Source organism: Podarcis raffonei, chromosome W (genome assembly GCF_027172205.1).
Source record: "Podarcis raffonei isolate rPodRaf1 chromosome W, rPodRaf1.pri, whole genome shotgun sequence".
NCBI classification, from domain to species: Eukaryota; Metazoa; Chordata; class Lepidosauria; order Squamata; family Lacertidae; genus Podarcis; species Podarcis raffonei.
Window position 1 is genome coordinate 21,049,866 of NC_070620.1, and position 254,011 is coordinate 21,303,876.

General features: G+C 46.7%; 1 protein-coding gene across 1 annotated transcript; it reads left to right on the top strand.

The window, feature by feature from the left end:
- The first annotated feature begins 39,582 nt into the window (after window positions 1-39,582).
- LOC128405989 (ensconsin-like) lies at window positions 39,583-208,130 on the top strand. The gene is made up of 17 exons (XM_053373042.1): window positions 39,583-39,658; window positions 43,342-43,443; window positions 49,284-49,364; window positions 50,067-50,230; window positions 57,045-57,143; window positions 67,289-67,301; window positions 81,557-81,577; window positions 83,449-83,550; window positions 141,658-141,756; window positions 142,182-142,307; window positions 165,117-165,238; window positions 170,044-170,171; window positions 174,182-174,374; window positions 187,615-187,617; window positions 195,722-195,776; window positions 206,066-206,201; window positions 208,079-208,130. Exons 1-17 carry the CDS (start codon window positions 39,583-39,585, stop codon window positions 208,128-208,130), a joined length of 1,572 nt encoding a protein of 523 aa, XP_053229017.1.
- The last annotated feature ends 45,881 nt before the right edge of the window (window positions 208,131-254,011 follow it).

The following is a 254,011-nucleotide window of genomic DNA, read 5'->3' on the forward strand; positions in this document are numbered from 1 at the left end:
AAGAAGTGTGCATGCATACGGAAGCTCGTACCAATAACAAACTTGCTTGGTCTCTAAGGTGCTACTGGAAGGAATTTTTTAAAAAAATTGTTTCAGCAACAATAATATAATAATAATTTATTTATACCCCACCCATCTGGCTGGGTTTCCCCAGCCACTCTGGACGGCTTCCAACAAAGATTTAAAATACATTAAAACATCAGTCATTAAAAACTTCCCTGAACGGGGCTGCCTTAAGATATTACTATTACCAGGGCTTTTTTTCTTCTTTAAGAAAAGGTTAAGGGGTACTCTCATTTTGATTCAAGAAAATCACCATTTTATAGGTCAAATGGGGGGAAATAAGTACAGTAAGTGAACAAAAGTACAAAGATTTACAAAATGTTAGGGGTATGCGTACGCACCCCTGTGTCCCCCCAGAAAAACAGCACTGATGATAATAATAATCAGTGCTTTTTTTCCTTAAAAAATGTTTAGGGGTGTAGTGGTTAAGAGCGGTAGATTTGTAATCTGGTGAACTGTGTTTGCATATCCTCTCCTCCACATGCAGCTGCTGGGTGACCTTGGACTAGTCACACTTCTTTGAAGTCTCTCAGCCCCACTCACCTCACAGAGTATTGTTGTGGGGGAGGAAGGGAAAGGAGAATGTTAGCCGCTCTTAGACTCCTTCGGGTAGTGATAAAGCGGGATATTAAATCCAAACCATTCTCATTTTATAGTTCAATTCGGGGGTAAATAAATACAGTAAAAGGTAAAGGTACCCCTGCCTGTACGGGCCAGTCTTGACAGACTCTAGGGTTGTGCGCTCATCTCACTCTAAAGGCTGGGAGCCAGCGCTGTCCACAGACACTTCCGGGTCACGTGGCCAGCGTGACAAGCTGCATCTGGCGAGCCAGCGCAGCACACGGAACGCCGTTTACCTTCCCGCTAGTAAGCGGTCCCTATTTATCTACTTGCACCCGAGGGTGCTTTCGAACTGCTAGGTTGGCAGGCGCTGGGACCGAGCGACATGAGCGCACCCCGCCGCGGGGATTCAAACCTCCGACCTTTCAATCGGCAAGTCCTAGGCACTGAGGCTTTAACCCACAGTGCCACCCGTTGGGCACGCCCACTCTGCGCAGGAGACTTCCGCGCAGGGAGGCTAGGAGGAAACTTGGGGTCAAAGAGTTTTTATGTTGGAAGAAGTTCAGAAAATGCCCACTGACGGATTCTGCCAGCGACTGACACAGCCATGGAAAGGTTTAGCCAGGCAACGTTGCCTAGAGCTGCAGCACCCTTTACGCACAAGCAACCCCAATTCCCTTTACAGCAATCCCATCAGTCATTGACGTTGCTTGTGCACAAAGACAAAACAGGCAGCATCATGAGTCAAACCGGAGGAGCAGGCGCCGGAGAGGGAGCAGCGGCAGCGCCAAATCTGGAGGAGAGAAACCGAGATTTGGAACAGCAGGTGGCTCTGTTAGCGGCGCGGCTAGATGAAAGGAGGACTCAGGATGCCCAGGGGAAGCCCACCCCCATCGCAAGGAAGGTACCGGGACTGGTGCACAAGTTTGGGGGAAACCCCAGGGATTATAATGCATTCAGGACTGAGGTACAGTACATGCTGGAACTGCAGTATGACGACTTTGCGGAGGATGGGGAGAGGGTCGCTTATGTTATTGGGCATCTTCAAGACGCTGCCAGGGAATGGATCCGGCCATTAATGGCAACACAGAATGCTGCCCTAAAGGACCTTAGGAAAATTTTTGGCGCCATGGACGCCATGTTCTCAAGTGGAGTGGAGCAGAGTGTGGTTCGCAGGGAACTGATGGCGTGCAAGCAAGGGGGCCAGTCAGTTAGAGAGTACTGGTCGCGTTTTGCTATGCTGATCCATAGACTTGGGTGGGAACTGGGCTCGGAACCAGTGCAAATGCTGTTTGAGGAAGGCTTATCCCCCTCAGTGAAGGACGAACTCTCCCGCGCGCCCTGCCCTCAATCGTTGGATCAGCTGACTAAGGCTGTACTTGCGATTGGAGCGCGTCAAGAAGCGCGCGCTTTAGAGAAGTGGGAGGAGAGAGGAGAGCGTTGGCATGACAACCGCATTCCTGAAATACCGGACCAACCTTCCCAGCCAGTGGAACCAATGGAGATTGGGGGAGCGCGCGCACGGGGGGTTTCAAACTCCAGCGAAGTTCGAAAGAAGGAGGGAAAGGAGGGGAAAACAGCCAAGAAGTGTTTCCTCTGCCAACAGCCAGGACGTTTTGCCAGGGTCTGCCCTCAAAGGAAAGCATGGCAAGGAATGGTGGGGGCTGCTGGCTGTGAGGAGGGGGGAGAGGAGGAGCAGGGAAAAGCCAACGCTTGGCTGCCGATCAGCGGGCACAGCAGCCAGGCCAGCAACCAGTAAAAGTGCCCAAGCCAGACCCCCCCCAAGCAGCCATAGCCATAGAGGTGGTGCTAGAACTCCCCAATGGGCACCCAATCAAGGTTAAGGCACTGCTGGATTCAGGTAGTTCCTGTAATTTTTTCAGCAAGGATTTCGCCCTGGAGCACCAGCTGTACCTCCTGCCACTAGACTGTCCCTTACAAGTAACAACCATTGATGGCAGAGAACTCTTGGGAGGGGAAGTGACGCACCAGACTCCCCCCATGAGAATGAGGGTTTCCAGGCACACAGAGACCATTGCCTTTCACGTAGCCGCACTGGCAGGACCACCCATCATACTGGGAATGAGCTGGTTGGCACTACATGATCCAGTAGTGGCATGGCACCAGCAGACAGTTTCTTTTGGGTCAGCTCACTGCTTGGAACACTGTCACGGGGGGGAAACCCCTAGGATGGCTGTAGCCAGGGTGGCAGGGATGGCGGTGGGGGAAAGGGGGAAGGTACCGCCACAATACGCGGACCTGCAGGATGTCTTCAGCGACAAGGAAGCGGATAAACTACCCCCCCATAGACCCTTCGACTGTCAAATCAACCTACTCCCAGGGGCTCAGCTACCAGTGGGTAAACTGTATGCCATGTCGGACAGGGAGATGCAGGAGTTGTGGGAGTTTATTGACAAGAACCTGAAAAGAGGTTTCATAAGAGAATCAAGGGCGGTGGGAGGCAGTCCGGTGTTCTTTGTGGACAAAAAAGACACCAAACAGCCCAGATTGGTCGTAGATTTTAGGGCCTTGAACCTTGTATCGGAACCAGTGACCTTCCCAATGCCCAGGATTGACGATATTTTAACCAGGGTGAGGAAGGGGAAAATTTTTACTAAGCTGGACCTTTGGGGTGCATACAATTTGATTAGGATGAGGGAGGGGGATGAATGGAAAACCACCATGTTCACCCCTCTGGGGGCCTTTGAATACCTCGTTATGCCTTTTGGATTACAATCAGGCTCCGCCTGTTTTCAATCTTTCATGCACCACGTGTTGGGATCCCTGCTGTACAAGAATTGCGTGGCCTTTTTAGATGACGTGTTAATCTATTCGGACAACGAGGAGCAGCATGTCAGAGACGTCTGGGAAGTGCTAAAGAGGCTACAGGAACATCAGTTGTGGGTCAAACTGGAGAAGTGCCAATTCCACGCCCAAGAGGTCGAGTTCCTGGGATACAGGTTGTCAGACAAGGGCCTAGCTATGGATCCAGGCAAGGTGCAGGCGGTGCTGGAATGGAAGACCCCCAAGACCCGGAAGGACGTGCAGAGGTTCCTGGGGTTTGGGAACTTCTATCGGGGAACTCAGGAGCAAGGGGGAAAACCATGGGGGTTTTGAGGAGAAAGAAGGGGTACTGTATTACAGGGGAGCACTGTACGTACCAGGGGATGACTTGAGGAGAAGGGTACTCAAACAGCTCCATGATAACCCGACGGCGGGGCATTTTGGTCAACACAAAACCATGTTGCTGGTCACCAGGTAGTTCTGGTGGCCAAGGGTGAGGGAAGATGTACGGGAGTACGTACGAGGGTGCGACTGCTGCCAGCGAGCAAAGGGGGAGAGGGCGGCGCCCGCGGGGTTACTAGAACCCTTACCCACACCGGGAAGGCCATGGGAGGTGGTATCCATAGATTTTATGACTGATTTGCCCAAGTCAAGGGGTAAAACAGCCGTCATGGTGGTTGTCGACCTGTTAACAAAAATGTGCCACTTTATCGCTTGCTCACATGCGGTGACAGCAGAGGAAACTGCCAGGCTGTTTGTGGAGCACATCTTCAGGCTGCATGGCGCCCCCTTGAGGGTTTTGTCCGACCGAGGGAAGCAATTTACTTCCAGGTTCTGGAGGAAGCTCATGAGCTTGCTGCAAGTCGAGGTAAGCTTCTCAACGGCCAGACACCCGGAGACCAACGGGCAAGCGGAAAGAGCGAACAGTATACTCCAACAATACCTACGCTGCTATGTCAGCGAGAGACAGAACGATTGGGTGGAGAAACTAGCGTTGGCCGAATTTGCGTACAATAACGTGGAACATGTGTCCACGGGAATGAGCCCGTTCATGGCCAATCATGGGTGTCACCCCAGGGCCTTCCCAGGGGGAGGGGAGGAGAGGTGGAGTGTACCAGCAGCGGAGCAGTTTGTGCAAGAAATGGAGGCCTTACACCAACAACTTAAGATGAACTTGGAACGGGCCAAGGAAGTGTATAAGAGGCAGGCCGACAAACACCGTAGGGAAGGAGAAACCATACGGGTAGGGGACCGGGTGTGGTTGTCAACCCAAGGGTTACCGTTCAAGGGGGGTTGCAAGAAGTTGCGGCCAAGGCGGCTGGGACCTTTTGAGGTGACACAGCAGGTTAATCCCGTAGCCTTTAGACTCAAGTTGACGACCAGCATGAAACTATACCCGGTGTTCCATAGATCCCTACTCTCTCCGTACAGGGAGGGACTGGAATTGCCGGGGCGAGAGAGAGTGGTCCCCACTCACCCACACGTAGAGGAGAGGGAATTCAGTAGTCAAGCCATGGAAATACTCGATTCAAGATGGCGAGGGGGACAAGTGGAGTATTTGGTGGCTTGGGAGGGGGAACCAGAATCGGAAAACACGTGGGTTCCTGCGGAAAACATCAGAGATGAGTATCTCCGGGGGGAGTTTCACGGCAGGTTCCCAAGGAAGCCCAAACCCACATCAAGGTTCTGGGAGGAGCAATTTGGCACCACAGATGAGGAAGAAGATTTTATGGGGTTTCCGGCCTCCGAAGAGGAGGGAGGAGAGGTATCCGGGGGAGAGGAATCGGACTGGGAAGAGTACCCTGTGCGAAGAGATAGCAGCAGGTGGAGAGAAATGTTTGAATCTTCGGAGGAGGGAGATAGCTCCTTCCGGGGATTCCCCGCATCACCGTCAGGGAAACTTCCTTTGAGGAAGGAAATAGGAGGGACACCAGGAAGCAAGGGGGGACTGCGGAGAGAGGGCTCCAAGACTCTTCCACAGAGACCAGCGGGGAGAGCCCAGGACCTCCGTTGGGCACGCCCACTCTGCGCAGGAGACTTCCGTGCAGGGAGGCTAGGAGGAGACTTGGGGTCAAAGAGTTTTTATGTTGGAAGAAGTTCAGAAAACGCCCACTGACGGATTCTGCCAGCGACTGACACAGCCATGGAGAATGGGCTGTCCAGCCAGGGAAAGGTTTAGCCAGGCAACGTTGCCTAGAGCTGCAGCACCCTTTACGCACAAGCAACCCCAATTCCCTTTACACCCTCAATGTCCTTGGTCCAGTATATCCACAGGAGCGTCTTCACCCCCATCGTTCAACCCGGACACTGAGATCCAGCACCGAGGGCCTTCTGGCGGTTCCCTCATTGCGAGAAGTGAGGTTACAAGGAACCAGACAGAGGGCCTTCTCGGTGGTGGCGCCCGCCCTGTGGAACACCCTCCTGTCAGATGTCAAGGAAATAAGCAGCTATCCTATTTTTAAAAGGCATCTGAAGGCAGCCCTGTTTAGGGAAGTTTTTAATATTTAATGCTGTATTGTTTTTTAAACTGTGTTGGGAGCCACCCAGAGTGGCTGGGGAAACTCAGCCAGATGGGCGGGGGAATAAATTATTATTATTCACAAAACGTTGCAGTGGTCCAAATGGAGATGGCGTTGATAAGTGGTCCATGTTTCACAAGCGTACAGTAAGTTAGTAGTACACCAGTGCCGGATTGTCGTAGAAGCTCAACAAGCTCTTGCTTAGGGCCCCGCTCTCTTGGGGGCTCCATAAAAATTTAAAGGGGAAAAAAACTGGATGTACCTTTCCAAAATATAAGATAAAAAAATTAAAAAAACAACCTACATGCAGCAACAGTGTTTTGTGTTGTGTCGGCTCCTATTTGTGATGTGCAAATGGCTTTAGATACATATGAGGTCCATCAATTACCATATATAGCATATATTCAACACACAAAAAAGTGACAATTTGTTGTGGACAAAGGACAGCTGGACATATTGAGGGACCCATTACCTTCAGTAGTTTAGGGCCTCATCAAACCTCAATCCGCCCCTGAGTGGGGAATATATTATTATTATTATTATTATTATTATTATTATTATTATTATTATTAAGCTGAGGGCCTGTTCAAACCTTGATAGGGCCCTGGGTGGGGGTATAAATTATTATTATTATTATTATTATTATTTAGCTGAGGGCCTGTTCAAACCTTGATAGGGCCCTGGGTGGGGGTATAAATTATTATTATTATTATTATTATTATTATTATTATTATTATTAGCTGATGGCCTGATCAAACCTAAATCCTGTCCTGGGTGGGGTATAAATTAATAATAATTATTATTAATTTATACCCCACCCAGGGACCAATCAAGGTTTGAACAGGCCGTCAGCTAATAATAAAAATAATACAGTCATACCTCGGGATAAATACGCTTCAGGTTGAGCAGTTTCGGGTCGAGAAGTAACGGAGCGCTCAAAATGACGTCACGCATGTGCGGAAGCAGCAAAACGCGGCACACGCAGACGCGCTGTCGCGTCTTATGTTCCGTCCCGTTCGCATCCCAAGGTACCACTGTAATAATAGAGTCCCATGGATTGCAAGAAGATCCAACCTCTCCATTCTGAAGGAAATCAGCCCTGAGTGCTCACTCATCAAACTTCAATCGGGCCCTGGGTGTAGCGCGCCAAGGAGTAAACTACAGTTCCCAGGAGCCCCAGAGGGGAAGCTGTGAGCTTTGCATGTGAGGATGACGCGACGTGTACACTCGCGGGTCCTCCTCCTTCAGGGGGCAAAGAAGTGACACGCAACTTGCCTCGTAACGGGACGCAGCCTTTTTTTCGGTTTTCAATTTCACAGGTCTGAGGTGAATTTTGGCAGAAAAATGGGGGGATTCGAACCTGCCGCTCCGGGGGGGCGGGGCAAGCGAGCACGGTGCTGAGGGGGAATGCGCGTTCCCGCTCGCTCCATCCCTTGAGGGGCCGCTTGAAGGCCGTAAGGGGGAGCACATGCACGGCGCTCAATCCCTGCCTCCCTTAAGGCGCTGCCAGGGGCGGAGTCAGTCGCGCATGCCACCTGCCTGACGCACGGGGGACGCTGAAGGCGGCCTCCCTCTTTCCCTCCCCCGTGCATGCTCCTCCAGTCAGTCCGACGAAGTTGGCTCGTTACGCTTGGTGGCCCGAGTGGGAGTCTGGGAGGAACGGAGCGTGCGCCTGCGAGTGGGGCTTCCGCCCTCCCACCCCGACACCGCTGCTGCCTCAGGGGTCCGAAGATGGCGGAGGGCAACCGCGCCGCCGCAGGCCCCAAATTCCTTGCCGCCGCCTCCGCCGCCCCTGAGGGGGCTTCAAGAGAAGATGGGTGAGAGGGGGCAGGGAGAGGAGGGGGGCAGGGAGAGGGGCAAGGAGAGGGAGGGGGCAGAGAGAGGGAGAGGAAGGGGTGGGGCCAGCTGCTCCTCCCCTTCTCATCCCCCTCACAATGGCACTCCACAACCCCCCCAACAGTGACACCCCTCCTCCAATTCCTCTCACCCCCTCGCAAGGGCACCTTGCGACCCCCCCCCCCACTTCAGGGGTCTCCTTTGACGGCACCCCCCCATGTTGACATTGGCATTTTGCTTAAGTCCTTTCCTGCCTGCCCATGCCTGGCCCTTAGTGTCATGGGGGGCGGAGTTCCTGTTCTCCCCTCATTTTTTCTCTTAATGGGCACGCAAGGTTAATAAAAATCAATGTTTTTATGAAAAAAACAAAAGAAATCAGATTTTTGAAAATTTTAAATTGGATTTTTAAAATTTAAATCAAATTTTTTGGATTGAAATCGGATTTTTTTATATTTAAATTGGATTTTTAAAATGAAATGCTTTGGGATGGAAAATCTTTTTCAGTTGCATTACAGCCATCAGGAAAGAAGGATTTGTTTTCAGTTTTCCATGTGTGCTAAAACTCAGTCTAAGGTGGGTTTTTTTTTTTTTTAAATCGTTTTGTAGCCTTATTAAACTTTACCGATTGGTAGGGTGAGCGTTGCTCCCAGAACAGGGAGGAAGGAGTCAAATGACACTGAGGTTTGGTTCAGAGAAAGAGTTTATTCTGCTCTCCGGATAGCAGAAGGCACTGCGTGAATCGGTTCACAGCAAGCACAAAAGCAAGAGAAATTGCATACAGTATATATATCCTCCAGGCACCCTCTCCCCCTTTCCCCAGGAATCCAGACACGTAAGCTTATACACGTAAGTTGACATTACAGATGTTCCTGTTCCTGTACTCTTAACCATAAAAGGGTGTTCCTGTTCCTGTACTCTTGACCATAGAAGGGTGTTCCTGTTCCTGTATTCCTTATCTTGGGGTAAGAAGGTCACCAACTCTAAGAGTACTCCTGGCGCTGTTCCCGGAGGGCTGACAAGGTCTGTGCGTCAGTTTGGTCAGGGGGTAAGATAAGACCCAGATGTGTCATCCCTGTTCCACTTTGGAACTGACAAGGCCATTCATTAGGTGTCAAGGACTGATAAAGGAGAGAGCTTTGTTTATACAACTGTGTTCTTGTTATGCATTTGCTCAAGTGCTCAAGTTAATGGTTTTTAGCTAATGCACCCTTGGAGAAGGAAAAATGAGGATTTTGGGGCCCGTTTCAGACTGCCTGCACAGTCAGATTTTAGATTTTGGAAACCCATTCCTTCATTCCCTCTTCTTTTGGACAGCCTTCCGGCTCGTCCCAAGGCACTGGCCGGTATTCTCCTGTCAGTGCTATAATCTGGGACCGAATCATTCGCGACATTATATGCATCATATTTTGTAAACATTGCAATAAGCAGGGTATACAGGAGCAGAGAAGAAGCAAAATCAGCAAGAGGTCCAATAGCATCAGTAGAAGTCCTCTAAACCACCCAAGGTTCGGAAGCCACTCAGTCACTCAGCTATTTCGAATAGCTTCACCATGGTCAGAAATGTTAAAGCCACAGGCTCCTCCCGTCAAATTTAACACGGCACAAAATCCGTCAGAACCCAAAATCGGGGCCGTAACTGAGGACTCATTCCAAGGCACAGGGAGGAGGGGTATTCCTCCCAAAGCATCTGTAGGTCCCAGAGTGCAGACCGTGCAATTGGTTCGGTTTGCAGAATAGGCTACCATTTCTGCCATTTGCAACCATTTATTGTACGTGTTGCGGGCACCCCACTCTCTCATTAACTGCTGGGTTACCTTAAGCGGTGTGGGTGCTCTGGTGGCCAGAAATAAGAAGAATACCATCCTGGCCAAAACCATGGTCACCCGCAGTCCTGTCTGTGGCATTTAGGCGGAGGGACCTAACTATTACCTATTACCTGGGTTATCTCCCACAAAACTATATACAAAGCTATATATTCAAAGGGAAAGAAAAGAAAAGGAAAGGATAGAAAAGGTCCTCTTCTAGTCCACGCTGGATTCTTCTGCCGTGCGTAGAGGTGCCAGCTTCCAGGGGTGGCACCAGCAGGGCGGTTGTCTGGTGGGCGCCAAGAAATGGTGAGTCGAAGGGGTTGGTGTAGATCAGTCGTAACATTCCAATCTGATGCTGCCTTCTTTGCACTACTGCTTGCATGCAGGGAGGCAAGCCTTGTTCCGTAGTGGTTAATTTTTCAGACAAATAGGCTATGGGTTGGTCATCATCAGGGTCTGCGGCCTTCTGGACTACTTCCACTACCTTAGCCATATTGATGGGGTTTTTAGCCGCTTTCCTCATGCCTTCTAACATGATTCTATGATATGTTTCTAATGTTGCTCTCCCATTAGTGGTATTCTAGTCCCAATTAGGGGTTTGTCTAGGATAAGCTATTGCAATTGCAGCATCATTATTGCCTGCTGCTCTCAGATGCTCTCTAGCCCCGGCATGTACCTTCTGGACCTCCTCAGTGGTGAGTATTGTATCCATAAGTTGGCTTACATTGTCATAAGTAGGCATGAAAGTTTTAAACACACCTTCAAATAGTCTTAATTATTTTAGCTGGATCCTCTTCAAAAGAAGGATTCTGGTTTTCCCAATTGCAAACATCCGTGCTTTTAAATGGCACATGTTGCATAGTAAAAGTGTGTGGAGGCCAGTTGCCCTGGGCGTTGATTGGCTCCAAGGGGGTCATACACCCGGCGGAGCGGGGCCACCAGATTGGGGCCAGGCAGGGGTATGGGGCCTTTGGGTTTTTTATATGTCTCTTTAAGTTTAGCGACTATGCGCCATTCGGCTGCCATGTCCCATGCAGCTTTTAATGCCTTCTGTTTCTTCGGCCAATTCCTATCCCTGTACTCTGCTGCCCTCAGGACCAAAGGCGTCCACTTTATCGCTATATGGTCTTACATACTGAAATACCCTTTTGTACTGCCTTTTTGTCCACTTCATCTCCTTCTCTAAGTCCTTTCTAAATTCTTCAATCCCAACATCATTTTCCTCCTCGCTTTCCTCCTCCTCATCATCCTCTCTCTTTTTTTTTTTTTTGACACTGACACAAAGATGAAGTACGTTAACACAGGTGATAATCTGGCATCTAAAATCATTCCCACAAACAGAAAGCTTAAAAGCACATAAAAAAACCATGTACCAGATGCTGGCTTTTCTCAAGGTTAAATGTGATTATAGCATATACACACACAAATTGCAGGCAGAGATTAAATCACAAAAGAATGAGATCCTCTCGGAAGGTAGCATACTACTGTGATTATCCTACCTTTTTCTCTAAGATATGCTTCTCTTTTAAATTCTTTCTGCAGAATATTCACTGCGAAAGGGAGTTTTGTTGGGCTGCACTTGAAAGTTGATTGACTTTTTAAATAAAAAAAACTGTAGGACAGTCTGACAGTTTCCCCTATTGTTATCTGCAATTAATTTTAATCTTGATATACATATTCACATACTTAATTGACTTGGGACAGTGGTTCAGTTAAAATTAGGGCACTACAATAGGTTAAGTGCTACCTGCTGTATGGCTGAATTTTCTTATAAGAAAACATCTGATAACAGTTTGAAAGGGTGTTTCTATTAAACAGGAGGAATTGAAGCAAGTGAAATTAAGTGGTGCCCACTTAAATGAAACAAAGGATTGACAGACGTAGCAATTTGGAGAAAATGAAGGTGAAGTTTATTGCTGAGCAATAATGGACCCAGTTTGAATCCTTTCCAAAAGACTGGGGCCCCAAAGCATTCAAGTTCTGAGGTTAAATACATGTGCACATCACAGATCATGAGACAATCATGAGACAATCACGAACGCCAGCGAAAATTAACTAATGAGCGCGCTTTCTGCCATGCTCCTGGCCGTGCACAGAGTTCACTCCCAACTTCTGCTTTCCTGTACAGTAACGTACAGTCTGACCTTTTCTCTAGTTTGATGGAACAGGGAAACAAGACTTCAGGGAGGGGATCACTTGGCGCTAACTCCCCTATGCATCTGCTCATGTAGAGAGTTTTTGTGGTTTGGCCCTTCCTGTTTTGTGGACCATTTTAGTCTGGATCTGAGGGGGAGTTTTGTACCAGCACCTTCTGATTTATGGCTTCCCCTTTTCTCTAGGGTGTAAAATGTACTGGGGGAAAGGTCGGTGTCTGGACTTGCGGTTTCAAGCAGTTTTGCAGTTAAGCTAGGCAAAGCTTTCCTTGATTCAAATGGATTATAAAAATCACTGTAAGCCCTGATTATGTGTGAGCATATGTGAATATATTGATTACTGATAACTGATTATATGAATCAGGGTAGCCCTCCTTTTCTTGCTTTAGAATAAGCAACTAATGCTGACTTTCAGATAAGTGACATCAGAACTCAAAGAAACAGCAAAGAAAGAGCACACACTGTATTCAGAATGTTTAAGAACCCACAGTAGACACTGACTTGATGACCATGCTGAGTAAGTATAAACTCATTTCTGCATCTGAATGGCACACAGAAGGAGACAGAATGCAACTCAACTTTTAACATCAACTTTTTGCATATCTATTTAATTTAAGCATATGTAGAGCAGATGGGGGGGGGGTTTGAGAGAGCAGGTACCAAGACACCATTTAGGGGAAAGGTTCCTGCTTGTTCCTTTTCATAATGTGAAACTAAATATCTGACCTGAGCACTAAGTCTGAAGACAGATCCTGGAAAACATGTGACCTTATGTCATGGGCAGTAAGTTGGGACATAATCCAACCAAATGCGTGCACTTTGAAGTCCCACAGGAAGCATGATGCCAGCACATACAATAATAAGTTGCACCTGGCACCACAACTGAGTGCAGGTGGACGTCAACTCAGGCCCAATACTTTCTTGGCAGCCCCAAGTCCCGTATCATGTTTCTCTCTGCCCTAAGGGTAGATTGTCTTTGCATGTATATTTTTAAAGCATTGCTTTCAAAACTGTAGACATTATAAACACACAAATATTGGGTAAGATTTACCCACTGGTTCTCTTATTTTAATGGCTGCAGACTACTCCTGAACCATTAGGGCCCAACTGAATGCTTTGGTAAAGGTGTGGCAGAAGATTTCTTTTCTTTCTGTCAGTGCCCTCGGCTGATGAACAAAACAATAAAAGGCACATTTTTCCAAGAGAATATATGTCTTGGAGTTGCACATAATCCCCACCAGGTGTCAGCAACTGGCAGATATTACTCAGAAATTTCAAATTAATGCCCAGTAGTTCAAAGGGAAAGGGGAATGGTTGCTGCTCACGATTCCTAAAGTTACTCCAAACCTAATATCTTTCCCCCCCCCCCCCCCCGGGTGGCCGCAAATATAAACTTGAAAGTCTTTTGATACATTCATGTAAAGGTTCGAATTGCACACCCGTTTCTTTGATTTCATTTACACCTTACATACTTCAGATAAAAATAGTTCTGGGAAAAATGCAGTTCCAGTCAAAACACAAAATTCTTCCTCTTCCAATTATTCACCATGGTACAGCAGCATACAGAATCCTAGCCAGTTTTTCAAAACTTGTATAGTTTAAATACAGAAACCAAACCAGAGATAGCTCGAGTTTCGCACAGTGCAAAGCTACTTTCCCTCCTAGCCTAAAAAAAAAAGGATTTTCTTTCTTCCTTGAGGTTTTAAATAAAACCAGGAGAACGGCACTATTTTGCCTCTTTCCATGCAAAGGTACAAAATTTCGTGGTGAGATCAAGGCAACTGCACCTTTCAGCATTGCAACAGCTGTGGATTAATTCTTTAAAAACTGTTTTTACTCATGAAAACCTCAACCAAGAAGCTGAGCAAGACTGTGACTAAGTGTGTTGCTGGTCACACACAGCCTCTATGCAATTCAGCTTTTACTGAATTTAGTAAATTCTCTTTCAATAATAGCATCTGAATATATTAATTTCATTAATACTAATCAGCATAAACACTCAACCGTCTTTACAACACACTAACCAACTTTTTTCCTGTTCTAACATTCTCACTTCTCTCCTGATCTGCATGAACATCGGATTTAAACCCCCAATCATGGGTTCTTAAACCCCCAATCATCTCCCTTTGTGGCGTCCTTCCAATTATCATCCAGAAAACACACACACTGCAAGGGGGTCGATTTACTGCTTGTACCCCCCATGATTTGGGACACTCCGACCACCTAGTATTATTTTTCACTCAGTCACCTTTCTCCGCGTCCTGTTAGTGGCCTAGACAGACTCGTGTCGCCAGGAACCGCACTTCAAGGACCACACTTCGCTTTGCCAGTGGCTCTGAGCCCCAACGTCTCATGCACTCAAACATTCACTGGAGTGTCCCCATACACATAAAAAAAAAGCCTTATTAGACTTTACCGATTGGTAGGGTGAGCATTGCTCCCAGAACACTGAGGTTTGGTTCAGAGAAAGAGTTTATTCTGCTCTCCGGATAGCAGAAGGCACTGCGTGAATTGGTTCACAGCAAGCACAAAAGCAAGATAGATTGCATACAGTATATATATCCTCCAGGCACCCTCTCCCCCTTTCCCCAGGAATCCAGACATGTAAGCTTATACACGTAAGTTGACATCACAGATGTTCCTGCTCCTGTACTCTTAACCATTGCTGACACAGATGGCTTACTCTATATTTGTTATAATTCCTCATAGCAATCCCACCTGATCACTGCACCTCACCGTTTTTTATTTATTTAAATTTTATTTATTTAAATTTTTTTTGTAAGAAGAGTTGAAGATGTTGCAACAAATTTTAATGGGTACCAGTGATCAATTCAGATAGTTCAAGAATTGACAGACGCAGCAATTGGAGAAAAAGAAAGTGAGGCTTATTGCTGAGCAATAATTGACCCAGTGGAATCTTTTCCAAAAGACTGGGCCCCGAGCTCTGTCGCCCAGGGGTTTTTATACCTGAGTACATACATCACAGATCATGACATAATCAAATACAATTGCGAATGGAAGCAAAATAAGCTAATGAGCGCATACAAGCCTTGCTCCTGACCGTACAAAGAGTTCTCTCCCAACTTCTGCTTTTTAGTTTGAACATGCAGTCTTGGGGCAGCCTTGACCTTTCTCCTAGATTTATTGCAAGAATAGAAACTTAAGGCAAGAAGGAACTTTAACTGTTACTCCCAGGCGGCCATCTGTTTATAAGGGACATTTTGCGGTTAGCACCTTCCTGTTTCACTACATAGACTTTGTCTGGACAAGGGGGGGAAGTGCCAGCACACCAGATTTATCGCTTCCCTTCTTGTAGAGTGAGAACAAGGAGGTACTGGGACAAAGTTCATTTAAACTTTGCAGATTTAAGCAATTTGCTGTTAAGCTAAGCAGAAGCTTTCATGATTCAAACATGGATTATAAAATCATTATAAAAATATCTGGTTATACGTGGATATATATGAATATACTGATAACTGATTATATGGATAACTGATTATATGAAAAGCATAAGGGTAAAATTCCTCCAGGTCTTGCGTCAAAGATAGTTTTTTGTAAGAAGAGTTTAAGATCGTAGAGGTTAAGGTAGCAGGGGTACTGTGTTCTCTTCATGTTCATGTATGTGTTCTTGTATCACAGGAAGATGTCTAGTAGACATTCCTAAAGGAGAGCGCAACAACCTTTGCCTATTCTTTTCTAAAACTGAGCAACTAGGCAGGACCCATGTCAGTCTGCGAGGGCAGCATTGAGCATCAGATAAATTTGCGGGAATGTAGTTTGATTACACATGAAAAACCAGCTATCTGGTAAGAGCACATGAGCATAATTAAAAGTAATCTGTTGAACACATGAACAAGTCCAAGTTGGCCTTCCTGTGTCAGTGAAAGACAGCGAGTTGCTTTCTTACTGCAGTTCACAATCTGAACACAAGAGGTGTCTGGCGTGGCTGCAACTGTAGGTGTGTATAACGAGATTGCATTGAGGGGTAACTTTTGTGTCACTGTTCCCCAATCATGGAGATTGGTATAACCAATGATACCTTCAAGAATCCATTTAGAAAACCACTTTCCCATGTGTGTGGCATGTGCCATATGAAAGGCTGTGTACAAACAGGAATCATACAATTTTCTAAGGCAGTGTGCATATCACATGTTTCAATCAGACAAAAATGAGAGACAGTAGGAAATTTAGCTAAATGCATCCACATATTATAGCTATGACTAAAAGAAGTGTCAGGAGGAAGATAGATACATTGAGTAAAAGGTAAAGGTACCCCTGCCCGTACGGGCCAGTCGTGTCCGACTCTAGGGTTGTGCGCCCATCTCACTTAAGAGGCCAGGGGCCAGCGCTGTCCGGAGACACTTCTGGGTCACATGGCCAGTGTGACGAAGCTGCTCTGGCGAGCCAGCACCAGTGCAGCACATGGAAACGCCGTTTACCTTCCCGCTATAAAGCGGTACCTATTTATCTACTTGCACTTAAGGGTGCTTTCGAACTGCTAGGTGGGCAGAAGCTGGGACCGAAAGACGGGAGCTCACCCTGCCGCGGGGATTCAAACCACCGACCATGCGATTGGCAAGCCCTAGGCGCTGAGGTTTTTGTTACGAAAAAGCAGCAATGCAGAAGCGAGCTCCAGGTGGCTGGAATGGTAAACAGGAAACTGATGTTATTGGATTGTACCGTGGGAACCAGGGACAGTCTGTTCAGAGCTCTGAGCACCGGATGTTAGCTCAGAGTGACACATGACCCTGTACTGGAAGTACATGGGTGGAGTTTATTCTCTCTCTGCAGTTGGAATCAGAGTGTACAGACATGTTTTCTCTGTACTGGTGAAAGACAGGAATAAAGACATGTAAATATATTTCTGTCTGTCTCTTTCCCCCTCCCTGGGAGAGGAGGGGGAGGAATGGTGTGTTCTTCTTTCACGTTGGGAAGAATCGCCGAGGGAGACCTCCCTTGATCCTGCCGGGAGTCGCTGGCAGGGGAGGTCAATAAGGATTCAAGCCGGGCACCTGGAGGGTGGCCAAATTCCTCTGGACTAAGAGCTGGGACTGGCTCTGGTGGCTTGCAATCCGACATCTGGTAGCAGACTGATGGATATCTGATCTATGAGAATCTGCATGAGAGGTGAGAGGTCGATGAATCGTTGCCATCCTCTGCACCTAAGGAGATGAAAGAAAGCGTCTGCCTGCAGCCAAAAGCTGAACAGACAGCTGGACACCGAAAGGCAACGGAGCTAAAAAGGTAGGCTGCATTTTGGGCAAAAGAGAGTGAACACAGAAAGGATTATTCTCTGTTCACGAAAGAGCTGCATTTTAAGAAAAACAGCTCTGAAAGAAAGGCTGGCATACCAGGAATTCCTGTGGTTAGATAAGGAATCCCGTCCTGAGCAGGTTGCTAGGCAACGTCCGCCAGCACTTGTAAAGTTACTGAGTGGCTCAAAAAGAGCCTGGGAAGTCGAAAGTATTTTGATATCTGCGCAGAATGTGCAAGGATTTTGAAAACAGCCCAAAGGTTTGCCTGCCAGTGAAACAGTAAACACCCAGAAGAGAACTTTTGGTTTTTACTGACTAGAAAGTGAAAGCAGGCTTGAGAGAGAAAGCACAGACTTGAATTCAAAATGGATTCCAAGAAGGCGGGAGGGTTGCCCTATCTCCCTCCCCTGACAAATGACAATTATTCATCTTGGTCTATAAAGATGAAGGCCCTGCTGCAGAATCAGAGGGTCTTTGACGTGATTGAGAACCCCATCCCAGCAGCACCAACCCGAGGTTGGGAGTCACAGAATCTGAAAGCCAGAACGGCTATAATTCTGTGTGTGTCAGATGACCAATTGGTGCATATTCAGGGTTTGGAATATGCACGGGAAATTTGGGAAATGCTGCGTAGAACACATCAGAGGGATGCTGGTTCTTCAGCGTTGCTGTATTTTGAGAAGCTGACCAATCTGAGGCTTGCGCCTGATGGAGATGTTCAAGCGCACCTGACGGAGATGAAATATCTGCGCCAGCAGATGGTGGAACGCAATTTCCGTCTGCAGGAGGAAGTGTTTTGCTTCATGATGATCAACAGCCTAAATCGGACTTACAAAACGGTTGCCAGTCAGCTTGGTTCCCTCCCGGCTCAAGATTTGACCGCGGAAAGGGTGACTGCCGTCGTGTTGAATGAACATGACAGACTTGCTGCACTGGAAGAAAAGGACAGGGGGAGGGAGGAACGGAGTTCTAATTCCCCCGCAGATGAAGCTACTGGAGAGAAAGCTCTAGCTTTGAACGCTGTCCGATGTTACAATTGTGGACAGGCTGGGCATCTTCAGCGGAACTGTAAGAAGCCACGTCAGCCTAAAGGAGCGAAGGGCCGCTCAGCAAAGCCTGAGGCGTCAGGAAAAGGTCACACCAAGACTTCGGTGAAACCTGGAAAGGCTTTGATGGCGAAAGGAACCACGCCAGATGTTGGGAACTCGTTTGTTATTGACACGGGAGCGACAGTTCATATGTCTCCACACAAAGAACTCTTTTCATCGTTTAAGAAGCAAAGCTTCGCTGTGAAACAGGCCAACGGTCAGGAGCTGGAAGCGGCCGGCGTGGGGACTGTCTATCTTAAGAGTCTGAACTTGACAATAAACAATGTTTACTTGGTTCCTGAATTGAAGTTCAATCTGCTGAGTGTTTCGCAGATTGCAAAGAGAGGACTGAGACTGTCCTACGATGCTGAGAGCTGCAAGATCTACAAAGATGGAGAGTTATTTCTTTCGGCCAGAGAGAAGGATGGACTATATTTGTTGACTTTTGCACAAAGTGATTACATGGAATGTAATTCATCTGTGTCTAACCTAGTTTCTCTTGCAGGTGTGAGCAAGAAGAAGACCGGAGTCAACAGAGCATTTCAGCGGGTGTATGCTGATGTGATTGGTCCTCTAGCACCATCTAGAGGCAATGCAAGATATTATCTTGTGTGTGTGGATCATTTCTCTAACTATGTCTGGGTTTATGTGTTGAGAAAGCCACAGGAAGCCTTGGAGAGGTTTCAGGAGTTTTGTGACAAAGTTAAGAGTATGCATGATGCTAACATTGATTGTCTATTCACAGATGAGAAGCAGATTTTTCTTTTACAGGATTTCCAAAGGTTCCTGCAGAAGAAGGGGATAAGACACAAGATTGCTGTTTCAGCGGAAGCGTGGAACAGGGGTGTCTGTGTACGGGTGAACAGAGAATTGCAAAAGGGGATGGAAGCGCAATTGCTTAGTTCACATCTGCCACATGAGTACTGGGCCGAGTCTCTAATGTCGTTCTGTTATACGAAGATGAGAAAGGTTTCAAAAGAGTTGGGAAGTTCTCCTTTTGAGAAACTGTTCCACAGAAAACCTTCTGTTGCCCATTTCAAGGTTTTTGGGTCTCATGTGAGAACAGAAGCTCCAGGTGGAGTAAAGAATGCCAGGGGCATTTTTGTGGGATATGAAAAGGGTCTCTACAGAGTAATTTTGTCTGAATCTGGTCAGGTGATTCTCACAAAATTTCTAGAGAGTGCTCCTGAACAGGAGAGAGTGATAGTACACACATTTCCCACTGAGGACGAGTCAGATGATGATGATTTTACTGAGTACAGCTGTACTGAAAGTGATGACACTGATAGCTCGGAGAGCTCAGTTGTCACAGTCATTGAGAGGAAGTCTCACACAATGGATAGGCCTTCACAACTGAAGGATGAACCACTGTTTACCATTGGAACTGGTTCTCCAAAGAGTCCTGAGACTGGACCAGAGAGCAGAGAGGATCAGCACCTCATACGTAGGTCTGAGAGAGTTACAAAGGGTCAACCACCCAAGAGGTACTCAAAAGAGTTTGCTAACTTAGCTGTTGCATGTGTTGCTGTTGTAAACAACCGAGGACAGGTTGGAGCTGTGTCTAAGTCAGAGACAAAGACACAACAGAGAGTTTCTAGCCAAGGTAATGCAGATGCACTCATTCCTTGGAAACCAGACAACCAGAGAGGTACACTGGGGAAACCAGTGGCGGGGAGTTCCAAGGGTGGAACTGAAACAACAGGGGAGTGTTATGTGTATAACAACTGTTTGTTTTCTTCTCTGGATCACGCTTTGTTTGCCGCAACACGCATTGATTCTTTTGGGGGAGGATGTTATGAAAAAGCAGCAATGCAGAAGCGAGCTCCAGGTGGCTGGAATGGTAAACAGGAAACTGATGTTATTGGATTGTACCGTGGGAACCAGGGACAGTCTGTTCAGAGCTCTGAGCACCGGATGTTAGCTCAGAGTGACACATGACCCTGTACTGGAAGTACATGGGTGGAGTTTATTCTCTCTCTGCAGTTGGAATCAGAGTGTACAGACATGTTTTCTCTGTACTGGTGAAAGACAGGAATAAAGACATGTAAATATATTTCTGTCTGTCTCTTTCCCCCTCCCTGGGAGAGGAGGGGGAGGAATGGTGTGTTCTTCTTTCACGTTGGGAAGAATCGCCGAGGGAGACCTCCCTTGATCCTGCCGGGAGTCGCTGGCAGGGGAGGTCAATAAGGATTCAAGCCGGGCACCTGGAGGGTGGCCAAATTCCTCTGGACTAAGAGCTGGGACTGGCTCTGGTGGCTTGCAATCCGACAGTTTTACCCACAGCGCTACCCGCGTCCCTTGATACATTGAGTACTAGGTATCAAAAAAACACACAAAAAAACAAATAATATACATGTTAAAAGCAGCATAGAGTTCATATGTAGCTGAGTAATTAGAGCTACTAAAAAAGTCTCTGGTGCTTCTGGAACATCATGATGCTGAAATCGTGTCCTGGCATCAGAGTCCAAGGTCTTCAGCGTTCCCCATGTCATCTTCAGGCATCCCTCAGCCTTTCGAGGATGAGGATGGGTGCAATGGACTTTCGCACAGGGCTGCTGAGCCTGTAGATGCAGAATCAGGGTCATGGTCCTTGCAAAGTTCAGAATGGGTTTCTGCAGGTCTTGGTGCCAGCGCATGTCTTGGCCTATAGGGATGGATACAGCGACCTGGAATCCACAAAGGACCTGAGGAAGTAAGAACAGTAGGGCATCCCTGCCCCCAGGTAATCAAAGGAACAGGTCCCTCTCACTGTGGGTTGGGGAGCTGCTGGCACGTCACTAGAGGGCGTTCCAGAGGTACCTCTTTCCTGCAGTGGCGTTCCATAGGAGAAAATTTATTAGGAAAGGAAAAAATTGATTTAAGGTAAAGTTAACAGGAGCTAAAGTGCAGGAAGGACATCCATCAACAATATCCTTAGCTTGTGTCAGAGGAATGAAAAATTATGTTATCAGCTGCTCAGTTCCCTGGTGAAAAAATGCATGGCTGTCAATTGCATTAGAAAATAACGGACAGAAAGATTTCAAAGCAGAATCAGCATGTTGATTTCCTGCTGAAATTATATTCTTGAATTCTGTATGGGAGCAAAATGTGAGCATCAGAAAGGCATAGTTCTATTTATCAAGAGATTTTTCAGTGTCAAGAACAAAGAGTAGATTAAAATCTAGCATAGGAGAAAGATAGGAATTAGCCAAATGTGATAAAAAGATATCCCACTTCACACAAAAGCACAAAAAGCAGTGGAAGTGTGGGCTGGTCTCTGTCAGTTTCCTGATTAGCTACAAAAAATATGCCAGTTATTTTCAGAATCCTTATACGTTAAAACACTCGAGGTGTTGAATAGGAACCTGTTTTTGGACAGAAACCAATTTTCAGGGTACCTGTTGAATTAAAACTAGGTGTGAATCTTTAGGAGGGTTAAACTAAACTACCCCAAGTTAATCAGTAAATGCAATCTAATAGAAAAAAGAAGAACTCATTAAGGACTTGTGTTCCTGTTTTAGAAAAAAGCAAATAACAAACAGCAATATCAAATCCAGTGTCAGGCAAATCAGAGTGTAGCCACTCTAAAACCACTATTCTGTCAGCAGTGTCTGGAGAAAAAAGTAGTCCTGTAGGTGAAAACATTGTATTAAGAAGAATCACGTATATGAAGTGACCCCAAAACTGCAACTCCTGTAAAGTAAATTCATTAGGAATTTTAAGTTCAGGGAGGAAAAGAGAAAAAATAGTCTGCAAAAAGTGATGAAGAATGAGTCTCACTGTCTGAGGTGGAATGAGACCTGTATGCTATGTCTTAATTTTATAAACCTCCATAAGGAACTGGAACTGAAAAGTAGCAAGTTCTGCTGTCATTAGATTCAAACTAGCACTGCCCTTAGTGGCATGGCGCAGATTTGTCACAGGAGACTGTGTGTTAAAAGCAACTGTATTAGAATCAATAGCTGGCTCTGCTAATTTAGTTTCAGTAAAATCCTGACAATCAGCTGGCACAAGAGTCTTTGTTCTCCCATTTAAACTCAGGCTGGAAGGCCACCTGTCCTGGCATTGCCTGTCTTTAGCAGGATGCACTGAAGGAGACAAAGCTGCTGCTAGGAGGGCAGATTTGTGAGTCTCAGTGTCAATATTCTGGCAAGGCTTAATCATTTGAGCAATCTTTGTTTCTGGGTTCTGATAACTTGCTTTAAGAGCAGTCTTGCAATCAGCATTTTCATTTTCATAAGCCAATTGTTTCATTGAAACTTCAGAGGCTTCAAGGTTTGGAATTAAAGTACTGGCTCCTCTTAGCCCATCAAAAATACCATGCAAGCCATTTTCTGTCACACTTCGCTTCAGTTGTTAAAAAACTGCTCTCTGTCCCTGTGCATTCTGAACAACAAGATAGACTGCTAATAATTGTAAGGTGTCAGCTGTTTTTTCTTCACTGCTTCCTTCTGCCATATTTTGAATAACCAATTTTTGCACTGTGGTCTGAGGCCCTTGCGGGCATTGGTCCACCACAGAAGGTGGCATGGAATTTACATTCGACCCAGGCAAATCTTTGGCAAAGGAAGGTGCCAATGGAATTACCTTTGGCATGACCTCAGAGAGAGGCTGGAAATCTAGAGGTTGAGATGGAGGGAACAATATTACAGCATTTTTAAAGGCAGCTAGGGGTTGCAACAATATGGGAGCATTCATAGAGACAACTGGTGGTTGGAGCAAAGGGTTAGAGAGCTTTCCAACTGCGTCTCTACACAAATGCCAGGTGTGCAAGACTTGTACAGATGCCTCAGGATGTCTATGGAGTGCATCTCCCAGCTCATTCCATTTCTTAATGTCATACGTACTCCCCTCTGGAAACCAGGGGCACAGTCTAGCAATCTCTAACAACAATTTTTCTACTAGGGGTGCTAAATGCTTATCATGCCCTGCCTGAGCTAGCAAAAATAACAAATTATTCCTATGCCTATGTGAAAGCTTGCTTCCCATGATCTCACCTGGAAGGTAATAGACGCGCGTCTTTGGGGCTCATTCTGAGCGAATGAGATCCTAAGTCCGGGAATTGTTTTGCAGGAGATGATCCACCGCAACCGAGGGACAGCAGGTTGCTAGCTCCAAGGGGAGTCCAATCCTGGGGGTTTCCTTTTGCTGAGGTTTCCTTTTTGCTTTGCTTCAAATGCTGAAGTTTCCTTTTAGCTTTGCCTCACACGCTGAGGTCCCGTCCCCCCCAAGCCTCACACGGTTCTCTTTTAGGTTTGCCTCACACGTTTCTTTTTAGCTTAGCCTCACACAGTTTCCTTTTTAAGTTTGCCTCACACGGGGCACCATTTGAGGCATTCCCAAAGTAAAGGAAGGATTGAACTCTGATTAATAAGAATACACACAGAGGCTTGAATCAGCAAGACTCTGGGAAGGGTGTGTATAATAATCTCTCTCCGTGTCTCCCCAGCCCCTGGCCCAGGTCATTTTATTCAGAAAAGAACTTTTTACAGAGTGTTCGAAAGAACCAATCAGATTTCTTCTGAGCATTTCAACAAACCCCACGTGGGAACAAAGTTAAACTACCAAAACTAATTAAGCACACATATTTCTGGGGTAAACAAAGAAAAGAACTACAAAGGAGTACATTTGGCAACCCCTGAGGTCATAAACAAGCAATATACATGATAAGGAGGATGGCCAGGAGGACAGCGATCATTATCACCTTTATGTGAGATCTGTTTCCTGGCCCTAAGATTAACATCCTGGGATTAACATATCAGAAAGGCTACTTCAAAGAAGCTGCCCACTGTCTTTGATGACCCAGGAGCCTGCCTGGCGAAGAAACTGGCAGTGTACATGACTTGTCAAGAAAGAGAAATGGAACAGGGATGCAGAGGTGTGGATTGATCAAGAATCATATCAAAATAGTTGAAATCCTACTACTACTACTACTAATTTATTTCTACCCCGCTCATCTGGCTGGTGTGCTCACCCAAGATTTGACGATACATGGTCCCACCCATCATCCCTTCAATGCGGTGAAGGTGTCCTGTCCCCTTAGCAGAAAAGCACCCCCAAAGCATAATATGCCCCCCTCCATGTTTGACGGTGGGGATGGTGTTATTGGGATCGTAGGCAGCATTCCTCCTCCTCCAAACATGGCGAGTTGAGTTGATGCCAAAGAGCTCGATTTTGGTCTCACCTGACCACAATACTTTCACCCCTTTCTCCTCTAGGTCATTCAGATGTGCATTGGCAAACTGCAGATGAGCCTGTACATGTGCTGTCTTGAGCAAGGGGACCTTGTGGGCTCTGCAAGATCTCAGTCCTTCACGGTGTAGTGTGTTACCAACCATTTTCATGGTGACCAGCTGCCCTGAGATCATTGACAAGTCCCCCCCCCCCCGTGTAGTTTTGGGCTGCTTCATCACCGTTCTCCTGATCATTGCAACTCCACGAGATGAGATCTTGCATGGAGCCCCAGATGGAGGGAGGTTGACAGTTATTTTGTGTTTCTCCCATTTGCGAATTATTGCACCAACTGTTGTCACCTTCTCACCAAGCTGCTTGGCAATAGTCTTGTAGCCCAGTCCAGCCGTGTGCAGGTCTACAGTCTTGTCCCTGACATCCTTGGACAGCTCTTTGGTCTTGGTCATGGTGGCTACTTTGGAATCTGCTGGATTGATTGCTTCTGTCGACAGGTGTCTTTTGTACAGGTACTGTAAAGAGCTGGGATTACAGGCAACACCTCTCCCTTACAGCAGGTGCTTCTAATCTCAGCTCGTTACATACAGTGACGATACCAGTGACGATACTCGCCCACTGAATTGCTCAAACTAGATCTAAATGTGGCTAAAAGGTGTATAAATCAAAGGCTGGATGATGTGGAGCTATACCAAAATTTCGTAGCTGGTGGTGGAGCCTGCTCGCCGTTAAATTTAGGCATAACCCCTATCTACCGTGCTCCGTCCTACTTAACTTCGCTTATGGCCGCGTCTCACCGATATGCCTTCATTAGAGCTAGGTTCAATGTCTTTCCAACAAACGTGCTGAGACATAGATTTACTAAGGGCCAAGTCCCTTCAATGTGTGCTTGTGAAATGAAAACATCTGAAGCTTTACATCATGTTATGTTTATCTGCCCTTTGTACAGTTCAGCCCGTGCTAGTATACTAAACTCCATAATCCAGCCTATGGCTGACAAACCAGTAGACCTACAGCTTGCCTGGGTTCTTCAAGATGTGGATCCTTATATTACCCAACAGGTTGCTAAATTCCTAACAGTCATCCTCTCGTACAAGAGACGGAATGGAATGTTAGCTGATTATTGATAGTTATAAGAATTTTCTATAATGACATCAGATATTGATTTTAGTGTAGTGCCTAAATTTTTTAATCTTAATCTTAAACCTTTTTATGAACGGCTAATATCTGTCCTTGTGAGTTGTGAACTGTGTTATACTACTTGTGGTTTGTATGAGTCCGCTGTTTTATTTGATTTGTTTTGTTGTGTTGTGTTTCATGATGGGCGTAAAGCCGAATAAACATTTTGATTGATTGATACCAGGTAGCCTGACATCTGGCTGGTTGATAGGGGATCAAATACTTATTTCATTCATTATAATGCACATCAATCTCTGTCTTTTGTCATCTGGGTTTCTGGGGGTTGTCCTGTTTTTATTCTGTCTCTCACAGCTACAATAAACCTACCATTAAAATTCTGGACTGGTCATTTCTTCGCCAGAGTGCAAATGGGCAAATTTAACAGGGGATCAAATACTTTCCCCCCTCACTGTATGTTTTGCATTCTCAGCCTTTATCCCTGAACAGTTTCATATAGTGGTTTTGGCAGACCCTTCATTTAACCTAGATTCAGGTAGGTAGTCGTGTTGGTGTGACGCAGTCAAAATAATTTTTTTTTTTAAAAAAATGTCCAGTAGCACCTTAGAGACCAACTCAGTTTGTTTTGGATAGAAGCTTTCCAAGTGGGTATGAACCTCAATGCTTAAAATCCCTGTTAGAGGACAAGGATCCAGAGATCACATTCAGGGTGGCCAAATTTTTCTCCAAAGGGTAGTAGGACTCAATGGGTATGGTCAACCTGTGGACGACTTGTAGAGTATGGTGGTTATAGGGTTAACCTTCTTGTGTTCTGTATCAGGGGGGAGGAGCGTCTACACGAAGCTGTGCTGTGCTGTAGTCACAGTCTTTGTTCCGTGAGTTGGTTTCAGTTTTAGACTGAGCGTGCGTCGAGCACGGAGAGGATGTCTGATAATAATAATAATAATAATAATTTATTATTTATACCCCGCCCATCTGGCTGGGCCTCCCCAGCCACTCTGGGCGGCTTCCATAAAAACCAAAAATACAGTAAAATTATCACACGTTAAAAACTTCCCTGAACAGGGCTGCCTTAAGATGTCTTCTGAATGTCAGGTAGTTGTTTATCGCTTTGACATCTGCTGGAAGGGCGTTCCACAGGGCGGGCGCCACTACCGAGAAGGCCCTCTGCCTGGTTCCCTGTAGCTTTGCTTCTCGCAATGAGGGAACCGCCAGAAGGCCCTCGGCACTGGACCTCAGCGTCCGGGCAGAATGATGGGGGTGGAGACGCTCCTTCAGGTATACTGGACCGAGGCCATTTAGGGCTTTAAAGGTCAGCACCAACACTTTGAATTGTGCTCAGAAACGTACTGGGAGCCAATGTAGGTCTTTCAAGACCAGTGTTATATGGTCTCGGCGGCCGCCCCCAGTCACCAGTCTAGCTGCTGCATTCTGGATTAGTTGTAGTTTCCAAGTCACCTTCAAAGGTAGCCCCACGTAGAGCGCATTGCAGTAGTCCAAGCGGGAGATAACCAGAGCATGCACCACTCTGGCGAGACAGTCCGCAGGCAGATAGGGTCTCAGCCTACGTACCAGATGGAGCTGGTAAACAGCTGCCCTGGACACAGATTTGACCTGTGCCTCCATGGACAGCTGTGAGTCCAAAATGACTCCCAGGCTGCGCACCTGGTCCTTCAGGGGCACAGTTACCCCATTCAGGACCAGGGAATCCTCCACACCTGCCCGCCTCCTGTCCCCCAAAAACAGTACTTCTGTCTTGTCAGGATTCAACCTCAATCTGTTAGCCGCCATCCATCCTCCAACCGCCTCCAGACACTCACACAGGACCTTCACCGCCCTCACTGGTTCTGATTTAAAAGAGAGGTAGAGCTGGGTATCATCCGCATACTGATGAACACCCAGCCCAAACCTCCTGATGATCTCTCCCAGCGGCTGCATGTAAATGTTGAAAAGCATGGGGGAGAGGACAGAACCCTGAGGCACCCCACAAGTGAGAGCCCAGGGGTCTGAACACTCATCCCCCACCACCACTTTCTGAACACGGCCCAGGAGGAAGGAGCGGAACCACTGTATGACAGTGCCCCCAGCTCCCAGCCCCTCAAGACGGTCCAGAAGGATGTTATGGTCGATGGTATCAAACGCCGCTGAGAGATCCAGCAGAACTAGGAAACAGCTCTCACCTTTGTCCCTAGCCCGCCGGAGATCATCAACCAGTGCGACCAAGGCAGTTTCAGTCCCATGATGAGGCCTGAATCCCGACTGGAAGGGATCCAAATGGTCCGCTTCTTCCAGGCGTGCCTGGAGTTGTTCGGCAACCACTCGCTCAATCACCTTGCCCAAGAATGGAAGATTTGAGACTGGGCGATAGTTGGCCATCGTGGCCGCATCTAAAGATGGTTTTTTAAGAAGCGGTTTAATAACCGCCTCTTTCAGCGGGTCTGGGAAGGCTCCCTCATGGAGGGAAGCATTCACCACCCCACGAAGCCCATCGCCCAGTCCTTCCCGGCTAGCTTTTATAAGCCAGGATGGGCAAGGATCCAGGAGACAGGTGGTTGGTTTCACTTGTCCAAGCAGCCTGTCCACATCCTCGGAGGTAACAGATTGGAATTGATCCCACTCAACTTGACTAGACAGAACTCTAGCACTCTTCCGCCCCGGCCCTGCTCCCACGGTGGAGTCTACTTCTTCCCGAATCTGAGCGATTTTATCTGCAAAAAACTTTGCAAAATCATTGCAGGAGAACATGTGGCCCGTACTGGGCCCCGATGTTGCAGGTGGTTCCGCTAAATTGTGAACCACCTGAAAAAGTCTCCTGCTGCTGTTTTCTGCAGATGCAATAGAGGCGGTGAAGAAATTCTTCTTCGCCGTCGCTATCGCCACTTGGTAGGCTCGACGTTGAGCTCTAACCTGTGTCCGGTCAGATTCGGAATGAGTTATCCGCCACCGGCGCTCTAGCCGTCTCAACGATTGTTTCATTGCCCTCAGATCCGTGGAAAACCACGGGGCTGTCCGGGCTCCATGCAATCGGAGAGGGCGCTTCGGAGCCAAACAGTCAATAGCCCTGGTTAACTCCACATTCCAGCGGGCCACCAGGGAATCAGCTGAAAGGCCATCAACATGGGATAAAGCATCCCCTACCACTCTCTGGAAACCATTTGGATCCATTAAGTGGCGGGGGCGGACCATCCGAATTGGTCCCACCTCCCTGCAGAGGGGATGGGTTGCAGAGAAGTCCAGTTGCACCAGGAAGTGATCTGACCATGGCACTTCTTTCGTTTCGCTTTTACTTAGTGTCAGATCACCAACATCCATAGAGGTAAACACCAGGTCCAAGGCATGTCCGCAGCTATGGGTTGGGCCAGACTTATTCAGGGACAGCCCCATGGAGGCCATGCTTTCCACGAAGTCCCGAGCGGCCCCTTGTAAGGTCGTGTCGGCATGGATGTTAAAATCCCCTAGGACGACCAAGCTAGGTGTCTCCAGGAGAACATCCGCCACGACCTGAAGCAGCTCGGGCAGGGAATCCTTGGTGCAGCGGGGAGGTCGGTACACCAAAAGGAATCCTGTACTGCCCCTATTGCCCAACTTCCAGAACATGCACTCGGAAAACTGGGTCTTCCCAATAGGACGCCTGGTGCAAACTAATGACTTCCTAAAAATCACTGCAACCCCCCCTCCCCGCCCACATGACCTGGGTTGCTGTGCGTAAGAGAAACCTGGTGGACAGGCAGCGGCAAGGACAGGCCCATCTGCTTCATCCAACCAAGTCTCTGTTACACATGCCAGGTCAAGTCCTCCATCCATGATCAAGTCATGGATGGCAGTGGTTTTATGAATCATTGACCTGGCATTGCACAGCAGCACCTTCAGGTCATGTGGGTATCCCTTGCTGATTCTAGTATCCATCCGGTCAGGACCAGACCCGGAGGCAGGAATAGTCCTCAGACAACGACTAAACCTGCCCCCTCTGTAATGACGTGGTCTAGTCTTAGCGTAACTCCTCCTCCTACCCGTGATCACTGAGATCGGTTGTCCCAGTGCATCCCCCCCTGTGGAACATGCCCCAGCCATTTTGTGGGCTGGGGCCCACTCCCCGGCAGCCCTGACCCCTCCCCCTAAGAACAAAAGAACACCTTAAACAAACAAACAAAACCAATAAAACAATACAAACAAACAAAAAATAATGTAAAAATTACAAAAACATCAAAATAAAAATAAAAAAATTCCCCAAGCCCAACCAAACATCCATCCCACCCCCACCCGCCACATACAAAAAATCCAAAAGAAAAATTTTAAAAACATTTTAAAACCACTCTAAAAACACTCTGTGCCCCCCTGGCAGTAACAACTGTCCTGGTGAGGCCTGTCAGGCCCCGCCCCCGGCCAGATGGTAAGTGGCAGGAAGGAGCAGGGCCCTCAGGCACTCACACAGGGGAGTCCTCCTGGGCAGCAGGCAGCAAGCAGCACGCAGTCCTTATGAGGCCCCAGGCCCCGCCCCAGGCCAGATGGTAAGTGGCAGGAAGGAGCAGGGTCCTCAGGCACTCACACAGGGGAGTCCTCCTGGGCAGCAGGCAGCAAGCAGCACGCAGTCCTTATGAGGCTTCAGGCCCCGCCCCCGGCCAGATGGTAAGTGGCAGGAAGGAGCAGGGCCCTCAGGCACTCACACAGGGGAGTCTTCCTGGGCAGCAGGCAGCAAGCAGCACGCAGTCCTTATGAGGCCCCAGGCCCCACCCCAGGCCAGATGGTAAGTGGCAAGAGCAGGGCCCTCAGGCACTCACACAGGGGAGTCTTCCTGGGCAGCAGGCAGCAAGCAGCACGCAGTCCTTATGAGGCCCCAGGCCCCGCCCCAGGCCAGATGGTAAGTGGCAGGAAGGAGCAGGGCCCTCAGGCACTCACACAGGGGAGTCCTCCTGGGCAGCAGGCAGCAAGCCGCACGCAGTCCTTATGAGGCCCCAGGCCCCGCCCCCGGCCAGATGGTAAGTGGCAGGAAGGAGCAGGGCCCTCAGGCACTCACACAGGGGAGTCCTCCTGGGCAGCAGGCAGCAAGCAGCACGCAGTCCTTATGAGGCCCCAGGCCCCGCCCCAGGCCAGATGGTAAGTGGCAGGAAGGAGCAGGGCCCTCAGGCACTCACACAGGGGAGTCCTCCTGGGCAGCAGGCAGCAAGCAGCACGCAGTCCTTATGAGGCCCCAGGCCCCGCCCCAGGCCAGATGGTAAGTGGCAAGAGCAGGGCCCTCAGGCACTCACACAGGGGAGTCCTCCTGGGCAGCAGGCAGCAAGCAGCACGCAGTCCTTATGAGGCCCCAGGCCCTGCCCCCGGCCAGATGGTAAGTGGCAGGAAGGAGCAGGGTCCTCAGGCACTCACACAGGGGAGTCTTCCTGGGCAGCAGGCAGCAAGCAGCACGCAGTCCTTATGAGGCCCCAGGCCCTGCCCCAGGCCAGATGGTAAGTGGCAGGAAGGAGCAGGGCCCTCAGGCACTCACACAGGGGAGTCCTCCTGGGCAGCAAGCAGCACGCAGTCCTTATGAGGCCCCAGGCCCCGCCCCCGGCCAGATGGTAAGTGGCAGGAAGGAGCAGGGCCCTCAGGCACTCACACAGGGGAGTCTTCCTGGGCAGCAGGCAGCAAGCAGCACGCAGTCCTTATGAGGCCCCAGGCCCCGCCCCCGGCCAGATGGTAAGTGGCAGGAAGGAGCAGGGCCCTCAGGCACTCACACAGGGGAGTCCTCCTGGGCAGCAAGCAGCACGCAGTCCTTATGAGGCCCCAGGCCCCGCCCCCGGCCAGATGGTAAGTGGCAGGAAGGAGCAGGGCCCTCAGGCACTCACACAGGGGAGTCCTCTGAGAGTTTGGATGGTGATTTATTGCTTGTAAATAAACGCTTATAGATAGAAGAAGCTTTCTCTGGACTGCATCACTCCCTCTGCTCTCACACGAAGGCAGACTGTGATGGCCTGGGAATCCGATTCAGAGGGTGAACCGGAGGAATCCCAGCCTGCACAGGAGCCCCCGCCTCCAGGGCCGGTTGAACTGGGGCAGGGCCTTAATTCTGAGGCGCCTGCACCTGTGCCGGATCCTCAGGAGCAGGCACCAGGTGAATCCATTCTGGCTCCAGAGGTGGTTGAGGACTCAGTGCCTACAGGTGAGTCTCCCCCTGGGCCCAGTAACCCTTTAGCCTCTCCTGAACTGCAGAGGCTCAGGGCAGAGAGGCGAAGGGAACTGGTTTCTCCCAAGAGGAGTGCTCGCCTTAAGGCCAGGAGAGGCGGGTCTCCTGGGGGCCGGGGCCGCCCCTGGCCTCAGAGAAGATAAAGGCCAGTCAGCCCGGTCTCAGGTTGCGGGAGCAACGTCGTCGTTGAGTACCTGCTCCTGTCCGGACCCAGACCTAACCCTCCAGTGTTCCTGTCCCCGCTCGGCTTCCTGCTTCGGACCTCGCCCCACTCCTTGCGAACTGTTTCTAGGCTAGTGACCCAGGACCGGACTTCGACTACGTCAACGGTAACCTTCCCCCCCGGGACCAGCACAGTTTGCTCCTGCCCCGCCCGCACTCCCTCTTCGTTGGGGTGCGTTTGGGAAGAACCAGAAGCCATGGCCGACCAAGCAGCTAGGCTGGTGGCATTGGCCCAGGAGAACCAGGCCTTGACTCACACCGTGCAGCAGCTCAGCAATGCGGTTACGGCACTTCAGCAGTGGTTGGACGCCCTACCGGCTCCTGGGGCCGACACCCCGGCTCCTGGCAAGTACCCAGTGGCCTTGCCAGAGAAGTTTGATGGGGCCCCGGCCAGCTTTCCCATGTTCCTTGCCCAGGCCAAGTTGTATATTCAGGGGCGAGTCCGGAACTTCCCTGACGACCGCACCAAGGTGCACTTTTTGATTAGTTTGTTAAAGGACCAGGCGGCCAAGTGGGCGTTGCCGCTGCTCAGGCAAGACTCCCCCTTGCTGACAGACTATATGGGGTTTTGCAATCTTTTGGAGGCTGCGTTCGGCAACCCCCAGAAGGGGAGTCAAGCCAACCGGGCAATTAGGCGGTTGAAACAGGGCAAGTCCACTGTGGCCGCATACACCACAGAATTTCGGCTGCTGGCACAGGACTTGACCTGGAATGACTCGGCTCTTAGGGACCAGTATCTCTAGGGACTTTCAGACGAGATACTGGACCAGATGGCCACAATGGAACGCCCCACCACGTTAGACGCCCTCATTCAACGGAGTCTACAGACGATCGGCTGGAGGACCGTCGTCAGGCCTGGGGCCGCCGGCACTTCCAGTTCTCGGCGCCAGTTACTACCAGCAGCTCCACGGCCACAGCCGAGTCATCGGAAGAGCCTATGCAGCTCAGGGCAGTGTGGCCACGCCTCTCCCCCGCGGAGAAGACGCGGCGTCGGGAGGGGAATCTATGTCTCTACTGTGGCGGAAGTGGACACTACGCCCAGTCCTGTCCAGAGAAACCGCCAACCCCAGGAGCTGATGGCCCTGGCTACCGGGGGTCCCAGACAGCGCAGAATGGGCCCGCACCGATGGAATTGCAACACCTTATGGTCCCGGTACGTCTATACCCTCCAGGTGGGCCCTGGATTCTTACCCATGCTTTGGTAGATTCGGGGGCAACCCGCTCCTATATGGACACTGCTTTTGCTGCCCATCATCAGGTGCCACTTCAGAACAAGCCAGAACCGGTACAGGTGGAGGCAATTGACGGACGGCTCCTGCGTTCAGGTGCCGTTACTCAGGAGACCCAACCCTTGGTCCTGTGTCTCCAGCAGCACCAGGAGATGTGAACTTTGGACATTGCCTCCATGCCCCGGTTTCCCCTGGTGCTCGGGATGGACTGGCTGGAAGCTCACAATGTTCAGATTGACTGGGTCAAACGGACTGTGCACTTCCCAGACCCATGTTCCCATGCTCAGTCCGAGATGCTAGCAGCCACACCCACTGAGGAGGCTGCATCCACACTCCCAGCCGAGTACCAGGACTACCAAGACGTGTTCGAGGAACGGGGGCCGAACCAGCTGCCGCCACACCGGTCTTTTGACTGCGGCATAGACCTCCAGCCCGGAGCTCCCCTACCGGTGAGTCGCTTATACTCTCTAACAGAGCTAGAGCACGAAGCTTTGCAGGACTTCCTGCGCAAAAACCTGGAGCGTGGTTTCATTAGGCCTTCTACCTCGCACACCGCTGCGCCAGTGCTCTTCGTTAAGAAGAAATGTGGGGAGCTTCGCCTTTGCCATGATTACCAGGCCCTGAACAAAATTACCATCCCAGACCGGTACCCCTTGCCCCTTATTTCGGAGTTGCTGGAGCGGGTGCAAGGGGTGCAGGTGTTCACCAAGCTAGACCTCCGGGGGCCTACAATTCGGATCCGAGCTGGGGATGAGTGGAAGACAGCATTTGGGACCCGGTACGGGCAGTTCGAATACCTGGTTATGCCTTTCGGATTGTGCAACGCGCCCGCTGTGTTCCAACGGTACATCAACCACGTGTTCCAGGACTTGCTAGACAAGTACGTGGTGGTGTACTTGGATGATATTTTGGTTTTCTCCCGTGACCCGGCTCGCCACGAAGGTCATGTCCGGACTGTGCTGCAGCGCTTGCGGGAGCACCGCCTGTATGCGAAGCTCAGCAAGTGCGAGTTCCATCAGCGGTCAGTGGACTTCCTTGGTCACCGACTCTCTCCAGATGGGGTGCAGATGGATCCTGGGAAGGTGGCAGTGGTTCGAGAATGGGCGGCACCTTGGAACCGCAAGGACCTACAGCGTTTCCTGGGGTTCACCAACTATTACCGGACCTTCATTGCAGATTATGCTCATCGCACCACCCCGTTGACCCGGCTACTGCGCCCCAAGACGCCGTTTTCCTGGGACAAGGAGGCAGAGGAGGCGTTTCAGGGGTTGAAGGCCTGTTTCCAGAGAGCGCCGATCTTGCAACATCCTGATCCCTCTCAACCCTTTGTGGTAGAGACCGACGCCTCCAGTACGGCTCTCGGTGCCGTCTTGTCTCAGCAGTACAGACCTGATGCGCCACTCTTACCCTGCGCCTTCTATTCCCGCCGGCTCCTTCCAGCGGAGCGTAACTATACTGTATGGGAGCGGGAACTCATGGCCATCAAGGTGGCCTTTGAGGTCTGGCGCCACCATCTTGAGGGGGCATGACACCTGGTGCAGGTGAGAACCGACCACCGGAACCTGGAGTACCTCCAGACCACCCGCAAGCTGAACCAAAGGCAGATCCGGTGGGCGTTGTTTTCCCCCCGGTTCCAGTTCCGGATCTGCTACATCCCTAGCTCCCAAAACCAGAAGGCGGATGTCCTGTCCCGGAAACCTGAAGACAACGCAGACACGGTACAGCAGGCAGTACCCACCACGATCCTATCACCGGCTGCATTTCTGGTCACCCAGGAGGCTGAGCCACTGCAGGCTCGGGTGTGGAAACTGTTACGAAAAAGGAGCAATGCAGCAGTGAGCTCCAGATGGCTGGAAAGCCAAACAGGATGTTGATGCATGGGACTGTACCGTGGGAACAAAGGAACAGTCTATTCACTGTACTGAGCACTGGATGTTAGCTCAGAGTGTCATCTGACCTGTACTGGAAGTTCAGGGGAGGGGTTTTTCTCTCTCTGCTGTTGGTGTTAAGAGAGTGCAGACACGTTTCTCTGTACTGCTGGAAAGACAGAAATAAAGGCATGTAAATACATTTCTGTCTGTCTCCCCCCCCCCCCGGGGATGGCAGGGAAGAGGGGAGGAGTGGTGTGTTCTTCTCACGCTAGAGGAGGATCACCGATTGAGATCTCGCCTGATCTTGCCGGGAGTCGCAGACGGGGAGGTCAACAAGGAACTCAAGCCGGGTGCCTGGAGAGTGGCCAATTCCTCTGACAAGGCTTGATTCCTACATCTGGTAGTAAAGCGCCGATGGTTAATGATCCATGGGAATCAGCGTGAGAGGTTGATGGATCGTTTGTCATCCTCTGCACCAAAGAAGATAAGATAACGTCTGCGTGCAGCCAGAAGCTGAACAGACGGCTGGACACCGAGAGGGGGTGTTTTCCAGGCAACGGAGCCCCAAAAGGTACGCTGAATTTCGGGCTAAAAGTGTGAACGCACATTGATTCATTTTCTGGTTCACAGGAGCTGCGTTTGGAAAAACAGCTCTGAAAGCAAAGGCTTGCATACCAGGAATTCTTGTGGTTGATAAGATTTCCTGTTCGAAGAAAGGTGTGCACAGTTGCTAGGCAACGACTGTCAGTAAAGTGGAAAGCTACTGACAAATGGGGCTGGCTCAGTGAGAGCCTGGGAAGTGGAATTGTTTTGGCTATCTTTGCAGCTGTGCAAGGACTTTGAGACAGCTTGCAGTTTGCCTGCCAGAGTAGGCAGTAAACAACCCAGAAAAGACTTTTGGGTTTTGCAGGCTCGAGAGTGAGAGCTGAGACTTGGATTCAGAATGGATGCCAAGAAGGGGGGAAGTTTACCTTATCCACCTCCCCTGAGTGCCGTGGTTCTGAATGAACACGGCCGGCTTGCTGCACTGGAAGTAAAGGACAGGGGGAGGGAGGAACGGAGTTCTAATTCCCCCACTGATGTTGCTACTGGAGAGGATGCTGTAGCTTTGAACGTTGTCTGATGTCACAATTGTGGACAGGCTGGGCATCTTCAGCGGAACTGTAAGAAGCCACGCCAGCCAAAAGGAGCTAAGGGCCGCTCAGCAAAGCCTGAGGCGTCAGGCAAAGGTCATACCAAGCCTATGGTGAAACCTGCAAAGGCTTTGATGGCGAAAGGAACCACGCCAGATGTTGGGAACTCGTTTGTAATCGACGCGGGGAGCACAGTTCATATGTCCCCACACAGAGGACTATTTTCAACGTTTAAGAAGCAAAGCTTCGCTGTGAAACAGGCCAACGGTCAGGAGCTGGAAGCGACCGGGATAGGGACTGTGTATCTTAAGAGTCTGAACTTGACTATAAACAATGTTTACTTGGTTCCGGAATTGAAGTTCAATCTGCTGAGTATTTCGCAGATTGCAAAGAAAGGACTGAAACTGTCCTATGATGCTGAGAGCTGCAAGATCTTCAAAGATGGAGAGTTGTATCTTTCTGCCAGAGAGAAAGATGGACTGTATTTGTTGACTTATGCACAAAGTGATTACATGGAATGTAATTCATCTGAGTCTAACTTGATTTCTCTCGCAGGTGTGACCAAAACGGACGCCAAGAAGGTGACCAGGGTCGACAGAGCATTTCAGCGGGTGTATGCTGATGTGATTGGTCCTCTAGCACCATCTAGAGGCAATGCAAGATTTTATCTTGTGTGTGTGGATCATTTCTCTAATTTTGTCTGGATTTATGTGATAGAGAAACCACAAGAAGCCTTAGAAAGGTTTCAGGAGTTTTGTGACAAGGTTGAAAATATGCATAATGCTAATATTGATTGTCTTTTCACAGATGAGAAGCAAATTTTTCTTTTACAGGATTTTCAGGAGTTCCTGCAGAAGAAAGGGATAAGACACAAAGTTCCTGTTTCAGCGGAAGCGTGGAACAGGGGTGTCTGTGTACGGGTGAACAAAGAATTGCAAAAGGGGATGAATGCGCAATTGCTTAGTTCACATCTGCCACATGAGTACTGGGCGGAGTCGCTAATGTCGTATTGTTATACGTGGTTGAGAAAGGTTTCAAAAGAGTTGGGAAGTTCTCCTTTTGAGAAACTGTTCCAAGAAAACCTTCTGTTGCCCATTTCAAGGTTTTTGGGTCTCATGTGAGGACAGAAGCTCCAGGTGGAGTAAAGAATGCCAGAGGCATTTTTGTGGGATATGAAAAGGGTCTCTACAGAGTAATTTTGTCTGAATCTGGTCAGGTGATTCTCACAAAATTTCTAGAGAGTGCTCCTGAACAGGAGAGAGTGATAGTACACACATTTCCCACAGAGGACAATTCAGATGATGATGATGATTTTACAGAGTACAGTGGTACTGAGAGTGATGACAGTGATAGCTCAAAGAGCTCAGTTGACACAGTCATTGAGAGGAAATCTCACACAATGGATAGACCTTCACAGGTGAAGGATGAACCACTGTTTACCATTGGAACTGGTTCTCCAAAGAGTCCTGAGACTGAACCAGTGAGCAGAGAGAATCAGCACCTCATACGAAGGTCTGAGAGAGTTACAAAGGGTGTACCACCCAAGAGGTACTCAAAAGAGTTTGCTAACTTAGCTGTTGCATGTGTTGCTGTTGTACACAACCGAGGACAGGTTGGAGCTGTGTCTAAGTCAGAGACAAAGACACAACAGAGAGTTGCTAGCCAAGGTAATGCAGATGCACTCATTCCTTGGAAGCCAGACAACCAGAGAGGTACACTGGGGAAACCAGTGGCGAGGAGTTTTAAGGATGGAACTGTAACAACAGGGGAGTGTTATGTGTATAACAACTGTTTGTTTTCTTCTCTGGATCACGCTTTGCTCGCCGCAACACGCATTGATTCTTTTGGGGGAGGATGTTACGAAAAAGGAGCAATGCAGCAGCGAGCTCCAGATGGCTGGAAAGCCAAACAGGATGTTGATGCATGGGACTGTACCGTGGGAACAAAGGAACAGTCTATTCACTGTACTGAGCACCGGATGTTAGCTCAGAGTGTCATCTGACCTGTACTGGAAGTTCAGGGGAGGGGTTTTTCTCTCTCTGCTGTTGGTGTTAAGAGAGTGCAGACACGTTTCTCTGTACTGCTGGAAAGACAGAAATAAAGGCATGTAAATACATTTCTGTCTGTCTCCTCCCCCCCGGGGGGGGTGTTCTTCTCACGCTAGAGGAGGATCGCCGATTGAGATCTCGCCTGATCTTGCCGGGAGTTGCAGACGGGGAGGTCAACAAGGAACTCAAGCCGGGTGCCTGGAGAGTGGTCAATTCCTCTGACAAGGCTTGATTCCTACAGCGGGTCGACGCTTGGGCCCAGGAACGACTCCGGGAACTGGCCGAAGGGTCATGCCCTCAGTATCCGGGGCTGGTCTTGCATCAGGGCCTTCTGCTGCACCACGGTCGCCTGTACATTCCGCCAGGGCCACTGTGGGCTGAGGTTCTCCAGATGACCCATGATGCTTCAGCAGCGGGGCACTTTGGGTGGTATCGGACCACCCATCTGGTAAGCCGGGAGTTTTGGTGGCCCCGCCTGAAGGCTGACGTGGCTCACTACGTCACTGGTTGTGATGCCTGCCGGCGGGCCAAGAGCCCTACCGGGCGACCCCCCGGCCTACTTCAGCCATTGCCAGTCCCACCACGTCCTTGGCACACGGTTTCGCTGGACTTTGTAGTGGACTTACCCCCATCTCGTGGCTGTACCTGCCTTCTAGTTTTCTCCGACCATTTCACTAAGATGGTGCACTGTGCCCCCTGCTCATCCGTACCCACAGCTAAGGAAACCGCTCAGCTGTACCTTCAGCATGTCTTCCGCCTGCATGGCCTACCTGAGCGTGTGGTGTCTGACCGGGGCGTTCAGTTCACATCCCGGTTCTGGCGAGCATTGCACCAGACCCTCGGGACAGAGGTCTGTCTCTCGTCAGCCTACCACCCACAGACCGATGGCCAGACGGAACGGGCGAACGCGGTGGTGGAGCAGTACCTCCGGTGTTACTGCAGCTACCAGCAGGATGACTGGGTCGACCACCTAGCATTGGCGGAGTTCGCCTACAACAACGCGGTGAATGCGTCCACCCAGCAGACCCCATTCCAGGCCAGTTACGGTTATCATCCACGGCTGTTTCCAGATGTGCTGCCGGCATCCGTGGTCCCTGCGGTGACGGAGTGGCTTCAGGAGCTCCAGTTCCAGCAACAGCTATTGATGGAGCAACTGCGCCAGGCCAAGGAGGCGTACAAGGCTCAGGCCGACCGCCACCGCCAGGTGGGGCCGGAACTCCACGTCGGTGACCTGGTATGGCTCTCCACTCGCCACCTCCACCCCTCTTGACCTTCGCGGAAGCTGGACACCCGTTTCACCGGCCCGTTTCTCATCGTGGATCAAGTCTCACCTGTGGCATTCCGTCTCCGGTTGCCCGCAACCCTGAAGGTTCACCCGGTCTTCCACAGGTCCCTTCTGAGTCCGGTGGCCCCACCCGACGAGTTCCACCCGAACCGTCCCCGACCACAGCCAGTTTTGGTTCAGGGGGAGCCGGAGTACGAGGTGGAACACATTCTGGACTCCTGATACTGCAGGGGAAAGCTACAGTATCTCATAGACTGGAAGGGGTATGGACCGGAGGACCGTTCCTGGGAACCAGCAGCCAACGTCCACACGCCTGCCTGCCTCCGAGATTTCCATGCGGCGTACCCCAGCAAGCCGGGTCCAGACCCTCGATTGAGGGGTGGGCCTGGGAGGGGGGATGGTGTGATGGCCTGGGAATCCGATTCAGAGGGTGAACCGGAGGAATCCCAGCCTGCACAGGAGCCCCCACCTCCAGGGCTGGCTGAACTGGGGCAGGGCCTTGATTCTGAGGCGCCTGCACCTGTGCCGGATCCTCAGGAGCAGGCACCAGGTGAATCCATTCTGGCTTCAGAGGTGGTTGAGGACTCAGTGCCTACAGGTGAGTCTCCCCCTGGGCCCAGTAACCCTTTAGCCTCTCCTGAACTGCAGAGGCTCGACAGAGAGGCGAAGGGAACTGGTTTCTCCCAAGAGGAGTGCTCGCCTTAAGGCCAGGAGAGGCGGGTCTCCTGGGGGCTGGGACCGCCCCTGGCCTCAGAGAAGATAAAGGCCAGTCAGCCCGGTCTCAGGTTGCGGGAGCAACGTCGTCGTTGAGTACCTGCTCCTGTCCGGACCCAGACCTAACCCTCCAGTGTTCCTGTACCCGCTCGGCTTCCTGCTTTGGACCTCGCCCCACTCCTTGCGAACTGTTTCTAGGCTAGTGACCCAGGGCCGGACTTCAATTATGTCAACGGTAACCTTCCCTGCGTCTCTGCAATTTTTCCTACCTAGGTCGTTTTCCTCAGAGTGTGCGCAGAAGAAACGGCTGGATGGTGGAATCATAAATCTTCATGACTGTTAACGACTGCAATTAGTCTGACAGGAAAAAGCAAGGGAGAGTATGCAGATGACTCAAAATAACATCTGTAATGAGTTAAGTATCCAATATCTCTATTCAGACCAATTCTCTCCATCGTTTTCAGTTGAGTGATAAGTTGCAATTCAGCCACTTCTCTTTCAGGTCTATTTTTGAAATCCTTTTGTCATAAGACAGCTACTTGGAGATCCTGCATTAAATGGCCTGGGAGATGGAAGTGTTCTCCTACTGCAGTGATGGCCAAACTCGGCCCTCTAGCTGTTTTGGGACTACAATTCCCATCATCGCTAGCTCACAGGACCAGGAGTCAGGAATTATGGGAATTGTAGTCCCCAAACAGCTGGAGGGCCAAGTTGGGCCATGTCTGATAATTTGGCCCTCCAGCTGTTTTGTGACTGCAAGTCCCATCATCCCTAGCTCACATGAGCGGCGGTCAGGGAGGATGTGTGTTGTGTCGGCATGCGGAGGGTCTCAAGGCCAGCTGGCTAGCCCCAGCTGAGTCGTCTCCTTCCAGCCTTCCCACTGCGAAGACCCATTGGCCTCTGCTCCAACGTAAATCAGCGACCCAGGCTTCAAAGCCAGGGCACAATATATCAGCAGAGCGAACTGCGCACACAGAATAGACGTGAGGCTTGTGGAAGCATACTACAACTATGGATTTATTAATCATCAATCAGGACAAAGAAACTGTCGGTTTCAAGCCAAAAGTCAGAGGAATTGGCCACCCTCCAGGTGCCCGGCTTGAATCCTTGTTGACCTCCCTGTCTGCGACTCCCGGCAAGATCAGGCGAGATCTCAATCGGCGATCCTTCTCAACGTGAGAAGAACACACCACTCCTCCCCTACCATCCCCAGGGAGGGGAGAGAGACAGACAGAAATGTATTTACATGCCTTTATTCCTGTCTTTCCAGCAGTACAGAGAAAACGTGTCTGCACTCTCTCATCACCAACAGCAGAGCGAGGATACTCCTCCCCTGTACTTCCAGTACAGATCATGTGACACTCTGAGCTAACATCCGGTGCTCAGTACACTGAATAGACTGTCCTTTGTTCCCACGGTACAGTCCCATAACATCAACATCCTGTTTGGCTATCCAGCCACCTGGAGCACGCTGCTGCATTGCTCCTTTTTCGTAACAGAAACATGTCGTCTCTCTCTTTGTCTTCTCCGAGAGACAAAGAGAAGCAAAAGCTATACACAACGGAAGTTCCTAGTAAGCTGTGCTGGTATGTAAACAGACATGTGACATGCAACAGTTCCATGTCTGCAACTAAAGGTGGAATGGAATTTTCCAACATCCTCCCCCTTTCCATGTAACCTATGGCGCAGTATTTCAACCCAACCGCAACCGCTGTACATATACCTGAAGTTGTTCTCTGTTAAGAACTTTAGACAACAGATCTGCAGGAATTCCGTTTCCTGGCATGTAGGACACCTGAATGAGTCCTTTCCAAACACACTCCCATGCACAATGTAATTTTATCTGCAAGTACTTGGTTCTTTGCTTACAACTCTCTGAAGCTAGCAAAGCCAAACAGGACTGGTTGTCTTGATAAACCTGTATAGGACATGCAACAGTTCCATGTCTGCAACTAAAGGTGGAATGGAATTTTCCAACAAGTTGTAGTCCCCAAACAGCTGGAGGGCCGAGTTTGAGGAAGCCTGGCATAGTCCATCACAGGCATAGGCAATCTCAGCTCTCCATCTGTTTGGGGACTACAGTTCCCATCATCCCTGACCACTGGTCCTGTGAGCTATGAATGATGGCAGTTGTAGTCCCAAAACAGCTGAAGGCCCAACTGGCTTATCTGCCTTGTGATTCCCGATGTCAGATTTAGGCCCATTTATCCTCTGACGCAGGGTTTGGCCTGTTGGTCCAATATAGAGAGCTGAAGGGGGGTGCTGGCATTTGATGGCATACACAACGTTTGAAGATGAGCCATTAAATAGGCCTGAGATGGGATGTTTGGCGTTGTTGGGTCCAGCGATGGTGTTGTCTGGCTGTATATGACAGCAAAGTTGACATCTGGGTTTATTGCACGTTCTGATACCCGTTTCCATGTTAAGTCTCCTTTCTGTATTATTGTGGGTGAGGAGTTTTAGAACTATGAACTTTTTATTTTTGGAGAAATCTCTGCCCAAAGAGCAGGTTTGAATACTGTCGTACCAGCAAGTCCCCCCCCCCCATTGTTTTATCTTTATTTAGCCATATAACATTACATATACATATACATATTATATATCCAACAAAAGAAGAAAAGATAGAAAAAAAGAAAAATGAAAGAAAAAGAAACTAGAAACGAAACAGTATCCAATAAACTTCTTTGTAAGGAATACAAGCCCTCCTTTCTCCTATTAGTTATTTCCTATAACTTTTTTTCTATTTTTATAATTATAACATCTCCTCTTACGACTTCAGGCTCGACTCCCTGATTCGTATCTTGACCCCCCCCCCGCAAACGGTTCCTAATAAATCATATTTCTGTTTGTCTGTTCTCTGTTAGCAAATCTATAGGTAGCCTGTGGGATTTTAGTCTATGCTAAGCCAAGCAAAGTCCTTGGAACCACCTTTTTCCATGTAGTTTATAAAAGCATCCCATTCTCTCCTTATTCTCACATTTGAGTGACTTCTTATTGATTCTGTAAGTTGAGCTAGTTCTAGATACTCACTGAATTTTAAGAGCCATTCTTCTTTTGTCAGCAATATGTTGCTTTTCCAGGGTTTTGCAATCACGATCCTGGCGGTCGCATATAGAAAGACTCTTTTTATTGTCTTTTGGAACGTCTGTTGTGAAACTTCCTCATAAAAATAATTCTGGTTTTTTTGGCGTGATACATGAAGAGATAAAAAAAATGATCAGATGTACCAGCAAGTCTTGCATGAAGCCTGCTGCCAGAAATACATTGTGGATTTTCGTTGTAATAACTGTGATTGTGGTCTGTTTTACAGTTGCAGCAGCCCAGGTGTTGGCAGAGGAAAGAAGAAGCCAAAGTCGTGCTAGTCCTGTTCCAGTCCAGTCTCCAGTTGGTATGAAATCTTCAACCAGGCCAGGTAAAATCCTTGCTTTAATAATAATAATAATAAAAATCCATTCCTGTGACTTCCTCGGTTGTGGCTCTTCACAGTCCTTCCGCTTTTCAGTTCACGAATCTGTGCTGCTACTTTTTGAAGTGCATATTCTCCTTCTCAAAAGAGTCCCATTTTGACATCTTTCGAAAGCTCGGTAAGAACTGGTCTACTTGGGCCAATGAAGATGCTGCTTTTGTTTTGCAAAGCAGGAAATGACCACACACCAGAGCATATACTTTTCTCTTAAAATAATCTTTATTATACATCAATTTACATCAGGCATGCCCAACTTGGCCCTTCAGCTGTTTTGGGACTACAACTCCCATCATCCCTAGGTAACAGGACCAGTGGACAGGAATGATTGGAGTTGTAGTCCCAAAACAGCTGAAGGCCCAAGTTTGGCCATGCCTGCTCATGTTAGTTATTCTACTTTTTCTTGTGTTTCTCTAATCAGATTTGAATATGTCTTCCCTCTATTTTCAAGATTTAATCTGTATCTGCCAGGGGACTTGCGTTGCCCGGATCATTTTTAAGATTTTCTTTGAAATTTGTCCATTCTTTATTGACTTTTTCAATAGCCTTTCCTCCTCTTCTCCCTGTTAGTTTTGCAAGATGGAAATACAGGTGAAACTCAAAAAATTAGAATATCATGGAAAAGTTCATTTATTTCAGTAATTCAACTTGAAAGGTGAAACTAATATATGAGATAGACTCATGACATGCAAAGCGAGATATGTCAAGCCTTTATTTGTTATAATTGTGATGATCATGGCGTACACCTGATGAAAACCCCAAATTGGACTTCCGGGTTGGCGCTATCGTCTAATGGCGGATTCCCTCCGAGCTCCGGAGGGAATCTGCTCAACAGGGGTCGGGTCCTGCCGCGGCGACGATGCGGGGACCCTTAGAAACCACAGGCGCTGAAGCCTGTGGACCTGGTGACTCGGTGGGCACCATTCGCGCCCCCCCGACCCGCAAAGAAGCCTTTTTAAAGTCTTCGGAACGGGGGACGGGAGTGGCGTGGTGCTGAGAGTTCGACTGCTTCCCCTGCTGAGTGAAGCCGCATGCCATGGATGGAGAGCGCTAACTTCTTCCTTTGAACATTTGGATCAAAAGTAACGACCCGTGAGTAACACGGTAATTGGACTTAAAAGGGAAATTTATTTCTGGGAATTCGGCAAGATCGGGCAAGGTGCTTAAAAGGAAGTCAGCCTACCCGCCTTGTAAACATCGTAAAGCAAGGATTTTATTACTAAGGTTGTGTGAATGCCTTTCTTTTTGTGGAAAAGAGCAATTAACTTTATATTGGGCCAATTTAAGTGACTGTGCTGGAGGATAAGAGCTAACATTGAGAACAGAATTCACCCCTCCCCCAAAACCCGGGAGCGATCGGGGAGAGAGCCTGCGGAAGAGGTTTATAGATTTTGACAGCTGTCAAACTAGCTGTCAAAGTTGGGAAAAAAAGGAGAACTGTGTCTCTGCTGTCTTTGCTGGTTACATTTGATACAATTTGGTAACAAATTGTTAAAAATAAAGAAGAAAAGGTTAATTTGTCATTAAGTAACTAGAATCCCTCTAGAGGTGGTTCAGGACATTACAAAAATGGCTGTAAGTGGAAAAATACTGGCTGAACTGGAAAAGACCTTTCGTCTCTTGGGAAATCTACAGGAGCAGACAAATGTTTTGACTATGAATGTAATAACAATGAAGGGAACAGTAAATAAAATTGCTGAACCTGGAAAGGATATGATTCAAGCTCCTGCAGATGAACAGGGAAGTGTTGTTGCAGATCCAAAAATCCTTACAGCCAAACAGGAGAAAGAGTCTGAGACATTTGAGGTGTCGTTTAAAGAGGAACATGAGAAAGAAGGAGGCGCTGGGATGTTGCAGATGACTAAAGAGAGCCAGAGGCCTGTTAAGTTGGAAATAATGGAAAATAAGAACATGACGATGAAAGTTTGGTTGGAAGTGAAGAATGGAAATTGGAGAGATCTCCTCTTATGGGGATCTGAAGACATATGGAATATAAATATGGCCAATGTAGAATTTGGAGCCTTTGGGACATTTGGACTTATGAGAAGTAAGAAACAAGATTTTGGCTCCATTGTTAAATATGGAGGTCTGGCTGGAAGAAATATGGACCTTATTGGAACAGAGCCTCTTCGAGATTCGGAATTTAAAATAAAGGACTATCAAGAAAACCGGCAGAGAGAAATTGAGAGAGGGTTAAGTGCCTCGGATGTGAGATCGCCAGGCTGATTTTGGATGGACTGATGGACTTTGGTTGGGGATCGAAACCGGGAAAGGGGGTGGTAGGGCTTCGGGAATCCAAAGGGTGTAAAAATATAATTCTGTTTTAAATAAGTGGGTTTTTGCCACTAACATAAAAATGGGGAATTTGGGGAGAGATTTAGGGCCGACCTTAGCAAAAGATTGTCAAGAATAAGTGTTGGTCTATAAAGACTGAGATTTTTAAGTTAAAATAGGTTAATTAAATTGATGGGGGAATTTAGGAAAAGTATGTTAAGAATAAGTTTTGAAATATAAAGTTTGAGGTTTAGAAGTTAAAATTGATTAAGTAAATTGAATTAGAGGAAATAAGGTAAAGTGGGGGGGGGAGAAAAATTGCTGAGCTAAAAATTGGAATTGGAATACAAGAAGGGCAGGTGTGGGGAAGTCAAGGAAATTGGGTATGGAATGTAATTAAGGTAAACTTTTTCAACTGTTGTTTTTTCTTCTTTTTTTCTTTTTTCTTTCTTTTTTCTATTCTATTTTTCTTTTATACTCTTTTTTGAAAATTTTAATAAACATAATTTAAAAAAAAATATGAAAACCCCAAATTAACAATCTCAGAAAATTAGAATATTACATGAAATCAGCAAAACAAGAATTGCAATTAGAGCAATATTGGACCTCTAAGAAGTAGAAGCATGCATATGTACTCAGTACTTGGTTTGGGCCCCTTTTGCATCAATTACTGCCTCAATGCGGCGTGGCATGGATGCTATCAGCCTGTGGCACTGCTGAGGTGTTATGGAAGACCAGGATGCTTCAATAGCAGCCTTTAGCTCTTCTGCATTGCTCGGTCTCATGTCTCTCATCTTTCTCTTGGCAATGCCCCATAGATTCTCTATGGGGTTCAAGTCAGGCGAGTTTGCTGGCCAATCAAGCACAGTAATCCCATGGGCATTGAACCAGGTTTTGGTACTTTTGGCAGTGTGGGCAGGTGCCAAAGTCCTGCTGGAAAATGAAGTCAGCATCCCCATGAAGCTCATCTGCAGAAGGAAGAATGAAGTGCTCCAAAATCTCCTGGTAGACGGCTGTGTTGGCCCTGGACTTAATGAAGCACAGTGGAACAACACCAGCTGATGACATGGCTCCCCAAATCAACACAGACTGTGGAAACTTCACACTGGACTTCAAGCATCTGGCATTGTGTGAGCCATTCCGGGGGGTCCGGCACGCTTCTTCTGCGCGGCTCTGCTTTTCCCCCAGGGACCTCCGACTCAGCAGAACGTAAACACAGCGGAACAGAAGCAGGATCGTCGTGTGTGCGTAATAACTCAGGCTGAACGCAGTAGGCTGTCTCCTTATCTTACTTTTAAGTCTTTATTCCCTTAGCAAAACACAACAGCTATAAATCTCCTGCCTGGTGACAATGCACTCATGGCTGCTCTCTCGCAACGGAGCAGAACACACACTGACTGAGGCACAGAAAACACTCCCCTCAGTATTCTAAAACCACGCCTCAGAATGTGAGACGTCACTCAGAACTTCTTAACCCTGTGAGTTCTGAGCCTCTCTCCACATTGTGTGCCTCCCCATTCTTCCTCCAGACTCTGGGTCCTTGGTTTCCAAATGAGATGCTTCTGACGTTGTTTCTTGTTCAGGAGCGGCTTGACAAGAGGAATACAACATTTGAAGCCCATCTCCAGGATCTGTCTGTGTGTGTTAGGTCTTGATGCACTAACTCCAGCCTCAGTCCACTCCTTGTGAAAGTCCCCAGCACGTTTGAATGGTCTTTTTCTGACAATCCTCTCCAGGCTGTGGTCATCCCTGCTGCTTGTGCACTTTTTCTTCCACACTTTCCCCTTCTGCATAACTTTCCATTAATGTGCTTCGATACAGCACTTTGGGAACATCCAACTTCTTCTGCAATTACCGTTTGAGGCTTTCCCTCCTTACAGAGGGTCTCAATGATGGCTTTCTGCACAACTGTCAGGTCAGCAGCCTTCCCCATGATTGTGCTTCCTACTGAACCCACTGCAGGTGTTATGGATTGAATAGCTACTGCACCTGTTCACAATATTCTAATTTTCTGAGATTGTTAATTTGGGGTTTTCATCAGCTGTACGCCGTAATCATCACAATTATAACAAATAAAGGCTTGACATATCTCGCTTTGCATGTCATGAGTCTATCTCATATATTAGTTTCACCTTTTAAGTTGAATTACTGAAATAAATGAACTTTTCCACAATATTCTACCTGTAATTTTCCCAAGTTTCACCTGTATTCCGTCGTTTTTGCTAGCAAGCCTGATTTGGTGGGGTTATTGTTACTTTTTCAGTTTGGGGCTATCGGGATTCTTGCTGCTGTGGTGGCGTACATAAATAAGGCTCTACAGTGGTACCTTGGGTTACATACACTTCAGGTTACATACGCTTCAGGTTACAGACTCTGCTAACCCAGAAAAAGTGCTTCAGGTTAAGAACTTTGCTTCAGGATGAGAACAGAAATCGTGCTCCGGCGGCGCAGCAGCAGCAGGAGGCCCAATTAGCTAAAGTGGTGCTTCGGGTTAAGAACAGTTTCAGGTTAAGTACAGACCTCCGGAACAAATTAAGTACTTAACCCGAGGTACCACTGTACAAGTTTTCTCCACCCCTATCGTTCAGCCCGGATGCGTGGGTCCCTCTCCCGAGGTCCTTCTGGCAGTTCCCTCCCTGCGAGAAGCGAGGTTACAGGGAAGCAGGCAGAGGGCCTTCTCAGTGGTGGCTCCCTCTCCCATCAGATGTCAAAGAAATAAACAACTATTGGACTTTAAGAAGACATCTGAAGGCAGCCCTGTTTTGGGACGTTTTTGATGTTGAATGCTGTCCTGTTTTTTTCATATTCGTTTGCGATCCACCCAGAGTGGCTGCGGAAACCCAGCCAGATGGGTGGGGTATAAACAATAATTTATTATTCTATTATTATTCTCTTCTCGAAAGTTTCTCATTGTGACATTTTTCCAAAGCTTGGTAAGAATTGGTCTGCTTGGGCCGATGAGGATGCCGTTTTTGTTTTGTGAACCCGATATCCCCCAAAATGCAAGGGAATTATTTCTATATGCAACAGTGGCCTCGAGAATCTTAATAGCATCAGACTGGAAGGGAGAAAAAGGACCATCAAAATGGAAGTGGCAACAAAAGTTAATGGAGTGCGCTGAATTAGCCAAGCTATCAGGAAGAATAAGAGACCATGTAGACCAAGTCTTTTTCAACAAATTGAGTTTATTTAAAAACGACATACATATAATGTATAAGACTATATCCTCCCCCCCATTTTTTAAAAAAGTTTAAAATTGGGGGTTGTCTTCTACACGAAAAAAGAAAGAAAGATTTTTCTTCCAAAAGCACTTTATTTTAAAAATCCAATTTAAATTTAAAAAAATCATTGATTTTTATCCACCATGCCCTGGCGCATGTATTCCCATGTTAACCAGTATCCCTGCACATCAGGCTGGAGTTGCACTCCTGGGAAAAGAAAATTACGCCCATTGGTCACTTGTTTCTCCAGAAACCTCAGCCCTGTAACCAGTTCAACTTTGCCATCCTTTCCAGTGATTGATGGGTCCACTTTGAGAACAGAAGAGAGGCAAAGGCTGGCCAGGGAACGGAGAGAGGAGCGCGAGAAGCAGCACGGTAGGGATATATTTAAAAATACAGACATTTGATTACCATTCAAATCGATTTAAATCACGATTTACCAGTAAACCACTTGTCAGTCAGACCTGATTTAAATCGCTAGTCTGTAAGACTTGATTTAAATCTTCTTTTTTTTAAAATCTTGCTGGCATCCTCTTAATCTGGACAAGCAGAGGAAGGTTTTCTTTTTGGAAGAATAAGTTTTCAGAGTGGTTTTGACAGTTATATAAAAAATAACTGATTTGGTTCTACTATTAGAAATACATTGATGAAATGATGGTGAGGTTTAATAAGTTAACTGCTTCTATTTGAACAGCTTTTCTGCTGCACTTGATTGGAAGGAGAAAAATAATCATTTCCTTCATAACAATTAAAACAATTTATTTAACCAAAACAGTAGCATTATAACATATGCCTCCCTGTTTGTTAACTGATGTGGTTAAACAGTTTTTTAAAAAAACAACTGAGTTTTAGACACATGAAAAACTTTAAACAAATCCTTATTTCCTGATGAATAGCCTTTGGACTAGAATGTCTCTTACATAGAAAAGATTTAGAATGATTTTTCCTCCAAAAGCATTTTATTTTAAAAATCCGATTTAAATTAAAAAAAAACCGATTTAAATAAAAAATATGATTTTTTAAATTTTGTTTTTTAAAAAATCATTGATTTTTATCCACCCTGGTTGAAATTTGCAGTGGCCAAAGAAACACAGATATTGGAAAAGGAGAAAAAGGCCAAACTCCAGTATGAGAAGCAAATGGAGGAGAGACAGAGAAGACTGAAGGAACAGAAGCTGAAGGAGCAACAAAGGAGAGTAGCAGTAGAGGAAAAGCAGAAACAAAAGCTGGAGGAGGAGAAGGTATTGTAGAGCTGAATGCTGTTGCATTAGAGCAGGCATGACCCAACTCGACCCTCCAGCTGTTTGGGAACTACAATTCCCATCATCCCTGACCACTGGTCCTGTTAGCTAGGGACGATGGGAGTTGTAGTCCCAAAACAGCTGGAGGTTCGAGTTCGGCCACCACTGATTTAAATAGTTAAGAGCAGGCATGGCCCAACTTTTCCCTCCAGCTGTTTGGGGACTACAATTACCATCATCCCTGACCGCTGGTCCTGTTAGCTAGGGATGATGGGAGTTGTAGTCCCCAAACAGCTGGAGGGCCAAGTTGGCACTACAGTGGTGCCCCGCAAGACGAATGCCTCGCAAGACGAAAAACCCGCTAGACAAAAGGGTTTTCCGTTTTTCGATGTGCTTTGCAAGACGATTTTCCCTATGTGCTTGCTTCGCAAGACGGAAACGTCTTGCGAGTCTTGCGATTTTTTTCGCTCCCCCCCCTTTTTCTAAGCCGCTAAGCCGCTAATAGCCTTTTAGCCGCTAAGCCGCTAAGCCTTTAATAGCCGCTAAGCCGCTAATAGCCGCTAAGCCGCTAATAGCGCTAATCCGCTAAGCCGCTAATAGGGTTGCTTCGCAAGACGAAAAAACCGCTAGACGAAGAGACTCGCGGAACGGATTATTTTCGTCTTGCGAGGCACCACTGTAGTTGTATCTATCTTAATCCTCTTTTAAAGTTGTTTTAATTTTTTTAAATCTTTATTAAACATTCAGCCATTATGTACATAAGAGTACACAATGTAACCTGTATACAAACTCCATGTACAAACTCCATATACAGTGGTACCTTGGGTTAAGTACTTAATTCGTTCTGGAGGTCTGTTCTTAACCTGAAACTGTTCTTAACCTGAAGCACCACTTTAGCTAATGGGGCCTCCTGCTGCTGCCGCGCCACAGGAGCACGATTTCTGTTCTCACCCTGAAGCAAAGTTCTTAACCCAAGGTAATATTTCTGGGTTAGTGGAGTCTGTAACCTGAAGCATATGTAACCCGAGGTACCACTGTACAAAGTTTGCTAAGAAAGGGAAGAAAGGAAAAGGAAAAAAATAGGAGGATGATAATAATAATAATAATAATAATAATAATAATAATAATAATAATAATAATTTATTTCTACCTCGCCCATCTGGCTGGGTTTTCCCCAGCCACGCTTGATAGCTTCCAATAGAATAATAATAATTATAATAAAAATAAAAATTTATTATTTCTACCCCTCCCATCTGGCTGGGTTTCCCCAGCTGCTCTTGGCGGCTTCCAACAGAATAATGATAATGATTTTTGTTATCCCAATCATTATTCAAATATTCTTTAATTACTATCCATTCTTTATTAACCTTCTGAGTCAAGTATCTTCGAAGTCTCTCTGTCTTTTTTGCCAGTTATATATATTCTACCATAGGGGTCGGCAAGGTTTACCAGCCATGGGCCGGATCACTCCCACAAAGATCGTCCGTGGGCCGGACTGGTTCAGCGCGATGCTGGAAATTGCGCATGCCCAGATGCTGGAAATTGTTTCTTCGCAGAAGCGATTTCTGGCGTCTGGACATGCCCAGACATGATTTTCGGTATCCGCTCGTGCGCAGACACGATTTCCGGCACCACGCGGTGAGTCCCCCGCTGTGCTGGGGGACTCACCGAGTGGGCAGCTCGGTTCGGGGACAGCTCGTGGGCCAGTAAAACGGTCTTCGTTGCCAACCCCTGTTCTAACATTTGGGCCCGCCCATTGGGTTTTGTGGGAATATTCTCACTTTTTCAATTCGTCACCACTCAAATTCTGGCTGCTGTCATTGCATGCATGAAGAGTGCTCTCTAACCTTTTTCTTAATTTCTGTTGACATGATTTCTAATTAGGAAGGCCTCCAGGGTTTTTTTGTAAATGGGCATTTGAGTATCTTTTTCAGTTCAGTATATATAATAAAGGTAAAGGACCGGCGTTTGCACCACAGTGCCAGCCGCGTCCCACTTCCGAGGAGACTTGGACATTTCGGAATACGAAGAGCCAGCTGCAAAGCTTTCGAATCTGAAAACGGAATTGCTTTCGGAATCGCGCCGGTTCAAAGCCACGACTTAGGTTTCGGAGAGAACTCTGCCTTCTACCGGCGGAATTCAACTTACAGGGTTGTACTGCAGGGCAGAGACATAGGCCTGCACCGCTCCTTCCATGTCGCCTGCGGCAACTAAAGCAGCGGCGAGGTTGATGTATCCATCAATGAAGTCCGGCTTGAGGCGCAGGGCGTGTCGATAGTGCTCAATTGCCTCCTGCAGTTGGCCCCGTTCCTTGTACACGTTCCCCAGATTTGAGTAGGCTTCGGCCAGCAGCGGGTTCTGCTTGATTGCCAAAGTGCTGAAGTGAGCAGACCTGGGGAGGGGGAAAACGCAAGGTTGTCTGGCATTTAATCTAATAGGTACTATCTATCTATCTATCTATCTATCTATCTATCTATCTATCTATAGGTAAAGGGGACCCCTGACCATTAGGTCCAGTCATGACCGACTCTGGGGTTGCGGTGCTCATCTCGCTTTATTGGCCGAGGGAGCCGGCGTACAGCTTCCGGGTCATGTGGCCAGCATGACTAAGTCGCTTCTGGCGAACCAGAGCAGCACACGGAAACACCGTTTACCTTCCTGCCGGAGCGGTGCCTATTTATCTACTTGCACTTTGACGTGCTTTCGAACTGCTAGGTGGGCAGGAGCAGGGACCGAGCAACAGGAGCTCACCCCGTCACAGGGATTTGAACCGCCAACCTTCTGATCGGCAAGTTCCAGGCTCTGTGGTTTAACCCACAGCGCCACCCACGTCCCTCACCGCGTGGTGCCGGAAATCGTGTCTGCGCACGAGCGGATACCACGTCCCATATATTGTGACTATTTCCTCCATGCACTAAACTGGGATTCCCAGAAGCAACTGGCTGCCCAGTGCTCAAAACAAGATGACTAGATCAGCCATTGGTCTGATCTAGCAAGCCTGGTCTCCGTTCTTTTTGTAAATGGGAATGTGAGTATTTTTTTTAATTAACCACATACTGTTTTAAAAAGCTTTGAACTGCCCCCTTTTAAAAAAGCTCAACAACTCTGACCTGCTCTAAAAATAAAAGGTAAAGGTAAAGGTACCCCTGCCCGTACGGGCCAGTCTTGACAGACTCTAGGGTTGTGCGCCCATCTCACTCAAGAGGCCGGGGGCCAGCGCTGTCCGGAGACACTTCCGGGTCACGTGGCCAGCGTGACAAAGCTGCATCTGGCGAGCCAGCGCAGCACACGGAAACGCCGTTTACCTTCCCGCCAGTAAGCGGTCCCTATTTATCTACTTGCACCTGGGGGTGCTTTCGAACTGCTAGGTTGGCAGGCGCTGGGACCGAGCAGCGGGAGCGCACCCCGCCGCGGGGATTCGAACCGCCGACCTTTCGATCGGCAAGCCCTAGGCGCTGAGGCTTTTACCCACAGCGCCACCCGCACGTCCCTTGCTCTAAAAATACTGCTCCCCTAAAAATACTTCAACAACTTTGACCTGCTCCCCTAAAAATACTTCAACAACTTTGACCTGCCCCCCTTAAAAACACAACAACTTTTGTCTGCCTCCCTAAAAAAAAGTGCATGGATGGATGGACGGATGTATTTTGGCCTTCTCCCCGAAAAAGCTCAACAACATTGTCCTGCCCGCCCCCCCAAATTCAACAATTTTGGTCTGCCTCCCTAAAAAAAGGTGCATGGATGGACTGATGGATGGATGGATGGATGGATTTTGGCCTGCTCCCCTAAAAGCTCAACAACCTATGACCTGCCCCCTTAAAAGAACCTCAACAACTTTGGTCTGCCCCCCTAAAAAAGTCAACAACCTTGACCTGCCCCCTAAAAAAAGGTGGATGGATAGATGGATTTCTGCCTGCTCGCCTAAAAATACTTCAACAACTTTGACCTGCCCCCCCCCAAAAAAACTCAACAACTTTCGTCTGCCTCCCTAAGAAAAGGTGGATGGATGGATGGATTGCTGGATTAACCGATATGGTTAAACAATTAAAAAACCCCAAAAAAACCTTAGACTGAGTTTTAGCACACATGAAAAACTTTCAACAAATCCTTATTTCCTGATGAATAGCCTTTGGACCATAATGTAACTTAAATAGAAAACTATCTTTAGAAAGGTTTTTCCTCCAAAAGCATTTTATTTTAAAAATCCAATTTAAATAAAAATAATCTGATTTAAATAAAAAATAATCCGATTTAAAAAAAAACAAAAAAAACCCTTGATTTTTATTCACCCTGTTAAAACTCCTCCGGGGAGGGATTCTCGCCCAGTTTAGAGAAGTTTTTAATGTTTAACACTGTCTTGTGTTTTTAATAATTGATTGGGAGCCGCCCAGAGTGGCTGGGGAAAGCCGGCCAGATGGGTGGGGTATAAATATTATTATTATAGGTCGGAGCTAAACAATATAAATTGAAAGCCTTTGCAGATGATTTGGTTTTGACTGTACAGGAGCCGGAATCTAGTATGAAAAGAGCTTTGGAACTGATTCAAGAATTTGGTCATGTGGCAGGATTTAGATTAAATAAGTCAAAAACTAAAGTATTAGAGAAGAATTTAACATCAATTGAAAAGGATAGGTTTCAGAATGAAACAGGTTTAATTGTGGTTAAAAAAGTGAAATACCTAGGGATTAATATGACTGCGAAAAATCTGAACTTATTTAAAGATAATTATGAGAAATGCTGGTCAGAAGTAAAAAAAGATTTAGAAATTTGGTCTAATTTGAAGCTTTCCTTGTTGGGTCGAATTGCAGCTGTAAAGATGAATGTTTTGCCAAAAATGTTATTTCTGTTTCAATCTTTGCAAATTTTGGACAAGATGGACTGTTTCAAGAAGTGGCAGAGAGACATCTCTAGATTTGTCTGGCAGGGCAAGAAACCTAGAATAAAGTTTAAAATTTTAACTGATGTAAAAGAAAGAGGTGGATTTGCCCTGCCAGACTTCAAACTGTATTATGAATCAGCAGCATTTTGCTGGTTAAAAGACTGGCTGCTTCTTGAGAACACAGATATTTTGGATTTAGAAGGTTTTAATAATGTTTTTGGGTGGCATGCATACTTGTGGTACGACAAGGTCAAAGCACATAAGGCATTTAAAAACCATATTGTTAGGAAAGCTCTGTTTAATGTCTGGACAAGATATAAAGATTTGCTGGAAAGTAAAACCCCGAGGTGGTTGTCACCGATGGAAGCTAAGTCTCAGAAAAAGCTCAATATGGAGGCCAAATGGCCAAAATATTGGGAAATTTTGGAGCAAGAAGGTGACAGATTGAAACTGCAGAGTTTTGAGAAATTAAAAGACAAAGTGCGAGATTGGCTTCATTATTATCAAATAAGAGAGGCCTACAATTTGGATAAAAAAATTGGCTTCCAGGTGGAGAAATCAAAATTGGAAACAGAATTGTTAGAACCAAAAACTAAGATTTTATCAAAGATGTATAACTTGCTGTTAAAATGGAACACACAGGATGAAACGGTCAAATCAGCGATGATTAAATGGGCGCAGGACATAGGTCATAACATTATGTTTGCTGACTGGGAGCAGTTGTGGACCACCGGTATGAAGTTTACGGCATGTATTGCCTTAAAGGAGAATATTATGAAAATGATTTACAGGTGGTACATGACCCCAGTCAAGCTTGCAAAAATTTATCACCTGCCTGACAACAAGTGCTGGAAATGCAAAGAAGCTGAGGGAACATTCTTTCACCTTTGGTGGACGTGCCCAAGGGTTAAGGCTTACTGGGAAACGATATATAATGAACTGAAGAAGGTATTTAAATTTACCTTTCCTAAGAAACCAGAGGCCTTCCTTTTGGGCATAGTTGGCCAACGGGTGCCAAAGAAAGATAGAACATTTTTTATGTATGCAACAACAGCAGCAAGAATACTCCTTGCCAAGTATTGGAAGACACAAGATCTACCCACCGTGGAGGAATGGCAGATGCAAGTGATTGACTACATGGAGATGGCTGAAATGACTGGCAGAATCCGTGACCAGGGAGAAGAACTGATGGAACAGGACTGGAAAAAGTTTAAGGACTATTTACAAAAACACTGCAAAATGTTTGAGTGTTAATATGATGTGGGAAGTGAAGGTAACAGGGTTTGTGTGATTTGGTTAAATGTGAATGAAAAGAAGAATGTTAAAAAGGAGAAGGGGTTATGAACAGAATAATATTATGTCATAGTATATAAGATGAGGAATGGGCTAAAACAATGAAAAATTGGGACATAATAATTAGAAGAATATAAAATTAAGCATGGTTTAAATAAGGGTTTGAATTTGCTGAATTTGATTGGAATAAAGAGGAACACAAAAAAGGGGGATGTGAGGAGGTCAAGACAGAGGGGTATGGAATTTTGTAAATGTAAGAAAGTGGATTTTTCTTTTTTCTTTTTCTCTGTTTTTCCTTTTTTTGCTATATATCTTTGTTTTTCTGTTGTTTCTGTTTTTTACGTGAGCTTTATTCATGGTAATGTTATATTTGAAATGAGGAATTTTTTGATTTGTAAAACCTTAATAAACATTTATTTAAAAAAAAATAAATATTATTATTATTATTATTAGTAGTAGTATTATTAATAAATGTGTGTGTATATATGTGTATATATGTGTGTGTGTGTGTGTGTGTGTATATATATATATATATATACAATATTGTATGTATATATATTATATTATTTGCATTAATAATAAAAATTTTCCAGAGAGTAACGCTCTCACAGTTACCACTGCCTAACTCCATAGATTCAACAGGAGCACTATGAGGGAGTGCTGCATTGGACCCTGGAGCGGAGCCAGCGGCTGGAAACCCGACAGAAGAGATGGTCGTGGGGTGGCTCTGTGACCTGGCAAGTCAGGTAGTTGTCTGCCGCCCTTTCTGTCACCCTGGAGAGATGCTGCCAGCCAGAGTCGTCATCTCCTCCTCTTCCTTTTCCTCTTCTTCTTCTTCTCCTCTTCTTCGGCAATCCCTCGTAGCCGAGGAAGATCTTCCATCAACACTGTTTTAGCAATGATTCCGTAAGTGACTGCAGAGTCCGATTCTGGATCCACATGTCCTTCCACAGTGGCGGAAATTGGTTTCTGGGTGGGAGTTGATCCCGGTGTGGATTTGCCCAGCGCACCTTCCTCTTCGCCCGTTTCTCCCTCGCGTCCTGAGTTCGAGTGTCTTCAAAGCCCAGGATGCCTTTGGTCAAGGCTGTTCTCCAACTGGAGCGCTCTCAGGCCAGTGTTTCCCAGTTGTCGGTGTTTATACTACATTTTTAAAATTTTGCCTTGAGATCTTTCAACCTCTTTTGTGGACCACCAGCATGACGCTTTCCATTTTTAAGTTCGAAAGAGAGTAGTTGCTTTGGATTTGCTTTGAGACGGTCTTTAAAATGCTGCCAGCCAGAGTAGTCAGTGCTGGGCCAGATAGACCACTAGTCTGGCTCCCTGTAAGGTAGCTTTGGATATATGAAAAACTGAGCATAGTAATGAAGTGTGGTTTGATTTAAAAGTAAAGGTGAAGGGTTCAGTAAATGTGGCCTGTTTAAACTGGCTCTTTCTACAGAAAACAGGATAGCTTTCCTATGTCGATTATCTCACAGATACTTGTTAGACCAGGGGTCAGCAAACTTTTTTAGCAGGGAGCCGGTCCACTGTCCCTCAGACCTTGTGGGACCGGACTATATTTTGTATAAAAAGAAAAAAAAGAATGAATTCCTATGCCCCTCAAATAACCCAGAGATGCTGTAAGGATATCAGGGGGTTACTCGAGAGCAGTCAGGCAAATGCCTCCCTGGTTGACTGTAAAGCCTCGTTATTGGTGCCAAAAACCCTTCACCATGCAGAGCGGCACTATTCCATGGCTCGCTCATTCACTGGCAGAATCTGTGAGTGGGCGGTCCTTAAACCTTCCCCAGCAGAGTAGTTTCTTGACGCCCAATCTGCGCCTCCCCTCTAGGCGCGGAAGCCTACTGCGCAGGGAGGGCGTGGGCAACGGAGGACCTCTCTCCTCCCTGCTTTGCCCAGGCAAGGTGTCCTGGCACCACCTCGCCTCCTCCGAGCCCTGAAGCTCCTCTCCACTAGAGGTGTGGTTACTCTCCTCCGCTGAGGAGGTGCTGCTTCCCACGATCTTTGGGGGCTCTCTGTAATCCATCTGGCTTTTCCCCTCTCGTCCCTGAGCCAATGGCAGTTCCCTGACATCCACCCCCTCCTCAAGACCCCCCTCACCGTTGGTGAGGTCTTTAAATGTCTCCTCCCCTAGAGCGTCAGCCGGCGATGTAGGAAAACCCCGGAAAGAACTGTCATCCTCCTCCGTGGATTCAAAAGCTGCTTCCCATCCTCTCTGTTCCCTTCTCGCTGGCTGGACCTCCCAGTCTGATTCTTCTCCCTCAGACTCCTCCCGGCAGCCTTCCTCCTCTTCTGAGGCAGGGAAACCTACGAAGTCCCCTTCATCGTCCGTGGGTCCGAACTCCTCCTCCAAGAACCTGGCTATGGGTTTAGGCTTATGCGGGAACAAACCATGGAATTCTTCCACCAGATAACCCTCTGTGATGGATTCTGCGGGAACCCACGTGTTTTCGGATCTAGGTTCTCCCTCCCAGGCCACCAAGTACTCTACCTGGCGCCCTCTCCACCTAGAATTGAGTATTTCCGTTGCTTCATTACAGTGTTCCCTCTTCTCTGCCCATGGATGGGTAGTCACCCCTTTCTCCCTCCCTGGGAAGCCCCACCCCCTCCCTATAATGCAAAAGCAGTGACCTATGGAACACCGGATGTATCCTCATGCTATCCGGCAATTTCAGTCTGAAGGTCACTGGGTTAACCTGCTGTATTACCTCAAAGGGCCCCAGCCGTCTAGGCTGCAACTTTTTGCAACCTCCCTTTGGGGCAAACCCTGGGACGACAACCGCATCCTGTCCCCCACCCATATGATCTCTCCTGGCCTGCGATGCCTGTCTGCCTGCCTTTTGTAGACTTCTTTAGCCCTTTCCAAATTTAGCCGGAGTTGTTGGTGCAAAGCCTCCATCTCTTCTGCAAATTGCTCCGCCACTGGCACACTCCATTCCTCCTCTCCACGCTCTGGGAAGGCCCTGGGGTGACACCCGTAATTGGCCATGAAGGGGCTCATTCCCGTGGACACGTGTTCAGTGTTGTTGTACGCAAACTCAGCTAGCGCCAATTTCTCTACCCAATCGTTCTGCCTCTCACTGACATAACAGTGTAGGTACTGCTGCAATATTCCGTTCACTCTTTCGGCCTAGCCGTTGGTTTCTGGGTGCCCTGCCGTCGAGAAGCTCACCTCTACCTGCAGCAAGCTCATGAGTTTCCGCCAGAACCGCGAGGTAAATTGTCTTCCTCGGTCAGATACAACCCTCAGTGGAGTCCCATGCAGCCTAAAAATGTGGTCCACAAACAGCCTGGCTGTCTCCTCTGCTGACACCGCATGAGAACAGGCCACGAAATGACACATTTTGGTCAGTAGACCGACCACCACCATCACCGCTGTTTTCCCCCTTGACTTGGGCAGATCTGTCATAAAATCAATGGACACCACCACCCAGGGCCTCTCCGGTGTCGGTAAGGGTTCCAGTAACCCCGCTGGTGCGGTTCTTTCCCCTTTGGCCCTCTGGCACCTGTCGCACCCCCAGACATATTCTTGTACATCCTCCCTTACCTTGGGCCACCAGAACTGTCTGGTGACTAGTAGCATGGTCTTATCCTGCCCAAAATGCCCAGCTGTTGGGTTGTCATGGAGCTGCCTAAGTATCTTGGACTTCAATGTCTATCCCGGCACATACAGTGCCCCTTTGTAGTACAGGAGCCCTCCTTTCCCCTCAAACCCCCCATTTCCCCTCTTTCCATCTCTAAGCTCCCTGATTTTAGTCTGAGCAAACTCATCGTCTCTAGTCAGCCCAGCCAGTTCTTGCTCCCCTACCAGTGCTCCCCCACACGACCAGCGGTCCTCTGGGAACACGTGCCTGGCCACAGGAGGTCCTTCCCCTTCCATGTACTCAGGTTTCCTGGAAAGTGCGTCCGCCCTCACATCCCCCCCCCCCGGTACGTATTGTATTTTGAAGTGATAATGTGAGAATGTCTGCGACCATTTGACCTGTCTCTGGTTAGGCACACGTGCTGTCTGCCAGTATTCCAGGTTCTTGTGGTCCGTTCGGACCTGGATCTGGTGCTGCGCCCCAATTAAAAAGTTTCTCCACTGCCAGCAATTATTTGTCATAAACAGTGTAATTTTGCTCTGACTTGCTCAGTTTCCTGGAGAAAAACGCACAAGGTCTCCAGTCCTCCTCTGACCCTTGTTGCAACAGTACTGCTCCGATGGTCCGGTCTGAAGTGTCCGTCTCCACTCTCAGTGGCTTCCCCAGATCCACATGCAGGAGCTGCTCCTCAGAGGCGAAAGCCTTCTTTAACCTTTCAAAGGACTGCTGTGCTTCCTTGGTCCACGCAAACTTCTTGCCGCTGAGACAATTCGTTATGGGTGCTGTCAAGTGCGCAAAGTTCTTGATGAACTTCCTGTAGAAGTTGCTGAGCCCTAGGAACCTCTGCACATCCTTCTTTGTTTTGGGGCTCTTCCATTCCAGCACTGCTTTCACCTTCTCCAGGTCCATGGCCAGCCCCTTGTCCGACAGTCAGTACCCCAGGAACTCCACCTCTCGAGCATGGAATTGGCATTTCTCCAGCTTCACCCACAACTGATGCTTTTCCAATCTCTCTAGCACCTGCCTGACGTATTTTACGTGCTGTGCTTCATTTCCAGAGAAGATTAAAATGTCATCCAAAAAGGCCACGCAATTCTTGTACAGCAGGGGGCCCAACACGTGGTGCATAAAGGCTTGAAAGCAGGTGGAGCCCCCAGGCATGGCGAGATACAAATGGCATGACGAGATACTCAAAAGCCCCCAGGGGGGTGAACATGGTCGTCTTCCATTTGTCCCCCTCTCTCACTCTAATCAGATTGTATGCTCCCCTTAGGTCCAGCTTGGTAAAAATTTTCCCCTGCCTCACACGCGTCAAAACATCGTCAATTCTGGGCATGGGAAAGGCTACGGGTTCCGTTACCTGGTTCAAGAGGCGGTAGTCCACTACAAGCCTGTGCTGATTCATCAATTTCTTGTCCACAAAGAACACTGGACTCCCCCCTACGGCCTTTGATTCCCTTATGAAACCCCTCTTCAAGTTCTTGTCAATAAACTGCCTCAACTCTTGCACCTCCTGGTTGGACATGGAATACAGCTTACCCACTGGCAACTGGGCCCCCGGAAGCAGGTTGATTTGGCAGTCATAGGGGGGGGCAGCTTGTCAGCCTCTCGCTGAACACCTTCAAATCTGCATACTGCGGTGGCACGCCCCCTTTGAGGATGTTTCACCCCTCCCATTGCAAGAATCTGCTGACAATGTTTCAGAAAGGAGGGGGCGGATTTTGTTCACTGCTTCTTCCGCTTCAGCCTGACTTCAATTCCGTGGCTCGCTCATTCACTGGCAGAATCTGTGAGCGGGCGGTCCTTAAACCTTCCCCAGCAGAGTAGTTTCTTGATGCCCAGTCTGCGCTTCCCCTCTCGGCGCAGAAACCTACTGCGCAGGGAGGGCGTGGGTAACGGATGACCTCTCTCCTCCCTGCTTTGCTCAGGCAAGGTGTCCTGGTACCGCCTCCTCTGAGCCCTGAAGCTCCTCTCCACTGGAGGCGTGGTTACTCTCCTCCGCTGAGGAGGTGCTGCTTCCCACGATCTTTGGGGGCTCTCTGTAATCCATCCGGCTTTTCCCCTCTCACCCCTGAGCCAATGGCAGTTCCCTGACAGATGCATTTTAAATAAAAGCACACTTTCTACTCATGTAAAAACACACTGACCGTCCGTGGGCCGGATTGAGAAGGCGATTGGGCCGGATCCAGCCCCTGGGGCTTAGTTTGCCTACCCATGTGTTAGACGTTTGATTTTTGAAGTTGGCCTGCAGGAGAGAATGAGTACAGAGTCAGATCTACTTATTTTGCTTAGTGATACTGGTTATTTGATTCTAAATATGGCTGATTCTCAGTCATTAGAATAGAAGAGCAGATTTGCTGGATCAGACCCATCTAATAAACAACAACAACAATTTAAACCCCGCCCATCTGGCTGGGTTTCCCCAGCCACTCTGGGCGTCTTCCAACAAAATATTAAAATTTTGTTGTTCACGGAAGAACCCCGACCAAACCTAAGCAGAGGCGTGTAGTGGTGATAGGGGATTCCCTACTGAGGGGAACAGAAGCAGTGATCTGTGGGCCTGACAAGATGTCTCGGGAGGTGTGCTGTCTCCCCGGGGCTAAGATCCAAGGTGTAACTGAACGACTGCAAGGAATCATAAAACCCACTGACAAATACCCCTTCCTCTTGGTTCATGTGGGAACCAATGACACTGCAAGCAATAGCCTCCAGAAGATCAAAAGAGACTACGAGGCTCTGGGCAGGAAATTGAAGCAATTAAATGCACAAATTGTCATCTCATCTGTCCTCCCAGTTGAACGACATGGCCCAGGGAGAGAGGGAAAAATAGTGGAAGTGAACAGCTGGCTTCGCAAGTGGTGTAAACAGGAACGGTTTGGATTCTTAGATCACGGACTGCAGTTTCTTGAAGATGGACTTCTGGCAAGTGATGGGCTGCACCTCACAACGGTTGGGAGGAATGTTTTTGCCAAAAATCTCAGAAACCTCATCAGGAGGGCTTTAAACTGACTAATGTGGGGGAGGGAGACAGTGCTCCTGAAGGTAGGAGTCTATCAATTGATGAAGATGATCATCCAAATGTCATAGACCAAATGGAGCAAACAGCACGCAGACCTAGTGGTGGGAGGAAAAAATCCTTAAATAAGAGACACGGGGGAATGATTAATGGACTTCAATGTCTGTACACTAATGCGCAAAGCATGGGAAATAAACAAGATGAGCTTGAGCTCTTGGTACAGCAAACTAAATATGACATAATAGGCATCACTGAACCCTGGTGGGATAAGTCCCACGATTGGAATGTAATAATGGAGGGATACAATCTATTTCAGAGAAACAGACCAGACAAGAAAGGAGGAGGAGTGGCGTTATATGTCAGGGATGTGTATACCTGTGAAGAGATCCAAGATTTAGAACCTCAAAGCCAAAGTGAGAGCATTTGGGTCAAAATTAAGGGAGAGAAGAATAACAGAGACCTCATTGTGGGAGTTTACTATAGATCCCCAAGCCAAACGGAGGACATAGATGATGCCTTCCTGGAACAGATGGCCAAGCATGCAAAAGGAAGGGAGATAGTAGTAATGGGGGACTTCAATTACTCGGATATTTGTTGGATGTCAAACTCAGCCAAGAGCATAAGGTCAAACAGATTCCTCACTGGCCTTGCAGACAACTTCATTGTCCAGAAAGTGGGAGAAGCAACAAGAGGAACAGCCATTTTAGATCTGGTCCTAACCAATGTTGATGACCTGGTTAGTGGGGTAGAAGTGGAAGGATCATTAGGCGCGAGTGATCATGCTCTTCTGAAGTTTACTATACAGTGGAAAGGAGCAGCCAAGCATACTAGGACTCAATTTCTTGACTTTAAGAAAGCCGACTTCATAAAACTTAGGAAAGTGCTGGGTGAGATCCCATGGACAGTAATACTAAAAGGAAAGGGAGTTCATGATGGCTGGGAGTTTGTTAAGAGGGAGATAGTAAAAGCACAACTTCAGGCAATACCTGACACCCAACTCTATCTGTTGATGGATGGCCATCCTGACTCGGCCCCAGACAAACTGATCAGATGTTTGGAATCTGTGGCTGGATGGTTACGTGGGAGCCGGTTGAAGTTAAATCCTTCAAAGACAAACTGGAACGTGTCCAGAGGAGGGCAACCAAAATGGTCAAAGGTCTGGAAACAATGCCTTATGAGGAACGGCTAAGGGAGCTGGACATGTTTAGCCTGGAGAAGATGAGGTTAAGGGGTGATATGATAGCCATGTTCAAATATATAAAAGGATGTCATATAGAGGAGGGAGAAAGGTTGTTTTCTGCTGCTCCAGAGAAGCGGACACGGAGCAATGGATCCAAACTACAAGAAAGAAGATTCCACCTAAACATTAGGAAGCACTTCCTGACAGTAAGAGCTGTTCGACAGTGGAATTTGCTGCCAAGGAGTGTGGTGGAGTCTCCTTCTTTGGAGGTCTTTAAGCAGAGGCTTGACAACCATATGTCAGGAGTGCTCTGATGGTGTTTCCTGCTTGGCAGGGGGTTGGACTCGATGGCCCTTGTGATCTATTCCAACTCTATGATTCTATGATTCTATGAAAATACAATAAGATGCAAAAAATCTAGTCATCTTGTTTTGGGCATTGGCCAGCCAGTTGCTTCCGGGAATCGCAGTTTAGTGTGTGGAGGAAATAGCCACCCATTGCTGTTTGTCACCCCCACAACGGCTACTCGGAGGAACTTTCCGTTTGTGCCTGGACATTCACTTAGCTATCATGGCTAATCCCCTTTCCTGACAGCAACATCATCAACAACAACAACAATTATTATTAATATTAATACTCCACCTATCTGGCTGGGTTTCCCCAGCCACTCTGGGCGGCTTCCAGCAGAATATTAAAATACAGTGATTCAGCCAATATTCAAAGCTTCTCTAAACAGGGCTGCCTTCAGATGACGGAAGAACCCCGACCAGACCTAAGAGGAGGCGTGTAGTGGTGATAGGGGATTCCCTACTGAGGGGAACAGAAGCAGTGATCTGTGGGCCTGACAAGATGTCTCGGGAGGTGTGCTGTCTCCCCGGGGCTAAGATCCAAGATGTAACTGAACAACTGCAAGGAATCATAAAACCCACTGACAAATACCCCTTCCTCTTGGTTCATGTGGGAACCAATGACACTGCAAGCAATAGCCTCCAGAAGATCAAAAGAGATTACGAGGCTCTGGGCAGGAAATTGAAGCAATTAAATGCACAAATTGTCATCTCATCTGTCCTCCCAGTTGAACGACGTGGCCCAGGGAGAGAGGGAAAAATAGTGGAAGTGAACAACTGGCTTCGCAAATGGTGTAAACAGGAACGGTTTGGATTCTTAGATCACGGAATGCAGTTTCTTGAAGATGGACTTCTGGCAAGCGATGGGCTGCACCTCACAACGGTTGGTAGGAATGTTTTTGCAAAAAATCTCAGAAACCTCATCAGGAGGGCTTTAAACTGACTAATGTGGGGGAGGGAGACAGTGCTCCTGAAGGTAGGAGTCTATCAATTGATGAAGATGATCATCCAAATGTCATAGACCGAATGGAGCAAACAGCACGCAGACCTAGTGGTGGGAGGAAAAAATCCTTAAATAAGAGACACGGGGGAATGATTAATGGACTTCAATGTCTGTACACTAATGCGCAAAGCATGGGAAATAAACAAGATGAGCTTGAGCTCTTGGTACAGCAAACTAAATATGACATAATAGGCATCACTGAAACCTGGTGGGATAAGTCCCACGATTGGAATGTAATAATGGAGGGATACAATCTATTTCAGAGAAACAGACCAGACAAGAAAGGAGGAGGAGTGGCGTTATATGTCAGGGATGTGTATACCTGTGAAGAGATCCAAGATTTAGAACCTCAAAGCCAAAGTGAGAGCATTTGGGTCAAAATTAAGGGAGAGAAGAATAACAGTGACCTCATTGTGGGAGTTTACTATAGATCCCCAAGCCAAACGGAGGACATAGATGATGCCTTCCTGGAACAGATGGCCAAGCATGCAAAAGGAAGGGAGATAGTAGTAATGGGGGACTTCAATTACCCGGATATTTGTTGGATGTCAAACTCAGCCAAGAGCATAAGGTCAAACAGATTCCTCACTGGCCTTGCAGACAACTTCATTGTCCAGAAAGTGGGAGAAGCTACAAGAGGAACAGCCATTTTAGATCTGGTCCTAACCAATGTTGATGACCTGGTTAGTGGGGTAGAAGTGGAAGGATCATTAGGCGCGAGTGATCATGCTCTTCTGAAGTTTACTATACAGCGGAAAGGAGCAGCCAAGCATACTAGGACTCAATTTCTCGACTTTAAGAAAGCCGACTTCATAAAACTTAGGGAAGTGCTGGGTGAGATCCCATGGACAGTAATACTAAAAGGAAAGGGAGTTCATGATGGCTGGGAGTTTGTTAAGAGGGAGATAGTAAAAGCACAACTTCAGGCAATACCATTGAGACGGAAACATGGAAGGTGCCTAAAGAAGCCAGGGTGGCTATCTAAAGAACTTTTAACTGAGTTAAGATTAAAAAAGGATGTGTACAAAAAATGGAAAAGGGGGGAAACCACCAAAGAGGAATTCAAACAAATAGCCAGCACGTGTAGACACAAAGTCAGAAAAGCTAAAGCACAGAATGAACTCAGGCTTGCTAGAGAGGTTAAAAGCAACAAAAAAGGCTTTTATGGGTATGTTCGTAGCAAAAGGAAGAACAAAGAAACAGTGGGGTCACTCAGAGGAGAAGATGGTGAAATGCAAACAGGGGACACAGAAAGGGCTGAACTCCTCAATGCCTTCTTTGCCTCAGTCTTCTCCGATAAAGAAAACAATGCCCGACCTGAAGAATTTGGAGCAAATGATTCAGCAGAGGAAACACAGCCCAGAATAACTAAGGAGATAGTACAAGAATACTTGGCTAGTCTAGATGTATTCAAGTCTCCAGGGCCAGATGAACTGCATCCAAGAGTATTAAAAGAACTGGCAGATGTGATTTCAGAACCACTGGCAGTCATCTTTGAGAATTCCTGGAGAACAGGCGAAGTCCCGGCAGACTGGAGGAGGGCAAATGTTGTCCCTATTTTCAAAAAGGGGAAAAGAGAGGACCCAAATAATTACCGCCCAGTCAGTCTGACATCAATACCAGGGAAGATTCTGGAGCAGATCATTAAGCAAACAGTCTGTGAGCACCTGGAAAGGAATGCTGTGATCACCAATAGTCAGCATGGATTTCTGAAAAATAAGTCATGTCAGACTAACCTGATCTCGTTTTTTGACAGAATTACAAGCCTGGTAGATGAAGGGAACGCAGTGGATGTAGCCTACCTTGATTTCAGCAAGGCATTTGACAAGGTGCCCCATGATATTCTTGTAAAGAAGCTGGTAAAATGCGGTCTTGACTATGCTACCACTCAGTGGATTTGTAACTGGCTGACTGACCGAACCCAAAGGGTGCTCATCAATGGTTCCTCTTCATCCTGGAGAAGAGTGACTAGTGGGGTGCCACAGGGTTCTGTCTTGGGCCCGGTCTTATTCAACATCTTTATCAACGACTTGGATGATGGACTCAAGGGCATCCTGATCAAATTTGCAGATGACACCAAACTGGGAGGGGTGGCTAACACCCCAGAGGACAGGAACACACTTCAAAACGACCTTTACAGATTAGAGAACTGGGCCAAAACAAACAAGATGAATTTTAACAGGGAGAAATATAAAGTATTGCACTTGGGCAAAAAAAATGAGAGGCACAAATACAAGATGGGTGACACCTGGCTTGAGAGCACTACATGTGAAAAGGATCTAGGAGTCTTGGTTGACCACAAACTTGACATGAGCCAACAGTGTGACGCGGCAGCTAAAAAAGCCAATGCAATTCTGGGCTGCATCAATAGGAGTATAGCATCTAGATCAAGGGAAGTAATAGTGCCACTGTATTCTGCTCTGGTCAGACCTCACCTGGAGTACTGTGTCCAGTTCTGGGCACCACAGTTCAAGAAGGACATTGACAAACTGGAACGTGTCCAGAGGAGGGCAACCAAAATGGTCAAAGGCCTGGAAACGATGCCTTATGAGGAACGGCTAAGGGAGCTGGGCATGTTTAGCCTGGAGAAGAGGAGGTTAAGGGGTGATATGATAGCCATGTTCAAATATATAAAAGGATGTCACATAGAGGAGGGAGAAAGGTTGTTTTCTGCTGCTCCAGAGAAGCGGACACGGAGCAATGGATCCAAACTACAAGAAAGAAGATTCCACCTAAACATTAGGAAGAACTTCCTGACAGTAAGAGCTGTTCGACAGTGGAATTTGCTGCCAAGGAGTGTGGTGGAGTCTCCTTCTTTGGAGGTCTTTAAGCAGAGGCTTGACAACCATATGTCAGGAGTGCTCTGATGGTGTTTCCTGCTTGGCAGGGGGTTGGACTCGATGGCCCTTGTGGTCTCTTCCAACTCTATGATTCTATGATTCTATGATTCTATGACTAAAGATGATTGGGCAGAGGGGGCAACTTTTTAAATAGACAAGCTTTCCATTTCCCTTGCTGGGGATGCCTCCTCCTGGAGACATTTCTACCTCAGAAATAGTGAATCGGGTCCAGTTGCACGCTGTTTTTTTTTTTTTAAAAAAAATATATTTTATTGATTTTCCATACATTTATACCACATTAACAATTTGCATTAAACTTTTCGGTTTTTTGACTTCCTTCGGCTTCTCTGCCAATCATTCAAATTCTGATTTTTTTAAATACACATTTCCAAATTTCAGTATTGCCTTTATACCGTCCCCCCTCTTATATTTTGCTTTTTTACAATATTTCTTATTCTGTTACAGAGCTTCTTTAAATGCCACTAACGTTATTCCGTTATCACTTATACATTCCCAGTATTCCACTAATTTTCTCCAGTCCTCGATGAATTTTTGATCTCGTTGATATCTAATCTTCCCAGTCAGTTTATCAAGTTCTGCATAGTCCATCAGCTTCGTTCTCCATTCCTCCAACGTTGGTATTTGTTCTTGTTTCCATTTCTGGGCCAGTAGTATTCTTGCCGCTGTCACTGCATATTGGAAAATTTTGTGATCCTTTCTATTTATTTCATTACCAACAATTCCTAAGAGAAAAGCCTCTGGTTTCTTAACAAATGTATATTTCAACATTTTTTTCAGCTCATTATATATCAATTCCCAGAAGCTTTTCACTTTCTTGCATTCCCACCACATATGAAAAAATGTACCATCTTTTTCTTTACATTTCCAACACTTCTTACATGTTTTGTACATTTTTGCAAGTTTTACTGGTGTACTATACCATCTATATATCATTTTCATAACATTTTCCTTTAATGCAGTACATGCAGTAAATTTAATACTTTCACTCCATAGTTTTATCCAATCGTTAAATTGTATATTATGTCCAATATCTCTGGCCCATTTTATCATAACTGATTTAACTTCTTCATCCTTTGTATGCCATTCCAACAATATCTTATACATTTTGGATAGGATTTTATATTCATTATTTATTATTTCTATTTGAAATTTAGAATCCTTCTCTGCATATCCATATTCTTTAAGATCTTTCTTAAACATTTCATTTATTTGGAAATAATGTAGCCAATCATACACAACCTCTTTCACTTCTTCATAAGGTTTCATTTTCCATTTCCCCCCTTCTTTAATAGTCAAATTTCCATATGTAATCCAATTCTTTCTCATATTAATTTTTTTAACAGTCATAACCTCTAACGGAGACAACCAGTGTGGAATTTTTGCTTCCAGTAGGTTTTTATACCTCTCCCATATTTCTATTAACGGTCCTCGGAAAATATGGTTTCCAAAACCTCTATGGATTTTCTTCTTTCCAGCCCATAAATACGCGTGTGTCAGGGGCTCAGGAGCAGAAGCACAGGGGAGAGAGGAAATGGAGAGCGAAGGGGAGGAATCAGAGGGGAGCGTAGGGGAGTATGACAGTGACCCGAGAGATTCCATGAGCTTCTCCAGCGAATCAGAAGATTCCCAGAAGGGGGCGCCGATGGTGAGGGCAAGGGGGGTCCCAGGGGGGACGCACCAGAAGCAAGGGGCCAGCGGGGACTCCCAAGGCAGCAGCGGGGGATCAGGACCAGCTCCCCCACCAGAGCGCAGTGGGGGGGAAGAGTCACATGTGTCAGGGCCAGCCTCTCCTCCAGCGGGGAGAGAAGATGAGTCAGGGCTGACCACGCCCCCATCGGAAAGTGGGGAAACGGAGGGGAGGTCAGGTCCAGCTAGCCTCCCCGAAGGAGGGAGCAGTGACAGCAGTGTAACAGTCAGAAGGAAAGTGGGAGGCTGGGCGCGCGCGCCAAGTTCAAATGTACAGGCGCGCGGGACAGCAGGAAACCCGGATTGGGAGCCAGGTCCTAAAGCCCGACGGAGGGAGGGGGAAGAGTCAGGGGACTCAGCGTCAGAAGAGTCTAGGAAGGGCGAGACCCCGACGGGCAGGCGGACCCAGAGGAGGAAAGAACAAAGGAAGAGGTGGAGCAAGGCTAGAGTCTTAAACTGGTGTAAGGGGGGAGGAGATTCAGATGGAGCTTCGGCGGTCTAGAGTTTGAGACGTAGTGCTGCACGCTGCGGCTGTGGAAGTGAAACTGAACTTCAATAAAGACTTTTATACTAAACAACGAAGCAGCGTTGGTCCTTTGTGAGCTGGGACCTCGGGCAGCTCTGACAGTAAGCTCCATCTCAAAAGTATTCAACCCTCGCAGCGTGAGTTGGCGCAGCGAGGGGCAAAACTTGGTGTTTTGCGAGCTCACAAAGATAGGCAAAGATGACTACGGAGGAGAAGGTGACAGAACAGCAGAATACAGTCTCGACGCTTTACGCAGAATTAGCAGCATCCAAGAAAAGAGAAGAAGAAGCAGCAGCGCTCTAACGGGATCTGCAAGCCAGGTGGGACCGTTGGGACAAGGAGGGGCTGCCAGGACCCAAGCCGGAGGGAGTTGGCTTTGGGAAGAGGGGGGGCAGCATAGTAGCCCACTTCGATGGGAACCTACAGCAGTATCCTAACTTCAGAGCAGACATAGTTTTCGCGCTCAATTTGCTTCGGAAAGACTTTAGAGATGAGGAGGAGAAAGTGGGCTTCATAATAACTCATCTGCATGGGGAAGCTAAATCGTGGCTGCGCACCTTATTGTGTGAAAATGATCCCGCCCTCCAAGATTCAAACGCTTTTATTGAAGCTATGGACGCTTGTTTTAAATCAACGGTAGATGTGGATGTGGCCAGGAGGGAAATGCATGGGCTGAGGCAAGGGAAAGCAACGGTGCGACAATATCACTCCCGCTTTTTTGCGTTAGTAAATGTGCTGGGCTGGCAGAAGGACTCCGCTGCCGTCAAGGATCTGTTCTGGGAGGGACTGAATGGGGCCGTGAAAGATGAGCTGGCAAGGGGAGAGAGACCCAAAAGCACCACAGAAGTAGTCCAAAGAGCGCTCGGAATAGGGGTGCGCCTAGAAGACCGCCCTTGGAGCAGGGAGGAGGGACGTAGGGCAAACACACCAGCCAGAACAACTCCCTTCCTACCCAGAGAGACAGAGCGCGCGCAATCCACACCTCCACTGGGGAGGGGAGAAGAGCCGATGGAGATAGGTGGTGCCAGGGCTCAGACAGCAAGCAGAGCCCAAACACCAGGAGCAGTCAAGACGAAGGCTCCTAGAGGGAGCAGGAAGTGTTACATCTGCGACAGTGCACTGCACATGGCCAAAGAGTGTCCCCAGAGGATCCAGAAGCACACTGCAGCCTCAGCAACAGTAAAGGGAGCACTTCAGCAAGGGGAACAGCTGCAGGGAAACGACGAAGCCTGGTTGGAAACAGAAGCACTGGGGCTCAACCAGGCGAGTCAGTGAAGCAGTCCCCAGAGATTTTGCAGCCCACAGACCCCCTCCCACCCAAACCAGTGGTGCAACTTACCGCATCGCTCCAGCTGCCCGATGGGCTCACCCTGGAGGTCCCTATTACCATTGACTCTGGTAGCAATGCAGACTTTGTAGGAGTGGACTTCGTCAAGCAGCATCGCATAGCACTCCTGCCAGCCACGATGCCCCTAAATGTTGTCACGGTAGATGGCAGGAAGATACTGGGAGGAGAGGTGGTACAGCAAACACCGCCTCTGGTGATGCAAATTGGAAACCACCGCGAAGTCATCAGCTTCAACGTCACCCACCTGTCGGACACGCCCATAGTGTTGGGCATGAGTTGGCTGGATAGGCACAGCCCGGCATTAGCATGGTACCAGCGGCAATTGACCTTCTGCTCTTCCTACTGCGCAGAACACTGCGTCCAGACCTGCCGGGAAGAAGAGGGGCAAGAGGATGGATCGCAGCTACACCTAGGCATGGTACAAGCGGTACCCAACAAGTACAAGGCCTTTTTGGAGGTCTTCTGCGAGAAGGAAGCGGACAAGCTGCCTCCCCACCGGCCCTACGACTGCAAGATTGACCTCCTGCCGGGGGCGACGCTGCCGACTGGGAAACTGTATTCCATGTCTGAAGACGAAATGCAAAAACTAAGGGAGTTCATAGATCACAACTTGAAGCGGGGATTCATCCGGGAATCCAAAGCAGTGGGGGGCAGTCCCATGTTTTTTGTGAAGAAGAAGGACACGCCCGAACGGAGGCTCGTAGTGGATTATAGGATCATCAATTCCAGGACAAAGCCCACAGCATTCCCCATGCCCAAGATTGACGACCTGCTCGCAACGGTGAGGAAGGGACGGATCTTCACCAAGTTGGATCTACGAGGGGCGTACAACCTTATACGCATGCGGGAGGGCGATGAGTGGAAGACAGCCATGTTTACGCCTTTAGGCACCTATGAATATCGAGTCATGCCGTTTGGTCTGCAAAATGGCTCCCATTGTTTCCAAGCCTTCATGCACCACGTGTTAGCGGGACTCCTCTACAAGAAGTGCGTCTGCTTCTTAGATGACATCCTGATCTTCTCGGAATCGCAGGAGACTCACGAGGAGGACGTCAAGGAGGTCCTGCAGAGACTACGGGAGCACAGACTTTACGCCAAGCTGGAGAAGTGACAGTTCGACATGACGGAGGTGGATTTCCTGGGCTACAAGCTGTCCGACAAGGGACTCGCCATGGACAGCGCCAAGGTCCGCTCGGTGTTGGACTGGAAGAGCCCGCGCAATCGGAAGGAGGTCCAGAAGTTCATCGGCTTCGCCAACTTTTATCGCAAGTTCATCAAGGGGTTCGCGAAGGAGACGGCGGCCATCACGGACACCCTCAGCTCCAAGAAGAAGTTCACCTGGACGGACCAGGCGGAGCAGTCCTTTCGGAGGCTCAAGCGTCTCTTCGCGTCCGAAGAACAGCTGCTACACGTAAACCCCAGCAAACCAATAAGGGTTGAAACGGATGCCTCGGACAGAGCGGTGGGGGCGGTCCTGTTGCAGCAAGATCTGCAAGGGGACTGGAGGCCATGTGCATTCTACTCCAGGAAGCTCAGCAAGTCGGAGCAGAACTACACCATCTGGGACAGGGAGTTGCTGGCCATTCATGCAGCCTTCAAGGCGTGGCGGCACTTCCTTGTCGGAGCCAGACACACGGTGCAGGTCCGCACGGACCATAAGAACCTGGAGTACTGGCGCACGGCGAGGTTCCTGAACCAGAGAGACATCCGCTGGGCGGAGTTCTTTGCGGATTTCGATTTCAGGATAGAATACATCCCGGGAGACAACAACGTCATGGCGGATGCGCTATCCAGGAAGCCACAGTATCTCGAGGAAGCGGCACCGGCAGCGGCCAAACACATTTTCGCACCAAAAGCGTGGGCGTGCGCTTCAGCCGCTGTGGACCTGGACGCAGTGCGTCGCGCGCTGCAGGCGGATTCGTTTGCACAATCCAAGATGGAGGAGGTGCGAAACGGCACAGCGAAGGACGACGAGTTCCAGATACGCGACGGACTGCTCATCCACAAAGGGGCTCTCTACGTACCGGGAGACGACCTACGCGTGAAAGTCCTGCAGCAGCTACACGACGCGCCCAGCGCTGGGCACTTTGGCAAGGACAAGACGGCGGAATTAGTCACCAGGGACTTTTGGTGGCCCAAGGTGAGGGGAGAAGTTGCGGATTACGTTTCCAGGTGTGACACCTGCCAAAGGGCCAAACCAGTACACAGGAAGCCGGCGGGTCTGCTGGAACCGCTGCAGACGCCGCTCGAACCGTGGGAGAAAGTGGCCCTGGACTTTGTCACAGATCTGCCCAGCTCGCAAGGGAAAACAGCGGTACTCGTGGTCGTAGACCTGTTCACCAAGATGGCACACTTCATTCCGTGCGCGAAGGTGGCCACAGCGGAACAGACCGCCAAGCTGTTCATAGACCACGTGTTCAAAGCTCACGGCTTGCCGCGGTACATCCTGTCCGACCGGGGCCGCCAATTCATCTCGAACTTCTGGCAGAAGCTGCTGGGCATCCTGAACGTCAAGATCAACTTAGCGTCGGCACGACAGCCGCAGACCAACGGACAAGCGGAGAGGGTCAACGCCATCATGCAGCAGTACCTGCGATGCTACACGAATCAACAGCCCTCGACCTGGGTGGACTACCTACCGCTGGCCGAGTTTGCCTACAACAACACGAAGCACGGGTCTACAGGGGTGACACCGTTCTTCGCCAACAATGGGCGGCATCCCAGAACCTTCCCGGGGTTAGAGACCAAGGGGGAGGGGGAGCCACGGGGGGCAGAGCACTTAGCAGCAGAGTTACAGGAGGTCCACGAGCAACTCCGAAGGCACTTGGAACTAGCGAAACACGCCTACAAAACGCAGGCGGACAGGCACAGGAGGGTCGGGGAAGACATCCAGGTGGGGGACTGGGTCTGGTTAGCAGCCCAGGCAGTGCCGGCCAGAACGTTAGCTAAGAAGAAGCACAGGCACAAGCAACTGGGACCTTACCAGGTCGCGGCACAAATCAATCCAGTGGCCTTCCGGTTGACACTCCCGGAGGGCTCCAGAATGCACCCAGTCTTTCATAGGTCAGTGCTCACACCCTACAAGGCACCTCACAGGTTTCAGGCGCCAGGGAACGCACCAGACCCACATAGCACATCGCCAACAGGGGAGGGGTCACAGAGGGCGACGCCACTCAACGAGGTCACGGAGATTTTGGACTCGAGATGGGGGGAAGAGGGAGTTGAATATCTCCTCGCCAGGGAAGGTACCCCGGCCAGCGCCAACGAGTGGGTACCGTGCTATGCCGTGGAGGAGCACTACCTCAAAGACGAGTTCCATTCAATCTTCCCACACAGACCCATGCCGGCGGAGTATTTCGACGACTGGCTTTTCACACCCACACTTTCAGCTAGTACGTTCCAGGGTTTCTCATCAGCTGAGGAGCCGACGCCAGAAACAAGCTCCCCGGAGGGGTCACTCTCGGGGTTTGTCACAGACCGCTCCTATTGGTGGGACACTCAACCAGAGGTGGGGTGGAGCAGGGAACTGCTGAGGGGGCCCTTACACACAGCCTCACCCGAGGGACCGGGTGGAGAGGAGGACATGGACATGTTGGGGGAGGATCCTGGATTCGAGCACGACAGCAGAGAAATGGAAGCAGAGGAAATCGACGTCGACGAGCCTATTGCGGGCGGGCCTGATCCCGCTGGCCGGTTGCACACCAGGGGGAGAGAACGGCATCCAGCACTCACACCCACAGCACTGGAGCACCCAGAACCCACACCCGAAGAGGGGGAGGGGGAAGGGGGGGCTTCGAGGGGGGGATGGATGTCAGGGGCTCAGGAGCAGAAGCACAGGGGAGAGAGGAAATGGAGAGCGAAGGGGAGGAATCCGAGGGGAGCGTAGGGGAGTATGACAGTGACCCGAGAGATTCCATGAGCTTCTCCAGCGAATCAGAAGATTCCCAGAAGGGGGCGCCGATGGTGAGGGCAAGGGGGGTCCCAGGGAGGACGCACCAGAAGCAAGGGGCCAGCGGGGACTCCCAAGGCAGCAGCGGGGGATCAGGACCAGCTCCCCCACCAGAGCGCAGTGGGGGGGAAGAGTCACATGTGTCAGGGCCAGCCTCTCCTCCAGCGGGGAGAGAAGATGAGTCAGGGCTGACCACGCCCCCATCGGAAAGTGGGGAAACGGAGGGGAGGTCAGTTCCAGCTAGCCTCCCCGAAGGAGGGAGCAGTGACAGCAGTGTAACGGTCAGAAGGAAAGTGGGAGGCTGGGCGCACGCGCCAAGTTCAAATGTACAGGTGCGCGGGACAGCAGGAAACCCGCATTGGGAGCCAGGTCCTAAAGCCCGACGGAGGGAGGGGGAAGAGTCAGGGGACTCAGCGTCAGAGGAGTCTAGGAAGGGCGAGACCCCGACGGGCAGGCGGACCCAGAGGAGGAAAGAACAAAGGAAGAGGTGGAGCAAGGCTAGAGTCTTAAACTGGTGTCAGGGGGGAGGAGATTCAGATGGAGCTTCGGCGGTCTAGAGTTTGAGACGTAGTGCTGCACGCTGCGGCTGTGGAAGTGAAACTGAACTTCAATAAAGACTTTTATACTAAACAACGAAGCAGCGTTGGTCCTTTGTGAGCTGGGACCTCGGGCAGCTCTGACAGCGTGCCATCCAAATCTATTATCAAATCCTTCCAAATCCAGCAGCTCTGTATTTTCTAATTTTATCCATTCCTTTAACCAACAGAGACATGAGGCTTCATAATACAGTTTCAGATCTGGCAAGGCGAAGCCACCTCTTTCTTTTGCATCAGTTAATAACTTAAATTGAATTCTTGGCTTCTTTCCCTGCCAGATATACCTCGAAATCACTCTTTGCCATTCTTTAAAAACCCCAGTCCCCTTGATTATTGGAATCGTTTGATACAAAAACAATAGTTTTGGTAACATGCTCATCTTTATCGTTGAAATCCTTCCCCAAAATGACAATTTCATTCGTCCCCACACATCCAGATCTTTCTTTATCCCATTCCACACTGGTGTGTAATTATTCTGATATAAATCTATATTCTTGGGGGTTATCCAAATACCTAAATATTTCACCTTTTTCACCACCAGTTTGTTGCTGTATATTTTCTATCTTATCTAAATCCATATTCTTAACAATTATTTTAGTCTTTTTCTTATTCAATATAAATCCTGCCACTTGGCCGAATCTCTCTACCTCCATAAGTATATTTTTTGTACTTTCCAAAGGATCTTCCACCGTTATGACCAGATCATCGGCAAAGGCTTTCACCTTATATTCGTTCTGGCCTACTGCAACCCCTTTTATTGCCTCATTTTCTCTTAGTGATTTTAGAAAGACCTCCAGTACCATGATGAATAACAATGGTGAAAGTGGACATCCTTGTCACGTACCTTTAGATATCCCTATTTCCTCCATGATCACATTGTTTACAATTAATTTAGCTTTCTGCTCAGTGTAAATTGCTTTTATTCCATTGAGAAATTCCTTCCCTACCTCCATATGTTCTAAACTTTTTAACATAAAGTCCCAAGATATGTTATCAAAGGCCTTTTCTGCGTCAACAAATATTAACATAGCTTGTTTCTCATTTCTGGCAGTCAGGTATTCCAAAATATTAATTATGTTCCTTACATTATCTCTCATCTGTCTGCCAGGTAGGAAACCCGCTTGATCCTTATGTATAATATCTTGCAGTACTTTTTTTATCCTTTTCGCCAAAATACTTGCGAAGATTTTATAGTCTGTATTAAGTAGTGAAATAGGCCTATAATTTTTTACTTGTGTTAAGTCAGAATCTTGTTTCGGAATAAATGTGATAAATGCCTCCTTCCATGTTTCCGGAATTTCTCTTTCTTTGAGAATATTGTCCATAACTTCTTTCAAAGGCGACGACAGGATGTGTTTCATCTCTTTATAATACCTTGCTGTAAATCCATCAGGTCCCGGGGCTTTCCCTTTTTTAAGTTCTTTTATAGCCTCTTTTATTTCATCTAATTCAATTGGGGTGTTCAGCCTATCTCTTTTTTCTGTCGGGATCTTCTGCACCATTTTTTCTTTTAAATATCTTTCTATTTTCCTCATATTATTCTTCTTTGTTCTTTTATATAAGTGTCTGTAAAAGTCCAAGAATCCTTTTCTGATACCCTTTGGGCTATCTATTTCTTCTCCCTCCACGATGATTTTGTTAATTGTATTCTGTTCTTTTCTTTTTTTTATTTGCCATGCCAGCCATTTTCCTGATTTGTTCGCCGATTCAAAATTCTTTTGTCTCATTCTTTTTATATTCCATTCAACCTCTTTATTGATTATCATCGCAAATTGTGTTTGCAGCGCCTTTATATTCTGTTTTACTTTCTCATTGTTCGGTTTTTTAACCAGTTTTTGTTCATTGTCCATTATTTGTCTTAAGATTTCCTTCTTTCCTTTTTCTCTATTTTTATTTTTGATTGAATTCTGCTGGATAAAGAATCCTCTCATAACCGCCTTGCTGGCATCCCAAACAGTGTTGATTTTCGTGCCTTTGTTATAATTATTTGTAAAATAGTCCATCAGAGATTTTTGGGCTTTCTCCACAATTTTTTGATCATCTAGGAGATAATCATTCATTCTCCATCTGAATGTTTTCTCTTCATATCCTTGTAATTCAAGTTTTATTGGGCTATGATCTGAAATTACCCTTGGTTGAATTTCTATTAGTTTGATTCTTGGAGTTAGCTCATTTGAGACCCAAATTTGATCAATTCTCGACATTGACTGGTTCGGATCAGAATAAAATGTGAATTGTTTTTCCAGTGGATGTCTCAATCTCCAGATATCTATTAAGTTGCAGCTTTTTATCATTGAGAAAAATGTTTTTGGAAGTTTCCCTTCTTTACTAATTCCTGCTGCTCTTAATCTGTCCATTTCCAATGACACCACACCATTCATATTCCCCAGTATTATTATCTTTTGGTCTACATATTCGAACAGCTTTTCTTCCAAATTTCTAAAGAAGTCAGCCTTATTTCCGTTTGGTGCATAGATCCCGACAATTATTATTTTTTCGCCTTGCCATTTGATCTGGACCGTGATGATTCTTCCTTCTTCATCTTTAAACATTTGTTGAGCCTCAATTTTGTTCCTCACATATATTACCAATACCGGAGCAATACCGGAGTCACAGGGAGAGAATATTAAAGAGAAATTGATAAAGGAATTGGCACAATGGCTTGAGATAGAGCAGGAAGAATTTGCAAAGACAGTTCAAAGTGCATTTAGATTGAGAGCAAAATCAGCTAAAACACGGAAAGCACCAGGAGACTGTTTAATTACAGTCAAAGATAGAGACATGAGGAACCAGATACTACAAAAGAACAGAGAAAAAAGATTAAACATTGATGGAAATTACATCATCATCTTTAAAGATATTCCAGTAAGACTATTAAAACGAAGAGAACCATATAAAGCATTTGTACAAATTCTTAAGAGAAACAATATAGAATTCAGATGGGAATTCCCGGAAGGAATCTCATTCTTCTATAAAAGTAAGAAACATAGATTGACCAGCCCAGAAGAGACAAGCAAGTTCCAGAGAAAATATAAAGAATTAAGAGTGGAAGAAGATGAAGAAAAAGGAGCTGTAGGAGGAGTAGGAGCAGGAGGAATGGGCCTAAAGGTAGGCGAAGAAAAAGATGAGAGAGGAAAGGGATCAGAAGAAGAAGAGGAAGTCGAAGGAGAAGAAGAAGAAGAAGAAGAAGAAGAGGAAGGAAAAGCAAAGAGACAATAAATTAAAAAAAAATTCATATTTAATTTAAGAGGCAATAATGGCATTAAAAATTTGGAATTGGAATATTAATGGAATGAATGATAGGAAAAAAAGGAATAAAATTGAACAATGTTTAAAAAAGAAAAATTTGGACATAATCTGCCTACAAGAAACCCATGTGGCAAAGAAACATAGAAAAGTTTTGATTAACAGAAGATTAGGGAACGAGTTCATATCCTCTGATAAAAGCAGTTGCACGCTGTTAAAACCTGTTCGGCTTGGAGCAAGGCGCTCCTGGCAGATTCTGCTTGTAATATGAGTGTAATGATGAAGTGAAGAGTTGGCGAAGAGTTTCGACGAGGCTTCCTGGTGCTTGATAACACCTGAGTCTTTTGCATTCACATTGAACATTAATATTGAAGGGGGAATAAGCTTCCTTAATCTACATTTTGATCAGGGAAATTCCAGGGTGAGAGACTCCTCAACAGTCCACCTCGCCGGGGTGCCAGTCCCCCCGCGGGTCCATGCAGTCAGTAAAAGAAGGAAGTCCCAGCACAGGAATTTGGAGCAAAACAGCAGTCAGTAGACCATGCTCTTTATTGTTGCGCCTCAGGTCCCCCCCCCCAGGAGTAAGAACCCCGAGCATGGGGCAACGTCGACTTTTAAAACTTCCCTCTTTTCTCCAGAATACACTTCGAGCAGCATCATTGATACATCATCATTACATCACTGACATGTCACCAAAGGGGAGGGGTGACATTAGTTCAACCTTGGCAAACATGTCCAGGCAAGTCCTTGGTACAAGATTAGCGCAGGCCAGGCATGGCCCAAGTTGGCCCTCCAGCTGTTTTGGGACTACAACTCCCATCATCCCTATCTAACAGGTCCAGTGGTCAGGGATGATGGGCATTGTAGTCCCAAAACATTGGGAGGGCTGAGTTGGGACATGCCTGGCATGGGCAAAACATGTCCAAGCAACTCCCAAGTGCCCACCATCAAAGGGTAAGAGAGCTCCCTTTGCACATCCATCGCCTGGGGCAAGTCTGGCGATGGGCTTTTGGAAACTAACTGCTCAGCAATTGTCACCCCTGGGTGGGGTGTGTGAACATGTCCTAACGCTCAAGGGGTGGTGGTGGGAGGTGGCAGGGGAAAAGAGTCCTTTTTCCGAGGGCAAAAATGGCATTGGAATGGAGGAAATGGGGTTGGTTTTATATGATTGATCAAGCGAGGTCTCTTCCCTGAGCTGTCACGTCGAAAGGATGCATTCAGGCATAATATTTGTGACATTTAACAGCTTTAAAGATGTGCCCCCCGTCATTTCTGTAACAAATTTGATGTACTTCCTGGCTGAAACACGCCCTCGGGGTGATAGAGCCCATGCTTTGCATTTGGAAGAGCCCAGGTGCAATACATAGCTTCTCAGGTAGAGCTGGGAACGTTCCCTGCCTGAATCCCTGAGGACCTGCTGCCAGCCAGTGTTGACAGTACTGAGCTAGGCAAACCAATGCTCTGACCCAGGATAAGACAACTTCCTATGTTTTTTAATGACTGATGTTTTAATGTGTTTTTAATCTCCTGTTGGAAGCCGCCCAGAGTGGCTGGGGAAACCCAGCCAGATGGGTGGGGTATAAGTAATTAATAATAATAATAATAATAATAATAATAATAATAATAATAATAGGCAGATTGGGGATTTAATTAATGTTACACTTCGTAATCGGATTGTTCGATAAGTGTGCCAGTTATTTCAGATTAAGAACCTTAATCCTGCTTTGCCCCTTATTCCTGAATGTTTTCCTTGTGAATTCTCTCATACTTGTTTCACCATTGTGATTTTCGTTTACAAACTTTATTTCACAGAGTCGCCAATTCCAGATGAAGGTGGGTCTAGAATCTATTTGCCTGCTTGCTCTTATTTGAACTAACCCCACCAGCTTTGGCATTCTCCTTCACTAGCTGGATTTAGGCAATGCTAGCTTCCTGTCTAGAACGGCATTACTTAGAGGCCTTCCGTAACCCGCGCAGAGCTGCTTTCCTCTTAACCATTCAATTGCTTGCATGCAACTTGTCAGGGAACTGCCATCCGCTCAGAGGCGAGAGGTGGAAGGGCAAGTGTTATAGGGAACCTCCAAAAATATTGCGAAGCAGTTACTCCTCTAGCGAGGAGGAAAGCCCCACCTCCAGTGGAGAGGAGGTGGTGGGACCAGGGGATGCTAGGGAGAGCCTCAACGCCGAGCCTGAGCAAAGCGGAGGGGAGGGAAGTACCCCTTTGCCAGCGCCCATTCTGCGCAGTAGGTTTTGGCGCAGGGAGGGGAGGAGAAGGTTGGGGGTCACGCAACTGTTATGCTGGGGGAGGTACAAGGACCGACCACGCCCAGATTCTGCTAGCAACTGAGCCAGACATGAACTTACGATGCTCTTCACTGTAAATAGTTTGCACTAAGAATAAAGCCTGGAAAAGACAGGTCTTGCCTGTTTACTCGCGAGCAACCACACCACCGCCTGACACAACTGATTTGCTACTGTTGGAAAAACGCCCCCGGGAAGGGTGCCACCTTCCCAAGACACTGAGGCTTCTTTCCGGTGGTCACTCTCTGGCTGGAAAATGCCCTCAGTCCAGAGAGACCGGTAATAAGCGACCCCTCCATCCTGAGAGGAGCAAACTCGTCTTCTGGTATCCCATCACAGAAGAAAGAGACGGTCAGTAGTCTACACACTACTTTATTTACAGACTGTACATGGAGCTCTCATCCGACATGTCTGCTCTCCTGAGCAGCAAGCACAGAAGTACAACTCGACACCCACTTCACTGAGAAGCGAAAGTAACTCTCCAGTTACTTGAGAACAAACAGAGACTTCCTGTCTCACGCTCACAGACATCACATGGTGTCAACAACCATTGTGCTGCTCCTTGCAGCTGGTGAGAAATAAAAATCCCAACAGCTACTTCCTTTTAGAGATCTAAAGAATTCATATGACCTGCTTGCTCATAAGATTATTGTATACACTGCATGGAAACCTTAGGGATGGCCCCTTGGAATATTCTCTGGTGTCTGGTGTAATATAGGCTAGATGCTGCCTCCACCATAGGAACTCATTACCTGCCTAACTGTTCACCCACCCAGTCTGCTACCCTGCTATTTCTATGAACTGAATCAGAGACCCCAGAGTTGCATGTCCCAGGCAGACATCCTTTTAGGAGTTGTCCCTGTGTCTTAAGAGTTTGAATGAATGAATGAATGAATGAATGAATGAATGAATCTTTATTTGCGTCAGCCATCGGCCGTAGCAACAAAACAGCAATGCAACAGACAAAGAACAGAAATCAAAAGTCGATGGTATAAAACACACTCTAGGGTCCTCAGTCAGCAGTCAAATAGTGGACCTTATTCTGATGGCCCCAGCTCAAAACCTGGCAGCCTTTACTGTCATCTGCTCCTCTTGATTTGCCAAAAGGAAGACTGTGGCAATGGTTGGGCGACCCGGAATGGACAATAAAAGAGGGGTGATAATCTCATTTCTCAAGTCTTTAGAAAGAGTGCAGGCCAGATAGCAAAATTCATGTCAAATAGCTGTTTTAGGGGTTGTTTTTCAAAGTCTGGAATGGATTAATCCGTTTTGCATTCCTTTCTATGGGAAAGTGCGCCTTGGTTTTGGAACGCTTTGGTTTTGGAACGGATTTCCGGAATGGATTAAGTTTGAGAACTTGAATCAAATCCACCCTGTGCTAAAGTAATAATTCCTTTTTTCAGGCAGCAAGCGCTCTACCTCCTCAGCAAACCTCAAGCAAGGGGAAACTGTCATCAATAAGCACCTTTCATCCTCCGCAGCACGTCTGAATTCTCCCAGCAAGGGTGAGTGTATGTTTGCAAAACACAGTATGCTTTCCCACCTTTACAACCTCTTCGTGATATTTTTGCCTTAAATGCCCCCCTTTTTTTTTACTCATTTTGTTAACCTAGCTTACTGTGCATATCTCCACCCATTGGTTGCTGGATGTGACGAGGTCTGTTAGAACAGAAGAGTCATGGTAAACACTTCGCAGACCAATCGGTTCTGGAATTCAGAAAGCCAAATTATGACCCCTAATTTCACACCTACTCTTCCATACTAACCCATCAGGATTTGCATGCTGTCAATCACAAGCACTTCAGTTTGATCCAAGACTTAAGTACTGTGTTTTTCCGTGTATAAGACTATATCCCCCCAAAAAAATTTTTAAGTTTAAAATTGGGGGTCGTCTTATGCATGGAATGTTGCAATTAATTATTTCTTAATTTTGGGCTCAAAAAAGAGGGGTCATCTTATACATGGGGGTGTCTTCTACACGGTAGTCAGGTGTCTGAAAATTGGTGGTGGTCCCCCCCTTTTCTTTTTCTTTTATTTCCTTTTTTTCAAAATTTATTTATTTAAATAATACAGCAAAAATAGAACATCAACAGAAAAAAAATGAAATGAAATTGAGAGAGAGGAAAAAACACAGTTCAAAACCACTGAAAACAAATATACTTGTTGTATAGTACTCCGCCCACCCACCCGCAGCTTCCCTCTGCTATAATTCGACTTCTTTAAATCACTATCTCCACATTTATCCTTGCATTCTCCGATTCCGCCGCTAGCATCCCCAGCTAGAGAGCAGTCTTACCATGAGAGCAGTCTTACCATGCATACGGTTTGCAACATACTTCTCTCTGTATGCCCAATTTTTCTCTGCTGTGTTGTGTGAGGCTTTTCTTGTAGAGAGTCGGGTTCCCTCGACTGTTTACTGTTAAAAGTGATTTGTGTACATCTCCTGTCCTGAGATGTTCTAGATCTCACAAACAGCAGACAAGGTTGTGTCTGGGCTGCACAATTTCATACTTCAGGTGGGGGCTTCCATGAACGAACACTAGATCCACATATGGTCACGTTAACCTCCACCTGTAAACAAAAATGCTTCATCCCAAACATCACCATCATCATCATCATCATAATTTATTATTTATACCCTGCCTTTCTGGCTGGGTTTCCCCAGCCACTCTGGGCGGCTCCCAATCAAATATTAAAAACACAAGACAGCATGAAACATTCAAAACTTCCCTAAACAGGGCTGCTTTCAGGTGTCTTTTATAAGTAGGATAGTTGCTTATTTCCTTGACATCTGAGGAGAGGGTGTTCCACAGGGCGAGCGCCACCACAAATAAGGCCCCCTGCCTGGTTTCCTGTAACCTTGCTTCTTGCAGGGAGGGAACCACCAGAAGACCCTCGGGAGAGGGATCCCAGCGTCCGGGGTGGAGACACTCCTTCAGGTCTACTGGGCCGTTGAGGTCTTTCAAGGTCAGCACCGACACTTTGGTTTTTTTAATAATAATTTTTATTAATTTTAACATAGAAATTATAATACGTACCACAAAACTTTATGACTTATACAATCTTTTTGGACTTCCATCAGCACCTCTGATAATCCACAGTTTTAACCACTTCTTATGCATTTCTTAAATTTATATTACCTTTAAATATCCAAACTAATCATCCTCCCCCTTATCCATTTTTGCAATAATTCCAATAATATTCCTCACAAAACTTCTTGCAAACCTACAAACGTCGTCTGATCTTCACAAATACTTTTCAAATAATCCATAAATTTACTCCAGTCTTCTGTGAATTTCTGGTCCCGCCGATTTCGAATCCTCCCTGTTAGTTTATTCAGTTCTGCATATTCCATTAATTTCATCCATTCTTCTTTCGTTGGTAATTCTTCTTGCTTCCATTTTTGGGCCAATAATATTATTGCTGCTGTTACTGCATATAAAAAGAGCTTACATTCCTTTCTATTTATATCACTCCCTACAGTTCCCAGTAAAAATGCTTCTGGTTTCTTTATAAATGTATATTTCAACATTTTTTTCATCTCATTATATATCATCTCCCAGAAGCTTTTCACCTTTTTTACATTCCCACATGTGATAAAATGTTCCCTCTTTTTCTTTACATTTCCAACATTTATTACTAACTTTATACATTTTAGCTAACTTAACGGGTGTAATATACCATCTATACATCATTTTCATCACATTTTCTTTTAGGGCATTGCATGCAGTAAATTTTAAGCCTTCTTTCCATAATTTTACCCAATCACTCGGCTGTATATTATACCCAAAATCTTTAGCCCAATGAATCATAACCGACTTTACCTCCTCATCCTTCAAATGCCATTCAAGCAGCAATTTATACATTTTAGACAAAATTTTAAAATCATTGCTTAATATCTCTGATTCAAACTTTGATCTACTTTCGTCAAATCCTTTTTCTTTAAAATCCTGTTTAAACATTTCATTCACCTGGCGGTAGTGCAGCCAATCATTCACATATTCTTTAATTTCTTCATATGGTTTCATTTTCCATTTACTTCCTTCCTTTTGTATTAACTTCCCATAAGTTATCCATTTCCCACTCATATTGACCTTTCTCATGCTCATTGATTCTAGTGGAGATAACCAATGTGGTATTTTACATTCCGATAGGTTTTTATACCTATCCCAAATTTCTATTAAAGATCTTCGAAATATATGGCTTCCAAATCCTTTATGGACTTTTGTCTTATTATACCATAAATATGCGTGCCACCCAAATCTATTATCATAACCTTCCAAATCCAACAATTCCGTATTTTCTAATAACATCCATTCCTTTAACCAACAGAGGCAGGATGCTTCATAATACATTTTCAAATCTGGCTGTGCTGGTCCCGGGGGGAAGGTTACCGTTGACGTAGTCGAAGTCCGGTCCTGGGTCACTAGCCTGGAAATAGTTCGCAAGGAGCGGGGCGAGGTCCGAAGCAGGAAGCCGAGCGGGGACAGGAACACTAGAGGGTCAGGTCTGGGTCCGGACAGGAGCAGGTACTCAACGACGACGTTGCTCCTGCAACCTGGGACCGGGCTGACTGGCCTTTATCTTCTCTGAGGCCAGGGGCGGCCCCGGCCCCCAGGAGACCCGCCTCTCCTGGCCTTAAGGTGAGCACTCCTCCTGAGAAAACCCAGTTCCCTCCGCCTCTCTGCCCTGAGCCTCTGCAGTTCAGGAGAGGCTGAAGGGTTACTGGGCCCAGGGGGAGACTCACCTGTAGGCACTGAGTCCTCAACTACCTCTGGAGACAGAGTGGATTCACCTGGTGCCTGCTCCTGAGGATCCGGCACAGGTGCAGGCGCCTCAGAATCAAGGCCCTGCCCCAGTTCAGCCGGCCCTGGAGGCGGGGACTCCTGTGCAGGCTGGGATTCCTCCGGTTCACCCTCTGAATCGGATTCCCAGGCCATCACACTGGCAGGGCAAAGCCTCCTCTTTCTTTTGCATCTGTTAACAGCTTAAACTGTATTCTTGGCTTCTTTCCCTGCCAGATATACCTTGAAATTGTTTTTTGCCAGTCTTTAAATATTGCTGCCCCGTTGATTATTGGAATTGTCTGAAACAAAAATAACATCTTTGGTAGCACATTCATCTTAATAGCTGAAATCCTCCCCCAAAATGATAACTTCATCCTTCCCCATATTTCTATAATAATAATAATTTATTATTTATACCCCGCCCATCTGGCTGGGCCTCCCCAGCCACTCTGGGCGGCTTCCATAGAAACCAAAAATACAGTAAAATATCACATGTTAAAAACTTCCCTGAACAGGGCTGCCTTAAGATGTCTTCTGAATGTCAGGTAGTTGTTTATCGCTTTGACATCTGCTGGAAGGGCGTTCCACAGGGCGGGCGCCACTACCGAGAAGGCCCTCTGCCTGGTTCCCTGTAGCTTTGCTTCTCGCAATGAGGGAACCGCCAGAAGGCCCTCGGCGCTGGACCTCAGCGTCCGGGCAGAATGATGGGGGTGGAGACGCTCCTTCAGGTATACTGGGCCGAGGCCGTTTAGGGCTTTAAAGGTCAGCACCAACACTTTGAATTGTGCTCGGAAACGTACTGGGAGCCAATGTAGGTCTTTCAAGACCGGTGTTATATGGTCTCGGCGGCCGCCGAGATTTCTAGATCTCTAGATTTCTAGATCTCTTTTAATACCATTCCACACCGGCGTGTAGTTGTTTTGAAATAGATCAATATTTTTAGGAGTTAACCAAATTCCCAAATACTCTTTTAACAACTTCTATACCTATTTGTTGCTGCAATACTTCCACCAGGTCCTGTTTCATATTTTTAACTATTATCTTAGTATTCTTTTTGTTCAGTTTGAAACCTGCCACCTGCCCAAACTGTTCTATTTCCTCTAATACTTCTTTGACACTTGTAATTGGCTCTTCAATTGTTAATACCAAGTCATCGGCAAATGCTTTCACTTTGTACTCATTTCGACCGACTGAAATTCCCAATAATAATAATAATAATAATAATAATAATAATAATAAATAATAATAAATTTTATTTATATCCCGCCCTCCCCAGCCGAAGCCGGGCTCAGAGCAGCTAACATCAAATGTATAACACATTAACATAAAATTAGACAATCAATTAAAATACATCCTCAAATCAGATCAGGATCAGAATAAAATCCAATCAGATGGCAACCCGCAGATTAGGGTTGGGGACCTTATTATTATTTTTTTTAATAAATATTTATTGGTATTTTCAGCAAACATATAACAATCAAAAACAAAAAATAAACAAAATAAAAACAACACAAAAATACAAAAAATTCAAGACTTAACAACAATAAAAAAGAAAACACATAAAGTTTCAGATACTTATTTTCCTTAACCTTATTTCTCAGACCTCCTCACACCTCCCCTTCTTGTATTCCAATTTAAATTGTCAATTCAGCAAATCCTTAACTTATTTCTCCACTTTAACTTGAACATTTGTTCTAACATACTGTTATTTAACTTTTCTTCTTTCTTCCATTTCCTCAATTTATTTTTACCAGCCTTATTTCTATTTAATTTAAAAACCAATTTTACCTTATCCAAATTTACACATCAATACTTATACCTCATTAATTATTCTTAAACCTTTTTCCTAAAGTCGACCAAAATTTCCCTTCCACGATTTTCCCAATTTCCATACAACTAGCAAATATAAAAAACAAAGCAGATTATATTTATGTACCCTTTGGATTCTCAACCTCCACCCACCCTTTTCCCGGTTCCAGTCCCCAACCAATATCCATCAGTCTTTATGTTATTTAGCCTGGAGATCTCACGTCCGAGGCCCTTATATCTCTCTCAGTTCCTTTCTGCCGGTCTTTTTGATAGTCCTTGATATTAAACCCCAAGTCTCGGAGAGGCTCCGGCCCAACAGGATCCATATTGCTTCCAGCCAGACCTCCGTACTTAAAAACAAAGCCTATGGGGTACTCCAACTCTTGTTTCATATTTCTTTCAAATCCACATGTCCCCAAAGCTCCAACTTTCACCTTCAGCAAATTTGTAATCCTCAGGTCTTCAGATCTCCTCCAAAGGAAATCTCTCCATTTTTCAGACTCCCATTCAGGCCAGGCTTTCCACATCAAATTTTTATTATCCTTTTTTGTCATCATGTCAGGCCTCAAATTGCAACTCTCCTTTGACTTCTGCAGAATTCCAGCTCCTCCTTCATTTTCTTCTAAAGCAACATATTGCTCCATCTTGTCAAAACTTTCAGTTTCATTTATTTGTTCAGTTGAACGGGCTTCCTGTTTCAAGTCCTTATCAGAATCAAAACTGTTATTTACTGCCAAGCATAGTACTGAAACCTCTGTAGACAAAACATTGAACTGATCTTGTAACTTTCCCAGGAGAACAAATGCTCTGTCCAATTCTGCTTGAATTTTCCATCCTACAGCCATTTTTGTAATGTAATGTCACTAAGACCCCTCTAGGGGATTTTAGTTCCTTAATATTCCTTTCAGCTCAAAACCAAAAGTCCAGTTATTTTGTATCAGCCCTCCTTGTTTTCAGCAAGTTATAACAAATAAACCAGCAGAAGCAACAGAAACAAAGTTCTCTTTTTCCAGCTGACAACTAGCTGTCTGACAGCTAACTTGACAGCTGTCAAACTCTTCAATACAGCAGGCTTTCTCACGGGACGTTCCCGGGTCTAGGGGGGGGTGTGTGAAATTTCAGCTCCCAAAATTCTTTTATCCTCCAGTAAATCTTCTTATAATGGCAGAACCATGAAGTCAAGATCTTATATTAAAAAGCAAAAAACAAATTCACTCGACCTTAGCTGACCGGTCCTTTGCTTTAGATTGTTTACAAAGGGGGGGGTGGACTTCCTTTTTAACCCCTCCCCGCTCGTTCCAGATCAAAAAAAAATCTTTTTAAAGTTCCAATCTCCGTATTACTCACGGGTTGATGTTTTAAAGTCCAATCGATCCAAAGAAGAAATTGGCGCTCTCTGTCAATGGCTTGCGGCTTCACTCCGTAGACGAGGGAATACTCTCAGCACCACGCCTCACCCCGTCCCCGTTCCGAAGCCTTTAAAAAGGCTCCTTCACGGATTGGGGGGGCACAAATGGTGCCCGCCGAGTCTCTGTGTTCACAGGCTTTCGCGCCTGTGATTTTAAGGGTCTCCGCTTCGCCGCAGCGGCCAGACCCAGACTCTACGGAGCCGATTCCCTCCGGAGCTCGGAGGGAATCCGCCATTAAACAATGGCGCCAACCCGGAAGTCGAGGGTTGGGGACCTTAAATGCTCACCAGGCCCAACTGTTTGTGCTGAACTTATATGGGCCTGTGAGAAAAATTGGGAGGCCACTTTCATGCAAGTTCTTATGAAGGGGAGAGGGAGTCAGACTGAACCCCGACCAAAGGCCTGGCAGAACAGCTCCGTCTTGCAGGCTCTGCGGAAAGATGTCAAGTCCCGCAGGGCCCTAGTCTCTTGTGACAGAGCATTCCACCAGATTGGAGCCACAGCCGATAAAGCCCTGGTTCTGGTTGAGGCCAGCCTAACCTCTCTGTGGCCTGGGACCTCAAAGATGTTTTTGTTTGAAGACCGTAAGTTCCTCTGTGGGACATACCAGGAGAGGCGGTCCCGTAGGTACGAGGGTCCTAGGCCGTATAGGGCTTTAAAGGTTAAAACTAGCACCTTAAACCTGATCCTGTACTCCACCAGGAGCCAGTGCAGCTGGTATAGCACCGGGTGAATGTGATCTCGCAGCGAGGACCCCGTAAGGAGTCTCGCCGCGGCATTCTGCACCCGCTGGAGTTTCTGGGTCAGTCTCAAGGGCAGCCCCACGTAGAGCGAGTTACAATAATCCAGTCTGGAGGTGACCGTCGCGTGGATCACAGTGGCTAGGTCAGGGCGAGAGAGGTAAGGAGCCAACTGCTTAGCTTGGCGGAGATGAAAAAATGCCGCCTTTGTTATAGCTGCAATCTGCGCCTCCATGGAAAGGGAGGTGTTGAAGATTACACCCAAGCTCTTAACGGAGGGTGCTGGCACTAATTGCGCCCCCGCAAGAGATGGGTCCCTTCCCAGCCAAAGGACCTCTGTCTTTGAAGGATTTAACTTCAACCGGCTCCCACGTAACCATCCAGCCACAGCTTCCAAACATCTGATCAGTTTGTCTGCGGCCGAGTCAGGATGGCCATCCATCAACAGATAGAGTTGGGTGTCATCAGCAAACTCCGGACAAGCTGAGCGAGGGGGCGCATAAAGATGTTTAAAAGCATCGGGGAGAGTATTGCACCCTGAGGCACTCCACACACCAAGGAGTGGCGCGATGACCATTCCCCCCGAAGCGCCACCCTCTGTCCCTGACCAGAGAGAAACGAGCGCAGCTATTGAAGGACTGTGCCCTGGATCCCCACGTCGGCAAGGCGGTGGTCCAGGAGTTCGTGATCAACCATGTCAAAGGCTGCTGACAGATCTAGAAGAATCAGCAGCCCCGACCCGCCTCGATCCAGCTGCCTGCGGAGATCATCTGTTAGGGTGACCAGAGCCATCTCGGTCCCATGACCTGCGCGGAAGCCGGATTGGAATGGATCCAGAGCCGATGTTTCATTCAGAAACACACCAAGCGGTTCAGCAACTGCTCTCTCAATCACCTTACCCAGGAATGGAAGATTTGAAACCGGGCGGTAATTGGATAGATCTAAAGGATCTAATGATGTTTTCTTTAAGAGCGGGCGCACCACTGCCTCCTTCAGTTCCCCTGGGAATGTCCCAGGGACAAATTGATAATATCCCCTAGGGGGACCCACACCTCGTCTGGACACGCTCTAATCATTCATTAGTTCATTCTTCCTTATTGACCTTAAGAAGACTTCCAGTACCGATATGAATAATAGTGGTGATAGAGGACACCCTTGTCTTGTGCCTTTAGTAATTTCTATATTTTCCGTTACTATATTATTTACAGTCAATTTTGCTCTCTGTTCCGAATATATCGCTTTTATTCCATTTAGAAAGAATTGACCAGTATCCATTAATTCAAATTTTTTAACATAAATTCCCAGGATATATTATCAAAAGCCTTTTCCGCATCTACAAAAATTAACATTGCTTGTTTTTCATTCCTGGCAGTTAGATATTCAATTATATTAATTATATTCCTTATGTTATCTTTCATCTGTCTACTGTTACGAAAAAGGAGTGGTGTGTTCTTCTCACGTTGAGGAGGATCGCCGATTGAGATCTCGTCTTATCTTGCTGGGAGTTGCAGACAGGGAGGTCAACAAGGATTCAAGCCGGGCACCTGGAGGGTGGCCAATTCCTCTGACTAAGGCTTGAAACCGACATCTACCAGGTAGAAAACCTGCTTGATCCTTATGGATAATTTCATTCATTTTTTTTTTCAATCTATTTGCCAATATGCTTGCAAATAATTTATAGTCATTGTTTAACAGGGAAATCGGTCTATAATTCTTTACTTGTGTTAAATCCAAGTCTTGTTTTGGAATAAGTGTGATATATGCTTCTTTCCACGTTTCTGGCAATTCTCCCTTTTTAAATATATTATTCATCACTTCTTTCATTGGCGCAAGTAGGGTGTGTTTCATTTCTTTATAATATCTTGCTGTAAATCCATCCCGTCCCGGTGTCTTTCCACTTTTCAATTCTTTTATAGCAACTTTAATTTCTTCTGTTTCAATTAGGTCGTTCAGTGTTAGGGAATTGCTGACAAGCTAGCTGAGATAAAACTCCGGGCAGCCAGCCATATCTGTACAAAGATTTATTGGTTAGCTTCAAAGTCCTTACAAGAGTTCAAAACGCACACTCCATTACGATGAGTCAGATGGATCGTCTGACGTTTTCTTTCGCTGAGCCCAGCAGACCCATTTCTGCAGATCAGCCCTCCTCTTTCCTCTGCTCTGTGAGTGGCTGATACCTGGAACTGGCTCACCCCTCCCCGTTTCACTGTCTCCGAACGTTTCTTTCTCTTCCTCCTCTGACGAGGAAGAATAGCTGCTGATTAAAGACTTAGGCTCTCTGTAAGTGCCTCTCTTCTTCCCCCTCACCTCCTTCTCAGCCTCCAATTCCCTGACATCCACCCCCTCCCCAAAGGCCCCCTCCCGCTTGGGAGAACCGACCGTTCCCGATTCTCCCTCCTCTGGAGTGGCAGGGGTGAAACCTGAAAAATTCCCCTCTCCCTCATCTGTACAGGTGAAACTCAGAAAATTAGAACATCATGGAAAAGTTCATTTATTTCAGTAATTCAACTTAAAAGATGAAACTAATATATGAGATAGACTCATGACATGCAAAGCGAGATATGTCAAGCCTTTATTTGTTATAATTGTGATATTATGGCACACAGCTGATGAAAACCCCAAATTAACAATCTCAGAAAATTAGAATATTAAATCAAATCAGCAAAACAAGGACTGCAAATAGAGCAATATTGGACCTCTGAGAAGTAGAAGCATGCATATGTACTCAGTACTTGGTTTGGGCCCCTTTTGCATCAATTACTGCCTCAATGCGGCGTGGCATGGATGCGATCAGCCTGTGGCACTGCTAAGGTGTTATGGAAGACCAGGATGCTTCAATAGCAGCCTTCAGCTCTTCTGCATTGCTCAGTCTCATGTCTCTCATCTTTCTCTTGGCAATGCCCCATAGATTCTCTATGGGGTTCAGGTCAGGCAAATTTGCTGGCCAATCAAACACAGTAATCCCATGGGCACTGAACCAGGTTTTGGTACTTTTGGCAGTGTGGGCAGGTGCCAATTCCTGATGGAAAATGAAGTCAGCATCCCCATAAAGCTCGTCTGCAGAAGGAAGCATGAAGTTCTTCAAAATCTCCTGGTAGATGGCTGCGTTGACCCTGGACTTAATGAAGCACAGTGGACCAACACCAGCTGATGGCATGGATCCCCAAATCAACACTTCACACTGGACTTCAAGCATCTGGCATTATGTGCCTCCCCATTCTTCCTCCAGACTCTGGGTCCTTGGTTTCCAAATGAGATGCAAAAGTTGCTCTCATCAGAAAAGAGGACTTGGAACCACTGAGCAACAGCCCAGTTCTTTTTTTCCCTTTAGCCCAGGCAAGATGCTTCTGACGTTGTTTCTTGTTCAGGAGCGGCTTGACAAGAGGAATACGACATTTGAAGGCCATCTCCAGGATCCGTCTGTGGTCGCTCGGGGTTGACGTGCAGCAGCTGCTCCTCCGATGCGAAGACCCTCTTAAGCACCTCAAACCCCCTTTGCGCCTCCTCCGTCCAATAAAACTTCTTCTTAGCACTAAGACAGTCCGTTATGGGTGCTGCCAGCTTTGCGAAGTTCTTGATGAACTTCCTGTAGAAGTTGCTGAAGCCCAGGAAACGTTGAACATCCTTCCTGGTCTTGGGGCTCTCCCATTCAACCACAGCCTTCACCTTCTCTGGATCCATGGCCACGCCCTTGTCCGACAGCCTGTAACCCAGGAACTCGACCTCCTTCGCGTGGAACTGACACTTCTCCAGCTTCACCCACAACCGATGCTCCTTGAGTCTGCTCAGGAATTGACACACGTCTTTTACATGCTGTTCCTCGTTGTCTGAGTACACCAGCACGTCGTCCAAAAAGCAGACACAGTTACGGTACAGCAACGACCCTAGCACGTGATGCATGAAGGCCTGGAAACAGGGGCTTCCACACTGCAAGCCGAAAGGCATGATGAGATACTCAAACGCCCCCAGCGGGGTGAACATGGTGGTCTTCTACACTTCGCCCTCTCGCACTCTGATGAGGTTGTACGCCCCCCGGAGGTCCAGCTTGGTGAAAATCTTCCCCTTCCGCACCCTGGCCAGAACGTCGTCGATTCTCGGCATTGGGAAGGCCACAGGTTCCGTCAGGCTGTTCAAGATGCGAAAATCCACTACCGATTTCTTCTCGTTAGTCGATTTCTTGTCCACGAAGAACACAGGGCTCCCCCCTGCCGCCTTGGACTCCCTGACGAATCCCCTTTTTAGATTTTTCTCAATAAAGTCCTTCAGGTCCTTGATCTCTCGCTCCGACATGGAGTAGAGCTTCCCCACCGGCAGTGTGGCCCCCGGGATCAGATTGATCTGGCAATCATATGGTCGGTGCGGGGGCAACATGTCAGCCTCCTTCTCGCTGAACACCTCCTGTAGGTCCCGGTATTGCGGAGGGATTTCGGTCGTCCCTGCTCTGCATGCTGCTGCCATCCTGGCCTCCGACCGCTGAGGTGGCTCTAGGCCCAGGCAGTTCTCCATGCAGTGCGCCGACCCGAACGTCAGGGACCGCTGATGCCAGGAGACCACCGGATCGTGCAAGGCTAACCAGCTCATGCCCAGTATGATGGGCGGACCCGCCAACGTGGCCATGTGAAATGCGATGATCTCAGAGTGAGTAGACACTCGCATCCTCATGGGAGGTGTCTGATGAGTCACTTCCCCTCCCAACAGCTCTCTCCCATCAATTGTAGTGACTTCCAGCGGAAAATCCAAAGGCCTCAGGTTAAGTTGGTGCTGCGCTGCAAACTCCTTGCTGAAAAACGAGGCACTGGCTCCTGAGTCCACCAAAGCAAACTCCTCCACTGCGTGGCTGTTCGGGAGTTCTAGCACCACCTTCAACACTATACTTGCTTTGGGGTGTCCTGGCCGGGGGCTTTCGCTGTTGCCACTGCCTGGCTGTTGCCCCGGTTCACCACCAGCCAGGCTCCCCCATTTCCCGAAACCTGGGGTCCCTCCTCTTCTGCCTGTGGGGTGGCCCCCACCATTGCCTGCCAGTTATGACGCTCCGGACACACTCTGGCAAAGTGTCCAGGCTTCTGGCAGAAAAAACATTTCTTGGCCGCCTGCGAGTCCTTCCCCTCTTTGCCACTCAGCCGTTGGGCTTTTCAACTTTCCCACGCACGGGCTGAGTCAATTTCCATGGACTCTGGCTGTTGTTGACCTTCAGAGGCAGCTGCCGGCATCTCAGGAATTTGGTTACCATGGAAACGCCGGCCTTTGCTCTGCTTTCTTTCCCGCAGCCTGGCTTCCTGTCTCAGCCCCACCGTTAAAGCAGCCTTCGTTAACTCATCCATGTTCTTAGGACGGGGGCCCCTGGCAAGCTCATCCTTAACTTCAGCGTTCAGTCCAGCTTTAAACAAAGCCTGCACAGGCTCTGATTCCAACTCCCATCCCAGTTTGTGCACAAGCATAGCAAATTCTGACCAGTAACTACGCACTGTTGAACTGCCTTGCTTTAAAGCCAAAAGCTCCTGCTGCGTCATATCTATATGGCTTTCATCTGCATACATAAGATCCATTGCCTGCCAAAACTTGGGCAAACTTCACAGCGCTTCATTATTAGCTGCAATCAAAGGCCTCACCCAACTCTTGGCCCCTCCCGACAGGTGACTAATTAGGTAGGCAACCTTCTGAGCATCGTTAGCAAACTGAGCTGCCTCCAGCTGCAGAAGATAGTTCATCTCCGTTTTAAATCCCAAATATTTGTCAGGAATCCCGTGGAACTTTCCCACCAGCGCAGGTTTGCTCCTCCCCAATAGCCCACCTGTGGCACTACCTTGAGCGGCTCTCGCTTCTTCAAGCCGAACTTGTAGCTCTGAAGCTCTGGATTCCAGCCTGGCATTGCGCTGACGAAGCTCTGTTATTTCTTGCTCCATTCTCCTTCTCTCTTTCTTTCCACTAGCTTTCAGCATATGAGACGATCCATGCTGTTAGGAAATTGCTGACAAGCTAGCTGAGATAAAACTCTGGGCAGTCAGCCATATCTGTACAAAAATTTATTGGTTAGCTTCAAAGTCCTTACAAGAGTTCAAAACGCACACTCCATCACGATGAGTCAGATGGATCGTCTGACGTTTTCTTTTGCCGCGCCCAGCAGACCCATTTCCGCAGATCAGCCCTCCTCGTTCCTCTGCTCCGTGAGTGGCTGATACCCGGAACTGGCTCACCCCTCCTGTAGGGGTCAGATGGGATTACCATGAGGAATTATAAAATATACATCAAGCCATCGTGTCCACGATGAAGACATTGTGTTGACTGGGTTTGATATATTGATGATAATTTCTGATTAAATCCCATAACGTTCTACATTCATGCCCTTTTCATGCCCTTTTGCCTCTACTGCCCATTCCCCTCTTCTTCACGAGTCACGTACACACTTCGACAGCCAGGCAGGCATCCTGGGCCATAAAGATAGTGGGCAAGTTTCTTTGATGTATATTAATCTTAGGATGTTAATCTTAGGGCCAGGAAACAGATCTCACATTAAGGGGATAATGGTCACTGTCCTCCTGGCCATCCTCCTTATCATGTGTATTGCTTGTTTATGACCTCCGGGGTTGCCAGATGCTCTTCTTTGTAGTTCTGTTCTTTGTTTACCCCAGAAATATTTGTGCTTAATTAGTTTTAGTAGTTTAACTTTCTCCCCACGTGGGTTTGTGGAAATGCTCAGAAGAAATCTGATTGGTTCTTACGAACACTCTGTAAAAAGCTCTTTTGTGAATAAAAACTACCTGGGTCAGGGGGCTGCGGAGACACGGACAAGCACCGAGAGACACGATTATACGCACCCTTCCCAGAGTCTTGCTGGTTCAAGCCTCTGTGTGTATTCTTATTAATCAGAGTTCAATCCTTCCTTTACTTTGCGAACGCAACATAGTGGTGCCCCGTGTGAGGCCACCTAAAGGAACCGTGTGAGGCTACCTAAAGGAACCGTGTGAGGCAAACTTAAAAAGGAAAACTGTTTGAGGCTTGTAAAAAACCTCAGCAGTTGAGGCACAGCAAAAGGAAACCTCAGCAAAAGGAAACCTCCATGATTGGACTCCCCTCGGAGCTAGCAACCTGCTGTCCCTCAGTCGTGGTGGATCATCTCCTGCAAAACGATTCCCGGACTTAGGATCTCATTTGCTCGGAACGAGCCCCAAAGACGCGCGTTTATTACCCTTCAGGTGAGATCATGGGAAGCACGCTTTCACAAGTGCAGGAAAAGCATAGGAATAATTTGTTATATTTGCTAGCTCAGGCAGGGCATGATAAGCATTTAGCACCCTTAGTTATTCACGAAGTAATCTGTTAAATTTTTCCGCGCTTTCTCAATTATGTTTTGATCATCTAATAAGCTCTCATTTAGCCTCCATTGAAAGGATTTTTCCTCTATTCCTTTTATTTCACACTTTATTGCATTATGATCCGAAAGTATCTTTGGTTGTATTTCTATTTTTGTCACTCTTGGTGTTAACTCGATGGATAACCAAACATAGTCTATTCTTGACATTGATTGATTGATTGATTGTTTGATTGATTGATTGATTTGGCTCTGAAAAATCAGTAAATTGTTTTTCTTTTTTTTCTTTTTTTCTTTTATAAAATTTTTATTAAGATTTTTACATTTCAAAATAGAAAAAGAAAAAAGAAAAAATACAAAATAAAAGTAGTTAAAAACAATCAATCTTTTCATCCCATTATTTTTCATTTACTTGTTTCTCGGACCTCCTCGGACCTCCCTTTTTTGTATTCCAGTTCAATTTATTAGCTCAGCAGTTTCTTTCCCTCTTTATTCTACCCAGATCTTTAATCTTAAATTATTATAACCTTGAATTTGTACTTATAAAAAACCATTTTTTCATATTCTTTTATACCATTACAGCTAAAAACCACTTAATTTCAATCCAACATCATTCTAACATTCATTAATTTTACAATGTCTCTGTAGATAGTCTTTAAATTTCTTCCAGTCTTCTTCCACTGACTCTTCTCCCTGGTCTCGGATCCTGCCAGTCATTTCCGCCAATTCCATGTAGTCCATCACCTTCATCTGCCATTCTTCCAGAGTGGGTAAATCTTGTGTCTTCCAATACTTTGCAATAAGTATTCTTGCTGCTGTTGTAGCATACATAAAGAAAGTTCTATCCTTCTTTAACACCGATTGGTCAACTATGCCCAGGAGAAAGGCCTCTGGTTTCTTCAAGAAGGTATATTTAAATACCTTTTTCAATTCATTATATATCGTCTCCCAGAAAGCCTTAATCCTTGGGCACGTCCACCAAAGGTGAAAGAATGTACCTTCAGTTTCTTTACATTTCCAACATTTATTATCGGGCAAATGGTAGATTTTTGCTAGCTTGACTGGGGTCATGTACCACCTGTATATCATTTTCATAATATTCTCTCTTAAGGCATTGCATGCCGTAAACTTCATACCTGTGGTCCACAACTGTTCCCAGTCAGCAAACATAATATTGTGTCCAATATCTTGTGCCCATTTAATCATAATAGATTTCACCGTTTCGTCCTGAGTATTCCATTTCAACAGCAAGTTATACATCCTTGACAAAGTCTTAGTTTTGGGTTCTAACAGTTCTGTTTCTAATTTTGATTTTTCCACCTGGAAGCCAATTTTCTTGTCCAAATTGTATGCCTCCATTATCTGATAATAATGAAGCCAGTCTCGCACTTTATTCTTTAGTTTCTCAAAACTCTGCAGTTTTAGTCTATCTCCATCTTGTTCCAAAATTTCCCAATATTTCGGCCATTTAACCTCCATATTGAGCTTTTTCTGAGCTTTCGCTTCCATCGGTGACAGCCACCTTGGGGTTTTATTTTCCAATAAATCCTTATATCTTATCCAAACATTAAACAATGCTTTTCTAACAATATGGTTTTTAAATCCTTTATGCGCTTTGACCTTATCATACCACAAATATGCGTGCCATCCAAATACATTGTTAAAACCTTCCAAATCCAAAATGTCTGTGTTTTCGAGAAGTAGCCATTCTTTCAACCAGCAAAAAGCTGCTGATTCATAATAAAGTTTAAAGTCTGGCAGGGCAAATCCACCTCTTTCCTTTGCATCTGTTAATATTTTAAATTTTATTCTAGGCTTCTTGCCCTGCCAGACAAATCTTGAAATATCTCTCTGCCACTTCTTGAAACAGTCCACCTTGTCCACAATTTGCAATGCCTGAAACAAAAACAACATTCTAGGCAATACATTCTTTTTTATAGCAGCGATACGGCCCAGCAATGAAAGCTTCAAATTTGACCATATTTCTAAATCTTTTTTCACTTCAACCCAGCATTTTTCATAGTTGTCTTTAAATAAATTCCCATTTTTTGCTGTCATATTGATCCCCAAGTATTTGACTTTCTTAACCACTGTTAAACCTGTCATATTCTGAAACTTCTCTCTCTCTATTGGTGTTAAATTTTTCTCTAAAACCTTGGTTTTTTACTTATTCAGTTTAAACCCTGCAACCTGACCAAATTCTTGAATCAGTTCTAAGACCCTTTTAGTACTAGATTCTGGCTCCTGTAACGTCAATACTAAATCATCTGCAAATACTCTCAATTTGTACTGTTTGGCTCTGACCTGTATACCTTTAACCAACTGGTCCCTTCCGTAAATTGTTTTTCTAATGGGTGCCTTAATCTCCAAACATCTATCAAAATCCACAAATTCAAATAGTTTTTCCTCTAAGTCTTTATAAAATTCAGATTTACTTCCGTTCGGTGCATACACTCCGACTATTATCAATTTTTCGCCTTGCCATGTGACTTGTACTGCAATTATCCTGCCTTCTTCATCTTTAAAAATCTGCTGAGCTTCAAATTTATTCTTTATGTACAAAACCACTCCTCTCTTCCTGCTTCTATCAGATGAAATAAATTCATTTCCCAATTTTTTATTGATCAATACCTTTCTATGTTTTCTCACCACATGAGTTTCTTGTAAACAGATAATATCCAAATTCTTTTTTTCAAGAAATGTTCAATTTTATTCCGTTTCTTTTTATCATTAATTCCATTCACATTCCATGTCCATAATTTCAGCGCCATTTTGTGTTTCTTTTACCAATAAAAGTATAAAAGTCTTAAACATCTTCTTCTTCTTCTTCTTCTTCTTCTTCTTCTTCTTCTTCTTCTTCTTCTTCTTCTTCTTCTTTTTCCTCTTCCTCTTCCTCTTCCTCTTCCTCTTCCTCTTCTTCCTCCTCTTTACCATCCTTTTCTTCTTCTTCTTCCAATCCTGCCAGGCCTGCTGCTCCTGCTCCTGCTGTTTCCTCTCCCTTTCCCAACTCTTTATATCTTCTCAGGAATTTGTGTGTTTCGTCAAAGTTTGTAAATCTGAATTACTTCCCTTTGTAATAAAAGGAGATCCCTTCCGGAAACTCCCATTTAAATTCAATTTCGTTCTTCCTTAATGTCTGTGTCAGTGGTTTATAAAGATCACGCTTTTTCAGCAAACGAAGTGGGAAGTCCTTGAAAATAATTATGAAGGCTCCATCAATACACAACCTTTTTTCTCTATTTTTCTGTAATATCAAATTCTTCATTTCTCTATCTTTAAATATGATCAAACAATCACCTGGAAATTTCTTTGCTTGAACAGATCTTGTTTTAATTCTAAAGGCATTCTGAATTGTTTTTCTGACGTTTTCCACTTCCATACTTAACCATTGTGCAATCTCTAATGTTAATTTTTCCATTATATTCTCTCCTTGTACTTCAGGCACAGATCTCAACCTCAAATTTAATTCTGTTTGCCTCAATTCATTAATAGCAATCGTGTCCCATAGTTCTTCTTGTGTTTTATTAATTTCTAAAACGTCTCCCTTAACCCTTTCTTCCTGCTTCCTCACCTCCCTTACTTCTAATTTTGTTCGTTTCATTCCTTCTTCCAGGCTTTGCGTTCTTTCTGTTATTTCCTTCATTTGTCCCTTCAACTCATTGACTCTCATATCGGATTTTTTATCCATCTGATCTAATCTCGTCTCCAAATTTTTTCACTTTGTTTAATGTCTTTTTTAATGTCTGTAAACATTTTTAAAATGTCTCCTTTAAATTCAGTTTCTTGTTTGGATCCTCTTCTTTCCGAAGGCGTCACAATTTCTTTTGGACTTCTGCCTGTCCAGTGCGCTTCCCTGTGGCAAAAAACACTGCTTTCTCTCAGTGCAATCTTCTGGGGAAAAACTTCACCTGAGGCAGAAATAGCAGAGATGCAGCGGCGTTGCTGTCGTGTGGGAGAAGAGGGAGTGATAAAGTCCAGAGACAGTCTTCTATTCTAGAAGCTTTATTTACAAGCAGTAAATTACACCGTCCGAACTTTCAGACATCTTTCTCCTTGCTCAAACACACTCCAACTGAAATCGAAAGCAGATTCACAGAACAAAGAGAACTGTGACTTGACATCCTGACTTCCCGTAGGAGTCCCTCCCTCAGACACGAAGCACCAGAAAGGTTAACCCTGTAGTCACCAAACTCTACACCCCCTCTTGCTTCGCGTCTGAGGGGAAACACATACCCACTGTTATCCCAAAACCAGACCTTCGCAGAACTCTCCATGCCTCTGGAAGGTTAGTGGTTTCGTGAAACCATCAGCGAGGTTCTTGGCTGAGGGACAGTACTTCAGCGCAACCAATCCCTTGTGAACACTCTGACACACATTCTGAAAGCGAATGTCTAGATGTTTGGTCCTGGCCTCAAATTGCTCCGATTCGGCCAATTTCAGGCATGGTTGGTTGTCCTCGAAAACCGTGATGGGCAAACTATTCACTCCACAGAGCTCCTGGACCAAACAAGCATAGAACTCTAACTCTCTGCACACCTCAGAAAGTGCACTGAACTCAGCCTCAGTGGATGAAAGCGCTATGAGGCTTTGCTTCCTGGACCTCCACCCAACTACTGAGTTCCCAAACTTCACCACTAAGCCGGACACGGACTTGCGATCCTGAAGATTAGCCCAATCCAAGTCCACCCAAGCAGTCAACTTAACCTCACCCTGAGCTGACAACTTTAGGCAAAAATCTTTGGTATCCTGCAGATACCGCAGAACTTTTTTGATGCCATTCCAGGCCTGTACACTAGGACTTGAAGCCTCTCTGCTGAGCAGATTAATAGCAAATGCTATGTCTAGTCTGTTCCACTGGGACAGACGCAACAGACTACCTAGAGCTGACTGAAAGATTTCAGCATTTTCAAACACAGCGCGTTCTGCTTGCTGACTGTCCTTTACGTAGCCAGTTTCCATAGGACTTCTCATACCTGCACAATCACTCATCCTGAACTTCTGAAGCAGTTGCTCAATTTTACCTTTCTGGCTGAGCAAAAAACTTCCATCCTGTGTTCTAGAAACATCCACGCCCAGATAAGTACGAACAGCTCCAAGCTGCTTGAGCTTGAACCTTTTCCCAAGCTCCTTGGCAAACCTTTCTACCTCTTTACCAGTCTGTGGTATAAAAGATCGTCAACAAAGATTAAAAGCGCTTCCTGTGTCTCACCTGACCCTTTTAGGTAAAGACAACTATCAGCAACACTTCTCCTGAAACCTAGCTTCTCTAAGGCTTCATTCAGACACATATTCCAGTTTCGGGCAGATTGACGTAACCCATAGATGGATTTGTGCAACCGCCACACAATGCCTTGCCCATTGATCTCAAAACCTGGAGGAGGAAGCATGTACAACTCCTCCTGGAGATCTGAGTTCAGGTAGGCAACATCCACATCAAAGTGGTTTACCTTCCAACCTCTCTGTGCTGCAACAGCTAAGAGCATGCGCAGAGTCTCACTCCAAGAAGTAGACGAATACACTTCCGTGAAATGAATCCCCTTCCTCTGTGTGAAACCCCTGGCAACGAGTCTCGCTTTATACTGCGGTTCTCCAGCTTCTGTGGGTAAACCCATCTGCAACTCACAGCTTGCTTGCCAGGCGGCAACTCTGTGAGCGAGAACACACCAAGAGACTCCATTGATCTCATCTCCTTCTGCATTGCCTCATGCCATTTACTGGCTTTTTCCTGAGGCAATTTCTGAACATCCTCAAAGGACTCAGGTTCACACCTAGCCACACCAACCCACACACTAGTGGCCTCGAACCTATCAGGTGGCCTGCCCTTGGTTGACCACGCTGATCTCCTCAGAGTGAACCCTGGCGCCCCCTCTGACACATTAGGTCCAGCAAGACCATCCTCAGTGTCAGAAACTTCCCCCTCTGACCTGCTGTGCCTTTTGAACCTGACAGCTGGTCCAGCAGGAGAGGAAGGCTCACTCTTTGGTTCCGACTTGACTGTGGTTTGAGGAGGTGTTCTTGGTTTCCCCCTTTGAGGGATCCTGAGCTGTCCCTGCTGTGGACTCTCCCCTGTGGCGGACTCTGTTGCTCTGGACTTTGGTCCTCAGCAACAAGTTCCTCCTCCTCCTCCTCCTCCTCCTCCTCCTCCTCCTCATCTGAGTCAAAGAACTGCTGTGAAAGCACATCTGGATTGCCATGCAGACGTGACCACCCAGCCTGTTCACAGAACACTGCACTGTTGCTGATCACCAGTCTGGACTGGTTCCCACTCGGGTATGCAAACCTCCAAGCCTTTGAGCCAGGCTCATACCCTACAAAGATCATTTTCTTAGACCTCGGTTCACCCTTCCTGTGTAGAGCCTTTGGAATGAGGACCCAGGCCTCACAACCAAACACATGGAAGTAATGCACCTTGGGCTTCTTACTGTGCAGCAGGAAATAGGATGTGTTCCCTACACTTGAATTGTACACTCTATTCTGTGTAAAAACTGCAAATCTCCAGGCTTTGGCCCAAAAACACTGGGGTAGTCCTGCATCAAACAAAATGGCCGACACCGATTCCTGCAAAGTCCTATTTTTCCTTTCCGCAATTCCATTCTGTTGTGAACTATGGGGCGCAGTCAACCTGTGGCTGATTCCCTTCTGTTGGAAGAAATTCTGCAACGCAGACTCAGTGAACTCCGCCCCCCTGTCACTTGAAAACTCCTCACCTTGGTGGAGAAGGTTACCTCTACTGCTGTGATCCAATCTTTGATCAACCCAGCAGCCTCTCCCTTGGTTTTTAAAGAAAATACCCAAGCAGATCTCAAAAAATCATCAATTAGGAGAAGAACGTACTTTGACCCCCCCCCAGGGACTCTACAGACATGGGGCCACACAAATCTGCACGCGCTAGTTCAAAGGGACTAGTGGTCTTCCTTTCTGACTTGGGATAAGAGCATGTGACAACCTTCGATTGCTTGCAGGCTCAGCAATCCAGGAATTTGTCATAAGCCTTAAATTTGCACCCTTCTGTTAGTTCAGGGGCCTTTTTAACATAATTCCAATTTGAGTGACAAAATCTGCGATGCCATAGATGTGCACAACCACTATGGGGCGCTACATTCACACATTGCACCCTTGCATCCTCAGTGGCATCCTCAGTAACAATTGGCATCTCCACAGTAAAAAGCCTGTCCTTGCATTCCACAGTATACAGCTCCTTGCCGTCCCTGGAAAAAGAACACATGTTATTTGCAAAAGATACACAGAAACCATCAGCAACTAGAGCAGGTACACATAACAGGTAATTTGCTATCTCTGGCACAACGTAGGCCTGAACTTCATGACTGAGAAAGGAACAATAAAGCATTCCAGTCTGTGTCAGCGGCCGTCTACTCCCATGAGCTAAGGAAACGAAGCGACCAGTTTTTACTTCCTTGCAGTTCCTCAGAAATCCTGAAGAGGGCACGAATGTGTGTGTCGCTCCAGTGTCAACAACAAGAGACAAAACAGCTGGCTGTTGGTCTTCCTCAAGAGTTGCCATAGCAACACTGCCCCCTCTGCTTCCCCCCCACCCGACTGGGGCCTTTGCAAGTGTCCTTCACGGTTGCCATAGAAGCAGCACGTCCAGTTGCCATGGCTGCAAGGCCTCTGTCGATGTTCTCACACTCCACCGTCTGGGAACCGTCGCTTATCAGCTCTTCCTGCAGCTGCACGACCTTGGAGCTCTCAGCAGAACAATGCCTCTCGCAGCCAGACTCCGGCTCTCGGCGAAAACAGCTTTTGGAGACTTTTGGAGACAAAGGCTTTCCAGAGCTTTCACTGCTGCCTGCACCCCCACTCTTGGGTGCCCAGCTTCTGCCTGCACCCCCTCTGTTGAGTGCAGGGCTTCCAGAGAAACAGCCTGAGGAACAGCCTGCGACTGCTTTCCTCCCAGCTTCTCCCAGCTCATCACACAGATGTGCTGAAGCATCCAAACAGCTCCCAGGCACAGAAACAGGAACAGACACAGAAACAGTCCCTTCACCCCCCCCCCCACTGGGGGCACGAGGCTTTCATGGCTCTTTCTAGCCCCATCTTGGCTACCAAGGCTCACTGCCTTCTCAGGGCTCTTCTCGGCCACTTCTGGGCTCCACACTTCACCCCCTTCTCGGCCCTTGGCTACTACCCCGGCCTCACATGCCTCCTGTAGTGCCTGCCAAGCTGCTGAGGGGCCCTTTCCTTGAAGGAGTGGCAGAAGACAAGCCTCAACGCCTGCTTCTAGAATGCCATGCGCTCGCTGCTCCATCTCTTGAACAGCCGCCATTGCTGTCTCAGCTTTCCCACTGGCTTCTGCAGCAGCCTGAGACTCTGAGAGGTCCACACACGACCACAGCTTTTCCCCCAGCAGGAGAAACCTCATCCTCACTGACCACTCAGGCCAATTATGTCCATTTAGTCTCTCAAACGGAACATTAAAGAATTCAAAAACCTGTCCTTGGGGCTGAGCCATATCTTCCCCCCTTATTTGGCCAGAGATTACTCACTCTTTTCGCCAACCGGGCTCCGAAGAATGCTCAGCTCCTTTTCCACCAGCGACCTCAGAACTGCCTTTTCCTTCCCGGCAGGAGATCCAGCTGGCAGCCGTCTCTTTGCACTCCCTTCTCATCACTTAGCAACCAAAACGTCGGCTCCATAACCTTTTGGACTTCTGCCTGTCCAGTGTGCTTCCCTGTGCCAAAAAACACTGCTTTCTCTCAGTGCAATCTTCTGGGGAAAAACTTCACCTGAGGCAGAAATAGCAGAGATGCAGCGGCGTTGCTGTCATGTGGGAGAAGAGAGAGTGATAAAGTCCAGACTTCCGGTCGGCGCCAGCGTTTAATGGCGGTCTCCCGCTGAGCTCCGCTCAGGGAGACTACTCCGCGAGTTCGGGTCTGACCGCTACGGCGAAGCGGGGACCCCTAAAATCACAGGCGCGGAAGCCTGTGAGCACGGAGACTCGGTGGGCACCTTAAGCGCCCCCCCTTACTGCAAAGGAGCCTTTTTAAAGGCTCCGGAGTGGCATCGGGTGTGAGCGCGGTGCTGAGAGTCGTTACCCAGCCCGTGGAGTGAAGCCGCGTCGCCATAGACGGGAGAGCGCCGATTCCTTCCTGACATTCGGATTTACAGAATACCCGTGAGTAGGACTGAAAAGTTCTTGGGATTCAACAATAATTTTGGAAATTTGGCCGAAAACGGGGAAGGTTAAAAATAAGGAAGTCTGCCTTTCCCGGACTGCATGACAGCTAAAGCAACGAAATACAAAGCTGCAATTTGACGGAAGATAATTTTAAAATTTGTTCAACCCGGACATTGAACTTGAACCTCCCCCTTAGCAGGCAGGAGCGGGGGGGGGGGAAGAACTTGAACTTGTATTACCTGCATGAAAGAAGTAAAAAAGGAAAGAACTTTCTGCCGTTTTAAATCCTTGGGAAGGACTGCCCTAAGAAGAAAGTAAGTCACTGGGACTGAAAACTGTTACTTGAGATTTGTTACAAAGTTGGTGCTTTGCCTACTTGATACAAAGTTGGGATTTTATTTGCTACTGTTTGGGACTTTGTGGAAGTTATAAACTGACAGCCTTATTAGTGGAAAAATACTGGAAGAATTGTAGCCATTCTTTTTGGCTTCTTTGTATTGTGGACTTTGAATTACTCCCTCTAGAGGGTTGAGGGGAAACAGCTACAAGACAGTGTGTAAAGAGCAAGTCAGTGGAGTTTTCCATTTGGAAGTAATTCCTGTGGGAACGACCTTGGGATATGAGTGGCCAAGAAGAAGAGATAAAAACAAGAGCTAAAAGTAAAATTGCACAAAAGAAAAGGGGCTCTATATCAGGCTCAGTTCCTGCAGGTGCAGATGGGCAGGAAAAAGTGACATCTATGGATCCAGTGACACAGGCACTAATTAAAATAAATGAGGCCTTGGAAGCCTTGACTAAACAAGGTACAGAAAATTCTAAACAGCTGACAGAGTTGTCAACAAAATTAGATTTAAATACCAAAAGTGTCACATCCAATACAGAGACTATAAATAAATTAATTGAAGAAAATGCTACAATTCGAAAGATTGCTGAAGAGGCAAAAACTACTGCGGAAACTACACAGGAAAAGCTAGTACCAGTTTGTAAAAAGTTCTCTTTATTGGAACTTCAGAGAAAGGAGAGAAATTTGAGATTGAGATTGGTCCCGGAAAGTGAAAAAGATAATTTGGTAGATTTCCTTACAAAAGAATTTTCGGAATTTTGGCAAGTAAATTTGGAAGAGGAGGAATTCAAGATAGTTACTGCTTTCAGACTGGGCAGGAGACAAAATAGAAAGAACCCAAGGGACTGCTTGATAACTTTAAGATCTAAGGAGGAGAGAGATAAGATACTAAACCTACATTTTCAAAGAACTCTGGAGATTGAAAATTCTTTTGTGCAGATATATAAAGATATTCCCAAATATATTTTGGAGGTGAGAGCTTACTACAAGGACTTGGTCACTTTGCTGAAAAAGAACAATATATTATTTAGATGGGAGTTCCCGCAAGGCTTGTCTTTTAACTACAAAGGAAAGAAAATCAAAATAAAAACAGTGCAAGACAAGGAACAATTTCTGGAAAGGAACGAGGAGGACCTCCTGAAGGAACAGACTGAGGACCTCCTGAAGTGGTGGACAAAGGCAAAGGACGCAACAGATATTTTGAACTTAACATTCGGGCTCAAAACTCCGACAGAGGAAGAACAACTGCTTGGGGCAGTTGGAGGAACAACTAAGTAAACAACAAGATGGCTCTGCAATTTTTAAGTTGGAATTGTAATGGACTGAACCTTCCCAGAAAAAGGCGTGAGGTTTTTCATATTTTAAAAAGGGAACAATTGGACTTGATTTGCTTACAAGAAACCCACGTGACTAGAGTACATAGAAAATTACTTGTTAACAAAAGATTGGGACAGGAATTTATTTCATCAGACAAAGTGAAGAAAAGAGGAGTGGTTATTTATGCAAAGGAAAAGTTGGCCCCTAAGTTAATTTTTAAAGATGAACAAGGAAGATATTTGGCAATTGAAATACAAGTCCAAGGAGAAAAATTATTGATAATAGGGATTTATGCTCCGAATGAAGGGAAGTCAGAGTTTTTCAAGAAATTGCATGAGACATTAATGGACTATTTGGATTATAATGTAATTATGATGGGAGACATGAATGGAGTGGTCTCTACAAATATGGACAAAGCATTAAGACAGGTGGTCTCTAAGGATGGGAGACTACCTAAGACTTTTTTTGAAATGACAGACAATATGGACCTGATTGACATCTGGAGAACAAGGAACCCTCTTGAGAGAGAGGGAACTTTCTTTTCTGAAGCAAAAATGACCTGGACTAGAATTGACCAAATTTGGGTAACTAGTGGGATGGCCCCAAAGATAAAGAAAGTGGAAATCTGCCCAAAGACTTGCTCCAACCATAATGCTATAAAGATGGAAATGAATATAACAACAGCTGGTTCATTTAGATGGAGGATGAATGACTCCCTATTTAGAGATGAAGAGGTGTACAAAAAGGCCCAGAAAACTGTGAAAGACTATTTTGAGATAAATCTGAGAACAGAGGTGGAGAAAAGAATAATTTGGGACGCAAGTAAAGCCGTTATGCGAGGATTTTTGATACAGCAGAACACTTTAAAAAGGAAGAGACAGAATGAGAAGAAAGACAAGATTTTGGAAAGAATAAAAGAAGGTGAAAAAAAACTGAGATCAAAGCCAAAGTCTCATGAAATTTTAAGAGAAATTAAGTTTTATCAGAGACAGTATATGGAACTGATGAACCAGGAAATAGAATGGAAAATAAAGCAAATGAGACAAAAGACATTTGAATCGGCTGATAAATGTGGGAAACTTCTGGCATGGCAATTGAAGAAAAGACAAAAATTGAATATGGTTACAAGCTTAGAGGTTGAAGGAAAGAACATTTATAGACCAAATGAGATTAGAAACTGTTTTCAGAGTTATTTCAGAAGACTTTATGCACAAGGGCCGGTGGAGGAAAAAGAGATAGAAGAATTTCTTAAAAAATATGGATTACAAAAAATATCTGAACAAAGTAAAGTGATCTTGAACCAGAAAATAACTGAACAAGAAATAGAGGGAGCCATTCAAAATATGCAAGTGGGAAAATCTCCAGGACCAGATGGATTGACTTCCAGATATTACAAAGCTTTGAAAGAATGGCTGATACAACCGTTGAAGGAAGTCTGTAATGAAATTTTGGAGGGGAAGAAGACACCCGAATCGTGGAAAGAAGCGTGTATTACACTTATACCAAAATCTGAGACTGAGAAGAACTTGATTAAGAACTACCGCCCTATATCGTTACTCAATGTGGATTACAAAATTTTTGCAGACATTTTGGCAAAGGGATGGGGGTAGGCCAAGGTTTTGAGAATGGTATAGGTGCAATTTATTCTGAACAAAAAGCAAAATGAATTGTAAATAATGTGGTTACTGAAGAATTTGCTATTGAAAAAGGGACACGACAGGGGTGCCCAATATCCCCATTACTTTTTATATCTGTCTTGGAGGTTTTATTAAACATGATTAGAGGGGACCAGCTGGTTAAAGGGATTCAGGTCGGAGCTAAACAATATAAATTGAGAGCGTTTGCAGATGATCTAGTTTTAACCTTACAAGAGCCAGACACTAGTACAAAAAGAGTTTTGGAGCTAATACAAGTATTTGGTCAAGTAGCAGGTTTTAAGCTGAATAAACAAAAAACGAAGGTATTGGGAAAAAATCTAACAGCAGTGGAAAGAGAGAGGTTTCACAGGGAAACTGGTTTAATGGTAGCAAAGAAAGTGAAATACTTGGGGATCAATTTAACATATAAAAATGTAAACTTATTTAAAGATAATTATGAGAAATGTTGGACAGAAATTAAGAAAGACTTAGAAATATGGTCAAACTTGAGACTTTCCTTGTTAGGTCGAATTGCTGTTATTAAGATGAATGTTTTGCCGAGAATGTTATTTTTGTTTCAAACATTGCAGATTGTGGACAAAGTGGATTGTTTCAAGAGGTGGCAGAAAGATATATCTAGATTTGTCTGGCAGGGCAAAAAGCCCAGAATAAAATTTAAGATATTAACTGATGCAAAAGAAAGAGGGGGGTTTGCCCTGCCAGACTTAAAACTGTATTATGAATCAGCGGCTTTTTGCTGGCTGAAAGACTGGCTACTTCTTGAGAACACAGACATTTTGGACTTGGAAGGGTTTAATAACAGGTTTGGTTGGCATGCATATATATGGTATGACAAGGTAAAGACTCATAAAGGTTTCAAAAACCATATTGTTAGGAAAGCACTATATAATGTCTGGATTCGGTATAAAGACTTGTTGGAAAATAAAACCCCCAGGTGGTTGTCACCAATGGAAGCTAAGGAAGTGAAAAAACTTAATATGGAATCCAAATGGCCAAAATATTAGGAAATTATAGAACAAGAGGGGGGAAAAGTGAAATTACAGAGTTATGAGAAATTGAAGTCTAAAGTAAGAGATTGGCTTCACTACTACCAGATAAATGAAGTATTCAAACAGGACAGGGAAATTGGCTTCCAGGTGGAAAGATCAAAATTAGAAACAGAACTGTTAGAACCCAATACTAAGAACTTGTCAAGAATGTACAACTTGCTGTTGAAATGGAATACACAGGATGAAACGGTTAAATCAGCAATGATTAAATGGGCACAAGACATTGGTCATGACATTATGTTTGCTGACTGGGAACAGTTATGGACCACCGGTATAAAGTTTACGGCATGTAATGCCTTAAGAGAGAATATTATGAAAATGATTTATAGGTGGTACATGACCCCAGTCAAGCTTGCAAAAATCTATCATTTGCCCAATAATAAATGCTGAAGGTACTTTCTATCACCTTTGGTGGACGTGCCCAAGGATTAAGGCCTTCTGGGAAATGATCTATAATGAAATTAAGAAGGTTCTTAAGTGTACCTTTCATAAGAAACCAGAGGCTTTTCTCCTGGGCATGGTAGGCTAATTGGTGTCAAAGAAAGATAGGACGTTTTTTATGTATGCTACAACAGCAGCAAGAGTTCTTTTAGCAAAGTATTGGAAGACACAAGAACTACCCACGCTGGAAGAGTGGCAGACGAAGGTGATTGACTATATGGGACTGGCTGAGATGACGGGCAGAATCCGTGACCAAGGAAAAGAGACGGTGGAAGAAGATTGGAAGAAATTTAAACTTTACCTCAAGAACTGTTGTAAAATTATTGACTGCTAAAATGTCTTGGGTAAGGCAAAGCAGATTTGCAGCGATAAATGATTGGGTAAGAGAAAAAGGTTAAAGAAAGTGAATCATAAGTAATTGAGATTAGGGGTTGCTAAAAAATTTTAAAATGAGGATGCAGAAAAGGGAGGCATGGGGAAGTCGCTGAAATTGGGTTTAAGAAAAAAAGGTTATGAAATTATACATGTTTATATGTTTGTTTGTCTTTGTATTGTAAGTTGTAATGTGTTATAATTTATGTTGGAAAATCAATAAAAAATTATAAAAAAAAAGATAAAGTCCAGAAACAGAGTCTTCTATTCTAGAAGCTTTATTTACAAGCAGTAAATTACACCGTCCGAGCTTTCAGACATCTTTCTCCTAGCTCAAACACACTCCGACTCCTTGCTCAAACACACTCCGACTGAAATCGAAAGCAGATTCACAGAACAAAGAGAACTGTGACGTGACATCCTGACTTCCCGTAGAAGTCCCTCCCTCAGACACGAAGCACCAGAAAGGTTAACCCTGTAACCACCAAACTCTACATTTTCTCCTGTTTTTTTCTGTGAATGAGACATTGTTTCTCTTTTTCCTGTCGCTGTCCTTATAGAAAAGTCCAAATTTCTTTAAAATAAAAAAATGAAGAGACAAAAGGAGGAAGGTGAATATTTCTGCCACTTTTTTGGCTAATCCAGCCAATGGGCAGTCCAAAAATAAGAAAAAAACAAAAAAGAGAAAGAAAGATGACAATCATCACAAAACGTAACAAAAAGTCAATAAAAACAATCCTCCGCCACTTGCCTGGCCAATCCAATTCTTTAATCAAGATTCCAGCAGCACCATATACTTTAAATTCCAACCCGATATTCCCAAAAAGAAAAAAAGACAATTCAAATAAAATAAAAAAAGAAAAAATTAAGAATAAGAAATCAAAAATCAGAAAAAAGAGAGGAGAGAAAAGAAGAGATGGAAAAGACAGGGAGAGGGAGAAAGGAGGGAAAGGGAGGGAAGAGGGGAAATTAAGCACAGAAGATTAAAAATACGCTGTCCCAAGAGAAAAAAGAAAGGGAGACGGGAAAGGCGACCCAAAAGGGGAAAGGAAAAATAAAAACAACGTTCTCTTCGCCAAAGCAGCAGGACCCGAAAATATTTTTCTCAAAAGAAAGGAGCCAAGTTTAATCCATCCTTAAAAACACAGTCTGGCACCATAAAATATAAAAATAATCAGTCTAAACACTCCAACATCCACGTCAACAAAGTCAGAAGCAGGAGGGGGGGGGTAAGCAGTTCCTTCTCCTTACTCAGCTTTCATCCAAAAGAAATTAGAGGAAATTAACGTAAAATAAAGAGTCAATAATTCAGTTTGGGCTTGGGAGTTTCTCCACAAAGCTGCTTTGGCATATACAAAAGTAAAAAAATAAATAAACATTCCATCACGAGGCTTCTTAACAGTTAACTACGCAGTTCGTTAAAATCGAAAGTAAAAATTGCAGGGAAGATTCTCTTCCCGCAGTTCCAGAAATTCACCAAAAGACAAAGAAAAAATCCCCTAGTAAGGGCTTTCACCCCTTCCTTCGTTAAATCCACCGTCTTAAATTAAGTGTTTATTTTAAATCAAATATTCCGCTGTAGGGTAACTCACTGTTTCTTTCGTTCCGTGGGTACTTCTTGCATGTAAATAAGATCCCAGTCGGGGCTGACCTCCTTTTTAGCACCCCGCTGCTTCCAAATCGTTATTAATATTTTTTTCCGATTATATTCGCCAATTAAATCCGGATTTTTTAATGTTTCAGAGTCTGCTGCTATGCCGGGCAAGCTTGAGGCTGCGCTTCTCGAGGGTAGAAAATGGCGTCTCGCGCCGGTGTCTCAATCTCGCTGCTCTTTTTGCTCCTTAAAGGAGCTTTTTTTGGCAGCGGAGGATCCTGTCCTCAGGATCTTCCTCCCGAGGCTTTTGGGGGCTTGCGGTGCCCTTGCAAAACCCCTGATTCCCCCCAAAAAGCTGGATTCTCTCCGGAGGGCTGAATCCCGCTTGCATTCGGTTCCGCGGTAATCCGGAAGCCCAGCACTGACACTTTGAATTGTGCCCGAAAACGTCCTGGGAGCCAATGCAGGTCTCTCAGGACTGGTGTTATATGGTCTCGGAAAGACTTTATTTTACAGAAAGGTTCAACCTCACAGGCATCTTCTTAATACACTTTGAATTGGGCTTGGAAACGTACTTCGAGCCAGTGCAGGTCTTTCAGGACCGGTGTTATATGGTATGGGCGGTCCTAGTCCCCAGTCTGGTTGCTGCATTCTGAATTAGTTGCAGTTTCCGGGTCACCTTCCAAGGCAGCCCCACGTCAAGCGCATTGTAGTAGTCCAAGCGGGAGATAACCAGAGCATGCAGGTAGGGTCTCATCCTGCATCCCAGATAGAGCTGCCCTGGACACAGAATGGACCTGTGCCTCCATGGGTCCCAAATGACCCCCAGGCTGCGCAGCTGGTCCTTCAGGGGCACAGTTGCCCCATTCAGGACCAGGGAGTCCCTCACACCCACCCACCCCCTGTCCACCAAGAACAGCACTTCTGTCTTGTCAGGATTCAACCTCAACCTGTTACCCACCCTCCAACCACCTCCAGGCAGTCACACAGGACCTTCATCTGCCTGCACTTGCCTCCCTGTGCATAAAAAACACTTTTTTGAAAATGCCTACTCCAAAGGTCTTATTTTACTACACTAGGGATTATATAGCTATATCTGAAATTTCATGCATATCAGTTGATATCTTGACCCTCCTCCACGAAAAGAGCTGTTTACGTGGCCGTTTTCCTATGTCATGAAGGCTGAAATTTCAATTTTGCGGAGTAGGGCCAAGATATTAACTGATACGTTTTGTATATTTGAAATATACACCTGGACTTGTTTCAATTAATTTCTAAAGGAGACTTTGCAATTTTTAAAGTCATAATTAGGAAAAATTGTAATAATCAAATATAAAAGAAACAGTATACAAGAAGTAAATAAGTATATTTTTATGCTATTTGTGTGTGTGTAAGGGGATAGGAGTTTAATTTTGATAATTAAATTTTCAGTGGTGGTGGGTTTGTTTGTATGTGTGAGTTGTTGTGGACTATGTTGTTGGGATACTGCCAGGGAGACAAAGGCCATCAGGCCTCCACGCCGATTCCGGACGATCCATTGATCTCCCGTAGATACAGTATCAGTCAATTAGCGACACGAGCCTCAGAAATAACATGCCACATTCCAAGGCTGGTGCACGCTCTTTCAGCAGAGTTCGCACAGCGAAAGATGCACTCAGGAGAGCATTATTTACAACTTTATTCAGCGTTGATCAGAACAAAGAAAAAAAACATGACTGCCTGCTTCGATGTTCAGGCGCAGAGAGAGACAAAAGCTATGTACAAAACATAAACTTCCTGTGAACAGGAAATACGCAGGCTGTGACACAACAACCTGCTCCCTTTTTAAGGTGGAACGGAAATATCCTAACATATGTTGTAAATAAAGTATTAATTTTTTTTAAAAAAAGAGATATTAACTGATATACATGAAATTTCAGATATAGCTTTATAATCCCTAGTGTAGTATGATAAGACCTTTGGAGCAGGCATTTTCAAAAAAGAGTTTTTTATGAACTGCCCTACTGTGCAAATCGCACTCCCCACAGCCCACCAAACCGTGGACCACAAGGAAATGTGTTGTGAGCCAGATGTAGGCTGCAAGTTGCCCACTTAGGATTTCAGATCAACAGAATAGCTAACCCTGGTGACGCTTGTTTCATCCGCTCCCCCCCCTTCTTTCACTGCAGCAACACCAAAAGATTTTGCTTCCTGTTTGATTTAAAACAGAGTTTCACATTAACATCTGAACTTGGGGAACTGTGCCTCTTTAAATTTAAATGTAAAGGCAGAATCAAACCATAATGAAGGACAAGCTGCACAGCCTGGGGGTCCTTTTGGACCCATGGAGGCGCAGGTCCATTCTGTGCCCAGCGCAGCTCCATCTGGGACGCAGGATGAGACCCTCCCTGCCCGCGGACTGTTTGGCCAGAGCGGTAGATACTCTGGTTATCTCCCGCTTGGACTACTGCAATGCGCTCTACGTGGGGCTACCTTTGAAGGTGACTCTGAAAGTGCAATTAATCCAGAATGCGGCAGCTAGACTGGGGACTGGGAGTGGCTGCCGGAACCATATAACACCGGTCCTGAGAGACCTACATTGGCTCCTGGGACGTTTTCAGGCCCAATTCAAAGTGTCGTTGCAGACCTTGAAAGCCCTCAACTGCCCAGTATACCGGAAGGAGCGTCGCCACCCTGGACACCGGGGTCCCTCTCCCGAGGGTTGTCAATATTAAGAGGATGCCAGCAAGGTTGAACCTTTCTGTAAAATAAAGGATTTAAATTAAGTCTTACTGAGACTACATAACCCCAGTCCTGAGAAACCTGCATTCACTCCCAGGATGTTTCCGAGCTCAATTCAAAGTGTTGGTGCTGACCTTGAAAGCCCTCAACAGCCTCAGTCCAGTAGACCTGAAGGAGCGTCTCCACCCCGGACGCCGGGGTCCGTCTCCCGAGGGCCTTCTGGCGGTTCCCTCCCTGCGAGAAGTGAGGTTACAGGGAACCAGGCAGAGGGCCTTCTTGGTGATGGCACCCGCCCTGTGGAACGCCCTCCCACCAGATGTCAAGTAAATAAGCAACTATCTGACTTTTAAAAGACATCTGAAGGCAGTCCTGTTTAGGGAAGTTTTTAATGTTTGATATTTTAGCGTGTTTTTAATATTCTGTTGGGAGCCATCCAGATGGGCGGGGTATAAATAATAATTTTTTATTATTATTATTATTATTATTATTATTATTATTATTATTATTAGTATTATTATTATTATTAAAGTTTAAATATCAAAGGCAGAATCAAACCATACCGTAATATAAACAAACCCCAGTTTCCTGAGTTGGATGTAACAGCAGACTGGTTTCTTTAAAATTTGACATGAAATCTTCCGATCTCGTGGCCATAACGGAGAGGAAGGCGTGTGTGCCCTTGAGCCTCAAATGGGAAGTCATTGACTTCTGAACTGTTGAGGGAAATTTATGATTGATGTTTTCATGTATTTTTACTCTTTTGTTGGAAGCCTCCCAGAGTGGCTGGGGAAACCCAGCCAGATGGGCGGGGTCAAAATAATAAATTATGATGATGATGATGATGATGATGAACCAGGCCTGAATCTGGGCAGATGGTTCATTCTCTACTTGCCGTAATTGCCCTGAGCCCCACTGTTCCTGTTATTTTGTGGGATTGGGACCTAGGAAGTTGCCTTCCCCGCAAGCAGACAATTGGCCTGTCCAAGTCAATACTCTTCATACTAAGTAGCATATTAATTTCAGATAGGGGTCTTTCCAGCCCTACCTGGAGACCCCCAGGGGTTGACCCTGGGGTGTTCTCTGCATGCGAAGTACCATGTTTTTCTGTGTATAAGACGCCCCCCAATGTATAAGACAACCCCTATTTTTGAGCGCAAAATTAAGAAATAAACAATGGCAACATTCCGTGTATAAGATGACACAAAGCTATCAGCATACAGGGTTGTAGGCAAATAGAAAGGGTAGTTCACAGGCCCTGTCAATTAAAAAAAAAGTGGTTGAGAAATTTCCACCCTGAGAAATAATTGCTTTCTGATTTAATTGAGAACGTGCTTCCTGTTTCCATCTACATGGCGTTTTATATGCAGCGCCGTTCAGATTGAAGAGCATGATCATCTTCTGCCAATCTTCATAATTGGCTTGATTGAGATACTGTTTTTTCTGTGTATAACATGCCCCCATGTTTAAGACGCCCCTTATTTTGGGGGACTCCGAATTAAGAAAAGGGGGGGAATTGTATCTGTGTATAATACGACCCCAACAAAATGATTAAAATACAATAGTGCGTCAAACATTAAAAGCTTCCCTAAACAGGGCTGCCTTCAGATGTCTTCTAAAAGTCTGGTAGTTGTTTTTCTCTCTGACATCTGGTGGGAGCGCGTTCCACAGGGTAGGTGCCACTACCAAGAAGGCCCTCTGCCTGGTTCCCTGTAACTTGGCTTCTCGCAGGGAGGGAACTGCCAGAAGGCCCTCGGCGCTGGACCTCAGTGTCTGGGCTGGATGATGGGGGTGGAGACGCTCCTTCAGGTATACTGGACTGGAGCCATTTAGGGCTTTAAAGGTCAGCACCAACACTTTGAATTGTGCCCGGAAACGTAATGGGAGCCAATGTAGGTCTTTCAAGACCGGTGTTATGTGGTCTTTGCGGCCGCTCCAAGTCCCCAGTCTAGCTGCCGCATTCTGGATTAATTGCACTTTCAGAGTCAGCTTCAAAGGTAGCCCCACGCAGAGCACGTTGCAGTAGTCCAAGCGAGAGATAACCAGAGCATGCACCACCCTGGTGAGACAGTCTGTGGGCAGGGAGGGTCTAAGCCTGCATACCAGATGGAGCTGGTAAACAGCTGCCCTGGACACAGAATTGACCTGCGCCTCCATGGACACCTGTGAGTTCAAAATGACTCCCAGGCTGCGCACCTGGTCCTTCAGGGGCACAGTTACCCCATTCAGGACCAGGGAGTCCTCCACACCTGACCGCCTCCTATCCCCCCAAAATAGTACTTTTGTCTTGTCAGGATTCAACCTCAATCTGTTAGCGGCCATCCATCCTCCAACCGCCTCTGGACACTCACACAGGACCTTCAATGCATTCACTGGTTCTGATTTAAAAGAGAGGTAGAGCTGCGTATCATCCGCATACTGATGAACACCCAGCCCGAACCCCCTGATGATCTCTCCCAGCGGCTGCATGTAGATGTTAAAAAGCATGGGGGAGAGGACGGAACCCTGAGGCACCCCACAAGTGAGAGCCCAGGGGTCTGAACACTCATCCCCCCCACCACTTTCTGAACACGGCCCAGGAGGAAGGAGCGGAACCACTGTATGACAATGCCCCCAGCTCCCAGCCCCTCTAGACGGTCCAGAAGGATGTTATGGTTGATGGTATCAAAGGCCGCTGAGAGATCCAGCAGAACTAGGAAACAGCTCTCACCTTTGTCCCTAGCCTGCCGGAGATCATCAACCAGTGCGACCAAGGCAGTTTCAGCCCCATGATGAGGCCTGAATCCCGACTAAAAGGGATCCAAATGGTCTGCTTCTTCCAGGCGTGCCTGGAGTTGTTCAGCAACCACGCGCTCAATCACCTTGCCCAAGAATGGAAGATTTGAGAATGGGCGATAGTTGGCCATATTGGTCGCATCTAAAGATGGTTTTTTAAGAAGCGGTTAGATAACTGCCTCTTTCAGTGGGTTTGGCAAGGCTCCCTCACATAGAGAAGCAAATCAAATCAAATCAAATATCTTTAATACGGTCAGTGACCAGAAAGCAATTTATAAAAAATATGACATTAAAAGTAGTATTGTGCTACAAATAACAGTAGAGATATGGCCAATTCACAGAATTGGTGCTTATATTTATGACCAGGTTTCGAATTTTAGGTTTTAAAATTCAATTCAGGTGTCACTACTGTTTGTTATCGTTCCTTCGGTGTTTACAATTTGAACTCCGTTGTTGACATCATTGCTCGTCTTATTCTTGTTGCAATGTAACAGTACTTTGCCACGGACCTGTTAATTTCGGGCTCTTTGTCAGCTAAGAGGTGTCTGATATAGGTGTCGTCTGTACTACGAGGTATTTTCCTCAGAATCGGTTCGATCAGCTCTTTTCTTGAGTCTCGATATAATGGGCAGTATAAGATGACATGCCCGATGGTTTCGATTTCGTTGCTGTTACAGGGACATAATCTTTGTTCGATCGGTATTTTATTGTATCTTCCCTCTAGAAGAGCTGAAGGGAGAGCGTTAAAGCGGGCCCTGGAAAATGCCCATCGGTGTTTAGCGTTGTCTAGAACTTTGAGATAGTTTGCTAGATGGGGCCTTTGGGGATTGTATAGAAGTTTATAAGTTATCGGAAGTTGATTAAAGTCATTTTGGACTTCAGTGTCCCTGAGTCTTTCTTTGATTATGTTCTTGGCCCTTCCCCTTTCTAAACTTAATAAATACTCTGGGGAGAGACCATATGTGGCCAGTTTTCTGAGAGTGCCCTTCAACCAACTAGATTGGAATTTGTCAAGAAGCATCAGGGAAAGTAGTCCAACCGGCGAGTTGTTAAGTCTTAGCCAAGTGCATAAGGTTCTTATCCATACTTTGGCTTTAATGCTGTATAAGCCCGCTTCCAGTCGTAGGGCAGCGTTTGGGACGCATTTAGGTGTTTGCAGGAGTGATCTAAGGAAACCTGATTGTATCTTTTCATATGGGTCTAGATTAGAGAGGGAGACGAGTGGTGCGCCGTATAGTATTTGTGCTGTTGGTTTAGCAACGAATAGTTTAATTGTAGCAGGAATGAAATTTCCTCCCGTTGTACGATGGAATCTTAGGATTGCTGTTGTAGTTTTTTGTGCTGTAGAGGAGCTGTAATTTATGTGGGCAGTCTTCTTCCTTGATGCTTGGAATATAACTCCTAGATATTTAAAGCATGTCACTTGTTCAATCTCCTGATTGTCTAAATTCCATCTGTATATTTTCCTTTTGTTAGAGAAAACCATGATTTTTGTTTTTTGGTAGTTCACTGCTAATTTCTCTTCTCTACAATATTGGGATAAGCTGTTGAGAGCTCTTTTGAGGCCCATCTGAGTCTGGGACAATATAACCGCATCGTCTGCATAGAGTAGGATAGGCAGTTTTTTGTCTGCTAATTTTGGGGCATGTGTATCCGCTCCTTGTAGGTGGTCTATTAGGGAGTTTATATAGATGCTGAACAAAAAGGGGGCCAAAATGCATCCTTGTTTAACTCCCTTTGTTGTTCTAATGAAATTAGAGAGTTGACCTTCTTGGCTGCATCTTATACGAAGTCGTGTGTTGTTGTACACTTTGTATATTAGTAGCAGCAGACGTCGGTCTATGGATGATTTGTTGAGTTTGTCCCAGAGTCGGGTTCTTGGGATGGAGTCAAAGGCTGCTTTGAAATCTACAAATGCTGCGAATAGGTGGTGATTGTGGTGCGACGTGTATTTCTCAGCTAGGTGCTGTAAGATCAGGCAGTGATCCATTGTGGATCTCCCCTGTCTAAATCCTGCCTGTGCATCATCAAGAATCTTCGCTCTTTCTATCCATTCGCACAGTTTCTCGCTGAGGTGTTTAGCGTATAATTTACTTATTATATTCAGGAGGCTTATAGGTCTATAGTTGGAGGGATCGTCCCTCAAGCCTTTTTTGTAAATGGGAATAATGATGGAAGTCCCCCAGTCGTATGGAATCTGTGCAGTTCTATCTATATATGTGAACAGAGAGGCTAGCAAGGGGGCCCACCAGTTTTCGTTGGTTTTAAAAAGTTCCGCTGGTATACAGTCAATTCCGGGGGCTTTCCCGTTCTTTAGTTGGTCAATCAGCAGGTGAGTCTCTGTTATTGAGACTGCTGGCCATGGCTGTATCTGATCTTCCGGTATGTCTAATGCATAGGACTCATCGCTAGATTCCTCGTAAAGATTATGGAAGTGTGTTTCCCAGGCTTTCATTGATATGCAGCAGGATAGTTGTGATAGGCCCCTATCCGGCTGTACAGCTACGATTCTCCAGAATAATGATGGGTTACTTGATTTGGAGGCCTCTTGTTAGGATATTTCCGTTCCACCTTAAAAGGGAGCAGGATGTTTGTGTCACAGTCTGCATATTTCCTGTCTCACAGGATGTTTCTGTTGTGTCGTTGCTTTCGTTTCTTCTTCTTGTTGCCTGAACATACCGATGCAGGCGGTCATGGTTTCTTTGTTCTGACCAACGCTGAATAAACTGTAAATATGCTCTCCTGCTGTGCATCTTTCGCTGTGTGAATTCTGCTGATAGCGTGTGCACCAGCCTAAGAATGTGGCAATCTATTCTTGAGGCTTCGTGTTGCTGATTGCTGATACTGCGTGTCTACGGGAGATCGATGGATCGTCCGGCAGCCGGCTTGGGGCTAAGAAGGACTTTGTCTCCCTGGCAGTATCCCAACAACAGGTTTCGGGTCCAGATTCACGGCACTTACAGGAGAGTAAGACTGCGACAGACTGCTGAAAGGTATGTGTTGGAAAAGCGAAAGCAGAGGCTTTTCTGAATGCCGTGGAAGAGCTTTTGCTGTCCGGCAAGACTAATAGATCTGGGAGCGGCGCCAGAGAATTCATGATTAATGGGCTGCCGAGATAAGACGTCTTTGAAGGCATAAAAGACTCACGGCTCAAGTAAAAAGCTGGAATTGAGTTTTTCCAAGTTTCTGAGGCCACTGAGTGCCCAAAGTTAAATCGGCACAATTATGAGACCTGGGCAAAATGGTGTGAGAGTTTGCTGCGTCAGTTTGGAGTGTGGCATACTGTGTCTGAAGCCCCTCCAGATCCTCTGACAGAGAAATGGGAGGCCCAGAATTCGAGGGCCATAGACGTAATAGTCTTGTCCGTCTCTCTGGAGGAGATAAAGACGCTAGCTCGAAATACGACTGCACGTGAGATGTGGAATGCTTTGAAAGCTGCCCATCTGCCAATCATCCCAGCCCAGAGTTTGACTGCATCGGAGGTCCTGGCTGTTTCCCAGAATGCGAGTGAATGCAGGGATGCTGAGGGCACCGGTTGCAAGCTGCAGGGGGAGCAGACTGTCACGTCATCCCAGGCAGCATTCCAGCCTCCAGGGGGAGCCAAGGAGTCGGCAGCTGTTAGCTCTGTTTCTCGTGAGAACCAAGGTCATCGCGTTAGCAGAGGCCGGAAGGCCAGAGGTAAACAGAGCAAGATGCCTGCAGATGGCCAGAAGCAGAGGGAGGGTGAAGAGCCCACGCCAGTGGAAAACAAGGCTTTGTTTGCTGTCACAGCTTCACCAAAGGCTAAAGGCACGTCTGATGGCCAGGAGCAGGGGGGTGGAAAGCCCAAGCCAGGGAAAAACAAGGCTTTGTTTGCTGGCACAGCTTCACCAAAGGCTAAAGGCAAGCTGCAAAAGCCCATGCCGGTGGGAAACAAGGTTTTGCTTGCTGGAAAACCTGCTCCAAAGGCTAAGGCCAGGTTTGTTGTGGATTCAGGGTGCACCCGCCATCTTGCGAAGGACCGCCATCTGTTTATCTCCTTCAAGCCTCAAGATGGTGAGATCCACCTGGCTGATGGAAGGACTTTGCAAGTTGCAGGAGATGGGACTGTGAAACTTGCAAGTCTGCAAACTACCATCAGAGATGTACTTTTTGTTCCAGGAGCTGCGGACAATTTGCTTAGTGTCCCACAGCTGACTGGGCGTGGCTTTGAGATGTCCTTCAAGAGGACCGTATGTGTCATCAGAAAAGGCAAAGAGGACATTTTGCATGCAAAGTTTATGGATGGCTTATTCTGTATAACTTATGATGACAGTGCTGTTGCTGTGTCTAATGCTGATTCTTGTTGTGTTGCACAAACTAACAAGGTTCTTCATGCAGGATGCATTCACGATGCACATCGAAGATTTTGTCACCTCTCTTGGCAAGCACTGGCCAAGATTCCTGGGTTGGTTGAAGGTTTGAACATCAAACCCTGTAAATTTCACATGAAATGTGTATCTTGTGCAGAGAACAAGGTGAAGGTTGCTCCAAAAGGCAAGGAGTCTAGCAGGCAGGCTTCCAAACCCTACCAGCTAGTGCACGCAGACCTGGTTGGTCCTCTTGCGCCCTCTTTGGGAGGAGCAAGGTACTTCATAGTTCTAATTGATTCTTTTTCAAGGTACATTCATGTGTTTATGCTCGAGCAGAAATCGCAAGCATTTCCTAGGTTCAAGGCATTCTGTGCTTGGTTGGAGAATGCTCAAGGTAAACGTATCGGCTGTCTGTTTACTGATCGAGGCGGGGAATTCACTTCTCAGCAGTTTGAAGCTTTCCTGACTGAGAAGGGAATCCAGCATGACTTGTCAACGCCTAGATCGCCATGGATGAATGGGCTTGCGGAGCGAGCAAATCAAACGTTGCTGCAAGGACTAAAAACCTTGTTGCATGATGCCAACCTCCCTGAGAAGTTCTGGGGGGAGGCTCTCTCGAATTTTGTTTACACTTTTAATCGCAGATTGTCATCACCTATTGGTTGTACTCCCTATGAGAAAATGTATGGTAAGAAACCATGCGTCAAGCACATGAGAATCTTTGGTTCTGACATGTGGGTACACACCCCACAAAGCAACAAGCTTGGGAAGCGTGGGGCACATGGTTTGTTCATGGGGTACGAAAAAGGTGCATACAGGGTATGGATGACTGACTCTAAATCCATAAAGTTCACAAGGAGTGTTGAGTACAATCCTAAGTGGGGGGAAAATGTGGGAATTTTCCAGAGTTACCCAGAGGAGGATGAAGGTGATGTGAAGAAAGCAGATCATGCTGAGGAAGCTGAGGAAGCTGAGGATGATGATGGTGATGATGATGATCAGAGTTCGGATTCCAGTTCAGTGGGCGGCGCTGCTGCTGGTGTCAGTGACAGTGATGACACAGCAGACTACAAGAGCGCAAAGGCCTCAGTCAGACCATCTGATGCGTCTGACAATGAACTGGAGGAACCACTGTTCACCATTGGTCATTTTTCTCCTAAGAAAGAGGAGATGAGTCCAGAAGACTTGCGTCTAGTACGCAGGTCTGAAAGGGCGACCAAAGGCAGACCTCCGAAGAGATTTGCTGATGAGTTTGCTAAGACGGCAACTGCTGTTCTTAGTAGCTCAGAGAAGGTGTGGGAACCTTCAAGCTTCAAAGAGGATCAGGAGTTAACCTCTAAAGATGCTGAGCCTTGGCTTAATGCCATGAAGGCTGAAGTTGATTCCTTGAATAGGAACCAAACTTGGGAACTGGTACCGGTAGTCCCAGGAATGAGACTGGTTGGCAGCAAATGGGTCTTCAAGGCCAAGACAGACCAGAATGGCAAGGTTGGAGACTTCCGGGTTAGCGCCATTGACTAATGGTGGATTCCTTCCGAGCTCCGGAGGGAATCGGCTCCACAGGATCAGGGTCGTACCGCTGCGGCAACGCGGAGACCCTTAAAAATCACAGGCGGTGAAGACTGTGAACCTGGTGACTCGGCGGGCACCATTTGCGCCCCCCCGATCTGCGAAGGAGCCTTTTTAAAGGCTCCGGAACGGGGGACGGGGTGAGCGGCGCGGTGCTGTGAGTCGTCTGCTTCTCCTGCGGAGTGAAGCCGCGCTGCCATGGTCGGAGAGCACTGACTTCTTCTTGTGATTTGGACTTCAAAATAACAACCCGTGAGTAGTACGGAAATTGGATTTGCAAAGAAAATTTTTCGGTGAATTAGGTACGATCGGAGGAGGTGTAAACAGGAAGTCAGCCTCCTCCTCCTGTAAACAATCTAAAGCAAGGACCTACTAACTAAGGTCGAGAGAATTTTTTCTTTTATTATTGGGCAAAAGACATTAATTTCACGATTTGGCACTAGAAGAAACCTTACTGGAGGATAAGAGCTAATTTTGGGAGCTGAAGTGCCACCCCCCGACCTGGGAGTGATCCGTGAGAGAGCCTGCTGAAGGTATTGGAAGAGTTTCACAGCTGTCAAATTAGCTGTCAGACGGAAAAAGAGAACTTTGTTTCTGTTGCTTCTGCTGGCTATATTTGCTACAATTTGACTATATTTTGTTGGAAACAAGGAAGAACTGATACAAACTAACTTGATTTTTGGATTTGAACTGGAAAGAATACTAAGTAACCAAAATCCCTCTAGAGGGGGTTTTGGGACATTACAACAATGGCTGAAGGAGGGGAAATTCAAGCTGAATTGGACAGAGTCTTTGTTCTCTTGGGAAAGTTACAAGGCCAAATTGATGTTTTGGCTACAAATGTTACAACTCTGGACTTAACAGTAAACAAACTCATTGAATCTGATAAGGAATTGTCTCAGGAAGCCCATGCAGTTGAACAAGAAGAGAAACTTGAGAGCTTTGAGAGTGTGAAGAAAGAGATTTATGTTGTTCCTGAGAAAAAGAAAGGAGGAGCTGTAATTTTACAGATGATAAAGGAGAGCCAGAGGCCTGACATGATGGCTGCAAAGGAAAATAAGAACTTTATGGTGAAAACTTGGTTTGAATTGGAGACTGAAGAATGGAGAGATCTCCTTGTGTGGAGATCTGAAGACCCAAGGATTACAAATCTGATTAAGGTGGAAGTTGGAGCTTTGGAGACATTTGGATTTGAAAGGAGTAAGAAACAAGATTTAGGCTCCACTTTTAAGTATGGAGGTCTGGCTGGAAGAAACATGGACTTTATTGGACTAGAGCTTCTCCGAGATTTGGTGTTTAATACCAAGGACTATCAAAAAAGCCGGCAGAGAGGAATTGAGAGAGAATTAAGAGCCTCGGACGTGAGGTCTCCAGGCTGAGAGTAGATTGATTGATGGACGATTATTGGGGATTGGAACCGGGAAAGGGGGGGGTGGAGTTTGGGAATCCAAAGGGTGTATAATTATAATTTGTTTTGCTTTTATTTTGTTTTGTCATTTGTATGAGAATTGAGGAAATCGTGGAAGGGAATTTAGGTCGACTTTAGGGAAAGGCTTTAAGAATAAGCACGGATGTATAATTATTGATGTTTATAAGGCAAAATTGGTTTTTCAAAATGAACTAAATATAAAATATAAAATATAAAAAGGTTAAAAATTAGGGACAAGAACTTGTTGAACTGTTGTTTAAATATTGATGTTTATAAGTTAAAATTGGTTTTTCTAAAATGAATTAAATATAAAAAGGTTAAAAATTGGGGACAAGAACTTGTTGAACCAACAATCTGAATTGGAATACAAGAGGGGGAGGTATGGGGAAGTCAGGGAAATATGTCATTGAAAATAAGGACGTTGAATTCTATGTGTTTTTAAATTTTTTTGTTTCGTTTTTTTTTATTTTTTTGATGTATTATAATGGAAAAATCTTAATAAATATCATTTAAAAAAAAAAACAGAATGGCAAGGTTGTCAGACACAAAGCCAGATTGGTTGCCAGAGGTTTTTCACAGGTACCAGGACAGGATTACCACGAGACCTTCTCGCCCACCATCAAATATGAGAGCATTCGGCTGATGCTCAATATCGCTGCGGAGGAGAAACTGCATGTTTCCCATCATGACATTAATACAGCTTTTTTGTACGGGATTTTGGGGGAGGAGCTGTACATGCTTCCACCTGACGGGATGCAGATACAGAAGGGAATGGTCTGTAAACTGCGGAAATCCTTATATGGTCTCAAGCAGAGTGCCAGTTGTTGGAACACAAAACTCACTGAGACGTTGCTTTCTCTAGGTTTTCACCAGGGCAAGGCTGATCCATGTGTGTTTGTCAAGAAGGAGGGGCAAAACAAACTGTATTGTTTATGTTTTGTTGATGATCTTCTGGTGTTTTGGAAGAATCAGGCTTTTTACCAAAGCACCCTAGCTCAGCTGAAGGAGCACTTTGACATGAAGAATCTGTTACGAAAAAGGAGCAATGCAGCAGCGAGCTCCAGATGGCTGGAAAGCCAAACAGGATGTTGATACTTGGGACTGTACCGTGGGAACAAAGGAACAGTCTATTCACTGTACTGAGCACCGGATGTTAGCTCAGAGTGTCATCTGACCTGTACTGGAAGTACAGGGGAGGGATTTTCTCTCTCTGCTGTTGGTGTTAAGAGAGTGCAGACACGTTTCTCTGTACTGCTGGAAAGACAGAAATAAAGGCATGTAAATACATTTCTGTCTGTCTCTTTCCCCTCCCTGGGGATGGCAGGGAAGCGGGGAGGAGTGGTGTGTTCTTCTCACGTTAGAGGAGGATCGCCGATTGAGATCTCGCCTGCTCTTGCCGGGAGTCGAAGACGGGGAGGTCAACAAGGAACTCAAGCTGGGTGCCTGGAGAGTGGCCAATTCCTCTGACTAGGCTTGATTCCTACATCTGGTAGCAGAAGCCGATGGTTACTGATCCATGGGAATCAGCATGAGAGGTTGATGGATCATTTGTCATCCTCTGCACCAAAGAAAATAAGATAACGTCTGCGTGCAGCCAGAAGCTGAACAGACGCCTGGACACCGAGAGGAGGTGTTTCCCAAGCAACGGAGCCCCAAAAGGTATGCTGAATTTCGGGCTAAAAGTGTGAACGCAGATTGATTCATTTTCTGGTTCACGGGAGCTGCGTTTGGAAAAACAGCTTTGAAAGCAAAGGCTTGCATACCAGGAATTCTTGTGGTCGATAAGATTTCCTGTTCGAAGAAAGGTATGCACAGTTGCTAGGCAACGACCGTCAGTAACGTGGAAAGTTACTGACAAAGGGGCTGGCTCAGTGAGAGCCTGGGAAGTGAAAGTTGTTTTGGCTATCTTCGCTGCTGTGCAAGGACTTTGAGACAGCTTGCAGTTTGCCTGCCAGAGTAGGCAGTAAACAACCCAGAAAAGACTTTGGATTTTACAGGCTCGAGAGTGAGAGCTGAGACTTGGATTCAAACATGGATGCCAAGAAGGGGGGAGGTTTACCTTATCCACCTCCCCTGACTAATGACAATTATTCATCTTGGTCTGTAAAGATGAAGGCCCTGCTGCAGAATCAGAGGATCTTTGAGGTGATTGAGAACCCCCTCCCTGCAGCACCAACGCGAGGTTGGGAGTCACAGAATGTAAAGGCCAGGACGGCTATAATTCTGTGTGTCTCAGATTGCCAACTGGTGCATATTCAGAATTTAGAGTATGCGCGAGAGATTTGGGAAACGCTGCGTAGAACACATCAGAGGAATGCTGGTTCTTCAGCGTTGCTGTGTTTTGAGAAGCTGACCAATATGAGGCTTGCGCCTGATGGAGATGTTCAAGCGCACCTGACGGAGATGAAATATCTGCACCAACAGATGGTGGAACGCAATTTCCGTCTACAGGAGGAAGTGTTTTTTTTAATTTTAAATATTTATTAAGGTTTTACAGAACAAAAGATTGATCATTTCAAAATGTATCGTTTCCATACATAAAGCTCATATAAAAAACAAATACAACAGAAAAACAAAAATATATAGCAGAAAAAAAAGAAAAATAGGAAAAAAGAAAAACCCACTTTCTTAAATTTATAAAGTTCCATGCCCCTCTGTCTTGACCTCCTCACACCCCCCTTTTTTGTGTTCCTCTTTATTCCAATCAAATTCAGCAAGTTCAAAACCTTATTTAAACCATACTTAATTTTATATTCTTCTAGTTATTATGTCCCAATTTTTCATTATTTTAGTCCATACCTCATCTTATATACTATGACATAATAATGTTCTGTTCATAGTCCCCTATCCTTTTTAACATTCTTCTTTTCATTCACATTTAACCAAATCACACAAACCCTGTTACCTTCACTTCCCACATCATATTAACACTCAAAGATTTTACAGTATTTTTGTAAATAGTCTTTAAACTTTTTCCAATCCTGTTCAATCAAATCTTCTCCCTGATCACGGATTCTGCCAGTCATTTCAGCCATCTCCATGTAGTCGATCACTTGCGTCTGCCATTCTTCCACGGTGGGTACAGGAGGAAGTGTTTTGCTTCATGATGATAAACAGCCTAAATCGGACTTACAAAACGGTTGCCAGTCAGCTTGGTTCCCTACCGGCCCAGGATTTGACCGCGGAGAGAGTGTGTGCCGTGGTTCTGAATGAACACGACCGGCTTGCTGCACTGGAAGTAAAGGACAGGGGGAGGGAGGAACGGAGTTCTAATTCCCCCACTGATGTTGCTACTGGAGAGAATGCTGTAGCTTTGACCGTTGTCCGATGTTACAATTGTGGACAGGCTGGGCATCTTCAGCGGAACTGTAAGAAGCCACGCCAGCCAAAGGGAGCTAAGGGCCGCTCAGCAAAGCCTGAGGCAGCAGGCAAAAGTCATACCAAGTCTACGGTGAAACCTGCAAAGGCTTTGATGTCGAAAGGAACTACGCCAGATGTTGAGAACACGTTTTTAATCGACACGGGTTGCACGGTTCATATGTCCCCACACAGAGGACTATTTTCAACGTTTAAGAAGCAAAGCTTCGCTGTGAAACAGGCCAACGGTCAGGAGCTGGAAGCAACCGGGATAGGGACTGTGTATCTTGAGAGTCTGAACTTGACTATAAACAATGTTTATTTGGTTCCTGAATTGAAGTTCAATCTGCTGAGTGTTTCACAGATTGCAAAGAAAGGACTGAAACTGTCCTATGATGCTGAGAGCTGCAAGATCTTGAAAGATGGAGAGTTGTATCTTTCTGCCAGAGAGAAAGATGGACTGTATTTGTTGACTTATGAACAAAGTGATTACATGGAATGTAATTCATCTGAGTCTAACTTGATTTCTCTCGCAGGTGTGACCAAAACGGATGCCAAGAAGGTGACCAGGGTCGACAGAGCATTTCAGCGGGTGCATGCTGATCTGATTGGTCCTCTAGCACCATCTAGAGGCAATGCAAGATTTTATCTTGTGTGTGTGGATCATTTCTCTAATTTTGTCTGGATTTATGTGTTAAAGAAACCACAAGAAGCCTTAGAAAGGTTTCAGGAGTTTTGTGACAAGGTTGAAAATATGCATGATGCTAACATTGATTGTCTTTTCACAGATGAGAAGCAAATTTTTCTTTTACAGGATTTTCAGGAGTTCCTGCAGAAGAAAGGGATAAGACACAAGGTTGCTGTTTCAGCGGAAGCGTGGAACAGGGATGTCTGTGTACGTGTGAACAAAGAATTGCAAAAGGGGATGAATGCACAATTGCTTAGTTCACATCTGCCACATGAGTACTGGGCGGAGTTGCTAATGTCATATTGTTATACGTGGTTGAGAAAGGTTTCAAAAGAGTTGGGAAGTTCTCCTTTTGAGAAACTGTTCCATAGAAAACCTTCTGTTGCCCATTTCAAGGTTTTTGGGTCTCATGTGAGGACAGAAGCTCCAGGTGGAGTAAAGAATGCCAGAGGCATTTTTGTGGGATATGAAAAGGGTCTCTACAGAGTAATTTTGTCTGAATCTGGTCAGGTGATTCTCACAAAATTTCTAGAGAGTGCTCCTGAACAGGAGAGAGTGATAGTACACACATTTCCCACAGAGGACAATTCAGATGATGATCATGATGATGATTTTACTGGTACTGAGAGTGATGACAGTGATAGCTCAAAGAGCTCAGCTGACACAGTCATTGAGAGGAAATCTCACACAATGGATAGACCTTCACAGGTGAAGGATGAACCACTGTTTACCATTGGTACTGGTTCTCAACAGAGTCCAGAGGCTAAACCAGTGAGCAGAGAAGATCAGCACCTCATACGAAGGTCTGAGAGAGTTACAAAGGGTGTACCACCCAAGAGGTACTCAAAAGAGTTTGCTAACTTAGCTGTTGCATGTGTTGCTGTTGTACACAACCGAGGAGAGGTTGGAGCTGTGTCTAAGTCAGAGACAAAGACACAACAGAGAGTTGCTAGCCAAGGTAATGTAGATGCACTCATTCCTTGGAAGCCAGACAACCAGAGAGGTACACTGGGGAAACCAGTGGCGAGGAGTTCCAAGGGTGGAACTGTAACAACAGGGGAGTGTTATGTGTATAACAACTGTTTGTTTTCTTCTCTGGATCACGCTTTGCTCGCCGCAACACGCATTGATTCTTTTGGGGGAGGATGTTACGAAAAAGGAGCAATGCAGCAGCGAGCTCCAGATGGCTGGAAAGCCAAACAGGATGTTGATGCTTGGGACTGTACCGTGGGAACAAAGGAACAGTCTATTCACTGTATTGAGCACCGGATGTTAGCTCAGAGTGTCATCTGACCTGTACTGGAAGTACAGGGGAGGGATTTTCTCTCTCTGCTGTTGGTGTTAAGAGAGTGCAGACACGTTTCTCTGTACTGCTGGAAAGACAGAAATAAAGGCATGTAAATACATTTCTGTCTGTCTCTTTCCCCTCCCTGGGGATGGCAGGGAAGAGGGGAGGAGTGGTGTGTTCTTCTCATGTTAGAGGAGGATCGCCGATTGAGATCTCGCCTGCTCTTGACTTCCGGGTTGGCGCCATTGTTTAATGGCGGATTCCCTCCGAGCTCCGGAGGGAATCGGCTCCGTAGCGTCTGGGTCTGGCCGCTGCGGCGAAGCGGGGACCCTTAAAATCACAGGCGCGGATGCCTGTGAACACAGAGACTCGGCGGGCACCATTTGCGCCCCCCCAATCCGCGCCGGAGCCTTTTTAAAGGCTTCGGAACGGAGGCAGGGTGAGGCGTGGTGCTGAGAGTACTCCCTCGCCTACGGAGTGAAGCCGCAAGCCATAGACAGAGAGCGCCAACTTCTTCCAAGACCGACTGGACTCTAAAATATAAACCCGTGAGTAATACGGAGATTGGAACGTTAAAAAACTTAATTCTGGATTTGGAACGAGCGGGAAGGGGCTAAAAAGGAAGTCACCCCCCCCTCTTTGTAAACAATTTAAAGCAAAGGACTGGGCAACTAAGGTCGAGAGAACCTGTTTTTTAGTGAAAAGATCTTGATTTCACGGTTTTGACACTATAAGGATTTACTGGAGGATAAAAAGAATTTGGGGACTGAAATTTCACCCCCCCCGAGACCCGGGAACGTCCTAAGAGAAAGTCTGTTGCATGGAAGATTTTGACAGCTGTCAAGAGAGCTGCGAATCAGCTAGTTGCTAGCTGGAAAAAGAGAACATTGTTTCTGCTGTTTTTGTTGTTTTATTTGAAAATAACGAGGGCTGATACAAATTAACTGGACTTTTGGTTTTGAGCTGAAAGGAATATTAAGGAACCAAAATCCCCCTAGAGGGGTAATAGGGATACTACATTACAAAAATGGCTGGAGTACGTAAATTTCAAGCAGAACTGGATAGAACACTCGCTCTCTTGGGAAACTTGAAGGATGAATACAATGTTATGTCTACAAAGATATCACTACTACACTGGACAGTGAACAACAGTTTTGAGCCTGATAAGGACTTGAAACAGGAAGCCTACTTAACTGAACAAGTAAATGAAACTGAAAGTGCAGAAATGATGGAGCAAGGTGCTGTCTTTGAAGAAAATGAAGGAGAAGCAGGAGATGTGCAGGAGTTAAAGGAGAGTTACAATATGAGGCCTGACATGATGATAAAAAAGGACAATAAAAATTGGATGTGGAAAGCCTGGTCTGAATGGGAGATTATAAATCTGCGGAAGGTGAAAGCTGGAGCCTTGGGGACATCTGGATCTGTAAGAAATTTGAAACAAGAGTTGGAGCCCCCCATAGGCTTTGCGTTCAAGTATGGAAGACTGGCTGGAAGCAACAAGGATTCTGCTGGGCCGGAGCCCCTCCGAGACTTGGGGTTTAACATTAAGGACCATCAAAGAGACCGGCAGAAAGGAACTGAGAGAGATAAAAGGGCCTCGGACGTGAGGTCTCCAAGCTAAATAAATAACATAAAGACTGATGGACATTGGTTGGGGACTGGAACCGGGAAAAAGGGCGGGTGGAGGTTGGGAATCCAAAGGGTACATAAGGATAATTTGTTTTTCTTTTCATTTTTAATTAGTGGTAAGGAAATTGGGTAAATCGTGGAAGGGAAATTTTGGTCGACTTTAGGAAAAAGGTTTAAGAACAATTAATGAGGTATAAGTATTGATGTGTGTTTTTAATAAGGTAAAATTGGTTTCTTCTTTTTTAAATTAATTGAAAATAAGATTGTAAAAAATAAATAAATGGAGGAAATGGAAAAAAGAAGCAAAGTTAAATAATGGTATGTTAGAATAAATGTATAAATTAAGGTAAAGAAATAAGTTAAGGACTTGCTGAACTGATAATTTAAATTGGAATACAAGAAGGGGAGGTGTGAGGAGGTCTGAGAAATAAGGTTAAGAACAATAAGTATGAATAATTTTATGTGTTTCTTTTTTACTTTTTCTTTTTTTGTTGTTTAATTTTGTTATGTATTTTTGTATCTTTCTTTTGTTTTGTTTGTTTTTTGCTCTTGTTTAATTCTTGAAAATGCTAATAAACATTTAATAAAAAAAAAAGAGATCTCGCCTGCTCTTGCCGGGAGTTGCAGACGGGGAGGTCAACAAGGAACTCAAGCCGGATGCCTGGAGAGTGGCCAATTCCTCTGACTAGGCTTGATTCCTACAGAATCTTGGTGAGGTATCCAACTATCTTTCTCAGCAGGTGGAGAGGGACCAAGCAGGTAATTTTCTGGTACACCAGACACAGAAAATTGCTGATGTATTAACCAGGTTGAATTTGGTTGATGCAAACCCAGCAGACACACCGATGGTGACAGGTTACCAGGTAGATAGTACTGCTGAAGCGTTTTCTGACACTACGCTGTACAGATGCATTCTAGGCAAGTTGAATTTTATTGCTAGATGTTCAAGACCTGACATAGCTGTGAGCACTAACCTGCTTAGCAGACATGCTAACAATCCTACTGTTCAGGATTGGAAATCTCTGAAGCGCATAGCCCGGTATTTGAAAGGGACTATGCACTACAGACTGAGATTCACCAGTCAGAAGACTGGAGGTCTTGAAATCTTTGCAGATGCAAGTTTTGGAAGTGACACCACGGATGGTACAAGCACTTCTGGAGTATGCTACATGTACAACCACTGTCTGTTTGACTGGCTGTGCAGGAAGCAGACGACAGTAAGCCTAAATTCCTGTGAAGCAGAACTCAATGCTCTGTCATTTTCACTCATGGATTGTGAATGGTTGATGCAACTGTTTAAGGACATCGGGGTTTCTGTGAAATGTCCTATACAAGTGTATCAAGACAATAGATCTTGTTTGGCTTTGCTGAACTCGGAGAGTTGCAAGCAAAGAACCAAGTACTTGCAGATTAAGCTACATCGTGCAAGAGAGTGTATTCAGAAAGGACTCATTCAGGCGTCCTACATGCCAGGAAATGAAATTCCTGCTGATCTGTTGTCTAAGGTTGTTAACAGAGAACAACTTAAGGTTTACGTACAAAAATTGCAATTGGGTTGAACCACAGGTACTACAGGTTACACGGAAAGGGGGAGGATGTTAGGATATTTCCGTTCCACCTTAAAAGGGAGCAGGATGTTTGTGTCACAGCCTGCATATTTCTTGTCTCACAGGATGTTTCTGTTGTGTCGTTGCTTTCATTTCTTCTTCTTGTTGCCTGAACATACCGATGCAGGCGGTCATGGTTTCTTTGTTCTGACCAACGCTGAATAAACTGTAAATATGCTCTCCTGCTGTGCATCTTTCGCTGTGTGAATTCTGCTGATAGAGTGTGCACCAGCCTAAGAATGTGGCAATCTATTCTTGAGGCTTCGTGTTGCTGATTGCTGATACTGCGTGTCTACGGGAGATCGATGGATCGTCCGGCAGCCGGCTTGGGGCTAAGAAGGACTTTGTCTCCCTGGCAGTATCCCAACACCTCTATCAGTTGCTGCCATAATAACTTCATTGCGTACCTTTTCTTTTGTGTCAGGAGTTTTTTGTAACTTCTTTTGGCTTCAAGCATCTTTTGTCTGTTATCCTTTGTTGGATTATCCTTATGGCAGATGAAGGAGTGGATCAACGATTTCTTGGAGGTTATACACTCATGATCGAACCACTCCCTGGAAGTTTTCCTATGGTGGGGAGACTTGGAATTCAGTTTACAACAAACTCTTGAATTTTTTGTATAAGCATTTCATATGTTGTCATCATGTTCGGGGCGCTCTCCTCTATTTCTAAGCACCCTTCCATAATTGCTTTTGAGAGACAGTGGCTCTCCTCAGATTTGTACCAGTTAGATATCCGCTCGCTCACTTGTCCATTCCACCTGATTTTCTTGAGGCCTGTTCCGGGTGTTAAATCTGGTTGATATCTGTGTTGTGGTTTGGGCAGATCAAAGGGTAAATCACACACGAGGGATAAAGGTAGGTGATCACTTTCAGCTCTTGCTGTAATGGTGAATTTTGATATCCTAGGGATCAGGTCCTGGGAAACAATGCAATAATCTATCGTTGACAGTTTGTGTCCTGACCAATATGTATATTGACCAGGATAATCTCCTTGTATAGCCCCATTCAGTAAGTGAAGATTCTGTCTGTAGGCCATCTGTGATAGATGTAGTCCTCCAATGTTGCATGTCTTATCGTAGGATGATCTTGTCATTAGGGGTGGGATAATTTCCATTTCTGGAGGCCATTGGTGAAAATGTGCATATAGGGCGTTGTCGTTGGGGCCCACTCTTGCGTTTAGGTCACCAGCTAGTAATATCATGGCTGACGGGTGTTGTCTCCTCCATTGCACCACGTGGGCTTCCACTTCTTTCCATAGTTGTTCTACTTGTGCCTGCCGTCGACATGTAGGTAAGTATAAGTTTATGCATAGCAGTTTGCTTTGTCCAAAATCTAAAACTGCTGCTACAGACCATTCATCATTGGAAGGTAATTGGGTAATATTAGCTTGTATCTGCGTTGAGAACAGTAAGGCTAAGCCTCCTTTGGGTCTGCCCCCTCTTTGACTAGGTGTTGCTCTTTTTATACACAAGTGGTAATTATCCAGGTAGAGCTCGTCTATCGACCAGGTTTCCTGGATGAACAGGATGTCAAATTTAGTGAGGAAGTCCATTAGATTGGGATCTTTACTTTTAGCTCCCCACCCTGCGATGTTCCACGTACAGGTGGTCAGCTTGTGGTTTTTGATTGTCAGACATCTCAAGGGACAGTCAAACTTAGGTTTATGACCAATTTGGGATTTATCATTCATTATGTCCCTTTTGGGGTGTGTAGTGGGACATTTTGGCATGGTGTGTACTTGGACAAATTTTTGTGTCCCGGAGGGGCGTTCTTTCCCCGTGACCTTATTTCAGTCATCCGTGTGAATGGTGTCTAGGGCTCCTAGGTTGTCCACAAAGATTGAACCGTTCTTGCCTGGTGGTATCGCTATTTCAGCTTGATGTGTTATTGTTTTCTTTGTTATAGGTGGTTCCGTAGGTCCCAGTTCCTCTGGCGATAGGAATAGCCTTAGTATCCACTCACTGTTGGATAAAGGTTTTGTGGTATAAGTTGCATAGTTAAATTCCCTGGTGACGGGTGTGGCTAGGAGGGTAATAGATTTCCTTATGGATGTTAATCTTTCAATTAGTGCGTCCTGAGCTTTATGTATTTGTTCAATAGTTGCTATGAAGCAGTTTTCCTTCTCTGTGCTGGAGCTTTCATCTGGTACGTGATTTGGGGATAGGGTTTTTGGTCTTTTAGCCAGCTGGTTTGGGGCTTTATCTGCCTCTAGTTGAAGCATCTTACAGTTCTCGTCCATCATAGACATTGTCGGCTTTTTTTTATCTTATCAGTCTTGATTGTTTCGATGAGAGGAGTGGGAGTACCGGACACTTCGAATAGGCAATCCAACCCTTTGCAGCTTGTCCTTATTGTCTGAAACTAGTTTGGTTGTGTGCCAGTCTCTGAATGTTACCACAACTCTGTTTAGGTCCTTGTCTGATGGCAGAAATTTAACATTAATGATGTTTTCTGCTGGGACGAACCCTCTAACGGCTAATTCAGTTTTCTTGAGGATATAGATTCTCTGTTGTGCTGGGGAAAGGAGATCTTTGTGCATGTATACAGGTAGGATGATAAGTTTTTGTTTATTTAGAATTAGATTTCTGCGAGAGTGTGTTGTTTTAGGAGTAGTTTCTTGCTTAGGGATTGGGTTTTCCCTTGATTTTCCCGCGGTTCCATTCGGGAGCGCTAGTTGCTCTGTTGAATTATGAAGCCTAGCCTTATGGAGTTCCTCTGATGAATTGAAAAGCCCAGCCTTATGGAGGTTTTTATTTGGGCTTGGGCTTGGGCTTTTATCAAGGGGTGGCAGAGCTGGGTTAGTTGGGCTCGTTGGATTTGAATTCTCTAATAGCTTAAATAGTCTTGTGAAGTTCGTTTTCTTTATTCGAGATGGGAGCTTTGTCTTCCTTCCCATTTTTACATTCTTGGGCTTCTTCTCTTTATTCCTGGGACACTTCCCCTTTAAGAGGGGTTTCTTAGGGTCAATTAAGTTTCCCTTCTGGTTTGCTTTGATCCTAGATGTTTTCCTTTTTTCCACATCATGTCGGGTTTTATTTTCCTTAATGCTGTTATCGTTTGGTGTGCTAGAGAGAACTTTATATGAATGCAAGTTGTCTATTCTCCTAGTTATTTCAGTCAGGGTGGTAAGTAGGCCCAAGCATTCCGAGAGGAAGTCTTTGATGTGTCCCAGTTCTCTGCCTATCTGCAACTTCTGTTCATTTAACAGATCATTATATAGCCCTGTTAGTATGTAGGGGAGGCATTCCAAGTCCAGGTATTGGGCTCTTGTGTCCTCCAGGTCCTCATTTGTCACAGTGTGAAACCCCATCTTCTCCCCGGGCCTGGGTCTTTGGGAGGGCTCATCTGTCTTAATTACTGGGTTTTCCTCTTGTGACTCTTGTTCCTGCTCCAGCCCCAGTTGATTCACTGAGGTTTCATCTTCTATGGCAACTTGTTTTATTTCCGTTGCCAGATTGACTCCCACCCCTTCTTCGTCTGTTTCCATAAGCTCCCCGTACCTGGTGCGGTCTATGGACCATTCGTGGGGGTGTCGTTTGTCAGCATTATTTATTTTGTCTGTTTTCGGTTTAAAATATTGTGAGATTTTCACCTGCCTTCCTCTTGTAGAGGGTTCAGCTGTTTTGGTGAGGGGGATTCCCAGCTCTTTATAGCTCTGTCTTGTGAACACCATTCTCTAAGTTGAAGGCTTCCCTTATTGGGCACTTTGTTGTAGAAATAAAGGTAGAGGTAAAGTTTGGGAAACCGGTATCCAGGCTGTTGGATCAGGGAGCCTCCCTACCTTTCCCTCTTTAAGCCTTAACTTGGGGCGGGAGGGTATTCATGGGGGAGTTCTTGGACTTATCTTATCGAAGTTAGGCTCAATGGAGTTCAGCGGCTTCCTCTGCTTCTTTGGCTGTATTTCAAGCCAATCCGTCGTCCGGGAGCTCCAAGGTTGTAAGTCAGTGTAGCAGTATCAGTAAACAGTGCGACGGTAAAACAATAAAACAATAAAAGAATAAACTAATTAAAACAAGGCGACTAGACAGACAGCCAATAGTCTTTAAAGTCCTTAAGGTGCAGTTTTGAGCTCTTGAAGAGGCTAAAAACTAATAAAAACGCTTAGTTGAAGTTGGAGGCTCTAATTAGGCTGCTACCTCCGTCGCCATCTCCATAGAGAAGCATTCATCACCCCGGCTGGCTTTTATAAGCCAGGATGGGCAACTTTATGAGCGACTTTATATGCAAAAAAACTTTGCAAAATTATTGCAGGACATCATGTGGCTTGTACTGGGCCCTGATGGGGCAGGTGGTTCTGCTAAATTGCACACCACCTGAAAGAGTCTCCTGCTGCTGTTTTCTGCAGATGCAATAGAGGCGGTGAAGAAAGTCTTCTTTGCCGTTGCTGTCACTACTTGGTAGGCTCGACATTGAGCTCTAACCCATGTCCGGTCAGATTCAGAATGAGTTATCCGCCACCGGCACTCTAGCTGTCTCAGTGATTGTTTCCTTGCCCTCAGCTCTGAAGAAAACCATGGGGCTGTCCGGGCTCCATGCAATCGGAGAGGGCGCTTTGGAGCCAGACAGTCAATAGCCCTGGTTAACTCCACATTCCAGTGGGCCACCAGGGAATCAGCTGAAAGGCCATCAACATGGGATAAAGCATCCCCTACCACTCTCTGGAAACCATTTGGATCCATTAAGTGGCAGGGGCGGACCATCCGAATCGGTCCCACCTTCCTGCAGAGGGGAAGGGTCACAGAGAAGTCCAGTTGCACCAGGAACTGATCTGACCATGGCACTTCTTTAGTTTCACTTCTACTTAGTGTCAGATCACCAACGTCCATAGAGGTGAACACCAGGTCTAAGGCATGTCCGTGGCTATGAGTTGGGGACAGCCCCATGGAGGCCATGCTTTCCATGATGCACCAGGAAGTCCAGTTGCACCAGGAAGTGATCTGACCATGGCACTTCTTTTGTTTCACTTTTACTTATCTTGTCAGATCACCCACGTCACTAGAGGTGAACACCAGGTCTAAGGCATGTCCATGACTGAGTTGGGCCAAACTTATTCAGGGACAGCCCCATGGAGGCTATGCTTTCTACGAAGTCCCGAGTGGCTCCTTGTAAGGTCGTGTCGGTGTGGATGTTAAAATCCCCTAGGACAACCAAACTAGGTGTCTCCAGGAGAACATCCGCCACAACCTGAATCAGCTCAGGCAGAGAATCCTTGGTGCAGCGGGGAGGTCGGTACACCAAAAGGAATCCTGTACTGCCCCTATTGCCCAACGTCCAGAACATGCACTCAGAGAGCTGGGTCTTCTCAATAGGACGCCTGGTGCAAAGTAAGGACTTCCTAAAAATCACTACAACCCCCCCTCCCCGCCCACAAGGCCTGGGTTGCTGTGTGTAAGAGAAACCTGGTGGACAAGCAGCGGCGAGGACAGGCCCATCTGCTTCATCCAACCAAGTCTCTGTCACACATGCCAGGTTAAGTCCTCCATCCACGATCAAGTTGTGGATGACAGCCGTCTTGTGAATCCTTGACCTGGCATTGCATAGCAGCACCTTAAGGTCGTGTGGTTGATTCCAGTGTCCTTCTGGTCAAGCCCAGGGATAGTCCTCAAACAATGACTGAACCTGCCTCCTCATTAATGACATGGTTTGGTCTTAGTGTAACTCCTCCTCCTACCAGTGATCACTGAGATTGGTTGTCCCAGTGCACCCCCCCCGGGGAACCTGCCCCAGCCATTTTGTTGGCTGGGACCCACTCCCAGGCAGCCCTAACCCCTCCCTTTAAAAACAAAATAAAACCTATTAAACAAAAACAAAAAATAAAGCAATAAAACCCCAAAACAGTAAAAGTTACAAACATACCAAAAAGTTGTCCTGGGTAGCTGTACCTGTATAGCTATATAATCCCTAGTGTAGTAAGATAAGACCTTTGGAACAGGCATTAAAAAAGAAAAGTTTTTTTATGAACTGCCCTAAGAGGCAACCTGCCCTGCATGATCAGAATAAAAAGGGCAGAACTGGAGGACAGGACAAATCAATATGAATTTAGGGATAGGGCAGGCAATGGGTGGGTAACTTTAAGGCATACATTTCAAGCGGGGGAACCCTTGAGACGAGGGGGTGAGTTGGAGGCTGGGGGCCACAGACGAGTACAGTGGTACCTTGGTTCTCAAACGCCTTGGTATTCAAACAGTGAAAACCTGGAAGGAAGCGTTCAGACCTGGAGGCAAAGCTAATCATGGCCCAGTTTTATCCTTGCAGGCTCAACTAAAAGAAGTTCTTCGTTAAACAGACTGAATAACAAAGTTCCTCCAAATTCTGAGCAGCAAGAATCCAAAGGTTTGCATGCGGAGCAGAAAGGTGCAAAAATCAGATTTCCTCCCCCCCCCCCCGCAAAAAAACCAGGATAAGTGGGGAAATTGGTTGCTAGTGAAAGCCGTTTTTTAAATAAACTCTGGTCTTATTGATAAGAATGTTTAATATTCAAATACAACAGCAGTCCACTGTTAATGTAAAGCACATCAATCCACCAGGATCTTTTAAAACATCTATTTTTACCTCTTTCTTGCTTTGATCTAAATTGGGCTTTAATTTTTTAAAATTATCGAGCTTCCCTTAAGAATAACGTGTTTTAAATCATATGTGAGTGTAGGTTCTCGCTGTCTCTCCACAATGTTCTTTCTTTCTAAATGAACTTTGACTTGCGATAGCTGCTTTCGTTAGTCTGCTTGCTTCGTTTTTGGATTTTCTGTTGCAACCCTCTTTGGTTTGTTCCTGCCCTTCAGCTCGCCATTCCCAAGTCAGTCCTCTGGAGAGCAATGTGCTCAGCTGCCTGCTCACCCCCACCCAGGCCTCCCTACCTAGGAGTAAAAGTGCCGCCACCTTGTCAGCTGATGGCAAAGATCCCTCAGGTAACAGGGCACCAGGGTGGATAAAAATCAATGATTTTTAACACATTTGATGTGGGCCTGCCGTTGCACTTCATTATGAGTGGTGCACCTGGCCAATGCACTTACTAAACCTCTCCTTCCAACTCAATGAAAGATATAGCAAGGACAGACAAAAGGGGTTCGCCGTAGAAACATCAAAATGAAAACCTAATCCAGGCACCCACAAACTCAGCCTTCCAGCTGTTTTGGGACTACAACTCCCATCATCTCTAGCTAACAGGACCACTTTTTTTGATTTACAGTAAATCGATTTTTAAAAAATTTAAATTGGATTTTTAAGATAAAATGCTTTTGGAGGAAAAAATCTTTCCAAGGATTTCCTTTTAAGTTACATTCTAGTCAACAACAAATTTTCACTGTTTTTTGTGTTGAATATATGCTATATGGCATGGGTAGGCAAACTAAGGTCCGGGGGCCAGATGTGGCCCAATCGCCTTCTCAATCCGGCCCGCAGACGGTCCGGGAATCAGCATGTTTTTACATGAGTAGAATGCGTCCTTTTATTTTAAATGCATCTCTGGGTTATTTGTGGGCCATAGGAATTCGTTCATTTCCCCTCCAAAAAATATAGTCCGGCCCCCCACAAGCTCTGAGGGACAGTGGACCCCTGCTGAAAAAGTTTGCTGACCCCCTGTTCTACATGAATGAATGGGAAAGACTCTGGGGAGAAGATATTAAGTTCACTGCAGATTATAACTTGAAAGAAAATGGGATGGAAATGTTTTCTTGATGGTACCTGATCCCAGGCAAACTGGCCAAACCGTCTAAAACAGGCTTCCTCAACCTCGGCCCTCCAGATGTTTTGAGACTACAATTCCCATCCTCCCTGATGATGGGATATAATCTACAACGAAGAAGGGCATGCTGTGGAAGTCCAGGTTTGACAGCTGTTCCTCTTCAGAGCAGAAGGGAAGGGCGGACCCTCTCCGCGTACGCAGGATAGTGGACTGGGAGTCTTAGCCTGGGTAGGCAAAACTCATCCCTGTGTCACGGGATGTGCTCCCATCTGGCCCACTTCACAGAACATGAGACATACAATGGTACCTTGGTTCTCAAACACCTTGGTTCCCAAAGTGTTCCGGTTTTCGAACATTTTTCGGAAGCCGGACATCAAATGCGGCTGTCGGCTATTGTTTCCGAGATGCCCGTGCCAATAAGAAGCCGCGCCTCGGTTTTCGAACATTTCGGAAACTCAGACGGACTTCAGGAACGGATGAAGTTTGGCACTTTCGTTTTTGCTCTTTATTTGGCGTTGAGGCTTTTTTGGTTGATTTGGTTTTGTGACTGTGTAGAGCCCAGTTCAACTACTGATGGACTGATTGTGTGACTGCGGAAACGGATCAAATCCCCACATCCAAACAGTGACTTTAGCTACTGATGGATGGATGGTGTGACTGTGGAAATGAATTGAAGCCCCCCATTCAAACAATGACTTTAGCTACTGATGGATGGATGATTTTTTAAAAAAGTTTTTATTAATTTTCCAATAAGAACATCCAATTAACATATCAAATCCAATCCAATAAAAATAAAAAACTAAAATAAAAAAGTCCAGTTGTATTATTTTGGCAACTCCCAAATCGTTAGTCTTTCCCTTCCAGCTGTTATCAGATACAGAAGAAAAACCTCCTTCAAAGACTCCTTGTTGATTTATTCTTAAGCGAACTGCTTGCTATGTAGCCATATATCAGACATGACGATCAATTAGCCTTTGGAATCCACCGAGTCCCCCCTCCGGGCCCTGGAGGGGGGCTGCCAGGCATCCATTTAGCCTTTTATCTCGCTCATAATGAAAAAATTCTTTTTGCAAACAGTTGCATATTTAATATTGTCTCCAATCTTTATAACCAACCATCGGTTAGCTCCTGTTTCTCTTAATTAGGGAGGTATTTCAGATATTCTGGGTAGGCGCCATTTTCTTCTTTGTTTTTGTCTTTAACAGGGATTTCAAATCTCCGAATTATATATAAAAGTCCATCTGTGCTCACTTTTTAAAGAGCAATTTAGGCTCTTAATGAGACTTGGCATGCAGAACCAATTGTTAATGTTAGAAGAAGAAAACAACATACCAAGCCCCTCCAGATTCCAAACATCATGATGAGGATCTCTTTGAAGTTCGATCTTTTACACCAGAGACTGTACATACTGAAGGTTTTTTTCCAGCTTTGTCAGTTCACAGCATGTCTGTTTGTTTTTCAAATCTTTATATTTTCCCAAACAGATGCGTCCGGCTATGGGGTGGCATTGCAGGAATGTCAGTCGTCCTTTGCTCCGTGACCCAGTGCCCCTGCCGTTTGCCACATCAGCAATCTGGGGCCAACTGCGGGTCGTCGAGACAGGGCAGGGAGGCTGCCAGGGCTAATTACCCCCATATCAGCCCTGAATTATCGGAACGGCTGGAGTCCAATCATGTGGGAGTCCGCCATTTCCCACCGCCGGAAACAGGAAGTGATTGATTAATTGATTGTGTGACGGCAGAAATGGATCAAAGCCCCCCATCCAAACAATGACTTTAGCTACGGATGGATGGATTGTGTGACTGCAGAAATGGATAGAAGCCCCCCATTGTCACGGTCCAGGTTACGGGCAGTCAGAGTCCCAGCTTGGTACGTTGGGACCGGGGTAGAGGTCGAGAAGCAGGAATCAGCAGTCCAGGGGTCAGGAAGCCAAGAGTCCGAGGGTCAGGAAACCAGGAGTCAGGAAGCCAAAGCACAGCTAGGCAGGTAGCGTGTTGCTGTGGCAAAGAGCCAGGGGGAAATGCTGGTCTTATATACCCCTCCTGGCCCTTGCCACCAGGTGCTATGAGTCTTCTGTCAAGCCTCACCTGTGCTGCCGTGCCTTGCCCTTCCAGGCCAAACTCAGGAAGGCCCTAGTCCTGCAAGGCCCTACCAGTCACAGGGCCTGGCTCCTGCATGCACTCCTGACAGTACTCCCCCCAATAGGAAAATGGGGTTCCACCTCCGTTTAAGGCCCGGGCTTGTCTGGGAACTGCCAGTGAAAGGCCCGAACCTTGGCAGGTGCGTGCAGGAGGTCGGCCGGTTCCCATGATCTTTCCTCTTTTTTTTTTATAAAAAAATGATATTTATTAAAAAATTTTCCATTATAATACATTAAAAAATCAAAAAAGACGAAACAAAAAAATTTAAAAACACATAGAATTCAAAATCCTTATTTTCAATAACATATTTCCCTGACTTCCCCACACCTCCCCCTCTTGTATTCCAATTCAAATTGTTGGTTCAACAAGTTCTTGTCCCCAATTTTTGACCTTTTTATATTTAATTCATTTTAGAAAGACCAATTTTAACTTATAAACATCGGTATTTAAACATCAGTTCAACAAGTTCTTGTCCCTAATTTTTAACCTTTTTATATTTTATATTTAGTTCATTCTGAAAAACCAATTTTGCCTTTTAAACATCAATGATTATACATCAGTGCTTATTCTTAAAGCCTTTTTCTAAAGTCGACCTAAATTCCCTTCCACGATTTCCTCAATTCTCATACAAATAACAAAACAAAATAAAAGCAAAACAGATTATAATTATACACCCTTTGGATTCCCAAACTCCACCCTCCCCTTTCCCGGTTCCAATCCCCAATAATCGTCCATCAGTCAATCTACTATCAGCCTGGAGACCTCACTTCCGAGGCTCTTAATTCTCTCTCAATTCCTCTCTGCCGGCTTTTTTGATAGTCCTTGGTATTAAACACCAAATCTCGGAGAAGCTCTAGTCCAATAAAGTCCATGTTTCTTCCAGCCAGACCTCCATACTTAAAAGTGGAGCCTGAATCTTGTTTCTTACTCCTTTCAAATCCAAATGTCTCCAAAGCTCCAACTTCCACCTTAATCAAATTTGTAATCCTTGGGTCTTCAGATCTCCACATAAGGAGATCTCTCCATTCTTCAGTCTCCAATTCAGACCAAATTTTCACCATCAAGTTCTTATTTTCCTTTGCAGCTATCATGTCAGGCCTCTGGCTCTCCTTTATCATCTGTAAAATTACAGCTCCTCCTTCCTTTTCCTCAGGAACAACATATATCTCTTTCTTCACACTCTCAAAGCTCTCAAGTTTCTCTGTCCAGCTGCATGGGCTTCCTGAGTCAATTCCTTATCAGATTCAATGAGTTTATTTACTGTTAAGTCCAGAGTTGCAACATTTGTAGCCAAAATATCAATTTGGCCTTGTAGCTTTCCCAAGAGAACAAAGACTCTGTCCAATTCAGCTTGAATTTCCCCTCCTTCAGCCATTCTTGTAATGTCCCAAAACCCCCTCTAGAGGGATTTTGGTTACTTAGTGTTCTTTCCAGTTCAAATCCAAAAATCAAATTAGTTTGTATCAGTTCTTCCTTGTTTTCAACAAAGTATAGTCAAATTGTAACAAATATAGCCAGCAGAAGCAGCAGAAACAAAGTTCTCTTTTTCCGTCTTGACAGCTAATTTGACAGCTGTCAAACTCTTCAATACCTTCAACAGGCTCTCTCGCGGATCACTCCCGGGTCCGGGGTGGCGGCACTTCAGCTCCCAAAATTAGCTCTTATCCTCCAGTAAGGTTTCTTCTAGTGCCAGATCGTGAAATTAATGTCTTTTGCCCAATAATAAAAGAAAAAATTCTCTCGACCTTAGTTAGCAGGTCCTTGCTTTAGATTGTTTACAGGACGAGGAGGCGGACTTCCTGTTTGCGCCTTCCCCGATCGTACCTAATTCACCGAAAAATTTTCTTTAAAAATCCAATTTCCGTACTACTCACGGGTTGTTATTTTGAAGTCCAAATCACAAGAAGAAGTCAGCGCTCTCCGGCCATGGCAGCGCGGCTTCACTCCACAGGAGAAGCAGTCGACTATCAGTACCGCGCCGCTCACCCCGTCCCCCGTTCCGAAGCCTTTGAAAAGGCTCCTTCGCAGGTCGGGGGGGCGCAAATGGTGCCCGCCGAGTCACCAGGTTCACAGGCTTCACCACCTGTGATTTTTAGGGGTCTCCGCGTTGCCGCAGCGGTACGACCCTGATCCTGTGGAGCCGATTCCCTCCGGAGCTCGGAGGGAATCCGCCATTAGCCACTGGCGCTAACCCGGAAGTCCCTATGATCTTTCCTCAGGCCCATAGCCCACCCAGTCAATTAGATAGTGGAGCTTGCCACGGAGCTGTTTTAAGTCCAGGATCTGGGCAACCGGGAACTCCTCATGGCCGTCAACCTGGACTGGCGGCGGCGGGGCGATGCGACCCGGAAAATAGTCTGCATGGCAGGGCTTGAGCTGGGATACGTGAAACACTGGGTGGATCTTCAGGGAGGGGGGAAGCTCCAACTTGTAGGCGACCGGATTGATCTGCTGCAGGATGGTGAATGGTCCCTGGTACCTGTAGTCCAGCTTAGCCGAGGGATGTCCAGTGTGGTGGTGCTCCAAGGACAGCCAGACCTTGTCCCCGACCTGGAACGAGGGCCCCTGCTGACGCCGTCGGTCAGCTTGCGCCTTATAACAGCCGGAGACAGGAGCAAACTGCAGAAGATCCAAGTTTATTGCGCAACAGGTTCAAGGCGAGATTGAACAGCGAGAAAGGGGTGACATGAACTTTTGAAACTTCCCTCCATGTCCCAGAATACAGTGCAAAATACATCCCAGTTACATCATGAATACATTAAGGAGAGGTTGGGTTACACAGGTTACATCATGAATACATTAAGGAGAGGTTGGGTTACACCGGATTAACATATGGAGGAGGGAGGGGGGAATATGCAGAGCTGGAGATATGCGCAGATAAGCACTTCCTGAGTACCGGTGATGAGAAGTCAATGGTCCATGTATGCATATTCTGTCACCTGGCATTGCCCGGAGGAAAGGCTTGGCAGAGTGATTTGACAGGATTAGGGTCTTGACACATTACTTGAGGGATTATGGAGGACAGGGGAGGTGTCATGGAGTCCTAGAGAAATTGAGCAAATTGGCACGTTGATTTTCTATGAATTTTATAGATTTTAGTCCCTTTTGACATTGACAATTGGAAATAAATGGATATATTGTAGCGAAGAAGAAGGTGAAGAAGACATGCCCCCCCTTCCGTATCAGTTGCATGACATTTTTCAACTGTTCTTATATGTTCTTTCAATGCTGTTTTCAAATCTGAAATCATTTTCCGTGTACATGCTGTAGTTATCTTTCAATTTCTGACTTTTGCTGATATGCCATATTTACACTGGGGATAAGTGGACGCTGACACGTTGATCTACCCTAACCACATGGTAATTATTGTTTTGCAAACTTATTTTTTCTTTATTTTTACAGTTTTGTAACCTAAATATTTGTATTTTTCAGATCGGACCATGGCTTCTTCAAGTAGACAAAAATGTGTAAACAAAAAAAAATTGTTCCCCAGTATACTGTGTATCCCAAGGGAATACATTTTTTTGCATACCTCCAACTGTACATAGATATAAATGTCATTTTCAATGCTATACATGTCATGTTCAATGCTATATAAGTCACTCACATTTATACTCATATTGTACTACTTTGACTATGTGTTTAATAACATATTGAATTCTTGCATTGTGAAAAACAAAGATTATGGTGAAAAGTGAAAAACATGAATTGCAAAAAACCTAGAGCTTACAGAACAAAACCAACTTCAGATATGAAATCAGCACGTCGAAAGTAGGTTAGAACAACTGCAGGTGTCAATGCAACAAAAATTTTGTTCCCCAGTGTAATTGGCCTTGGCTCTCTCTAGGTGCTGTACCAGGTCGGCTTGTGTCTCCTGAATGTGGGAGACCTGATAATTGGCAGAAGGCACGAGAGATGCTGCCAGTGTGCAGGGGTGGTGGCACGGGTGGTACCTGAAGTTGGCATAGAAAGGGCTCTGTCCCGTGGAGGCATGGCAGGAGTTGTTGTAGGATAACTCAGCCAATGGCAGCAGATCCGACCAGTTGTCCTGATGATAGCTCAAGAAGCAGTGGAGATACTGCTCCAGAACTTGATTAACCCTCTCTGTCTGGTCATCTGTTTATGGGTGATATGCGGAGGAGAGTCGCCTTTCGATACCCAGTCCCTTGAGAAAGGCCGTCTAGAACTGGGACGTGAACTGGGGGCCTTTCTGAGATCACCGTGTCCAGGAGCCCATGTAGCCGGAATACGTGTTCAAGAAACAGATGGGCCGTCTGTTGCGCTGTGGGGAGGCTTCGGACCGGGATAAAGTGTGCCGTCTTGGTGAGTGAATCCACCACCACCAGAATGTCCCTTGGACACTGGCAGGTCCACGATGAAGTCCATAGAAAGCGTTGACCATGGTCTGTGGGGGGTGGGTAACGGCTGGAGGAGTCCCAGGAGTCTCTGTCGCAGCACCTTGGTCCGAGCACAAATCTCACAGGATCGCATATATTGTTACGAAAAAGGAGCAATGCAGAAGCGAGCTCCAGGTGGCTGGAAAGCCAAACAGGATGTTGGTGTTATGGGACTGTACCGTGGGAACAAGGGACGGTCTATTCTGTGCACTGAGCACCGGATGTTAGCTCAGAGTGTCACATGACCCTGTACTGGAAGTACATGGGAGGAGTTTTTTTCTCTCTCTGCAGTTGGTGATGAGAGAGAGCAGTCACGATTTCTCTGTACTGCTGGAACGACAGAAATAAAGGCATGTAAATACATTTCTGTCTGTCTCTCTCCCCTCCCTGGGAATGGGAGGGGTGAAGTGGTGTGTTCTTCTTCACGTTGGGAAGAATCGCCGAGGGAGACCTCGCCTTGTCCTGCCGGGAGTCGCTGACAGGGAGGTCAACAAGGTTTCAAGCCGGGCACCTGGAGGGTGGCCAATTCCTCTGACTTTTGGCTTGAAAAACCAACATCTGGTAGCGGAGGATGGTTATCTGATCCACGGGAATCAGCATGAGAGGTGAGAGGTCGATGGATTGTTGCCATCCTCTGCACCTAAGAAGATAAGGAAACGTCTGCTTGCAGCCAGAAGCTGAACAGACAGCTGGACACCGAGAGGGGTGTTTTCCAAGCAACGGAGCCCCAAAAGGTATGCTGAATTTCGGGCTAAAAAGTGTGAACGCAGATTGATTAATTCTCTGGTTCACGAGAGCTGCGTTTGAAAAACAGCTCTGAAAGCAAAGGCTTGCATACCAGGAATTCTTGTGGTTGATAAGATTTCTTGTCCCTAGAAAGGTTGCTAGGCAACGACCGTCAGTACTTGGAAAGTTACTGGCTCAGTCAGAGAGCCTGAGAAGTCAAAGTTTGTTTTGGCTATCTACGCAGCTGTGAAACAGCGTGCAGATTGCCTGCCAGAGAAGGCAGAAAAACAGACTTTTGGATTTTACTGGCTTGAAAGTGAGAGCTGACACTTGGATTCAGAATGGATGCCAAGAAGGGGGGAGGTTTACCCTATCCGCCTCCCCTGACTAATGACAATTATTCATCTTGGTCTAAAAAGATGAAGGCCCTGCTGCAGAATCAGAGGATCTTTGAGGTGATTGAGAACCCCATCCCTGCAGCACCAACACGAGGTTGGGAATCACAGAATCTGAAAGCCAGGACAGCTATAATTCTGTGTGTCTCAGATGACCAATTGGTGCATATTCAGAATTTGGAGTATGCACGAGAGATTTGGCAGACGCTGAGTAGAACACATCAGAGGGATGCTGGTTCTTCAGCGTTGCTGTATTTTGAGAAGCTGACCAATCTGAGACTTGCGCCTGATGGAGATGTTCAAGTGCACCTGACGGAGATGAAATATCTGCGCCAGCAGATGGTGGAACGCAATTTCCGTCTGCAGGAGGAAGTGTTTTGCTTCATGATGATAAACAGCCTAAATCGGACTTACAAAACGGTTGCCAGTCAGCTTGGTTCCCTTCCGGCTCAAGATTTGACCGCGGAGAGGGTGTGTGCCGTTGTTTTGAATGAACATGACCGGCTTGCTGCACTGGAAGTAAAGGACAGGGGGAGGGAGGAACGGAGTTCTAATTCCCCCGCTTATGTGGCTACTGGAGAGAATGCTGTAGCTTTGAACGTTGTCCGATGTCACAACTGTGGACAGGCTGGGCATCTTCAGCGGAACTGTAAGAAGCCACGCCAGCCAAAGGGAGCTAAGGGCCGCTCAGCAAAGCCTGAGGCGTCAGGCAAAGGTCATACCAAGTCTTTGGTGAAACCTGCAAAGGCTTTGATGGCGAAAGGAACCACGCCAGATGTTAGGAACTCGTTTGTAATCGACACTGGAGCCACCGTTCATATGTCCCCACACAAAGGACTATTTTCAACGTTTAAGAAGCAAAGCTTCGCTGTGAAACAGGCCAACGGTCAGGAGCTGGAAGCGACCGGGATAGGGACTGTGTATCTTAAGAGTCTGAACTTGACTATAAACAATGTTTACTTGGTTCCTGAACTGAAGTTCAATCTGCTGAGTGTTTCGCAGATTGCAAAGAAAGGACTGAAACTGTCCTACGATGCTGAGAGCTGCAAGATCTTCAAAGGTGGAGAGTTGTTTCTTTCTGCCAGAGAGAAAGATGGACTGTATTTGTTGAGTTATGCACAAAGTGATTACATGGAATGTAATTCATCTGTGTCTAACCTAATTTCTCTTGCAGGTGTGACCAAGAAGATGACCGGGGTCAACAGAGCATTTCAGCGGGTGTATGCTGATGTGATTGGTCCTCTAGAACCATCTAGAGGCAATGCAAGATTTTATCTTGTGTGTGTGGATCATTTCTCTAACTTTGTCTGGATTTATGTGTTAGAGAAACCGCAACAAGCCTTGGAAAGGTTTCAGGAGTTTTGTGATAAGGTTAAAAGTATGCATGATGCTAACATTGGTTGTCTTTTCACAGATGAAAAGCAGATTTTTCTTTTACAGGATTTTCAGGAGTTCCTGCAGAAGAAAGGGATAAGGCACAAGGTTGCTGTTTCAGCGGAAGCATGGAACAGGGGTGTCTGTGTACGGGTGAACAAAGAATTGCAAAAGGGGATGAATGCGCAATTGCTTAGTTCACATCTGCCACATGAGTTCTGGGCCGAGTCGCTAATGTCGTATTGTTATACGAGGATGAGAAAGGTTTCAAAAGAGTTGGGAAGTTCTCCTTTTGAGAAACTGTTCCACAGAAAACCTTCTGTTGCCCATTTCAGGGTTTTTGGGTCTCATGTGAGGACAGAAGCTCCAGGTGGAGTAAAGAATGCCAGAGGCATTTTTGTGGGATATGAAAAGGGTCTCTACAGAGTAATTTTGTCTGAATCTGGTCAGGTGATTTTCACAAAATTTCTAGAGAGTGCTCCTGAACAGGAGAGGGTGATAGTACACACATTTCCCACAGAAGACAATTCAGATGATGATGTTGATTTTACAGAGTACAGTGGTACTGAGAGCGACAGTGATAGCTCGGAGAGCTCAGTCGTCACAGTCATTGAGAGAAAATCTCACACAATGGATAGGCCTTCACAGGTGAAGGATGAACCACTGTTTACAATTGAAACTGGTTCTCCAAAGAGTCCTGAGACTGAACCAGTGAGCAGAGAAGATCAGCACCTCATACGAAGGTCTGCGAGAGTTACAAGAGGTACTCAAAAGAGTTTGCTAACTTAGCTGTTGCATGTGTTGCTGTTGTAAACAACCAAGGACAGGTTGGAGCTGTGTCTAAGTCAGAGACAAAGACACAACAGAGAGTTCCTAGCCAAGGTAATGCAGATGCGCTCATTCCTTGGAAGCCAGACAACCAGAGAGGTACACTGGGGAAACCAGTGGTGGGGAGTTCCAAGGGTGGAACTGTAACAACAGGGGAATGTTATGTGTATAACAACTGTTTGTTTTCTTCTCTGGATCACGCTTTGCTCGCCGCAACACGCATTGATTCTTTTGGGGGAGGATGTTACGAAAAAGGAGCAATGCAGAAGCGAGCTCCAGGTGGCTGGAAAGCCAAACAGGATGTTGATGTTATGGGACTGTACCGTGGGAACAAGGGACGGTCTATTCTGTGCACTGAGCACCGGATGTTAGCTCAGAGTGTCACATGACCCTGTACTGGAAGTACATGGGAGGAGTTTTTTTCTCTCTCTGCAGTTGGTGATGAGAGAGAGCAGTCACGATTTCTCTGTACTGCTGGAACGACAGAAATAAAGGCATGTAAATACATTTCTGTCTGTCTCTCTCCCCTCCCTGGGAATGGGAGGGGTGAAGTGGTGTGTTCTTCTTCACGTTGGGAAGAATCGCCGAGGGAGACCTCGCCTTGTCCTGCCGGGAGTCGCTGACAGGGAGGTCAACAAGGTTTCAAGCCGGGCACCTGGAGGGTGGCCAATTCCTCTGACTTTTGGCTTGAAAAACCAACATATATTTCTTAATGTCCAACCGAACCCCTGGCCACCAGAAGGCCTCGGACAGTAGCTGCAGTGTTTTTGCGTACCCGCGATGTCCGGCGATTTGTGCGTCGTGGCACTGCTCAAGGACCTGGGTCCAGAGCAGCCCCTCCAGAATGTAGAGCCGGCCGTGATGGTACACACACCCATCCTGAACATCAAGCGGTGCACCCCCCGGTCCCGAAGGCACTGGGACGGTATCTAACCGGTCCTTGGCAAACGGATCCTGGCGCACAGCTAGGCAAAACTGTCCCTGAAAGTCCTGCTCCCAGGTTCCTTGGAGGAAATTGTTTTGTTTTTTTTAATTATATTTTTATTGGTTTACAAATAAAAAAAGAAAACAAAGTTGTACATTCAAACTTCTTAATTACCTCTTAATTCCATTTTTTTGACTTCCCTCAATTTGTCTGAACTTCCTTCATTTTATAACTTTTAACACAATCCTACTTATTGTTATTTATTCTGGTAGGTTCAATTTCATTGTTTATACTTATTATTAGATTTTCACATCACAGAGCTTCCTTAAAACTTACAAACGTAATCTGGTTATCACTTAGTTTTTGCAAATATTGAATAAACCTCTCCCAATCTTCTGTAAATCTTTGATCTCGTCGATTCCGAATCCTTCCTGTCATTCTGTCCAATTCCACATAGTCCATCATTTTGACTCTCCAATCTTCTATCGTTGGCAGCTCCTCTTGTTTCCATTTCTGGGCCATCAATATTCTTGCTGCAGTCACTGCGTATAAGAATAACTTCTTCTCTTTCTTGTTTATCTCATTCCCTGTAATACCTAGTAAAAACGCTTCTGGTTTCTTAGTAAATGTATATTTCAACATTTTCTTCAATTCATTATAAATCATTTCCCAGAAGCATTTTACCTTCTTACACTCCCACCACATATGAAAAAAGTGCCTTCCTTGTCTTTACATTTCCAACATTTGTTACTTATCTTATACATTTTTGCTAACTTAACATCATCTTCATAACATTTTCTTTTATAGCAGTACATGCAGTAAATCTTAAACCATCTTTCCAAAGTCTTTCCCATTCCTCCATTTGTATATTATGTCCTATATCTTTGGCCCAATCAATCATAACAGATTTTACCTCCTCATCCTTCGTATACCATTCCAGCAATATCTTATACATTTTTGCTAAGATCTTACAGTCATTATTTAATATGTCAGTCTGAAATTTGGATTCTTTATCAGCAAAGCCCCTTTCATTTAAATCTTTTCTAAACATCTCATTAATTTGAAAAAAATGCAGACAGTCATTCACACGTCTCCTCTGGGGACGTTGAAAATATCAATACGTCATCCAAGTACACGACTGCTGTGGTTCTAGACAGTCAAGAGTTAACACTCCAGGAAGCCTTCTGATTCACTGGGTGCACTGCCTGTTAGTTTCTGTTTCCTCACTGAGCAGCTGCTTGCAGTCCCAGGACTGTTTACATTCCACAGAGTCCAGATACTGTTGGATTCTCACGGGAAAGGGAGACGGGATGTGACGTTACTGGTTTCCTGTTTCCTTTGTTCTTTCGTTTCCTTTGTTCAGTTGCTCTCTGCTTCTCACAGAGAGGAGATGTGTTTTTCTTTGCGCTCTGCATAGCTTAGTAATAAAGTATAGCAATGTAGCCCGTACCTGTCTCATCCTTCCGCTGTGGCGTTGTGGCATTGTTTTAATGCTCTGCTGGGCTCAAAGGAAGATGAGCCTTATCAGCTCGGACGACAGGAGCTGAAATTCGAATACTGCCTACATGATCCAGGCATTTTCCTTTGATCTGTGCTCTGTGGGGGCTGAGCTCTCTCTGGAGAGCAGTCTGAGAATGTGGGCGAGGTAGTTTCGTTTTTGTTAGAGACAGGAAGCTGCGAACATGCAGCTAGATTCTGTAGGTTTTCTATTCTGTTTGTTATGCTTCTAAATAAAGAGTGATAGATTAGAAACACTGGTGTCGCACTGAGTTATTGAAGACACCACGTCGATACAGACAAGCTATTTTATGCTGTGGGTGAACTCTGCTGTTATCCGGCAACTGAGAAGAGTGGCAACGCGCGAGTTGTAGCGTGTGGGTGCCACTGAAGTTTGTTGGAGTGCCAATAAATCAGATTTATTGCAGGGCCGTTGCAGCAGACTCAGTGGGTCAAAGGATTTGTGACCCAGAAACTTTAACAATGACCATGAATTGTTCCAGTAAGTCACGAAAAACATCATTTACGAAGTGCTGGAACGTGGCCGGCACATTGCACAGTCCAAAGGGCATGACTCAAACTGGCCGTACCGGGTTCGGAACACTGTTTTCCTCCCGGATCCGAACCAGGTTGTACACCCCGCGTAGATCCAACTTGGTAAAAACCTTCGCATCCTGCAGCCTCTCGAACAATTCAGGAATTAACGGCAGGGGGTAGCGATTCTTGATGGTAACTTGGTTCAGCTTTCGGTAGTCGATACATGGACATAGCCTGCTGTACTTCTTTTTAACTTAGAAGATGGCGGTCCCAGCAGGGGACGTGGAGGGGCGAATGAAACCCCTGGCAAGGTTGTCGTCTAGGTACTCTTGAAGGGCCCCTAGCTAAGGAGCCGACAAGTCATAAATGCGGCCGAAGGGAATCTCTGCTCTGAGCTGCAAGTGAGTAGGGCAATCATAAGTCCGATGGGGTGGCAACACCTCTTTTTTATAATATTTTTTATTAAGTTTTCCATTTTAACAATCCAATCCAATCACATTAAATATTCCAAATTATGCAAATACATATAATAAAGTCCAAATATTTTGCCAAATTATAAATTTTTGTTGGGGCTTCTCATGCTTCAAGTTCAGTGGGGTCCAATCATCTTATTTTTCTACTGCTTTGAGTGTCCAATAGTTTCTTCTTTAAATGTTCCTGCTGTTATCCTTCTTTCTTTCATAGCCTCTGAGTTGTTTCCACAGGCGAGCTGAAATGAGCAATAATATGCTTCTGTGTGAACTTTGTATGACTCTCTTTTTTTCCCTGCAGTTGGTAAGTCTTTTATTTACAGTATGTCCTCACATGTTGGTGTTTATGTCAAATCAATCCAAAAGTCCTTCTCTAGTGGCAGATGCCATCTTCTCTCAATTCTGATGAAATAAAATCTAGGCGTTTGCTCATTAATTTTCTGAGACAGGTTGCACCAAACATTAGACTTTCCAGGGGAGGTTTGCCAAATCGGACTTGAAATACAGATATAATAATAAAGTAAGAGCTCGCCTCCCCCTATGACTATTAATCTCTGCAACTCAGTCTGTCTCATAATGGCGGATCCCGATTAAAAGTGCGTCACAGAAGAGTCTTTTATCTTCTTCCAAGTATTTCTAAGAACAAAGGCTTTAGTTAATATTATTAATATTTATTAATATTATTATTTCCACACAGTTTATATTTTCCGATCTCACTTGCTATAAGTAATGTAGACGGTTCTTGGGGGGGGGGGCGTTGTTAGGTATTATCGTAGCAGAAAAAGAAAACGTTTTATCCCCCCTCCTTTCCGTTCCGTTCCAACATACCGGTTTAGATGTTATTCTTTGATGTTATTTTTCTTCTTCCTGTCACTCTTGACACCTCAGTGGCTGTAGCTGGCAGATTAATTACCCTTTCTTCGCCCGAAGCATGTCCAAAATTCCTAAATCCAATCTTTTATCTTAAGAAATGGAACTTGAAGTGCTCACAGAGACAGCGTACAGGAGCTCCGAACTCCCTCGAGGGCTTTCCATCCAGTGCCCCCACCCCCTCCTTCTTTACGAACTCGGGGGTGGTTTGTGGGCAGCCGCGGATGAGAACGCATCTTCCCTTCCACCGGGAAGAATTTGGGAGGCTGATTACTCCCATCTCAGCCTCTAAATTACCTCGTGGGAGCTGGAGAGATGGTATTGTTGGCCATCTTCCAAGGCGCCCCTAGCGGAGCCCTGGGGGTGGCAACACCTCAGCCTCTTTCTTCTCGAATACGTCTGCCAAATCCTGGTAGTGCCAGCGTCCGGTGGCCCTGTTCTGTCTGGGGTGGTCTCATGCAAAGTGGAAGAAGTGGGGGCCAGTCGGTGGGGGTTCGCGGATTCCGGCTGTGATGGAGGCAACACAGGGGGCTGGGCACAGACGTCATGGCAGAAAGACGATGAGAAACACAGTGTCTGTTGAGCCCAGGAAATGGCGGGGTCATGCCAGGCCAACCAGAGGCTCCCGAGGACCACTGAAAAAATGTGGGGTCTGAACCAGTTCAAATGTTAATAGTTCCTGGTGCCGGCGTGCCACCAACATGGCCAGCGGGCAGGTGTCATGGGTAATGGGTCCCAGTGTGAGGGGGTCCCGTCCAGGCCAACCACTGGAACAGGTGATGCTTTTACTACAGATGGTACCTGGTACTTCTCGGTGACACTGATGTCCATGAAGACGCCAGAGGCTCCAGAATCAATCATTGCCTCCAGGGCCAGCATGCCCCACTGGGAAAGGAGAATGCGGATAGGGAGCAGGAAATGGGGGGCGCAGCGACTGGGCCCCGGCTGAGCCCCTCCTAGCACAGCCGGGACTTGTTGCTTCCCGGCGTGAACCTCTTTGCCGGGCACCCTGACACGAAATTGCCTCCCTCTCCGCAGTACAAGCACAGTCCCAGGGCCCAACTCTGGCTTTTCTCTTGACTGGAGAGAGAGCAGTGGGCCGCACCCACTTGCATGGGCTCCTCCTCAAGCCCCACCGCCGCATTGGGCTCTGGGGGCCCCCTCGAGCGGCACTCGGAATCACTCTCAGACAGGCGTGTATCGATGTTAATGCAAAGTGTGATAAAGTCTGTCAGGGCTGCTGGGGGGGGGGGTCGCTCGCACCAGTTTGTCTTTGAGGCATGGATGAAGTTCCTGGCGGAAGTGGAACTAACGGGCAGCTTCATTCCACAGGGTGTCCTCAGCCCACCAACGGAACTCTGCGGCGTACTCAGTAACCGAGCGAGCACCCTGCCGGAGGTTCTGCAGGGCCATCTCAGCGGTCTGGGCACGGTTCAGCTCCCCGAACATGCCCTCCAGGGTGATGATAAAGTAGTCTAGATTCCCCAGCAGGGGGTTGTTGGCCTCAAGATATGGAGTAACCCAGGAAGGTGCCGGATCCACAAGCAGGCTAACCATGAAGCACACCTGGCTCCGTGGAGTGGGAAAGTCTGTAGCGCAGGTGGCAAACATCAGCCGGCACTGGCTCACAAAACCCTGAAGGGATTAAGTTTGAGAACCAAGGTGTAAGTGAAGTTTTTAATGTTTAATGCTGTATTGTGTTTATTATTATTATTATTATTATTATTAGGTATCACTGTACTCAACTTGCCTTGTGACAGCCCAGTTCCATGATGCTAGGAGCATGGGCAAATCCCACTCGCCATCGGGAGTCCAGAAGGCGTTCCACCTCGTACTTGGGCTCCCCCTGAACCAAAACTGGCTGCGGTTGGGGACGGTTCGGGTGGAACTCGTCGGGCGGGGCCACCGGACTCAGAAGTGACCTGTGGAATAGCGGGTGAACCTTCAGGGTTGCGGGCAAGCGGAGACAGAATGCTACAGGCGAGACCTGGTCCATGATGGGAAACGGGCCGGTGAAGCGGGCGTCCAGCTTCCGCGAAGGCCGAGAGGGGTGGAGGTGACGAGTGGAGAGCCATACCAGGTCTCCAATGTGGAGTTCCAGCCCCACCTGGCGGTGGCGGTCGGCCTGGGCCTTGTATGCCTCCTTGGCCTGGCGCAGTTGCTCCATCAATAGTTGTTGCTGAGACTGGAGCTCCTGAAGCCACTCTGTCACCACAGGGACCGCGGATGCCGGCAGCACATCCGGGAACAACCGCGGATGGTAACCGTAACTGGCCTGGAACAGGGTCTGCTGGGTGGACACAGTCACCGCGTTGTTGTAAGCGAACTCTGCCAACGGTAGGTGGTCGACCCAGTCATCCTGCTGGTAGCTGCAGTAACACCAGAGGTACTGCTCCACCACCGCGTTTGCCCGTTCCGTCTGGCCATCGGTCTGTGGGTGGTAGGCTGACGATAGACAGACCTCTGTCCCGAGGGTCTAGTGCAACGCTCGCCAGAAACGGGATGTGAACTGAACGCCCTGGTCGGACACCACACGCTCAGGTAGGCCATGCAGGCGGAAGACATGCTGAAGGTATAGCTGAGCGGTTTAATTAGCTGTGGGTACGGATGGGCAGGGGGCACAGTGCACCATCTTAGTGAAATGGTCGGAGAAAACTAGGAGGCAGGTACAGCCATGAGACGGGGGTAAGTCCATCACAAAGTCCAGCGAAACCGTGTGCCAAGGACGTGGTGGGACTGGCAACGTCTGAAGTAGGCCGGGGGGTTGTCCGGTAGGGCCCTTGACCCGCCGGCAGACGTCACAACCAGTGACATAGCGAGCCACGTCAGCCTTCAGGCAGGGCCACCAAAACTCCCGGCTTACCAGATGGGTGGTCCAAGACAGCCCAAAGTGTCCCGCTGCTGGGGCATCATGGGTCATCCGGAGAACCTCAGCCCGCAGTGGCCCTGGTGGGATGTACAGGCGACTATGGTGCAGCAGAAGGCCCTGGTGCAAGACCAGCCCCGGATACTGAGGGCATGACCCTTCGGCCAGTTCCCGGAGTCGTTCTTGAGCCCAAGCGTCGACCCGCTGCTGTTCCCGCACCCGAGCCTGCAGTGGATCAGCCTCCTGAGTGGCCAGGAACGTGGTTGGTACTGCTTGCTGTACCGTGTCTGCCATGTCTTCAAGTTTCCAGGACAGGGCATCTGCCTTCTGGTTTTGGGAGCTAGGGATGTAGCAGATCCGGAACTGGAACCGGGAGAAGAACAACGCCCACCGGATCTGCCTTTGGTTCAGTTTGCGGGTGGTCTGGAGGTACTCCAGGTTCCGGTGGTCGGTTCTCACCTCCACCGGGTGTCGTGCCCCCTCAAGATGGTGGCGCCAGACCTCAAAGGCCACCTTGATGGCCAGTAGTTCCCGCTCCCACACGGTATAGTTACGCTCCGCCGGAAGGTGCTGGCGGGAATAGAAGGCGCAGGGTAAAAGTGGAGCATGAGGACCGTGCTGCTGGGACAAGACGGCACCGAAAGCCGTCCTCGAGGCGTCGGTCTCTACCACAAAAGGTCGAGAGGGATCAGGATGTTGCAAGATCCTCTGGCTTTCAACCCGTGAAACGCCTCCTCTGCCTCCTTGTCCCAGGAAAATGGCGTCTTGGGGCGCAGCAGCCGGGTCAATGGGGTGGTGCGATGAGCATAATCTGCAATAAAGGTCTGGTAATAGTTGGCGAACCCCAGGAATCGCTGTAGGTCCTTGCAGTTCCGAGGTGCCGCCCATTCCTGAACTGCTGGCACCTTCCCAGGATCCATCTGCACCCCATCTGGAGAGAGTTGGTGACCAAGGAAGTCCACTGACCGCTGATGGAACTCGTATTTGCTGAGCTTCGCATACAGGCGGTGCTCCGCAAGCGCTGCAGCACAGTCCGGACATGACCCTTGTGGTGAGCCGGGTCATGGGAGAAAATCAGAATGTCATCTAAGTACACCACCACGTACTTGTCTAGCAAGTCCTGGAACACGTGGTTGATGTACCGTTGGAACACAGCAGGCGCGTTGCACAATCCGAAGGGCATTATCAGGTATTCGTACTGCCCATACCGGGTCCCGAATGCTGTTTTCCACTCATCCCCGGCTCAGATCCGAATTAAATTGTAGGCCTCCTGGAGGTCTAGCTTGGTGAACACCTGCGCCCCTTGCACCCGCTCCAGCAACTCCGAGATGAGGGGCAAGGGGTACCAGTCTGGGATAGTAATCTTGTTCAGGGCCCGGTAGTCATGGCAAAGACGAAGCTCCCCACACTTCTTCTTAACGAAGAGCACTGGAGCAGTGGTAGGCGAGGTGGAAGGCCAAATGAACCCACGCTCCAGGTTCTTGCGAAGGACGTCCTGCAAAGCTTCGTGCTCTGGCTCCGTAAGAGAGTATAGGCGACTCACAGGCAGGGGCGCCCCGGGCTGGAGGTCTATGCCGCAGTCGAAAAACCGATGGGGCTGCAGCTGGTCTGCCCCCCGTTCCTCGAGCTCATCTTGGTAGTACTGGTAGACAGCAGAGAGCGTTGACACAGCCTCCCCAGTGGGGGCGGCCGCTAGCATCTCGGACCGAGCATGGGGACACGGGTCTGGGAAGTGCACAGTCCGATTGACCCAGTCAATCTGAACATTGTGAGCCTCCAGCCAGTCCATCCCGAGCACCAGGGGAAACCGGGGCATGGTAGCAATGTCCAAAGTTCGCATCTCCCAGTGCTGCTGGTGACACAGAACCAAGGGCTGTGTCTCCTGAGTAACGGCGCCCGAGCACAGGAGCCGCCCGTCAATTGCCTCCACCTGTACCGGTTCTGGTTTATCCTGGAGTGGCACCTGATGATGGGCGGCAAAGGCAGAGTCCATATACGAGCGGGTTGCCCCTGAATCCACCAGAGCATGGGTGAGAATCCAGGGCCCGCCAGGGGGGTATAGGCGCACCGGAACCATGAGGTGTTGCAATTCCACCAGTGAGGGCCCCTCTTGCATGGTTTGGGACCCCGGGTATCCACGGCCTTCGACTACCGGGGTTGGCAGTTTCCCTGCAGCCTGCATCTTCTCGGGACAGGATCGGGCGTAATGTCCACTCCCACCGCAGTAGAGACACAGGTTGCCCTCCTGATGCCGCATCTTCTCCGAGGGGGAGAGGCGAGTTCGCGCTGCCCCGAGCTGTGCTGGCTCGTCCAGCAACTTGGCTGTGGCCGTGGACCTGCTGGGAAGGACTGGAGCCAAGAGCCGGGAGTGCCGGCGGTCCTGGGCCTGGCGACGGTCCTCCAACCGATCATCTATCTGCAGGCTCCGCTGAATGAGGGCGTCCAGCGTGGTGGGGCGATCCATCGTGGCCAGCTGGTCCAGTATCTCGTCCGACAGTCCCTCGAGATACTGGTCCCGAAGTGCAGAGTCATTCCAAGACAAGTCCTGTGCCAACAGCCAAAATTCTGTGGCGTAGGCGGCGGCTGTGGACTTGCCCTGTCTCAACCGACGAATCACCCAATTGGCTTGGCTCCCCTTCAGAGGGTTGCCAAACGCAGTCTCCAAGTGGTTACAGAACCCCACATGGTCTGTTAGCAAAGGAGAGTCTTGCCGGAGCAGTGGCAAGGCCCACTTGGCCGCCTGGTCCTTTAACAAACTGATCAAGAAGTGCATCTTGGTGCGATCGTCAGGAAAATTCCGGGCTCGCCCCTGAATATACAGCTTGGCCTGGGTGAGGAACATGGGAAAGCTGGCCAGAGACCCATCAAATTTCTCTGGCAGGGCCACTGGGTACTTGCCAGGAACTGGGGCGTCGGCCCCAGGAGCCAGTAAGGCGTCTAACTGCTGCTGAAGCACCGTAACCACATTGCTTAGCTGCTGAACAGTGTGAGTCAAGGCCTGGTTTTCCTGGGCCAATGCCACCAATTCAGCTGCCAGATCGGCCATGGCTTCCGGCTCTTCCCGAACGCACCCCAAACTGTGCTGGTCCCCGGGGGGGGGGGAGTTTACCGTGAGGCATTTCCAACGACGTTGCTCCCACAACCTGGGACCGGGCTGACTGGCCTTTATCTTCTCTGAGGCCAGGGGCGGTCCCGGCCCACAGGTGACCCCTCTCCTGGCCTTAAGGCGAGCATTCCTCCTGAGAGAACCCAGTTCCCTCCACCTCTCTGCCCTCAGCCTCTGCAGCTCAGGAGAGGCTGGAGGGTTACTGGACCCAGGGGGAGGCTCACCTTCCCCTGACAGGGCTGGGAGAGGCGCACCTGCAGGCAATGGGTCCTCAATCACCTCCGGAGCCAGAGTGGATTCATCTGGTGCAGGCGCTTCATATTTAAGGCCCTGCCCCAGCTCAGCCGGCCCTGGAGGCGGGGACACCTGTGCAGGCTGGGATTCCTCCGGTTCCTTCCAGCTGTGCTTTTAGGGTATGAGAAGTATGTGAATTCCTTCTTAAATGGATTTTGAGTTCTCCATACATCATCTATACTCAACATTTCTGTTAACTGAAAGAAAGTTGTTGGTAATTTCATTTGTTTCCTTTTTGGGGTCTTTTTAGTTCTGTCCAGATCTGGGGCTACCACACCATTCTGGTCCCCTAATAATATAATCTTTTCTCCCACATACTCCAATAGTTTCCCTTCTAAGGTTTGGTAAAACTCACTCTTCTTCTCATTTGGAGCATATATACCAATGGCTATAATCCTTTCTCCTTGTACATTTATTTCTATCACTACTACTCTTTGTTGTGAGTCTTTAAAGATCAATTTTGGTTCCAAATAGGATTTAGTGTAAATTACAATTACAAAAAAAAAAAAAATCCACAGTCACACAATCCATCCATCTATCAGTAGCTAAAGTCATTGTTTGGATGCGGGGCTTTGATCCATTTCCGCAGTCACACAATCAATCCAACAGGAGCTGAACTGGGTTCTGCACAGTCACAAAAACAAATGAACTGAAAAAACCTTAAAAAAAACAAACCGCCAAATAGAGCAAAAACCAAAGCACCAAACTTCATCTGTTCCGGAATTCCGTTGGACTCCTGAAATGTTCAAAAGCCAAGGCGCGGCTTCTGATTGGTGCAGGAGCCCCGGAAACAATCACCGACAGCTGCATCGGACATCCAGCTTCCGAAAAACGTCCAGAAACCGGAACGCTTCCTTCAGGGCTTTTGGCATTTAAGAACCAAGGTACTACTGTACTGCAGCTAGACCTGCTGCTGGAAATTTGAAAAACTGTGTTCTTTCTGGGACACTGGTGGAGATCCTTTGTGGGAACCATATTGGGCCTGTCTGCCAAGGAGGTACAAATCACATACCTACACGGCAGTCAATTTTGCCCGGATTCTATTTGATTCTATAAGAAGCTGGAATGCCTTCCCTCATACCCCTATCCCCCCACTACATTGCATTTCAAACACAGCTGCTCTGTTGTTTTCTTAAAGTCCTGCACATCATGCATCCACTGTTGACTTTTCTTACATTTATTTTATTATGATGTGTGCTTCCACTTCCGCACGCCAGCCTCCCGAGGAAATTGCACAGTACAAAACATGAGTAGGCAAACTAAGGTCTGTGGGCCAGATACGGTCCCATCTCCTTCTCAATCCGGCCCTTGGACGGTCCAGGAATCAGCGTGTTTTGACATGAGTAGAATGTGCCCTTTTATTTAAAATGCACCTCTGGGTGATTTGTGGGGTATAGGAATTTGTTCTTCCCCCGCCCCCTTCAAAATCTAGTCCAGCCCCCCACAAGGTCTGAGGGACAGTGCTGAAAAAGTTTGCTGACCCCTGGTTTAGAGTCTCTCCTTTCCTCCTCTCTCTGTCTTCTTTCCCCACCTGCTTTCTCCCTCAGTGATCTGTTTGCCCTGCCAAATTCCCAACTTTACAGAATCTCCCCTCTATCCCTGTTCAGCTCCCAGCAGCGCTGTCAGTTCCCCGGCCCACATGCCCAAAGTTCCCATGTGCCGCTGCAGCACGGACCGACTGAAGGCGGCCGCCTCTCTGCCAGGAAACATCTCACCAGAAACGGCACAGGTGGGTCGGCTGCATTTGGGTTCCGGGCAGGTTGTTGGTTTAATAAAAATACCAATGGCTTCCTCAAAGCTGATGGATCTCTTGATAGTTTTGATAGGACGATAACAGCACTTCTCTCACAGCAGTTTTAAGGATGATGTTCCAGATACTATTAATGGTACAGGCCTGTTTCTGAACCTTGATTTCTATTTTTGTAATAAATTGTCCAGCAGCGCCTTAGAGACCAACTCAGTTTGTTCTGGGTCTAAGCTTCTGTGTGCAGGCAGACTTCTTCAGATAGACAGAAACAGAAGTCCCTAGACCCTTATATATAGTGGGAGGGAGGGGTGGGGTGGGGTTTTCTCTCGGAAGGGTAGTAGGAGATGGGTGATTTTATGCTTCCAAAACGGAAACCTTCCTCTGCTTGTCCATATTGAGAGGATTACATCTTCTTAATACTTGTATTCAATAATAATAACACTTGGCTGTCATGTGCAGGCAGACTTCTTCAGATACACTGAAAGCAGCTGTCTTCTTACGAAAGATTTTCAGAAAGAGACTTGAAAGAGGAGTGGCTGAATTGCAATTTGTTACTCAACTGAAAACGATGGAGAGACCTGGTCTGAATAGAAATATTGGATTCTGGTCTCATTGCATATGCCAGTGATGGCCAAACTTGGCCCTCCAGCTGTTTTGGGACTACAACTCCCATCATTCCTAGCTGACAGGACCAGTGGTCAGGGATGATGGGAATTGTAGTCCCCAAACATCTGGAGGGCCGAGTTTGGCCATCACTGACATATGCTAAAGCTCTTTTTGGTCATCTGCATACTATCCCTTGCTTTTTACTGTCGGACTAATTGCAGTCATTAACAGTCACCAACAGGTTGACCATACCCATTGAGTCCTACTACCCTTCGGAGAAAAACCCCACCCCACCCTCCCACTATATATAAAGGTCTGGTGACTTCTCCCACTGTATATCAGGGTCTGGGGACTTCTGTTTCAGTGTATCTGAAGAAGTCTGCCTGCGCACAACAACCAAGTGTTATTATTATGCAATACAAGGATTAAGAAGATGTCAATCATGGAGGCACAGGTCTGTAATCCTTTTTTACCGAAAGGTTCAGCCTTACTGGCATCCTCTCAATATGGACAAGCAGAGGAAGGTTTCCTTTTGAGAACCATAAAATCACACATCTCCTACTACCCTTCTGAGAAAAACCCCACCCCACCCTCCCACTATATATAAGGGTCTGGTGACTTCTGTTTCCGTGTACCTGAAGAAGAGCACCTGCACACAAAAGCTTAGACCCAGAACAAACTGAGTTGGTCTCTAAGGTGCTACTGGACATTTTTATTTATTTATTTCGGCTATTTTTGGTCACCTGCATACTCTCCCTTGCTTTTTCCTGCAGGACTAAATTGCAGTTGTTCACAGTCGCCCACAGGTTGACCAAACCCATTGAGTCCTACTACCCTTCGGAGAAAAACCCCGCCCCACCCTCCCACTATATATCAGGGTCTGGTAATAATAATAATAATAAACAATAATAAACTTTTATTTGTATCCCACCCTCCCTGGCTGAAACCCGGCTCAGGGCTGCTAACACCAAATATGAAATTACCTCCTGAAAACAAGATTCAAAGATAATTAAGATTAAAAGATAATTAGATGGCTTTCTCAGGATTAGGGTTGGGAACAGTAAACTCTCATCAGGCCCAACTGTAGCACCCTGCTTGTGGTTAACGCTTAGCTGGAATGAAATATTCAACGCAGCAATAGAGAAATTAAAATAATAATTTATTTGTCAGACAAATAAATGAGAGGCACAGTGGTATATGGTTACCAAGCTCTGGCCTGCCTTCCTGCCATTATGGCCAGCACTTATATTTCCTCAATCCAGCCCCCTTTCTCCTCCCTTTGGCTGCCTTTGTCCAATCAGCCTGGTTGAAATTCCTATTGGCTGTTTGCTAGAACCAATCATAAAAGATACACCCATTTCCTATTACCTTTTATGGGAGACAGAGAGCTATATTTTCTTCTATTTATAAATGGCAAACAAGTAGCCATTAACCTCTACAAGGCACCTTAATTACCAGATAACCTTTGGCCCCTCTTGCCCTATTCCCTGCAAAACAGATGGCTAATGGTTCTAATTTTATCTGAACAGATCTTTTTGTTCACCTTCTCACACACCATCTATGAAAGAGCTCCTTCTTTGGAGGTCATATGTCAGGAGTGCTCTGATGGTGTTTCCTGCTTGGCAGGGGTTTGGACTCAATGGCCCTTGTGGTCTATTCCAACTCTTCTATGATTCTATGATTCTATGAAATAAGAATCTAACATTTATTACTTTCTAGATGCTTACTGCATTGAGGCAACAGAATATCATATTATACATAACATAAATAACCTTTTAAGAGGAAAAGAAATCTTTGCAGAGTAAAAGGATCTCAATTCAAAAGGAACAAGGAACAGCTTTAAAAATGGCTCTTTACTCCCCCTCTTGCCAGCCAGATACTTTGACCTTTTTGACCTTTAGGCAAATGACTCTTTGTATGTTGAGAGGCCAAATGGCAAAACCTTACTATTTACTAATCCTTAATTTAGCCGCTTTTATTACAGCTTAATTATATTCTGTAATATGTAGGGTCAGTGACCTTTTGCTCTCAGCCTTTTTATGACCGCAATAAACCAAAGGGGCCTCTGACAAAGACCTTGCCTGCTGGTTTCCTGCCTCGAAAGAAACATTTGTGAATTTAAGCTCATTTTTAGAATACAGGAATCTGATCAAAATATAAGCCTTGATTAAAATGCAGGCTATGATCAGATGCCTCACAACTGTTTATGCTGTTCTTATATGGGCCTGGGAGAATGCTGGGAGGCCTCTTGTCATACTAGTTCTTATAGGGACTTCTGTTTCCGGGTATCTGAATAAAGGCGCATGCACACAAAAGCTTCGACCCAGAACAAATTTCGCTGGTCCCTAAGGTGCTACTGGACCACTTTTTTATTTTTTAATTTACGTATCTGAAGAAGTGTGCCTGCACACAAAAGCTTATACCCAGAACAAACTGAGTTGGTCTCTAAGGTGCCACTGGACCATTTTTTTATTTTTTTTATTCGACTGCATCAGACCAACACAGCTACCTACCTGAATCTTATATTTTTCTGTTGGTTTACTCAGTCTTTTTCAATTACTAATATCTGTTCAAACTGAAGAGCTAACATACTTAACAAGAAAGTTCTTACAGGGCTGGAGGGAGATCTAATAATAATAATAATAATAATAATAATAATAATAATAATAATAATACAGTGGTACCTCAGGTTACATACGCTTCAGGTTACAGACTCCGCTAACCCAGAAATATTACCTCGGGTTAAGAACTTTGCTACAGGATGAGAACAGAAATTGTGCAGCGGCGGCACAGCGGCAGCAGGAGGCCCCATTAGCTAAATTGGTGCTTCAGGTTAAGAACAGTTTCAGGTTAAGAACAGACCTCCAGAACGAATTAAGTTCTTAACCCGAGGTACCACTGTAATAATACAGTGGTACCTTTGGTTGCGGACAGGGATCCATTCCGGAGCTCTGGTCAGATCCCAAAGTTTTTGCAACTGAAGGTGTCTGTTCTGCACAGGTGCACAGTGTGGTAGAGCACTTTTGCGCAGGCGCACACTGCGAAACCCAGGAAAATGCTTCCACGTTTGCCATGTGCGTATCCCGAAGGATACGTAACCAGAGGTGCGCGTAAGTAGAGCTACCACTTTAATAATGATGATGTTAATAATAATAATAATAATAATAATAATAATAATAATAATACTTTTTAATAATAATGATGATGATGATGTATTATTTATACCCCACCCATCTGGCTGGGTTTCCCCAGCCACTTTGGGAGGCTCCTAAGAGCAGTGTGTCTTTCAGGTAGCGTATTTGAAGTCCAATACTATCATCATCTATGAATTGAACTTAGAAATCCTTCTGTTCCATGTGTTTGGGCAGGCTTCCTCAACCTCAGCCCTCCAGATGTTTTGAGACTACAATTCCCATCATCTCCGACCACTGCTTCTGCTAGCTAGGGATCATGGTAGTTGTAGGCCAAAAACATCTGTAGGGTCGAGGTTGAGGAAGCCTGTGTTTGGGAGATCAGGTAGGCCCTTTGGCCAGAGCTCGGAACACCTAAAGCAGCTTCACACGTCCTCTATTCAGTTGCAGAATTGTCCGAATTGTCATTGTATTTTAATATTCTGCTGGAAGTGGCCCAGAGTGGCTGGGGAAGCCCAGCTAGATGGGTGGAGTATACATAACAAATTATTGTTATTATTAATAAAAATATGAAAGTTTTATTTATATTTATTTTATTAAAAGATGGCCCAAAAAGAACTCCCTTAAGAGAATTAAGTATTTTTGTCTTAAGACAGTCTTTAAAACAGGCTTCCTCAACCTTGGCCCGCCAGATGTTTTGAGACTACAATTCCCATCATCCCTGACCACTGGTCCTGCTAGCTAGGGATCATGGGAGTTGTAGGCCCAAAATATTGGGAGGGCTGAGGTTGAGGAAGCCTGCTTTAAAAGAATCTTTCCCCCCAATTTTTTTAAAAATAATTCCAGTAGCACCTTAAAGACCAACTAAGTATAAGCTTTCTAGGTATATTATCATTATCATTATCATTATCATTATCATTATCATTATCATTATCATTATCATTGGGTAATGTTACAATACAAATTGCTTGTTGCTTTTCTCATTTCCTTATGTCCTGCATGCCTTTTAGAAAGCGGCAGCTTACCAGTATGTGTCTGTTCTTCCTGCAGAAATCAGAACCCACAAAGCAGCCCTTATCTACTGGGAGACGCACTCCGTTGCCATCTTTGCCCGGTCCCAGGCGGTCTCCCTCTCCTGCCAGTGTGGTTAAACGCACTCCGTCTCCAATGGCAATCAGGTTTCTATTCAGCTCCTCTTCAAAACTCTTACTCTAGAGTAAAACCAGCTTGGTCCTCCCTGCCACCCTTGGTTGGTCTCCTCTTTGTCCAGAAAGGGACAATTGCGTTTGAGCTGCCTGCAGACTGTCTCACCAGAGCATGCTCTGATAATCTCCTGCTTGGACTACTGCAACGCGATCTATGTGGGGCTACCTTTGAAGGTGACCCAGAAACTGCAATTAATCCAGAATCACACAGGACCTTCACCGCCTTCACTGGTTCTGAATTAAAAGAGAGGTAGAGTTGGGTATCATCCGCGTATTGATGAACCCCCAGCCCAACCCTCCTGATGATCTCTCCCAGCGGCTTCATATAGATGTTAAAAAGCATGGGGGAAGAGGCACCCCACAAGTGAGAGCCCAGGGGTCCCCCCACACCACTTTCTGGACACGGCCCAGTAGTTCTTAAGGCTATTGAAATATACAATAATTTTCTAAGCTCTGTTGATCCTTATAATTTCCATGAGTAAAGATTTCTGAGCAAATTTCCTCGTATTTCACTGTTGTAAAAAAGTGCTGTAAGGGGTAGTAGACCTGGACCTATTTAAATGCAGCCTTAACCCCGGAGTCAGAACTTCCCATATTTTCTCAAGACTTAGGAGCTAAGGAGTTTCCTGCCCCAGAATATACTGTATTTTTCCATGTACAGTCATACCTCCGGTTAAATGTGCTTCAGGTTGAGCGTTTTCGGGTTGCGCTCCACGGCAACCCAGAAGTAACAGAGCATGTTACTTCCGGGTTTCGCCGCTCGCGCATGCGCAGATGCTCAAAATGACGTCATGCGTGGAAGCGGCAAATTGCGACGCGCAGATATCGGGTTGCGTTCACTTCAGGATGCGAATGGGGCTCCGGAACAGATCCCATTCGCATCCAGAGGTACCACTGTATAAGACTATATTTCCCCCCCAAATTTCTTTTCTTTTCTTTTTTTTTTAACTAATCTTTTTATTGATATTTTGGAAACGACATCAAACAATACAAAAAAGAAAAAAGACTGAAAAGAAAAAAAGCAAACAAACAAACAAACAACAACAACAAACAACGCCTATAAACATAAAACAAACAAACCAACATAACATCACTCAATTGACTTCCTTCCATCTCAGTTTAGGCAAAATAAACTCATCGCTTATCTGCAGATTGTATTATATCAGCTCTTTACATCGCAGGTTTTAGATTCCGCCCACTGTGATTTTGGTAATACCTAGATTGATTTCAATGTAACTTACAAATTTACTCCAGTCGTTCGTAAACTTAACGATTTTTTGATGCCTAATTTTTTGTGACATTCTAGCTAATTCTATATACTCATATAATTTCATTTGCCATTCTCTAATGGTGGGGATATTGGAAGTTTTCCAGTTTTGCGCTAACAAAATCCTGGCGGCCACCATTGCATATTGAAAGAATGTTTGGTCTTCATTTTTGATCTCCTCTCCGATCATACCTAAAAGGAACGCTTCAGGTTTTTTGGGGAAGGTGTATTTCAGTATTCTTTTTAATTCATCGTAAATTTGTCCCCAAAATCTTTTCACTTCGTCACAGGTCCACCACATGTGAAAGAAATTACCCTCTTTAGTTTTACATTTCCAGCATGTGCTGTCTCCGGTCTTATACATCTTCCCCAGTTTTGCCGGGGTGATGTACCAACGATACATCATTTTCTCCATGTTTTCTCGGAGAGCAGCACATGCTGTGAACTTCATACCTTTCTTCCAAAGTTTTACCCATCTGTCAAACTCCAGATTATATCCAAGGTCTCTGGCCCATTTGACCATGACTCCTTTCACCTCTTCATCTTTAGTATCCCAGTCTAACAGTTGGTTATACATTTTGGATAAAAGTTTAGTATTACTTTCTAAGATTTCCACCTGGTACCTGGACTTTTTTTCACTCATTCCTATTTTTTTATGATCGTACCATAACGCATTAATTTGGTGAAATTGTATCCATCCAGTTAATTTATCCTTTAGCTCTTCGTACGGTCTAATTTTCCACCCTCTTTCTGATTTAACTAGGAGATCTTCGTATGTCCATCTTTCACATTCCAGATTTAACTTTTTTGTTGTTAAGATATCAATTGGTGAAAGCCACCAAGGGGTGTCTCTTTCAATCAGCTTTTTGTTCCTGTTCCAAACTTCTAATAACGAGCCTCTAATGATATGATTAGAGAAGCCTCTGTGGATCTTTCCTTTATCATGCCACAAATAAGCATGCCAGCCGAATCTAATGTTAAATCCCTCTAGATCCAACAAATCCGTGTTTTTTAAAATGGCCCATTCTTTTATCCAACAAAGACAAGCGGCCTCATAATAAAGTTTTAAGTTCGGAACTGCAAAACCCCCTCTTTCTCTTAGATCCGTGAGGAGTTTGAATTTAATTCTTGCCCTTTTCCCTTGCCATATAAATTTAGCTAAAGTTCTTTGCCAATTCTTAAAACATGCCGTACCTCTAATTACCGGGATATTCTGGAATAAAAACAGTAGTCTCGGAAGAATGCTCATCTTAATCGCGGCCATCCTTCCTGTCCAGGACAATTTTAACCTATTCCAAGTATCTAAGTCTTTCTTAATTTCTCTCCAGACCTTAGTGTAGTTATCCTCCACTAAATTTATATTTTTCGGGGAGATCCATATTCCCAGGTATTTTACCCTTTTCACCACTTTAATACCTGTTTTTAGTTCTAGCTGGTTTTTTACATCTTCGGCCAAATTTTTTGTTAAGATCTTAGTTTTTATTTTATTTAACTTAAACCCAGACAATTTACCGAATTCCTCTAATAACTCCAGGGCATTACTGGCACTTTCTATTGGGTCCTCTAAAGACAATACCAAATCATCGGCGTAAGCCTTTAATTTATATTCTTTTTCTCCAATTCTTATACCTCTTATTTTTGGTGTTTTCCTTATTTTATTTGCGATTATTTCCAAAACCATAATAAATAAAAGGGGTGACAACGGGCACCCCTGTCTCGTGCCCTTTGCAATTGTAAAAGAATTAGTGAGATTATTGTTAATTATCAGTTTGGCCCTTTGGCTTGAGTATATTGCTTTAATACCTTCCAAAAATGGTCCTTCTATTCCTACTGTTTTCATACATTGTATTAAAAACCTCCAAGAAACATTATCGAAAGCCTTTTCGGCATCGATAAAAATCATCGCCGCAGGAATGTCGGTCCTAAGATCCAAGTACTCAATAATGTCCAGTATATGCCGAACGTTATCTTTTAATTGCCTGTTAGGGAGGAATCCCGCTTGATCTTTATGAATAGATTTTGTTAAGTATTTCCTGAGTCTGTTCGCCAAAATATCTGCGAAGATTTTGTAATCGCAGTTAAGTAACGATATCGGCCTGTAGTTACTTACGTCCATCTTTTCAGCATCCGCTTTTGGTATTAATGTGATGTGTGCCTCTCTCCATGAATCTGGAATCTTCCCTCCTTGTAGAACATCATTAATCACTTCACTAAGCACCGGAGCAAGATATTCCCTTAAAACCTTATAATACTTTGCTGACAGTCCATCCGGTCCGGGTGCTTTTCCGGGTTTCATCTTCTTAATAGCCTCATTAATCTCTTCCATTGTAATCTTCTTGTTTAATTGAGCTCTTTCTTCATCAGTTAAATATTCCCCTCTATACTCTTCCAAGTATTTTCCTATTTCTACATTATCTTCCTCTCCTTTTTCATACAACTTTTCATAGAATTGGAGAAACTTTTTTTTTATTTCATCTGGATCTTCTATTATCATATCTCCCGATTTTATTCTATTAATCACATTTTGCTTTTTCCTTTCCCCCCCCAAATTTCTTAAGTTTAAAATTGGGGGTTGTCTTATACATGGAATGTTGCCATTATTTATTTCTTCATTTTGGGCTCCAAAAATAGGGGTCGTCTTATACACAGGAAAATACGGTGGCTGTACATGTTTCTGTGCAGTCCAGTTCTCTGATTGATCCCTTTTTCTCATCAGGCAAAAGTCTCATCCAAGTTCACCCAAAAGACAGTGGCCACCATCTCCTGTTTTGGTCTCCAATCCAGCGCCAATCCAGCGTCCGTCCATCACCCCGAACATCATTAACGTTGCCAAAAAGCAAAGTGACCTAGCGTGTCTACCAAAGGAGAGGGTGGAGGATCCCGAGGGTCAGGATCCTGGCTCGGCGGCCGTTCTGCTAGGCCGTCTCCTGCTAGGTTGGCAGGAGCTGGGGCAGAGCGAAGGGAGCTCAGCCCATCGCTGGGATTTGAACCACCAACCTTCCAATTGGCAAGCCCAAGAGGCTCAGGGGTTAGACCACAGCGCCACCCCCATCTCTATAGGAAGCATAGCAGGTGATGTATAATTGGCTTTTGTTTCATCAGAATGAGTAATTAAACACAAAGATGGCTTGACTTCTTACTGACTTGCCTCTGCATATCTTCTTGCCAGCAGCCAACAGTCTCAGGGCTTTAGATCATGGGTAGGCAAACTAAGGCCCTGGGGCCAGATCCAGCCCAATCGCCTTCTAAATCCGGCCCACAAGGCTCAATTTGAAAATCAATTAGCAAATATACAGGGTATATTAGTTAAGTCTTTATTTCCCATGTCTGATGCCTTTGGAACTGTGCTAAGTTGGCACTTCTGAAGCTTGTGGTTCTACTAATAACAAGGGGAAAAAATGGATTTCTCAGGTGTTGTGACCTCTGACTGAGGAAGAGAGTGGTGTAAGTTCCCCTGAAAAGTTGGTTTCATTGTGTGCACAGTTGCTTAGGGGACAAAGAGTCACTTTTGGTCCCCCCGAGGGAAACTTAAAACAATGCGGAATGAATGCCTCAATTGTCTCCCCTCCTTGCCCCTGTGCATAAGGAGCACATCCTCTACCCCTCTGAGCAGGATGGACACACCCTCTGTCACCTCTCAAAAAAGAGACATTTCGGAGATGTCTTGGGCATTTGTCTCCCTGGAGAAGGACTTAGGGGCTACCTTAGCAGAAAAAGGAGTTTGACCCAGGCACTTGGTGGAGGCATCTGTCTCTACCAACAGCCACAGGTGAGTGGGTTGCTTGGCTGCTACATTTGATGTCAAATGCACATGATTTGGAAGCATGATTCTCCTGGAGGGCTTCCCTCCAGGTTAATGCTTTAGGCTGATTGTCGTACGACTAATCCCTCTTGCGCAAGTCTTAATCGTTCGTCTCTCCCCGCCCCTTAGCTATTATGTAGAGCACGCTCAATGTTACATCAGGCACATCCAACAGGTAGATCACGGGGTGTTCCTGGCCGATCTCTGGTCTCCTCCCCCCCCCGTTGTTGTTTTTTAAAGCTCTGAAGGAATGGGTTTCTGTGCAGTCAGTTTAAAACTGACTCAACCCCCCCCTTTTCTTGTTTCTCCAAGAGAGCACTCTAAAATGCATAAAACTTGAGCTGTTGAGCAAATGCATAACAAGGACACAGCTGTATAAACAAACTCTCTCCTTTATCAGTCATGGCAAGGGATGACCCTGACTGTACCAGTAGAACAGAGAAGACACGCCTGTGCCTTATCTTATGTCCTGACCACAAAAGACGCACACACCTAAGTCCGGGAAGAACACCAGAGCGTGTTCTCGGAGATGACGACCTCTTCCTCCAAGATAAGAGTAGGAAGAAAAAGATCCTTTTATGGTCAGAAGTACAGGAAAGAATACCCTTTTATGGTTAAGAATACCAGAGCAAGAACATATGTGATGTCAACCTACGTACATAGGCTGACGTGGTTGGATTCCTGGGGAAGGAGGGAGAGGGTGCCTGGAGGATATATATACTGCATGTAATCTCTGATTTCTTTGGACTTGCTGTGGACTCACCACGCAAGTACCTTCTGCTATCCGGAGAGCAGAATAAACTCTTTCTTTGAACCAACCTCGGTGTCATTTGACTTCCTTCCTCCTGTACCGGAGCAACGCAGACCCAATTGGTGAACTCCAATAAGGCTACAGCTCCACTACTGCTTCCTAAAAAAAAGCTCAATCGCTCTGGCCTCTGGTTTCCTAAGAAAAGCTGAACAACCTTGCCTTCCTAAAAAGCTCAACAATTTTGCCTTTCCCAAGAAAGCTCAGCGACTTTTGCTTCCTTGCAAAAAAGTGGGCCATCCGATTAAGTTCCACTGTCGGACTGGGGATTCAGGACCCTCTACTGTGTTTTATGTTTTATGGGACGCGGGTGGCGCTGTGGGTAAAAGCCTCAGCGCCTAGGGCTTGCCGATCGAAAGGTCGGCGGTTCGAATCCCCGCGGCGGGGTGCGCTCCCGTTGTTCGGTCCCAGCGCCTGCCAACCTAGCAGTTCGAAAGCACCCCCGGGTGCAAGTAGATAAATAGGGACTGCTTACTAGCGGGAAGGTAAACGGCGTTCCGTGTGCAGCTCTGGCTCGCCAGAGCAGCGATGTCACGCTGGCCACGTGACCCGGAAGTGTCTCCGGACAGCGCTGGCCCCCGGCCTCTTGAGTGAGATGGGCGCACAACCCTAGAGTCTGTCAAGACTGGCCCGTACGGGCAGGGGTACCTTTACCTTTACCTTTTACTGTGTTTTATATAATCAGCTTTTGATTATGTTCTGTGCATATCACAATGCTCCTTCAGTTCCATTCATTCATATATTCCATTTCATTTATTCATATATTCTGTTTCATTAATTCATATATTCTGTTTCATTCATTCATGTTTCATTCATTCATATATTCCGTTCCATTTATTCATTTGCTTCTGGAAAAAAACCTCCTCAACTTTGGCCCACCCAACGACAACCGATCGATCCCTGCCAGTTTTCATACAATGTGAGTAGATTGCAGTCTACTGAGAGTTGGATGTCCCTCTTAGTCTAGTGCAAGTCTCAATGGTTCGTCTTCCCCTCCTCCTCGCTATTACATAGAGCATGCTAAATGTTACGTGTCCACTTGCTCCGTTTGACAATATTTCACTGTAGCCTTTTCCGTTTCGATCGGGGTCTGCGTTGCTCCCAGGGGGAGGGAGGAAAGAGCCAAAACGACACCGGGGTTGGTAAAGAGAATGAGGTTTTTATTCTCTGCTTTCCGGAATAGCAGAAAAGCCACTGCGTGGTCAGCCACAGCAAGCACAAAAGAAACAGGAATTTCATTCAGTATATATCCCCTCCAGACACCTCCCCCCCCCTTCCCAGGAATCCAAACCTCATAGCTCATACTCGTAAGTTGACATCCTTGAGCATCCTTGAGCAGGAACAGATCCTTGAGCAGGAACAGGAACAGTTCCTGTGTGCTAATCTTGGTTCAAGGAGAAGGTTACTGTGGGGTGCCCCTGGCGCCATCTCTGGGGGTGCAGGCTGATTGACAGGCCTGTCAGGCAAGGCTTGTGGTCAGGATGTTTACAGCCTATAAGATAAGGCCTGGATCTTCCATTCCCCTTTCACCCGGAATTGACAAGGCCATACATCATTAAGCCTCCATGGATTGATAAGGGAGACGGCTATGTTTGTTAATGCACTTCAGCTAATAGACTGTTGAGGAAAGAATTTCTAAAGAATTTGGGGGCTTATTGGGCCTGGGGCCTGTTTTAGGTAATTCTGTGTTCAGGCTTGGGTAGCCTGTCCCTTCATCACGTTTTGAGCAAATACACCCCTGGCTTCAGACACGCATGTTTTCCTTGCAGAGCCGCCGGCCTCCTACACCTTCCTACCTGAGTTGCCACCCTCCATCTTCGGCCCCTCGTCTCTGTGGGATGTGAAACACAAGAGCAGTCAAGTACAACATTCCTGGAGTGAACATGTTTAGACATGGGGAGGGATGTTTGTCCAGCCAGCAGGTAAACTTCCTGTTTCCCTCTGGGCTGGGACAGACTTCCTCTACATGTGACTAGAGGTGGGTGTGGCCTCACCTGTGCAGGTACTGACAAAAGCACAGGGCAGGGCAGCCATCTCTCTCTCTTTCACCACATGCATCGAAGAAGCAACATCTACTGAGTGAAAGATGCCCTCTTGGCTCCCAGCCAAGAGAGGACAAAGGGACTATCTTCTTAAGAGATAGATTCCAAGTGTATGTTACTTCATTAAGCTGAGTCTGCCTTCTGGGATCTGATTGTGAACAGAATGTGAGTAAACTCTTTTTATACTTTTGTAAAAGACTGTCGTCTCTTCTATTTTATGAGGGAATAAGGGGAAATTACCAGAATAGTTACAGGGACGCGGGTGGCGCTGTGGGTAAAAGCCTCAGCACCTAGGCTTGCCGATCGAAAGGTCGGCGGTTCGAATCCTCGCGGCGGGGTGCGCTCCCGTTGCTCGGTCCCAGCGCCTGCCAACCTAGCAGTTCGAAAGCACCCCCAGGTGCAAGTAGATAAATAGGGACCGCTTACTGGCGGGAAGGTAAATGGCGTTTCTGTGTGCTGCGCTGGCTCGCCAGATGCAGCTTTGTCACGCTGGCCACGTGACCCGGAAGTGTCTTCGGACAGCGCTGGCCCCCGGCCTCTTAAGTGAGATGGGCGCACAACCCTAGAGTCTGTCAAGACTGGCCCGTACGGGCAGGGGTACCTTTACCTTTACCTTACCAGAATAGTTATTATAGAGGCTTTCGCGAGCCTGAACAAACGCTGCTGTTGCAAACTTAAAATAAAAGGGAATGTTTTACTCTGCTGAAATTGGGGAACTTGTTAACACAAGTTGGATAAGGATATAATCAGACAAAATATCCTCTCCTGCATCCCTGAACATTCCCACAGTCTCCTGCCGCCTCACCTTTCTGCCCTCAGGATTTCCAGCCCGCCTCCTCTGTTGCAAGGAAGATCCTTTTCAGATACGATCCGATGTCCCGGATCCGTGCTCCCTCTCACTCCTTGGGCAACTCTTCTACTACCCCTTTCCACGCCAATTTAATGGATGGCGCCTGTTCCCCAAGCATGCTCCCTCCGCCTCAAGACCTTGGGGAAGACCAGGGAGCTAAGGGTGGTTTCCTGCGCAACTTTGCTCTGGAGACTTCATGGCAGGGAGATGGGGCGGCTGTCAGCCCTCTCTAGTTCTTTAATTTCCCATCCCCTCAGAGGATCGACCCGGGCTACATTTATACCTCCCGTTCCACTATCAGTAGGAGGTTGCCAAATAACCAGCCAGTGACTATGGCAATGGACAACTTCCAAACCATGTGGTGCAGCGTTGACAACATCAGCCAGGAGCTCCAGGTGCTGAACACCCACCTAACCGATCTCTCACACTACTTTAGCACACTGCCTCATCCTAGCGACGCTTCTCAGAATGGCCCCGAATATTATGGCTGAAGAGACCGAGATCGCCCAACCTTTCTAGATCAGGCCTTGTGTGCTTGGACCCATGTCAGACCTTGACTGGGAGGCACAAATGCACATTTCTTGTCAGGGAACAGCTCTTCCCCCTTATGCACCCATAGCTGTGAACAGCCAGGGAAGAGACCGTGGCGGCCTTGTGTTAGGTACTAGGTACTAGGCTGCGATCGTGTGACTTGGGGGAATGCTTGGAACCACCAGATTAATATGTCTACTTTACTCAATTTGATACTTCTATTGCCATACCACTTTGAATCAAAAAGCAATGCTGGAAGTTGTCTCCAGTGGTGTACGTGTGCAACTTTTGGCAGTAAAAAGTGTCTCTTCAAATGCACAGAGCAGTCTTCTTTTATTTTAGCCGTGTCTCAGCAAGTGCCATGCATATTAAAACACTGGCAGTCCTTCCAAACAATATCTTGAGAATTTAGAACAGTAGCCCTGTCCATGATAATAGTCCAACCGTATTTTTCCGTGTATAAGAGAAGGGTTTTTTACCAAAAAAATAGCTTTAAAATTGAGGGCTCGTCTTATATACGGGTAGTGCTGAGGGGTGTTTTCTTAATTTGGAATACCCCAAAATAGGGGGCATCTTATACATGGGGGCGTCTTATAGACGGGAAAATACTCTGTATTGTGTTACATGTTCTATAGGATAAGGGTCGGTGGGTTGATCTGCATGGGTTCTGCATTATTCAGACTTGAGAGGAAGAAACTTTTGAGCCCAGGAGCAACTAAGAGTTCTACAAGTCTCTCAGTTGCTTTGCCGTCTTACATTCATAAAGAATGGTGAAAGTTAAACTAGGGGTTGGGAACTAAATTGGTTCTCGGACACCAGAAAGAGTTGGGATGGCAGGGAGGACATAGATAGGAAATAAAATAAAGATTTTGCTGCAGGGGGTGTGGGGTTCTGGAATGAGTTGTCCCTCTCACTTCCATTCCCTGCAGAAAATGGACCTTCATAGTCGGTCCAATGTAACAGTCTATGTTCCCTATAGTTATAGTTGTTCTGAAGTCATGGAGACAAGCTCCTAAAAGCATGGGGAGGCAAACTAAGGTCCGGGGGCCAGATGTGGCCCAATCGCCTTCTCAATCCAGCCCATGGACGGTCCGGGAATCAGCGTGTTTTGACATGAGTAGAATGTGTCCTTTTATTGAAAATGCATCTCTGGGTTATTTGTGGGGCATAGGAATTCGTTCAGCCCCCCACAAGGTCTGAGGGACAGTGGGCTGGCCCCCTGCTGAAAAAGTTTGCTGACCCTTGCCTAAAAGGCAAAGATGCATGTAGACTGCTATAGATGAAGAGAGACTTTCCTCTTCCTTCTGCCAGTTTATGAAGAGTTCCGACTTACACTTTCACGGGCTTTTTCCTCATACAAACCTTTGCCTCTTCAGTTGGGAGCCTCCAGGCACCATACATTTCTGTCTATAAGACGCCCCCTTGTATTAGACCCCCCCTCTATTTTGGGGACTTAGTTTTAAGAAAATGAGGGGAGATGGCCCAAAGTTGTTGAGCTTCTCCCCCCATGCAGCTACGGGCAGGAAACTCCCTATCTAGGGAGTGTGTCCCGCGCAGCAGCATTGGGGGAAGTTACGTTCCTGTCAACTGACGGGTGGGTGCGCCGCTTCCCCCCTCCCCCATGCCACTATCCATGTATTGGACGACCCCCATTTTTGGACACAATTTTTGAGTCAAAAAACCTTGTCTAACACACGGAAAAATACGGTCATACGAAAGAGAGACTGAGTGGTATTTCCCCTCCTTCCAAAAAGTTGTCTTCTTAAAAGCTGGCATTGCAACATGGTTCACAGGCCTCCCGGATCCTGTTCGTTGATGCCAGCACTTCAGCATGCCTTTGCTTCTTGTGCTTGGCTTTGTGTTTGATTTTTAAATGACCATCTTTCCTTTCCAAGCGATCGGCTCAGGTGATCTTGCTCTGCTTCAGGGAAAGGTGTGTGTGGTTTTTTCATGGTCATCCGTATGTTGTTGGACTCCATCCACAATACACAAAACACAACAGGCTGAATGATAATCACTCTGAAAATTTTACTGGTTATTTCCTATCACAAAGGTCTAGTCTACTATGTGCAACCTACACAGTTCATATGCACGGTGTATATAACCTAGGGGCTAATTCCAATATTAATACATTTTTTCTTTTCATGTCTTTTCGTACTGCTTCTTCTCGTAAGTTCCTGTATAACACAATCCTTAGGTAAGAATAGAAAAGTCCCCAAGGTATTGAAAACAACACAGCTGATGTAGACTGCTGGCATAAGCTGGTTGGTGCAGGCTGCTAACTTGGGCAGAACAAGGTTTCTGGATCTCTCCCTGAAGGGCTTCCTCCCTTCCTCGGCTGATACTAGATGTCACGGAGCCAGCTGCACGGCTCCTGAGTTGGATGAGGAGGAGCGAGAGGGGCTGCAGAAGAGGAAGCACTGGAAGGTGTGGGAGAGCAAGGGGAGGTGGAGGCTGGGCTGCCTGATGTTAGGGAGCCCCAGCACCACTCCACCAATCAGATTTTTATTTATTTATTTATTTTTTTAAATAAATGTTTATTACGGTTTTACAAAACAAAAGATTCATCATTTCAAAATGTATCCTTTCCATATAAAAAACAAATACAACAGAAAAACAAAAATATATAGCAGAAAAAAAAGAAAAATAGGAAAAAAGAAAAAAGAAAAACCCACTTTCTTAAATTTATAAAGATCGATGCCCCTCTGTCTTGACCTCCTCACATCCCCCTTTTTTGTGTTCCTCTTTATTCCAATCAAATTCAGCAAGTTCAAAACCTTATTTAAGCCATACTTAATTTTATATTCTTCTAGTTATTATGTCCCAATTTTTCATTATTTTAGTCCATACCTCATCTTATATACTATGACATAATAATGTTCTGTTCATAGCCCCCTATCCTTTTTAACATTCTTCTTTTCATTCACATTTAACCAAATCACACAAACCCTGTTACCTTCACTTCCCACATCATATTAACACTCAAAGATTTTACAGTATTTTTGTAAATAGTCCTTAAACTTTTTCCAATCCTGTTCAATCAAATCTTCTCCCTGATCACGGATTCTGCCAGTCATTTCAGCCATCTCCATGTAGTCGATCACTTGCGTCTGCCATTCCTCCACGGTGGGTAGATCTTGTGTCTTCCAGTACTTGGCAAGAAGTATTCTTGCTGCTGTTGTTGCATACATAAAAAATGTTCTATCTTTCTTTGGCACCCATTGGCCAACTATGCCCAAAAGAAAGGCCTCTGGTTTCTTAGGAAAGGTAAGTTTAAATACCTTCTTGAGTTCATTATATATCATTTCCCAGTAAGCCTTGACCCTTGGGCATGTCCACCAAAGGTGAAAGAATGTTCCCTCAGCTTCTTTACATTTCCAACACTTGTTGTCAGGCAGGTGATAAATTTTTGCAAGCTTAACTGGGGTCATGTACCACCTGTAAATCATTTTCATAATATTCTCCTTTAAGGCAATACATGCCGTAAACTTCATACCGGTGGTCCACAACTGCTCCCAGTCAGCAAACATAATGTCATGACCTATATCCTGCGCCCATTTAATCATTGCTGATTTAACCGTTTCATCCTGCGTATTCCATTTCAACAGCAAGTTATACATCTTTGACAAAATCTTAGTTTTTGGTTCTAACAGTTCTGTTTCCAATTTTGATTTCTCCACCTGGAAGCCAATTTTTTTGTCCAAATTATAGGCCTCTCTTATTTGATAATAATGAAGCCAATCTCGCACTTTGTCTTTTAATTTCTCAAAACTCTGCAGTTTCAATCTGTCACCTTCTTGTTCCAAAATTTCCCAATATTTTGGCCATTTGGCCTCCATATTGAGCTTTTTCTGAGACTTAGCTTCCATAGGTGACAACCACCTTGGGGTTTTGCTTTCCAGCAAATCTTTATATCTTGTCCAGACATTAAACAGAGATTTCCTGACAATATGGTTTTTAAATGCCTTATGAGCTTTAACCTTGTCGTACCACAGATATGCATGCCACCCAAAAACATTATTGAAACCTTCTAAGTCCAAAATGTCCGTGTTCTCAAGAAGCAGCCAGTCTTTTAACCAGCAGAATGCTGCTGATTCATAGTACAATTTAAGGTCTGGCAGGGCAAATCCACCTCTTTCTTTTACATCAGTTAAAATTTTAAACTTTATTCTGGGTTTCTTGCCCTGCCAGACAAATCTAGAAATATCTCTCTGCCACTTCTTGAAACAATCCATCTTGTCCAAAATTTGCAAAGATTGAAACAAAAATAACATTTTTGGCAAAACATTCATCTTTATAGCTGCGATTCGACCCAACAAGGAAAGCTTCAAATTAGACCAAATTTCTAAGTCTTTTTTAACTTCTGACCAACATTTCTCATAATTATCTTTAAATAAGTTCAAATTTTTCGCAGTCATATTAATCCCTAGGTATTTCACTTTCTTAACCACAATTAAACCTGTTTCATTCTGAAACCTGTCCTTTTCCATTGGAGTTAAATTCTTCTCTAATACTTTAGTTTTTGACTTACCGTATTTTTCGCTCTATAACACGCACCAGACCATAACACGCACGTAGTTTTTAGAGGAGGAAAACAAGAAAAAAAATATTCTAAACGAAATAGTGGATATATGATTTTTGTGGTTCATGCTGTGGCCACAGACATGTGATCTGACAGTGAGTTTGGAGTAGCCCAATGCAAAAATCCTGAGGATCCATGTGGATCCATGCTTTGTAACCAAGGAGGAGGGAAGGAAGGGGAACCATGGATCCTCTGCTCACGACTGTAGCAGATCCCCCCGCCACCCGCAGGCATTCGCTCCATAACACGCACAGACATTTCCCCTTACTTTCTAGGAGGAAAAAAGTGAGTGTTATGGTGCAAAAAATACGGTATTTAATCTAAATCCTGCCACATGACCAAATTCTTTAATCAATTCCAAAGCTCTTTTCATACTAGATTCCGGCTCCTGTAAAGTCAAAACCAAATCATCTGCAAAGGCTTTCAGTTTATATTGTTTGGCTCCGACCTGTATTCCTTTAATAGACCGGTCCCCTCTAATCATGTTCAGCAGCATCTCCAGGACCGAGATAAATAATAATGGAGAGATAGGGCAACCCTGACGTGTTCCTTTTTCTATCATAAAATCTTCAGTCACCACATTGTTTACAATCAATTTTGCTTTTTGTTCTGAATAAATTGCTCCTATACCATTTTCGAACCCCTGTCCCACTCCCATCCCTTTCAAATTTTTCTTCATAAAACTCCAAGAGATATTATCAAAGGCTTTCTCCGCATCAATAAAAACTAACACAGCTTTCGTATTGATATTCGTTTGCAACAACTCCAAGATGTCAATTATATTCCTTGTGTTATCAGATAAGTGTCTGCCTGGAAGAAAGCCTGCCTGGTCCTTGTGTATTACTTCCGCTAACACTTTTTAAAGTCTATTAGCTAAAATATCTGCAAAAATTTTGTAATCCACATTCAGAAGGGAGATGGGACGGTAGTTCTTTAGTTGTGTCTTTTCAGCTTCTGTCTTGGGTATCATTCATACATTCCATCTCATTCTTTCATACATTCCATTTCATTCATTCACTCATTCTGTTTCATTCATCCATTTGCTTCTTAAAAGAAAGCTCCACAACTTTGGCTTCCCCAAAAAAGCTCCACCACTTTGATCCACCCAACGACAATGGGTAGATCATGGCCAGCTTTTTTTATACTGGGAGTAGACCACAGTCTCTTGGGAGTTGGACGTGCCTGCAAGGTCCTGGGTTCAATTCCCAGTCGCATCTCTAGGGGGTGCTGGGAGGCAGCCCTGATTGAAGAGCCGCTGCCAGTCAGTGTGTAGACACTGCTGAGCTAGATAGGCCCAATGGTCTGACTTGGTAGAAGGCAGTTTCCTAGGTCCCTATATGAGCTTGCTCCCCGTGCTTCGGGCGAGTGTCTGCAAGCCTTGCGCGCCCGGCGGGAGGTCCCGACGGGCGCGCGAGGCTTGGGGCGGCAGCCTGTCACCCTAAGCACGGGGAGCCCTCCAGAGGGCTCCCCGTGCTTCGGGCGAGTGTCTGCAAGCCTTGCGCGCCCGGCGGGAGGTCCCGCCGAGCGCGCGAGGCTTGGGGCGGCAGCCTGTCACCCTAAGCACGGGGAGCCCTCCAGAGGGCTCCCCGTGCTTCGGGCGAGTGTCTGCAAGCCTTGCGCGCCCGGCGGGAGGTCCCGACGGGTGCGCGAGGCTTGGGGCGGCAGCCTGTCACCCGAAGCACGGGGAGCCCTCCAGAGGGCTCTCCGTGCTTCGGGCGAGTGTCTGCAAGCCTTGCGCGCCCAGCGGGAGGTCCCGACGGGTGTGCGAGGCTTGGGGCGGCAGCCTGTCACCCGAAGCATGGGGAGCCCTCCGGAGGGCTCTCCGTGCTTCGGGCGAGTGTCTGCAAGCCTTGCGCGCCCAGCGGGAGGTCCCGACGGGTGCGCGAGGCTTGGGGCGGCAGCCTGTCACCCGAAGCACGGGGAGCCCTCCGGAGGGCTCCCGTGCTTCGGGCGAGTGTTCGCAAGGCTTGGGGCGGCAGCCGCGGCTGGGGGGGGGGAATAAATTTTTTTTATTCATTCCCCCCCCAAAAAAAACGAGGTGTGTCCTATGGGCCGGTGCGCCCTATAGAACGAAAAATACGGTAGTTGTTTACTGCTTTGACATCTGATGGGAGGGCGTTCCACAGGGCGGGCGCCACTACCAAGAAGGCCCTCTGCCTGGTTCCCTGCAGCTTTGCTTCTCACAATGAGGGAACCGCCAGAAGGCCCTCTGCGCTGGACCTCAGCGTCCGGGCAGAACGATGGGGGTGGAGACGCTCCTTCAGGTATACTGGGCTGAGGCCGTTTAGGGCTTTAAAGGTCAACACCAGCACTTTGAATTGTGCTTGGAAATGTACTGGGAGCCAATGTAGGTCTTTCAAGACCGGTGTTATGTGGTCTCGGCGGCCGCCCCCAGTCACCAGTCTAGCTGCCGCATTCTGGATTAGTTGTAGTTTCCGAGTCACCTTCAAAGGTAGCCCCACGTAGAGCGCATTGCAGTAGTCCAAGCGGGAGATAACTAGAGCATGCACTACTCTGGCGAGACAGTCCGCGGGCAGGTAGGGTCTCAGCCTGCGTACCAGGTGGAGTTGGTAGACAGCTGCCCTGGATACAGAATTGACCTGCGCCTCCATGGACAGCTGTGAGTCCAAAATGACTCCCAGGCTGCGCACCTGGTCCTTCAGGGGCACAGTTACCCTATTCAGGACCAGGAAGTCCTCCACACCAGCCCGCCCCCTGTCCCCCCAAAACAGTACTTCCATATTGTCAGGATTCAACTTCAATCCATTAGCCGCCATCCATCCTCCGACCGCCTCCAGGCACTCACACAGGACCTTCACCGCCTTCACTGGTTCTGATTTGAAAGAGAGGTAGAGCTGGGTATCATCTGCATATTGATGGACATCCAGTCCAAACTCCCTGATGATCTTTCCCAGCGGCTTCATATAGATGTTAAAAAGCATGGGGGAGAGGATGGAACCCTGAGGCACCCCACAAGTGAGGGTCCGGGGGTCTGAACACTCATCCCCCACCACCACTTTCTGAACACGGCCCAGGAGGAAGGAGCGAAACCACTGTATAACAGTGTCCCCAGCTCCCAACCCCTCTAGACGGTCCAGAAGGATGTTATGGTCGATTGTATCAAAGGCCGCTGAGAGATCCAGCAGAACTAGGAAACAACTCTCACCTTTGTCCCTAGCTCGCCGGAGATCATCAACCAGCGCGACCAAGGCAGTTTCAGTCCCATGATGAGGCCTGAATCCCGATTGGAAGGGATCCAAATGATCCGCATCCTCCAGGCGTGCCTGGAGTTGTTCAGCAACCACGCGCTCAATCACCTTGCCTAAGAATGGAAGATTTGAGACTGGGCGATAGTTGGCCATACTGGCCGGGTCTAAAGATGGTTTTTTAAGAAGTGGTTTAATGACCGCCTCTTTCAGCGGATCTGGGAATGTTCCCTCACAGAGGGTAGCATTCACCACCCCGCAGAGCCCATCACCCAGTCCTTCCCGGCTTGCTTTTATTAGCCAGGATGGGCAAGGATCAAGGAGACAGGTGGTTGGTTTCACGCGTCCAAGCAGCCTGTGCACATCCTCGGGGATAACAGATTGAAACTGATTGAAACTGATTCCATGCAACTTGACCAGACAGGGCTCTAGCACTCTCCCGCCCCAGCCCTGTTCCCACGGTGGTGTCTAGCTTCTTCCGAATATGAGTGATTTTATCTGCAAAAAACTTTGCAAAATCGTTGCAGGAGATCTTGGGGTCTTTACAAGGCCCCGGTGGTAAAGGTGGTTCCGTTAAATTGCGGACAACCTGAAAGAGTCTCCTGCTGCTGTTTTCTGCAGATGCAATAGAGGCGGTGAAGAAGGTCTTCTTCGCCGTCACGATCGCCACTTGGTAGGCTCGACATTGAGCTCTAACCTGTGTCCGGTCAGATTCGGAGTGAGTTTTCTGCCACCGACGCTCTAGCCGTCTCAGCGATTGTTTCATCACCCTCAGCTCCGAAGAAAACCACGGGGCTGTCCGGGCTCCATGCAGTCAGAGAGGGCGCTTCGGAACCAGACAGTCGATAGCCCTGGTTAACTCCGCATTCCAGCGGGCCACCAGGGAATCAGCTGAAAGGCCATCAACATGGGATAAAGCATCCCCTACCACTCTCTGGAAACCATTTGGCTCCATTAAGTGGCGGGGGCGGACCATCCGAATTGGTCCCACCTCCTTGCAGAGGGGAAGGGTCACAGAGAAGTCCAGTTGCACCAGGAAGTGATCTGACCGTGGCACTTCTTTTGTTTCACTTTTACTTATCTTGTCAGATCACCCACGTCACTAGAGGTGAACACCAGGTCTAATGCATGTCCATGACTGAGTTGGGCCAAACTTATTCAGGGACAGCCCCATGGAGGCTATGCTTTCCCGAGCGGCCCCTTGTAAGTTCGTGTCGGCATGGATGTTAAAATCCCCTAGGACAACCAGACTAGGTGTCTCCAGGAGAACATCCGCCACGACCTGAAGCAGCTCGGACAGGGAATCCTTGGTGCAGCGGGGAGGTCGGTACACCAAAAGGAATCCTGTACTGCCCCTATTGCCCAACTTCCAGAACATGCACTCAGAAAACTGAGTCTTCCCAGTAGGACGCCTGATGCAAACTAATGACTTCCTAAAAATCACTGCAACCCCCCCTCCCCGCCCACATGACCTGGGTTGCTGTGCGTAAGAGAAACCTGGTGGGCAAGCGGCAGCAAGGACAGGCCCATCTGCTTCCTCCAGCCAGGTCTCTGTCACACATGCCAGGTCAAATCCTCCATCCACAATCAGGTCGTGGATGGCACTGGTTTTATTCATCATTGACCTGGCATTACACAGCAACACCTTCAGGTCATGTGGGTTTCCCCTGTTGATTCCAGTTTCCATGCGGTCAAAGCCAGACCCGGAGGCAGGGATAGTCTTCAAACAACGACTAAACCTGCGTCCTCGGTAATGACATGGTCTGGTCTTAGCGTAACTCCTCCTCCTGCCCATGATCACCGAGATCGGATGTCCCAGTGCTTCCCCCCCTGTGGAACTTGTCCCAGCCATCGTCTTGGCTGGGGCCCCACTCCCAGGCAGCCCTAATCCCGCCCCTTAAAAACAAAACACAAACTATACAGAACCAATAAAACAACAAAAAACAAAAACAGGACAATTATACTAAAATTAATCCCCAACCAAATATCCATACCACCCACCCACCCCAACAAAGAAAAAAAGAAAAAAAAGAAATAAAAATTTAAATTGCCACCGCCTGCTTGAGGACATTTTAAAACACATTAACCACTTGGAACAGGGAAGCAATGGCAGAACACTTCCCACACTTCCCCAAAAGTTTGTTCCAAATAAGGGCCTGGGCCCATGCCCCCTGGGCCAGTTGGAAAAGGCCCTGGAAGGGAGCAGGCCCTGCAGTCTTCACCTCAGCCGATGGTCCGAGGCCTCACTGCAGCAGGAGTCCCTTTATAGCTGGAAGAGAGGGCCTGGGCCACGCCCCCTGGGCCAGTTGGAAAAGGCCCTGGAAGGGAGCAGGCCCTGCAGTCCTCCCCACAGCCGATGGTCCGAGGCTTCACCGCAGCAGGAGTCCCTTTATAGCTGGGAGAGAGGGCCTGGGCAACGCCCCCTGGGCCAGTTGGAAAAGTCCCTGGAAGGGAGCAGGCCCTGGAGTCCTCCCCACAGCCGATAATAAATGTTGATAATTTTCTGTTTAAGTGACATTATAGTCCAAAGGCTATTCATGTGTGCTAAAACTCAGTCTTAAGTTTTTTCTTTTAAAGAAAATCGTTTAACCACATCAGTTAACCAACATGGATACATATAAATAATAATAATAAAAATAAATTTTTATTTATATCCCGCCCTGATCCTGTACTCCACCGGGAGCCAGTGCAGCTGGTATAGCACCGGGTGAATGTGATCTCGCAGCGAGGACCCCGTAAGGAGTCTTGTCGCGGCATTCTGCACCTGCTGGAGTTTCTGGGTCAGTCTCAAGGGCAGCCCCACGTAGAGCGAGTTACAATAATCCAGTCTGGAGGTGACCATTGCGTGGATCACAGTGGCTAGGTCAGGGCGAGAGAGGTAAGGAGCCAACTGCTTAGCTTGGCGGAAATGAAAAAATGCCGCCATTGTTATAGCTGCAATCTGCGCCTCCATGGAAAGGGAGGTGTTGAAGATTACACCCAAGCTCTTAACGGACGGTGCTGGCACTAATTGCGCCCCTGCAAGAGATGGGTCCCTTCCCAGCCAAAGGACCTCTGTCTTTGAAGGATTTAACTTCAACCGGCTCCCACGTAACCATCCAGCCACAGCTTCCAAACATCTGATCAGTGTGTCCGGGGCCGAGTCAGGATGGCCATCCATCAACAGATAGAGTTGGGTGTCATCAGCATACTGATGGCAGCCCAACCCAAAACTCCGGACAAGCTGGGCGAGGGGGCGCATAAAGATGTTGAAAAGCATCAGGGAGAGTATCGCACCCTGAGGCACTCCACACACCAAGGAGTGGTGCGATGACAGTTCCCCTCCAAGCACCACCCTCTGTCCCCGACCAGAGAGAAACGAGCGCAGCCACTGAAGGACTGTGCCCTGGATCCCCACGTCGGCAAGGTGGTGGTCCAGGAGTTCGTGATCGACCATGTCGAAGGCTGCTGACAGGTCTAGAAGAATCAGCAGCCCCGACCCGCCTCGATCCAGCTGCCTGCGGAGATCATCTGTTAGGGCCACCAGAGCCGTCTAGGTCCCATGACCGGCGCGGAAGCCGGATTGGAATGGATCCAGAGCTGATGTTTCATCCAGAAAGCCACCAAGCTGTTCAGCAACCGCTCTCTCAATCACCTTACCCAGGAACGGAAGGTTCGAAACCAGGTGGTAATTGGATAGATCTAAAGGATCTAATGATGTTTTCTTTAAGAGCGGACGCACCATTGCCTCCTTCAATTCCCCTGGGAATGTCCCGGTGCCAAGGGAGAAATTGATAATATCCCCTATGGGGGTCTGCACCTCGTCTGGACACGCTCTAATCAGCCAGGACGGGCACGCATCAAGAGGACAGGTGGTGGGCTTTCCAGCTCGGAGGAGTCTGTCCACATCGGCTGGGGATATCCGGTCAAAGTGGTCCAATATTGGACCCGAGGACAGTCAAGGGACCTCCAGTTCCGTTATTGTATCCAAACTGGCAGGGAGGTCACGGTCACGGTGGAGCAACAGGACCTTCTCCGCAAAAAAGCTCGCAAATGCCTCACAGCTGTGTATCAAATTATTATTTAAATTTGGCTGTCCCTCCAGGGATGTTAAAGACCTAATTATACTAAATAATTGCGCCGGGCGAGAGCTAGCGGATGCAATGGAGGCCGAGAAGTAAGACTTCTTAGCGGCCTTCACTGCCATCTCGTAGGTTTTCATAAAAACCCTGTAAGATGTTCTTGAGGCTCCGTTGCGGGCACCCTGCCATACTCGCTCTAGCCGTCTGAGGTTCCGCTTCATTTTCCGGAGCTCCTCAGTAAACCAGGGAGCCCGGTTTCTGCGGGGTCGCAGAGGGCGCTTAGGTGCGATCTCATTGATGGCTGCCAGGAGCTGGGTATTCCAGCCCTCAACAAGCTCAGTCAATGAGTCACCAGGGGGAGCAAGGTCCCACAAGGCTTGATGGAATCTATCAGGGTCCATCAGCCTCTGCAGGCAAGTCCAAATCGGCTCGCCACCTAAGCAGGGTGGGGTGGAAAGTCAATCCTGGCTTTCAGAGCGTAGTGATCAGACCATGGCACCTTCATCGAAGGAGACATGATCACATCTATACCTACGCCAAAGATCAAATCCAGCATGTGGCCTGCTTGATGTGTGGGGCCCGAAACAAACTGGGAGAGCCCTAGTGTCGCCATGGAAGACACCAGGTCCAGAGCCTGTGAGGAGGGAGTGGCATCAGCATGGATGTTAAAGTCCCCCAATACCAATAGGTTAGGAAACTCCAAGGCCCAGCCGGCCACTGCCTCCAACAGGCCTGACAGGGTGGCTGCTGGTGCACTACGTGGCCGGTACACCAGCCAGACAGCCAAGCTCTCCTCACATTCAATGCTGGGGATCGATTGCGATGGTAGAGCCCTGAAAGAACAATCTTCCCGGATTAATAATGCCACCCCTCTATCCCCCCCCAGGCCCACAGTCCGCGACTGGAGGAGGACAGAGAAACCCGGGGGCGCCATCTCTCGTAAGTTAACTGTTTCCCCTTCGCGCACCCAGGTCTCCATCACACAAGCCAGGTCGACCCCCTGCGAGGTAAAGAAATCTTGCAGGGTGACGGTTTTGTTGCCTATAGATCTGGCATTGCACAGCACCAGTGACGGAGGTGAGTAATCCTTGCTCACCCTCCCTTCGTCCCTCGGGATGGGGCGCAGATTGGAAGGGGTACGAGCATATACGTATCTTGATCCCCTTCGCCTATGACATCTGCCCCCACCGCCATACCTCCCTCGCCCCTCCACAGTAGCAATCTCAAGCCTCATACTAGCCTCTATTGATGGCAATTGATGTTATTCTTTCCCAGCCTAGTTGTTCTGCTTATAGTATCAACAACTCGATAACTCTAATTAGTCGAGTAGAACAAGCCACATAAACATCAGCTACCTCTCTGATTATATGAAACTATTATATTCTTTGTCAGCCTACTATTATAGTATTAGACAAGCCAATTAATTAAATTAAAAAATAAACCCCAAAACATTCCACAGCTAAACAGAACTACCATATAACATACATAAAGGAAGAAAAAACACCTAAATAACAGGAGAACAACAATCAAGCATCTAACAGTAAGCAAGTGTCAGGGGCTCAGGAGCAGAAGCACAGGGGAGAGAGCAAATAGAGAGCGAAGGAGAGGAATCCGAGGGGAGCGTAGGGGAGTATGACAGTGACCCGAGAGATTCCATGAGCTTCTCCAGCGAAGGAAGGAACAGAGGAAGAGGTGGAGTAAGGCTAGAGTCTTAAACTGGTGTCAGGGGGGAGGAGATTCAGACGGAGCTTCGGCGGTCTAAAGTCAGAGACGTAGCGTTGCACGCTGCGCGTGTGGAAGTGAAACTGAACTTCAATAAAGACTTTTATACTAAAGAACGAAGCAGCGTTGGTCTTCTGTGAGCTGGGACCTCGGGCAGCGCTGACAGCAAGCAAAAACTTAAATATTATCATGAAACAATGGACAAATATTATCATGAAACAAAGGACTAAAACAAATGGCAAAGGAAGGGGGGAGGGGGGAAAAGGGGGGGAAATGGTTCTTGTAGCAGACGAAGTTCTTGTAGCAACACAAAGTTCTTGTAGCATCACGCGCCAGCTCGAGTCTGCTCGAATGATCTCTGAATCTGCCAACCTGAACAACCAGGCGACATCGGGGCATGGGCAGAGGAAGGCGGGGCAGGCTCAGTAAATGCCTGTTCGATGTCAATGCCATGCCTGATGGTCTCAGGGGGCCCTCCTCTTGCTGTTGCGCTAGCATTTGTAGTGGCAGAGAAAGTGTTCCTCTTGGCATCAGGAGTCCTCTGGTTTCCCCCACAGCTGGTGTTCTCAGGGCCACAGGATGATACCTCTCCTCTGCTACAACCAGCTGCCAGCCCTGTGGCTTAAGAGTCTCTGGCGTCTTGAGGGTGGAACCCCCCCCCCCTCTGGCTTCCCTAGGTGCCTTTCAATTGAGTCATCTGCAGAGTAATATATCTTGACCCAGGCTCCATGCCGAGCACTCAACCAGTCTGTCTCAGTCCAGGAGCACCGCTGGCATGCAGGACAGCCGGACCCACAGCTGGGAGCACAGAGCAGGCACACAGCACAGTTGGACCCACAAGCCAGGAGGGCAGAGGCAAGCGCAAACGGAACACTCCTGCAACACAGCTTCACCTCCCTTAGTTCATTTAAAATGCAGAGTCAAAGCCTGAGTCAGAGTCAGTTCGGAAAAAGTTCAGAAGATTAATTAAATTGTTTAGAGTTACGAGTCCTTGAAATAGGCTGGGCGGCGGCTGTTCAGCTGTTCGACTTCGTTAGATCTAATTTACAGCGCCAACTTCACAGGTTCTCTGATATAAAACCCCAGGTTGCCAAACTTTTGATAAGAAGAGGGTTAAAAGATTAAAAAGTTGAAAAGTTAAAAAAGTTAAAAGGAGTAGGAGCCCCCAACATCTAATTGAGGAGCTCTAACAGGTGCGTCTTACCCCAGCGCCATCTTGATTAAACTTGTTATATGCTATTGTCAGGGAACTGCCATCGGAGGAGCAGGAGGTGAAAGGGCTCACAGAGGCTGAGAGAGAGTATTCAGCTGAGGAGGGAACCAGCAGGGGGAGAGGTGGAGCTCCAAGGGAAAGTGAGTCGGAGGGAGGGCTCAGAGACACTTCCAGCGAAAACAGTGGGGAGGTTTCAGGACCTCCCATAGGGACACCCACTCCTCGCCGGAAACTGTCACGCCGAGAGTCCAGAAGACGCGTTTCCGTTAAGGAGCTTTTATGCTGGAAGAAGTTCCGTAAACGCCCACTGTCCGATTCTACGAGCAACTGATGGAGCCATGCTTAAGGAGCTCCGTCACAGACAGAGGTTTATGGACTTAGCCAAACTCTGAGGGACTAGGATTTTACGCACAAGCAGCTCACCATCCCATCACAGCAATCGGACAGTCCCTGAAAGCAGCTTGTGCAGAGAGGCATCATGAGCAACCCAGCCGGAGCCGGGGGAGCAGGAGGAGCTGGAGAGGGTCCAAGCCTGGAAGAAAGGTACCGGGTGTTGGAGGTCCAGCTAGCGCTGCAAACGGCGAGGCTAGAGGAAAGGAGGGCGCAGGATGCAGAAAAGGCAAAAGGTGCTACACTAGCAAGAAAGATGCCAGGATTGGTGCAGAAGTTTGGGGGGGACCCCAGGAACTATCAAGCCTTTAGGACAGAGATGCAGTATGCTCTCGAGCTGCAGTTTGACGACTTTCCCGACGAGGCATCGCGAGTGGCGTTTGTGGTGGGCCATCTCGAAGGGGGGGCGAGAGACTGGGTTAGACCCCTGATGGCAGGGAATAGTGAAATGCTGAAGGACACGAGGAAGTTTTTCCGCGCCATGGATTTGATGTTTTCCAGCGAGATTGAACAGGGACTGGTGCGCAGACAATTGATGGCTTGTAAACAGGGGAGCCGATCGGTTCGGGAGTACTGGACTGAGTTTACAATGCTGATACATAAATTGGGGTGGGATCTATCGGCGGAACCCATTCAAATGCTTTTTGAAGAGGGGCTTTCTTCGGCGGTGAAAGTCGAACTTTCCCGGGCGCCCAGGGCGGAGTCTATGGACCAGCTGACCAAATCAGCGCTGACCATTGGAGCGCGCCAGGAGGCAAGAGCCTTGGAGAAGCGGGAAGGGAAAGGAGAGCGTTGGAGGGATTTCCGCATTCCAGAGATTCCGGAGCCAAATTTCCCGCCAGGAGAGCCGATGGAAATTGGAACAGCGCGCGAGCGCGCAGTTTCAAATCCCAGTGAAGGGAGGAAGAAGGAGGGGAAGAGCACCAAGAAATGTTATCTCTGCCAGCAGCCAGGTCACTTTGCCAGAGTCTGCCCGCAAAGAAAGGAATGGCAAGGGATGGCGGGAGCTGTTGGGGGGAAGGAGGAGGGAGTCCAGGAGCCAGTAAAAGCCAACGCCTGGCTGCCAACGTCAGGGCACAGCAGCCAGGCCAAGGAGCAGTAAAAGTGCCCACTCCGGAACCTCCAAGACCAGCCCTAGTAATAGAGGTGTTGCTAGAGCTGGCAAACGGATACCCACTAAAGACAAAGGCGCTGTTGGACTCAGGCAGCTCCTGTAATTTTATGAGTAAGGAGTTTGCAGCTGAACACCAGATACAGATACTCCCTTTAAGCAACCCCCTGCAGGTGACCACGATCGATGGGAGGGAGCTGTTGGGAGGAGAAGTTAGCCTACAGACCGTCCCAATGGTTATGAGGGTGGCCAGGCACACCGAAAGGATAGCGTTCAATGTGGCCACCCTGGGAGGGGCTCCCGTTATTTTGGGAATGAGCTGGCTAGCGTTGCATGATCCGCTAGTGGGCTGGCATCAGAGAGTGGTCTCCTTTGGGTCAGCACATTGCCTGGAACACTGCAGAGAGGGAAAGGTGCCGGAAGGGGCAAAAGCCTTTCTAGCAGGGACGGAAGTGGCGGACAAAGGGAAGGTGCCCAAACAATACGCTGACCTGAGCAAGGTCTTCAGCGAAAGGGAAGCAGATAAACTACCACTGCATAGAGCCTTTGACTGCCAAATTAACCTGGTCCCTGGAGCCCAGCTCCCCGTGGGCAAGCTGTACGCCATGTCAGACAGGGAAATGCAGGAGTTAAGGGAGTTTATTGATAAAAACCTGAAGAGAGGTTTCATCAGAGAGTCCAGAGCGGTGGGGGGCAGCCCAGTGTTTTTTGTGGACAACAAAAACACGGATAAACCGAGACTTGTAGTGGACTTTAGAGCCCTAAATGCAGTGTCAGAACCAGTGGCTTTCCCCATGCCCAGAATTGATGACATTTTGACCAGGGTGAGGAAGGGAAAGATATTCACTAAACTGGACCTGAGGGGGGCATACAACCTGATACGGATAAGGAAGGGGGATGAATGGAAAACCACCATGTTCACCCCTTTGGGGGCTTTTGAATATCTCGTTATGCCATTCGGATTACAAGGAGGCTCAGCATGTTTTCAATCGTTCATGAACCACGTCCTGGGACCTCTGCTCTACAAGAATTGCGTGGCCTTCCTCGATGACGTGTTGATATATTCAGAGAATGAGGAGCAGCATGTAAAGGATGTCAGGGAAGTGCTGAGCCAACTGCAAGCAAACCAGCTGTGGGTGAAATTGGAGAAGTGTCAGTTTCACACCAAGGAGGTGGAATTCCTGGGGTACCGCTTATCAGACAAGGGATTAGCCATGGATCCAGGCAAGGTCCAGGCGGTGCTGGAATGGAAGACACCGAAAACGAAAAAGGATATGCAAAGGTTCTTAGGGTTTGGGAACTTTTACCGTAAGTTCATCAAGAACTTTGCCCACTTAACGGCTCCCATCACGGACTGTCTCAGCAGCAAGAAGAAATTCATTTGGACGGCGGAGGCGGAGCAAGCATTTGAGGAATTGAAAAGGGCATTCGCTTCGGAAGAACAGCTCCTGCATGTGGATTTACAAAAACCAATGAGAGTGGAAACTGATGCCTCAGACCGGGCGGTGGGGGCGGTGCTGCTTCAGCCGGGGAAGAATAAGTCGGAGTGGAGACCGTGTGCCTTCTTTTCGCGTAAGCTGAACAAATCCGAGAGGAACTACACCGTATATGACCGAGAACTACTCGCCATTCACGAAGCGTTCCGGAGATGGAGACATTTACTAATTGGCGCACAGCATAAGGTGCAAGTGTGTACGGACCACAAGAATTTGGAGTATTGGAGAACGGCACGAGTGCTCAACCAATGACAAGTGAGGTGGGCCCAGGAGTTCTCCAAATTCCATTTTGAAATTTGCTATGTGCCAGGTCCAGAAAACATCAGAGCGGACGGTCTCTCACGCAAACCTGAATATTTGGAGGGGGAGGGAGCGCCTGAAGAGAGACATATCATCCCAGAGGACCGCTGGGTGTGTGGGGCGGCCTGGGTGGGGCAAAGGGAACTGGTAGAGGGAACGGTAAATGATGAATACGCCCAGAATAAGCTCAGAGGTTTAAGGAGAGAGGGAGAAGACCCCGGAGGTTTTGAAGAAAGAAACGGGGCATTGTATTACAAAGGGGCACTATATATACCCAAAGGGGAATTGAGGGGGAGAGTACTCAAACAGCTGCACGACAACCCCACAGCGGGGCATTTTGGGCAACACAAGACCATGTGGTTGGTGACCAGGGAGTTTTGGTGGCCCAAGGTGAGGGAGGATGTACGGGAGTATGTAAGAGGGTGTGACCAATGCCAGAGAGCCAAAGGAGAAAGGCGGGCGCCAGCGGGGTTATTAGAACCGTTACCCACACCAGAACGACCGTGGGAGGCGGTATCGATAGATTTTATGACTGATCTTCCCAAATCCCAGGGGAAAACCGCCATACTAGTCGTAGTAGACCTGTTAACTAAGATGGGTCACTTTGTAGCTTGCTCACATGCAGTCACGGCGGAAGAGACAGCGAAATTGTTTGTAGAACATATTTTTAGGCTGCATGGTGCCCCCTTGAGGGTGGTCTCCGACAGAGGGAAACAGTTCACGTCCAGGTTCTGGAGGAAACTTATGAGCTTGTTGCACATAGAGGTCAACTTTTCGACTGCCAGGCACCCTGAAACCAATGGGCAGGCGGAGAGAGCAAACGGTATCCTCCAACAATACCTGAGGTGTTATGTTAATGACAGAGAGAACGATTGGGTCGAAAAGTTGGCGCTAGCGGAATTTGCCTACAATAATGCGGAGAATGTGTCCACCGGGATGAGCCCCTTTTTGGCTAATTATGGGTGCCACCCCAGGGCGTTTCCAGGGGGAGGAGGGGAGAGATGGAGTGTCCCGGCCGCCGAACATTTTGTAGAAGAAATGGAAGCGATCCATCGTCAACTCCAACTCAACTTAGAAAGGGCCAAAGAAGAATATAAGAGGCAGGCAGACAAGAGCAGAAGGGAAGGTGAAACCATTAGGGTGGGGAGTCAGGTCTGGCTGTCAACCCAAGGGTTGCCGTTCAAGGGGGGTTGCAAGAAATTGAGACCCAAAAGATTGGGACCATTTGAGGTCATCCAACAGGTCAACCCAGTGGCTTTCAGACTCCGGTTACCGAACCACATGAAACTGCACCCAGTATTCCACAGGTCATTACTGTCACCATATAGGGGGGAAGGTGAAGGGGTATCCACACGGGGGCCAGTCTTAGAAGAAAGGGAAAGCAGCAACCATGTGGTGGAGATCATCGACTCCAGGTGGAAGGGTAATCAGGTGGAGTATTTGGTCGCGTGGGAAGGGGAACCGGAGTCGGAAAACACCTGGGTGACGGCAGAGGAGGTCAGTGACGAGATCTTGATCGAAACGTTCCACCAAAGGTTCCCCAGGAAACCTCAGCCAGTAGCGAGGTTCCGGAGGGAGTACTTTGGCACCACCGACGATGAGGAGGAACTGGAAGGATTCAGGGAATCGGAGTTGGAAGAAGGAACAGACTCTGATGCGGAGGAGTACTTGGAAACCGGAAACAGCAACCGGTGGAGGGAAGTGTTCGAAACTTCGGAAGATGAGGGAGGTTCTTTCAGGGGTTTTGTTCCCTCGCCTCCCGCAGAGGAGGGGAGGGAAGGGGGTGAAGGGGGCCCTGGAGGGGAGGTGGATGTCAGGGAACTGCCATCGGAGGAGCAGGAGGTGAAAGGGCTCACAGAGGCTGAGAGAGAGTATTCAGCTGAGGAGGGAACCAGCAGGGGGAGAGGTGGAGTTCCAAGGGAAAGTGAGTCGGAGGGAGGGCTCAGAGACACTTCCAGCGAAAATAGTGGGGAGGTTTCAGGACCTCCCATAGGGACACCTACTCCTCGCCGGAAACTGTCACGCCGAGAGTCCAGAAGACGCGTTTCCGTTAAGGAGCTTTTATGGTGGAAGAAGTTCCGTAAACGCCCACTGTCCGATTCTACGAGCGACTGATGGAGCCATGCTTAAGGAGCTCCGTCACAGACAGAGGTTTGTGGACTTAGCCAAACTCTGAGGGACTAGGATTTTACGCACAAGCAGCTCACCATCCCATCACAGCTATCATGTTATTGTTTTAGTGAAATTAATTGTTTAAATTGTTATGAAGGAAATGATTATTTTTATCCTTCCAATCTAGTACAGCAGAAAAGTTGTCCAAATAGAAGCAGTTAACTTATTAAACCACACAATAATTTCATAATTATCTTTCAATGTATTTCTAATAGTTTAACCACATCAGTTAACAAACATGGATCCATATGCTACCATGTTATTGTTTTAGTGAAATAAATGGTTTAAATTGTTACAAAGGAAATTGTCAGGGAACTGCCATCAGCTCAGAGGCGAGAGGTGGAAGGGCAGTTGGGTTACAGGGAGCCTCCAAAGATTGTGAGAAGCAGCACTTCCTCTGTGGAGGAGGGAAGCCACGCCTCCAGTGGGGAAGGGGTGCAGGGCTCAGAGTATGCAAGGGAGAGACACAGCACTGAGCCTGAAATAAGCGGGGGGGAGGCAGGTCCCCCTCTGCCCACGCCCTCTCTGAGCAGTCGGTTTACGCGCAGAGAGGGGAGGCGTAGGATGGGGGTCAAGAGACTATTCTGCTGGGGAAAGTTTAAGGACCGCCCACTCCCAGATTCTGCTAGTGACTGAGCAAAACATGGAATTGAGATGTTCTGCACTGTGAATGTTTTTGCATCGATAATAAAGACTTTGAAAAGACCAGTGGGGGTCTTGCCTGTTCGCTCTCGAGCAACCACACTGGCACACATAACAGAAATGATTATTTTTCTCCTTCCAATCAAGTACAGTGGACGCTCGGGTTCTGAACGTGATCCATGCAGGATGCACATTTGCAACCCGCAGTGTTTGCAACCCGCAGCGGCGCATCTGTGCACGCGCGGGTTGCGATTCGGTGCTTATGCGCAAAGCGCAATTTAGCGTTTTTGCGCATGCGCAACCGCTGAAACCCGGAAGTAACCCGTTCTGGTACTTCCGGATTTTGGAGGGTCCGTAACCCAAAAAAACGCAACCTGAAGCGTCTTGAACCTGAGGTATGACTGTACAGCAGAAAACTTGTCCAAACAGAAACCGTTAACTTATTAAACCTCACCATCATTTCATCATTATCTGTCAATGTATTTCTAAGAGTAGAACCAAATCAGTCATTTTGATAGAACTGTAAAAATTTATTCCTCCAAAAAGGAAACCTTCCTCTGGTTGTCAATATGAAGAGGATGCCAGCAAGGTTGAACCTTTCTGTTAAAAAATGATTTAAATTACGGTAAGTCTTACTGCTGCTGCACCGTGAGTGTGGGGGAAGGCCGCTCCCTCCTCAGGCTATTTCCATCTGGCCTAGGGGGCGGGGCCCAGGCTCACCTTCGCCACGGCTTTAAGAGGCCTCATTGAGGCATTGGGACATCGCTGCTGCTGCACCGTGAGTGTGGGGGAAGGCCGCTCCCTCCTCAGGCTAATCCCATCTGGCCTAGGGGCGGGGCCCAGGCTCACCTCTGTGACAGCTTTAAGGACACTGGTGCTGCTGCAGCAAATGTTAAAGATGTTTTTATATATTTTAAGATGTTTTAAAGGTGTTTTTATTGTTTAATCTGTTGTACCACCGTGAATGGTGGTTTTTATCTATGTATTTTTGTTTTGTTCCGTTCTGTTTTGGTTTGGGGTTGGATATTAAGTGGGGTGGGATTGGTTTTGTTTGGGTATAATTGCTTTTGGTTGTTTTGTTTTTCTATTCTGTAAATGGAGGCAAGTATGAGGCTTGGGATTGCTACCATGGAGGGGCGAGGGAGGTATGGCGGTGGGGGCAGATGTTATAGGCGAAGGGGATCGAGATACAGATATGCTCGTACCCCTTCCAATCTGCGCCCCATCCCGAGGGACGAGGGTAGGGTGAGCAAGGATTACTCACCTCCGTCACTGGTGTTGTGCAATGCCAGGTCTATAGGCAACAAAACCGCCACCCTGCGAGATTTCTTTACCTCGCAGGGGGTCGATCTGGCTTGTGTGACGGAGACCTGGGTGCGCGAAGGGGAAACTGTTACCTTACGAGAGATGGCGCCCCCGGGTTTCTCCGTCCTCCACCAGTCACGGACTGTGGGCCGGGGGGGAGGGGTGGCATTATTAATCCGGGAAGATTGTTCTTTCAGGGCTCTACCATCGCCACTGATCCCCGGCATTGAATGTGTTGGCCTAGTGTGGGGCTCTGAGGTGAGCTTGGCTGTCTGGCTGGTGTACCGGCCACCTAGCGCACCAGCAGCCACCCTGTCAGGCCTGCTGGAGGCGGTGGCTGGCTGGGCCTTGGAGTTCCCTAACCTATTGGTATTGGGGGACTTCAACATCCATGCTGATGCCACTCCCTCCTCACAGGCTCTGGACCTGGTGTCTTCCATGGCAACACTAGGGCTCTCCCAGTTTGTTTCGGGCCCCACACATCAAGCAGGCCACACGCTGGATTTGATCTTTGGCGCCGGTATAGATGTGATCATGTCTCCTTTGATGAAAGTGCCATGGTCTGATCACTACGCTCTAAAAGCCAGGATTGACTTTCCACCCCCACCCTGCTTAGGTGGCGAGCCGATTTGGGCTCGCCCGCAGAGGCTGATGGACCCTGATAGATTCCGTCAGGCCTTGCGGGACCTTGCTCCTCCTGGCGACTCATTGACTGAGCTTGTTGAGGGCTGGAATACCCACCTCCTGGCAGCCATCGATGAGATCGCACCTAAGCGCCCTCTGCGACCCCACAGAAACCGGGCTCCCTGGTTTACCGAGGAGCTTCGGAAAATGAAGCGGGATCTCAGACGGCTAGAGCGAGTATGGCGGGGTGCTCGTGACGGAGCCTCAAGAACATCTTATAGGGTTTTTATGAAAACCTATGAGATGGCAGTGAAGGCCGCTAAGAAGTCTTACTTCTCGGCCTCCATTGCATCCGCTAGCTCTCGCCCGGCGCAATTATTTAGTATAATTAGGTCTTTAACGTCCCTTGAAGGACAGCCAAATTTAAATAACAATCTGACACACAGCTGTGAGGCATTTGCGAGCTTTTTTGCGGAGAAGGTCCTGTTGCTCCACCATGACCTTCCTGCCAATTTGGACACAATAAATGAACTGGAGGCCCCTCGACTGTCCTCGGGTCCAGTATTGGACCACTTTGACCGGATATCTCCAGCCGATATGGACAGACTCCTCCAAGCTGGAAAGCCCACCACCTGTCCTCTTGACCCGTGCCCGTCATGGCTGATTAGAGCGTGTCCAGATGAGGTGCGGGCCCCCCTGGGGGATATCATCAATTTGTCCCTTGGCACCGGGATATTCCCAGGGGAACTGAAGGAGGCAGTGGTGCGTCCGCTCTTAAAGAAAACATCATTAGATCCCTTAGATCTGTCCAATTACCGCCCGGTTTCGAATCTCCCATTCCTGGGTAAGGTGATTGAGAGAGCGGTTGCTGAACAGCTTGGTAGGTTTCTGGATGAAACATCGGCTCTCGATCCATTCCAGTCTGGCTTCCGCGCTGGTCATGGGACCGAGACGGCTCTGGTCGCCCTAACAGATGATCTCCGCAGGCAGCTGGATCGAGGCGGGTCGGGGCTGCTGATTCTTCTAGACCTGTCAGCAGCCTTCGACATGGTCGATCACGAACTCCTAGACCACCGCCTTGCCGACGTGGGGATCCAGGGCACAGTCCTCCAATGGCTGCACTCGTTTCTCTCTGGTCGGGGACAGAGGGTGGCGCTTGGGGGGGAATTGTCATCGCGCCACTCCTTGGTGTGTGGAGTGCCTCAGGGTGCGATTCTCTCCCCGATGCTTTTTAACATCTTTATGCGCCCCCTCGCCCAGCTTGTTCGGAGTTTTGGGCTGGGTTGCCATCAGTATGCCGATGACACCCAACTCTATCTGTTGATGGATGGCCATCCTGACTCGGCCCCAGACACACTGACCAGATGCCTGGAGGCTGTGGCTGGATGGTTACGTGGGAGCCGGTTGAAGTTAAATCCTTCGAAGACAGAGGTCCTCTGGCTGGGACGGGATGATATGGGATTGAGGGGGCAACTCCCATCTCTTGCGGGGGTGCAGTTAGTGCCAGCACCGTCCGTTAAGAGTTTGGGTGTAATCTTCGATACCTCCCTCTCTATGGAGGCGCAGATTACAGCTATAACAAAGGCGGCATTTTTTCATCTCCGCCAAGCTAAGCAGTTGGCCCCTTATCTCTCTCGCCCTGACCTAGCCACTGTGATCCATGCGACGGTCACCTCCAGACTGGATTATTGTAACTCGCTCTACGTGGGGCTGCCCTTGAGACTGACCCAGAAACTCCAGCGGGTGCAGAATGCCGCGGCGAGACTCCTTATGGGGTCTTCGCTGCGAGACCACATTCATCCGGTGCTATATCAGCTGCACTGGCTCCCGGTGGAGTACAGGATCAGGTTTAAGGTGCTGGTTTTAACCTTTAAAGCCCTATACGGCCTAGGACCCTCGTACCTACGGGACCGCCTCTCCTGGTATGCCCCACAAAGAAACCTACGGTCTGCAAATAAAAACATCCTGAAGGTCCCAGGCCTCAGAGAGGTTAGGCTGGCCTCAACTAGAGCCAGGGCCTTCTCGGCTGCGGCTCCAATCTGGTGGAACGCTCTGTCAGAAGAGACTAGGGCCCTGCGGGACCTGACATCTTTCCGCAGGGCCTGCAAGACAGAGTTGTTCCACCAGGCCTTTGGCCAGGGCGCAGCCTGACTCCCTCCTCTGGCAACCTGCACAGAGTTTTGCTTAATGGTTGCCATTAACTTGATTTTAATTAATTTTTATAATGAAATATTTTTAGAATGTTGGTTTATTTGATTGTTTGATTATTTGATTGTTGTTAGCTGCCCTGAGCCCGGCTTCGGCTGGGGAGGGCGGGATATAAATAAAATTTATTATTATTATTATTATTATTATTACTGACTAGTGATTTAAATCGGGATTTAAATTGATTGGATTTCAATCAAATCCACCCTGGTCTTTATAACTTGATAAGGCTTGAAGTGGAGGTCTTCTACCTCCATTGCATGTACCGTTCCACAGAGCTATGGGAACTCCTACATCAACTCGAGGGGTTGTGCTAATTGGCCTCTTGTTCTTTACTGAATTGAAGGTGAGGATCACCTTACTCTACCTTCAGGATCTCCTCCTCCTTCTTTTTCTCCTCCTTCTTTTTATTTTTCTCCCCCTCCTCCCCCCCTCCTCTCTTTGGCGATCCCTTGTAGCCAAGTCAGATTGTCTTCCATAAACACAGTTTTAACAGTGAGTCTGCTAGTGACTTTGCAGGCCAATTCTATATCCACACGTCCTTCCACAGTGGGGACATTGGTTTCCGGGCGGAAGTCGATACTGGTGAGGCTTCCTTCCTCTTCGCCCGTTTCTCCCTTGCGTCCTGAGTTCGAGTGTCTCCAAAGTCCAGGACACCTTTGGTCAAGGCTGTTCTCCCATTGGAGCGCTCACCGGCCAGTGTTTCCCAGTTGTCGGTGTTATACTACGTTTTTTCAGCTTTGCTTTGAAATCTTTCAACCTCTTTTGTGGACCACCAGCACGATGCTTTCCATTCTTAAATTCGGAATAGAGGAGTTGCTTTGGAAGATGATACGCAACACGACTGGTCAAAAGTTGAGGTTGAAGAATCATTGCTTCAACACTGGCAATCTTTGCTTCTTCCAGTACGCTGGCATTAGTTCGCCTGCATTCCCGAGTGATGTGTAAAAATTTCCAGAGACACCTTTGATCAGGGGTGCCCAAACTTTTTTCAAATAGGGTCAGATTTGATGAAGTGAACATGCATGAGGACCAACCAAGGTTGCTGAGCTTTTTTTAGGATTGAAGTTACAATTTTACCCCGAAGTTGTTGAGCTTTTTTTAGGATTTTACCCCATGACATATATACTGCCACTGGTCCACCAAAACTTTGGTCATGCCTGCCTCTGATGGAGACTTTGGAGGAGTTGGCGATGGCGTTGATAAGTGGTCCATGTTTCACAAGCATACAGTAAGGTTGGTAGTAAAATAGCTTTGTAAACGAGCATTTTGGTTTCCCTCCAAATGTATTGACCCTGAATTTCTGGCACTACTGGGGGTCCGATCTCATGGGAGGCACAAACAAACACATATATAATGTTTTTATTGGTTTCTGCACTTGTTTTCCAAACATAACATCCCATCTGATACAAAATAGCTAACTTTTGGCTTTCACTGCCTAGGCAGGAAACAGGACTTAATACAGGGAACACTTTTCAGAGGATGAGGCAGTTGCGCCGACAACTGGCTCCATTCATTCCGACCCCTTCTTTTTCCAGATGCAAGTAGCAAAACCGCTCCGGCGACCACAACAGCTGAAGACGCAGCGAGGATCTTGGCTGAGAAGCACCATCTTGCGAGGGAGCAGAGGGAGTACGAAGACCAGGAGAGAGCTCAAAGAGAAGAGGAGGAAAGGTACTGTATTTTTAAATATTTATAATAATTTTTATTGGTTTTTCCAAATATTTTCCATTGAAACATCCATCTATTATACAACATATAAAACCATTTGGCTATTTCAGCCTAAGACTTCCCTCCTCCTCGACTAATGGTTTTCCAAATTAATCTCTAATATATATATATTTATAATTATAATTTTATTGGTTTTTCAAAATATTCCATCATAACAACTTTCCTATAAATTAAATATAGAAACGTTTGGCTGATAAGCCTAGAACTTCCCTCCTTGACTAATGACCGCTCCCCGCTTAAAACGGGGGGCACCCTTTGCGTGGACGCGTGCAGCCCTAGATCTGGAGCGGCCCCATCAGCATAGGCTTGGCTTTGCCTTCCCTCAGGTGGGATACCTGGAGGTCTCCGCCTACCTCAGTCAGTTGTCCAATCCCACCTGGGGGAAGCGTTGCCAAGGAGACCAGGCCAGGTAGGGGAGGGATTACCTGCTCACACAATAGAGGGAGGATCTTACCTGGGAATCCTCACTTGGCTCCAGAGCTTCTCCCACCCTACCCACCCTCAGTTAATGTCTTATTTTGCAGGTTAACTTTTCTTCACAGGTTTTGCAGGTTAACTTTTCTTCACAGGTATGCGGGTGCTGCTACGTCAAGGTCGCTGTTAAAGGGCCGGAAAGGAATTTCCCTGCATTGGCAGGTTTCGCCTTTCCCATAGCAAAACGTCACAACTTTTTATAGCCTGACCCCCTCCTCTGGCAATCTGCACAGAATGTGGCTTAATGGTTGCCATAAATTTGATTTTAATTAATTTTATAATGAATGTTTTTAGAATGTTGGATTATTTTGATTGTTGTTAGCCGCCCTGAGCCCAGCTTCGGCTGGGGAGGGCAGGATATAAATAAAAATTTATTATTATTATTATTATTATTATTATTATTATTATTATTATCGCTGCTTGAACATATGTTCTCCAGAGCTGGCCCACCCCCCCCCACACTGGATAACCCTGATGCTCCCTAGGTCCCCGGCTGGGGACTGGGGAGGGAGAACGCCCAATGCCTGAGCCAAGGTCTACCCACATTTGAAATTTAATAAAGTTGTGGCCAATTTAATCCCATAGCACGATGTCTTGAGTCGTTATTCCACATGACGGGGGGGACCGCTCGGGATCTGGGGACTCCGCCTGTCCACGCAATGGTTTTCCAATTCAATCTCTGGTATGCATTTTGTTCTTATTAATATTACTGTTAAATCATAATCTTAAAAAACAATTTGTGAATTGCATTAAGTAATAAATGATAATTTAACCTACAAAGCTTCTTGTAACCCTACTAGTGATGTCAATTGTTTACAGTTGTCTTTTAAATACAACATAAATTTATTCCAGTCTTTCAAGAAATTCTGGTCCTGCCAGTTCCGAATTTTCCCAGTCAATTTCGCCAATTCAGCATAGTCCATTAATTTCATCTGCCTCTCTTCTTTCGTTGGGATCTCTTCTTGCTTTCATCGTTAGGCTAGTAATATTCTTGCTGTGGTTGTAGCATCTAAAAACAATGTTTTATCTTGTCTAGGTATGAAAGGTATTGTATTTTTCCCTGTATAAGACTATATTCCCCTCCCCAAGCTTAAAATGGGGGGGTTGTCCTATACATGGAATGTTGCCATTATTTCTTTATTTTGGGCTCAAAAAAGAGGGGTCATCTTATACATGGGGGCGTCTTATACATGGGGAAATGTGGTAAACCAATAAGAGGCAGTCATTCAATCCATCCGTAATATTAGCTATTCTGCTTTCATATTGCCATTCCGTTGCTGTTAAGTTGTGAATAGCGTGTCTAAAAACGTAAATGCCTCTGGTCATCTGTGCTTTTGGTGACTAAGGTGGGCTGCTTTGGAAAGTCAGAAGGACACCCAGTGCCGGATTTACGTATAAGCTCAACAAGCTCTAGTTTAGGGCTCCACTCTCTTGGGGGCCCCCAAAAAAATTTAAAAGGGGAAAAAGCCACTGGATGTACATTTCCAAAATAGAAGATAAAAAACAAATAAAATAAAACTGACCTACAGCAACAGTGTTTTGTGTTGTGTAGGCTCCTATTTGTTATGTGCAAATGGCTTTAGAGACCTATTAGGTCCCTAAATTACCATATAGTAGGAGTCAGCAAACTTTTTCAGCCGGGGGCCGGTCCACTGTCCCTCAGACCTTGTGGGGGGCCAGACTATATTTTCCAATGGATCTTAATTTTCATTTTAGGTTTCTTAAGTGCATGCCAAGCTCCATTTTAAAATCTATACACCAGTCAAGTGTGTTGGGACCTCTTACTGCAATAATCCCCAATGGTGGATGTAATACGTATGGGGTTGCTCGTGCGTAAGCTGCCGCCTCTCCAGGCTAAATTGCCTTGTTAAACCTTTCTGACTGGACAGCCCTTCTCTCCGTGGCTGCCTCAGTCGCTGGCAGAATCCGTCAGTGGGCGTTTCTTAAACCTCTTCCAACATAAAAGTTGTTTGACGCCCAGTCTCCTCCTACTCTCACTGCGCGGAAGTCTTCTGCGCAGAGAGGGCGTGGGTAGCGGAGGACCTGTGCTCTCCCCGCTGGTGTCCAGTGAAGAGTCCTGGAGCCCTCTCGCCGATTCCCCCCTCTGCCCCCCTTTATCCCTGGTGTTGCGCTGATTTGCTTCCCCCTCTACTGAGCTGCCTCTCTCCCTGCTGGGCCCTTCTCCAGCATCATCTGAGAGCCTTCTCTTCGCCTCTAGCTCCGATGTCAGTTCCCTGACATCCACCTCCCCCCCAGGACCCCCTCCACCCCCGGCCCGACCTGTAGAACCAACTTCGTCCCTTTCTTCGTCCGACGAGGCAGGGAACCCCCGGAAGGAGCTGTCGCCATCCTCAGAGGATTCGAAACCCGCTTCCCACCCGCTCTGATTCCTGCCCGTGGGGTGGGCCTCCCAGTCTGATTCTTCTTCCTCCGAAACCTCTCCTCCCTCCCCCTCGGAGGCAGAAAACCCCTCAAAATCCTCTTCATCGTCTGTGGTTCCAAATTGCTCCTCCCAAAATCTTGCTAGGGGTTTGGGTTTGTCCAGGAACAGGCGGTGGAATTCCTCCACCAGATACCTGTCATCGATCGCTTCCGTGGGAACCCACGTGTTTTCCGACCCGGGTTCTCCCTCCCAAGCTACCAAGTACTCCACCTGGCGTCCTCGCCACCTTGAGTCCAGTATTTCCGTGGCCAAGTGGTGGTGTTCCCTTTCTTCTACCTGCGGGTGTGTGGTGACTTCTCCCTCTCGCCCCGGGAATCCCCACCCCTCCCTGTGCGGTGAGAGTAGGGATCTGTGGAACACCGGGTGTATTTTCATGCTGTCAGGCAACTTGAGCTTAAATGCCACGGGGTTCACCTGCTGTGTTACCTCAAATGGTCCCAGCCGCCTGGGCTGCAACTTCTTGCACCCCCCCTTAAAGGGTAACCCTTGGGTAGAAAACCACACCCGGTCCCCCACCCGTATGGTCTCCCCTTCCCTGTGGCGTTTGTCTGCCTGCCTCTTGTAAATTTCCTTGGCCCGCTCCAAGTTCATCTTAAGTTGCTGGTGCAGGGCCTCCATTTCTTCCACAAACTGCTCTGCCGCAGGTACGCTCCAACTTTCCTCCCCACTCCCCGGGAAGGCCCTGGGATGACACCCATAATTGGCCATGAACGGGCTCATTCCCGTGGACACGTGTTCAGCGTTATTGTACGCAAATTCAGCCAGCGCTAGTTTCTCTACCCAATCGTTCTGCCTCTCGCTGACGTAGCAGCGTAGGTATTGCTGGAGTATACTGTTCGCTCTTTCTGCTTGCCCGTTGGTCTCCGGGTGTCTCGCCGTCGAGAAGCCCACTTCGACCTGCAGCAAGCTCATGAGCTTCCTCCAGAACCGGGAAGTAAATTGTTTCCCGCGGTCGGAGATAACCCTCGAGAGAGCGCCATGCAACCTGAAGATGTGCTCCACAAACAACCAGGCTGTTTCCTCTGCTGTTACCGCATGTGAGCAAGCTATAAAATGGCACATTTTTGTCAGTAGATCGACCACTACCATGACCACTGTCTTTCCCCGGGACTTGGGCAAATCGGTCATAAAATCGATGGACACCACCTCCCAGGGTTTTCCCGGCGTGGGTAAGGGTTCCAGTAACCCTGCGGGGGCAGCCCTCTCCCCCTTTGCCCTTTGGCAGCGGTCACACCCCCGTACATATTCCCGTACATCCTCCCTCACCCTGGGTCACCAGAACTGCCTGGTGACAAGCAGCATGGTTTTGTGCTGTCCAAAGTGCCCAGCTGTGGGGTTGTCGTGGAGTTGTTTGAGTACCTTTCCCCTCAGGGTCTCCCCCGGTACATACAGCGCCCCCTTATAGTACAGCACCCCTTCCTTCTCCTCAAACCCTCTTTGGGTTCCTCTTCCGTCTCGGAGTTCCTGGATTTTAGTTTGTGCGAACACGTCATTTCTAGTAAGCCCGGCCAGTTCTCGTTTCCCCACCAAGGTTCCCCCACACACCCATCGGTCCTTGGGGATCACGTGTCGTATCTCCGGAGGCCCCTCTCCTTCCATGTACTCCGGCTTCCAGGAGAGAGCATCTGCTGTTACGTTTTCCTCTCCTGGCACGTATCGGATTTCGAAGGAAAACTTGGAGAACTCCTGTGCCCATCGAATCTGTCTCTGGTTGAGTACTCGTGCAGTCCTCCAGTACTCCAAGTTCTTGTGATCTGTGCAAACCTGGATCTGGTGTTGCGCCCCTATTAGTAGATGGCGCCATCGACGAAAGGCCGCATAGATCGCAAGCAGTTCGCGGTCATACACAGTATAGTTTTGCTCCGACTTGCTCAGCTTTCTCGAGAAAAAGGCACACGGTTTCCATTCCTGCTTGCTCCTCCCTGGCTACAAAAGGACCGCCCCAATGGCTCTGTCGGACGCATCGGTCTCTAGCCTCATGGGTTTCTCCAGATCTACGTGCAGGAGCTGTTCTTCCGATGCGAACGCCTTCTTCAGTCTTTCAAAGGATTGCTGGGCCCCCTCTGTCCAGACGAACTTCCTTTTGCTACTGAGACAATCTGTGATGGGCGCTGTCAAGTGGACGAAGTTCTTGATGAACTTCCTGTAGAAGTTGCTGAACCCTAGGAACCTCTGCACGACCTTCCGGGTTTTGGGGGCCTTCCACTCCAGCACTGCCTGCACCTTGCTTGGGTCCATCGCTAGGCCTTTGTCTGACAACTTGTACCCCAGAAACTCGACTTCCCTGGCGTGGAACTGACATTTTTCCAGCTTGACCCACAACTGGTGCTTCTGCAGTCGTTTTAGCACTTCCCTGACATCTCTGACATGTCGCTCCTCATTGTCCGAATAGATTAAGACGTCGTCCAAGAAGGCTACGCAGTTCTTGTACAGCAGAGACCCCAACACGTGGTGCATGAAAGCTTGAAAACAGGCGGAGCCCAACTGTAATCCAAAAGGCATAACTAGGTACTCAAAGGCCCCTAGGGGTGTGAACATTGTGGTCTTCCATTCACCCCCCTCCCTCATCCTAATCAAATTGTATGCTCCCCTGAGGTCCAGCTTGGTAAAAAATTTCCCCTTCCTCACCCGCGTTAAAATGTCGTCAATCCTGGGCATTGGGAAGGTCACGGGTTCCGACACCAAATTGACGGCCCTATAGTCCACAACGAGCCTGGGTTTATTAGTGTCCTTTTTGTCCACAAAGAACACCGGACTACCTCCCACTGCCAGATCAACCCACAAGTTGATCTGGCAGTCAAAGGGCCTATGGGGGGGTAGTCTATCCGCCTCCTTCTCGCTGAAGACCTCCTGCAGGTCAGCATATTGTGGTGGCACCTCCCCTTTCCACTCCACAGCTATCCCAGCCACCCTGGCCACGGTCATCCTTGGGGTTTCCCCCCCTAGACAGTGTTCCAAGCAGTAAGCGGACCCAAAGGTGACTGTCCTCTGATGCCATGCCACCACTGGATCATGTTGTGCTAGCCAGCTCATCCCTAATATTATTGGGGGCCCTGCCAGTGAGGCGACGTGAAAGGCGATGGTCTCCGAGTGCCTGGAAACCCTCATTCTCATTGGTGGGGTCTGGTGTGTCACTTCCCCTCCCAGAAGCTCCCTGCCATCAATGGTGGTTACTTGTCAAAGACAAACATTGACCAAGGATGGAAGACTACCAAAAACATTTTTTGAAATGACTGACAATATGGATCTGATTGATATATGGAGAACAAAGAACCCCCTTGAAAGAGAGGGAACTTTTTTTTCCGAAGCCAAATTGACATGGACTAGAATTGACCAAATTTGGGTCACTAGAGGAATGGCATCAAAGATAAAAAAAGTGGAAATCTGCCCGAAGACTTGCTCCGACCACAACCCAGTAAAAATGGTGATGAAACAAACAACAACTGGCACTTTTAGATGGAGAATGAATGACAACTTGTTTAGAGATCAAGAGGTATACAAAAAGGCTCAAAAAACTCTGAGAGATTATTTTGAAATAAACATGAATACTAATGTGGAGAAAAGAGTAATTTGGGACGCAAGCAAAGCTGTAATGAGAGGATTTTTGATACAACAAAATGCAATCCAAAAGAGAATGCAGAATGAAAAAAAAGATAAGATTTTGGAGAAGATAAAGGATGGAGAAAAAAGATTAAGATCAAAACCAAAGTCCCAAGAGATTCTGAGAGAAATTAAACTTTATCAAACACAATATATGGAATTGATGAATCAAGAAATAGAGTGGAAAATTAAACAAATGAAACAAAAGGCATTTGAATCAGCTGATAAATGCGGTAAACTTCTGGCTTGGCAATTACGTAAAAGACAAAAATTAAATATGGTCTCAAGTCTAGAAGTGGAAGGAAAGAGTATTCATAAGCCCAATGAGATTAGAAATTGTTTTCAAAGATATTTTAAACAACTATACTCACAAGGGCCGCAGAAAGAAGAGGACATAGACCAATTTATTGAAAAGTATGGATTACAAAAAATCTCTCAGGAACATAAAATTGTGTTGAACCAGAAAATAACTGAACAAGAAATAGAAGGGGCCATTCAAAAGATGCAATTGGGCAAATCTCCAGGACCAGACGGACTCACTTCCAAGTACTATAAGATGTTGAAGGAGTGGATTATACAACCAATGAAGGAAGTTTGTAACGAAATTTTGGAGGGGAGAAGGGCACCGGATTCGTGGAAAGAGGCCTATATTACACTAATACCAAAGACGGAGACAGAAAAGACTCAGCTTAAGAACTATCGTCCCATCTCGCTATTGAATGTGGATTACAAAATATTTGCTGATATTTTAGCTAACAGACTGAAGAAGGTTTTGACAGAGGTGATTCATGGGGACCAAGCGGGCTTTCTCCCGAGAAGACATTTGTCAGCTAATGTAAGGAACATTATTGACATTTTGGAAATGTTAGAAGTGAACATAAACACTAAAGCTGTCCTTATATTTGTTGATGCGGAGAAAGCTTTCGACAATATTTCTTGGAGTTTCATGAAGAAAAATCTTCAGGGGATGGGGGTAGGTCAAGGATTTGAAAATGGTATTGGTGCAATATATTCAGAACAGAAAGCTAAACTAATTGTGAACAATGTGGTTACAGAGGAATTTAAGATAGAAAAAGGAACACGTCAGGGGTGCCCAATCTCTCCATTACTTTTTATATCGGTCCTGGAGGTTTTGCTAAATAGGATTAGAAGTGATCAGTTGGTTAGGGGGATTCAGGTCGGAGTTAAACAATATAAACTGAGAGCATTTGCAGATGACTTAGTACTTACTTTACAAGAGCCAGAACCTAGTACAAAAAGGGTTTTAGAACTATTTCAAGAGTTTGGTCAAGTAGCAGGATTTAAATTGAATAAAACTAAAACTAAGGTTTTGGAGAAAAACTTAACACCTATGGAAAGGGATAGGTTTCAGAATGAGACAGGTTTAACGGTGGCTAAGAAAGTGAAATATCTGGGGATAAATATGACAACTAAAAACTTGAACTTATTTAAAGATAATTATGAAAAATGCTGGATAGAAGTGAAAAAAGACTTGGAAATTTGGACGAAATTGAAGCTTTCCTTGTTGGGTCGAATTGCAGTTATAAAAATGAACGTATTGCCTAGAATGTTATTTTTGTTCCAAACTTTGCAGATTGTGGATAAGATGGATTGTTTCAAGAAGTGGCAAAGAGATATTTCTAAATTTGTCTGGCAGGGCAAAAAGCCCAGAATAAAATTTAAGATATTAACTGATGCAAAAGAAAGAGGGGGATTTGCCCTGCCAGACTTAAAACTTTATTATGAATCAGCAGCTTTCTGCTGGTTGAAGGAATGGCTACTACTTGAGAATACAGATATTTTGGATTTAGAAGGATTTAATAACATTTTTGGGTGGCATGCATATTTGTGGTACGACAAGGTTAAAGCCCACAAAGCTTTTAAAAACCATATTGTCAGGAAAGCATTATATAACGTCTGGACAAAATATAAGGATTTGTTGGAAAATAAAACTCCTAGGTGGTTATCGCCAATGGAGGCAAAGGCTGTGAAAAAACTTAATATGGGGCTGAAATGGCCGAAATATTGGGAAATTGTGGAACAGGAGGGGGACAAATGGAAATTGCAGAGTTATGAGAAATTAAAAGATAAAGTGCGGGACTGGCTTCATTATTATCAAATAATGGAGGTCTTTAAGTCAGACAGGAAAAATGGCTTCCAGGTGGAAAAATCAAAACTCGAGACAGAATTGTTAGAATCCAGAACAAAGAATTTGTCAAAAATGTATAACTTGCTGCTGAAATGGAATACACAGGATGAAACAGTTAAATCAGCTATGATTAAGTGGGCACAAGACATTGGTCATAACATTATGTTTGAAGACTGGGAGCGGTTGTGGACCACCGGTATAAAGTTCACGGCGTGTAACGCCTTAAAAGAAAATATTATGAAAATGATTTACAGGTGGTACATGACCCCAGTCAAACTTGCTAAGATTTACCACTTGCCTGACAATAAGTGTTGGAAATGTAAAGAGAATGAAGGTACATTCTTTCACCTCTGGTGGACGTGCCCAAAGATTAAGGCTTTCTGGGAGAAGATTTATAATGAAATAAAAAAGGTATTTAAATATACCTTTCCGAAGAAACCAGAGGCCTTTCTCTTGGGGATGGTTGGCCAGTTGGTGTTAAAGAAGGACAGGACATTCTTAATGTATGCTACAACAGCAGCAAGAATACTGATCGCGAAGTATTGGAAGACAGAAGAACTACCCACCGTGGAAGAATGGCAGATGAAAGTTATAGACTATATGAGACTGGCAGAGATGACCGGCAGAATCCGAGACCAGGGAAAAGAGACATCGGAAGAAGAATGGAAGAAATTTAAAGACTATCTTAAGAAACACTGTAAAATTGTGGAATGCTGAGACGTTGTGGATTTGGAAAATATGAGGTTGAATGCTGTAACCATTATGTTATATGAAAAGAAAGGTTAAAATTTACTTACTAGAAAATAGGGAAGGATTTGTTGATCATAATTAATTAGGGATTGGAATGCAGTAAGGGGAGGTATGAGGAGGTCGGGAAAATCTTTTATGAAAAAAGGGTTTGAAATTATACATGTGGTGTTTTTTGTGTTTTGTGTGTGTTTATGTTTTTGTTTTGTTGTGATTTGTGTCTTTATAATCTGTGAAAAATTAATAAATATTTATTTAAAAAAAAATGGTGGTTACTTGCAAGGGGAAATCCAAGGGCAGCAGGTGGAGCTGGTGCTCTAGTGCAAAGTCCTTGCTGAAGAAATTGCAGGAACTGCCTGAATCCAGCATCCCTTTCACCTTGACTGGGTGCTCATTCGGGAGTTCTAGCACCACTTCTATGGCTATAGCCGCCCTGGGGGGGTCTGGTTGGGGCACTTCTACTGGTTGCTGGCCTGGCTGCTGTGCCCACTGAGTGGCAGCCAAGCGTTCGCGTTTCCCTGCTCCTGCCCCTTTTCCACCTCCTCCTCACCCCCTGCAGCTCCCACCATTCCTTGCCAGGCCTTTCTTTGAGGGCAGACCCTGGCAAAATGTCCTGGCCGCTGGCAGAGGAAACACTTCTTGGTGGTTTTCCAATCCTTTCCCTCCTTCTTGCGACCTTCGCTGGAATTTGAAACCTCCCCCGCGCGCGCCCCATCTATTTCCATTGGCTCCGCCGGCGGGGAAGGCTGCCTTGGTATTTCAGGAATGCGGTAGTCATGGCAACATTGCTCTCTCCCTTCCTGCCTCTCCTGGGCCCGCACTTCCTGCCTTACGCCAATCGCAAGCACAGCCTTGGTCAGCTGATCCATCGACTGCGGGCGGGGTGCGCGGGAAAGCTCATCCTTCACCGTTGGGGACAACCCCTCCTCGAAGAACATTTGTATGGGTTCAGAGTCCAGTTCCCACCTGAGCCGGTGAACTAACATGGCAAAGCGTGACCAGTAGTCTCTAACTGACTGGTTCCCCTGTTTACAGTTCATCAGTTCCCGCTGAGTCACACTTTGTTGTACATCACTGGAGAACATTGCATCCATTGCCTGGAAGAATTTCCTCAGGTCCTTCAAGGCGGCATTCTGCGTCGCCATTAAGGGCCTGATCCATTCTCTGGCCCCATCCTGCAGATGTCCGACAATATAGGCAACCCTCTCCCCATTGTCTGCAAAATCATTCTGCTGCAGTTCCAACGCGTACTCTATTTCCATTCGGAACGCACTATAGTCCTGAGGCTGCCCTCCAAATTTGTGTACCAGTCCCGGTACCTTCCTTGCTACGGGGGTGGGTCTGACCTGTGCATCTTGAGCCCGCCTTTCGTCCAGCCGCGCCGTCAGAAGAGCCACATGCTGTTCCAAATCTCGGTTCCTCTCCACCAGATTTTGCTCTCCAGCTGCTCCCTCCGTGGCGCCCGCTTCTCTGGTTTTGCTCATGATGCTGCCTGCCTGCTGCTGTGCACAAGCAACGTCAGGGACTGACGGATTGCTGTAATAAGTATGGGGTTGCTCATGCGTAAGCTGCCGCCTCTCCAGGCTAAATTGCCTTGTTAAACCTTTCTGACTGGACAGCCCTTCTCTCCGTGGCTGCCTCAGTCGCTGGCAGAATCCGTCAGTGGGCGTTTCTTAAACCTCTTCCAACATAAAAGTTGTTTGACGCCCAGTCTCCTCCTACTCTCACTGCGCGGAATTCTTCTGCGCAGAGAGAGCGTGGGTAGCGGAGGACCTGTGCTCTCCCCGCTGGTGTCCAGTGAAGAGTCCTGGAGCCCTCTCGCCGATTCCCCCCTCTGCCCCCCTTTATCCCTGGTGTTGCGCTGATTTGCTTCCCCCTCTACTGAGCTGCCTCTCTCCCTGCTGGGCCCTTCTCCAGCATCATCTGAGAGCCTTCTCTTCGCCTCTAGCTCCGATGTCAGTTCCCTGACATCCATCTCCCCCCCAGGACCCCCTCCACCCCCGGCCCGACCTGTAGAACCAACTTCGTCCCTTTCTTCGTCCGACGAGGCAGGGAACCCCCGGAAGGAGGTATCGCCATCCTCAGAGGATTCGAAACCTGCTTCCCACCCGCTCTGATTCCTGCCCGTGGGGTGGGCCTCCCAGTCTGATTCTTCTTCCTCCGAAACCTCTCCTCCCTCCCCCTCGGAGGCAGAAAACCCCTCAAAATCCTCTTCATCGTCTGTGGTTCCAAATTGCTCCTCCCAAAATCTCGCTAGGGGTTTGGGTTTGTCCAGGAACAGGCGGTGGAATTCCTCCACCAGATACCTGTCATCGATCGCTTCCGTGGGAACCCACGTGTTTTCCGACCCGGGTTCTCCCTCCCAAGCTACCAAGTACTCCACCTGGCGTCCTCGCCACCTTGAGTCCAGTATTTCCGTGGCCAAGTGGTGGTGTTCCCTTTCTTCTACCTGCGGGTGTGTGGTGACTTCTCCCTCTCGCCCCGGGAATCCCCACCCCTCCCTGTGCGGTGAGAGTAGGGACCTGTGGAACACCGGGTGTATTTTCATGCTGTCAGGCAACTTGAGCTTAAATGCCACGGGGTTCACCTGCTGTGTTACCTCAAACGGTCCCAGCCGCCTGGGTGTCCAGTGAAGAGTCCTGGAGCCCTCTTGCCGATTCGCCCATCTGCCCCCCTTTATCCCTGGTATTGCGCTGATTAGCTTCCCTCTCTGCTGACCTGCCTCTCTCCCTGCTGGGCCCTTCTCCAGCATCATTTGAGAGCCTTCCCTCCGCCTCTAGCTCCGATGTCAGTTCCCTGACACTCATGAATCCTCATGATTTTTGAACTAGATCAGCCCAAAGTCACCATCAGATAAAACATCATGGCCATGGACACAGCATTCACCACAAAAATCACGGATCCACAGCTTCCTAGCCATACCGTGGTCCAAAAACGTGGTTATGGAGCACGGATCCTCATGAATCCTCATGCTTTTTGCATTGGGCCACCCCAAACTCACCGTCAAATCACACATCATGTCCAGGGGCACAGCCTGCACCACAGAAAATTCGGATCCACGGCTTCCTGGCCACTCCATGGCCCAAAAACCTGGTTTTGAAGCACGGGTCCTCATGGATCCTCATGCTTTTTGCATTGGGCCAACCCAAACTCATCATCAAATAACACGTCATAGCCAGCGGCACAGCCTGCACCACCAAAAACTAAGATCCATGGCTTCCTGGCCACTCCATGGCCCAAAAACCTGGTTTTGAAGCACGGGTCCTCATGGATCCTCATGCTTTTTGCATTGGGCCACCCCAAACTCACCGTCAAATCACACATGTCCAGGGGCACAGCCTGCACCCCAAATAACTCAGATCCACAGCTTCGTGGCCATACCGTGTCCAGCCCCAAGTCACCCTCAGATAAAACATCATGGCCATGGACACAGCATGCACCACAAAAATCACGGATCCACAGCTTCCTGGCCACTCCATGGCCCAAAAACCTGGTTTTGAATCACGAATCCTCATGGATCCTCATGCTCTTTCCATTGGAACAACCAAAACTCACTGTCAAATTACGCATCATGCCCATGGGCACAGCCTGCACGACAGAAAATTCGAATCCACGGCTTCCTGGCCATACCGTAGCCCAAAAACCTGGTTTTGAAGCATGGATCCTCATGGATCCTCATGCACTTTGCATTAGAACAACCCAAACTCACTGTCAAATCACAAGTCAGAGCTAGGGGCACAGCCTGCACCACCAAAAACTAGGATCCATGGCTTCCTGGTCATACCATGGCTCAAAAATGTGGCTTTGAAACATGGATCCTCATGGATCCTCACGTTTTTCGCATTGGGCCAAACCAAATTCACTGTCAAATCACACGTCAGAGCCAGGGGCACAGCCTGCCCCACAAAAATCACGGATCCACGGCTTCCTGGAGACTCCATGGCCCAAAAACCTGGTTCTGAAGCACGGATCCTCATTGATCCTCATGATTTTTACACTAGATCAGCCCAAAGTCACTGTCAGATCACACGTCACAGCCAGGGGCACAGCCTGCACCACAAAAGTCACGGATCCACGGCTACCTAGCCACTCCTTGGCCCTAAAGCCTGGTTTTGAAGCACTGATCCTCATGAATCCTCATGCTTTTTGCACTGGGCCACCCCAAACTCACCGTCAAATCACACATCATTTCCAAGGGCTCAGCCTGCACCACTGAAAACTCAGATTCACGGCTTCCTAGTCATACCGTGGCTTAAAAACGTGGCTTTGAAGCACGGATCCTCATGGATCCTCATTCTTTTTGCATTGGGCCACCTCAAACTCATCGTCAAATCACGCATCATGTCCAGGGGCACAGCCGGCACCACCAAAAACTAGGATCCACGGCTTCCTGGCCACTCCATGGCCCCAAAACGTGGTTTTGAAGCATGGATCCTCATGCTTTTTGCATTGGGCCAACCCAAACCCATCATCAGATCACACGACACAGCCAGGGGCACAGCCGGCACCACAAAAAACTAGGGTCCATGGCTTCATGGCCACTCCGTGGCCCAAAATCCTGGTTTTGAAACACGCATCCTCATTGGGCCAACCCAAACCCATCATCAGATTACACATCACAGCCAGGGGCACAGCCTGCACCACAGAAAATTCGGATCCACGGCTTCCTGGCAACTCCATGGTCCAAAAACGTGGTTTTGAAGCATGAATCTTCATGCTTAATGATTAATGATTAATGGACTTCAATGTCTGTACACTAATGCGCAAAGCATGGGTGGAATGTAATAATGGAGGGATACAATCTATTTCAGAGAAACAGACCAGACAAGAAAGGAGGAGGAGTGGCGTTATATGTCAGGGATGTGTATACCTGTGAAGAGATCCAAGATTTAGAACCTCAAGGCCAAAGTGAGAGCATTTGGGTCAAAATTAAGGGAGAGAAGAATAACAGAGACCTCATTGTGGGAGTTTACTATAGATCCCCAAGCCAAACGGAGGACATAGATGATGCCTTCCTGGAACAGATGGCCAAGCATGCAAAAGGAAGGGAGATAGTAGTAATGGGGGACTTCAATTACCCGGATATTTGTTGGATGTCAAACTCAGCCAAGAGCATAAGGTGAAACAGATTCCTCACTGGCCTTGCAGATAACTTCATTGTCCAGAAAGTGGTAGAAGCAACAAGAGGAACAGCCATTTTAGATCTGGTCCTAACCAATGTTGATAATAATAAAAATAAAAAAAAATATTTATATCCCGCCCTCCCCAGCCGAAGCCGGGCTCAGGGCGGCTAACAACAATAAAACAGTACAAAAGTACAGCATAAACAACACTCTAAAATCATTCATTATAAAATTAATTAATTCAAGCCACTGGCAACCATTGGGCCAGAGCTCCGCGAAGATTGCCGAGGGAGGGAGTCAGGCTGTGCCCTGGCCAAAGGCCTGGTGGAACAGCTCTGTCTTGCAGGCCCTGCGGAAAGATGTCAAGTCCTGCAGGGCCCTGGTCTCTTGTGACAGAGTGTTCCACCAGATCGGAGTCACAGCCGAAAAAGCCCTGGCTCTAGTTGAGGCCAGCCTAACTTCTCTGTGGCCTGGGACCTTCAAGATGTTTTTATTTGAAGACTGTAAGTTTCTCTGTGGGGCATACCAGGAGAGGCGGTCCCGTAGGTACAAGGGTCCTAGACCGTATAGGGCTTTAAAGGTTAAAACCAGCACCTTAAACCTGATCCTGTACTCCACCGGGAGCCAGTGCAGCTGGTATAGCACCGGGTGAATGTGATCTCGCAGCGAAGACCTCGTAAGGAGTCTCGCTGCAGCATTCTGCACCCGCTGGAGTTTCTGGGTCAGTCTCAAGGGCAGCCCCACGTAAAGCGAGTTACAATAATCCAGTCTGGAGGTGACCGTCGCGTGGATCACAGTGGCTAGGTCAGGGCGAGAGGGGTAAGGAGCCAACTGCTTAGCTTGGCGGAGATGGAAAAATGCCGCCTTTGTTATAGCTGCAATCTGCACCTCCATGGAAAGGGAGGTGTCGAAGATTACACCCAAACTCTTAACGGACGGTGCTGGCACTAATTGCGCCCCCGCAAGAGATGGGAGTTCCCCCCCCCAATCCCATATCGCCCCGTCCCAGCCACAGGACCTCTGTCTTTGAAGGATTTAGCTTCAACCGGCTCCCACGTAACCATCCAGCCACAGCTTCCAAACATCTGGTCAGTGTGTCTGGGACCGAGTCAGGATGGCCATCCATCAACAGATAGAGTTGGGTGTCATCAGCAAACTCCGGACAAGCTGAGCGAGGGGGCGCATAAAGATGTTGAAAAGCATCGGGGAGAGTATCGCACCCTGAGGTACTCCACACACCAAGGAGTGGCGCGATGACAATTCCCCCCCAAGCGCCACCCTCTGTCCCCGACCAGAAAGAAACTAGCGCAGCCATTGAAGGATTGTGCCCTGGATCCCCACGTCGGCAAGGCGGTGGTCCAGAAGTTCATGATCGACCATGTCGAAAGCTGCTGACAGATCTAGAAGACTCAGCAGCCCCGACCCACCTCGATCCAGCTGTCTACGAAGATCATCTGTTAGGGCAACCAGAGCCGTCTCGGTCCCATGACCAGCGTGGAAGCCGGACTGGAATGGATCCAGAGCCGATGTTTCATCCAGAAACCCACCAAGCTGTTCAGCAACCGCTCTCTCAATCACCTTACCCAGGAACGGAAGAATCGAAACCAGGCGGTAATTGGATAGATCTAAAGGATCTAGTGATGTTTTCTTTAAGAGCGGGCGCACCACTGCCTCCTTCAGTTCCCCTGGGAATGTCCCCGTGCCAAGGGACAAATTGATGATATCCCCCAGGAGGGCCCGCACCTCGTCTGGACACGCTCTAATCAGCCAAGACGGGCACGGGTCGAGAGGGCAGGTTGTGGGCTTTCCAGCTCGGAGGAGTCTGTCCACATCGGCTGGGGATATCCAGTCGAAGTGGTCCAATACTGGACCTGAGGACAGTCGAGGGGCCTCCAGTTCCTTTATTGTATCCAAATTGGCAGGGAGGTCATGGCGGAGCAACAAGACCTTCTCCGCAAAAAAGCTCACAAATGACTCACAGCTGTGTGTCAAATTGTTATTTAAATTTGGCTGTCCCTCAAGGGACGGTAAAGACCTGATTATACTAAATAATTGCGCTGGGCGAGAGCTAGCGGATGCAATGGAGGCCGAGAAGTATGACTTCTTAGCAGCCTTCACCGCCATCTCGTAGGTTTTCATAAAAGCCCTATAAGATGTTCTTGAGGTTCCGTTGTGGGCACCCCGCTATACTCGCTCTAGCCGTCTGAGGTCCCGCTTCATTTTCCGGAGCTCCTCGGTAAACCAGGGAGCCCGGTTTCTGCGGGGTCGCAGAGGGCGCCTAGGTGCGATCTCATCGATGGCTGCCAGGAGCTGGGTATTCCAGCCCTCAACAAGCTCAGTCAATGAGTTGCCAGGGGGAGCAAGGTCCCGCAAGGCTTGGCGGAATCTATCAGGGTCCATCAGCCTCTGCGGGCGAGCCCAAATCGGCTCACCACCTAAGCAGGGTGGGGGTGGAAATTCAATCCTGGCTTTCAGAGCGTAGTGATCAGACCATGGCACCTTCATCGAAGGAGACATGATCACATCTATACCTACGCCAAAGATCAAATCCAGCATGTGGCCTGCTTGATGTGTGGGGCCCGAAACAAACTGGGAGAGCCCTAGTGTCGCCATGGAAGACACCAGGTCCAGAGCCTGTGAGGAGGGAGTGGCATCAGCATGGATGTTAAAGTCCCCCAATACCAATAGGTTAGGGAACTCCAAGGCCCAGCCGGCCACCGCCTCCAATAGGCCTGACAGGGTGGCTGCTGGTGCGCTAGGTGGCCGGTACACCAGCCAGACAGCCAAGCTCTCCTCGGAGCCCCACACTAGGCCAACACATTCAATGCCGGGGATCGATGGCGATGGTAGAGCCCTGAAAGGACAATTTTCCTGGATTAATAATGCCACCCCTCCCCCCCCAGCCCACAGTCCGCGACTGGTGGAGGACGGAGAAACCCGGGGGCGCCATCTCTCGTAAGATAACTGTTGCCCCTTCGCGCACCCAGGTCTCCGTCACACAAGCCAGGTCGACCCCCTGCGAGATAAAGAAATCTCGCAGGGTGGCGGTTTTATTGCCTATAGACCTGTCATTTCACAACACCAGTGACGGAGGTGAGTAATCCTTGCTCACCCTACCCTCGTCCCTCGGGATGGGGTGCAGATTGGAAGGGGTACGAGCGTATCCATATCTCGATCCCCTTCGCCTATAACATCTGCCCCCACCGCCATACCTCCCTCACCCCTCCACGGTAGCAATCCCAGGCCTCATAGTAGCCTCCATTGATGGCAATTCATGTTATTCTTTCGCAGCCTAAAACAATAAAACCTTAAAACAATAAAAACAAAAAACAAAAACAACCCAGAAAACAATAAAACAATACAAATAAAAACTGCAAAAATTACAAATTCATCAAAATCTAACAAATTCCCAAGCCCACCCACACATCCATCCCACCCCCATATATAAAAATCTAAAGGGAAAGGGAAATTTTAAAACATGTTAAAAGGTAAAGGTACCCCTGCCCGTACGGGCCAGTCTTGACAGACTCTGGGGTTGTGCGCCCATCTCACTTAAGAGGCCGAGGGCCAGCGCTGTCCGGAGACACTTCCGGGTCACGTGGCCAGCGTGACATCGCTGCTCTGGCGAGCCAGAGCCGCACACGGAAACGCCGTTTACCTTCCCGCTAGTAAGCGGTCCCTATTTATCTACTTGCACCCGGGGGTGCTTTCGAACTGCTAGGTTGGCAGGCGCTGGGACCGAACAACGGGAGCGCACCCCGCCACGGGGATTCGAACCGCCGACCTTTCGATCGGCAAGCCCTAGGCGCTGAGGCTTTTACCCACAGCGCCACCCGCGTCCCTTTTAAAACATGTTAAAACATGTTAAAAAGAACTATGCACCCCTCCGGGTCCTCCTGGGCAGTAGCAGCATCAGTGGCAACAACCATCCTTGTGAGGCCCCACCCTGGGCCAGATAGTAAGTGGCAGGAGCAGTCCTTGCGAGGCCTGTCAGGCCCTCCCTGTGCCAGGTGGTAAGTGGCAAGAAGGAGCAGGGCCCTCAGGCACTCACACAGGGGAGTCTTCCTGGGCAGCAGGCAGCAAGCAGCAAGCAGTCCTTGTGAGGCTTCAGGCCCCGCCCCAGGCCAGATGGTAAGTGGCAAGAGCAGGGCCCTCAGGCACTCACCACAGGGGAGTCTTCCTGGGCAGCAAGCAGCAAGCAGTCCTTGTGAGGCTTCAGGCCCCGCCCCAGGCCAGATGGTAAGTGGCAAGAGCAGGGCCCTCAGGCACTCAACACAGGGGAGTCTTCCTGGGCAGCAGGCAGCAAGCAGCAAGCAGTCCTTGTGAGGCTTCAGGCCCCGCCCCAGGCCAGATGGTAAGTGGCAAGAGCAGGGCCCTCAGGCACTCACCACAGGGGAGTCTTCCAGGGCAGCAGGCAGCAAGCAGTCCTTGTGAGGCTTCAGGCCCCGCCCCAGGCCAGATGGTAAGTGGCAAGAGCAGGGCCCTCAGGCACTCACCACAGGGGAGTCCTGATGACCTGGTTAATGGGGTAGAAGTGGAAGGATCATTAGGCACGAGTGATCATGCTCTTCTGAAGTTTACTATACAGCGGAAAGGAGCAGCCAAGCGTACTAGGACTCAATTTCTTGACTTTAAGAAAGCCGACTTCATAAAACTTAGGGAAGTGCTGGGTGAGATCCCATGGACAGTAATACTAAAAGGAAAGGGAGTTCATGATGGCTGGGAGTTTGTTAAGAGGGAGATAGTAAAAGCACAACTTCAGGCAATACCAATGAGACGGAAACATGGAAGGTGCCTAAAGAAGCCAGGGTGGCTATCTAAATAACTTTTAACTGAGTTAAGATTAAAAAAAGATGTGTACAAAAAATGGAAAAGGGGGGAAACCACCAAAGAGGAATTCAAACAAATAGCCAGCACATGTAGACACAAAGTCAGAAAAGCTAAAGCACAGAATGAACTCAGGCTTGCTAGAGAGCTTAAAAGCAACAAAAAAGGCTTTTATGGGTATGTCCATAGCAAAAGGAAGAACAAAGAAACAGTGGGGTCACTCAGAGGAGAAGATGGTGAAATGCAAACAGGGGACACAGAAAGGGCTGAACTCCTCAATACCTTCTTTACCTCAGTCTTCTCCGATAAAGAAAACAATGCCCGACCTGAAGAATTTGGAGCAAATGATTCAGCAGAGGAAACACAGCCCAGAATAACTAAGGAGATAGTACAATAATACTTGGCTAGTTTAGATGTATTCAAGTCTCCAGGGCCAGATGAACTGCATCCAAGAGTATTAAAAGAACTGGCAGATGTGATCTCAGAACCACTGGCAGTCATCTTTGAGAATTCCTGGAGAACAGGCGAAGTCCCGGCAGACTGGAGGAGGGCAAATGTTGTCCCTATTTTCAAAAAGGGGGAAAGAGAGGACCCAAATAATTATCACCCAGTCAGTCTGACATCAATACCAGGGAAGATTCTGGAGCAGATCATTAAGCAAACAGTCTGTGAGCACCTAGAAAGGAATGCTGTGATCACCAATAGTCAGCATGGATATCTGAAAAATAAGTCATGTCAGACTAACCTGATCTCGTTTTTTGATAGAATTACAAGCCTGGTAGATGAAGGGAACGCAGTGGATGTAGCCTACCTTGATTTCAGCAAGGCATTTGACAAGGTGCCCCATGATATTCTTGTAAAGAAGCTGGTAAAATGCGGTCTTGACTATGCTACCACTCAGTGGATTTGTAACTGGCTGACTGACCGAACCCAAAGGGTGCTCATCAATGGTTCCTCTTCATCCTGGAGAAGAGTGACTAGTGGGGTGCCACAGGGTTCTGTCTTGGGCCTGGTCTTATTCAACATCTTTATCAACGACTTGGATGATGGACTCAAGGGCATCCTGATCAAATTTGCAGATGACACCAAACTGGGAGGGGTGGCTAACACCCCAGAGGACAGGATCACACTTCAAAACGACCTTGACAGATTAGAGAACTGGGCCAAAACAAACAAGATGAACTTTAACAGGGAGAAATGTAAAGTATTGCACTTGGGCAAAAAAAATGAGAGGCACAAATACAAGATGGGTGACACCTGGCTTGAGAGCAGTACATGTGAAAAGGATCTAGGAGTCTTGGTTGACCACAAACTTGACATGAGCCAACAGTGTGACGCGGCAGCTAAAAAAGCCAATGCAATTCTGGGCTGCATCAATAGGAGTATAGCATCTAGATCAAGGGAAGTAATAGTGCCACTGTATTCTGCTCTGGTCAGACCTCACCTGGAGTACTGTGTCCAGTTCTGGGCACCACAGTTCAAGAAGGACACTGACAAACTGGAACGTGTCCAGAGGAGGGCAACCAACATGGTCAAAGGCCTGGAAACGATGCCTTATGGCTAAGGGAGCTGGGCATGTTTAGCCTGGAGAAGAGGAGGTTAAGGGGTGATATGATAGCCATGTTCAAATATATAAAAGGATGTCATATAGAGGAGGGAGAAAGGTTGTTTTCTGCTGCTCCAGAGAAGCGGACACGGAGCAATGGATCCAAACTGCAGGAAAGAAGATTCCACCTAAACATTAGGAAGAACTTCCTGACAGTAAGAGCTGTTCGACAGTGGAATTTGCTGCCAAGGAGTGTGGTGGAGTCTCCTTCTTTGGAGGTCTTTAAGCAGAGGCTTGACAACCATATGTCAGGAGTGCTCTGATGGTGTTTCCTGCTTGGCAGGGGGTTGGACTCGATGGCCCTTGTGGTCTATTCCAACTCTATGATTCTATGATTCTATGCTTTATGAATTGGGCCACCCCAAACTCACTGTCAAATCACACATCATGCCCATGGCCACAGCCTGCACCACAAAAATCACGGATCCACGGCTTCCTGGCCATTCCATGGTTCAAAAACCTGGTTTTGAAGCACGGATCCTCATGGACCCTCATGCTCTTTGCATTGGAACAACCAAAACTCACTGTCAAATCACATGTCAGAGCCAGGGGCACAGCCTGCACCACAAAAATCACGGATCCATGGCTTCCTGGCCACTCCATGGTCCAAAAACGTGGTTTTGAAGCACGAATCTTCATGCTTTATGAATTGGGCCACGCCAAACTCACTGTCAAATCACACATCATGCCCATGGCCACAGCCTGCACCACAAAAATCACGGATCCACGGCTTCCTGGCCATTCCATGGTTCAAAAACCTGGTTTTGAAGCATGGATCCTCACGCTTTTTGCATTGGGCCAATCCAAACTCATGTCAAATCACATATGTTGCCCATGGGCATAGCCTGCACCACAAAAATCACGGATCATACTGGTCATACTGTGGCTCAAAAATGTGGCTTTGAAGCACGGATCCTCATGGATCCTCACGCTGTTCGCATTGGGCCACCCGATACTCACCGGCAAATCACACATAATGCCCATGGGCACAGCCAGCACCACAAAAAACTCAGATCCTGGAAGTTTATGAAAAAATTAATGGAAGGAATCGGACTGGGAGAAAATATTTGTAAAGGAATAAATGCCATCTGTTCGGAACAATATGCAAAATTGATCATCAACGGAAGAATTACTGAGGAGTGCAAAGTAAACAAGGGAACCAGACAGGGCTGCCCACTGTCACCACTGTTATTTATCTTGGTGATGGAAGTCTTGAACAATCAGATAAGAAAGGATCAGATTGTTAAAGGCATCACTCTGGGAAACAAAACATATAAAATTAAAGCTTTTGCGGATGATTTACTTGTTATGACTGAAAACCCTAAAGAAAGTCTGAAAAGAGTGCTGGAATTGATTAAAGAATTTGGAGAAGTGGCAGGCTTCAAGCTGAATATAACAAAACCAAAAATGCTTGTTAAAAATGTAACCACAGAAGAAAAGGACAATTTAGAAAAAATATTGGGCCTGAAAATCTCCTCAAAAGCAAAATACCTGGGTATTTGGATCACCCCCAAGAACATAAACTTATTTCAGAATAATTACACCAAAACTTGGTTAGAGATTAGAAAAAATTTTATAACCTGGAGTAAACTAAAATTAACATTTCTGGGTAGGATTTCCATTATAAAGATGAATGTGCTTCCAAAATTAATCTTTTTATTTCAAATGATTCCAATACTGGGTGAAGCAGGTTGTCTCAAGATATGGCAAAGAGAAATTTCCAAATTCCTGTGGGAAGGGAAGAAACCTAGGATTAAACACCTGATCTTAATAGACATAAAAGAGAGAGGAGGCTTTTCCCTACCCGACCTAAAACTTTACTACGAGGCAGCCTGTTTCACCTGGCTAAAAAATTGGTGCACGTTGCAGGATTCGGACCTCCTGGACCTGGAAGGTTTTGACAACCGTTGGGGATGGCACGCCTACCTAATATATGGAAAAGCGAAAATTCATAAAAACTTTACCAACCATATAATAAGAAAGTCACTCTTTGCTGTATGGGAAAAATATAAAGACCTGATGGAGCCTAAAGTCCCGTGGTGGACTTCTCCAATAGAAGCCATAGCAGTAAAACGGAAAAATACTTAGGAAAGCTGGCCAACATATAAAACACTTCTAAAAAATGAAGATAACCAAATAAAATTAAAAAACTTTGAGGAAATAAGAGACCACATTTCAGACTGGTTCCAATACCATCAGTTATTTGAAAAATTTAAATCTGACAAACAAAAGGGGTTCTCAACAGAAATTTCCCGATTCGAATCTGATCTTGTAAATTCTAAAAGAAAAACTCTTTCCAAAACTTACCGACTCCTCCTTGACTGGACAGTCAAGGAGGAGGAGGTAACAGTGGCAATGGTGAGATGGTCCCAGGATTTTGGCCACTCAATAACCATGGCCCAATGGGAAAATTTATGGAAGATCAATTGGAAATTCACAAATTGTTACACGATTAGAGAGAACTTTCAAAAAATGCAACATCGATGGTATCTAACACCATGGAAGCTTTCAAAAATGTATAAAAATGTATCAAGTAATTGTTGGAGATGCGGAGACTCAGGAACATTCTACCATATCTGGGAGAGTATACATGCAGAACTGCAAAAAATGCTAAAGATCTCTTTCAATAAATAACCAGAGGCCTACCTCCTGGGAATAACAGATTTGGATATTCCACAAAAGAGGAAGGGTATCTTTTTATATGCAATGGCGGCAGCAAGAGTTTTGATCGCAGCAAAATGGAAGAGTAATGAAATCCCCTCTATTCAAGATTGGATCCAAAAGCTGACAGAATATGCTGAATTAGATGGTTTATCAGAAAAAATAAAGAATAAATCAAAACAGGAATTTGTTTCTAAATGGGAGGTTTTTAAAGAATATCTGCAAAATAAATATAGTAGTTTAAATTCTGTTGCAGCATTCGAGGAACTTCAGTAATAGTTGCAAGGTAGATATAAGAAATTAGATTTAATGAGAATAAGTTTAATTATGAAAAAAAATGTGTATTGGCAATAAGTAATATGAATTTGAAGTATGGAATAGACGGGAGGTTGGGTCTTTAGTGTTAAGATGTTTTATTGTTTGCTAAGAATATTATGTGTCTATGGTTATTTTTGTAATTTGTGTGTAATTTGGTATTTGTGTTTTTTGTTTGTTTGTTTTTCTTGTTGTAATCATCATCATCAAACCTTTATTGCATTAGCATACAGCCATAGCAAGATAAGACAAAAATGCAAGAGAGAAGTAACCTGATAAAACAGAATTCAAACGATATTACGGGCATTGTGACATTTAAATTACCCTAAAACAATAATATAAAAATTTAGTTGCCAGCACCGGGAATCTAAAATGCAGATGTATATAAAACATATAATGGCCCCAAAATAGGCTCGGCACATTTGGTTAAAAAGGTAATACAAAGAATTAAAACAGGTCCAGGTCTGGGACACACTACCCAGTCAGTGTAGCCCTAAGTTTCAAAGCCTGCACTATAAAGATTGCCACCCCACGTGAAATTTGGGGATTTGCGTCCACAAGAAGGAATTTCAAACAGTCTTCCTTAGATGTGATGGTGGGCGGGATCAAGAGGAGGAGCTTAGTTCTTATTAGCTCATAAATAGGGCAGTAGAAAAAGAAGTGTATGAAGTCCTCTGCTTCATTCATTGTGCATGGACATAGACGCTGAGTAATGGGGGTCTTAAAGTAAATCCCCTGCAAGAAGGCCGTGGGTATAGAATGGAAACGGGCCATGGTAAACGCTCTTCTCAATTTGGGCTCCGTCAGGTCTATCAAGTAGTTGGCAAGTGATCTTACCACTTTCACTTTAGGGAGCCACTTGGAGAGGCGAGCTGTGGCGGACTGTGCCCGGTCCATGGCCTCGTCTCTTGTAAGAATCCAGGCCCGGATATTGTGATGGTCCCAAGATGACAGCGTGTCAAGATCTGGGAGGGAGTAGCGTGCCGTGATAATCTCCATGGCCTTGGACCATTTGTTGTTAAAAGCACAAGTTAAAAAGGCTTGCCTGGCTAGTAGGGAGCCTGGGGCTTTGATTAATTTACAATAAAAACTAATTATTCTAATGTGGGCTCTCGCAACAATAGAGGGGAGGCCCAGTTCTGTTCTTAACTGTGCAGCAACCGAGCCCCTGGGGAGGCCCAGTAGCTTTCGTGCAAAAGAGTTTTGTAGAATCTCGAGCCGTTGTAGTGTTTTTAAATTCCACCCCCAGATTTCAACCCCATACAGTAACATCGGGAGGACTTTGCTGATAAATGCTTTTCTGATTGGAGGAACCAACTGGCTGCCTTTTGCATAGAAGAATTTCTCCAAGGCTTTGATGGTTCTACGGGCAGCCAGGATGGTCATATTTAGGTGAGCTGACCAACTAAGCCCATGCTGAAAAGTGATGCCCAAATACTTGAATGCTGAACAGTATTCAATAGAGTGGCCCTCAAAATTCCAGAATGGCTTCCGAGTTTTCGTGCCAAAAGTAAGAATTTTGGTTTTGGCGAAATTGATTTTGAGGGAGTTGGTATCACAATATGTCATGAGTCCTCTGAGCATGTCGTTTAAGCCCTGCTTGGTTAAAGACAGTATCACCATGTCGTCCGCATAGAGTAATATGGGGATCTTGCGCTGTTGTAAACAGGGGGCAGATTGGTTTAGGGCCTTCATGGTTGTAACGATGTCATTAATGTAGAAATTAAATAGAAAAGGGGCCAAGAGGCAGCCCTGTTTGACCCCTTTATTCAGAGGGAAAGAATCAGAAAGAGCTCCCAGAGGGCCAAATTTTACTCTGGCCGATATGTCATTATGAATTTCCATAAGAAGGTGGAGGAGTCTCTTATCTATGTTGGTGTAACTAAGCTTCTGCCATAGCCTATCTCTAGGGATGGAGTCAAAAGCGGAGGTCAGGTCCACAAAAGCCGCGTGTAGTTTGCAGTTGAACCTGTTTAGGTATTTATCAATCAATGTAAATAGAACAAGACATTGGCCAGATGTACTATGACCTTTACGGAAGCCAGCCTGTTCCGGATGGAATAGCTTTGTTTCTTCTGCCCACTCGATTAATTTCTCTAACAAGAATCTAGAGTAAACCTTGTATGATATGTCCAGCAGGCTAATAGGTCGATAGTTACGCGGATCTTGTGGGTCCCCCTTTTTATGTATTGGGATGACTATGCTCTGTTTCCAGTTAGGTGGAATCTTAAGAGTAGCATTAATAGTGGTAAAGAGAGATGCTAAAATAGGGGCCCACCACGTCTGGTTCGATAAAAATACCTCAGGTGGTATCATATCCTCCCCCGGGGATTTATCCCCTGATAGCATGCTAATTAGTTGCAAACATCTCTCTGGGGAAACTGGTTCCCAGGTGGGCAAGGCAGATGCTGGAAGAGAAGAGACTACGTTTACTTCAGGATCTGGGGCGGAATACAGCTGAGCAAAGTGAGAGTGCCAACTGGCTGCTGTGATATTATTAACGATGAACGAGTGGGGTCGTTAAACCTGCATTAATTAAATTCCAGAATTTCTTGTCGTCACGGGTTTTAATGGCCACTGACAGGACCGTCCAGCGTTCTTTCGCAAAGAGCAATTTCTTATGTTGAAGCAACTTCTTGTAGTATGAACGGAATTGGGCTAACTCCCTGATTTTGCTCTGGGAGCTGTCTGATTTCATATCAGACTGAAGAAATCTAAGCCAACTTCTGCACTGTTTGCATTCTTGGTCGAACCAAGTTTGATTCTTCCAGGTTAGAATCGCACGGGGAGGTTTCGTGAGTGAGGGAAGCAAGTAGCCTAGAATTTGCTGGAAAGTTGAGAAATGATTCACATTCGTTGTTAACAGCTGAGCTTTCAAGGCTAGGATCTCAGGGGAATTTAGGAGGACTTTTATGTCTTGCTCCAGATAGATATCCCACTTCTTACGTCCGGGGGCTAAGGTCAGTGGGTCCTGGAGGTGGAATGAGCTGGGAAGCCCCAGCTGGTGGGGGGGGGGGAAGGAGATGGCGATTGGAAGGTGGTCACTTTCGGTTCTGTTGAACACATTGAAACAATATGTTGTATAAATAAAAAACTAAAAAAAAAACTCAGATCCACAGCTTCCTGGCCCTACCGTGGCCCAAAAACGTGGTTCTGAAGCATGGATCCTCACGCTTTTTGAATTGGGCCACCCCAAACTCACCGTCAAACCACACATCATGCCTGCACCACAAAAATCACGGATCCACGGTTTCTTGGCAACACCGTGGCCCAAAACCGTGGTTTTAAAGCACAGATCCTCATGGATCCTCATGCTTTTTGCATTGGGACAAACCAAATTCACTGTCAAATCACACATCATGCCCATGGGCATAGCCTGCACCACAAAAATCATGGATCCACAGCTTCTTGACGACACCGTGGCCCAAAAACGTGGTTTTAAAGCACGGGTCCTCATGGATCTTCATGCTTTTTGCACTGGGCCACCCCAAACTCACCGTCGAATCACACATCATGTCCAAGGGCACAGCCTGCACCACAGAAAATTCGAATCCACGGCTTCTTGGTCATACCATGGCTCAAAAACTTGGCTTTGAAGCACGGATCCTCATGGATCCTCATGCTTTTTGCATTGGGCGACCCCAAACTCATTGGCAAATCACGCATCATGTCCAGGGGCAGAGCCTGCACCACAAAAACCACGGATCCACGGCTTCCTGGTCATACCATGGCTCAAAAACTTGGCTTTGAAGCAAGGATCCTCATGGATCCTCATGCTTTTTGCATTGGGCCACCCCAAACTCACCATCAGATCACACGTCATAGCCAGGGGCAGAGCCTGCACCACAAAAACCACGGATCCACGGCTTCCTGGTCATACCATGGCTCAAAAACTTGGCTTTGAAGCAAGGATCCTCATGGATCCTCATGCTTTTTGCATTGGGCCACCCCAAACTCACCATCAGATCACACGTCATAGCCAGGGGCACAGCCTGCACCACAAAAATCACGGATCCACAGCTTCCTGGCCCTAAAGTGGCCCAAAATCGTGGTTCTGAAGCATGGATCCTCATGGATCCTCATGCTTTTTGCATTGGGCCACCCTAAACTCACCGTCAAATCACACATCATGCCCATGGGCACAGCCTGCACCACAGAAGATTTGAATCCACGGCTTCTTGGTCATACCATGGCTCAAAAACTTGGCTTTGATGCACGGATCCTCATGGATCCTCATGCTTTTTGCACTGGGCCACCCCAAACTCACCGTCGAATCACACATCATGTCCAAGGGCACAGCCTGCACCACAAAAATCATGGATCCATGGCTTCTTGACGACACCGTGGCCCAAAAACGTGGTTTTAAAGCACGGGTCCTCATGGATCCTCATGCTTTTTGCAGTGGGCCACCCCAAACTCACCGTCGAATCACACATCATGTCCAAGGGCACAGCCTGCACCACAAAAATCATGGATCCACAGCTTCTTGACGACACTGTGGCCCAAAAACGTGGTTTTAAAGCACGGGTCCTCATGGATCTTCATGCTTTTTGCACTGGGCCACCCCAAACTCACCGTCGAATCACACATCATGTCCAAGGGCACAGCCTGCACCACAGAAAATTCGAATCCACAGCTTCTTGGTCATACCATGGCTCAAAAACTTGGCTTTGAAGCACGGATCCTCATGGATCCTCACACTTTTCGCATTGGGCCTGGCCACTTCATGGCCAAAAATATGGTTTTGAAGCACGGATCCTCATGGATCCTCATGCTTTTTGCATTGGGCCACCCCAAATTCACCGTCAAATCACACATCATGCCCATGGGCATAGCCTGCACCACAAAAATCATGGATCCACGGCTTCTTGACGACACCGTGGCCCAAAAACGTGGTTTTAAAGCACGGGTCCTCATGGATCCTCATGCTTTTTGCGCTGGGCCACCCCAAACTCACCGTCGAATCACACATCATGTCCAAGGGCACAGCCTGCACCACAAAAATCATGGATCCACAGCTTCTTGACGACACCGTGGCCCAAAAACGTGGTTTTAAAGCACGGGTCCTCATGGATCTTCATGCTTTTTGCACTGGGCCACCCCAAACTCACCGTCGAATCACACATCATGTCCAAGGGCACAGCCTGCACCACAGAAAATTCAAATCCACGGCTTCTTGGTCATACCATGGCTCAGAAACTTGGCTTTGAAGCACGGATCCTCATGCTTTTTGCATTGTTGTTGTTGTTTAGTCGTTTAGTCGTGTCTGACTCTTCGTGACCCCATGGACCAGTATTCTATCTGCCAAGTACATTTATTTTCCCATCTATCCTCTGCCACTATCTGTGCGAATATTTCTGATTGTACATATTCAAAAACATAATCATTCCATTTTTCCATATTCCATTTGGCCTTTTCTTTCCATCCCAAAGCAATAACTGCCATTCCAGCTAAAATCATAATCTTGTACAACTCTTGCTTTTTACTTTTTACTTTGTTATTTCCCAGTATTCCCGAAAATAACAAATCCCTATTAACTTCTATGTTTATTTGAAATAATCCAGAAATTACCTTTATAATCTTTTGCCAATATTCCTTAACCAGATTACATTCCCACCACATGTGTGAATATAGTCCTTTTTCCTGACCACAATGCCAGCATTTGGGACTAAACCCTTTCACTATATACGCCATTTGTGCCAGAGTTCTATACCATTTTAATAAAAAAATTCTACTTAATTCTTTATACTTTTCTATTTTAATATTTTTTATATTCTTCATCAGTTCTTGGGCCGTGTTTGGATGGATCATACCTTCCTGCTCCCATTTAATCTGGATTATCTTTATCATTCTTTCTTTGTCGCTTATTATCAGTTTATATAACATCCCTGCTATCCCTTTCTCCGTTATTTGTCTTTTGTTCAGCACCATATCTATTTTCATTTCTGTCCTCATCGTTTCCTCTGCTCTTTCCCTTTTTATTAAATCACAAAGTCCTTGCACTTTCAGCCAATATTGTTTTCCTATTTTTTCTAAAAAAACTTTTTTGTAATTAAATTCCCTTCTTCAGTGAACAGATCTTTTAATTTATAAAATCCCTGATTTTCTAATTTCTTCCACCAACCCTTTGACCCTCCTGCATATATTTTAACCGCGTCCACCTTGAGTATGTTGGCATCCATTTCGTATTCCAATTCTTCCAGATTCCTAACGCAGTTTTCCTTGGTCCTATTGTCTTCTTAAAAGAAGAAATTAATATCTCTATTAAATATCCCTTCTCTTCCTATTCCTTCATTTATTTCATTCTCCAGCCTTATCCATTTAATCCCATCCTTATATCCAATATCTATTAGATTTTTGAAGTGGAATGTTTCATAGTAAAATTCTAAGTTCGGTATTCCCCATCCCATCTCTTCTTGAGATGAATAATTTACCATGTCTGGGGCTCTAACTCTTTTACTTCCAAAAATCCAATTTTTAAATACCTTATTCCATGTTTTGAAAAATATTTTCCTAATGGGTAGTGTAATTACTTGAAATAAATATAATAATTTCGGTACCAGAAACATTTTAAATGCTCTAATCCTACCTAGAATAGATAAATTCCATAATTTTATGTCCTTCTTTATCTTCCTCCACGCTTCTTTGTAATTTACATCTGGAATCCTAGCAATATTTTTAATAATATTTACCCCCAAGTATTTAATTTTTTCCCTATTGATATCCATCTTTGTCATTTTTGCAGTTTCCTTCTTCTCCTCTTTATTTACATCCCAAAATAAAATTTCAGACTTCTCCAAATTTACTCCCAATCCCGACTCCTCTTTAAAGTCCATCAGGATTATCATAAGTTCTCTTACACCCTCTAAGGGGTATGTAAATAATAATAGGATATCATCTGCATACATGTTTAACTTGATTTCTTCCTTTCCTTTCTTATATCCTCTTATCCTTACTGAGTTTCGTATTCTATCTGCCAAGTACTCCATACCCAATACAAATAGTAGTGGTGAGAGTGAACACCCTTGTTTAACTCCTCTTTGTATATTGAATTGATCTGAAACCCCCTCATTCACTCTGACCACAGCCTTCCCTTCTCTATACAATTCCTGGATTGCTTCCACAAAGTTCTCTCCTAATCCTACCTCCCGCATAATATTCCATAAGAATTTATGTCTAATCGTATCGAAGGCCTTTTGTTGTTGTTGTTTAGTCATTTAGTCGTGTCCGACTCTTCGTGACCCCATGGACCAGAGCACGCCAGGCACCTCTGTCCTCCACTACCTCCCGCAGTTTGGTCAAACTCATGCTGGTAACCTCGAAAACACTATCCAGCCATCTCGTCCTCTGTCGCCCCCTTCTCCTTGTGCCCTCCATCTTTCCCAGCATCAGTGTCTTCTCCAGGGAGTCTTCTCTTCTCATGAGGTGGCCAAAGTACTGGAGCCTCAGCTTCACGATATGTCCTTCCAGTGAGCACTCAGGGCTGATTTCCTTTAGAATGGATGCGTTTGATCTTCTTGCAGTCCACGGGACTCTCAAGAGTCTTCTCCAGCACCATAATTCAAAAGCATCAATTCTTCGGCGATCAGCCTTCTTTATGGTCCAGCTCTCACTTCCATACATCACTACTGGGAAAACCATGGCTTTAACTATACGGACCTTTGTTGGCAAGGTGAGGTCTCTACTTCTCAAGATGCTGTCTAGGCCTGTCATTGCCCTTCTCCCAAGAAGCAGGCGTCTTTTAATTTCGTGGCTGCTGTCACCATCTGCAGTGATCATGGAGCCCAAGAAAGTAAAATCTCTCACTGCCTCCATTTCTTCCCCTTCTATTTGCCAGGAGGTGATGAGACCAGTGGCCATGATCTTCGTTTTTTTGATGTTGAGCTTCAGACCATATTTTGCGCTCTCCTCTTTCACCCTCATTAAAAGGTTCTTTAATTCCTCCTCACTTTCTGCCATCAAGGTTGTGTCATCTGCATATCTGAGGTTGTTGATATTTCTTCCGGCAATCTTAATTCCAGCTTGGGATTCATCCAGCCCAGCCTTTCGCATGATGTATTCTGCATATAAATTAAATAAGCAGGGAGACAAAATACAGCCTTGTCGTACTCCTTTCCCAATTTTGAACCAATCAGTTGTTCCATATCCAGTTCTAACTGTAGCTTCTTGTCCCACATAGAGATTTCTCAGGAGACAGATGAGGTGATCAGGCACTCCCATTTCTTTAAGAACTTGCCATAGTTTGCTGTGGTCGACACAGTCAAAGGCTTTTGCATAGTCAATGAAGCAGAAGTAGATGTCTTTCTGGAACTCTCTAGCTTTCTCCATAATCCAGCACATGTTTGCAATTTGGTCTCTGGTTCCTCTGCCTCTTCTAAATCCAGCTTGCACTTCTGGGAGTTCTCGATCCACATACTGCTTGAGCCTTCCTTGTAGAATTTTAAGCATAACCTTGCTGGTGTGTGAAATGAGTGCAATTGTGCGGTAGTTGGAGCATTCTTTGGCACTGCCCTTCTTTGGGATTGGGATGTAGACTGATCTTCTCCAATCTTCTGGCCACTGCTGAGTTTTCCAAATTTGCTGGCATATTGAGTGTAGCACCTTAACAGCATCATCTTTTAAAATTTTAAATAGTTCAGCTGGAATACCATCACTTCCACTGGCCTTGTTATTTGCACTGCTATCTAAGGCCCATTTGACTTCACTTTCCAGGATGTCTGGGTCAGGGTCAGCAACCACACTACCTGGGGTGTCCGAGACATCCATATCTTTCTGGTATAATTCCTCTGTGTATTCTTGCCACCTCTTCTTGATGTCTTCTGCTTCTGTTAGGTCCTTACCACTTTTGTCCTTTATTATGGTAATCTTTGTACGAAATGTTCCTTTCATATCTCCAATTTTCTTGAACAGATCTCTGGTTCTTCCCATTCTGTTGTTTTCCTCTATTTGTTTGCATTGCTCGTTTAAGAAGGCCTTCTTGTCTCTCCTTGCTATTCTTTGGAAATCTGCATTCAATTTCCTGTATCTTTCACTATCTCCCTCGCATTTTGCTTGCCTTCTCTCCTCCGCTATTTGTAAGGCCTCGTTGGACAGCCACTTTGCTTTCTTGCATTTCCTTTTCATTGGGATGGGTTTCGTTGCTGCCTCCTGTACAATGTTACGAGCCTCCATCCATAGTTCTTCAGGCCCAGGATGTCAATATTTATTCTTGCCATCTCATTTTTGACCACCTCCAACTTACCCAGGTTCATGGTTCTTACATTCCAGGTTCCTATGCAATATTTTTCTTTACAGCATTGGACTTTCCTTTCGCTTCCAGGCATATCCGCAACTGAGCGTCCTTTTGGCTTTGGCCCAGCCGCTTCATCAGCTCTGGATCTACTTGTACTTGCCCTCCGCTCTTCCTCAGTAGCATGTTGGATGCCTTCCGACCTGAGGGGCTCATCTTCCAGCGTCATAACTTTTATATGCCTGTTGTCTTTGTCCATGGAGTTTTCTTGGCAAGGATACTGGAGTGGCTTGCCGGTTCCTCCTCCAGGTGGATCACGTTTGGTTAAAACTCTCCACTATGACCTGTTCATCTTGTGTGCCCTGCTCGGCGTAGTTCATAGCTTCTCTGAGTTCTTCAAGCCCCTTCGCCACGGCAAGGCAGTGATCCATGAAGGGGATCGAAGGCCTTATACACATCCAATTTTAAGACCACCAATTTTCCTTTTACCCTGCTTGTTAATACGTTTAACACATTTTTAATAGGATGGCCTATGTATCTTCCCTTAACAAATCCATATTGATCTTGCTTAATTATTTTAGGTAGTACCTTTTCCAGTCGCCTTGCTAGGATCTTTGTAAATATCTTATAGTCTTGATTTAATAGGCTAATTGGTCTGTATGACTCCACCTCTGTAGGGTCCTTTTGCGGTTTTTCAATCACTACTATTTCCGCTAGTTTCCAAGTGTCTGGGGCTTTCCCCCCTTCTAAGATATTATTAAATACTTTTTAAAGTTCTGAGCCCAGGATATCAATTTGTTTCTTTATAAAAGTCTGCCATAATTCCATCTAATCCTAGGGATTTCTTACTTTTAAATGATTTAACTACATTCTCTATTTCTTCCAAAGAAATTTCCTCCTTCAGTCTTTTTCTATCACTTTCTTTGATTTTAAACCCCAAACTTTCCCTACTAATATTTTTATTTTCTTCTTTATATAAATATTGATAGAATTCTGCAAATTCTTTCCTTATTTCTCTAGAGCTTTGTGTAAGTATTTTCCTTCTGGTCTTAATGGCCTTCACCCTCTGTTTATCCCTTCTTTTTTTTAAATAGTTTGTCAGTCTTTTATATGATCCTATTGAGGTTCTCTGAAAATCATTTTTGATCATATTATCTCTCTTCCACACTGCAACTATAACCAGCTCATCCAATTCCTGTTTTACCTTTCTTAACTGCTCGTGTCTGCTCCTTAGAAATTTAACCTGTTGCTGTTGTTGCAAAATTTCAATCTCTTTAATTTTTTCCTGTCTCCCCGAGTACCAGTTCTTCTTAATCACAATCTCTTTCAGTATACAATGTCGGGTGTAGTGAAGGGTTAACCTTCTGTGCCTCAAGCCTGAGAGGAGGCGCTTACAAGGGAAGTAAGCCAGGACCTGACGAAAGCAGCTTGGAATGCTGTGAGCTGAGTGGAAAGCGAAAGCAGTTTGCTGCGTAGCTGCAAACAGAGGGAGAAGATGCAGCTTGAATCCGATGGCTTTTATGAATTGTAAATATGCTACTTTTGAGCAAATAAAGAGATATTAAGACAGAAGAAAAGCCTGGGCTTGTTTACTGCCTTTTCAACACGGACGCTGCGCAAATTCTGCTAATTGCTTTACGATCTACAGAGGCTCCCAGGGGAAGCGTGACTGGGCGCCAAACAATAAAGCAATAAATCTACCTAACATACAATGTCCTCTTATAACAGCTTTGAAAGCGTCCCATACTACCGGGATAATAATAATAATAATAATAAATTTTATTTATATCCCGCCCTCCCCAGCCGAAGCCGGGCTCAGGGCGGCTAACAACAATCAAATAATCAAACAATCAAATAAACCAACATTCTAAAAATATTTCATTATAAAAATTGATTAAAATCAAGTTAATGGCAACCATTAAGCAAAACTCTGTGCAGGTTGCCAGAGGAGGGAGTCAGGCTGCGCCCTGACCAAAGGCCTGGTGGAACAACTCTGTCTTGCAGGCCCTGCGGAAAGATGTCAAGTCCCGCAGGGCCCTAGTCTCTTCTGACAGAGCGTTCCACCAGATTGGAGCCGCAGCCGAGAAGGCCCTGGCTCTAGTTGAGGCCAGCCTAACCTCTCTGAGGCCTGGGACCTTCAGGATGTTTTTATTTGCAGACCGTAGGTTTCTTTGTGGGGCATACCAGGAGAGGCGGTCCCGTAGGTACGAGGGTCCTAGGCCGTGTAGGGCTTTAAAGGTTAAAACCAGCACCTTAAACCTGATCCTGTACTCCACCGGGAGCCAGTGCAGCTGATATAGCACCGGATGAATGTGGTCTCGCAGCGAAGACCCCATAAGGAGTCTCGCCGCGGCATTCTGCACCCGCTGGAGTTTCTGGGTCAGTCTCAAGGGCAGCCCCACGTAGAGCGAGTTACAATAATCCAGTCTGGAGGTGACCGTCGCATGGATCACAGTGGCTAGGTCAGGGCGAGAGAGATAAGGGGCCAACTGCTTAGCTTGGCGGAGATGAAAAAATGCCGCCTTTGTTATAGCTGTAATCTGCGCCTCCATAGAGAGGGAGGTATCGAAGATTACACCCAAACTCTTAACGGACGGTGCTGGCACTAACTGCACCCCCGCAAGAGATGGGAGTTGCCCCCTCAATCCCATATCGTCCCGTCCCAGCCAGAGGACCTCTGTCTTCGAAGGATTTAACTTCAACCGGCTCCCACGTAACCATCCAGCCACAGCCTCCAGGCATCTGGTCAGTGTGTCTGGGGCCGAGTCAGGATGGCCATCCATCAACAGATAGAGTTGGGTGTCATCGGCATACTGATGGCAGCCCAGCCCAAAACTCCAAACAAGCTGGGCGAGGGGGCGCATAAAGATGTTAAAAAGCATCGGGGAGAGAATCGCACCCTGAGGCACTCCACACACCAAGGAGTGGCGCGATGACAATTCCCCCCCAAGCGCCACCCTCTGTCCCCGACCAGAGAGAAACGAGCGCAGCCATTGGAGGACTGTGCCCTGGATCCCCACGTCGGCAAGGCGGTGGTCTAGGAGTTCGTGATCGACCATGTCGAAGGCTGCTGACAGGTCTAAAAGAATCAGCAGCCCTGACCCGCCTCGATCCAGCTGCCTGCGGAGATCATCTGTTAGGGCGACCAGAGCCGTCTCGGTCCCATGACCAGCGCGGAAGCCGGACTGGAATGGATCGAGGGCCGATGTTTCATCCAGAAACCTACCAAGCTGTTCAGCAACCGCTCTCTCAATCACCTTACCCAGGAATGGGAGATTCGAAACCGGGCGGTAATTGGACAGATCTAAGGGATCTAATGATGTTTTCTTTAAGAGCGGACGCACCACTGCCTCCTTCAGTTCCCCTGGGAATATCCCGGTGCCAAGGGACAAATTGATGATATCCCCCAGGGGGGCCCGCACCTCATCTGGACACGCTCTAATCAGCCATGACGGGCACGGGTCAAGAGGACAGGTGGTGGGCTTTCCAGCTTGGAGGAGTCTGTCCACATCGGCTGGAGATATCCGGTCAAAGTGGTCCAATACTGGACCCGAGGACAGTCGAGGGGCCTCCAGTTCATTTATTGTGTCCAAATTGGCAGGAAGGTCATGGCGGAGCAACAGGACCTTCTCCGCAAAAAAGCTCGCAAATGCCTCACAGCTGTGTGTCAGATTGTTATTTAAATTTGGCTGTCCTTCAAGGGACGTTAAAGACCTAATTATACTAAATAATTGCGCCGGGCGAGAGCTAGCGGATGCAATGGAGGCCGAGAAGTAAGACTTCTTAGCGGCCTTCACTGCCATCTCATAGGTTTTCATAAAAACCCTATAAGATGTTCTTGAGGCTCCGTCACGAGCACCCCGCCATACTCGCTCTAGCCGTCTGAGATCCCGCTTCATTTTCCGAAGCTCCTCGGTAAACCAGGGAGCCCGGTTTCTGTGGGGTCGCAGAGGGCGCTTAGGTGCGATCTCATCGATGGCTGCCAGGAGCTGGGTATTCCAGCCCTCAACAAGCTCAGTCAATGAGTCGCCAGGGGGAGCAAGGTCCCGCAAGGCCTGACGGAATCTATCAGGGTCCATCAGCCTCTGCGGGCGAGCCCAAATCGGCTCGCCACCTAAGCAGGGTGGGGGTGGAAAGTCAATCCTGGCTTTCAGAGCGTAGTGATCAGACCATGGCACTTTCATCAAAGGAGACATGATCACATCTATACCGGCACCAAAGATCAAATCCAGCGTGTGGCCTGCTTGATGTGTGGGGCCCTAAACAAACTGGGAGAGCCCTAGTGTTGCCATGGAAGACACCAGGTCCAGAGCCTGTGAGGAGGGAGTGGCATCAGCATGGATGTTGAAGTCCCCCAATACCAATAGGTTAGGGAACTCCAAGGCCCAGCCAGCCACCGCCTCCAGCAGGCCTGACAGGGTGGCTGCTGGTGCGCTAGGTGGCCGGTACACCAGCCAGACAGCCAAGCTCACCTCAGAGCCCCACACTAGGCCAACACATTCAATGCCGGGGATCAGTGGCGATGGTAGAGCCCTGAAAGAACAATCTTCCCGGATTAATAATGCCACCCCTCCCCCCCGGCCCACAGTCCGTGACTGGTGGAGGACGGAGAAACCCGGGGGCGCCATCTCTCGTAAGGTAACAGTTTCCCCTTCGCGCACCCAGGTCTCCGTCACACAAGCCAGATCGACCCCCTGCGAGGTAAAGAAATCTCGCAGGGTGGCGGTTTTGTTGCCTATAGACCTGGCATTGCACAACACCAGTGACGGAGGTGAGTAATCCTTGCTCACCCTACCCTCGTCCCTCGGGATGGGGCGCAGATTGGAAGGGGTACGAGCATATCTGTATCTCGAACCCCTTCGCCTATAACATCTGCCCCCACCGCCATACCTCCCTCGCCCCTCCACGGTAGCAATCCCAAGCCTCATACTTGCCTCCATTTACAGAATAGAAAAACAAAACAACCAAAAGCAATTATACCCAAACAAAACCAATCCCACCCCACTTAATATCCAACCCCAAACCAAAACAAAACGGAACAAAACAAAAATACATAGATAAAAACCACCATTCACGGTGGTACAGCAGAATAAACAATAAAAACACCTTTAAAACATCTTAAAATATATAAAAACATCTTTAACATTTGCTGCAGCAGCACCAGTGTCCTTAAAGCTGTCACAGGGGTGAGCCTGGTCCCCGCCCCTAGGCCAGATGGAAATAGTCTGAGGAGGGAGCGGCCTTTCCCCCACACTCACGGTGCAGCAGCAGCGATGTCCCGATGCCTCAATGAGGCCTCTTAAAGCCGTGGCGAAGGTGAGTCTGGGCCCCGCCCCCTAGGCCAGATGGAAATAGTCTGAGGAGGGAGCGGCCTTTCCCCCACACTCACAGTGCAGCAGCAGCAATGTCCCAATGCCTCAATGAGGCCTCTTAAAGCCGTGGCGAAGGTGAGTCTGGGCCCCGCCCCCTAGGCCAGATGGAAATAGCCAGGGGAGGGAGCGGCCTTCCCCCACACTCACGGTGCAGCAGCAGCAATGTCCCAATGCCTCAATGAGGCCTCTTAAAGCCGTGGCGAAGGTGAGTCTGGGCCCCGCCCCCTAGGCCAGATGGAAATAGCCTGAGGAGGGAGCGGCCTTTCCCCCACACTCACGGTGCAGCAGCAGCAATGTCCCAATGCCTCAATGAGGCCTCTTAAAGCCGTGGCGAAGGTGAGTCTGGGCCCCGCCCCCTAGGCCAGATGGAAATAGTCTGAGGAGGGAGCGGCCTTTCCCCCACACTCACGGTGCAGCAGCAGCAATGTCCCAATGCCTCAATGAGGCCTCTTAAAGCCGTGGCGAAGGTGAGTCTGGGCCCCGCCCCCTAGACCAGATGGAAATAGCCTGAGGAGGGAGCGGCCTTTCCCCACACTCACGGTGCAGCAGCAGTGATGTCCCAATGCCTCAATGAGGCCTCTTAAAGCCGTGGCGAAGGTGAGTCTGGGCCCCGCCCCTAGGCCAGATGGAAATAGCCTGAGGAGGGAGCGGCCTTTCCCCACACTCACGGTGCAGCAGCAGCAATGTCCCAATGCCTCAATGAGGCCTCTTAAAGCCGTGGCGAAGGTGAGTCTGGGCCCCGCCCCCTAGGCCAGATGGAAATAGCCAGGGGAGGGAGCGGCCTTCCCCACACTCACGGTGCAGCAGCAGCAATCTCGGCCGAACCATTATTCTCTTTAAAATACCAACCAATTTGTTTTCTGATATATTCCCTGTCAATCTCTTTTGCCATTATTAGGTTATTGTACCGCCATCGCCTGCTTTTTCCATCCTCTTCCAGTCCCAGCTCCACAAATAGTGTAGCATGGTCTGAAATCCATATTCCCATAGTCTTTGCTGTTCTAACACTGATTTCATTCCCTTCTTTAATTAGCCCGTAGTAAATATAAGAGAAAGTCTTATGTCTGTTAGAGAAGAAGGTAGGTTTGGTGTTGGTGTTTCCCCTCTCAAAAACATCCTTTAATCCCCATTTAGATAATCTGAAAGTACTATCGTCCTTTATATTCCAATTTCCGTATTTTTTGCTCTATAGGACGCACCTTTTCCCTTCCAAAAATGAAGGGGAAATGTGTGTGCATCCTATGGAGTGAATGCAGGCTTTTGCTGAAGCCTGGAGAGCGCTCCGAAGGCTTGCGGATAGCAGCCTGAAGCCTGAAGCCCGGGGAGTGCAGCACCAACTCCCGCTGTACTCCCCGGGCTTCAGGCAGCTATCCGTGGATAGCAGCCTGTTCTGGGGGCTGGGGTCGAGGGAAGCTCGGGCTTCCCCCGCCCCCAGCCCCACAAGCTCCGGGAGCGGCGGCGAGGTTGCGTGCAATCTTGCCGCCGCTCCTGAACCTGTTTTGGGTCCAATTCTGCATATTCGGTCAATTTCCTTCTCCATTCTTCCACTGTTGGAATTTCTTCCTGTTTCCATCTTTGGGCCAGAAGTAACCTTACGGCAGTCACTGTCGGAATTCAAGCCAGCAGAGCCTCCAGCTCTTAGGAATTTGGCCACCCTCCAGGTGCCCGGCTTGAATCCTTGTTGACCTCCCCTGCCAGCGTCTGCCGGCAAGATCAAGGGAGGTCTCTTCGGCGATCCTTTTCAAACGTGAAAAGAACACACCACTCCTCCCCCTCCTCCATTCCCAGGGGGGGGGAAAGAGACAGACAGAAATATATTTACATGTCTTTATTCCTGTCTTTCAGCAGTACAGAGAAACACGTCTGTACACTCTGATTCCAACTGCAGAGAGAGAATAACTCCACCCATGTACTTCCAGTACAGGGTCATGTGTCACTCTGAGGTAACATCCGGCTCTCAGAGCACTTTACAGACTGTCCCTGGTTCCCACGGTACAATCCAATAACATCCACATCCTGTTTACCATTCCAGCCACCTGGTGCTTGCTTCTGCATTGCTCCTTTTTCGTAACATCCTCCCCCAAAAGAATCAATGCGTGTTGCAGCAAGCAAAGCGTGATCCAGAGAAGAAAACAAACAGTTGTTATACACATAACACTCCCCTGTTGTTTCAGTTCCACCCTTGGAACTCCCCGCCACTGGTTTCCCCAGTGTACCTCTCTGGTTGTCTGGTTTCCAAGGAATGAGTGCATCTGCATTACCTTGGCTAGCAACTCTCTGTTGTGTCTTTGTCTCTGACTTAGACACAGCTCCAACCTGTCCTCGGTTGTTTACAACAGCAACACATGCAACAGCTAAGTTAGCAAACTCTTTTGAGTACCTCTTGGGTGGTTGACCCTTTGTAACTCTCTCAGACCTACGTATGAGGTGCTGATCCTCTCTGCTCACTGGTCCAGTCTCAGGACTCTTTGGAGAACCAGTTCCAATGGTAAACAGTGGTTCATCCTTCAGTTGTGAAGGCCTATCCATTGTGTGAGACTTCCTCTCAATGACTGTGACAACTGAGCTCTCCGAGCTATCAGTGTCATCACTTTCATTACAGCTGTAATCAGTAAAATCATCATCATCTGAATCGTCCTCAGTGGGAAATGTGTGTACTATCACTCTCTCCTGTTCAGGAGCACTCTCTAGAAATTTTGTGAGAATCACCTGACCAGATTCAGACAAAATTACTCTGTAGAGACCCTTTTCATATCCCACAAAAATGCCTCTGGCATTCTTTACTCCACCTGGAGCTTCTGTTCTCACATGAGACCCAAAAACCTTGAAATGGGCAACAGAAGGTTTTCTGTGGAACAGTTTCTCAAAAGGAGAACTTCCCAACTCTTTTGAAACCTTTCTCACTTTCGTATAACAGAACGACATTAGAGACTCGGCCCAGTACTCATGTGGCAGATGTGAACTTAGCAATTGCGCTTCCATCCCCTTTTGCAATTCTCTGTTCACCCGTACACAGACACCCCTGTTCCACGCTTCCGCTGAAACAGCAATCTTGTGTCTTATTCCCTTCTTCTGCAGGAACCTCTGGAAATCCTGTAAAAGAAAAATCTGCTTCTCATCTGTGAATAGACAATCAATGTTAGCATCATGCAAACTCTTAACTTTGTCACAAAACTCCTGAAACCTCTCCAAGGCTTCCTGTGGCTTTCTCAACACATAAACCCAGACATAGTTAGAGAAATGATCCACACACACAAGATAATATCTTGCATTGCCTCTAGATGGTTCTAGAGGACCAATCACATCAGCATACACCCGCTGAAATGCTCTGTTGACTCCGGTCTTCTTCTTGCTCACACCTGCAAGAGAAACTAGGTTAGACACAGATGAATTACATTCCATGTAATCACTTTGTGCAAAAGTCAACAAATATAGTCCATCCTTCTCTCTGGCCGAAAGAAATAACTCTCCATCTTTGTAGATCTTGCAGCTCTCAGCATCGTAGGACAGTCTCAGTCCTCTCTTTGCAATCTGCGAAACACTCAGCAGATTGAACTTCAATTCAGGAACCAAGTAAACATTGTTTATTGTCAAGTCCAGACTCTTAAGATAGACAGTCCCCACGCCGGCCGCTTCCAGCTCCTGACCGTTGGCCTGTGTCACAGCGAAGCTTTGCTTCTTAAACGTTGAAAAGAGTCCTCTGTGTGGGGACATATGAACCGTCGCTGCAGTGTCGATAATAAACGCGTTCCCAACATCTGGCGTGGTTCCTTTCGCCATCAATGCCTTTCCAGGTCTCACCGAAGTCTTGGTATGACCTTTGCCTGACGCCTCAGGCTTTGCTGAGCGGCCCTTCGCTCCTTTTGGCTGACGTGGCTTCTTACAGCTCCGCTGAAGATGCCCAGCCTGTCCACAACTGTAACATCGGACAGCGTTCAAAGCTACAGCTTTTTCTCCAGTAGCTTCATCTGCGGGGGAATTAGAACTCCGTTCCTCCCTCCCCCTGTCCTTTTCTTCCAGTGCAGCAAGTCTGTCATGTTCATTCAACACGACGGCAGTCACCCTTTCCGCGGTCAAATCCTGAGCCGGGAGGGAACCAAGCTGACTGGCAACCGTTTTGTAAGTCCGATTTAGGCTGTTGATCATCATGAAGCAAAACACTTCCTCCTGCAGACGGAAATTGCGTTCCACCATCTGCTGGCGCAGATATTTCATCTCCGTCAGGTGCGCTTGAACATCTCCATCAGGCGCGAGCCTCAGATTGGTCAGCTTCTCAAAATACAGCAACGCTGAAGAGCCAGCATCCCTCTGATGTGTTCTACGCAGCATTTCCCAAATTTCCCGTGCATATTCCAAACCCTGAATATGCACCAATTGGTCATCTGACACACACAGAATTATAGCCGTTCTGGCTTTCAGATTCTGTGACTCCCAACCTCGGGTTGGTGCTGCTGGGATGGGGTTCTCAATCACGTCAAAGACCCTCTGATTCTGCAGCAGGGCCTTCATCTTTATAGACCAAGATGAATAATTGTCATTTGTCAGGGGAGGGGGATAGGGCAAACCTCCCGTCTTCTTGGAATCCATGCTGAATCCAAGGGTCAGTTTTCTCAAGCCAGCTTTCTCTTTCACGCCAGTAAACTCCAAAAGTCTCTGTTTACTGCTTCACTGGCAGGCAAACCTTTGGGCTGTTTTTTCAAAACCCTTGCACAGCTGCGCAGATACACTTTCGATTTCCCAGGCTCTTTTTAGGCCACTCAGTAACTTTACAAGTGCTGGCAGACGTTGCCTAGCAACCTGCTCAGGACGGAATTCCTTATCTAACCACAGGAATTCCTGGTATGCAAGCTTGCTCTCAGAGCTTGTTTTTCAAACGCAGCTTGTGAACCAGAAAATAAATCTTTCTGCGTTCATTCTCTCTTGCCCGAAATGCAGCATACCTTTTTGGGGCTCCGTTGCCTTGAAACACACTCCTCTCGGTGTCCAGCTGTCTGTTCAGCTTTTGGCTGCAGGCAGACGCTTTCTTTCATCTCCTTAGGTGCAGAGGATGGCAACGATTCATCGACCTCTCACCTCTCATGCAGATTCTCATAGATCAGATATCCATCGGTCTGCTACCAGATGTCGGAATTCAAGCCAGCAGAGCCTCCAGCTCTTAGGAATTTGGCCACCCTCCAGGTGCCCGGCTTGAATCCTTGTTGACCTCCCCTGCCAGCGTCTGCCGGCAAGATCAAGGGAGGTCTCTTCGGCGATCCTTTTCAAACGTGAAAAGAACACACCACTCCTCCCCCTCCTCCATTCCCAGGGGGGGGAAAGAGACAGACAGAAATATATTTACATGTCTTTATTCCTGTCTTTCAGCAGTACAGAGAAACACGTCTGTACACTCTGATTCCAACTGCAGAGAGAGAATAACTCCACCCATGTACTTCCAGTACAGGGTCATGTGTCACTCTGAGGTAACATCCGGCTCTCAGAGCACTTTACAGACTGTCCCTGGTTCCCACGGTACAATCCAATAACATCCACATCCTGTTTACCATTCCAGCCACCTGGTGCTTGCTTCTGCATTGCTCCTTTTTCGTAACAGTCACTGCATATTGAAACAGTTTACAGTCTCTTCTTGATTTCATTTCCTACCATTCCTAATAGAAAGGCTTCTGGTTTTTTAACGAACGTATATTTCAACATCTTTTTCAATTCATTGTATATCATTTCCCAGAAGTCTTTCACCTTTTTACACTCCCACCACATATGATAGAAAGTACCTTCTTTTTCTTTACATTTCCAACACTTACTGCATGTTTTATACATTTTGGCCAGTTTAACTGGTGTTATATACCATCTGTAAAACATTTTCATTACATTTTCTTTCAACGCAGTACATGCCGTAAATTTTAGCCTTTCATTCCATAATTTCATCCAATCATCATACTGTATATTGTAACCAAAGTCTCTTGCCCAGTGTATCATTACTACTTTTACCTCTTCATCTTTTGTATGCCACTCCAGCAACCTTTTTGTACATTTTAGACAGGTTTTTATACTCATTATTCAATACCTCCATTTGGAATTTTGATTCTTTACCTTCATACCCACACATTTTACAATCTTTTTTAAACATTTCATTAATCTGAAAGTAGTGTAACCAGTCGTAAACAAATTCTTTCACCTCTTCATAAGTTTTCATTTTCCATTCCCCCCCCTCTCTTGTTACCAATTCTCCATATGTTATCCACCTCCACCTCATATTAATTTTTTCACACTCATCACTTCTAATGGTGAAATCCAATGGGGGAGTCTAGGTTCCAACAAATTTTTATACCTCTCCCACACCTCTATCAGTGATCTTCGGAAGATGTGGTTTTCAAAGCCTTTGTGAATTTTTTTCTTCTCATACCATAGGTAAGCATGCCAACCAAATCTGTTGTCAAATCCTTCTAAATCTAACAGCTCTCCATTCTCTAATTTAATCCATTCCTTTATCCAGCAGAGGCATGATGCTTCATAATATAATTTCAAATCTGGCAGGGCGAAGCCACCTCTCTCTTTTGCATCTGTTAATAACTTAAACTGAATCCTTGGCTTCTTACCCTGCCAGATATATCTTGAAATTATTTTTTGCCATTCTTTAGAAATTGATGCCCCCTTAATTATCTTTTTTTAAAAAAATTTTTTTTATTGGTTTTCCAACATAAATTAAACACATTACAATTCACAATACATAGACAAACAAACATATAAACATGTATAATTTCATAACCTCTTCTTCATAAACCTTATTTCAGCGACTTCCCCATGCCTCCCTTTTCTGCATCCCTATTTTAAAATTTTCTTCAGCAACCCCTCATTTCAGTTGACATTCACTTTCTTTAATCCTTCTTCTCTTACCCAATCATTTACCGCTGCAATTCTATTTTACATTACCCATGACATTTTAGCACTCATTAATTTTATAACAGTTCTTAAGATAAACTTTGTATTTCTTCCAATCTTCTTCCACCGTCTCTTTTCCTTGGTCACGGATTCTGCCAGTCATCTCAGCCAGTCCCATGTAGTCTATCACCTTCGTCTGCCATTCTTCCAGTGTGGGTAGTTCTTGTGTCTTCCAATACTTTGCTAAAAGAACTCTTGCTGCTGTTGTAGCATACATAAAGAACATCCTATCTTTCCTTGACACCAATTGGCCCACCATGCCCAGGAGAAAAGCCTCTGGTTTCTTATGAAAGGTGCACTTAAGAACCTTCTTAATTTCATTATAGATCATTTCCAAGAAGACCTTAATCCTTGGGCACGTCCACCAAAGGTGGTAGAAAGTACCTTCAGTTTCATTGCATTTCCAGCATTTATTATTGGGCAGATGATAGATTTTTGCAAGCTTGACTGGGGTCATGTACCACCTATAAATCATTTTCATAATATTCTCTCTTAAGGCATTACATGCTGTAAACTTTATACCGGTGGTCCATAACTGTTCCCAGTCAGCAAACATGATGTCATGACCAATATCTTGTGCCCATTTAATCATAGCTGATTTAACCGTTTCATCTTGTGTATTCCATTTCAACAGCAAGTTATACATTCTTGACAAATTCTTAGTATTGGGTTCTAACAATTCTGTTTCTAATTTTGATCTCTCCACCTGAAAGCCAATTTTCCTGTCTTGTTTGAATACTTCATTTATCTGATAATAATGGAGCCAGTCTCTTACTTTAGACTTCAATCTCTCATAGCTCTGTAGTTTCACTTTTCCACCCTCTTGTTCTATAATTTCCCAATATTTTGGCCATTTAGATTCCATATTAAGTTTTTTCACTTCCTTAGCTTCCATTGGTGACAACCACCTAGGGGTTTTATTTTCCAACAGATCTTTGTACCGAATCCAAACATTGTATAGTGCTTTCCTTACAATATGGTTTTTAAAACCTTTGTGAGTTTTTACCTTGTCATACCATATATATGCATGCCAACCAAACCTATTGTTAAACCCTTCCAAATCCAAAATGTCTGTGTTCTCAAGAAGTAGCCAATTTTTCAGCCAGCAAAAAGACGCTGATTCATAATACAGTTTTAAGTCTGGCAGGGCAAAGCCCCCTCTTTCTTTTGCATCAGTTAGTATCTTAAATTTTATTCTGGGCTTTTTGCCCTGCCAAACAAATCTAGATATGTCTTTCTGCCACCTCTTGAAACAGTCCATTTTATCCACAATCTGCAATGTTTGAAACAAAAACAACATTCTCGGCAAAACATTCATCTTAATAACAGCAATTCGGCCTAACAAGGAAAGTCTCAAATTTGACCATATTTCTAAATCTTTCTTAACTTCCGTCCAACATTTCTCATAATTGTCTTTAAATAAGTTCACATTCTTAGATGTCAAATTAATCCCCAGGTATTTCACTTTCTTTGCTACCATTAATCCAGTTTCACTATGAAACCTCTCTCTTTCAGCAACTGTTAGGTTTTTCTCCAGTACTTTCGTTTTCTGTTTATTCAGCTTAAAGCCTGCTACTTGACCAAATACTTGTATTAGCTCTAAAACTCTTTTCGTACTAGTGTCTGGCTCTTGTAAAGTCAATACTAGGTCACCTGCAAACGCTCTCAATTTATATTGTTTAGCTCCGACCTGAATCCCTTTGATCAGCTGGTCCTCTCTAATCATGTTTAATAAAACCTCCAAGACAGATATAAAAAGTAATGGGGATATTGGGCACCCCTGTCGTGTCCCTTTTTCAATAGCAAATTCTTCAGTAACCACATTATTTACAATTAATTTTGCTTTTTGTTCAGAATAAATTGCACCTATACCATTCTCAAAACCTTGGCCTACCCCCATCCCTTTAAGATTCTTTTTCATAAAACTCCAAGAGATATTGTCAAAGGCTTTCTCCGCGTCCACAAATATTAATACTGCCTTAGTATTAATATTGGCTTCTAATAATTCCATAATATCTATTATGTTTCTCATATTATCAGATAAATGTCTTCCTGGAAGAAAGCCAGCCTGGTCTTTGTGAATCTCTCCCACCAACACTCTCTTAAATCTTTTTGCCAAAATGTCTGCAAAAATTTTGTAATCCACATTAAGTAATGATATAGGGCAGTAGTTCTTAATCTGGTTCTTCTCAGTCTCAGATTTTGGTATAAGTGTAATATACGCTTCTTTCCACGAATCGGGTGCCTTCTTCCCCTCTAAAATTTAATTAC

Coding starts and splice junctions, on each gene's coding strand:
- LOC128405989 (XM_053373042.1), top strand. CDS start 39,583: ATGGACCGGAGGACCGTTCCTGGGAACCAGCAGCCAACGTCCACACGC. Junction 81,578..83,448: donor GTCGCCAATTCCAGATGAAG/GTGGGTCTAGAA, acceptor TCCTTTTTTCAG/GCAGCAAGCGCTCTACCTCC. Junction 142,308..165,116: donor TGATGGCAAAGATCCCTCAG/GTAACAGGGCAC, acceptor ATCCCTGTTCAG/CTCCCAGCAGCGCTGTCAGT.